This window comes from Ceratotherium simum, chromosome 11 (genome assembly GCF_057802395.1).
Source record: "Ceratotherium simum simum isolate JZ-2026a chromosome 11, ASM5780239v1, whole genome shotgun sequence".
Lineage (NCBI taxonomy): Eukaryota > Metazoa > Chordata > Mammalia > Perissodactyla > Rhinocerotidae > Ceratotherium > Ceratotherium simum.
The window spans coordinates 28015949-28304306 of record NC_141910.1 but is presented as its reverse complement, the minus strand read 5'-3'; the positions used below and the strand labels follow the sequence as shown (position 1 = coordinate 28304306).

The 288358-nt window shown below is 39.9% G+C and overlaps 1 protein-coding gene across 10 annotated transcripts; it reads left to right on the top strand.

Annotated features, from left to right (window-relative positions):
• The first annotated feature begins 70425 nt into the window (after positions 1 to 70425).
• On the top strand, positions 70426 to 262009 carry CCDC85A (coiled-coil domain containing 85A). 10 transcript variants are annotated; one of them, XM_087436732.1, is made up of 8 exons: positions 70426 to 71460; positions 78596 to 79553; positions 221561 to 221637; positions 247712 to 247846; positions 251028 to 251147; positions 254752 to 254784; positions 255342 to 255440; positions 260148 to 262009. In XM_087436732.1, exons 1-8 carry the CDS (start codon positions 71200 to 71202, stop codon positions 260235 to 260237), a joined length of 1773 nt encoding a protein of 590 aa, XP_087292858.1. In that variant the 5' UTR covers positions 70426 to 71199; the 3' UTR covers positions 260238 to 262009. The 10 variants fall into 10 exon arrangements, 9 of the variants coding, with proteins under 9 accessions (XP_087292858.1, XP_087292853.1, XP_087292852.1 ...); XM_087436727.1 differs by lacking the exon at positions 247712 to 247846 and having other exon boundaries at positions 70426 to 71373; XM_087436726.1 differs by lacking the exon at positions 247712 to 247846.
• The last annotated feature ends 26349 nt before the right edge of the window (positions 262010 to 288358 follow it).

Below are 288358 nucleotides of genomic sequence, written 5' to 3'. Positions count from 1 at the left end.
CAAAATAAATTTTATAAATAAAATTACAGAAAAGAGCAAACATGAAATTATAATCATCTCTATTTCCATTACTTAAAATGAACTATTGTTAATATTCTGGCATATATGCTTCCAGTCTTTTTTAAAAATAAAAGTTTATCAATATTTATAAAATTATAAATGCTATTTTGAAGTAAAAAGTATTAAATGTAATGTTACTTGAACTTACAAAAGAAAGAGTAGAGGAACTATTGAACTTCAAATACGTATTTCCTCATCTCAAGAAGTATCATTTCATAAAAGGGCTTCCTAAAGTTAAGAAAACATGAAAAATATCGATGTTGGAATCAGAATTTTTAAAGTTATATATTTTAATTTTCAACATTTTAAATTTACTCCCTGCTATAAAAGAATAGGGCCATAGTACTACCACACATCTTCACATCTTCTCTCTCTCCTTCAAAGCCAATTTTTGTATGTTTTACTACTATTTTTACATTGTTTGGGTTTATAACATTGCTTTGTATTCTTTAACTTCAATTTACATGCATTTAATAGTCAATATTTAAGTAGATTGAATGCTCACCATTAGTCTTTTTTAAAAATCATAGCTTCTCTGAGTTTTTTATTTTGATTAAACATGGATTGGTGGGTTTTCATCATCTAGTTTTTTTCAGACATTCTCATAGCTACGATGCTCCCTTAGTCCTTTCACGGTTCATGATGCTTTTGGACTTGATTGCCATCTTGGGTATAACATTATTGGGTCACGCTATTTTCACCTCAGAACAATCCTTCCATTGTCTTACAGCTTTGACTGACCTAACGCAGCCTGGTTTTAACTCCTTTGTAGGTTATTGCCTTTTTCTGTCCAGATGCCTGAAATTGTTTCATCCCTGAAATTCAGGAGCTTAATTATTATGTACTTGGTGTAGAGAATCCTGTATTAAATTTTCTCAGAACACATGTTCTTTCCAACTATAGGTAATTTAAAAAATTTCCCTTCATTTCAGATAAATTTTCTTGTATTATCTTTTTGAATACAATAACTATTCTCTATATTACGCTATTTCTAGAACTTCAGTTACTATGTCTTTTATATCAGTTGCCTTTTTTCCCATTGCTATAGTTTATCTTTTTAAATATGCATGTACCCTAATTATCTCAAGCTTTTATTCTATGCCAGTAATTTGATTATCGGTGGTACTTATTCTGCTCCTTGCTGTTCTAATTTATTTGTTATTTCTTTAGTGATGCTGCCTTGGTTTTCCAATTTGTTTCCATAGGTTTTTGGTTTTTCTTTCCATAAAACTCTTATTTCATCATTTTATCTTTGGCCCAATATTGAATTCATATTCTTGTGAAGATATTCTGTGTGAAGAAGCATTTGTGAGAAAAGTTCCTTGAGACATGTTTTGTCAAGGTGATTTTTTTTGTCTGTTTTAGATGGTATGCTTCCTACTCTGATCATGAAAAAAAAATCCTCCCTCAACTGAATTGAAACAAAAAGCCGAGAAGTATGTTGAGACGCACATGTTCTGATGATGATTTCCTAATCAAAATCTCAGATAGAAACCAGGAGAGCAAAAGCGATTTGTACAAGGTGAACACAAGCATCTACACAGAAAGCTGACCCATAAACGTTTGCTTGCCATGACTTGTCAGTTTCCTATTCCCACTCTGTTCAATTCCCAGGCCTCTTGTAGACTCTCTGTGATTTTTGTGGAGTCAGAAAACATTTCTAATTTTAGCTTATTGGCTTGCTTAAGCACATGTACTCCCATGGAGAAAGATTAAGAAACCTTTCTTTAACCCACATCTTCATTGTATGTTAACTAGAAAATGAATACATTAGAAACTTCTAAATTAAAATTTAAATTGTGACATGCTGGGAATCTTCTCTATAGAGTAAGCAGTTTATCACATCCAACAATACTTCTTTTGGCATCAGAAGCTAAAAAAAAAATCTTATTGGCTGAGAAGATTAGGTACAAAGAAATAAATGTGGAGTTAAATATTTCTAAGGGAAACACGAACATATTCATAGGGAAGAAGCAAAGACTTAAAACTTACATGATATTTAAACTGTATTCAAGTAATAGCAAGATAAATGGTAAGAAACCTAACCAGTTTCATTTATGAGAACTCAATTCATCACAATACCCAGGGTTTTTATAATTTCTCCTCAGTGCTCTCACAGTTAGAAGGAGGCAATCCATTTCGACTACATGTGCTAAATTTTGTGGTCTTTTGAAATGATACACAGTAATGGGCTGTTTCAGCAAATATAATCAAATTGTTTCTTTTATTTTAGCATGCAAATTCAAAATCCCTAGTGCAGTTTAAAACAGAAAAAAGTTGCTGGCGTGGCATATGCTGATGGCTTTGTTTGATTCTTCTTAGGCTGAAAGCAGGTAAAGAGCACATAATTTTTGTAATTTTATATGGAAAACATTATAACAGTATGCAAAATGTTTAATAGTATAGTGATTTTTGCTCAAACTGCATGTTCACCAGAAACTCCTTTATAAATTCCTACCCTCTGGAAATACTTAAGAAAGTACAAAATTTAAATTTTGTTAAACCTTGCCTAGGAGTCAATTCTGTACACATAAGAAAAGGAAAATAATCCAACTTCTTTACCTGCTAAAAAGGGAGAAATGTAAAAGCTAGAAAAAACTAGCAGTCGTAAGTAATATTTCTCTTCTCTGGTAGCTCGTGATTCATGGAGCCCCTCACTCAGAAGAGTCGCTGGGGCAATCTGGCCCCTCTAGAGATGTATCCTCAGAGTAAAAGATGACCCAGTCTCTTTTCTTGCTCCTTCTTGTGCTTATCAAACTTATATTTCCTTTCATTTGACATCCTAGTCACAAGCATATGTAGTGTGTAAAATATGTTTGTCTCAAAAAGCCAGGAGTAATGGCAAGTAAATTTATCCACCCAAAAGGCTGCAGTGCCAATCAGAGTATGAGGATTTCACAGATAGGAATGGTCACTGACTTCCACTTTCAAAACCAAAACAAGTATTTTATTGACTACCTACTGAGATGGCCATTTTACCAAATAGTACATATAACAACACCTGTAATGAACCTTGCGGGAAAAGCAACCTTTCCTAGAACAATACAGGGCAATGGGCAGTGTTCCTTGGAATTGAGTGAGAGGGTGTGGTTCCCCAGCAAAGAGCAGTGGCTACTGCTTCTCTTAGTTTTTGTTTTCTGGGACTTCCTGGTCAGAACTGGAGATCTGTGGGCCCAGCCTTGGTTGCTGCCCAGCAATTATAATAGCACTAGATCGTGTCTACAGGAGAGGAACTGGAATGCTTGGCAGGAGGGAGGTGAGTAGATCAACCACCATGGATTACAGGTTATCTTTATGCTATGACTTCCAAATTCATCTCTGGTCAGGTTTATGAGCTCCAGGCTCACATATCCATCCACCTATTTGACACATGACACCTCACAGACTTCACAAAATTAATGTGCGCCTGAAATATGACACTTGATTCTCTACCCCCTGATTTGTATTTTCCCTATCTCATTAGTGACATCTTCCTACACTGACCCAATTATTCCACAGAGAAACCGAGGAATCATCTTTGGTAATTCTTTCCCTCCTCCTACTCCACACATCGAGCCATCAGCAAGTCCTGTCAATTCTCTCCTCTAATTCATAAATGTGCTTGGAATCTATCTACTTCTTTTCACTGGTCCCGGCCACCATCATCTCTCACTTAGATTAAGACAACACTCTCCAAGTTTACAAGCTGTTTTCTTCCCAAACCTAACCTATGTTCCACTTGATGGCAAAGCTAATCTTTCAAAACACATGACAGATTATGTTACAGCCGCGATTAAAACCTTTCAACAACTTCTTAAGTTTAAAATAAAGTTCAGTCTCCTTCTGATGTGCTACAAAGCTCTTTGGGATCTGGTCCCAGCCTAGCCCATCACCCACATTTTCTGTCCTTCTCTTCTGAGCTCACTAGGCTGTAGCCACCCTAGTTATATTTCATGTCTCATGGTCTCATCCTGAGCTCTTTCCCACCTGAGGACCTCTTCCTTAATATGGACAACCTTCTCGCTAGTAGTCTCCATCTCAGCCTCTTCTTTATTTTCTTCGTTACACTTACTTACACTTCATTGCACTGGAATTACTTTATTCCTTTGCTTGTTTGTCTATTTCTCGTCTGTCTTTGCCTACTAGTACGTAATGACTATGAGGAAAGGAACAATCTTTGTGGTCCTGCCCTTATCAGCAGCACTTAGAGGGAACCCCATGAGTGTTTGTTGAATGGATGAATGAATGATGTGAGGCAGGCAGGACTGTGTCATAAAGACACACTGCAGGCTCTGCAGCGGGAAAAGCTTGAGCTAAGACACGGACAGAATCTATAGAATTATGAATCGAAAGGAAAAGGAAAATGCAGTTTGGTAACCAAATCCCAAAACACTGGGTTGGAGAGACTGCCTTTGATATTTCAGGGAGATGATTTCAGAAAAATAAACTTGCGAGACTCATTAATTAAGAGGTAATCTTAAGAGGATATATAAATGAATGAGAATGGATATCAAAAAGGTTTGGACAGTTTTGCAAATGATAGTGTTATAAAGGGCCACCAAATGAGGGCCGGATGAGGAATTGTCACAGGTGGGGGCCAAGGAAGATCCACCATCCATCCCCTTTTTCAAAGGTCATAGCTCTTGTCATTCTGGGTGTAATTCAATATGAACAAAAGTAACCATCATGTTTTTTGTTTTGTTTTGTTGTAAACCAAGAGCTATACTAAGTGTTTTATTCTCCCAACTCTGTGTGGTGGACACTCCTATTTTACTGGTGAGGAGCAGAGGCTTGAGAGGCTAAGTGACCAGCTGTAGGTTGTATTTGGTGAGGGGAAGAGCCGGGGAATGAAAGCAGCACTGTCACCAGAGCCCTGCTCCAACCTTCTGCCTTGACCCTAATTAATATTCAGCATCCCAAGCCCTAGGGAAAATGGCAAGATAGAGACATTTGCCCTTAGCATTTTCTTCTCCATCTTTTATCATTTTAGGTGGTCCCTACCCAGGGTCGTCGCCGCCCCCCTCCCCCCCAAGTCCCTTTAGAAAGAATGAAAGCTGATGAGTCATTAACACCTTAGTGTAAACTGGCTAATGACCCTACAGGGAAACCACTGATCTTTGTGAGGTAAAAATATTTTGACCAGGGGCCGTCTCTTTCCCCTCAAATCCCAGACTCAGAGCTGCAACTCTTGAGTCCATGCTGACTAATGAGCATGTGCAGGCAGAAGAGCTCAATAAAGATTGACTGATTTATTGATCGATGGGAGCGAGGCCGAGCTTAATCTTCCCTTGCAGCTGCTCCTTTCCTTCCACATCTCCGGAGAAGTGTGTTCGGCCCTGCCCAACGTCCCCATGCATTGTCCACCCCACTCTTTTGAACTGGGCCTTAACGGGAGTTTGGTGTGAAGTTAATTAGTGGCCAAGAAACATCCAGAGACCCTAAAGAGGACAAACCAAACCTGCAGCTCCCGTGCTGGGCTCCTGGCAAGGCAAGAATCTCTGTATCACTCAAGGGGAAAGCTAGCCAAAGGATTTCCCAGTGCCAGAGAGGCACAGGGGGAGCAACCTTAATCCTCCAGGAAAAGGACAGGCCAAGGCAGCTCCGAGTTCCCTGCCTCTGTGTTTGAAGCCATGAAGGAACTGGGAAGGGCTCACAGACCCTGGCATGTGGGAGGAGAGGTGGCACTGGCGCTCCTGGCCCTCCTTGCATCAGGGCTGAAAGGGAGAGAAGCCAGCATCAGGGTCACACTCCAGCTGGTAGGTGGAGAGTGCCTGGCATCCCGCACGGAGCTGAGCATGTGGAGCCTCATCTGAGCTGAGAGGCTGCCTGCCACCAGGTGCTGAGAGTGCAGAGTGGCTGTGGCAGAGACGGCAGTCGTGGTGAGGTTGCCCACGATCAGGAACGTTTGTCTTCAAGGCCCACACCGCACATTCTATGTTTAGTTCTAGGGGCTGCACTTTGCAAAAGATATATAACAACTATTACGTACACACAGTACAGAGAGGGTGTTTCACCTTCTGTCGTATGAGCAACCGTGGAAATAACTGGGGCTGTTTATCTTCCACACAGAAACCTGGAGGGTACCTGAAAGCCAACTTCAAATATGTAGAGTAGTAACACAGAAAATGGATTTGACTTGTTCTCTCCCCACAGGTTGGTACTATGACCGATGAGTAGAAGGTGGAGAGAAGAAGGAGGAGTTTCTAAAGGAGGAATTTCTTTACAACCAAAGCCTTCTGAAAGTAGAGTGGGCATTCCCAGAAGAATGGTGAGCTGCTCCTCTCTGGAAGCGTTCAAGAAGAGGCTGGAAGATTAGCATGGGCACTGTACAAGGTGCTCAAGCATCCGATAAGAGATTAGTCTAGGCCACCATGTGTTCTGAGGGTGGGGTTCCAGGAAATCAACTTCTGCCTGTTTGGTGAAGAACAGGATAGTAGAGATTCTGTAGAACTCTCTACCTGTGCACAGGTGGCTGGCCATCAAGTCCTTGCCCGTTCTCCTGCAGGAAAAGACTAGCACTGCAACTCAAAAACAGCTTTCAGCACTGGAGCCAAAGGTGATTTCAGAGTTCATTTCCAAATATCTCTGAACTCAAGGCATGGAAGGACAGTTTTAATGAAATGAACTTGCCTTTACCTAATATTTACCACGCTTTCGACCTGTGCTGCCCCGTATTGTAGCCGCTATCCACCAGCTCTTGGCATATGGCTAGTCTGCATTGAGATATATTAAAACACATATAAGATTTAGTGCAACAAAAAGAATGTAAAGATATCTCATTTATGTATTTTATATTGATGTTATTTTGTAATAATATTTTGTAATATATCAATAAATTTCACCTGTTTCTTTTCCTTTTTTTAAAGATGAAGCTACTAGAAAATTTAAAATTATGTATGTGGCTCACATTATGTGTCTATTGGACAGTGCTTTTCTAGACCCGGGATAGGTATTTACGTTCGTTATCTTATTTAATTCTCACAACTATTCCATGAGGTAGGTACTATTATCACCCCCAATTTATTCATGAAGACTCTAGAATTCAAGGAGGTTGAATAAATTACCCAAGGCCACGCAGCTAATAAGTTGCTGACTTGGGATTTGAACCCATGTCCCCCAGACTCTTTGACCACCCTCTCCTACTACTTTATGCTGCTATATTGACAGCCTCTTTAGGAAATTGCTGCTACGTCGTAAAATGCTGAAGGAAGGAGCATGAGAAATGATTGTGGAAATGCTGACAGCAGCTAAACTAAGTGATTAAAAATGCAACAAGGCCCCTGAAGTATGTGCCGTGGGGGCAGGAATGAATAGTGAATCCGGCTCCAGGTTCAATTGCAAAATTCGTGCCCTCAGAAAGGAAACCTGCAAGCCCGGAACCTCAGATACACACGTCACTCAGGGAATTTTAAAGTTTCTGAGATGGAGGGGCGTTCCAGGGACAGAGCTTCCCCAGGTCTGAGCTTCATGGGCTGGATTTAGGCCAAGGAGGGAGCCCCTTCCACCTCTTGAGAAGCCTTCATATGAACACTTTCTGTGGGGTTGTTTCGTGGGATCACTGACGGAGCAGGGAGGGGAAAGGCCATTAGGGAGTGTCCTTGGGAGAATTTAAACAGCCCCCTCAATTCTGGCTCAACAAAACTAACTCTCATAAATGACCATCCTGTATTTGGAACTGCTTTACCTGACTCAAGAAGGCATTTTTTTTTTTCTTTATTCTAGTTAGTGTAGTGAGGGAGATTTGGACTTGTTTGGAAGGGGTTCTTCACATTTCTCAGTACACATAAAGCCTTCTCTCTCCCTGTCCTGCCCCCAGTGCCTTTCTTAAGGAGAGAATGTTGCTTCCTCTGGCCTTGTTATACCCCACGGGCATCTCCACACCAGGCTGTGGTGGGCTGAGGGCCCTTCAGGGCTGTGCCTCAGGAAGGTTTCTTCTCTGCCCTGCACTCACACTTAGAAAAACAGAAGGTGGCCCTAGGCTGTGGAGGGCCGGGAAATCAATGACAGGCCTTCTGCTGTTCTGAGTTAAATAAATAAGCACAACCCCGCCACCCCCAACCCCGCCCCAATAACATTCATTTGAGAAGATTCATGAGCCATGAGGTAAATGGCCTATACACGTGTCCGACTGAGGGGAGAAAGGAGCCAGGGTAATGATTTTACTTGCCCAAAGGGAAGAGGAACCAGAGTTGGAATGGAAGTGATTGACTTATAATTACACTGACTGGGGACCCTGGGGTTGTGACCACAGAAAATTACTCAAGTTTCCCACAGCCCTAGAGTGGCAACAAAATCCCCAAAGCCCAAGGCTCCAAAGCAAGTTGGCTACAGTCACCTCTGGGTCTCTCAGGAAGAGGTGGGGCACGTGGAGGGAGCAGTGGGATACTGGCCAGCTTGAGAGGTTCAGGGCAAAGCTACAGCTGGGGCTGTCTCAGGTGCCTAACCACCCAGGACTGTGGAAGGGGCTGTGGGAGGCAGGAGTTGAGTCAGAAAGGGAAAAATTTTCATGCACAAGCCATAAAGAAAATCTGAGGGTCCCATACTGCCAGCTTCCAAGGACTCTGGAATGGTGCAGTGGGGCACAGCAGATAGGACAGATAAATGAATGACCCTCAGCTCAGACCCACAGTTCCTTCAGCTCTGCCTTCTGGGTCTGAGAGAGACATCCAGAGTTAACTTGTGGGAATGCCGCTGTTCTCCTTGATGACTTCAGAAGGTTGTGGCTGCACTTGCAGACAGGCCCTAACAGACCTGCCTGCTGGGAATATATCCAACCCTTTTGGAACCCACTTTTATTTCTAATGAGTTTCCACTAGTAGTATTGTTAGCAGTAAGGGCTGTGACCAATTAGGAGTCAGAGCAGGGTGGGGTAGGTCAAGAAAGGCATGTTTTGGCCAAAGATTGCTGCACTAGGTGTCTGCTATAATCTACGACTCTGTTTCAGGGGACTGGGGAGAACAAGGCTGGTGTACCTGTGAAGATAATCCCCAACTCCCATTAGCACCAGCAATTCCATCAAAATTCTTACTGGAGTCATCAACAAGAAGGTAAATTAATAAACTTGAGTTTTCTCTCTGTGTATTTTCCCAGCCCACACAGTAAGTAGTTAATGCAAATGAAATAAATATCTGAAAGCTGTAAATGATGGCTCTGCAGTTATGTTTTTCCAAGGGCCATTCACTGTATTTCCTCTGAAGTAAGCAGGCAGTGGTAAGAGAGACTTATTGAACTAACTGCCTTATGGATGCTCCTGCTTCATTCGGATTCCTCCCTCCATGGTATCACCAGTGAAACATCCATTGAGTTATGTCAATTCAGCCAGAAAAATACACAAGTCCCCCTTTTCCAATAAAGGGGGCACATTATTTCAGGCTGCTTAGGTGAGCCTTCTAGAGTTCCAGACAGAGGCTGAGCAAAGCTTGTCATTTGACAGCAGCTCCAGTAAAAGCATTGACATGATAGCTATGATTTCCAAGCCCAATGTGAGATGCGCAAAGAGCATCCGGAATTAAAAAGAGCTTAAAAATTAAAACTAGCTCAGTATCTCCTTCCCACCCCACCTCTTCCTCAGAACTGTATGAAAAGTAAAAGCCTCACAAATCCAGCTCTGCCGCACGGTGTTAGCACGCCAAGTGCAGAGCAGGTCACAGTATTTCTAATTCAGATTAATGACCCCATTCAGCTCTGTCTCCTTAGCAGGAAATTAGAAAGTGTAGGAAGGAGCAAATAGTGATTCATAATGCGTGACTCTGGGTATTGGCAGTTGAGCTCGTTAAAAGCTAAGATATTGTTTTGATATAAAATAATTGAGTCTGACTTATTTATGGGATAAAGTGTTCTCCATAATGGGAGATCCTTTTTACAAAGGCAGCTGGTTACATACCCATATGCTTGAAGGACAGGAGAACTGACCTTTGTCCATTTTGTTTTTGCTGCGGCTCTGTCAGAAACAGTAATCAGGAGTATAGGTTGGTGGTGTGTTCCACTTTTCTTGTTCTCTGCTGTTGATTTTGTATCTCTTCTTTCTCCTCTAGTCATCTCTCCCCACCAGGGCTTAGGCCTGGCCTTCCATCTCCACCCTCTACACTTTCAGGGAAATTATTTAATTTGGTGGCTTCATTTGTCACCTGTTTACATACAGCCATGACCTTTTTTCCAAGTCTTATTATCTCTCCTACTTCCCAACACACACACACATGCATACACACACACTTCCATTTGATTCACATAGACTTATGTATAAAACCAGACTCATTGTCATCCCCATGGAAATTCCATTCCTTCTCTAAATCCCCATTTATAGTCATGCATTTCCCTTCTTCCCCTCCTTTGCCCTCCATATCTTGTCTGTCACCAAGAGCCACCCCTTCCTTTTTGGATTCAGCCCTTTCCCTCCATTTCCACACTCAATATATAAATAAGCTTGTCTTAGGCTCTTGTTTAAAGGAGAGAAATGATTTTTTTGAATAAAAATCATGCAAAGCTTAGTTCCTGGGCTGCCCAATAAACATTACCCTATGAGAATGCATTCTTTGTTTCATGCTCCAGGGATGTGTCTACTCTCAGATCCCACACCAAAATAGGGTTGACAAGAATTGAGAAAAGTTGGGTGAGCTTTAGAAATAAGCGCATCTGAGAAGTCATTTCCGTACCATCTCCTATCACTCTCCCTTTTGCACACTCCCCTCTGCCACATCTCCTTGTTTTTCTTTGAACATATTGAGCACATTTCTGCCTCAGGGCCTTTGTACTTACTCTTTGGAACCCTCCTCACCTAGATATCCACACTGGCTTGCTCCCTCACCTTTTAGGTCTCTGATCTGATGGATATTATTTCCTTGCAAAGGAGAACACACTCCTGAAATAGCATCTCTCCACCTGCCCACTTTTATTCTTTTGTCTTTCTTTGGATCACTTGTTACATTGTGTATTTATTATGTCCATTTTGTTGTCCCTCCTAGATAGTGAGCTCTGGGAGGACAGAGATTTTGTCTGCTTGAGTTACAGCTTTATCCTCAGAACTAGAAAGAAGCTTCACACACAGTAGGCACTCCAGCAATGTCTGCTGAATCAATGAATGGAAAATGGATCAGAGAGGCAGAGTTAATCTAGGAAGGCTTCTTCTTGTTGGGGAAGAGGGAGAATGCCCCTCCGCCCTTTCCCTTAAGGTTCTTATGGCTGGCCAAATAATTAAAAGACAGGTTAGGAGGAGAAAATAGTACCAAGTTTGATAACGTGTACATGGGAGAAACCAGGGAAACTGAGTTTCTCAACACAATGGCAGAGATTCTTGTCTTAAATACTATCTTCAGCTAAAGACAAAGGAGGATGTTGGGGGTGGGGAGGGAGACAGAAGGGATACAGAAATTACAGTAATCAAGGGTATGCAGATTTAAGTCCTCTACTTCCATACTGATAAGAGTTTCCACAGATAAAGCCATCCTCCTCTCTTCCCAATTCAGAGAGGGGGATACCTTTACAAACGGATATTTCCCTTATAAATGTAAATGTTTGTCTGGTAACTCTTTGCAGGGCCACCTAGAGAATGTGGCCGGGGAGAGACAGAATTTTTGATAAGATGGGCTTGGTGCCTTTCCTATTATAACATCTATTTTACACTATATTGCAGCCATCATATGATGGTAACTCCTTCCTGAAACAGGTCTTCTATGTTAAATTCTTTAGGCAGTTTGGGGGAGGTCAAATGTCCCTCAAAGAAAATAATCAAGGTAAAGAGATATATTTCAGGGTGGCCAATTTTGATCTCCCACATTCTAAAACAATGGTTCTTAAAGCATGGTCCCTGGACCTGCAGCTTCAGCATCTCTGGAGAAATTGTTAAAAACACAAATTCTTGGGCTTCACACCAGTCCTGCTAAATCAGAAACTGGGAGCTAGCCATGCGTATTTTAACAAGTCCTCCAGGTGGTTCTGATGCTGGCTACAGCTTGAGAACCAAAAGACATTGTTTTGGTGCCATGTTATCTTTTGTACTTACTACTATATGTCAAGGCAAAAAAAAAAAAAAAATCTTGTGGCACTCATATCCAACATTTACATTAGTCTTAGACTATTCCCTAATTGTTTCAGTGCACTGGGTTATGAAGCTGGCTTGTCCTGTGGTCCTAAAGCATCCAGGAAGAATTCAGTATGTACACATTTGTTGGCTGGTTGATTTTGCAATATTCCTTGGATATTTCCTTTTTGGCTCTAAGTGACACAAGGAAGAAGAAAGTTTATACTCTTCTACTTAGAGTTAGTACAAGAATAGATTTTATTAGAATATAGAAAAGACTGATTAAAAATACTTGTAGGTTGGTTAATTTTGACTCATTGTTTTTTTACCTGTTAAGAAAGTATTAAAGTAGTTACGAGCATGGGCTTAGGAGTCAGATTTGGGCTGGATCAGGCCTTAATTGGTAAAATGGGCAATAATATCTGCCTTGGAGGATTAAGAGCACTGGGACACAGTGGGTACTCAAAGTAGCTATTAGTGGTAATAATATTTGGCATTTTTATAACATATAATATGTAACATTTATTATGCTGGGTGTGTGTGTGTGAGTGTAATTATTAAGGCAGAAAGAAGATAGTGGAAAGTTTATCTTAGAACAGTGGTTCTCACACAGTGGTCCTCGAACCAGCAGCACCAAGCAGGAATTGTTAGAAACACACATTTCTGGGCCCCACCCAGCTCTCCTGAAACAACTCTAACAGTGGGCCTAGCAATTGGTTTTAATAAGCCCTGCAGGTGATTCTGATGCATGCTCAGTTTTGGGAACACTGCTTGAAAATCACACACACACACACCGTCTATATAGTAGATATACCTCTTCTGGGAAACAACATATTAACAGATGAAAGAACCATCCTAGCCAAAGACTAGAGAATTCCTGCTGAGGGACAAGTCGATAGGGTTCGAATTTGGGAAAGAGACCCAATTCCTGATTTCTGCATGAAACCCATACAGGGGACCAGCTTTCTGACAGGTCTTTGAAAAATGAGGTCCCCAGTAACAGTCCTCTCTCCCTCAAATATTTCCCTGGCCTGCAGCAATTAAACTGCTGAGCAGGAAACTGGACCTGGTGTTCTGTTAACCCTTTGCCAGCTAAAGCACAGAGGCAATTTGTCTTGCTGAAGAGATTTTCTTCTCAACTTCTTTCCCTCCCACTGCACAACAAAGGAAAATTGTCTCCTAAAACACCTCCTTGTCAAGCTTCCCGTGTCTGTGTGATTGAAACAGCCAGGTCAGAGATCAACAGAGGTGAAAGGCCATTACAAACTAAATGCAGCTGCTGAATCTCCTTGTGCTTCCCCTTGGTGTCATGAAGACAAATAGCGTTAAAAAAAATTCTCCCAATGAAGCAGTTCTCATTTTCTCCTTTCTCATCACCTTCCACACATTTCTTAATGAACTACAGCTCAATCATCTATGAGGCTGATGGTTTTAAGTCCAAGCGTAGCCTCGCTAGAAATGATCAGAACTGAGTTGATTAAGCCAGCTTTCCGAGGGCTTTTGTCCTTGTGTTATTAAATTTGGGCTTTTACCACAATTCAAGTTCTCATTGTTACTATTTATGACAATATCAAACAAATGTGTAATAATGTGAAGCCCGTCCTTCAGAGCCAGGCAGGACTGAGACGCTGGGCAAACACTTCCTGGTTATTGATAATTGTGGTGTCTTTTCCTTCATCGTTTACATACATTTGTGGTTTGTATTCTCTGTGAATTTTGAATTCTAGATCAGTATCTCCCAACATCTTCTCAGAGATTTCTCAGGAAACCCAAGATAATTTGAATGAGTTAAATAATTATTTAGAACCCAGTAATTCTTTATTAAGGAAAGACAATCCTGCCTTCCTATTTCGCAGTTTCTAAAGGTGAGAAGAGTTTTGCATTTGGCAAACAGAAGAGGGACCATCCAAAAATATCCAAATGAATACCTCTTTAGTGATGGGAATCCCCTGTATTCAACCTGAGCTAAATTTTAATGTGGTCTTTATGTGCTTTGCTCACACTAGATGCCCAACACCTTTTTTTAATTCCATATTATTTACAAATGTAAGTTTTAGCCACGTAAATCATAGAAACTGGAATGGAGATATAAGAGGTGGAGATATCTGATTTTATAGTAAAATGAGAATTTATTAATCGAATTGGGTTTCGACTCTGTTGGTGCAGATGATGGAAGAAAGAAATGTACTCTTCTTTTTAAATGAAAAAAAAAATATATGTAAGGCTGCCAATATGGATGTACTCCTGTCACATAAGTGCTCAATGAATGTGACTTTTCTTCTCCTCTCCATCTCAGGTGAGTGATGGCTCATCCACATGCCAAGGGACAGCAGTACTAAAGAGTGAGCAGAAATCAAAACCATACTCAGTGATTCCCCACCTTGGCCTGTGGACCTCTGCAGGCAGGGTGGGCAGGCAGTGTTGGGGGAGGGGCAGAGGGAAGGTTTGCAGAGTTATCTGCAAAAGATTTTAAATCTATATGTGCACTGATCACTGCATATAGATGGATTAAACACTCTCTCACACAGAGTTCCTACTCTTTCTCAAAGATCTATACACACTATTGTGGTAAATAAAACACATATTTACAATAATTACAAAATGATTTGTAGTTTTTTACCATCCGGTATTTTCTCAACTGCTAATAAGAGATGTCTGAGAAATTTTTTGAGTAGGAAGGTTTTCCTCATGTTGAAAACCAGGGGGAACTGCTCTCCTCTAGCATTGCTTAAGGCAGCGCTTCCCAGGTGTGGTCCTGAGACCTTGTGGTAACTGTTAAAAGTGTAGATTGCCTGGCTCCATCCTTAACTATCTGGATTAGAATCTCCCAGGTGGGAAACTGGTAATCTGCTTTTTAAACGAGCTTCCTAATGTCGGTTTTCCCATGCATTGAAGTTTGAGAATCATGGGCTTAAGGGAATTGGAAAATTCCTTCACACAATCGGGAGTCAGTTTCAGAGGGTTAAAGCTTTATTTTTTCAAATTTTACCTGAAGATGGAATATCTTTTTCCTCTTTAAATCCTTGCATACCGTCCAGAAACTTGCTAGACTATCAATCAATTATGTCAGATAGTCTATTGACAATTTTAAAGCACCCTGCTGGAACTCTAAACCTCTCCCTCAAAATGGTTTTGGACCGTCTACAGATGTGGCTTAGTCACAGAACTATTTGCCTTCCTTGGTGTGCACTGAGATACCACGTGAATTAAATTACAGTGGGCAGGGGAGCTGGACTACAGATCTGAAATCATTAGCAACTCCTGGGAGCATTCACCTGATTTGTGTGTATTTAAATATAATCTTCAATAAAATTAGGAAACCTTTACCACCATCTGTGTTGCCATAGCAAAGTGCAGGGGCAGCAAATATCTGGTCTATGTTTTGACACCCCCCTCTCTAGCTGCATAGCAGCTAGACATTTCTAATCAATTCCAGCAATCCTTCCCCTGGAGCCAGGATATTTATGTCTCAGAGTCCTGTGCCCCAGGCAGCGGTTAGCAGATGGGATTACTGAACGATGAAACCTGCCTGCTATGTCTGGGGTGGTGAAGGGCATAGGCTTTGCAGTCAAATGGGTTTAGGAGGTTCAAATCCCAGTTTTGCCACTTAGAAGTCTATGTAGAGCAAGATACTTGGGGACATAGAGCAAGATACTTAAGATATTTAGGTACTCTTGCAGCCTCATTCTCCTTATCTGCAGAAGTGGGATAATAGTCCCATCTGGAAGGATTCTTGTGAAGGTGACATAAAGAATGCATGTAAATTGCTTAGTATTCATAGCACATAGTGGGTACTCAATACATTTTAGATGTGTTATTTTTAACACAGCTTGAAAGGATGTGATGATGAACACAAGGAAGAGAAAAGGATCCATTTTGAGGGAGCACTTGAATTCTGTAAAGCAAGCGTGGAGGATTTTACAGTAGAGTGCATCCTTATCGGAGCCCTCTCTCTGGGATTATGGTTTATATGGCCCACATTTATTGGGGGCTTAATAAATTCCAGAAAGTATTCTAAGCACTTACTGAGGAGTAACTAATTTAATCCTCACAAAAACCCTATGAGGTAGAGGTTCTTATCCCCAATTTATAGATGAGGCAATTGAGGCATAAAGAGGTTAAATAACTCATAAGGGATGGATTTAGGCCTGTGTATTCAAAATGAGGACGCCGGCAGCAGCAGCATCACGGGGGAACTTGTAAAAAATGCAAATTCTCAGGCCCCACCCACGACCCCCTGAATCAGAAACTCTGTGGGTGACCCCAGAAATCTTTGTTTTCACAAGCCCTCGAGGTGATTCTGAGGCACATTAAACTTTCAGAACCACAAGTCAGAAGGCGAAGGAGATGGGCCAGACAAGGAGAAGTGCAGGAATGAGACTGTGACCAAGTGGAGAGCAGACCTGATGAAGTTAGAGAAGCCATGTTCCCGTCAAGGAAGTGTGAGTTCCGTTTTTGAAACTTTTTTTGATTTCTATTTCTATTTCTCCCAGTATTCATCCTGGAATTCTGTATGTATTTTTTCCTGTTTATGAGGAAAATTGGTCAATTTGTGCTATTGTTTTTTTTACTTTGTGTTACAGGTTCCAATAGAATAAATAAGAAACCCCTTCTCACTCCAAATTGTTTACGAACTAGTGTACAAGGCACCCAAGTCTTTCAAATCCTGCTCTCCTTAATGTATATCACAAATGAGAGCATTTCCCCTGCATTCCTGCATTTCCCCTCTCATGGGTTCTGTGTCTTCTTGTAGTCCTTCAAGTCAATTCAGTAACTTCTGACCATCTAGGATGGTTTTGAACTCCATCTGCTACATGAATTTGAAAGGGCCTTGTTGGAGGCCTGCAGCATATCATAAAAAGTATAATAAAAATCTAAATGTCTATGAATCCCAGTGCTGCGGGTCACCCAGTCATTGCTTCGTTGAATCTTTGTAACGATCTTAGTACAGCAGGCACTCTCATTATTATCCCCAATGCAGATGAGGACACTTACCTACTCTTCCCTTTGAAAGTGACATAATCTGCCCAGTGTGTAAGCAGCAGGGCCAGGATTCAGCTCCATGTCTGTCTGATGCCAAAGCCCACCCTCTTAGCCACATGTTTTATGTGACTAGGAGGAAGGAGTGATGGAAATCTGAGGCCACTGACATCATTAAGTTGGAAAAGCCAGAACCCGTTCAGGGTTTCTAGAGAGAAACCGGATGCTGGGATTTAAACTCTCCCTGGTGATTTCGTCATGATTTGCCCTCAGCTCAGTCACATGATCATGAACCTGGGAAAGCTCTCTAACGGTTTTGTGTCAACTGGGTTCCATCTGACTGCTGTTTAGCTTTCAGAAAGACAGAGAAACTCTATTCCTTTTAAGATGGATGCTTTGCTGTTTCCAGTGCTGTGGGAGGAGACTTCTCAGCACTCACAGAGACAGCCACCCTGCGCTGATTTAGAAAGCAGAATGCAAGTCCCAGTGTCCTTGTGGGTCTTCTAGGGGCTGTCCACCTCATGACGCCACTATGCAGCTTGGAGATGAGGGAGGAACTATCCCAAAAGACTGTTTGTATTTTCCCAGTGACCTATGGAGTAACTTGCACTTTAAAGGTGCAGAAAAGGAGGATAAAGCAATTCTTTCTGATCCTACCTGTGTCTGCTGCTTTCCTGCCATCTAGCCAGCAGATATTTGTTCTGCTGCTGCAAACGTGAGCTAGTAATACATAGATACCCAGTCAGAACAAGTTTAAAAAGACAAAACAAAACCCAGCCAGGCATTGACCTGTATCCCTGGAATTCAGCCAGACTTTCTCTCTCTAGCTTTGGCTACAGACCTTCATAGCTTTCTTTTTGCTTCTTCTGCTCCAACCCACTTTACCATAGTGTTTTAGCTTCCTATGTTCATTCCAGACTTCCTTTATCTAACAACCAATTTTAGACCTTCATCTCCAGGCCTCACTCTTGGTGTCCTCTGGGCATGTTTATGAGGTTTGCTTGGGCCTATGCACCACATCTGTGGTAGGGGATGTCACTGAATGCTAGTGCCGCCCCAGAGGAATAACCTTCACCAGACGAGAGAGGGGATCAAATGCCTAGTGTGGTGGAAATTTCCCTGCTCTCAAGATCTGAGCAGTGGATCTGAAACTTCAGAGTACCTAAGAGTCGCCTGGGGCCTTTGTTAAAATGCAGATTCTCAGGTCCCACTATCTTTCAATTCCGATGCAGTAGGTTTGAGGTGGAGCTCAGGAATCTGATTTTAACAAGCATCTGGGTAGTCCATATGCCTCACTTTGAGAAGTAGAGGTTTGCTGGTGGTATTGCGGTGTTAGACCATGTCAAATCCAGCCTTTAGATGGCAGAGGAGGTGGGAGGCAGTGCCAAACTGATGCCCAAACTGGGAGTCAGATGTAGTGCAAGAGTCAGGGGAAACAAGACAGCAAGCTACATCTTCACGCTCTTCCTCCCTGCTTCTATCTCTTTTCCACCACCGTCTCTTCCAAAAGGAATTTCTTTAAAGGATCTCTCACAAGGAAACTTTATTATGCATAAAACAGCTATCAACAAAGCTACGCCAGTCGGGGCTGAAGAGGTCTGGAGGACTCCAAGCTGAGTGCTCCTCCATTTCATCCCTTGAGGAAGCTCCTAGGTTGATCCACGGACACTTTAGAGTTCCTTCAGAATTAGTTTGAAAACAGTCTTAATCTCACTCTCATTTTACGGATGAAGAAATTGAGACCCAGAGAGGTGAAGTGACTTGCATAAGGCTGGTTAGAGACGTAAATGGATGATCGCTCTGTTCTTCTTGTTCTCAGGCAACTGAGATTTTCCAAACTGTGTTCATTAGAATACCAGTGTCCAATGTGAGGTCAATAGGTGTTCTGGGGGACAAAGGGGTGAGCTGTGGCCTTATAAATAAGTTTGAGAAACACTGGATGTAATCCAGTTGAGCAGATTTCTTTACTGCAGGATTTCACAGACCCTTTGATATTCTAATGTGAACTGTGACTCTCCAATAATGGTGATTGAAGCAGAGTATTCCAAACTCATTTAATAGCAGACACTTTCCCTCCTTTTGTAACATATTAGCACCTCAGTGGACACTATTGTAAGGAAAACTGTTAGGGGGATTGCCGTAATACACTGTGTTGCCCTGAGACAAGCCAGAGAGAGTCCATAGTCACCATAGACTAGAGTCCTCAGAGGGTTATGAATTCACATAGATTGCTCTGGACCAGCCACCTCTGACACCTAAACTGCCACACCTGGACTCCAGGTGGACCAGTGTGGCCAATTCCCATGAGAAGGAAGCCTCAGGCCAAGAATACTTGTGAGCTGGCTGGCAGAGTAGCTGGCAGAATGGATGTCAGCCCCACCCCTGTTGGATGCACAAGTTTAGCTCTCAGAATTGCTTAGCCTAAAGGACAGCGTTGAGTGTGTCAGGGAGGAACAATCAGCTCAACATCCTGTTGAAGACACAAGGCTTGCTGTGGTCAAAGGTGGAGCCAGGGAAGAGCCAAGAGGGAGGCAGTCACTGGGGAACACTCACCAGCCACCTGCTATCAGAGCAGACACATTACCAGGGAAATCGACAGAGCCAAGAGGTGCTGGGGCCTAGGTCAGGGCACAGTCCTGAGTTCAGGAGACAGGCAGGAGCTAACTAGTTGGTCAAGGGAGAAATTACACTGACAAATTTGCCTTCTTTTCTGCCTAGTTTTTATTTGTGGACCTTGGCAGCCCATCAAGTGAGCAATGTAGGTTGTGCCTGCAGGTGAACCAGAGACTTGGTAGCAAAAGGTGGATGGATGTGAGGCAGGCAGGCAGTCAGAGTCTAGGAAAATAGGTCAGGTCAAACCAACAGTGATTAGATCCCTGTGCTATAATACTGGTTCTGAAGCAGATCTCTCAGCAAGGGTTCCCAGAGAGGGCATGAGCTGACCTACTATGAAGAAAGGTGCTTCTGCTGGCTGGAGAAGGTGACTGCAGGGTGGTGTGTCCTACAGGTACTTGGCTGGGGTAAGGCTAAAAGGCCCTGTTGCCTAGATTAATCTTTATGTGGACAATGGGCCAAGCTCAGGAAGTTCCCATGTCCTGCTGGGTAACCAAGCATCGAAGAAAACTTAATTCCAGGTCTGGTTTCATTTTAATCTTTAATTTTTTGTCTGATTAAAAAATAAGTACATGTCTATTATTAGTGAAAGGTACCAGAGTGTATTGTTATGAGCAAGGTCTTTGGAGGTTGAGTTTGAGCCCAGAACTTGCAAGCTATGTGACTTTGGACAAGTCATTTACCATCTTCTCTTTTGTAAAATGAGAAAAATAATCATATCTGCCCCAAGTGGTTGTTATGAGGATTTAATGAGACAAGTTATATAATGTCCTTGGCAAAGTCCTTGACATGTAGTAAGCACTTAGATTTTAGCTATTATTATCATAATCATTATAATCTCACCAACCCAGATGATCTATTAATGCTTTAGTATATTCCCTTTCAATCTTTTAATCATGCATTTATATTTTTAAATAGGTAGGATCATATTAGACATATGCAACTTTGTGTCCTGCTTTTTTCAATTAATATTCTACCCTATGTGCTGAGTTTCTAAAGGGATAGAGGTAAGAGGATTGGTTTAGGAATAAGCAGACCTGAGTTAGAATTCAGCTTTACCACTTACATACCCAACTGTGTGACACTGGGAAGGCTACTGAACCCTTCTAAGACTCAGTTTCCCTACTGCCTTGGTATGATAATTGAGCTCCTTCACATTTGGTTATGGTAAGGAAACTCAGTTAGGTAGGCTTTGGCTAACATTTGTAGTCAAGAGCCTGGTGCCCAGAGCATTCAAATCTATTGTTTTCAAACTGTTCTTTCAGGAACCCCAGGGGTTCCAAGAGTGTACCCCAGGGACCACCAAGTGGGAGAGGTCTGGGCCCCATATCTGTATCTGCCCCTCTACTTTTCATCATCTCCAACTCTCAGCTATAAACAGAGCAGCTCACTTTTATCTATTTTATATGTTGGAATTTTACATACAATTTTATTTGAAGAAAGTCATGGTGCTTAAAAACAAATTTGAATATTGTTGCTTTAGAGAATGATGCCCAAGGAGGGCCAATTACAATATGAATACTACATACATCACACACTTAATTTTATTTTGAAAGAGTTATATATGGCTGCAATAAATAGCCACATGCAGGAAATATGATTAGAATGGTTCTAAAAGGCTCTGATTCCTACTAGCCTGTTATTAATGGAGGAAATTCTCCATTATGACCTATTTATCTGAGCTGAGGCATTTTAATCAGTACAGAGGACTGTTATCATAGCTATAGTTGTGTTTTCCCTTTATGCCTTTTTTTTGTGTGTGTGTGAGGAAGATCGGCCCTGAGCTAACATCTGCCAATCCTCCTCCTTTTGCTGAGGAAGACTGGCCCTGGGCTAACGTCCATGCTCAGTTTTCTCCACTTTATGTGGGACGCCGCCACAGCATGGCTTGACAAGTGGCGCGTCGGTGCGTGCCTGGGATCCGAACCAGCGAACCCTGGGCCGACGCAGCGGAGCGTGTGCACCTAACCACTTGCGCCACAGGGCTGGCCCATCCCTTTATGCCTCTTGATCTACCTCCTTGTGGTAACAAACCCCCTATTTCCAGTGGGGAGCCCATTCCAAGTGTTTTAGGGTGGGTATATGACCCAAGGCTGACTAATTAGAATGTATAATCTACCTCGCCATAGTGAATTGTTCAGGGATGATACATGATTAAGCTAAGCCAATCAGAGCCCATCCTGAGATTTTTATTGGAATTTTTGGAACCACTAGCTGTAAGGATGAGGTAAATCTAGAGGTGCTGGTAGTTCTCTTTGCCATGACATAGGAAGACCATGCCTTAAAATGAAGCCGAGACCAAAAAGGCAGAGCTGAGAAATGGCGATAGATTTCTTAGCACACTGTCTAAACCTCTGGACCCAGCTCTCCCTGGAGTTAGTTTGCTCCTTGAACTTCCCATCCACGTAAATTTCTTTTGTGGTTTAAGTGTGAGTTGAATTTCTCTCTGTTATAGCTGAGAGTCACAGCCCAATCACTGCACGATTCTTGCTGATGAATGTTCTGAGCAGGGTTGTTGGGGAAAGAGAAAAGATTGGGCCCTCCCTAGGGAAGCAAACAAGATGGAGAGGAACTGCAGAGCTGTGGAGGCAGCCTGAAGGTACCAGACACCTGATGGGGAACATAGGGGTGGAATGGGAAGGAGAAGGGAAGTGAGACGAAAACAGTTTCCCTCTGATACCCTGAGATGTGAACACCTGTCCTTTGAATTCCTCACTCCTGAGTATCTAAACCCTTGGAGGCATTTTGCCTCCATTTCCATGTACATCACTGAAGACCCAGCTAACATTTATCAGAAAAATCTTGTAGGAGTCGGTGTTTGGGGCTGTGAGCAATGTTAGGGTGGGAAGTGGAGAGAGGTATGTCCTCAGGGCCGATCTGAGGAGCTGGAGAGTGGACCGGCTGGAATGTGCTTTGTCAGTGTTACCTGGGCCAGGACTGATGGCAGAAGGGCAATGGAGCTTGGAGGAGATTGCAGATGGGAAAACCATGATACTATTCCTGGATCTGTGAGCAACAACTCCCAGGGGCAGCAGAAAAGCCAATGAAGCAATGTCACAAAAAGTCAGAAGTCTCTTAGCATTGTGACCCATGCCAGTCTTTCAGATCTGGCTAGTTGATTAAATTATCTCTGTGATAAAACAGGCAAATATATAGTCACCAGAATTCAGCGTTTAAATGTTATTGGCATTTCTGAAGCTTACAGGTTGATGTGTTTCGTTTCTGATTTGTGCACCCTGTGTATGTTAAAACAATTAAAAATCAGTTCTGGGGCCAGCCCAGTGGTGTAGTGGTTGGGTTAGCATGCTCCACTTCAGTGGCCTGGGGTTCGCTGGTTCGGATCCCAGGCGTAGACCTACGCACCGCTTATCAAGCCATGCTGTGGTGGCTTCCCATGTGGAGTAGAGGAAAATGGGCACGGATGTTAGCCCAGGACCAGTCTTCCTCAGCAAAAAGAGGAGGATTGGCAACAGATGCTGGCTCAGGGCTATTCTTCCTCAAGAAAAAAAAAAAAAAAAGAAAGAAAGATCAGTTCCATCTCCCCTTCTCCACGCTTCTTTTTACAGTCCCAAGTGAGAATAGTGGTAATCAGGTTATGGGCCAGAAATGGGTTTTCCCCATTGGTAACCAGAGTATTCCTGAGTTGCTCTTTCTGAGAAAGGGGCCAGGCTGGGGCATACATCATCTGAATGGTGGGCTGGGCTTGGCAGCTGGTTCTTTACTGAGGCTATCGCTTATTTCCATGGTTCCCAGGGGCAGCTTCAGTAAGATCTCTGGGAAGGATAACTGGGAATGGAATAAATGTTGCAGCTGAAATAAATGCAAATAAAAATCTGCAAGGACCACCTGTCCAGGAGCAGGGGTGAAAGCAAAGATGGAAACTCAATGCTTTCAGTTAATAGACTGGCCAGTTGCAGGAGGGTAATTCCATTGTTAGAAACTGCCTGTTGTCACAATCCTGATACAGTAATGACTTCTTTTATTCCCTCTGAAGCTGGGTATATCAGAGACCAAAAATACCCTTAGCATAAATCATTCCTTCTCCAGCATTTGACAGCCACTGTCTCAAACTCAATTAGTCATCAGGCACAAGGAAAGCCAAGATCATCACAGATTCACATGTGTTTAATGGACAAAGTACGACTGGGGAGAGATTTCCTCTGTTTAATCTCTGCTGTTCAGTGTTCATTAGTAGCTCCTATGGCTATTAAAATAAATAGGGCAGTGGAAGTTTATTCTGGGCAGGGTTTAGCAGTGTTTTATTTAAAAGAGTGCATGAAATTTATCCCAGAGAGATATAAGGAAGGCAGAGCAAATGAAAGAGGCACCAGATGATGCAAAGAGTGTTTAATCAGAAAGCTTGTCTCATTGCTGGGATGAGGACCCTTCCCACCAGGAAGCTAATTTTTGACCCCGCGAGTCTGAGCACTAGTACAAAACCAGAACTCTAGGATACCTCTAGGATACTGACTCAGACACTTCGGGAGAAAGTGCTGAGCAAGAGACATGGTTTCATTGATACTAGAAAACTGGAATTGCCCAGATCGTTTCTATTAATCCTGTTTAGCAATTTTCTAGGCAGTGATGTCTCCCCTACCTGTGTCTTCTCTCTTGGAGTAATAATAATGGTCATTGTTTTATAATGCCAAATGGGGTTTATCAATGATTTCCTAATGCTGTACCACTGATTGGTTCTAGGCTAGAGATGTGAATACAAATCAAGTCTGGGAATCAATTTTAGACAGTATCTTTCTATTTAACAGTTCAAATTATTTACCTAAATCCTTTTATTTACTGTGCTTGTCTGGGTCAGCATTGTCTGATTTGTTTTGTTTTGTTTAAAGTTGGAAATTATGGCGCTTATTTTAAACACAGTCAAGGGCAATGTTGTATAGAAAGAGGTTCTTTAGGATCATAACAGTATTTCTCATGGGTTTATGAAGTTGTTCTGAGGAGTCCAAGTACCCTAAGAGGTGGGCAAGGGAAGGGAATTTTAATTTTAATCTGGAAATAGAGGCCCATGGGGTGGAACAGTTAGTATCAGATTCTAGACCTCCTGAATCTCAGGCCTGACTCCCTGTAGGAGAGGCCAATATCGCCCAACTAAGTAACTGGGGAGTGGATTAGGTTTTACAGGGTTAAGACTAAGGCTGTGAGTTCCTATCAGAGCCCATGGAGGACCCCAGGAAACTAAAGGACAAGCCAGACAAAGTCTGTAGCTAAAATCTTGATGAGGGAAGACGTTTAAACATCATGTCTTCAGGGGCTAAAGGCAGGAATTAAACGCAGAGTTTAGAGCCAAAAGTAAGAGTTGGGAGAAGATGGATTTGAGTACAGCGAGCTGGAAATGCTCAGGGTCTGGTACAATTGTCTGAAACTGCTGCTGGGTGGGACTTGGTTGGTAGGGCTTACTAAAGGACCAGGGCTGGCTGTCCAGGAGGCAAGTCCTCGGTGGGTCCCTTCTCCTACAGGATTTTATGTGCCTACCCAAACTCAGGAAGACTTGTCATTTGAAGTCTAACAAGTCAAGGAATAAGAAGGAGATAAGAAAATCAGAGACTGGAGTTAATATCTTTCTACTTGGTTTTTGTGATTATTTCAAATTTGGTAAAATGGAAAAAAGGATAAATAAAATCACTTGGCTACATCTAATTGATTTTCTTTTTCTGAATTCTTTCAGTCATGTGTTTGTTTTAGTAAAGGTTATTCATTCATTGTTTTTTCCCCAAAACACCCATAAGAATTATTGTATATAAGAATTGTTGTGCTAACTCAGACCCATGGTCCTCTTGGGCTACCATTTTATTGGCTAACAGAGGCCTGAGGGACGTTCATAGCATGACATCACTTCCTTTCTTTACACTCATCTTAATGTTCCCAATCTTTTAGAGATCTGAATTCCATTTGTTCATCTCTAAGGGAGGGAAAATTTTCCTCCACCCTCCTAAGGTCTCTGGCAGATTAACAGGAGAAAAGCCTATGAATTTTATTCATATGTACGTGGGGGCTCTCACAAGAAAAATGAAAACCCAAAGACGTGACTAGGCCTAAGTGTTTATATACTAGATTGAACAAAGAGTGGCAATTGTGGAAAAGTAATTACAATAGATGCAGAGACTAAAGGAAGATAGAGTTATTTTGACAAGGTCTGTTTTTACAAATTTCTCTCATCCTCAACTCCCTGTCTCTGCTGATAAGAATGTTTCTTCCTTCTACTACAGGTAGGGCACCTTTCACATAGGAATTTTATCTCCTGCTTTCAGGAAGAAAAAGGAAGGTCAGAGTGCCCTTCTTGCACCTGCTGTTTTTCAAGTCCCTTACCTAAAAATAATCAATATGCCAAAGTGCCATATTTTGGGGTAGCATGTCCTAAACTGCTTCACATCAAACTTTTTTTGTTTTCCTTTAATATTTCCTGCAAGTTTTATTTTTGGGGATAATAAGTTCCACAAGTTTATTACTGTGTTCAAGAAGCAGGGCTTTCCTTCCTCTGTACTAAAACAACTAGGAAAGCCCTCAGAAGGTGACATAGAGTTTGATACATAGACCCCATCCCTATTTGAGTGTTGGAGGGAGATGGAAGCCAATGAAATCAGAAGTCTTGTGAACTTTGAGGTGAGACAGGAAACCCCTGGAGTCTCCAGTAGTTCAAAGTAGCACTAAGTTTCTTTGGAAGATAGAGTGACCAACTTGTCCTGATTTTCCTGGAAACTTCCCGGTGTTTGCGCTGAAATTTCCACATCCTGGGAAGCCCTTCAATCCCAGGCAAGCTGGGACAGTTGGTCACGCTATTGGGAGATTACAATGTTGGCCCATCTCAAATGTCATCTGCATCTCTAGATCCTTTCTCTTCTGTGTTCCTAAGTCTGTTTGGAAGCTGGCTCTTACCCATGTGTTACTGATTAACCTCCTAAAAAGATCTGGTTTGAAATTTCTGAGTAGAGTTTGATGATAGTGTTCCCCACAGGCCAAACACCTCCCCTTGGGCTCCTTAGCTCCTGCAAAAAGACCTGCCTGGGCCACTGCCGTAAGCCTGATGCCTCTTTACGGACTCAACAGCTCATTTGATTCACAAAGTTGTGTGGATGAATCTGAGAGATGAATATTTGTTGTTCTCTCTGGCTTCTGGCATGTGAGACAATGTATAAGAATCTTTTCTTCTGAAAAATGGGGATAATAATCATACCAACCCTGTAGGGTTGTTTTGAGGATTAAATAAGTTAATACAAGAAAAGTGCTTAGAACAGGAACTAGCACATAGTAAATACTCAATAAATACTAGGAAAAATAAAAACTTAAATAGCACTATAGAAATAAAGGCTGTCGATAGAATCGTCATTGTCATTCTAGGTTGCAAGTTCCCATGGCAGAGGATTTTCAGGCTGTGGAGAAAACATATTGAAGATTAAAATGAAAGTTATTCAGAGTTGGTGAGGGTGGCCCAAGGAAACTTAACCTGGTGGTCAGATGGCATAGTTCCCCTACCGCTTAACTAAAACATGTATCTTCATATCCTTAGGATGCCCCTAAACCGTGACCATAAATCAGCAGAGCTTCAGAGCTGCTAATTTGTGTGGTGCCCTGTGGGTGAGGCTTCGACCACCAGAGGGAGCTGAAGGAGCAAGTCACAGAAAACCCAACTCAAACTGGGCTAAGCAACCAGGAAACTTCATTGCTCATATAACTAGAAGTCTAGAAGATCTTGAAACTCATCTTCAGGGTTATTTCAGCCCAGTCATTTTAGAGTATAATTCAAATCTCAGGGCTTTCCTTCCACTAGGGGAACAGGAATGCATTCAGGTAAGGATTGGGGATGGTTCTAGTCCCAAGTGTCTCAGGTAGCCAGGCCTGTCCCAGGGACTCTGCATCTGGGCTGAGGGCAACAAGACCAATCCTAGTAAGACCTATATGGGTAGAGCTGGGGTTCCTAATCCATGCCAGACTTGAAGCAGGGGCTGGTTCTTCATGACCTGAGGCTACTGAGATCTTTGCTTACCTTCTTACTTTTATTTGTAAGGCTCATGTTTCCCAGTGCTAGAGTCCTTTCCCATCTCATTTATTACTGGCTTCTTTGCTTGCCAGTATACCAGAATAAATCTTACTACAACATGGGCCATGCTCTACCCACTATGGCAAAAGCAGCCAGCTGGGAGACAGAACACATGGGCTGAAAATATGGTAATGCTTCACTGAGTTCTATTCTTTCCAAAATTATTAAAAGTGTTGGTCAAACTTCACTGAGTGTAGGATATTTGGAAATAGCCTTTCCCAGGGGAAAAAAAAGCAACTCTTGACTGTGAGGACTATTAAGGAAGATGATGCTATTGGGGAGGGAATGGCAAAAAGGAGGCATTGAGATAGTTTTTCTCACGTAGGCTAGAAATTGATCCTGGGAGTATTTTCCAGAAAATGTTTTTTTCTAAATGTTTTTTAAATAGCAATGTGGCAGCATCATTTGGATCAGCTATAGTCTCAAAGTTTTATCATTTTGAAGGGTAGTACTCAATTCTGATATATGACAGTCTGACGTGTCTGTATCAAAATGTTATAAACCCTTTATGACACCTTATAAGTATAACCCAATTGCTTAAATTTTAGAAAAGTCAATGCATATCAGGTGCATATTTAGTATAAAGTTCCTCTTATTTATCCACGTTTGATAAACAAATGCTCCTCACATTCTCTTCACTCTACATTTATTTTCTGGAAGGTCTGCACTTTGTAGGCAGAAGGTAATTGAAAGTTGTGACGGGGTGCCATCTACTGGGGACATAGAACAATAGATAAAAAATAGATGATGGGGGCCTCCTTGCAAAGGAGTGAATACTTAGAAAAAAAACGATGAATATGTAAAAGAGAAAACATGGAAAGGGATGGGACGTTTACATTTTGCTTAATATTGAAAAATTTTAATTTGAACTCTAATTTGCTTCTTTGATATAATATTTTGTTTTAACATTATGTCAAACATTAGATATCAGGAAAAACCTTCAGTCTATACTTAAAATCCCAAAACTTTCATATGGATGAGACCTTTGAGATCACTCAGTTCAATGCCTTCATGATACAGATGAGAAACAGGGGCTCGGAGAGAAGGGATTCGTCCATGCTCTCCAGCTAGGTAATGGCAGAGGACTGTGTCCTCTCATCACCAATATGGTCCTCACTTAGATTAAGTGACTATTTGGATAAACATTATGATTTAAGGGATGCCAAGAAATTATCTAGGGCCCAAGCCATCATCTCTCTTCCTGGCTGGACAGACTGTTAGCGAGTCTCATCATTAGATTTCTCCTTTGAGTGGAAACTGGTGCTTACTTGTTTGCACTATAATTTGCAACAAACACCTTCACACGAACAGCTTTTCTGATTAGCCTTATTTCCCTGTTTATTTAGAAAGTAACCAGCAGAACTGCTGCTTTAGATCTAATTCTAACCAAGAGAGGGTGATGAGGAGTGAGAAGAACCTTATGAGACGTAACCAGGCATCCCTGAGGCAGTGAGAGCCGGGAGGAAAGCTGGGCCTGGGGAGGCAGACCCTGGGCTCTAGAGTTCAGAGAAAAGCAGGTATTTGGAGGGAACACCATGCACCAGGGATGGAGAGCTCTCAAAACCACTGGGCTCTGACTGCGCAAATGCAAATACACCCAACGAAGGTTAATTAAGTGGCTGCTTGGGAAGCCAGGATGTCATGAGTTCTGATTTCAAAAGAACATTCAGAAAATACAGAAATGAGTCCTTGGAGCCAGAGACGAGGCAAAACCTGTGGGAACAGTATTAGGCAGGCTTTAATTCCCATGAGCTTGTAAGAAATGCTCAGGGCAACAAAACCCATAAAATTCTGTTCAGAGTAAGTCATACAAGGCAGAGGTGGGGGTGGGTAGTGGTGGGAGTGGGGCAGTGGGGGACGGGCCTGCTACTTGCAGCGATTCTTGTGTGCCAACCAATAATACAAAATTATCAGAGCTCCTCCACCTCCATTCACCTCCATTGTATGCAACAAAGAAGGATCTTTGGATTGAAAAGCACAGAACAAACACTGATGAAAGGGAAAGGGAAGTTCAGACTGGAGGAAACCCATGTCGGGTAGTAACAGAGACACATTTGAATGCTTCCTACATTCGATGTTTTACCTGCATCACCTCATTTAATTTGTACAATAACTGTGGTTTTAGGCACTATCTTATTTAGTGATTAGGAGGCTTAGACTGAGGGTGGTGAAGCTATTTGTTTAAGTTTTATGTAATTAGGGGAAGGGAAGGGGCACAGTTTATACCCTGGCCATCTGATCTGGAGCTTGAGAGCTGAGCTGCTCAATACCTCGGCCTCCAGAGCTCCTAAGGGAAGTGAGGTCTCCTGGTGCAGACGCACACCAGCTTCTAAGAGAACTTGCACACGGGTAATGTGGACCATGGTGAGCAGCTGGAGATCCAAGGATGGGAAAGTAGGTCTCTGTTTGTAAAGTTCTAAAAAAACAGGAGACTGTAATAGATTCTGCAAACTGCAAAGTATTAGTGAACTTGATGGAGATTCTGGGTAAAATCCTAAAATAGATTAACAAAGGGTTATTATAAAACACCCGAGAAAGGAAGCAATGATCCAAGCACCCAGCAAGGGTTGTTCATACAGGCTACGTCATTTAGAAAATACTGAGGGCCCACTCTGTGCATGCTGCTGTGCAGGGCACCCTGATAAACAGAGCACCCCCCAAAGGAGTCACGAGCAATAGGGGGAAGACAGGGCCACAGATGAGTGTAACGCCGCGCTAGGTACAAATACATCAGCACAGGTGCGAGGGGGCCCCGGGGAGGCACAACAACCGACTAGGGAGAAAGGTGCAGAGAAGGTTCCCAGGGAATTGAGTTCCTTTTCTTGTCACAAAAAGGTTTTTAAAATTAAATTTCTGTTAAAATTTTAGGTTGAACTATCAGAACACGTAGAATTGCTGGGGTTTTTTAGGCCATAAATGGTCAAATATTGGCAATTTCATATGATCTAACCCAACTCAAAGGCTTAAAAGTCCAGCAGCAGTACAAACAAGTCTTCATATTGAAGGGGCCGGCGTTCTCTGCTCTACGTCTTCCCCCTACCCCAGCCGTTTCTCCCTACAGCTGCCACATGCAACTCTTAGAGCGTTTTTAGCTATTTCTTTGGCTGCTTATTACTTCATAATATGTTTTACTGTCATTTCTAGGCTTTCCATTTTAACACTATCTATTGAGGACGGGGATTTACCTCTCTCACGCTACAACTGTCATAAATACCTGCGTTCTCTGACTCTTCTTACGTTGGTTGATGATAATTTCTGGTGAAATCACTCTGTATGTTGGCATTGTTAATGTCAGGAGGGAGTCAGAACATTCCCTCCTCCGAATGTTTTCTTCCATGAGCTGGTTTTTCCTCTACATGTTTCTGTGTTCTCTCTGCCCATTACTCATTTATTCATTCGCTTCTCCCTAGGGAAGGAGGAGTGGCTTAACCTGGGGAGTAAATTTGGATCAATCGTTTTTCCTTCTGTCCGGTTGGAAGCTCTTTGTTACCAAGAAGAAGCTTCCCTGGAGCATTGCCCTGGCTGCATGGGAAAAGCTGCCTAACTCTGGGGTTCAAAGCCCATTTGGTCTCAAAACTAAACTACATTAGCCAAATAAATCTTTATCATGAAGAAAAAAAAGGTGATATTTTGTCCTTCATCTGAATTCCTTAGTTTTATTTATCAAATGGTTCAAAACTTGGGTGGGGAAGAGAAAAAATGATCTTCAAAGGACGAAACAAGTATAATTACATACTTCTACATGTACCCTTCTTTTCCTGTAGAACGCTTTGTTTTCTCGAAAGCTATTAACTGGCTCTGTTTATTTGCTTAGCTCATCCCTAAACTCTTGATGGCTGAAAACTCTCTATAATGTCATCACTTCAAGTAATCTCTTGCACACCCCACCCCCTTACCCCCTCTGACCTTGGACCTTGGAGACTACCTTTCGTAACTTTCTGAATCCTCCTATCCCTGTTCCCATCTGTTCTGGCTGCTCTCCAGGCCTGCAGCCTAGCTGTCACCCAGAGGCTCCCCTCCCTCACCATCCTGGGAATTTTGCTTACTTATATCTGGTGTTGAATCCCAGTTTTTTGGATTATATAATTTCCTCTTTCTTGGTCTACATTCTACCCTCACACTTGACTAATGATTTTGCTAAGTACAGAATTCTGTGTTGGACAGAATTTCCCTTAGAACTTTGAAAGAACTGTTCTACTGTCTTCCAGAATCCCCACGTTATCAAATTTCACAATGATGGGCATTTTTCAGGATACCTGGTAGGTCCTTTCCATTTAGAAACACATTCTTTTAAGTTCTGGGAAATTTTCTTGCATTATTTCTTTTATAATATTCTTTCCTCCATTTTCTCTAATCTCGTTTCTTACCCACCCATCCATGGAACTTCTGTTATTCTGATGTTTGACCATCTGGATTGATTCTCCAATGTTCTTGTCTTTTCTCTCTTATTTCCCATCTGTTTGCCATTTTGTTTTACTTTCTGTGAGATTTCCTATACTTTATCTTTCACTATGTAGCATTTGATTCAATTCTGCCGTTTTTAGTTGACCATCTCACTCCTCCCTCATCTGTGTTTTGGGTCTGTGGGTCCAGAGCCTGAGTCCCGAGCTCAGAGTCTGAGACCCACCACTTTTGCAGAAAGGAAACCACCTGTCTTTCTCCAGCTGAGGAAGTGGGGTGAGGTGGGGTGTGCAGCCTAGCTCCGCGGGTTTAGGAAGGAGATTTAACTCCTCCTTATATAAAATTTCAACCAACACTGCTATTTTCAGGCTCATGCCATACCCTAGTCTTCAGAAGTAACTGATTCCTCCAATTTCCGAGCCTTTCTGGAGCTTTCTGGAATGCAAATATTCCATCTTGTCTTCCCCTACAAGCTTGGTTTTCAGCTTTCCCGAGTCTGCTAGGTCAAGGTGACACTCCTGCATCTACTTTCCAGTATCCAAAACTGTGTTGACATCTCCCCTTTGCTGTAGTCTCTTCTCCCATATTATTTGTCCACGTGGGATTATGCCTTTTAAAAAATTCTTTTATCACAACTTTACTAGAATTTTGGGAGAGATAAATGAATGTGTTTAATATTCCATATTTTAAAAAACTCTTTCCCCTTCCTTCCTCCCTTTCTCTTTCCATCATTTTTTAGTAGGAACTTTAATTAAATTATAATTCACAGATCATATAATTCACCCATTTAAAGTGTACAATTCAATTGTTTTTAGTATATTCACAGAGTTGTGTGACCATCACCACAATTAGTTTTAGAACATTTCCGTTGACCCAAAAAGAAACACATACCCATTAGCCAATCCCTCCAGCCCTAAGCAACCACCAGTCTATTTTCTGTCTTGATGGATTTGCTCGATCTGGATATTATATTTCATATAATGAAATCATACCCATATACCATCCTTTGTTACTGGCTTCTTTCACTTAGCATGATGTTTAAAAGGTTCATCCATGTTCTAGCATGTATCAATATTTCATTTCTTCTTATTGACGAATAATATTCCAGTGTCTGGATATACTACACTGTATTTATCCATTTATCAGTTGATGGACATTTGGATTGTTTCCACTTTCTGGCTATTATGAGTAATGCTATGTACATTTGTATATATGTTTGTGTGTGGACATATGCTTTCATTTCTTTTGAGTATATACCTAGGACTGGAATTGCTGGGTAACTCTAGATTTAACCTTTTGAGGAACTGCCAGACTGTTTTCCAAAGTGGCAGTACTATTTTATATTCCCACAAGCAGTGTATGAGAGTTCCAAATACTCTGCATCCTCACCAGCACTTGTTATTGTCTGTCTTTTTGATTATAACCATCCTAGTGGGTGTGAGGTGATATATCACTGTGCTTTTGAGTTGCATTTCTCTAGTGGATAATGACACTCAGCATCTTTTCGTATGCCTGTTGCCCATTTGGATGTCTTCTTTGGAGAAATGTCTATTCAAATCCTTTGACCGTTTTTAAATTGGGTTGTCTTTTTATTATTGAGTTGCAAGGGATTTTATATATTATATGTATTAGTCCCTTATCAGTTATTTAATTTCCAATTATTTTTTCCCATTCAGTGTGTTATCTTTTTACTTTCTTAACAGTGTCCTTTGCAACACAAAAGATGTTCAGTTTATTTTTTTCTTTGGTTACTCATACTTTTTCTGTCACAGAATGAACTGGGAGGTGTCCCCTCCTCTTATATTCTTTGGAAGAGTTTGTGATGAGTTGGTATTAATTCTTTAAATGTTTTGTAGAATTTACCAGTAAAGATATCTGGGCTTAGAGTTTTCTTGCGGCCAATTTTTAAATTACTGATTTGATCTCCTTACTTATTATAAGTCTATTCAGATTTCCTATTTCTTTTTGTTGGTTTCAGTATTTTGTGTCTTTCTAGGAATTTGTCCATTTCATCTCCCTCCATCATTGTGTTTATTTTTGTCTTGGGCAGTAGAAAATGATACGTCAAGGAAATACGGTGGTGTGTCTGGGCTTCAGGCTGCTGAATGAGATTGTACAGGTTGTAGTCCATTTGAACGTGTTCCTCTGAGTTGTGTGGTGCACAACCTGCTTGGCCAAACACAGTGGTCTTACACAGCAGAAAGGTTCAATGTGCCGGCTTTGGAGCCCGACCATTGGAGTTTGAATCCCACCTCCACCACTTTCTAGAGGTGTGCATTTGGGCAAATTACTTAATCTCCTTAAATTTCAGTTTCCTTTTTCCTTCTATGTAAATAATGGCACCTTCCTCAGGGTTTTGTTCTGTTTTTGTGAGGATTAAATGACACAATATACGTAAAGTGCTTAAAATGTGCCTGACTCACTGAGTGTTACTTATTAGATATCCTTATGGCCTCCCTATAAACTTCATGAGGTTAGAAATAATCTTTTTTTCTTTTTATTTGCTGAAACCTCAGTACCTAGCAAGATGCCTAGTACATAGTAGGAGCTCAATATTGTTTAATGTTTTCGTGTCAAAGAACTGGGTATGAGGGCCAACAGCTTGTTTAGGTATGATTAGGGGACTGACTGATAATGAATGTCTATTGGAAGAGACTAGAGGCGTGCTGAAGCTGTCTTGGCCCTTATTGGGTTTAACAGAGCCATAAATGGCTTAAATAAAGCCATATACTTATGGCTATATTATACCTATACAATTCACACTTGACATAAAGCTGAGGGAGAACAAAATTTGGGTATGTTTGTATTTGTGTGTATATATTCCTATACTTGGGTCCTAAAATAACAACTGCAGAAAGATGTGGATTGGTAGCAACATAAAAAAAATTCTAGGGGTTCTTGTCAATAACAAAGTCATTATGAGTCAACAGTTCAGAAGCAATGGCAATCTGAAGCTGTATTCATTATGTGTGAGACAAGAGAGGGGGAAGCACACACACAACAGAAATGTGTTGTGGCCTCCTCCTTTTTAGTTTTTTTTTTGAATACTTTTCTATCTCTTCTGATAAACTGGATATAGACCCAAAAGCAACAGGCAATAGACATTGAAACATTCTCCTTTATGCAAGTGACAAGGTTTTATTATGATGAACTAAAAATGTTCTTAGTAGACAGGTTGCTGTATCCTAGGTACAGCACCTCATCATGACTGACATAAGGATGCACTCTTTTATCACTGAATTATCACTGAACAGGAGTTAGCCTTCTTTATAGGCATGAGTCTTAGTCAGGCTCCTCAGATTTCACTCAAAGTTATCAATACTATTCCCAGCTCAGTTTAACAGAAACATGGAATAAGCGTATCTGTTAGTACTCTTTAGTACTCAATTACTTTCAAAAGTGGAGCTGAAAGAAAGGATATTAATGGAAAACAACCTGAAGGCTATGTAATCCATCTACCCACACTCTAAAATTTGCCCCTGAATTAAGCCTATCAGAGAATCAGACTAGGAATGCATGATAGCTTAGCTCACCTAGAATGGCTTTTATTGAACTGTACTTTGGCATGAGAGTATCACACTATTTATTAAAGATTGTTTTAGGAAACATCCTTATGAAATAAGTTTTTGGTTTTACGTTATTCAAACTATTTTCTTTATAACACAGTTTCCCAGAATGATTGTTTGAATTAAGCCTGGAAAAGAAAGATTTTCCTAAGCAAAAATGATAAGGAAGTAGTGTAGGGGAGGGACAAAGAAAGTTCAGAGATGAAAAAGTGCAGTGTATATAGGAAATCATGGTTATCAGTTTACCTGAAGTGAGGCATACAACTAGGACTGGAAAATAGAATGGAGCCAAATTTTACCAGGCTGAAGAATGAATATTATTTGAGAATGAACAGAAGATATTCATTCATAAAAATATAATTTGAGTGCTTACTATTTAACAGGTGCTGGATGTGGAGTGATAAAATGGACACAATCCTTGGCCTCCTAGAGCTATTATGACCAATGAGATAGACAATAATCCATTAAGCAAACAAATAAATGCTTAATTTCTTCCTATGGATGAAAAGAACTGGGTGCTAGGAGAGAACAGAGTGGAGGAAAGGATGAACTCATCTCTGAGGAGGTGACACTGAAGCCGAGACCTGAAGGATGGGAGGTGTTGTCCAGATGAAGGTGGGTGGGGAAGAGAATTGCCTTCAAAAGGACCAGCAAAGGCCCTGGAGTGGGAAGGACTTGGTGCAAGAAGGAAAGGAGAAAGGCCAGTGCAGCTAGAGCATGGAGGAGTGAGGCAAGTTGGAGAGGTAAGCCATGCCCAATCATGTAGATATAGCATTGGGGATTATTCTAAGGGCAGTGAGAAGCTTTTTATAAGTTTTAAACAGGGTATGTGTGTGTGTGTGAGTGTGATAATATCCATTTGTAATTCAGTACTGGGTTTTGGTTAGGGGATATTTTAAAAAGTAGGGAGAACTGAAAGACGTTAGGGCTGGGCAGAACTTTGGCAATAATATAGGGCAGGAGTTGGCAAATATTTTCTAAGGGCCTGATAGTAAATATTTTAGGCTTTGAGGGCCAAACGGTCTCTGTCTCACCACTCAACCTTGCTATTGTTGTGTGAAGGCGGCCATAGATGATACAGAAATGAATGAGTATGGCCGTGTTCCAGTAAAACTGTATTTACCAAAAACAGGCTGTGGGCCAGATTTGGCTCTCAGGCCATAGGGAATAAAGATGCGCCAGTGGGCAAGAGCAGAAAGGATAGGCTAGGAAGGACCTAGGATGAAGAACTGCTAGGCTTTGTGACGATGTGAAGGGGCTGAGAAAGAAGGCAGCAGGAGATGGGGTTCAAAGCCTAGGATACAGAGAGAATGGTATTTTTAAAACTATATGGAAGTCAGGAAGAGAAGCTGGTTTTATAGGCAAATAATGCATCTGCTTTTAGTTTCTACACAGTTTATACTAAAATTTCAATTGCATTTGGCCAGTGTGGAAACCTCCAGAAGTCTTGAAGTTGGCAATAATATTCAAGGCACAGATAGGCTGTGAGCAGTCTGTGTGGGGGATCCCTTGTCTCCATTTGAAGGCTGGGGTGATTTATCTGATCTGGCACACAAAATGGCTGCACATTTTCCCCTTTAATGAGCAACCTCTGGAAGCTGCAGATTCAGCTGAGAAAGGCTCGTTTCTCCAAAAGACTTTGAAAGTTTTAGTCTCTCTGCAGGGATGTGTTTGTGTTTGAATGTGGTAAACTATTGCAGAGGCCACCGAAAGGTCAGTAATGCCTCCGGCTCTAGGTGGTGAACAGCCATCACCAGATACCACACGTGATTTGGATGCCTGTCTCCAGCCAAGAAGACTGTCTCTTCAGTGCTTTCCCATTTTTAGGTCACCCTTTGTTTGAGCATATTTGTCTTAAAATATGTTGTCATCCATCACAGTGATACATTTTACATTTGTTTATTATTCAAATCCTAGAAAATGTATTTGTTTAATGAAAGATGCAAAGTATAGCTGAAAAATATCCTGAAGCTAGTATAGGAGAGGATGGGAATCAGAGCTTAGCTTTGCTTGGGATGTCAGCATGGTTCTTACAGAGGAGTTCTGTGCTTTGGATTCTTTGGGTTGGCAAATTGGGGGCAATTGTCCTGTACTCTTCACTGCAGCCTTCGGGTTATAGGACTGGAGTTGAGTAGGAGAAGGCCACAGTTTGGCTAACATCAGGCCCCCTATACATCTTGACATGGTAGTCTGGCACAGTGAGACCTGGCACACGGGATCCTTTTGCTAACTCTTGCCCTTCTTTTCCTCAAAAGTCTGTTCTTGGTGCCTCCTGTACTCTATATTCTGATCGACGTGGCTGACCACAACAATTTCCCCAGTGGTCATGTATGAGCCAAGTTCTGTCTTCCCCTTCTTTTGAGGGAAACTTCTCTCCCCACAGCCCTGGTCATGTGGTCTAAGTGAGGACTGTCATCATTTTACATGTCCCTAGTTCCCTGGCCACACTGGTCCAGAGTTGGCCCATGAGTTCTTCCCTGTGAGTTCTTAAATGGGAGCTTCTCTCTCTGGTGACAGAACCCTGAGGATGCAAGTTTGCAGCTGTGGTGCCATGCCCACAGCTGGGCAACAGAGCCTGTCTGCATAGAGATGGTGAGGAGCACCCCAGGGAGCAGCACAGACATGGAGCAGGGAAAGCCCAGGTGAGGAGCAAGTCTGTTTTCCTGAGATCTTCAGCGCTGCCCTCCCTTTCTTGCACATCGCTTGAGAGATAAGCTTTCTCTTTGATTCTCTGAGCTACCCCAGAATCCTACCAACAAATCCCCTGTTTGCTTAAGCTATTTAGAGTTGGGGTTCTTTCGTTTTCCATTTTGTAAGGTTTTGGAGTGGGAATCAGGACAGAGCATCTTAACAGAGTATTCCTCTGAAATCACGCCGTAGAAACAGCAGTCTATTCTGTTTGCCCTGAGTGGAGGAGTGGAGGCACCACCTTCATGCAGTTTCTAAAAATTAACCTCAAGACCTTCAGAATTATAGACACGGGCTGACCCTGAGGGTGTAGATCATTAGAACACTTGGAGTGGTCTTGTGATGACACATCACTTTTTGTTGCCCCAACAATAGCTAGCTAAGGAGGGATAAATGGGGGAAAAGATCTGAAGTTTGTCTCCCCAGAAAGAGTCCTTACTTCTGGCTTTGTGCTGGGAAGGAGACTCCATTAGATTCTCTCAGTTCTCCTTCAAGTGGCCCCAGCCCATTGGTCCATCTTTATCGTCGACTACAGAGATAATCTGCCTAATAAAACTTCCCTGAACATGGCTTCTGCTTTCCTGCCTCTGTCTTAGAACTGCCCCTCCTCCCCTTGTTTTTTCTCACCTATTGAAATCCTACATAAACTTGAAGGCTTATTGAAGATGCCACCTCCTCCATGGAGCCTACCTTTGTTGGCCCCAGCTAAAATTAATATCTGCCTCTTTAATTACAATAGAGATTTCATAGCTCCCTTAGCACTCATGCATTATTTCTCCCAGTAGTCACAGGTACACTCATGTTATTTTCATGCTAGCTTCTAAAACATTAGCTCAGGAGATTGGTCTATATAATTTCTAAAAACTCTCTTGGAGTAATTCTGTAATTCTGTAACTTCTGTAATTCTGTAATTAATATGAACTGTTCACAAACCTACAGTGCAGTTAAAGGCACATCTTTTTATTTTTAAAATGACTATCTTACTACCTCTTATCCCTTGTATTTTTTTCTAGCTTTATTGAAATATAATTGACATATAACATTGTATAAGTTTAAAGTGTATAATGTGTTGATTTGATACACTTACATATTGTGAAATGATTACCACTGTAGTGTTAGCTGACACCTCCATCACCTTACATAATTACCATTTCTTCTTTGTGGTAAGAAAATTTAAGATTTACTCTCTTAGCATCTCTCAAGCATACAGCACAGTGTTGTTAACTATAATCACCATGCCGGACATTAGATCCCTTACTGTCAAGAGTTTAGCATGCCTTTCTTCTTTGAGATTTCCCCCCTTCCTGAACTGCTCAATAACTCTAGGGAGGCATTGTCCAATGGAACTTTCTGCCATGAATCTAGCCACATGTGATTATTGAATACTTGCAATGTGGCTAGTGCAAATGAAGAACTGAACTTTTAATTTTATTTAATTAATTTAGATTCAAATTTAAATAGCCACATGTGGCTAGTGGCTACTATATTGGATAGCATAGCTCTAGGAGCTTCCACAGTCCAAAAAACATTCGCTGCAAACTCTGCACCCAAGTTGATTATCACTGGGTTCAGTAACCACAATAGCTGATGCTTCCCATCACCAAACGATGTTGCTTAAAGAAGTTCAGTGCTGCACTGCCTGCTCGCAGTTGCTGGTCCCTTGCTGTGTAGAGGAGGTGATAGAACCCTGCTCTTTCTACTGCAACTCTTGGGGCATATGATTCTACTCCCTTGGGCTAACCTTGGCCAAGCTGCCCATGCTTGAACTCCAAGGCTGGAAGTTTTCTTATTCATGTTTCCATGCACAACTACCATCCAGGACTGCTGCAGTAACCAAGAGTCAGGATCAGAGCCAGTTCTATTGTTCATCATCTCACAGACCCAGAATCACTGACCACTACTCTGTCTAGTTATCCATCACTGGGAGTCAGATGGCTTTTTCTTTTGAACCCTCAAAAACACAAAGGATTTGCCTTTGAATTCCTCCAAAAATAGGCCCTTAGACAAGAATTCAAGTATAAGAAGTTTACTTAGGTGGTGATCCTAGGAAATATCAGTAAGGGAGTTGAGAAGTAAATAGGGAGGTGAATGAAGCTAGTAAAGGATAACGTATCAGTTACCAATGGGCAACTGAAACTCAACCCTCCTAGGAACAGCAGGAGGTAGTGTTGTACATGCTTCAGAATGATCCCAGCTGAGAGGCAAATAAGATGGTGTCTATCCACCAAGTCCCCATCAGTCACTGGTTGAGAGCTTCTCCTCGAGGCATTAACTCCCCAGCACTCTCGCTTGCCCTGAGGGTGGCCAAGTGTGCTCCCACTGCCAGAGGAAAGCCCTTAGGCAGAGTTACAGGCGATTTCCAGTAAGAAGTCCCTAGAGTGCAGAGATGAGTGAGGGAGTGACGATGCCTGCTCCAGGGCCCTGGACAATGGAATAATCATATGTCCTTTTATGAGATTGGCTGCCTTAACTGGTTCTGGGGTGCTCACACCTTCCTTTCTAGGGATAGCACCCCCAAAAGTTTCTCACAAGAGAATTAGAATCTGCCACAATTGTAAAATCTGGGGTGAGGGGCATGTCTCTGGTAAACTACCCCATTTCAGCTTAGTTTGTCTGTTTAGTAATATACTGACCATCCAACGTACCAAGAACATCAAATAAAACTTTTATGTGGTCTGAAAAGCACAATAAAAATTAAATTGAAACCACTTCCACAGGTTCTAACAGTAGCACCAGCTTTGTATAAAAGAAAGGGGTTTATAATTTGAAGATATCTTAAAATTTCAGATTCTAAGTGCACATATTTTCATAAATTTGCCTTCCCTAGTTTCAGTAGGAATGAGCAGTATTATGTTGACAGAAGGTGAATAGGATATATGAGGTCCAATATGCACAAAGTGAAAAACAATTTTTGAAAGGTAAAGGAATTCAACAATGGAATCTGCTTTTAAATATAGCAAGGTGGAATTTAGTGATGTGGGATTCCCTCCAGAAGTGATCTCAGTATTCTTTCATGGTAAAAGCACTTGGCTTGGTTTAAAATGGATCATTTTAGAAAGCTCTTTGGTAACAATATCTTCTCTCACTATTTCCTGAGGCCTGAAATATAAGGATTTTTTGACTTTATATTTAATCACAAACTTAATTTGGTCTATATGCAAAGATTCACAATCTCTCCAGATATGCAGGGTATCAATAATAGAGGAGCTACCAGGCAGTATGCTGTTTCTCATTGAATATTCAGTATGTGATATGAAGATTTATCTTGTAAATATCACTGGTTATAGCCTTGTAAATTCAGAGATACATCATCTACAGTTCGGCTTTGAATATAGCGCAAATGAAAGAAGAATGGATTTTTTAAATGAAAAGATCAAAAAGGATAATTAATATCTCATAATCTTAATTAACTTTTCCACTGCACATGGATTTTTAATGTTATTTGGGGTGTAAGGTGTGATTATTGCTTTCATAGCCAAATCAGATAATCTGGTCACAAACTTGAATGTTAAAAGGTAATGTGAACATCTTGTTTGGCTTGAGAAATTAGTCATTATGTTCCTCAATTAGCTCTGTGCTTATTCTGGGGAAAATGCATTACACAAGTGAATATGATTGTAAGCTTTTAGAATATGAAGCAAGTTATTAAGAATGTTGGGTTGGAGCCCACTGGTGAGAGATGTAAGAATTGCTGGATTTTTGAGAAAAGAGGAACCCTGCACCAAGGAGCATGGACTAAAGCAAGTTTTCCAGTGCACTAACAAGCATGATAGGATTTAACAGATCACCTAGCACAGTAGATTGCTCGGTGCTTCTGTGCTAGTAGATACCTGGTCCTTGAAGTCAGCCAGAATTACCTCTGCAAACTTATCCGCTGACCCAGTAGAGGTGAGCCATGTACACCAGTCAGGGCTAGAGAGAATTGCCCAGGACCATCTGACCTTTGATCATGACTCACTTTCCCTTTGGCCTCATCTTTCCATCTTGAAGCACTTGGCTCTAAGACTTTGACTTTAATTCCTACTTCTAAACCCCTTCAGATTTAGTACACTTACCCCTGATCCTTCGGATGTCAGCTCTCTCTGTTTTTTCCTTTTCCTTGCTCCAGTGACTCTCCCTGCTTCAGCTGAAAACTCTTTGCTCCATTCTCTATTCTAGTGACTTAGCTAATCTCCAGCTGGGTCAGCCTCTGACCTCCTTGGGGTTGAGGTAAGATTTGGGGGAGAAAAGGGAAGGAGAGATTCAGATAATTAACTCCTGGGAGATGACTAGAACTTCAGGTTCTACACTTGCTGTAGAGCACGCTAGGATCAAAAAGGCAAAATGAAAGCCAATATGGGAGTCTTGGAGAGGTGGCCAAGAGCAAGAGACCCAGTTCTAACTTTTCTATAACTCTAGAAGATTACAGGCAGGGATTAAATTTCGTATAAATTAGGATATGCTAGATTATGGGGTAATAACACCGAGTCCCAAGTCAGTATTTTAACAAAATGAAAGTTTACTTCTTATTTAAGTATCCAGTGTGGTATGGTGTAATGATCCACTCCACACAGTCACTCAGGGACCCAAGCTAACCAAGGCTCTGCTATTTTAGTGTCTGCATCATCTGGGTCATGTAGATTTTATACTCCACAGCAGGAGAAATGAGACTGGAGAATTTGGCATGGGCTTTTCACTGCCTCAGTGCAAAGGTGATATATGTCACTTCTGGTCATATTTTACTGGCTAGAACTAGTCAGATGTCCCTGCCACTTTAAGGGGGTCAGGAAATGTAGGAGAGTAAGTATAACATTTGGTGAGAATTTTGTCTCTACCACAAGATCCATGGGTAAGAATCTCATCAGAGGGAGTGAGGCAGGGGTGCTGCTGCTGAAGAGCAGACCAGAAGTTTGGGGAAGAAAGTGCAAGGGAAGCCATCCAAAAGAGAGGTGGAGGAAGGCAAGAGGAGAGCCTGGTCTGGCAGGAAGTAGTTCCACGGAGCCCTCGGCTAGCTGAGTTCTCATTCTGACCACTAGATGGCCTGGTGCAAGGACTGACATGCAGGATCTGAAAGTCGCTTTCCAAGATCATTGTTTCACATTATTATGAAAGGAGTTTAATAAGTGACTCCTGAATGGATCGAGAATGCATGTGCCTTTAAAAGCCATATACATCTTATGTAATGTTTTGAACTAGTCGAGCATCATCTCAGGAGGAAATGTGACATCGTCTGGGTATTACTTGGTTGGGAGAGTTACCCACCCTTCTGAGTCACATACTTCATGTATAAAATAGAACTAAGTTTTGATAAATTGTTGCTACCATTTATTACATTAAATACTTTACATGCATGGCCTCATGTAATCTTTTCTGTAACTCTAGAAGATTATTATTAGCAAATTCACTTTACAGAAGAGACTACTGACTTTCAGAGAGGTTAAAGTCTTATAGCTAGTAAGTGGCAGAGTTGGGATTCACATCTATGTCTCATCTGAATCCAGTGTCTCATGTCTGATTGCTAGAACTAAATAGAATATAACGTCTGGCATTGACTAGGAGCTTAAGAATGTTGATTTTCTTCCTCTTCTTTTCTTTTCTCTTTTCCTTCTTCCCTCTCATCCCTGGGACTACAGCCAAATAACTCTTCACTTGTTGGGGATTCCTCTGGAGATTTCTCCTTTGAGAAGAGCCAGAAAACGACTTACACCATGATTTCTCCAATGGAGCAGGTGATGGGAGGGAGAGCTGGTGGTGTGGAGGACACATGGTCTTTCCAGCCCTGCTTCTGCCCCTCTGCCCACCGTGAGGCTGAGAGGTGAAGGAGGGGGCCACAAAGAGTCCTGGGCCTATTTACCTCCTCAATAATAAGAATAAAACCGGTAGCCCTCACCCTTTTCTTCTCCTCTTCTGCAATATTTCTGCCCTTGGTGCTGTTTAGTTGTTTGTTTACATCTGGAGAAAGTGATTAACTTGGTAATATAAAATTTTCTCCTTTTTAAGCAGGGAAAGCCCTACCAATTCCCAGCTCTTCTCAAAAATGAAGTCGTTTTAGCCCTCGTTCCTAAAAATATGTGGCTCCATCAACCAAATTCTGGGTTCCTCCTCCTGAGAGCCAGGTGTCCTAGGGCAGTAGGGTTAAAGGTAAAAGCCTGAAGGCGGGAGGATGTGGTTTGACATCTTGAAAATGAGATTCTCTCTGTGTTTTTTTAAATTCAGAGGAAAACAGGCAATGCCTCTTTATGGCACCAAGCATGGAGCCTGGCGATATTTCTTTTCTTTTATCTCATTCTATAAATAAACTGGATGACTGCCAGGGGAAAAAAATCTAGGACACAATGATTCTTAGCGTCTACTATAGTGAAGTACTCAGAAAACTCTAGGCTGCCACACAGTATGAGTTTCAGAGTCTTAAAGGGTATTTTGAGTCTTCATGCCTGGGAAGCTTGATACTTCATCTTCTTCATCTAGTTTCCACTTAAAAAAAAATTAACAGACTCACAGAATGATTTAGAATCTCTCTGTGATCAAATGCTAATAAATATCCGCATCAGCGAAATGTACTGCTGATTTGCTTATTGCTTCCTGTGTGATGGTGAAAGGCTATTTTCTCGGTAATTTTAAGGATAATGATGATTCACTACCACTGGTCCAGGGAGGCCAAGTTCTTTCTTAGGTAAAAGTTTAAGGCTGGCCCCGGTGGCCTCGTGGTTAAGTTTGGTGTACTCCACTTCAGCAGCCCAGATTTGGTTCCAGGGCACGGACCTACATCACTCATCTATCAGTGGCCATGCTGTGACGGTAGCTCACATACAAAATAGAGGAAGATTGGCAACAGGTGTTAGCTCAGGATAAATCTTCCTCAGCAAAAAAAAAAAAAGTTTAAATTCTGCTCTCCTGACTTAACTCAGTAAGTTAGATGTTGCCCTAAGTGCCTGTCTGAGGGCAAGAAACCAAACAATTTGTTAGTTTTTAAAATTTTGGCCTCACAGATGGTTTTGGAGCCTCACAAGTTTTCTGTTGCTGTGAATTGCTATTGAGAATGTTGAGAATGAAAACATCTTAAATTAGGTTGGCAAAACTTTGACCATAGGATACTGAGTCACCAAAGGGAGGACATGTTGCATCTCCCAGGATGCTCAAGGATTTAGAAAATCATGCTCCATCTGCTTTGCATATGATGGGGTGGGGCAGTGTAGAGAATATGCACCTATTGGGGAATGTGCAACTATTCTGAATAATCTGATAAATTAACAGAACACCACAGGGGAGCATTGGTTCATCTATCGAATTTCTTTTTAGCTTTAAAGAAAAATCTTCCTCTTCTTCCTCTGAACACTTATGTTCCTATTGTCAAAACCACTCACTTGGCAGTGGCACTTGTCGCATTCTGTTCATATTGTGAGTGAAATTTTCATGTGTAAGAGTCAAATCTCTCAACTGGATAGGGAGTTCTTCAAGGCGAGGGGCTGGGCTTTCCATTCCTTTGTGTCCTTGCATCTTCCAGATTTGAACTTCATACCTAATGATGCATAATGCACCATTCATTATTATGAATTATGCATTGTTGTTATGATTTATTCTTATGATCCTTATTATGACTCGTTATTCATACTTGATGATAATTCAGTCAAAGTTAAAAGTACACATGATGCTTTCTTTCTTATGCATTTGTGTCGAGTCAAGACAAGTTTATCTTGACTCAACACCCAAAGCTCTTGTGTACGGAGCTTTCTTTATAGAAGGTTTATACTCAAAATACAGTTTATTTCATTCAGTGAGTGTTTACTGAGCTTCTATCATGTGAAGGGTTATAGGCTATAAAAAATAAATAAGATAGTATTCAAGTACTCAATGAGCTTGTAATCCAAGGCATGAATGACAAATAGATTTAAACTTAAATGTCTACCTCTATCAATTGATGGTGGCTACTTGGATTGCTGACAAGGATTATGAAGTCCGGTCTAGATTCAGTAGGAAAGAATGCTGTGCTCAATTAGTAATGTCTACCATTTATTTAGAAATGGAGAATGGTAGCATGGGTGCCGCATATTCACAATCCCCCATTTGCAGAGTGAATTCAAAGTTGAGATAGTAAAACAAGGTTATATTTAGTGGAATCCCTCAATCAATCAATAACAATTAAATTTCTTTGGTATAAAGTTAAGTACCAAACAAAGATATAAATTACATGAAATAATTATGTATTAGTCTGCTTGGCAGTCATAACAAAATACCATAGACTGGTTGGCTTAAACAACCGAAAGTTATTTTCTCACAGTTCTGGAGGCTAGAAGTCCAAGATCAAGGTTCTAGCCAGAGAGTGAGTGCTCTCTCTCTGGCTTATAGATGGTTGCTTCTTGTACCACATGACCTCTTTTTTGTATTCCCTAAGAGAGAGAGTGATAAGGCCCTATGGGAGCAGGGCCCCAGCCTTTTAACCTCATTTAACCTTACTTACTTCCTTAGAGGCCCCCTCTCCAAATACGGCCACACTCGGGGTTAGGGCTTCAACATATGAATTTTAGGAGAACACACTCAGTCCATAACAGTATGTGATATAAAGGATAGGTTTATGTCTCCTGTTTGGAGAAGGGGATAACATAGGAGTTACAGAACTAGACAGGATTATCATTTTTAAAAAAACAACAAATCAATTTCTTAATGTTTTTCCCATTAGCTGCATTTATGAGTTTTAAATACATCTGATGTTACAGGTTGTTCATAGTAACTCAAGTAATCTACATAATACAATTTAAAAAATTATATCAAAGAAGCCAATAGTTCAAAGTAACAGGTGGTAGATGGGCTTGCAAATGCACATTTAATAAAAAATCATGTACTTTTCTAAATCTTAGTGACACTTTAAAATAATAATCAACTATTAAAAAATACTATCCTCCAAATGATGTTAACTGCAAACTATTTGCCTTGGAATATGCCACCCTTCCTCTAACTACCAACATACCTCATTTTTATATTGGTGTGTGCTTAATAGACTGAAAATAACACATTTGTTTTTATGGCTATATCTATTACAGTGGAATTAAAAAATATGATTTCTTAAGGTAACATTTGCTTTCAGTGAAATTGAAATCTGGATCTAGGCTAGTTTTCGTTTTGTGTGTGAGGTTTTTTATTTTCCCCCAAGGAGATCATTTATTAAAGTGATAAGATACTAGAACTAGCTATTACCCATAGAAAAATAGAAAATATATCAGTGTTTGAATTTCAACTCCGTCCAACTCTTGCTTATCTCTCCACCCCTCCAGGGTCTTATATTTCAAAATAAAAAAAAAATTAAATAACCTTTATTCTTTATTATTAAAGTAAAAGCCAACCTGGGTTTTAATATAACTCTTAGCTTCAAATGGGTCATAATGCCTTGTTATTTCTCTTTTGTTCTGACATGACTGAACCGTAGAATTCATGTTGATGATAAAATGGATTCCCTTGATTCTAAGCACAAACAGGACCTTCATAAAATGTTTAATGAGTTCCTGGTTAAGGTCTAGAAAATTATAGGGAATATTTTGTTTATCCCTTTTCTTATCTCAAAATGACTTTCTCTTTAATTATAAACATGGGAATGATGCAGTGGCTGAAGGTGACAGTAAACTATGACTGAGTCATGATTGAAATGTACACATGAAAAAGATTTGAGAATCCTGTAAATAGGGAAGCATATCATTTTAAGAATTTAGCATGGAAATAATCCTTTCATGCCTTTGAGACATAATGTAGTATAATAGGTGGAATTACAATCTGATATATTCACTGATGTTTATTATTGTAGTTTTCCAATTAAAATACATATCCGCTATAGATCAGAACAAAGAATATAAAAATCATACAGAATTCAACCACTCAATAAGTATTCACTGGATTAATATATTAATGCAGAGATATCTACCATTAACATTTTAATGTACATCCTTCCTGTTTTCAAAATTGGAATTACATGGTATATTTTAGAAGGCTATATTTGCTTAATAATATATCGTAAACATTTTCTTATATCATTATATATTAATTAAATATAATTCTATTGTATAGATATATCATAATTTATTTAACCAATCCCCTATTGCTAAACATTTACATTATTTGCAATTTTCTATTATTTCAAGTAATACTGCTTCAAAGAATCATATCAATATGATTGCACCTAAATATATTTTCCTTATGATAAATTCCTAAAAGTAGAAGTCTTGGGTTAAAGGCTATAAATATTTTTATGAATCACAATAAATATTGCTTTTCAGAAATATGTACCATTTTATGTTCCTATCAGTAATTTGAAAGTGACCCTTTCGCCATACTTTTGCTAACACAGTGTTAGAATTTTTTATGCTTATCAATTTGATAGACAAAAAGTATGACATATTATTGTCATCTACTTATAGACTTAACTCTGGGCTTAGATCAGAACACAGAATTTAGAGGTACAGAAGGAAGCCTTGTCAGTCTGCCTCATTGCTCTAAATACTAATTTTAGATTGATGCCTTTTCACTAATCCATTCAACAAATGTTTTCTGAGTACCTCTTCAGAAAAGAAAAAGAATTTAGAATGTAAAATTTTATATTTGGCAAGTTAGTTATATTCCTCAGTTGATGGCACATTAGCACCATGGTCCATGCCAGGAGGCTCTCGTTTTATTTTATTATTTTTCTGCCTTTCATCCTTATCCCTCCATAAGCTGATCCCTTCCATAAGCAGCCATTCTGGCATGTTTAACATGTATATTGGATATGCAAGCTTCCTTGAAGAATATGTCGTGTTTTGTGGTTTTGAGTATATGCATTTTTAATTTACATAAATTGTATTCATAAATCTTGCATTATCTTACATTTTCCACTACTAAATACTACACTAAAAAAAAATAAAATTAACTCTATCCTTGTTGTGAGCATGTTTAGATTTTTGCTTCTAATTGTGCAAAAAATTCCATGGTATACACCTGAGGTCAAAAGGAGGAGAAAACTTTGTGCTCAATTCATCATTCTGGGAGGATCACGTGAACATTTATGTATTATTTCTCGACTAAAGGAGATCACACATATATCTACCATTGGAGACGGCTGCAAGAACTTTTAGGAAAGCTTAAATTGGTAGCACTCCCTTAGAACATCAACACTCCTGGGAGAAGTAAGACTGTTCTTTCCATCCTGCACATACATCCAATGGGGCATGTGCAGCACGCCAATGACTTTGGGTGGGGGCAGCTGGTGTCACATATTGCGGTGTGCCTCTCCCACGCTGCCATGGGGTATTGCAGCCAGGAATACAACGCTACCTAGTGTCTTGTATCTTCAGTGTCATTCACAATGTCTGGCACATAGGAGGCACTCAAAAATATTTGTTGAATGGCTGAGTGAAAAGGAATCAGTCTAAGATGAATCTTAGAGCAATAAGATAGGGAGACAAGGATCCCTACGCCCAAGCAATGAGGGATTCCAAGCAAACAGCTTGTAATTCATGGTATAGGATTTACCCGTCTTGTTCGTTCCTTCCTGAGCACTTAGGGTGCTACACTTCCTACCCCTTTTGCAACTAGATGAAACTGTTTGACTAGTTGAAGCCAATGAAATATGCATGAAATTTATATGTGCCATTTCTATGTCCAGGCATGTAAAAGCCAGTGTACCACCTCCAAGCTCTCTCTTCCTTTCTCTGGCGACCTAGGAGGTCACGTGTTCCAGACGGTACAGCTACAAGATGGTAAACATTAGAGAGCCTTGGGACTGTATGGAGTGAGACCACCTCCCACCCCTGCCAATCCACATTGGGAGGCGGTTACATTTTAAGTAATGTGGCCAGGGAAGCCCTTATGGAGATGGAAAGCCTTTATGGATATGGAGATGGAGACCTGAAAACCTGAAGGAAGTGAGGGAGTGAGGCACCTGGGACAGGAGTAGATTGAGCAGAGGGAGAAGCAAGTGCAAAGGCCCTAAGATGGGACTGAGTTTGGTACGTTACAGGAAGTGGGACAAAGTCAGTGTGGCTGAAGCAGAGTGAACAAGGAGGAAAGTAGTAGAGATAAGCACAGAGAGGTGACCGCAGGTGGGGGAGAACAGATTGCAAGGCTTCACAGGTCATTATAAGGACTGTGGCTTTCACTTTGAGTGGCATGGGGGGTATTGGAGAGTTTTGCATATTGGAGTGACATGATCTGATTTATATTTAACCTATGTTGAGAATAGACCAAGGGTGGCAAAGGGGAGAGGCAGGGTATGCAGTTAGGAGGCTACTGGCCTCCTAACTTGCCTCCAGGCAAGGGAGGGTTGTGGCTTGGATTGGGATGATAAAAGTAGAAGTGGTACAAAGCAGTCAAATTCTGGGTATGTTCTGGAGGTAGAGCCAATAGAATTACAGATGATTAGATGAGGGGTATGAGAGAAAATGTCAAGGATGACTCCATGGTTTTTGGCCTATATAACTGGAAGAATGGAGTTGCCATTTGCTGAGATGGCACAGACCGCAGGAAGAGCAAGTTTGGGAGACTGTCAGGAGGTCAGGTTTGGACTGGTTAGGTTTGAGATGCCCATTGGACACACCCGTGTTGATGAAGGGAGATTACACCGGGCTACACTGGCAAGGAGACTGATGAGAATGACAGGGATGATGACACTCTTTACCTAGGAGATTGAGGTCCAGGTTCTCTAAGTGGAGACTCAAATACTAAGGGGATTTGGGAGCCTAGTCCCTGATTTCTGTTGGGCAGGCTGGCCTGGAACTGAGTTTCCCAATCACTATGATTGAGCTGAATTTCTACAAGACTAGCTGCTGATCTAGCAGCAAATAAATCTCCACGTGAGAGCCACCCATTTGGCAGCCAAAAGGCCAGAATTTCACACTCTGTGTGTGAAAAATCCCCTAAAACCACCATTCTCAAAGCTTCTGCCTCCTTGAGTCTGGGATTCATTTCCAGGTTTTCAGATCTCAGGGATGAACACTGAGAGTATATTTTAAGGCAAGGCAATTTATACTTGCTCTTCCAGCATAAAAAATTGCATTTCCACATCAGAGTCATGTTTGGTTTCTAAATCTGTTACCATAGCAAGAACTATATTCCCCAGCTTTCCCTGGTTGCATTGTTTATATTTCTTAGCCAACAACATCTAAACCTTTTATTTTACTTACTTGGAACTGCCATTTATTCCAACCCTTTGCTTCATGAAACATTTATATACTGTATGCATGAACCTTATGAGTGGGAATTTTACATGCCACCCCCTTTCTTTTTGGAGAAATGATTAAACGTAGGTTTTGTTTGTTTTCTGATGCCAGCCCTCTACCACTGTTCTCCAGGCACCACACATTCCACTCCTAATTGTCGCACATGTGTTGAACTTGACAGCACCCTGTCCATGGCTGGTAAACAGTGATTCATTCCGTATGCTACAGTTCTGCACAAGTGTCATTTCCGGGACTCAGTACTCATTGAATGCTTTGTCAGTTGTTATTTCTGTTTATCTACATGTTCATTTACATAATTCCTTACTTTGTGGACTTATTTTGTTTTTTGTCCTCTTCCTGCTGTTCTCCTTTTTGTTTTTCTCTGTTCTCTTATTCCTCACTGAGGAGAAATTGAATGTGTTGCACAGACCCGCCATGCCGGTCCAGGAGAAAGCTGTGCTTCTCCCACTGAAAGGAAGGGTTCAGCATTGTACCCTTGACCTATGTAAGTCACGTAACTCAATGCTTGTCTGAGTGGCCCCAAGTAAAAAATTAAAAGGAGACTTCATGTGAACAACTCATAAGGTGGAATCCATTTGTTGTAGTAGTATATGGAGACCAAAGCGATGATCAGTATGGAAAATATAGTGGGATTGAGGGAGCCACAATGGCAAGACTCCAAGGTCCTTGATTCTGGAGAAGAGGCCATTTCTTAGAGCAGTTCTTAACCTGGTGGGCAGGGCCACTGTGTGGGCTTGTGGAGATTGTGTTCTACACTAGAGTGCCCAACTGAGGGACAGATGGGGGCTGGAATGCAGCTCGTGGTCCACCATGTACCCTACTTGTGATGGTTAATTTTATGTGTCAACTTGACTGGGCCACTGGGTGCCCAGATATTTGGCCACACGTTATTCTAGGTGTGTCTGTGAGGGTGTTTCCGGATGAGATTAACATTTGAATTAGTAAACTGGGTAAAGCAGATTGCCCTCCCCAATGTGGGTGGTCTTCATCCAATCAATTTAAGACTTGAATAGAACAAAAAGGCCAGTAAGGGAGAATCTGCTCTCTGCCTGACTGGCTTCGAGTTGGGACTTCCATCTTCTCCCACCTTCGGACTCTGACTGGAACTTATACCATCAGCTCTCCTGGTTCTCAGGCCTGGGACTCAGACTGGAACGATACCACTGGCTCTCCTGGGTCTCCAGCTTGCGGACTGCAGATCTTGGGACTTCTCAGCCTCCATAACTGTGTGAGCTAATTCCTTATAAAGAGATACACTAATACACTACTTGAAACACCACCCAAGGAAGAAGTGCCTTTTGCTAATTCACACCAAGTTTCCCTATGGACTAACCAAGGCTCTGGCAGTGAGTGTGGAGTTGGGTGTGAAGAGGTAGGAAGAGGGCTGAAATGTGTAATTTGAAAAATTGTGTTCCCTTTCACTCCCACATAGCTTAGAGTTTGGCTGTGGTTTAAAGCTCCTGGTCTCAGCATGAGTCATAATACGAGTGATTCTTATAACTCCAAAGGGATGGAAACAATTAAGAGCTTTAGTTCCTCTGTTAAATTCATGGTGAACCCTGAGAATACCTTTGCTGGTTGAAGAGATATATAGCAAAATAGAGATGAGTAATATCCACCAAAAATTCTCAAACTTGGCATTTTGGTGGGGCAATGTGTACTTTTCAAAACCTGTTCCCTTCACTGTTCTAATACAAAGAGGTGTGACTGATGCTATCGTTCTCATTTTAAAAGTGCAGAAACAGAGCTGCAGAGGGGACACCTGGACGTCCCTGTGGCTAGATGGTGGCCAGAGGTCAGGTTTCTTCTCTAGTTGAGCTGCTGTCCAGGCTCCTGGGCTCTTTCCAGCCTTCCTCACAGGCCTGAAGGAACACTCAACATTAGCACATTCTTTCTAAGCATTTTATTTCTTGGAAAAAATAGAATAGCATGGGGCCGGCCCCGTGGCTTAGCAGTTAAGTGCGCACGCTCCGATGCTGGTGGCCCCGGTTCGGATCCCGGGCGTGCACTGGCGCGCCGCTTCTCCGGCCATGCTGAGGCCGTGTCCCACGTGCAGTAACTAGAAGGATGTGCAGTTGTGGCATGCAGCTATCTACTGGGGCTTTGCGGGGAAAAAAAAGGAGGAGGATTGGCAATAGATGTTAGCTCAGAGCCGGTCCTTCTCAGCAAAAAAAAAAAAAAAAAAAAAAAGAGGAGGATTAGCACGGATGTTAGCTCAGGGCTGATCCCCCCCACCCCGCCAAAAAAAAAAAAAAAAAGAATAGCATGATCAGGAACATACTTTCCTTAAAGAACAAACACTGGAGATCCTGGCTGGTGCAGATTTTAATTTTTTTTTTTCCCCTAAGAAAATGGCCATGTTTACTTGGACTGTAATTATATGTTTTAATCTAGTTTTCTACTTTCACTGTCCAAAGTCTCCTCTCTTTTAATTGCTGTGAAGGCAAGGATACACACACACACACACACACACACACACACACACACACACACACCCTCAGGACTGTTTTGTTCATCAATTTTCTAACAAAGCCCTCGAACTGCACATACTTAGGGCACCGTGATATCACCCAGATCACTGCAATAGAGGCTCAATGTGAGGTCATGTTTGCAGTACCTGACATATTGTCCTCCAAATAAGAATTATTGTTGGTGCTCATCCACAGCGGGGGTGAAAGAGTAGCAGTGATATTATGATGCAGTTGAGAGTTCTTTGTGCCCTAGGGAGAAGATGAAAGTCAATGAACCAGAGAACCAATGTTTTGTTTTTGTTTTGTTTTCAGCTGCTACCCAAATTGGTTTCATGATTTCTTGCACTTTTACGTAACCTTCCCTGTGGGGCATTTAATGCAGATTAAAGCAACACAGTCAGCCGCACTTCCAACTCTGGAAAGACCATCTCTGAGGAATGGAACATCATATTTATGAGATTAATAACAGATTCCTAAAGCATTTGGTAAAGTTTTGTGATCTTCATATACACATATCACCCTAGGAGGGTTGGCTCAAATTCTAGGCTGAGAATGTTTAAGAGAAAATGGTAGATGCAGATCTCAGTCAACCCTTCAGAATTATCTTTACCTTACATCACTGATTACCAAAAATCCAATTTTAGTTCCCAAGGCTGCACCCTGTGAGGAACAGGAGGGAGTTTAATGAACACCGTTTGGCCTGAGTTAACTTATACTCTCCAGGAAGAGATGAGACATTGAGGAATGAAAGAGTGGTAAGCCCTGTTTCCCTGTTTCACCCTATCCTTAGACATGAGCTTGAATAAGTCCACAGTAGAATTTCCTCTAAGCCAAGGAATTCCTAAATTCTAAGGAATTTCCTCAAGTTTACTAACCATTTATTTGCCATTGGTTTAGGGAAACACTTCTCAAACTTTGATGTTCTTATAAATAGCCTGAAGATCATCAAAAGGCAGATTCCCATTCAGTAGATCTGGAGCGGGGATGGAGATTCTAAATTTCCAACAAGGTCTTTGGTGAAGCTGACGCAACTGGTCCAAGGACCACACTATGAATAGTAAAGGCCCAGAGTGGGGTCAATTCCTCAGGTACTTGATTCCTTTCTGCTCTTTCTTTTGATGCCACCGCTGTGTGGCTGGGGCCTCTACTCCCTATTGCTGCCATTTCCAGCCCCATTCCCCATCTATTACTAAAAGACTGTTTAAGGTTGGTCTCCCATCACTCAAGCCTGCTTAGAGTTAGCTCATTTGACCAACCTTAAGTGGTCTAGCTTCTAGTTCTTTTACAAGCCCCCAAAGGATGTATGTCTCTTTCAGGTTCCAAGGAACTTGGAATGAGTTTTCCAGAAAGTGAAATTCCTCCCCTGCCTTGAATACTCCCCCAAAGACTGTGGTGGTCTTTGTCTCTTCTTCTTGCTGGGGAGTCTCTTCTTCTTGCTGGGGAGTGTTTACTCACTGTGTACAGGAGGTAACATTAGCCCTAAAATCTAATTCATGGCTTCTTGTGGGTAGACAAGCAGTACAAATGCAAATAGGATTCATAGGATACTCTCAGGCATCCCAAAGGCCCAGAAATGTGTGTGTGAATTAGGCTGTTGCCATGACTCTCACTGCAAAGAGAGCAAATACAAATTGTGCGAGGGAGGCAAGCACAGGGGTCTCACATGCTGTCCTACTGCCTGATTACATCAGAACCAGCCAAGCAGCAGCCTTCAAATACACATTTCCAAACCCACACCCCTAAACAACTGAATCAGCATTCCTGGGGGAATTTGTATTGCTATAAAGCACGGAGGGGTTAGGGGCTTGCTGTGCTGATGAGCAAATATTCAACACCTGCAATTTATCCAGTCACTCAAAGAGTTACTGAGTACCTACCTACAGGTCAGGTATAACACAAACACATCTCCTCCCTTCCTGCCTTTCCCAGCTGAAAGTGGCAAGTAAACAACAGAAGAGAAATAAATGCAAATGATAAGTGTTATGAAGGAAACAAAGTGATGAACTCACAATGAAGGACTAGATCCTTTAGATGACCTGATTAGTGATGGTGTCTCTAGGGCAGTGACATTAAGGCTGTGACTTGAAAGGGTAGGAATAATCCAGCTGCATAGTGGTGCTTAGGCAGAGAGCATCCTATGCAAACACACCCATGGAAAGGGCATGCTTTAGGAACTTCTGTAGATGCTACCAAACCAAAGAAACAATTACAACTCCTTCTTTGCAAATTATTCTGCAATTAGGACTCCTTTCCTAGGTAGCAAGGACATAAGGACTCCCTTCTGTCACCTTCAGAGCCTGTTTTCATTCTTTGCTTGGTCTCCTGCTAATGCCAATAAACCTAGGTCTCACTGAACACACCACTGAACCCCTATGCCACTCCTTGAAGGCTGCGTGGAAGTTCAGGGGCGCGAGAGCCACCTGCAGAGTCCTCAAACTCCTCCCGTCTCTTCTGGTGAAGGTGGTCATCAGGATGATACTTCATATTAACTGTGGGAGTCTGGCCTGAGCCCCAGATTCCTTATCTGTAAAATGGGATAAGAATGCCTGGCCCATAGTTGATTCAGTAAGATCATGTGCCTCATCCATGCGAGTTCTTGTCCAGTCACAATGTGACTATGGCACCTTGGGAGGTTCCATTCTGAAAGGCACTGAGTGTACCTCAATTTTTGATCTGTCATTTGTCATTTTTGCTTAATAGGGGCATTATAAGCCAACATCCCAGGTGATATGGATGCTGCCAGGGCTGGGCTATTCGAGATACTGTCCATCTGCCTAAAAGTAGGCTTCCTAATCAAACTTGCATACAGTCACGGCAGCTGATTTCTGTGTTAGGAGTAAAGCAATCTTATTGAGCAAATGTGTGAAGAGGCATTTTCACTTGTGAGCCTCTTAACTATGTCTCTTTCAGGCAGCTTAGTAAGGGGACTGAAAATTTCCAGATCATGTTGGGGTGGGTCTGCACTGGGACAGGCAGGGGTGAGCCAGTTCCACAGGAGTTTGCCTTGCAGATCAGGCCTGTTAGGCAGTCCCAACTTTGAGCACTTTCTTCCTCTTCTCTACTCCTGGGATTACCGCCTCTCAAAGATACTTCAAGTGACCAGGGCAGGCAGGCATTACAACGGGAGTCTGGGATGCTTGTGATCTGTCGCTTTCCCATACAGAGATCTCTTCAGAAGGCGGCCTTCCTTTCATGCTTTTCCTGAGTGCACACCAGAATCTGGACACCTCGGAGACTGTGCTTCTGATGCATCTGAACAACTTTTTCTGTGCTCCTACAACAAACACTTTACTTGCCAGGTGTGGTGGAGGCTTCGTTGATGAATGACAGGTCCCTGCCCTCCAAAAAATAAAAATAAAAAAAATCAATAGGTATCCAACTAGCTATAAAAGAACAAAGACTGTGATAACTACAGCAATACAGACAAAAAGGAAGTGCTTTGTTATAAATGGGTTGTATTAGTTTCCTATAGTGGTCAAAAATTTAGTAACTTAAAATAACAAAAATTTATTTTCTCACAGGAGGCCAGAAATCTGAAGTGAGTCTTATGGGGCTAAAATCAAAGTGTTGGAAGGGCTGTGTTTCCTCCAGAGGCTCTAAGGAGAATCCATTTCTTGACTATTCCAGTTTCCAGTGGCTGTCAGCATTCCTTTACTTGTTGCCTTAACGCACTTGGTGCCTTGTCGCACTCCAATCCCTGCCTCTATGGTTACATTGCCTTCTCCTCTTCCACCCGTGACATCTCCCTCTGCCTCCCTCCTGCAAGGATACATGATTGCATTTAGGGGCCACTAGGATAAACTAGGATGATTGCCCTATCTCAAGATCCTTAACATAATCACATCTGCAGAGTCTTTTATTGCCATATAAGATAACATTCACAGTTCCCAGGGATTAGCTTGTGGCTATCTTTTGGGGGGTTATTATTCAGCCCACTGCAGGTGCCAGTCTCATTATTCTACTCCCTCCCCCAACCAAATGGTCTACAGCTGTGATTTCCAATATGGTAGCCACTTATTGGTAGTCATGATATTGGCAGTCACGTGTGGCTATTGAGCACTTGAAATATAGCTTCTCTGAACTGAGATGTGCTGTAAGTGTAAAATACACACTAGATATTGAAGACTTATTACAAAAAAAATGCAAAGTATTTCAATAATTTTTTATGTTGAGTACACGCTGAAATAACATTTTGGATATATTAGGTTAAATGAAATATATTAAAATTAGTATCACCTGTTTCTTTTTACTTTTTTTTTTATTGATGTTTTAATGGTTTGTAACATTGTGAAATTTTGGGTTGTACATTTTTGTTTGTCCATCACCATATATATGACTCCCTTCACCCCTTGTGCCCATCCCCCACCCCCCTCCCCCCACCCCCCTCCCCCCACCGTCCCTGGTAACCACAGTCCAGTTTTCTCTGTCCATGTGTTGGTTTATATTCCACATGTGAGTGAGATCATACAGTGTTTGTCTTTCTCTTTCTGGCTTATTTCACTTAACATAATACGCTCCAGGCCCATCCATGTTGTTGCAAATGGGACGATTTTGTCTTTTTTTATGGCTGAGTAGTATTCCATTGTATATATATACCACATTTTCTTAATCCAATCGTCAGTCGAGGGACACTTAGGTTGCTTCCACTTCTTGGCTATGGTGAATAATGCTGCAATGAACATAGGGGTGCATAAGCCTCTTTGGATTGTTGATTTCAGGTGCGTTGGATAGATTCCCAGTAGTGGGATGGCTGGATCATAGGGCATCTCTATTTTTAATTCTTTGAGGAATCTCCATACTGTTTTCCATAGAGGCTGCACCAATTTGCATTCCCACCAGCTGTGTATGAGGGTTCCTGTTTCTCCACATCCTCTCCAACATTTGTTGTTTTTTGTCTTGGTGATTATAGCCATTCTAACGGGCGTGAGGTGGTATCTTAGTGTTGTTTTGATTTGCATTTCCCTGATGATTAGTGATGTTGAGCATCTTTTCATGTGCCTATTGGCCATCTGTATATCTTCCTTGGAGAAGTGTCTGTTCATTTCCTCTGCCCATTTTTTGATCGGGTTGTTCGTTTTTTTGTTGTTCAGTTGTGTGAGTTCTTTATATATTATGGAGATCAACCCCTTGTCAGATGTATGTTTTGCAAATATTCTCTCCCAGCTGGTTGGTTGTCTGTTCATCTTGATTCTGGTTTCATTTATCTTATAAAAGCTCTTTAATCTGATAAAGTCCCACTTGTTTATTTTTTCTTTAGTTTCCCTAGTCTGGGTAGGCATGTCATCTGAAAAGATTCCTTTAAAACCAATGTCAAATAGTGTGTTGCCTATATTTTCTTCTATGAGTTTTATAGTTTCAGGTCTCACCTTCAGGTCTTTGATCCATTTTGAGTTAATTTTTGTGAATGGCGATAGCACATGGTCCACTTTCATTCTTTTGCATGTGGCTGTCCAGTTTTCTCAGCACCATTTATTGAAGAGACTTTCCTTTCTCCATTGTATGTTCTTAGCACCTTTGTCAAAAATTAGCTGTCCGTATATGTGTGGTTTTATTTCTGGGCTTTCAATTCTGTTCCATTGATCTGTGTGTCTGTTTTTGTCCCAGTACCATGCTGTTTTGATCACTATTGCTTTGTAGTATGTTTTGAAGTCAGGGATTGTGATGCCTCCTGCTTTGTTCTTTTTCTTTAGGATTTCTTTAGCTATTCGGGGTCTTTTGTTGCCCCATATAAATTTTAGTATTCTTTTTTCTATTTCCGTGAAGAATGTCATTGGGATTCTGATTGGGATTGCATTGAATCTGTAGATTGCTTTAGGTAATATAGACATTTTAACTATGTTTGTTCTTCCAATCCTCGTGCATGGGATATCTTTCCATTTCTTTATGTCATCATGGATTTCTTTCAATAATGTCTTGTAGTTCTCATTGTATAGGTCCTTCACCTCCTTGGTAAGATTTATTCCTAGGTATTTTATTCTTTTTGATGCAATTGTAAATGGTATTATCTTTTTGAGCTCTCTTTCTGTTAGTTCATTATTAGCATATAGAAATGCAACTGATTTTTGTAGATTGATTTTGTACCCTGCAACTTGGCTGTAGTTGTTGATTGTTTCTAATAGTTTTCCAACAGATTCTTTAGGGTTTTCTATATATACAATCATGTCATCTGCAAATAGTGAGAGTTTCACTTCTTTGTTACCTATTTGGATTCCTTTTATTCCTTTTTCTTGCCTAATTGCTCTGGCCAAAACCTCCACTACTATGTTGAACAGGAGTGGTGAGAGTGGGCAGCCCTGCCTTGTTCCTGTTCTCAGAGGAATGGCTTTCAGTCTTTCCCCGTTGAGTATGATGTTGGCTGTGGGTTTGTCATATATGGCCTTTATTATGTTGAGGTACTTTCCTTCTATTCCCATTTTATTGAGAGTTTTTATCATAAATGGATGTTGTATCTTGTCAAATGCCTTCTCTGCATCTATTGAGATGATCATGTGGTTTTTATTCTTTGTTTTGTTGATGTGATGTATCACGTTGATTGATTTGCGGATGTTGAACCATCCCTGCGTCCCTGGTATAAATCCCACTTGATCATGGTGTATGATCTTTTTAATGTATTGTTGTATTCGGTTTGCCAATATTTTGTTGAGGATTCTTGCATCAATTTTCATCAGCGATATTGGCCTGTAATTTTCTTTCTTTGTATTGTCTTTGTCTGGTTTTGGTATCAGGGTGATGTTGGCCTCGTAGAATGATTTAGGAAGTGTTCCATCTTCCTCTATTTTTTGGAATAGTTTGAGAAGGATGGGTATTAAATCTTCTTTGAATGTTTGGTAAAATTCACTGGAGAAGCCATCTGGTCCTGGACTTTTATTTTGGGGGAGGTTTTTGATTACTATTTCAATCTCTTTACTTGTTATTGGTCTATTCAGATTCTCCATTTCTTCTTGGTTCAATTTTGGGAGGTTGTATAAGTCTAAGAATTTATCCATTTCTTCTAGATTGTCCAATTTGTTGGCATATAATTTCTCATAGTATTCTCTTATAATCCTCTGTATTTCCATGGTATCCGTTGTAATTTCTCTTCTTTCATTTCTAATTTTATTTACTTGAGCCTTTTCTCTTTTTTTCTTAGTAAGCCTGGCTAAGGGTTTGTCGATTTTGTTTATCTTCTCGAAGAACCAACTTTTTGTTCCATTAATCCTTTCTACTGTTTTTTTGGTCTCAATTTCATTTATTTCTGCTCTGATTTTTATTATTTCTCTCCTTCTGCTGGCTTTGGGCTTTGTTTGTTCTTCTTTTTCTAGTTCTGTTAGGTGTAATTTAAGGTTGCCTATTAGGGCTTTTTCTTGTTTGTTAAGGTGGGCTTGTATCACTATGAGTTTCCCTCTCAGGACCGCTTTTGCTGCATCCCATATGGTTTGATATGGCATATTATCATTTTCATTTGTTTCCAGATAGTTTTTGATTTCTCCTTTAATTTCATCAATGATCCATTGGTTGTTCAGTAGCATGTTGTTTAATCTCCACATTTTTGTCACTTTCCCAGTTTTTTTTTCATGGTTCATTTCCAGTTTCATAGCCTTATGGTCTGAAAAGATGCTTGTTATGATTTCAATCTTCTTAAATTTATTGAGGCTTGCTTTGTTTCCCAACATATGGTCTATCCTAGAGAATGTTCCATGCGTGCTTGAGAAGAATGTGTAGTCAGCTGTTTTTGGATGGAGTGCTCTGTATATGTCTACTAGGTCCATCTCGTCCAGTTTTTCATTTAAGTCTACTATTTCTTTATTGACTTTTTGTCTGGATGATCTATCCATTGCTGTAAGTGGGGTGTTAAGATCCCCTACTATTATTGTGTTGTTGTTGATTTCTCCTTTTAGGTTTGTTAATAGTTGCTTTATGTACATTGGTGCTCCTATGTTGGGTGCATATATATTTATAAGTGATGTCTTCTTGATGGAGTGTCCCTTTTATCATTATATATTTCCCTTCTTTGTCTTTCTTAACCTGTTTTATCTTGAAGTCTACTTTGTCTGATATGAGTATGGCAACACCTGCTTTCTTTTGTTTGCCATTAGCTTGGAGTATTGTCTTCCATCCTTTCACTCTGAGCCTGTGCTTGTCTTTAGTGCTAAGATGTGTTTCCTGAAGGCAGCATATTGTTGGGTCTTGCTTTTTAATCCATCCTGCCACTCTGTATCTTTTGATTGGAAAGTTCAATCCATTTACATTTAGGGTAATTATTGATATATGAGGGCTTAATGTTGCTGTTTTGTCACTTATTTTCTGGTTCTTTTGCATTTCCTTTGTTTCTTGTCCCATTTGTTTTGGACTGCCAATTCAATTTGGTTGTTCTGTCTTAAGACTCTTCTAGTTTTCTCTTTGTTTATCATATGTGGTTTTGTTTTGATTATTTGTTTAGTGGTTACCTTGAGGTTTGGGCAAAAAACATTGTGTATGAGATAGTCCATTATCTGATGGTCTCCTATTTCCTTATAGTAAGTCAATTCAGTCACTTTCCTCTTCCCCTTCTAAGTTTTTCTTGTTATACCTTATTCTATCTTGTGTTGTGGCTGTGTGTTTACAGTGATGAGGTTAAATTTATTTTTGGTGAATTTCTTCCTTTGATCTTTGAATTTAGTATTTAAGTGGTTGCTAACCTATTCCGGTAAAGATCTACTATTTTTCTGAGTTTGTCTACCTACTTTTCTCCTTCCTCCAAGCTTTGTGTTCCCTTTCTCTTTTTTTCAGGCCTGAGGGCCTTCTTGAGTATTTCTTGTAGTGGGGGTCTCGTGGCCATGAACTCCCTTAGCTTTTGTTTATCTGGGAGAGTTACTATTTCTCCATCATATTTGAAGGATATTTTTGCTGGATAGAGTATTCTTGGCTGAAAGTTTTTGTCTTTCAGTATTTTGAATATATCATTCCAGTCTCTTCTAGCCTGTAAAGTTTCTGTTGAGAAATCCGCTGAGAGCCTGATGGGAGTTCCTTTGTACGTTATTTTTGTTTTTGTCTAGCTGCCCTTAATATGGTTTCTTTGTCGTTGACCTGGCTAGCCTTACCACTAGGTGTCGTGGTGAAGGCCTTTGTCTGTTAATATATATAGGTGTCCTGTTGGCTTCGCTTACTGGTATTTCCTGCTCCTTCCCCAGATTTGGGAAATTCTCAGCTATTATTTCCTTGAATAGGCTCTCTGTTCCTCTTTCCCTCTCCTCTCCCTCAGGAATACCTATAATTCTTATGTTACATTTTCTAATAGAGTCAGATATTTCTCGGAGTCTTTCTTCATTTCTTTTTAGTCTTAGTTCTCTCTCCTCTTCCATCTGGAGCATATCTGTATTCCTATCCTCTAAGGTGCTAATTCTTTCCTCCATATTGTCAGCTCTGTTCTTTAGAGATTCCAGATTCTCCTTTATCTCCTCCATTGTGTTCTTCATCTCCATCAGCACTGATTGGTTTTTCTTTATGGTTTCAATCTCTTTTGTGAAGAAACTCCTAATCTCATTGAGTTGTTTGTCTGTGTTGTCTCGTATTTCATTGAGCATTTTTATGATAGCTATTTTGAAATCTCTGTCATTTAGTTTATGGATTTCTGTGTCTTCGGGGTTGATTTCTGGGTGCTTGTCATTTTGTTTCTGGTCTGGTGATTTCATATATTTTTGCATTGTGGTTCCTGTGTTGGTTTTGTTTTTCCTCATCCTGGAAATCTCTGGTTGCAATTTCCACCTGCCACCACTGTCTGGTGGTAAAGGGCTGTGTAGTCTAAGCCCCCTGCGCTCTGCCCCGGTTTTTCTGCTGCGATCTGCAGTTTTGTTTTTTTTTTCCCGCTGCGATCCACGGGTCCAGTCCTTTGATCAGGTCTGCCGCGTATCGCTTGGTCTGGTCTGTCGCGGATCACTTGGTCTGGTCTGCCGCGGATCGCTAGGTCTGGTCTGGTCGGTTGAGCTGCAGAGTCCGGTTTGCGGGGAGGGGGGAGCTCTCTCTTTTGCCCTCTGGGTCCCTGACGTGGGAGGCTTCTCGTTTGCCCCTCTTTATCCGCTCTCTGGGGTGCTCAGATGTTTATGGTAGCCCTGTGGCTCCTCTGAGTCCTCTGTGCCGGAGTTTCCCACTGGCTGAGAGAGTCTGAAGAGCCACGGTTCCCCCGCCGAGGGCCGCCCCTCCCCCCTCTCTGGGAGCCGCACGGACCCGGATCGCTGATCTGATGGGGAGGGAGAGGAGTTCTCCTTACCTCTCCCCACTTCCTCCGGGGGCCCAGCACATTCCGCTCTCAGATGTGCAGCAGTGTGGATCCCTCCACTCTAGCCTTTCACTGTCTGGGATTCCGTTGTTGGTCTGTGACTGTTCCTTTTGTTGTATCTTGTCGGGGGAAGAGTTCACGGGAAAGCTCACTCCGCCATGATGCTGACGTCACTCTCTGTTTCTTTTTACTTTTTAAACGTAACTACTAGAAAATTTAAAATTATATCTGTGGCTTGCATTTGTGGTTTGTACTATATTTCTATTGGGCAGTGGTCTACGTCAACTACAACATTAATTCTCAAACTTTTGCACAGCAGAATCATGGGGGAAGTTGTTAAAAACCCCAATATGCAGGCTGCACCCAGACTTATTAAATCAGAAATCTCTACGGAGAGGCCCAGGCATCAGTATGGTTTAAACTGCCCAGGTGATGCCCATATGCAGCCAGGGTTGAGAATCATGGAGCAGAGACCTGGAGGAGGGTTAATAGTGGAAACAGCATCAATGGTCCAAGGATGAGCACAAACATCAGAAACAACAGAAGACGGGGGCTCCTGAAGGACCCTCTGCTTTTGGCTTTCCTCCCTGAGAGGCATGCCTCACTCCAACCAGTGTGCAGCTTCCAGTCTGGGGTGGGGGAGGGGCAGAGCAGCTGGTTCCATGGGTCAGAAGACACCTGGGACCTCAACACTCTGAGGGTTAGGCTGGCTGGACCTCTCTCCCTTGGGTGCTGCTGGCAGTGAGATCAATCCTTCCCTGGCAGTTTCTGCCATAGTACCTGGCAGAACAAAATACAGTCAAGGCCAGCAAGCTCCTGAATGTTTGACTTGTGGGGCTGGATCAGCACTTCTGCCACGGCTCACCGTGGAAGCGCGTTTTGGAGGCATCCATCGGTCATACCCACCGCCACCACCAGAGGTTCCTGTTACTACCGGGGTTCCCAGCTACCTCCCAGCTCCACACGACGGCCATGTTCTCTGGATCCAGACTCAGAATTAGGTAACAAAGCTAAAATCCAGTGCACTTCCACTGAGTTTTGAAGTATTGCCTGGGAAATTGGTTCTTGGTGGAGCAAGATAGGATGTTTCAGTAGCTGCTTGTGTTACTTAACACAGATACAATGAGATAAACCTCAGCCTTGGTTATGCAGTACGATTACTTATGTCTGGCATCATCAATGAATAATCCCATCACCTGAGTGTATTCTGCAGCAATTTCATTAAAGCACCATACTATCCTACATCTAAACAATTTTGAAAAATTTTCTAAACTGCACAGCATTCCTCTGACTTCCAAAATAGCATATACCAAATAGTGATTGATATTTTCAAAAGGAAGAGGTCTTGTATACGTCTTGCGGGTGGTGAGGCATTCCAAACAACTGGGATTAAAAAAATTTGAACAAAGGTCTCTAGCAAGCTTGTTCCCTCCCGCCTTCCCTCCTTTCTTTATTGAGTGCTGACTCTAGGTTAGGATATGGTCCTTGTCTTCATAGGGGCTAATAGAGGGAGAAGACATCAAAGTAAATGAGAGAGAGAGAAAACATTATAGGGTCTATGATTGGAGACAAGACCTCCCTTCCCTTTTTGCCCCTTCCTTCTCTTTTCTGCCTTACATATACATACATACATTCATATATATGTGTGTGTGTGTGTGTGTGTGTATATCAAGTAACTTACAAAGATACAAAAGGAACAAGGTAAAAAAGAAGAAATTGGGAGGGGGAAATTTGAAAGTAAGAAAATGATGGAAGTCAGGTTAGTCAACAAATCCTATTCCTTAAATCATCTAAATTGCTGAGGGGGCCCACAAGTTTAGATTTGACTTCCCAGCAGCCAGTGCAAAGAGGAATACACACCAACTGCATAATCCACAGTGTCTATAAGATTAAAACTAATGAGTTGCCAACAAACCATATGGATTAGAGTGCAGTGTCATAATAAGGCATTATGGGATATACTCAGCAATGTCCTCAATAGCATTTTCTTTCCCCCTTTTTCTCCCCAAAGCCCCAGTAGATAGTTGTATGTCATAGCTGCACATCCTTCTAGTTGCTGTATGTGGGACGCGGCCTCAGCACGGCCGGAGAAGCCGTGCGTCAGTGTGCGCCCAGAATCCAAACCCAGGGCGCCGGTAGCGGAGCGCGCGCACTTAACCGCTAAGCCACAGGGCCAGGCCCAGCATTTCTAATTGCATCAAGGAGTTCAGTGGGGCATGACAGAAATCCATAGGGTTTGGAGAAAGCAGAAAAGAGATAACATTAAATTCTAGCTAGAGCTAAACTGTTCTGTTGGGATTGGGCTGGGTCAGTGTGAGCCTCCACCTGTAATTTCTTGTAGTTCAAGATTCTGTTTTAGGTGCTGGGTTAGAGATATGCACTGGAGGTTATGGGAGTGGAGAGGGATACTCACCTCTGCCTCCACTGGAGAAGTGTGGGCTGATGCCAGGGATCTGGAGGAGAGGATGCCCGTGGAAGGATCCAGTGGGAGTTGTCCAGGGGAAAAAGGCAGGGAAGACATTCCATGCATGAGAGAATAGCATCAGTGGGGCACAGAGGTGTGGTGAGTGCCAGTAGGGAGCTACAAGCAGTTTGGCACTGGTAAAGTATGAAATACGAGGCAAGGTATGGTGGGGGGTGGAGCTGGAGAAGTAGGCAAGGGCCAGACTGTGCCCATTTTATGTGCTCTGCTAAGGAATGGGGCTTTGCTCTGTGGAGAGGCACTGAGACATCACTAAGGGGATTTAGGCAGGGGAGTGGTATCTGCTAAGTACTGCATTAATGCCGTACAATCTCTCTCTCAAAACTCAGTGGCTTAATCAACAATCACATATTCTTGCACAAAGATCTGTGTGTTTGCGAGGGGAGGGTGGCTCCACTTTAGGGTACAAGTCTTAAGGTTGCCTGTGGTGGCCTTGTGTGGGGCCAACTGAAGGAGAAGCAGCTACCCAAGGTTAGCTCTTCTCCCAGTGAAGTGTGGACGTACAGGAGGGTGAGTGGACAAACAGATGTCTCTGGAGGCCTCACTGGATACACCTTCATGTACACCCACATTTCATTAGCACGACAAGTCCCGTGGCCAAGCACAGCACCATTGGGGAGGGGAGGTAAACTCTGCCCCCCATTGGGAGCTACTGCAGTCACATGGCAGAGAGCGGTATCAGTTACACAGGGAGGTTGTGAAGAATTATGAGCAATGACTCTGTCTACCTTAGGAGTGAAGCAGCTGGACTTGACTTTTTAGATAGTTCACGTGGGCAGTTGTATGGGAAGCAGATTCGAGAGAAGTGATGCTGGAGTCAGAAGGACCAGTGAGGAGGGTCAGGTGAGACCTAGTGAGAACCTGGGCTGGGCAACAGTGAGCTGCGATGGAACAGAGTTTGTTCAAAACAACATACGAGATAACATCATCAGGACTGACTTAGAGTCATTCATGGCTGGTTTTTAGATACTGCCATTTACCGTACATAGAGTCCACTGCTAACGTTGCATACGAAACTGTTAGTGGACCATCCAATATCCATTTTCTTATTTCTTATTAAAACAACTCTGATTTTACTTTAAAAAAATTGCCTAGCTGCCCTTGTAGCTGGGAAGTTGTCATATGGCAAGCCCTGGCTATTAGGATGTAAATGAGATTAACTGGGTTGAGTTGGCAGGAAAACTTCTTAAAGGGGCAAACTTCTTAAAAGGCCCTTTTGCCATTTGCTTCTTTCTATCTTCTTAGTGCCTCAAATGTAGATGGATGGCTAGAGCTCCAGCAGCCATCTTGTGGCCAGGAGGCAACCATGCTAAAGATGGCTGAGCAGAGAGAAGGAACCTATCTTTGATGACATCATAAAGACACGGTACCAGCCCTCGACTGCCTATCTTTAGAATTTCAGTTGTGAGAGAAAATAAATGCCTTTTTAGTGATTGTTTTTTGAGTTTGTTTTTAGCAGCCAAATGAAGTTCCTGACACCACACATAACCTTAGCAACATGAAGCCACATTATTCATTCAATAATCATCCTGAATCAATGACCAAATATAGAAACATTAAAACCTCATCAAGGCGATCTAGCCCAATAGTAAGCAGGGGCTAGTGTATATAAATTTGTGGAGAAATTTTTCTCTGGTGTGCTTATTCCTTGTTCTCCCAACACAAGTCCAATTCCTCCTCTCAGCCTTGTATCTGCCTTTTAATATCTACTTAGGTGATAACCCATCTGCAAGAGTTAGCAGCGAAGGGGGCTCTTGAAGAGCAAACCTGTGATGGACAAAAAAAAATAGATGTGATGTGGGTCCTATTTCCAGATAAGGGGCTGCCCAAATGTAATATCAGTATTAATAAAGTTTCTGTAGGTAACTTGATAAGGCACTTCATGCACATTATCTCATTAGCTGCCTGAGGGCCAGTAGGGTTAGATGATTGGTTCAAGGAGAAGGACTAACAAGTGACAGAGACAGGACTCATATTTTTTTGACTTATATTTTATTTTCCCTTCCTGTGCCAAAAGTGGTCTTAGGAACTATGTTGAGGAGAGCCTCCTGTGTACGTGACAGAAGGGGAGGTGTCACAGAAAAACTGCACTGGACATAGTTAAACAGGCAACGAAGACCCTTATAATAGGAGAGAGAGAGAGACTGAACTCAACTCCAACATAAAAGGCAGGAGGGTTTTTAAGCCTTGGGGTGACTACTGGAAAAGTACTGGAGGATGGTGGGAGTGGCAGAGGAGTTGGTCGAGGTGATTAGGCCATCTCTGTTTGCTAATTGGCGCTCACTGAAGTTCGGCTACTAGACTTCTACCCTTCCAGAGAGACTGTGAGATAGGGGTGCTATCTTCCTTGATTCCATTTCCAAGGGATGGCTCCCAGGTCCTTGAGAAAGACATTCCTGGGTGGTAAAACTGGTGAGAAGCTGGGAGATGATTTACATCTCAAGGGAGCAGAGAAAGAATTTCCAATTGCAAGTTTTCTAAAATAAATGCTCTACGAAAAGGGAGGTCAGGGGCCTACAGTCAGGAAGAAACCTGTCTGAAGTGTAGTCCAGCTGAGGGGAAGGAACTTCAAGGCCATCTAGGTCAGAAGGAAGCTCCATCTTTCCTTGCTCTCCAGGAAGCCAGGTCTCAGAAGTCTTCAACTGATCATCTCTTAACAGGTGGCAGCCGCATCAAGGGACCCACCCAGACCAGCTGGTGGAGGGACCCGACTTAGAGCCTCATCCTACCAGGTGGAAATGATTCCCTCTGCACCCTGCTTTTCTGAAGCCCCGTGGGGGAAGATCCCTGCAATCTTCTGGCCCCTTCTCCATCCTGGAGAGAAAATTCACCTAAACGACATGCCCAGGACCAAATCCACTTCTTCAGGCAAAAAACATGTTTTCAGCTCAGAGATGATTCCACGCGACAAGACGGTAGAACTGGGGAGGGGGGAAAGGAATCTTGTAGCCCAGAGACAGAACCCAGGGACCCAGAGTACCCTGCCAGTAATTACCATCATAAAAAGGCAAACCAGTAAGTACTTGGCAGCCTGCGGCACAGAGGAAAATGGAAATCTCCTTGGCTGGCATTTCAGTTTGCCTACGGGGCCCGCTCTTTGCTCAGAGGCGAGGTGACTGCGCTGACCTTAAAATCCAGGCCTGGGCAAGCAGGAGACAAGGGATTTTATTTTCCCCTCAAGTCCTTGATGTTTTTCAAATAAAAATTTAAAAGATCCAGTACCTTCCCCTGAAGCCTCTTCACAAAATAGTGAATTTTTAGAAAAGACAAAGGCCTGGGGGTGAGGGGTCCCTAAATAGCAGTGCCTGAAGCCTCTCTTCAGTCTTTTCAGAGCAGTGGGATTTCTTAAACGTTCCTTTCCCAAACCCTCCCCCCCCCCTTTTTTTTTGCCACCTACTTCTTCCATTCTCCAAAGTACAAACAGACGGTTGCCCCTCGCGTCCTCCTACCCATCTTTCCTGAACCCCAATCTCTCCAAATACCAAGCATCTCTCATTGGGGTGGGCAGCTGTTGCCCCTGCCTGGCGACGAGCCTGGCGTGCACCGGGCGAAGGACGGAGCTTCTTCCGCCACACGGTGGCGCACGCGAGCCTCCTAAAGCTCAGGCGGCCACAGCTTCTCACACTTCTCCCCCTCCCGCCCCACCCGCGCCCCGGCACTGAAGGAGCCGCGCCCCCGGCCTTCCCCGGCGGGATAGCGGGGAGCGCGCCTCGGGAGCCCGGGAGGCGGTCGAGCGGCAGCGGCGTCCGGCCCGTGCGGAAGGTGCAGCCGGCTGCGGCCGGCTCCGGTTCCAGGCTCCTCCTCCTGCCGGTCCAGCTTTTACCTCCCCACCCTCCACCCCTCGGCTCGGCTCTGCAATCCAAGGCTTCCCCTAGCAGCCTAGGAGCGGTGGCAGGCGCAGCGAAGGCGGCGGGAGGAGCGCAGCCGACCGGCCGCGCCGAGCCCTCGGGCAGCAGCTAGAGTAGCCTCCGAGGCGCCGCGGAGCCGGCGCGCCCTAGCGCGGCTCGGAGAGGAGAGAAGCCGGGGGCTGCAGCTGGGCCGGGGGAAGGAAAGTGTGCGCGCGTGTGTGTGAGTGCGTGTGTGCGTGTGTGGGGCGACAGTCTCGAATTAGGGCAGAGGAGAGGGCAGGGGAACCGGGGTGCGGCCCCCTCGGCGCCCCCGCTGGGCCCCGAGGTTCTCCCGCCGCAGCGCCCGATCCCCGGCGCCCCTCACCATGGACTTGCGCCGAGTTGGGACGCGCCTCGGCAGCAGCGCGCGGGTGGCTGCCCGGCCCTGGGGTTGCGCGGGCGCGCGCGCAGGGATGGCGAGGTAGGATGGCCGCCCAGCGCGACCCCTGCCGCCCCGACCCAGCGGCCCCCGGGCGGTGCAGCTGACTCGCCGGAGCGCACAGGGGTGTGGGCGGAGGCGGCCCCGCCGCGCCCGCGCCTTCGGGAGGCGCTTTGCCTCTTCCACCCACTCGCACCTGCCACCGCGCGGATACCATGTCGAAGGCGGCTGGAGGCGCAGCGGCGGCGGCGGAAAGTTGTCCCTCAGCCTCTGCCAGCCCGTCCGCGGCCGCCGCCGTGGAGGACCTGTCCAAAGTGTCGGACGAGGAGCTGCTGCAGTGGAGCAAGGAGGAGCTGATCCGCAGTCTGCGGCGCGCCGAGGCCGAGAAGGTGAGCGCGATGCTGGACCACAGCAACCTCATCCGCGAGGTGAACCGCCGCCTGCAGCTGCACCTGGGCGAGATCCGCGGGCTCAAGGTGAGCGCGGGGCCAGGTGGGGCGGGGAGCGGGGCGCCCTGGGGAGGTGGGGCCAGGCAAACTTTCCTTCCCACCGTCAACAGGTGATCCTCCTCGTTCTCCTGGTCAGCACCTCCTGTTCCCCATCCCCAGCCCTTTAGAAACTTTTCTAAACTTTGGAGGCGTTTGGTCCCCTCTTTTTCCCCATACTGGGCGCGCCAGCGTCGAGCTCTCACTCGGGGTCCTCTGTGGCCTGATGAGCGGGCGCCGAGGATGCTGAAAGGTAGGGAGAGAGGTGATGGGCACGCGGAATGTTTAATTTTCTGGGGAGCCCGTTACAGCCAGGCAGGGGAAAAGGCGAGCGAGGGAGCGAGTCCAAGGCAGCTTTGCCCTTGAGGGGGTCAGGGGTACGGCTGCTCTGGCGCTGCGTCTTCTCCGACGGGCAGAGGGTGAGGAAAGGGCGCCAATGCTGGGGAGAGGGGTTGGCGGGGCGCCACCCTGGAGCTGGCGTGTGTCACTCAGTGCAGAGGAGTTTAAGCTCTGCCTTCACGTTTTCTACCTGCTCCTGTGCTTTCCTTTTCCCCGAGTTCGGATGGCGTCATCTGGGTTGCCTGATTCTCCCATTCACCCCCAGTTTGATTTTAATTTCACCTAGCATGGGAGGGGGCAGAGGGACTCAGTATGGGAGAGGCAGGGTTTTGAAAGGGTACCCCAAGTGTCAGCCAGTGATGCTTTCTGTTTGAGCCAGCCCTCCCTCTTTGCGATTAGGAAAAAGAAAAGAAAAACAACAAACCCCCCCTCACCCCATCAACTTTCTTGTCTCCTTGGAGAGCTCTGAGTGTGTCTGCCCCGCGGGCTGCAGCAGCCCGGTGGCCGGGAACCGCCCTGCCGACGTGCACCGCAAACTTCTCACCGCTTGCCCTGGTGCCTCCTGGTATTCCTTCCTCTCATTGTTCTGCTTTGTTTAGAGGAAGCCAGACACAAACGTAATCATTGCAGGGACCTCAGGGAGCAAATTCCCGCAGGCACATGCTGTTCTTGTCCCGTTCCCACTCCTACCCCACTTCTCAGGCGGTAGACACTTTCTTAATTGCCTCAGCGCTCCAGCTCTGGGATTCTGGGGCAAAGAGGAGTGGGAGGGGCAGAACCCCAGATGCTCACCTGGGTGCTGGGCCCAGTCCAGGTGGAGACGGCCCTCCCCTGAGGCCCCTGCTGATTGTCATATAGTCCCTAGGGTGGGTGCAGTTAGGAAGATCCCACCGTCAGAAAAATCCCAAGGCTTACTCTCTCCTTTGGTTTAATTCATTACTAACAGAGTATTTATTAGGTGCCAGACTCTTGGGGGATTAGAGGCAGGCTGGTGTAGTGAGAAGATCATCTCAGAGGTGGTTTTGCATCTAGAGTCTTCATTTGCCAGGAGGATGAGCTTGGATAATTAATTTCTCAGAGCCTCGTTTTACTCATCAATAAAATTCAGATGATAATAACCATCTTCTAGGGGGCTGTGACAGTAAGTTATGATAATGTAGGGCAAGGTTTAACACTGGACTTGGCTGCAAAAAATGGTAGTTATTGTCATCAGGAGAGGACGGGTAAATGTATAGCTGTGCATCTCCGGGATCTGGGTTTCTTAGGCAGACCTGGACTAAAGTATAGTTTGTAACCCTCCAATTTAATCTTCCATGGTTTGAACTATAATGTGACTTGAAAGAGTTTTTAATTAATTAATTTCCTAGAGATTTTAATAGTATGGAGCATTGACATCAAAGCTCAGAAATACTTAAGTTCTTTTAGGTGGTGTGGATTGCCTGTGTGTGTGTGGGGCCTATGTGTTGGAGGTGGGGGCTGGTCTTCCTTCTGGTAGCCTCATTTAGAGAAATGTCTATTAGGCCAGTTAAGGGTGCTTACACTCCAAGTAGGAGAGTCTCCTTGTGGTCTAGATTCATGACCTGGCATCAAAAGACTTTCCAGTCCATCTCCTTATCAAGTTCAGAAATAATGGGGACTGGTTACTTTTTTCCCCCCTCCCCAAAGCCCCGGTACATAGTTATACATTCTAGTTTTAAGTCCTTCTAGTTCTATGTGAGCCACTGCCAGACCATGGCTACTGATAGATGAGTGGTATGGTTCCACACCCAGGGACCAAACCAGGCTGCTGAAGTGGGGCATGCCAAACTTTAACCACTAGGCCATCGGGGCTGGCTCTGGGCTGGTTACTTTTTGAGGCAGCCTCTACTTCTCCTTCCCATCGTCCCGGGGCAGCTTCCCATCATCCTGAGGCAGCTGCAAACTGGTACCTCCAAGGCCCCTGGCTGACCCATGAGGGGGCTGTGGTGAAGCGCTGCTGAGGCCAGCCTTCTCCCTTCTCTTCTTTATCTCAGTTGGAGCTTCCCTGGACACCATAGTGATCCATAAATGTGGAAGACTGAATAAATGATAGCTACGTTTATTTATTTTGGCTTAACTGGAGGAAGGGATTTTTTTTTTTTTTTTTTTTTGGCCTCAATTGAGGACTGTAAATTAAGGCCTTAACACTTTTCTTTTTTATGCCCCTTTCTATGAGCTGCCTCTGAAATGGCATCTAAGTATTTTCAAGGCTACTAGGTGGTACTGCAGCTGTAGATGTGGGGAGATGGGAGCATCAGTTCTTTTCCTTTGAGGGGCCTGTGACTCCAAGCACTGGCTGCCTTGTTTGTGTTTAAACATTTAGGAGGTAGTGCAGTGTGGGGCAGTGGAAAGACAAAGGATTTGGAGTCTGGCAGTTGGGTAGCTTGGGCAAACTGTTAACCTTTTTGAGCCTCAGTTTTCTCGTCTGCTAAATGGGGATATTAATTCCATATGAGATTTGATAAGAATTAAATGATACATAGATAAAGAGACCCCAGTGAGGTCAAATAGCTTTCTCAAGGTCACACAGATATAAAATGTTTGGAATAGGCTGACTCTTCTTTTGGCTGGTTGACATTCTCTGGTCAGAATTTGTGGTCCTGAAAGGAGTGGAGAAAGGAGATTCCAGTTAGAGTTCTGATGTTGTAAGGAACTGGATTCCAGAGAACCATATCTGTTCACTGCTGAGCATGTGCCAACACTCAGCCTGCTCTGACCAGGAATTTTGTGGGGCTAGGGGTGGATTTGGGGGAACTGAGTCACTGTACATTTATCTGCAGCATATTAATTTTCCTCCTTGCTCCCCAACACACCAATTCCCAGCCCTGCAATGATGAAAAATAAATTTAAACAATTCTTCTTTAACCACAGATACAGTACGTGAGAGTCTTATGAATGCAATTTTGGGTGGTATGCTATGAGGTGGGTTTAATCTTTTAAAAGTCCACTTTAGATGGATGGATTACATCTGGTGGCCTGTGGCAATGTTAAAAGGACACGTAGGGTTTTGATAAAGAAAGCCCAAGTCTCAGGGTGGCAGATTTGAAGAAGCTGCCTCACGAGGTTATTATCAAGCTGGCTGCTTAGCTGTTCACCAGAAGGCAAAGGAAATAGCTCAGAATTGGAGTAAATAATATTCCCAAGTAAACTAATATTAGGAAGAAGGAACTGTAGTAAGGAAAACTGAAAGGACCAAGACCAATACCCGCCCCCTTCTACCCCAATAGGAATCTGAGAAGTAATGTTTCACTCCATTTGGAAAGGGCATTAACTCCTTGAAGCCTGCGGTAGCACAAGTCCTGTTTACTTCTCAGTTCTGGAGAAATCAGGAATAGTTGTAGGGAAGTATTTTCAGATGGAAATTCAGTTAAATGAAGAAGAACATGACTTGAACTTTCTATGAAATGCCAGGATTAAACTAAATGTGGAATAATGTTTGAAGTTTTGAAAGATTAACTATGATTAGTATTATTTTCTCAGAATAGCCACAGCTTCTGATTTCTCCTAAAGCATCAGTGTCAAGGGATAATTTATTCCCTTTTTACTGTAGACTCCAACATAGCAGGGGCTTGCTGAAAACAATAAGAAGTTCTTTCTCAGCAGCTAGAGCTGTATCCTCTTGTGGCCGCAGGCCTAGGGCTTTAAAGGGTTGGTCAGTCCATAAACACATATTAAGTGCTCACTGTATGCAAGGCACCATGCCAGGTGTGTCACATAAGCATAGAAAGACATTAGAGTGGACTCTGTCCTCCAGAAGCTAAGATATCTACATTAGAAAACAAAAAAAAGTAATGCCGAGTGAGTGCTCCAGCTAATGTGTCTTACAGGCATGAGGCAGTGAGTGGGAAGGTTACTTCATTCATTGATTCATTGATTCATTCATTCATGCTTGGCACTGCTGCGGGCCAGTGCTGTTCTAGTGCTGGGGGAGTCTTCTCAGGAATCTTTCCTCTTAGGTAAGTTCATATAGGGGAGAAGATAGTATTTTCTAGTTGGAAAGCTAGGCATAACCAGGGTTCATAATTAGCTGAGATAGAGGGAGCTAAAGGTGGAAAGGCAGGAGAAAGCCTTTCAGGCCTGGCCAAAGGTTTTACTCATTTTCTCTGGCAAAGGCGAGGTGACAGGGGTTGATATGCAGGAGAGACATAACATGCAAGGAGTGTTTTGAAGATCCGTCTGGCCAAAGAGGGCCTGGATTGGAGTGGGCGAGAGAAGGTGAGGATGGGGCAGAGCAAGGCTGGGGGCCCAGGCGGGAGGCTTTTGGAAATGGCCAGGCCTGGGATCAGAAAGTGGCAAAGAGAAGCAAAAGGAAGAGGTGGCCTTAGAGACAAGGAAATAGAGTTGTTGGTGATGCCAGGAGTTAGAATTGCAAACCAAGCTGCACAGATCCTCCTCTTCCTCAGGCCTTGAAATCTCTCCCATCTTAGGCCTCATGACTGTCAGGAGGTACAGGGCATGGAGGGCAGAGGTTTTTGAGTTTTTTCTAGTCAGTATCAGGGGCAGTGCTGGAATCAGTCTGAGTTTGAGAGAATTAAGTCCCCTCTCCGAGTACCTCTAGTTCTGGGTTGGATGACAGAGTCACAAGACGAGAGGTTTTCAGGCTTTGTAGAGCAGGGGGAATCTTAGGTAGCTGCCCCTGTTTCACCGCCAGCAAACCATGGTGCTTCAAGAAACAGTTGGTCCCTTTACCATATGTGTGAATGGAGAATACATGGGGATTTCACAATTAATTTTTAAAATTCCTTGGTTTCAGGTATCGATAGTGGGGGGTACTGTGTTCTGGATACACAGAAGCGAACAGAGTAGACGGCGTCTCCATTCTCATGACCCTAGTCTCGTGAGGATGCAGACGTGACTAACAGCCACAGTCAACCGTAGGTGATTACAGCTTGTAATACGTGCACTGAGGGGAAGTCTAAGGCGTAATGGTAGAGCATAGAAGGTGACCTCCTTTCGAGTGTGGGTAGTGGTCAGGGACTGCTTCTATGGGGAAGTGACATAAAGCTCATGAGACCTGAAGGTTGTATGGAAGGCTGGTGAGAGCATTCCAAGTGAAAGGGGGGAGGGCTTGTCCCTTGGGCCCTGAAACAAGGCCACTGTTGGTAGGGCTCAGTGTGTGATGGGGAGGGGATGTTGTCACCTTCTCCACTGCCAGCATGTGTCCAAGCCACCATCATCTCCCTCTGCCTGGACTAGCCTAGCAGCCTCCTAGCTGGTCTCCCAGCTTCCACCTTATCCTGTCTCCCTCTCTGCTGTCCACCCTCCCAGCCTCCACAGCCAGTCTGTTTTCCCCACAGAACTATGGTGATTCTTTAGAAAATGAACCATATCATGTCACTCCTCTCTCCTCAGCTCACCAACAATCCAAAGTCCTTCCCGTGGCTGACAAGGCCGGCATTCCCTAGCCTCCGACACCTCGCAGCCCTCCTTTCCCGGCTCTGCCCTCCTTGCTCGCTGTGCTGTAGGCACTCTGGCTTCGCGGTAACTTGAGCCACATTGGTCTCAGGCTTTTATGCTTCCCTTCTCTCTGCCTGGCGTCATCTTCCCTCAAATGTTTGCTCCCTCATTTCACCCAGGTCTTTGCTCAGATGTTTTCCTTCTCTGCAGCGGTGCCTTCTTCTAAAAAATAGTATTCTTGAACCTGCTTTAATTTCCTTCTCAGCACTTTTCACTACATGACATTATGTTCTATACTTGCTTTTTGCCAGTCTTTTCCACCAGAATGAAAGCCATAGGATGTCAAGGTCTTTTCTGTGTCCACTGATATATCCCTAGCGTCTGGACTGCTACCTGGCACATAATAGATGCTTACTACATATTTGTGAATGAACGAATGAGTCACCGTTCATGCTGGAGAAGTAGACTGGGTCAGAGGGTTGGGGGCCTTGTGAGACTTGAAGGATTTTGCACTTTATCCTAAGGGCAGCGAGACTCGATTAAGGGTTTTAAGCATGGCAATAATGAGTTGAGATAAATTTCGGAGGGAAGTTCAGAAGACTTGTTTTGCTGGGAAGTGGAAGGTGAGGGAGAAGGAGATGCCAGGCATACCCACAGATTCTTATAAAGAGCAACAGGGTGGGTGGAGGTGGCATTTGCTGAAAGGTGCAATTTGGGGAGGGGAGTTGGAATATCACACAAGAGCTCAGCGTTGCTTGTGTTACAAGTGAGATGCCCGGGAGATGGGCAGCAGGTATGGCACGCGGGGGCCGGATGTGCAGGACTGAAATGCCACTAGAGGGCAATTGTGCTGTTCCCTGTGTGGGGATTGGGGCTGCTCATCCCACCTCATGTGCCGGAAACCCAAGCAGTGCTGTTTGCTCTGATGAAAGGGCTGTAGCCTGAGAGCTCTTGAGCATTTCACGAGCAGCCATCTTTCTTCCCTGAAGGTGGGGCGGGGAGCCTTGTTTTTACTGATTTCCTGTTAATTGACCAGCTGCTCCCTCAAGACTGACTGGATGACCTAGGACAAGTGAAGCTTTTCGAGGTCCAGTTTCCCCTTCTGTAAAAGAACCATAATAATCATTATCTGCTAAGTGTTTTGGTGAAAATTAGATGAGATAATACAGGTAAAGCATTGGGCAGGGAGCACAACCAAGACCTATTATTTTTATTTTTATGGATAGCTACAAACCTTCAGCTTCCTCTCACCTCCTCCCCTAACATCACAGAGAATTCACCAATTCCAGGCTCTCTCACTCCCAGCAAGTCTGAGCCTGGTGACACCTCATATGTGTACCTCCCTTGAATGGTTGTGTCTCTCTTTTTTCAGGACATCAACCAGAAACTCCAGGAGGACAACCAGGAACTGAGGGACCTCTGCTGTTTCCTGGATGATGACCGGCAGAAAGGAAAGAGGGTGTCCCGGGAGTGGCAGAGACTGGGCCGCTACACGGCTGGGGTGATGCACAAGGAAGTGGCCTTATACCTGCAGAAGCTGAAGGAGCTGGAGGTGAAGCAGGAGGAGGTGGTGAAGGAGAACATGGAGCTCAAGGAGCTCTGCGTGCTGCTGGATGAGGAGAAGGGCACCGGCTGCGCGGGCAGCCGCTGCTCCATTGACAGCCAGGCCAGCCTGTGCCAGCTCACCGCCAACACGGCACCCTATGTACGGGATGTGGGCGACGGCAGCAGCACCTCCAGCACGGGCAGCACCGACAGCCCCGACCACCACAAGCACCTGGCGAGCAGTGGCAGCCCCGAGCACCTCCAGAAGCCCCGGGGCGAGGGCAGCCCGGAGCACTCCAAGCACAGGAGCACCAGCCCTGAGCATCTGCAGAAACCCAGGGCCTCTGGAACCCCGGATCACCCAAAAGCACTCAAAGGACCCAGCCCTGAGCACCACAAACCTCTGGGCAAGGGCAGCCCTGAACAGCAAAGGCACGCGCACCCAGGGAGCAGCCCTGAAACGCTGCCCAAGCACGTGCTGAGTGGGAGCTCGGAACACTTCCAGAAGCACAGGCCCGGGGGCAGCCCTGAACACACCAGGCACAGTGGAGGGAGCCCCGAGCATCTTCAGAAACACGCCCTCAGTGGGAGCCTGGAGCATCTACCCAGACCCAGGGGCACCAGCCCTGAGCACCTCAAACAGCATTATGGGGGGAGCCCTGATCACAAACACGTGGGCGGAGGAGGCGGAGGCAGCGGCGGCGGCAGCCGGGAGGGTACCCTGCGAAGGCAGGCGCAAGAGGAACTGTCACCCCATCACCGGAATGTCTACAGTGGCATGAATGGTGGGTCAGTACGTGCTGGGGAACTGCTTTGTCTGGGGCAGCTCAGATAGTTCTGAATGATGAAGGGCTTTCCGGTTTAGAAAGAGCAGTGGCTGGCTGGGGGTGGGCTGGGCAGGAGCAAACATTTGCCTCCCAATCATGACGTGTTTCTTCCCCTTGATTTGTTTTAGTTTGTACAGTTATCAGTCAAGTGAGCCTGGAGAAGATTAGGAATGAGGGCTTAGGGAAGGGAAAGGAACAATAATTCCCTGGGACGCTGAGTAGTTAGGGTGAGATTTGTGGGTATTGAAGATAAAAATGGGACCATTTCTAAAATTTTTCCATCTTGAACTTGAGCGTTTTCCTAGTTGTGTGCAATTTCTACTGGGGCTAACTTGTGGAACTGGTGACCAAAAGATTTTTGAATTCAGCTTACCATATGCAGGAAGAAATGAATATTTATTATGAAAAACAAGAACAACATTAAAAAAAATATGGTGTCTCTAAACAGGCTTGATACTGGGTTGCCTGAATGCCTATAATTATGCCTTACTTTACCTTGAGGATTTTTTCCATTAGCATGAATCTGTGACTCTCCTTTGCATCTAAAATGCATCAAATGATTCCCTTCCCTACTCACTCAAAACCCACACCCAACTCTCTCACCAAACTCCTTAAACATTCTGAATAGCAAGCTCTTTTACATTATGAGACATCTTTCCTGTTCTTTAAATGTTCCTCTTTAAAATGTACAGATGTGTTTGGACGCTCCTTTGGTTTCCAAAGCGTAACATCCGCTGCATTTGCTGAGGCAGCACTAAACCCCAGCTTCTAAACCTTTTGGAGAAGGTTTAATTTTCTGCATCTTGGTTCTGAAACCACTTTGAATTGGAGAGAAAAAAAATCATTTCTTAGAAAAAAGCCAAAAACCCTCATAATCCTTTTATGGTACCTATGGTTGAGTTAGAACTAAAACGATTGGTTTTATAAACTGTGGGGTTTTTTAAATTCAAAATATCTGAGTTTTTTGCTTTATTTGAAAGCTGCTCCGGAGTCTATGTGCAGTCAGCGGTAAGCAGTGGTGGAGGCTGCCAATTTCAGCAGTGACACAAAGGGGTAAATTTTCAATATTGTGCTTAGGGATTTACCTGTTGGATTCCATTTCTTCCTAATCCTTTTCTCGTAGTGCTGAAAATTGACTCCTGAAGGTTCGCTTCCAATGCATCCAATGTTCTTTTAAGCGCAAATGGCACTGGAAAAGGTGGGAAAGATGGGATGATGCTTTCTTGGTTGGTTGTGTTGGAAGGTGGAGGCCAGGAGAAGACAATTCATCTGTTGTGTTGAGGCTTCCTGGCTGACTGGGGCTTTTACCAACTTGATTGAACCTTCACTCACCCTTTCTAGGAAAGGCAGAGATGTTGCCTTGATTGCTATGGGCAGCCTTGGCCCTGCAGTTCTCACAAGATATGAAAGTCATTTAAAAAGATATTTTGGTTGTGTTATTATCATGAGATGGGTTATTGGCCATGAAACTTGTTTTCAGGGGGTAATGGGTTACTGGGGAGGTAAAGTTAATGACTTTTCCATTTCTTTATTCCTTTTTAATGAGCATGAGAAGTAAATGTACACACTATTTTAAGGAAACTGTATCTTGAACCAAAAAAAAAAAAATTACTTAGGGGCAGGTGGTTCACTTACAAAACAATTTTTCTCTTTCCAAAAGGGCTCTTTTAAGTAAAGAACTCATCTAGTTTACTTAATGCGTGATTTAACTTACAAGAAAAGATTTTAGATGTGACTTTTAAGCAATACCTTGCATAAAGTAAGATATATTTCTAGATAAGGATGCTATTACGTCATTGCTTATTGTTGCCTGGAGTCAGATAAATTTAGTGGGTCAGGCAAATGTTTTTTAAAATACAAAAATTTTACTTGGTTAAAAATTTGATATAACATAGATGCATTATTTAGAATGACACTGTAGTTTAATTCTTGTGTTTACTTCAAGTTTTCTCATTCTTTTAAGTGGCACATCTTCTGACTGGTGATATCTCACCAAAGTGTATTTATAGTACATTTGCATTGTGTTTTTATTTCATTAATTAATTGGAAAATGAAATGGCACAATGAGATGTTTATGGATCATCAGCCTATAAACTTGGGCATTGGTAGCTTGTAGTTATCTTGCAGTTACAAATTAATTTTTGATATGGATGGTAAGACATGATTTTTCATATTTTTAAATCCCCACACACTTTGGTTGAATCATTCGCTTATAAACTGATAAGAACCAGTAGGGAGGTAAATCCAAAATTGCAGATTTGCTGAGTCATTTACAGAGTCCTTCTGTTTGGAGTTGGTGTGAGATATGAGTGTTTTGGATGAGCACTTGCATGTTTGTATATGAACTAAAAGCAGGTGAAGGCAAGTGGGAAGTGTGTCTGCGTGATGGTAGCATGCAATGGAGATGAAATCTATATTGGCGGGATATTGTCCTACTTGTAAGGATATGCATTCCCTCCAAACACGCGCGCACACACACACACACTGAGGGAACATCAGTGAAAAAGATTACTGTTTAGTAATCTTTTTTTACTGTGCCTTGGGCATGTTTAAATTTTCTTGTGCTTTCAATTACACAGTCTGAATGAAGTAGTTGATGAACTTGATGTTCGAGAGTTTCTTTTGGTTAAAACAGTTGGCTTATTTCCAACTGTAACACGAAGATGTGTTTTAGGTATTTTGCCTCTTTCAAAAATGTCTAAGCCTGTATAACCATTTTTAAATTAGTAGCTGCTTAAAAAACAACAAAAGCAAAGACAAAACAAACAGAAAAAAACCTTATAAATTGAGCAAAATGCTCATAAATGTACTTACTTCTTTAGAAGTTATTCAACTATTTCTTTTCAGTTCGTAGAGAGTAACATTTGCAAAGAGGAAGTGGATTCAACACTTAATCACATCTAAACATGAAGACGTTTGTCTAGTCATTCAAGTTACTTGCTGTTTTCCAGATTTGTAAATTAAGTAATTGAATAGCCACTTCTAGCTATAAATGTACACCAACTGATAGCCTCAACTATTGAGAATGGAGGATTCACTTACCTGATTTCATTGAAATCCCAGATTGGGTTGAATTTTCCTTGGTGAAAGTGTTCCCTTCCACAATGAAACCAAGAGGTTTTGCTTCCAGATACCAGCTGGCAGATCTTTGCTTTTTAACAGATAACTTTTTAGGCCAGGTCATGGATGTCGTGGATGACTCAGGTTCTTCTAGCAATAGCTCTGTTTGTTGTTGACCTTCCAGACAAAGATGCTTCCGATGATCAGAGGCCCTTAGAAGTAGTCTACCCAATGGACATTATAAATCCAAATGAAAAAGTATCACAAAGTTTTATTTTAATTCTAGAGGCACGTATTGCTGATTACTAGCAACTGAGAAAGAACAAATAGAAGAAAAAACGTTACTCTTTATTATCTTCCTTGTTCTAAAAAACATTTTCGTAATTATCTTGGCGGGTCCGATTTTCTTTGCCGTCTTAGAGCATGTTGCAGTGAACAGTAGCTTCTTGCCCTCCTTTAACATCATCCTAGCCAGTGAGCAAACATGAGGGAATTATTCACTTGGGCTAGACAAGGTCCATTTAGAACTGCATTTGATCTTGCTGGGTGGAGTGTCAGGGTTGTAAGTCTTCCTCCTGAAAACTGCCTCTTGTTGTTTTTCTTCTTTTGTCAGAGATAGAAAGAGCAGGCTTTTTCTCCCAACAGCTTTCTCTAGAGCAGGGTTTCTCAACAGCAGCACTATTCACATTGGGGACCAGATAATTCTTTGTTGTGAGGAGTCGTCTTGTGCATTTTAGGAGGGTTAGTAGCATTCTGGGCTCTACCCGTGAACAACCCCTGGTTGTAACAAAAATGTCTCCAGACGTTGCCAAATGCTCCCAGCGGGTAGGGAGTGGGCAAAATTGCCCCTGATTCAAAACCACTGCTTTAGAGCAGTGTTTTTTAAGCTGGCTTCAGATTAAAATCACTGTGGTAGCTTTGAAAAACTACCAGTGCCTGAGGCTCACACTCAGATGCAAGTTGAATTGTTCTGGTACTGGGCACGTTGCAAAAAGAGTTTCTCAGGTGATTCTAATGAGCAGACCAGTGAAAACCATTGCCCTAGGTGAGTGAGTGTTGTATAAAATGGGTTGGTGTGGGTGAAGCTCTCAAGTGCCCAAGCTTCCTGGGAGGAAGGAAGTTAACTTCTTCCCTTCCTTTGCTGAACTCCAGGACTGAGGAGGTGGTGTAAAACTTCACGACTCTCAACACCAGACCAAGGCTATTTGATAACGTACTTCTTTGGGTATGGGTTGAAATTTTGAGTTTTTGGCTAGTGGGATTGTTAGGTTAATTTGGGGAGACCCTGGCATGTGGGTAATTTGAGACTACTTTTTAAAGCCTTCACATCCAGACGGAAAAAGCACATGGGTGTCTAACCCACTTAGAGTAGATGCCAATGGCGCATGTCGATCATGCAGTGCCTGCAATGCTAATGAATATTTCCCACAAGAGAATACTGCATTTCACATCTCCCAGTTTATAGATTTTACCCTGAGTTTTAAGATTGCTCCTATTCTCTGTTGAGGTTATTAATGAGTGAACAGAAAACGCTGATAACGCAAAATGGCCTTGTCTATGCTGGGTAAGATAACCTGTGTGTGGAAGAGGCCAGCAGGGTTTCTCTGAAGCAAGGTTGTCTGTGAATTAAGTAATGATGCGCTATAGCCTGAATAATCGCTCTCATAAATCTTTTGTTTTGCTTAGAAAAAGTCAGAATATTGCTTATGAATGAATTTGGACAAAAGAAATTGAATGTCTCTTGGGAGAAAAATTTGAACAGTACAGTTATAGAAGATCAGAACTGATTTTAGTTGAGGACCTCTGAGTATATTTTCTATTGTGTGAACTGACAGATGGTTAAAGAACTAGATAATAGTTTTTGATCTTTAAGCTTCAATATGATAATCTAGTGGCCTTATATTCACTTTGATAGGACATCAATTTGAGAAGTTTTAAAAGATAGAATTGATTATTGTACCATACTTGTGTGTACAGATTGCATTTATGATAAGAATACATTTGTAAGAATACATTTTTATTTAATGACATAGAAAGCTTGAAATTGAAAATACAGTTTATTTAAGAAATTGCAAAATATCTGAGAGGTGAACTGTTATTGGAAAACGTAGATGGCTTAGAAAGGCATTTTCTAGGAGAATGTAACGTTTTCAACTCCACTGGCAATAATAACATACAGCTATAAACATTCTTTAAATCTGGGGGACCGTTTTCATCTTTCTCCAAAGGAGATTATCTGTATCTATAATTTGTGTGTCATGAGTATGTGTGTGTATATATATATATATATAAATAACTTTAATATTGCATCTGTACAATGCCAGACATTCAGTTGATTGATTCTGTTTAGTCAAACAAATGTTCAAATGCATCTGGCATCCAGTCACATAAGCCAGTTGCTGCTATGAAATCAACCAAGAATCCCTTTCAGCTGGTTATAGTTGTGTCCTTTAGACCCAGGTGAAATCAATTAAGTGTGTGTTTTCAGATTCATTGCAACTTTTCAAAAGATATAATAGAAAAAATGTGATTGTTGAATTAGTGATGCATTTATCTTTTTAACTGAAATAATTTAGAACAAAGCATGAGGAAGTGAAAAGTTATGACCAGTATTCCATTTCATCAGATAACTTTTCACAAGTGTCAAATGAGTACAAATACAGTGATTGCTGTAAGGCTACACATTTACTCGTAGTGATGATGGATTATTCTGGAGGCGTTGGTGTAGTGATGTTAGTCAAGCTCCACTGGTCAGAAATATGAGTGTGAAGTCAAACTTTGCCCAAATTTTTAAAATAAGGAGAAAGTTTTACTTGGGTAGCGCTATTGGGCCAGCATATGTTTGATGGAGTAAGTTTTCCAGACTGAAATTTATGACTTCAGGTTTTAAAATTTCTCAAATTTTAGCAACTTCTAATGCTTAGAGGCCTCAGGGATTCTTATGCTAGATCTGTGACTCCCTACATTAAATGGTCCCAGGTGGCTATTTTTTTTTTCAATATCTACTTTTAAAATAAGAGATTTTCAGTCACTTCAGGTACCAGCATGCTGTTAGCAGTATTCCTTGCTGCCCGGACTTTAACTCATTTTCTCATTGTTCTAAATTATGTTCTGCTATTGCGAGTGGCTGGTCATACTGTGGGAAAGTGGATAACCACACTGATTAGAACTGTGTTTAAAATAAGAGTCAATGGCCTTGAAGTGTCCTTCTGTGAATAAAGGGCATGAGCTTTAGTGCATGGTCCATGTGTTATGCATCTGTAAGTATTTTGGCTCTTGAAGGTTAATGTTTGTTTATATTCTGGGTCTTGACTGTGCTTCAGAGAATTAAGGTATTTCTGTAATACTATAAGAATTCAGAAATATTTGCTTCTTGGGTGCTTTGGCACAACCAGGTTGTCCTTAATAGTACTTTACTATATAAAATGTAGGGAAAGCATTGTGCACCTTTGAGAAAAAATGGTTTATTTTGAATTTGATTCTGGGAAATATAAGAATAGTTTCATGTTCTGAAATGAGTTGGCTTTCAAGAGTTCTAGGAAATTTGAGATTCAGTATCAAAAGTAGACCATGGGACACTTGAGAATACAGACATGAAATCTCAGCTGTAATTTATGTCTCTAATCTGCAAAAGAGTGAGGTTCAAGTTACTGCTGCTCCTCACGTAAATTGCCTCCTCTTGAGTGCGCCATTCAAGAGTTTCTAATATAGAAAGTGGCTGCTCTTTCTGAGATGGAGGATCCTTACGCAGCAGAGAAGCAGAAGAGTTGTTTAGAAAAGGTAAAACGGCAGACGAATAGCAGGTTACATTATTGTCCTTGTAAAAACACTACTGGTTTGTCTTCCCTAAGATAAAAGGCAAAACTGGGTTATTCACACACAGTTGAATCATTTACAGTTTTCACGTAACAAAGAGTTATGTATTATAGAGTTTCTGTGCTTGAATTACTATGGAAGGGTATAAAAAGTCTTGGGACTTGGTCTTCGCCCTGGATTGAAACTAGGCACACATTCAATTATCATATAAATGAAAACTTCAGGAATAATAGTAATTAGTTTTTTCTTCTTCAGATCCTTAGTTATTTAGGCCTTCTGTAGGCTTGTCTGCAACACACGATATGTTGGGGACAAAGGTTGGGTTTGATGATTGCTTAAAGACTATTTCAATTATTTGTGTTCTCTCTACACACACATAGACACACACACACACACAGTATTTAGTGTTCTTGTATGTTTAACAGAACATATATATGCATTGAATATGAAGATATTGACTGTTTTGAATACCTTCTCCACTTTCATTTTCAGCTACATAAAGGAATGTAAACTCTTACATTTTAAAATCTGCAAACAAAATATTTATAGCACCATTGTGCCTGCTGCTAAGGTTGAGGGATAGAGTGTTTTGGTTAACTATTGATGAGCAAGAATTCGAAGGTGGTCTCTGATGCTTCCTGAGTGAGTTGGCTTTTCTAGTCAGGTATATTCATCATTGCTTTCAACTCAAAATTTTGTCTTCTAGTCTTGATTAAAAAGGAAACTGAAAGGTTGTCTCATCTTGCTTCCAATCATTGAGAGGTCTTTTGGCTTTTAGGGGTTGTGTGTAACTACAGCTTCCTGAGTGTCCATAATTGCTAGTTGGTTAAAAAAGAAGAAGCATGAACTGCATTTGGTGACATGATGTATTTTCTTATCAGTAGGAAAAAAACCAATTAGTGGTGAGTATTTATATGCATATGTGTACATATGTATGTGTGTATATATTTTATTATTCAGTTAATTGAGAATGGATGTCTATTTTAATGCTAAAGAATAGAAAGAAATTAGGACACTATAGTTGTATTTAGTTCAGGAAGTCACCAAATAATAGAAGTTAGAGCTATAAGATACTCTACATTTCCTCCAGTTCAACCTTCCCATTTTCTTTTCTTTTCTTCTTTTTTTTTTTTTTGGTGAGGAAGATTGGCCCTGAGCTAACATCTGTGCCCATCTTCCTCCTTTTTTTATGTGGGATGCCACCACAGCATGGCTGGATGAGCTGTGCTTAGGTCCACGCCCAGGATCTGAACCTGCAAACCCTGGTCTGCCAAAGCAGAGCATGTGAATTTAACCACTACACCACTGGACCGGCCCCAGTCTTGCCATTTTCTGAATGAGAAAACCGACTTCCAAAGAAGTTCAGTGAATTGCCCAAGGCCAATTACCAGTTAGTAGAGGACTAGAAAGAATCAAGCTGACTCCCAGGGCACTGAATCAGTTTCATAAACAAGACATTTAATCCTCTAGACTTTGAGCCCACTCGAAGTGGGGTAATGTTAATAATAAAGACCCTAAATGAAATAGGGGAACCATTTTTCCCCCATTGCTGTTGGAAATTCCAGAAAAGCAGACACCTGCAGTGATGAGAGTGAGGCAGGGTGAACGTTGATAGACTATGGCTTAGAGAAGTACCAGAGAAGACCTGGTGATCTAGGACGTGAGCTCAGATCTATTGCCTGGGAACCTCTGATTCGGCCAGATGGGTGCTAGATGGACTAGTACTGAAATGCATTCTTAGTTGGAGTCTTCCTGCTCCTAGCTTGAGAGGCCAACAAGCTTACTACCCTTTTTACTCCTACATGGACTCTCCTTACCCCAAGGCCACATTCCCTCCAGGTGAACATTCTTGTAAAGATGGACTGACATTAATTCTGTCCTCATGCATCCACTTGTATTCACAGCCAAAATGCTGTGTGTCTGGAGAAGTGTCAGCTCTGGACGGCAAGAAACAGCAGGGAAAGAGACCAGGAGCAAAGGGATGGGCCAGATGGCAACACCAACTGCTCTCAAGAAGTTGTTTTTTTAAATAACTCAGCTTACTGCAAACAAAACTAATTAAGCCAGTTATTCTGATTTATGCTACTGTAGGCAGAAGTAAAGTACAGTTACGTTACACTTTTGATGGCATTTAAAAGGTCAAAATATCTGAGTTGCAGATTTCTGTTCAAAGAAGCCTGGTGTGTTTAACCACTCTTGAGAATTCAAATTAACCATGCTCATTAATTCAGCATCTATTCTTTTTCCCTAGACAGCAAGCGCCAATTCACCCATTCACCCAAACAGAATAAGACCCTGAAAGGCAAGTCATTAGTCATATCTGCAGATGATGGATTAGACGTGACTAACAGGAAAGTGGGGTAAGAGTCAACTTACGGTAGGGAACAGAGAATGAAAATAGCAGACAAAGGCGGTGTGAGGGGGGTGCCATGAAGAATTTCAAAGGATCTGTCTGACAGTGCACGTTGTTAATGGGCGCCTGTCTTAGGTTGATTGGCAGGGCAGGCCTCTTCATTGTTCTAAGAGCCAATCAGAGTTGTCCTCGTTGTGGAGCCATGGGGGGCACTGGCTGAATTTAGCTGCTTACTTTACGTATGAGGCTACTTTGGAAGAGAGTACATTTACAATTATGATCAATTAGAGGTCTAGAAATAAGCATTATCCAGGTGGTTTGCCATGAATAGCTCCCCCAGTATAATGACTTTCATGCGAAACAGTTTGGAATCAAGCATTTCACAATCTATGGAAGAACAGGCTTGAAAATTGCTTTTTTGTTTGTTTGTTTTAGGAGTTAAATGGAGACCAATACTCCAGTCCTTACACTAAAACTATATGCATGTGGTTTTTGCCATTAATTTTCTTTGGCTTTTTCCTGTTGCAATCTCAAAATTGCCCACTTTGGGGTTTATTGGCCTAGCACATGAATCTTTGATGGAAACATTATTCTTGCCAGAGTCTCTACAGCCATGTATACAATAGGCTTTCATTTAAAAAAGAGAGCTAGGCTGGTACTATTATACCTACTCACAAAGCATATCTAATTATTTTTACATTTGTAGGTTATCTGTGGAATTTCACTCATATGTTAAAGTGAATGTAGATACCTATCCTTAAATTGGCATATGGCATCTAAGCTTTATTTATAGCTTTGAAACAATGAAACAATTTTATAAATCTCCTTCAGCCAATTTCTCTTTTAATTGTGAGTAAAAATATTTATTAAAATGTATTTTAAAATATTTAAAAATAATTGTTTTAAATTTTTCATGGAGTTAAAAAACAGCGTGATGCACTACCTTCGTAAAGGGCATCGTGGCACACTTGCACAGCTGGAGATTTGTGTGTAGAATTGGCTTTGCCACTTGCTTGCTGTATGACCTTTAGCACACCATCAACTTCTGTGGGCAAAATAACTTCTCTGTCAAGTAAGTGGCTTGGAATAGAGATTTTCTAAGTTAATAGTCCCAGAATTTGGATTTCACAGATATTTAAAACCTAAGAATAAACCGGGAATTGCCAACTTTTTACTTTTGTTAGATATTGGCCATAAAATAATAACAATCTTCATCTACTGACACCATCATTTCATAAAAGATCATTTGAACATTTAAAAACAAAAAAAGTATATTTACTAATGGGCAGTCTTGCTCCTCAATGAAATAGCTGGCAACATTGTACTGATATATCTCTACATCTCTATTAAAAATTTTTGGAATAATAACTACACATAGCCCAGGGTTCAGATTCAACAATGCCATACAAAGTGCATTTCTAGTGTCCAAAATGTTTTGGGACTTTATTTTTATCCCAGCCATCGTAGAAAATCTGGTTTCACACAAGTTCGTGTGTTGATAAACATAGAGTCCACAGTGTTAACTTAATTTCACTTATGTAGCATCTGGGCTGCCGACGGAAGCTGGGAATCATAACCCATGTAGCACTTCCAGCTTCTTGCCCCTCCTCTCACCAGGATAGGAAGAAAGGAGGGTCATCAGCATGGGCGTCTGACTGGCTTGGACGAGGGCCTTCTCTCCCTGCTTGCCATCCCACTGGACTTCTTCCAGAGGTTGTACAGGTGGGCCTGGGCCCCTAAGAGGGAGCAGTGAGCACGTTATGAGAGGGATTCTGTGGTTAGGTGGCAAGTTCACTGTGTGTGGCAGGACCTGAGAACCATTGAGCTACGTCCCCTCTCTGCACCGCTGTGCCTTATAGGGAACTTGTTACGGTTGCCGCAGTTCATCTAGCAATGTCAGAATAGACCCAGTCCCCTTCAAAGTGGTCACGGTGGTGAGTGTGAACACCTCATGGGTGAACAGGGAACTAAAGAGGCCATAGGGGAGGTGACTTGGAATTTGTACGGTTGATGTTAGATTTCTTCTGTTTGGGCAGGTCTCAGATGGCAGACTGCAAATGGGCTGGCCACTTGTGAAACTGGTGCATTCTGTGTCTAGACGTACTTATTTTCCCACGTAGCTTAGTGGGATAGGGCTCTGGAAAATCAGAGTGAAGGATTCACTTTCTACTCCACTGTAGACTAGATTTTTCTCAAGTCTCTTGGCCATCTCTGCACCACATAGGAAAGTATGGCTTATTGAACAAAGTTTGGAAGAGAGTAAGCCAATGACAAGGCAGTGACACCAGACACTTATGTCCATTCTAACCACATTTTGGTGGTCTTTTCCTGGAACTGTTGGGCAGAAGGTAAGACAGTCTCTTCTTTCTTTAGCACTTTAATCCTGTTACTTTAAAGCTGGAGCTTGAACTAGTTTGGAGCCAGGCTCTGCAATGAAATTGGGAGGGTAACAACTGAAGGGAAGGGCAAAATCTGTAGCAATTTCATTGTAATCATTTGCCTTGACTCATCAGGCAGCCATGCGTTCTAAATAATGTCAGGGATAATAGAGATTTATTACAACAAATTAAAGGCTAATCAGAGTGTGTCCTAAGATAAACAACATAGTAAAACAAACATAAGTGACAGTAAGGGGAAGCATGAGCTGGTAAAAGACTCATGGGTGTGGGTGGTAGTAGACAACCAAATTCTGCTCTCTTCACTTGCTTTGTATAAATTTCTGCACTGTTCCATGTGTAGATTATTGAGAGTATTGAGAATAATACATGCATAAACACACATTTATTCAACAAATATTTGTCGTGTGTTCCATGTGGTGCAGCCTGGTGATGGATACTATATGAGGTAGAGCAGAAAAGTGAGCCCTTTATACTAGGCCCTTTACACTAGGAGTTCATGGTCTGACATGGCCATGGGAGGAGGTAACAGTGAAGGTGTATGATTAAGAACCAAATGGACAGAATGAACTATTGGTGCCATGGGCCTTTGTGGGCCCGGGAGATGACTCATGGGCTGCTGTGTCAGGGGTGGCTGCTCGAAGGAGGTTTGTTCTGAGGTTGAGTCCTGGAGTGTGGTTGGATTTGGATAGGCTGGCAAGAGAGGTGAGGATGTCTGGGTGAGACGGTGTCGAGGCGGAAAGGAGCAAATGGCATTAAAGGAACGATGAGCATGTAAGTAGGTCTGTGGTAAGGGCTTTGTTATGTTGTGGCAGATAATTTTGGAAAGTGGATAGAGGCTAGATTACAGGGAGTGTTAAATGCTATCCAACAGTGTTTCCTAATAGTGACATTCATTTCTCATTTAGGGAGGAATGTAAAATGTTCTCCATTCTTTAGACCTTATGATTAAACTAAGTGGACCAGGAAAGCTAGTTCCTTAGCATTAAAAAAAAAAAAATCTCTTGTTAGGATTTTATAACTCAGTTTAATTCTAGTAGTTTGTTTTTATTCCTTTTCTTAAGGGTTCCTGAAATAAAAAGTTTTATGAGGATCAGTGCTTGAGGGCTTTATGTACCCAGATTTATGCCATCATTTAATCCTCTTCCATTATTTTATTATTTTTCTAGCAAAGGTTATGCTGAATTACTGTTCTTCTTTAGTGGGGGAGTTTTACAATGGTGGTCATCAGTTAAGAAGATCCATCTTCTGACTAATATCTTCTGAGTCAGTAATGAAGATATTATAAGGTCTGGGGGAAAATACGGCTTAGTTGCCTGGAAGGCAGAAATATACTGCCAAGTGAAAATCAATAAACTAATTCTGTTAAAACAATAAAGGGAGAAAAATAATCTTGGAACCTGTTGACCCTTTGGTTGGTCTAGTGTAGTAAAATTAACCTAATTTAGCCTTTAAATGTCATTCATTTTGATGTTTTTCCACTTTTGTATTTTGACTTCATTTTAGCCTGTGGTGTTGTGTATTAAGTCTCAGGTGGTTTTCAAACTGTGCTCCATTGAGCTCTTGGGTCTGTGGAGCATCCTTGGGGCAGGTGTTGGGGGGAAGTGGGGAAACAGGCAGGCTCTGCCACCATAGGTACCTTTCAACTGGGGCAACTCGGTGTTCAACTTGTTTGTTTGTTCACACTTCTGCTTTAGTTTTTCCTTGAAGAAAGGTGACTTTATGAAGTTTGAAAACCTTTGGTCTAACCCAAAAACACCAAAAGAACCAAGCATTTTGGATATACCAGCTGGATATCTGGACCAGTGAATAGATGGTTCCAGATAACACCATTTCTTGATTCTTCTTGTTACCGAGTGTGTGTACTTGGTCTCAGGTGTTATGACAGGCATCTTATGAAATCATACAATCAAATCAATGTATAGGCATGGGGATTTTGTTTTTCCGAGGTAGATGTTTAAATTGGAGCATCCTTGAAAACTTCCACCTTCAGATTCTCTTTTAGTCTCCACCATCTGTTCTTTATTTTGTGATGCCTTTTAGGGAGAGGAAATTCTTTAAAGGGAACCAAGCTTTTGAGGTGCTGCTGAGGTGCTGCTAATTTTTAATTGTTTTTGTAATAGGAAGTAACAAACTTTTCTAAAGAAATAGAACAATGTTGATCCTCCAATCCACCAATGCATAGCTTTTTCTTGTTGGAACCTCCCCTTTTCCTTTCTTTACTGTGGAGCTATTTGGGCAGAATTTATATTTTAATAGTGTAATTAGGTAAATATGATCTTTATTGTTACATCAGTGGGCTGCCATTCGAAAAGGTTGAGTTTTAGGTTTCTTTATTTGCCTGTCTTGCCTCAATTCTGAGTTCTGATAGGAAGATTTATTTATTTATTTATTTAAGACCCAGCTTATAGTATTCAGGATACTACATTTTATTAGCTCAGGAAAAATAAGCCAAGTTGCTAACTTTATCTGTAAAACAAAGTTTTGTTCTAGTTCTCTTCTGTGTCTGTCTGTCTTACACTCACAAACACATATACACACACACACTCTCACAAACATATGTTTAATCTTTTAGCAACAGCGATTTTAACTCACTGAAGAATCGCTTCACTGCAGCAGGATATTTTGAAGCAGTGGTATATGTTACAGCAACATAGGATCCTTTACTTCCCTGCAGTCATGGCTCCTGGAATCCTGGGTTCATGTAAATCAAGAAGAGTCTGGTTTGATGAGTGGAATCTTAGAATGTTTTGGGCACATGGTGAACCACTTGCCGTGGGGTCAAGCACTGTCTTGAGCCCAGCTTATCTCAGAGGGAAACTTGCACAGCGATTTTATAGTCTTCAAGATGATAATATTTTCAAGCTTCCATATCATTCTGCTCCTCCAGGCTCACCCACTACATGTGATGAAAGGGAGATGGGAGAGAAGGGAACATTATTAGGAGAGCAGGCAGCCTTGGCTCTTAGTCTCAGAGTATTTCCTCTCATCTGCTTGTAAACTCTTGGCACTTCATGGTCTTCAGCATCCACTCATAAGTACCAAAAAAGCCCGAATTCCCTTTGGTACCCCATATCAAATCTCAAAAGTCTCCTATTTATAATCCAGACAGGAGGCAGCGGGCATTCTTCACCTGTCTCGGGGACTTTCTTGTGCACACAGGCCTGAGGTCTGTCTAACTCAGAAGGCAGAAAGGAAAGGAGGAAATCTTTTGTCCATGGTGCCCAAGTCTGGCCATTCTAAGCCATCTTTCTCTGAAGGCCTTGACCAGATCACAGAATCATGGCAGATTTGCATATGCTGTCTGAGTTCATGTCTAAGTCTTCTTTAACATTCAGGCTTGATCTGATAATTTATATCATAGCTCACATCTACAGATGGCCCCGGTACAGTGATTTCACAGAAAGTAAATAGAATGCTAATTTGTTGAATGCATCGTATTTGAAAGTAAGCATTCTTGCTGAGTCTCATGTGACTTCTTTTCTCTGCTCCTTAAAAAATTAAAACAAACAGACAAACAAAACTCTAGCCACTTACAAGAAGATTAATTTAGGCCTGAGTGATATTTGATAAAAATTACAGAGATGCAAATAGGAGTCTATAATGTTGACTTGTATACACAACTCCCTACTTAGTAGTTTAAGTGAGAATGGCCTTTTCTGGTTGTTTGTTTCATACTTTAATTTGGGCAAAGAATTTAAACTATAGTGGACTATAATGAACTAGCTGTACTGGTCGGTTTCCATCAGATATAGAAACTTGGGAGAAATTGTCGTTTCTGTTTTAGAGACTTAACAATTTACATTAATTTAAGACCTAAATGAACTTAGGTTAGGTCGTGGTTTTGTCTTTGTGGAGATGCCAAAATACAGTGTAAGAGAAGATAAGACAAATCATCTGTTGAAATGGTTATTTATCCATCCATTCATTTATACATTTATCTCTTATTGAACTACTATTGTGTACTAGGCTCTGTGCTCACCTTTTATTCCACAACTGAGTTTTTGCTCTGCTTTATAGGTTGTGGATCCAATGGACCACTCGAGCTCATATTTGTGACCGCCAAACTTACTGGCTCTTAACTTCTATTGTCATCACCATGGCCTTGAGGTGTTAGAATACGGACCTTAAAGTTCGTTGGAGGTTTAAAACTAAAGCAAATCCTGGAGTGTTTTTAGGAATATTTTTTTGGAATTTCTCAGCCTTAGCTAGAGCTGACCCTTGCCTAATGTTGTCTAAGGAAAAGCAACAACAAAAGCTGGTGTGGTGCTGAATGGTGATGGCAAGGTGGTCTGAGCTACTGACTGTGTGCTCTTTGAAAGTGGCTGCCATCAAGGTCACATTTCTTTGCATCCAAAGAATCTATATGCTACATAAGGGGTTGCAAACTGGTGGTCTAAGGGCCAAATCCAGTCACAAGCATGTTTTATTTGGCTCACTTAGTGTTCTGACAATTGCAAAAGTCATGTACAAATCCAGGTTTATGATTTCTCTTAACAAATGGGAGGGTCTTCTGACTGGCCCTGCAGCCCCCACATGGCAACAGTCAGTGGGAACAGAGCAGTGGCTGGCTCTTTAGTGGAGGTGTTCTAGTTTTCTATTGCTATGTAACAAACCATGTCAGCACTTAGTGTTGTAAAATAGCAACCCACCCTTTCATTATGCTCCTGGATTCTGAAGGTCAAGAATTTGGATGAGGTATAGTGGGGATGGTTTGTTTCTACTCCACAGTGTCTGGGGCCTCAGCTGAGGAGACTTAAATTTTGGAGGCTGGAATCATCTGGAAGAGTCATTATTTACATATCATGTGCCTGGGCTGGGATGGCTGGGAGCTCCTTGAGCATCCCCCCAAATCTGTGTACAGCTCCCAGGCTTTCCATGTGATCTTTTTATGTGCCTTCTATAACATGGCAGCCTCGGAATAGTCAGTCTTCCTACCTGGTGACTCAGTGATCCAAAGTCAAGTGTTCCAACTGAACAAGGCAAAAGCCACATGGCCTTTTAGGACCTAGCCTCAGGGGTCATACTGTGTCAATTTTCTTGTACTCTATTGGTTGAAGCAGTCTCGAGCCCACCAAGATGTAAGGAGAAGGGTCATAGACCCCACGTCTCCTGGAGCCTTAAGTGTCAAGAAATTTGCAATATGTTTTGAAACCAAGAAAGGGAGCCAACATGTTTCCGTTTGCTGTAGTCTTCACCACTCCCTATTACATTGCATCCAGGCTGCTTTACTGGTTTCTGTTATCGACTGCCCCTGAGAGCATTTGAGTTTAGGGATTACTGTTCTTCCTTGGTACTTAAAATTTTGATTAACTCTACCTAGAATTTAGAGTTCATCTTTTGTCTACGTTCATAATGATAAATCTAAGTGTTCCCCTGTGAGGAAAAGAGGGGAAGGGAACGTGGACTCACACTGCAAACTCCTTTTAGGAATCTGTATGACTTTTGGCTGGAGGAGACAATCCACTGAGGCATGATTCATGCTCCTGTTGGTCATGTCCTGTATTTGCACTTGCAGAGATGTGTTATTCATGTATTCATTTTCTTATTTCTTATTCTTGGGTATGTGTGTTCCCTCCTGCATTTCCTTATTCTGGGTAATATTGGCCAAACCTTTTTTTTTTTTTTAATTTTTTTTTGTGTGTGTGAGGAAGATTTAGCCCTGAGCTAACATCCGATGCTAATCCCCCTCTTTTTGCTGAGGAATGTTGGCCCTGGGCAAACATCCATGCCCATCTTCCTCCACTTTATGTGGGACGCCGCTACAGCATGGCTTGATTAGCAGTGTGTCGGTCCGTGCCCGGGATCTGAACCTGTGAACTCCGGGCCACCAAAGCAGAGTGTGCAAACTTAACCACTAAACCACCAGGCCGGGCCCTGTTATATTATTTTAAAGATATCCTGTAAATATGAAATGTCATTGTAAATAATGAAATCTTATTTAGTGGTGCTACACTACTAGGAATGTTAAGAATTAAAGCAGCCACAGTTTAAAAAAAAATTAAGGAAAAGTCTAATACTAATATTATTGTCTTCCTTTTCATTTTCACCAAATTTTCTTCTTCCAGTGAAGGTATCATGATTGTCCTGTCTAGAATACTGGGTGTTATCCCAGTCTCTTCCTTGTCCCTTATCCTAGACTGTCAATAAATTTAGCAGTTTATTCTCCTAAATATTCCTTCTGTCTCCTGTCCGCACTGTCACCTTCTTAGCTCAGCCCCACATAATTGGGACTTCTGGTAGTAGGCCACCTACCTAGGTATTCCCCTTGTCTCTGATATCTTCCCATTCCGAACAGTCCTCTATTTTAGACTGATCTTCCTAAAACCTCCATCAGATCGTGTTAATTCTCTGCTAACAAGCTGACAGTTGCTTCTCTATGCTTCTGGTTAAAACTCATTTTCTGTTCGTAAATGACACAGGAGGTCGTACAGGATTTGGACCCAGCTTAGCTCTTACACCTCATATCCAAGTTGCTCGTGTCTACTGCAATACATTCACACTCTAAGTTGCTCTGGTCGTAACTGGCCACTTGTTTTCAAGTGCTTTTCACGTACTCCTGGCCAAAATCCTACACTGGAAGCCTTTGCTGGTGTTCTCTTTCCCATTTTTTGCCAAATCCCTCATCTTTGGGTTTCTGTAGCATCCCAGAGCATTTATTCAAGATAATAACTGTTTACCATCTGTCTTTCCAATTCTAATTAGATTTCTTGAGGGCAGAAACCATCTTTTGTCTCTGTATATCAATGCCTGGCCTAAGTAGGGCTTTTGGTAAATGTTCATGGAATGGCTAGCTGATGGAAGCCCACCAGTCATTTCATTCCATTCCAAAATTACTCTTGCTGAACAGCAGTGTTCAGAGAGTATTTATAATGGGATAGGGGACCCTACGGGTGTTTGACAAGGGATGGGGGATCATTCTCTGTGCTCTTCACACTGAAAGGGAATATATAAGTATATATTTGGGAGGAGAATGATGAAAGATCTTTTTCTGAAATCTATGTATTTTGATGATATATTTGTGTATATTATGAAAGTAGAAAGTATTAAATCTAGTGCTCCCTGATAAATGTCAAGAAAAACCTTCCTTTGTGTGTACCTGCATATTTCTTAGTTCGTTCAGTGAGCAGCCTGAATTTTGACAAAAATTCGATCAGAAACATCCTGGGATAGTGGCTGGGACATGAGCTTGGAGCCAGGCACGCTCTGCAAATTCTGGTTCTAGTTTCTTCCTAAACTGCATGTCCTGGGGGACAGCTTACTTCACTTCTCAGAGCCTCACTTTATTTATAAAATGTAGGTAGCAAATAATAGTGGCAGTTGATAAATGTTAGGTCCCTTTCTCCCTCCAGAGGAGAAATAAAAGTGCACCTAATTTTATATTTATTTGACAATTAGATAAAGCCATCTCCTTCACCTCTTAGCTCCTCATTTTGTCATTTTAATCTCAGCAGCTTAGAAGCTAGTAAACCTCATGTTGCAAGTTAATTGTCACTAACTGTGTAAAGAGAATATAACATCATAGAATCAAGGGAATGAGAGGTGAAGAGCTCTCAACTGGCTCTACAGCCTTGGTTAGGGCACCACACTTATCAGCTGACAGCTTTCAAATGAAGCATCTTGGTCACTATTGTTTATAAAAGGAGAAATAAGCTCTTGAATGTATTTTGAGTGTGTCCAGAATTTCACAGTTTCAAGCTCCCTGCTTAGTCCTGGGCCCCTGTTGCCTGCTCTTAGGGTATTAGGTCAATATTTCACACTTATCTGTATTTTGTTCCCACCTTGTAGATGCAAGCAGAGGATGGCTTGGGTGGCAAGGTGATATGGTAGCAATCAGGATCCACAATCTTGTTTAATGAAGAGTTTAGATTTGTCTGTAACTGGCAGCAGGTTCTTTGTGTTGCCAAGAGCTGAAGCTAAAATTACCTGTGTTTCAAACAAAAGGAGTTTTTCTGGGAACTGCCTTTTTCTAGGAAGTTGGAGGAAGAGAGGAGAGATGACTTTTGTCTGAATACACAGACTCTAGGATCTAGGCCAAACAGAGATTGAGCTGCCTCTTAAAATTTTTATTATTATGTACTCTAGGAACCCCTTGAAAAGAAACTAATGCACTTTTAATGACTGGATATTAAGGAGTATTTATTTCAAGCATAAAAAGTTGCTGTTGAAGTGATTTTCTTTTCTCCCTTGCCTGAACTCAGGCATAGAAGGAGCAAAGTCTAATAACTGAAAATAGAACAACCAAAAATAGTCAGTTCTCATAAATGTGACCTGATCATGGATGGCCCGGTTTGTGTAGCGCAACCCTTAGCAGTGAATTGGAATTTTGGTGGGGAGGGAGCACAGTCAGCCACAGGATATGGTAGGTGGGTAGAGAGCCAAGATGTGGCACCAAATGTGTCCAATAAGGCTGAATAGACAAGGGTGACTGGGCATGACTGATAGGTGGTGGTGGTCTTGATCACTCTCCTGAGACGAGACTACACAGTTAAGCACAGTCTCCATTGACATTAGTATATATAACATATTAGGAGTATGGGCTCTGGGGCAAGACAGGATTTTGAGTGTTGACTTCTCCACTTGCTACTTGTAAGGCCTTTGACAAGTTACATAACCTCTTTGGGCCTCAATTTTCTCATTTATAAGAAGAGGATGGTAAAAATTTCTACCTTTTGGGATGTTGTGAATATTAAGAGTCAATGTATGTAAAGCATTTAGATTGATACCTGCCCATAGTAAGTGTTGCATAAATGTCTAAGATGAATTAGGATTTTCCATCGATTGCCACACTACTTGGAACCCGTAGGTGAGGATCAATGGTAACATAGGTGAAAGCCTTTACCTGGAGGCTGATCACCTAATGGGTGAATTTTCCTTCATCTTGTTGGCCAAATTTCTGTATTTATTTCCTAGGTAAATTCTCATATTGAAGATGAGCTGAAGATGGTACAATTAAAGATAAAAAATGGGAAAGGAAGAACATGTGTAAAGCATGGTTAACAGTTGAATTTATTTACTGGTGAAAGGCAGACTTGAATTCAAACTCAGGCAGTTTGAGCCTCGAGTCTGGACTTTCAACTTCATCAAAGTGAAAAGTGATATGCTTCCCCCTGCCCCAAGAATAATGACTTTGTTTTTGTAAAAACGGCACATGATTGTAATAAAAAATTTAACCAACCCAGAAATTAGAAAGAATAAAGCAAAAAAACCCCCAACATTGTATCATCCAGAAATGAACACCATTCACATTGTGAACCTTCTGCACATCTCCCCATGCATAATATGAATGAAAGATAGATGGATAGAAATTGTTTTACAAACTGAGATAAATCTATCCCCCCACCCTTTTTTTTTTTGAGGGTTGCCATGAAGAAATATAAGGCCAATCTGACTTTTTCCTCGCCATGAATGTGACTTGCCTTTTCTGCCTAGAAAATTTTCTGGTAAACTTCCCCCATGTATGTCATGACGTTGATGCTTCAGAATTGCTTTCCCTGGGATGGAGTGGGCCCTATGGATGTGGTCACTTTTTAATTTCAGGAAATTATCTTCTATCATATCTTTAAAATATTAAAAATTCTTATTGTAACATAACACAGAGCAAATGGCATTAAACTAAATTGTACAGTTCTAAGAATTGTGTATATAGCAAATTCCCAAGTAACCACCACCTGGGTGAAGACACAAATCATAACTGCCTCCCCAGAAACTCCCTGTCATCCCATCCCAGTCCCAGCCCCTTCTTTCCCTGGTGACATCCCTCTCCTGACGTTGAGAGTCAGTTTTCTTGATAGTTTTCTTGATAGTCTTACCACCAGCATTCATTTCCTGAAATGGTATAGTTTAGTTTGCTTGAACTCAAACTGTATGTATTTAATTACAAATGCTGTTGAGCATCTTTTATGTGTTTATTTGCCACTTGTATATCTTCTTTGGTGAGATGTCTTTTCAGATCTTGTATCCATTTTAAAATTGGGTTTTTCTTATTGTTGAATTTTTCAGAGTTCTTTGTATATTTTGGATACAAGTCCTTTAATCAAATATGTGTTTTGCAAATATTTTCTCCCAGTCTGTGGCTTGTCTTTTCAGTCTCTTAATAGTATCTTTTGCAGAGCAGAATATTTTAGTTTTAGTGAAGTCTAACTTATGAATTTTTTGTTTCATGGATCATGCTTTTGGTGGTGCATCTAAAAATTCATGGTCAAATCCAAAGTCACCTGGATTCTCTCCAGTGTTATCTTCCAGGAGTTTTTTACTTTTACATTTTACAATTAGGTCTGTGATCAATTTTGAGTTAATTTTTGTGAAAGGTATAAGGCCAGTGTCAATTTTTTTTTTTTCACATATGGACAGCATCATTTCTTAAAAGCACTGTTCTTTCTCTATTACTTGTGCTTCTTTCTCAGAGATCTTGGGTCTATTTCTGAGCTCTCTGAGCTTTCTATTCTGTTCTGTTGATGTATGTGTCTGTTCTTTTGCTAATTCTGCACTGTTTTGATTACTGTACATTTGTAATTATAGAAATTGAGTTGTGTGAGTCCTCAAAATTCGTTCTTCAGTATTGGATATTCTGTCTATTCTGGCTATTCAGTATTTGTCTTTTCACATAAACTTTAGAATCGGTTTGTTGATATCCACAAATAGTTGCTGGGATTTTGATTGGGATTCCATTGAACCTATATATCAGGTTAGGAAGAATTGATGTCTTAACAATATTAAGTGTTCCAGTCCATGAACACAGAATATCTCTTCATTTATTATAAATGCTCTTGTTTTTTAAATTTAAAATTACAGTTGCTTATCTCTGGTACATAGGAAAGCAACAGACTTTTATGTATTAACCTTGTATCCTACAACCTTGCTATACTGGCTTATTAGTTCCAGGAGGGATTTTTTTCCCTTTTGTATTCTACATAGATAATCATTTCATCTGCAAGCAAAGATAGTATTATTTCTTCTTTTCTAATTTGTGTACTTTTTCTTATTGTACTAGCTAGGACTTCCAGTATGATGTTGAATAGGAATGATGAGAGAGGACATTCTTGCCTTGTTCTGGATCTTAGGGGCAAAGGATCCAGTATGATGTTAGCAGTAGGCTTTTTGTAGATGTTTTTTTTTAATCAAGTTGAGGAAGTTCCCCTCTATTCCTAGTTTGTTAAGCGTTCTTATCAAGAAGTGTTGGATTTTGTTAAATGCTTTTTCTATATTCGTATGATCATATGGTTTTTTAGTATACTTTTTGAACTTGCTCCCTTTTTTTTTTTTTAACTCAATCTTACGTTTGAAGATTCATCAGTCTTGTGCAGGTGGTTGTGTTTTGTACATTTTTATTGCTGTATAGTAGGTGTTGGTAAACTCTGGCCTGCAGCCTGTGTCTAGCCTGCTGCCTGTTTTTATATGACTTGTAAGCTGAGAATGGTTTTTACATTTTTAAATGATTGACAAAAGATCTAAAGAAAAATCATACTTTGTGATGTGAAAATTATGGCATTCAGATTTCATTGTCTGTAAATAAAGTTTAATTGGAACCCAGCCACACTCATTTGTTTATGTAGTATCTATGGCTTTTGTGCTTCCATGGCAGAGTTGAGTAGTTGCAACAGATCATAGGCTCTTAAAGCGAGAAAATATTTACTATCTGGCACTTGACAGAAAGAGTTAGCTGACCCCTGCTGTATGGTAGTCCACTGCATGAATATTCCACAAAATATGTATCCATTCTACTACTGATGGGCTTAAGGGTGTTACTGGTGTAGGGGAGGAAGAACATTTCCTCTACCCACTCTAGGTCCTTCTGGCTGGTCTACAAATTAAATTGACATGAGACAGAGTAACAGGAGAAGATCAAACAAAGGGTTATAACATGTATACATGGGAGAAACCCAAGAAAGCTGAGTAACTCGCCAAAATCGCCAAGCTGCCAGCTAAAACACCATCTTCAGCTAAAGACAGAGGAGGATGTTGGGGGTGGTGGTTTGGGACTTCAAAGGGGAGGAACGCAATTCACAGGGAGATGGAAAAGCAAATGTTTGGTAGATAGAACTTTGATAAGAGTGGGCTTAGCAAGGATCCTCTCAGTCTACCAATACCCAGAGTTATCTATGGTGATGGCCTCTCCTGGGGACAGGACTTTTACCTTAAATTCTTTTATGCAGTTAGTGGAGGAGGTCAAAGTCTCTTTCAGAGTCTTTTGTTTTGTCAAGGCAAAGAGACACATTTTGGGGTGGCCAATTTTGAATCCCCCACACTGGTTTTTGGCAATTATGAAAAAAGCTGTTATGAACATCTTTATATGTGTATACTGGTGTGTATAAGCATGTGTCCCATTGCTGAGTATGTGCTTTGGAGTGGCATTGGTGAGTCATGGAGTGTGTCTATCTTCAGCTTTACTAGATAATGCCACGTGTTCCAGAGTGAATATTTCTAGTTACATTGTCACCAGCAGTGGATGAAACTCCTCATTGTTCCATATACTCACCAATAATCACTATTTGTATGACTTAAATTTTTTGTCAGTCTGATAGGTGTAACCTAGCATTTCTTTTAGGTGTTAGTTTATTCCTTCGTGACTATCAGTGAGGCCTATTATAATTTTGAGTATTTTTCTGCATTAATTCTGTCAGCTTAAAAAGCAAATTTGCCTATTGTTTTATCCTCAATGAGGTTATTCAGTAATAGCCAAAAGAATTGCAATGCGGGATGTGCATGCTATGGCATACCATAGGCAAATCTGGAAAACAAAGGAGCGGAGCTGCTTTTATAGAGAAAACAGGGGAGTAGAGGAGGAGCTGCTCTAAATAAAAGTCCATTGACAGAAAGTAACAGTTCAAGGTAACAGCTTCTCATTGGCTGAGTTGTGGTATTTCTCATTGGCTGGGCTGTTGCTGGGTGTGGAGAGAAATCTTCCTTCAGTAGTAAAGTGGTTTAACTTCCTGTCAAAGAAGCAAGCATACTCCTCTTCTTGCTTCGTGTAATTGATGATGTATGAATGGGTGTGAGAGCTCCCCCTACAGGCCTTCCTGACTCCAGTTTAGTTGATATTTCTCTTATTTATTTCACAATTCTTTTTCTCCTCTTCCAAAATATCAATTTTGTGTGTTTCCCACCCCCACACACTCCTTTTATGAATTACTCAATCCTGTCCACCTTGGGTTGAGTTTTTTTTTTTTTTTTGGTGAGGAAGGTTAGCCCTGAGCTAACATCTGTTGCCAATCCTCCTCTTTTTGCTGAGGAGGATTGGCACTGGGCTAACATCTGTGCCCACCTTCCTCTGTTTTATATGTGGGATGCCTGCCACAGCATGGCTTGATAAGTCGTGCATAGGTCCATGCCCAGGATCTGAACCTGTGAACCCTGGGCCGCCAAAACGGAGCACACAAACTTAACCACTATGCTACCCGGCCAGCCTTGTTTTTTATTGTGATTTTAGTTGTATTCATCTATTTTTCCTACTACTGTTTTTCATCTCAGTAATATTTTCGTTTTTCTTCATTTTTTATTTGGACTCGGCCATCTTACTTTTTTGAAACTTCTTTCTCCTTTTATGAGCTCTTCTATCTAAAACTTCTTTGCAGACGTGGGGAACTATTTGCCTGAAAATTTCCTCTGTTTCATGGTGTTTTTCATTTTATGTTCTTCATCTTTTGCTCATGGGGCAAGGGGAATGTGAACTGGGAAAATCTGAAGTTTCAGTTTTAGTTTTTGTTTCAAAAGTCCTTTCACCAAGGAGGTTATTTTCTTTGCCCTGTGAGTTTGCCTTCCTTTAGATTTTTAGCCTTTAACAGGTGATGGACTCATAACAAAGCCGCTGAAGTCAGACTGTCTGTGTAATCTCCTGGCCTGGCTGCTTTTCCTTTGGCAGTCTCCCTCCTCTAAGGTTAGGTTGGCAGTAATAGAAATACGGATGTAAAAAAGAGTTTCTGTTTTGGCTCTATCTCCCATGATGTTCTCTGGCTTGTTCTGTATTTTTATTGCCTCCAGGTATATTTCCTATAACCACCTCCCACATACATACACCTTTCCATCTGGTTGCCCTAGTCACTGGGTAGGCCTTCCCCTGGGGGCCTAGTGTGACTTGAGTTTTTAGGGAAACCTGTTTCTACTAACATATGAGGAGGTATAGGTAGTAACGTTACCCTCCATTGTTTAGGTATACTTTACAGTTTGCATATTGGAGTTGTTACTGTGTCCTTGTTCCAAAAAAGTTTCTTCTATATTTAATTTTTTGGTGGTTTTTGAAGGAGAAGAATTCCTTTGCGTAGCCAATTTTAACTGGAAGTCATCACATATCTTTTTGGTGCTGTAAAATACATGAATGTTCAGTGTTAGACAAAATAAGTGGATAATTATTTCACTTTTTTATCCACATGTGTTGATGCCATGTAAAGAAAGCCAGCATTTGTTCAGTGTCTTCTACCCAAAGGCATAAGCATCTAGAATGGAAGGAACAATTTTTTTATATGGAATAAAATTAAAATGCTCAAAATAATGATGTTCTCTCTGAAAGCTTAATGTAGTGTATCTTAATTATCCAAGGACTAAAGCATACTATGTACAGTTATTATATTGTACATGAAAATCATGGCAAACATCCGAATATACATCTCTGAATGTGATTTGTCAATTTTTTTTGTTAGTCATAATTATCTCTTTCTTAATTAGGTTTGCCTGATTATTGGTTTCTTAAATATGTGCATATTTTAAGGACCATAGGGAAGTCAGTTTATGGAAAAGCATCATTAAATTTGTTTTACAGACTGAGTTGTTCCTGCTGTGGTTCGGGGACATATGGCATCTTGTCTGATACAGCATCTTGTGTGAAAAATCTTGCTCAGAAACCAAAACAAAAGCAACAAAAAAATAAGAAACTTCAGCAACATAAAATTTTCCTTAGTCAAAATGCTTTTGAGTAATCTCAGCAAATATATCGTACATTGTGACTATGGATATGGTGGTAAATATCCGCTATTTGTGAGAAAGAAGAGTTTAAAAACAAACTTGAAAATGGGAACTATAATCTTATATAGTAATCTAAAATATTTTATTTATTTTTTTTTGTGAGAGAGATCAGCCCTGAGCTAACATCCATGCTAATCCTCCTCTTTTTGCTGAGGAAGACTGGCTCTGAGCTAACACCTATTGCCAATCCTCCTCCTTTTTTTCTTCCCCAAAGCCCCAGTAGATAGTTGTATGTCATAGTTGCACATCCTTCTAGTTGCTGTATGTGGGACGTGGCCTCAGCATGGCCGGAGAAGCGGTGCGTTGGTGCGCGCCCGGGATCCGAACCCGGGCTGCCAGCAGCGGAGCGTGCACACTTAACCGCTAAGCCATGGGGCCGGCCCTTTTTTTTTTTTTTTTAATTATTATTTTTGTGAGGAAGACCAGCCCTGAGGTAACATCCGATGCCAATCCTCCTCTTTTTCACTGAGGAAGACCAGCCCTGGGCCAACATCCGTGCCCATCTTCCTCTACTTTACATGGGATGCTGCCACAGCATGGCTTGCCAAGCGGTGCGCGCCTGGGATCCGAACTGGTGAACCCAGGGCCGCGGCAGCGAAGCGCATGCACTTAACCGCTTGCGCCACCGGGCCGGCCCCTTAAGGCAAAACTATACTTGTTAAAGAAAGAAGCAGAAGAGTAGTTTGCTGCTTTTTTAAAATTAAAAATAACTTTTTATTACAATAGCAATAGATAGACATGTAGAAAATTAGAAAATACAAGAAAATGAAAACACCATGTTCATACCGCCAGAGATTACTGTTAACGCTGTACATTTTTTCGTGTCCACTTCTGTGTACATATATATCTATTTTTTTAGCCAAAAAAGATCATACTTTACATGCTATTTTGTAATCTCTTTTTTCCAGTTAATAATCACCAGCTTTTCATGTCAATAAATTTATGTCTTACATATTATCTGTCCACATTCAAAATTTAACTTGTCTCCCAAATATCCTCTAGAGCTTGTTTGTCCAGTCAGGAGTCTATCCCAGTCTACTCTTTGCATCTAGTTATTATTTCCCTTGTTTCTTTCATCTAGCAAGTCCCCACCTTCTTTCCCAGGACACTGACTTGTTGAAGAGGTTAGGCAAGAAGAAACTGGGCAAGTTGTCTTGTGCTCATAGATTTTTAATATCAAATTTTTTGGAGATAGTATTTAACTTCTTGAATCATTAAACGTTCACTTCTTATGAGGTTTAGGGAGGACCAGAAGCAAGAGTGGAGGGAAGGTAAACCTAAATATATTACTGAACTGAGAAAATCCTTTTAGCTGCAAGGGTATGCTGATTATTTATTTACATGTTTAGTCTATGAGATGTTTTCTCCCAAACTGTGAAGCTCTGAATTCACCAAGCCCTTCCTCTATTTCTTACTATATTAACTAGACCGATCATTTAGCATGAATATAGTAAAGGAGCTGGTAGTAATGCAGAGGTGCCTTTGTTAAATTTTGCTTAGACTGTTGTTTGCTTTCACACTGACTATATGTGTACATGCGTGTGTGCACACACACACATATATTTTTTCTGGGCTGCGAGGCCCTCTGCTAAAAGCAATAATATAGAGTACCTACAATGAACCTTGTCTTGTTAGATGTTATGGGAGGTAAGGGTGAATAACACAGTCTCTCCCCTCAGGGATCTCTATAGAATAATTGTCGAGAAAAGATCTATCAGAAATATGAAGGAAAAAAAGCAGTGTTAGAGGACACCTTTGGGACAGCAAACAAGATGGCATTAAAAATACTCCATGATCTTGCATTTTAAAATCATCTCTGTTGAGGTATCATGGACATACAGTAAAAGGCACCCATTTTAAGTATCTAGCCTCATTTGTCGATCACCCCCTGCTTCGTCCTGCTGTGATAGCAAATTGCCCATAAAGTCTTTTACAGGTCTCACCTTCTCCTTGCCCTTGCAACTAGTTGGTATCTTTTGTGCCTTTGCTGCTTTCCTCTGTCTGGAATGCTCTCCATCCCACTTGCTTTGTAAGATTCACTCGTCAACCTTGAGCCTCACACATGGCTGTTCACCTGTGTCCGTCCCCCGCCCCCCCCGTGCTCTCAGAGATCCTTGTGTCTAACGCTGTTTACCAAAGAAAGTGTCTGTGTAATGGTCTTCCACTGCACCCACATAGTATCTTAACTTTACTTTTGCCCCCTATTAACATCATTTTCTTTTCCTTTTTCTATTTATCCATTATGTAAATATTTTTCCAGTGTCCATTATACATCAGGCTTAATGCTAGATCCTGGGGTAGATAAAACTTAAAGTAAGACTTGGTCCATTTCTTCATGGGACTGCAATACAGTAGGGGTGACAGAGTCGGAGACAATCACAGTACAGTATGATGAATGTAAGAGAGAGAAGGGCGGTGATCTGCGGGAGCAAGGAGTAGGGAGCAAGCGACCATGTTGGGGAGGAGAGCTTCACTGAGGCTAATACTAAAGATTTAAAGATTCTGGGATTTGATAGAGAAGAGGAAGGCCATTAGAGTATAGGGAACAGTCTGTATAAAACCATGGTGTTCTGAAGTCAGGGCATACTCTGGGAATTGAGTTGTTAGTGTACTTGGAAGATCCTTTTTTGCGTATGAGTATATTTGTCAGCACAGTCACAAATATTCCCTTCTATAATCCCTTTTGATTCTATTTTTTCTTTTTTGAGGAAGATTGGCCCTGAGCTAACATCTATTGCCAATATTCCTCCTTTTTTCCTTTTTTCTCCCCAAAGCCCCAGTAGATAGCTGTATGTCATAGTTGTACATCCTTCTAGTTGCTCTATGTGGGACACCACCTCAGCATGACTTGATGAACAGTGCGTAAGTCTGTGCCCAGGATCCGAACTGGCGAACCCCAGGCCACAGAAGCAGAGTGCATGAACTTAACCACTATGCCACCAGGCCAGCACCAGATTCTATTTTTTATTTCATCTTAAACTCCATTGCCCACCTTTGTATTCTTTCCTTAAAAGGCTGGTAAATCAAGTACCCTCCATGTGCTGAATAAATATTTTAGGGATTCTTAAAAAATGAATCCAAGCTTGTATAATATAAAGACAAAATACAGTTGACATATCAGAGAGTAAGATGTGATTATGTAGCAAGTCAGTGAAGTATCACCAAGCTTTTGAAGACAGCTCACCTTTATAATAATTCTGAAGAAAGACAAATGTAATTTCAAAGGAGAAACTAGCACACACGCACACAAAAAGAGGGAGTGGTACTTTGTTTTCCAGAAACTCTATCACTTAATATTCCTTTCATTGCAGACAGTTTAGCAGGTCAGACATTTCTGAGAAGGCAGCTTGTACTTCATCATTTCTTCTCAGTAGCTAAGTGGCATTCCGGAAGATTACGCTCCAGAAATGTCAGTGTGCTTAATGATAGGACAAACCACAAATGGATTGTCTGAAAGCTAAGTAAGACTGGCTTTACCTAACAAAATAGCAATAAAAGTTGATCTCCATTGATAACCTCTTCTCTTTTGTTTCCTGGCTACCAAAAATAGCATGTAATAAATTTTTCCATGAATCTGGAAGGAGAGAAATATGCAGGTAGCCAAGGATGTAGGGCTTCTTGATTGGCTCTGATATGGCTTCTCCATTCCCACCAAGGCCTTTGCCTCCTCCTGCCTCCCCCTCCCACGACATTTGGCCCACTGGATTGGACTACATCTCCCTCTCTTTTCAAAAGAAATTCCTATTTTGTGAAAACATCCACATTTAAGGGCCTAATTCTCTTGGTGTTTTCTGTGGTTCTTTGCTTTTCTGACTTCATTTCCTGTTGCATAAATAACAAGCACTGGCTTATGAATAAGAGATGAACCACAGATCATTTCATAGAAATGCCTAAGAAGGGTTTGGGCTCATAGATGGCTACTCAAGAATAGAATCAGCCTGCGTGCAAGGTTTCTCTTGGCATTTTAAACTGTCGGCTGCCGTGGCATTTGTGTCCCATCATGAAGTTGTGCGCCACATACATGCTTACTATGTAGTAGATGTGCACTTAACTAGCTTCCACCCCCTACTTAAGAGACTCACTGATGCTTTTCATTTTTGCTGTAAAACATGTTGACTGATGCCCACGGCATCTGCAGCTAGAAGGATACTCTGGTACGCTTGTTCCACTAGTTGAATTGTTTAGTAGGAGTTATCTGTGTATATTCATTCCCAAACCTGTTCATGTCAGTTGTACTTGTTATTGTAATCTTGAAATTTAATGAACTATTGCATAGATTGATTGAAATATAACTGTATAAAACTATACAGATTTACAGATTGAACTGTAACTGTAAAATGAGAGTTATTTTCCTGTGAAAAGTAAATCAAATGCTATAGAAAGATTCAGTAAAGGTAAGTTGTTTAATGAAAACTGCTGTCAAATTAGAGATGGGCAAGAAAATGGTAAAATATTTGGAAACAGAGTCATGAAAATTTGGAAAGATTTTTCTAGGTTACAGATTTCTCACTCCACTTCTAAATGTTTGTTAATTTCTCCCTACACTTTAAAGAAGAAAGGAAAACTGGAAAATCTAGGTGATGAATTTTGCGTTGGCTTTTGTGAGCATTACAGAATAGGCTCTGAGAAAACGTCTTTGCCTATATATCATTTTAAAAATGATTCACAACTTTTGAAATTAATGGAATAACCCATGTTATGCTGTATCTTAGGCAGAAGACTTGGGAAGCACCTGAAGTACAGGGACGCCCCTTTTTTATGTGCAATCATGCAAAAAGGGCTCTTCCCTGTTAGAGCCACTGGGCTGGAATACTTCTCTTACAGAAGAATAAATTTCTGGACCTAGTCAGGGAAGGAGATGTGCCGGCCTTCCAGCTATTAGGGAGCCCATCAAGAATAATTGAACCATGGAGAGTTCATGTCTTTGTAAATCTGTTTTTCTGGCATGTAATATTCAGGGGCATATCAGACACATTTTCCCACCCATTGATAATAAATGTATCCTAAGTCCCCAATATGAGATGTGACTGGGAAGTAAAGAGACAGATTTAACCAATATACCAGAATTTTTACATCCAATTGAGCTTTCCTTTTCAAAATAATGATGGTAGGAGGTTCAACAATTATTCCAAAGATGCTGTCTCTACTCAAAAATCATTTTTGGAACTCATTTAAAATTGCTTTTGAAAGTAATTTAGATGTTTCCTGGGAATGCCAGCTGAATATTTGGAGTCATACCTGATTTTAATTTTTTTTTTTTTAATTTATTTTTCCCCTAAAGCCCCAGTAGATAGTCGTATGTCATAGATGCACATCCTTCTAGTTGCTGTACGTGGGACGCGGCCTCAGCATGGCCAGAGAAGCGGTGCGTCGGTGCGCGCCCGGGATCCGAACCCAGGCTGCCAGCAGCAGAGCGCGCGCACTTAACCGCTAAGCCACGGGGCCGGCCCAAGTCATACCTGATTTTAAACCAATGATAGTTTTACCTATCTTGATTCCAAATAGCTACTTATCTATCTGTAAGTGCCAAGGTTTTCCATTGCTAGGATATTAAAAAGCATGCATTTCAGGTCTTAAAGACGACGCCAAAGAGGAGTTTCAAAAAAGCTTTGAGCAATGGTGGCACCACTGAAATAAATATAAACCATCTAACAAGGTGAATGCTTTGAAAAGAGGCTATTAATTTGGATATATAAATTATTTGCTAAAAAGTCAAATTAGTCATGTTGCTCCAAAGCAGGAATCAGTAAACTTTTTCCATAAAGGGCCAGATAGTGAATAGTTTAGACTTTGCAGGCCGTAGGTCTCTGTCACACACAACTATTCCACTCTGCACAAAAGCAGCAATAGACAATATGTAAATAAATGGGCATGGCTCTGTTTCAATAAAACTTTATTTAGAAACACAGGCAGCAGGTTGAGTTTGGCCTGTGGGCCATAGTTTGTCAACCATTGCTCTGCAGAGTCGTGAAACACGAATGACGCTCAATAGTTCTATCTCAATCTCATCCACTGAAGATATACACTGGAATCATTGCTTCCATCTTTGATACAATAATTACCATTTTAAAGGATAGTTACTTACATCAAAGGTGAAAAAAAATTTCTGACCATACTATGTGTAATTACAATCTGATATTCTGAGCCAGTAGCCGTAACAGAAGTCTAAAGGGGAATTTACATCTGCATCTAACCAGCTAGAAGTGCTCACTACCACTGTATTATTCTCAACATCACTGTTGCTGCCCCAAAACTGGCCATACAAATATCTAGAATGGCTACAGCTGGGATTTAAGATGTGATGAGATAGGTTCTTCCATTTCCCTAAATAATCCTCTAGAATCCACTTCAGCTGCCTACTGGCACTTTGTCTCTCTTTCCTTCCTCTCTCCCCGCCACCTCCTGTCATTTCCCCCTTACCCCTTCTCCCTCCCTTTTATATCTTTAATAAATAATACACATATAGTAAAATCCACCCATTTAAAGTATACAGTTCAGTGGATTTTAGTATATTAGCAGTCATACAACCATTATTGCAAACAATGCAATGTTTACAACATTTTCATCACCCCCAAAAGGATTTGTATTTAACCCTATACCCATTTTTAGTCAGTCGCCATCTCCCCCTGCAACCCCAAAGAAACCACGAACCTACTTTGTCTCTCTACATTTGCCTTTTATGGATTTCATAAAAATGGAATTATATAGTCTTTTTTGGTGCCTGGCTTCTTGTATTTAACATAATGTTTTCAAGGTTCATACATCTTTTAGCATGTATCAGTACATTATTTATTTTTATTGCTGAGTAAGATGTCATTGTATGCATATACCATATTTTTTTATCTGTTCATCAGTTAATGGACGTTTGGATTTCCATGTCTTGGCTATTATAAATAATGCTGCTGTGAATGTTCATGTAATAGTTTTTGCGTGGACATATGTTTTCGTATTTCTTAGATAATGACGAGGAGTGGAATTGCTTGGTCATATGGCACTCATATGATATATGTTTAACATTTTGAGGAACTGCCTACTGTTTTTGAAAGGGGTTGCACCATTTTACATTCCTGCCAGCAATGTGTGATGGTTCCAGTTCTCTACATCCTTGCCAATACTTGTTATTGTCTGCCTTTTTTATTATGACCATTGTAGTAGGTGTAAAATGTAGTATCTTGTAGTGTTGATTTTTATTTCCTTGATGACTAATGATGTTGAACATATTTTCATGTGCTTATTGACCATTTATATGTCGTCTTTGGTGAAATGTCTATTCAAGTTTCTTGCCCATTTTTAATTGTTTTTTCTTTTTATTATTGAGTTGTAATGCTCTTTATATTTTCTACATAAAAGTCCTTTATCAGATATATAAATATTTATCAGATTTACAAATGTTTTTCTCCATTCTGTAAGTTTTCTTTTCACTCCTTGATGGTGTCCTTTGAAGCACAAAAGTTGTTAATTTTGATGAAGTCCAATTTATCTATTTTTTCTTTTGTTGCTTATGCTTTTAGTAGTATCATACCTAAGAAACCACTGTTTATCCCAACCTCGTGAAGATTTATACCTATTTGTTTTCTGAGAGTTTTATATCTTACATTTAGGTCTATGATCCATTTTCTGTTTATCTTTGTATATGGTGTGAGGTATGGGGTCCCAATTCATTGTTCTGCATGTGCATATCCAGTTGTCCCAGCAGACTATTCCCCATTGAATGGGTTTGGGACCTGTGTCAAAAATCATTGACCATAAATATAAGCATTTATTTCTGATCTCAGTTCTCTTCCATTTATCTATATGTCTCTCCTTATGCCAGTACCACGCTGTCTTGATTACTGTAGTTGTGTAGTAAGTTTTGAAATTGGGAAATGTGAATCCTCCAACTTTGTTCTTTTTTTTTTTTTTCAAGATTATTTGGCTATTCTGGGTCTCTTGAATTTCCATATACAGTTTAGTGTCAGTTTAATTCAAAAAAGGCAGCTGAGAATATGATAGGGTTTACATGACTCTGTTGATGAGTTTGGAGAATATTGCCAGCTTAACAGTATCAAGTCTTCTGATTCATTAACATGGAATGTCTTTCCGTTTATATAGATATTCTTTAATTTATTTCAATAATGTTTTAGAGTTTTTGGTGTACAAGTCTTATACTTGCGTTGTTAAATTTATTCACGTGTTTTATTCTTTTTGATGCCCTTGTAAATGGAATTGTTTTCTTAACTTCCTCTTTGGATTGTTTATTTCTAGTACATAGAAATAGAATTGGTTTCTGTTTATTGATCTTGTATCCTGCAGTCTTGCTGAATTTATTTATTAGTCCTGATAGTTTAATGGATTCCTTAGAATTTTCTATATTTGAGATCTTATCTGCAAATTAGGTGTTTTTTTAAAGAATCTATTCTACTGGAATCAGTTAACACCCTTCTTCATTCCCCTCTGGAACTGTTTCAGACCTTTGTTACCATAGTTAAGTCTCCTTCCCAGCAGCTGTACCCTCTGCTGTCAGCAGAAGATCTTCTCCTAGAATGACAAAAAGGCAGAGAGATAAATAATACTGTGTGTGTGGGAAGCCTTGAGCAATTTTGCTACCAGAACCTTAACTGCAAGTCAAGGAGAGGCTAAAAAATAAAAATTCTATCTTTTGTAGCTGGTTTGTAAAAAAAAAAAAAAAAAAAAAAAAAAATTTTCCAAGGTCAGAATAGTCGTGAGAACATTTTAAAAGAAATTATTATTATTTTTATTAATGGTGAGCTTTTCTGTTTCTTGTTTTTTGTTTTTTTCAGTCATAAACAGACAAGGTGCTTGCTTAGGTTATTTACTTGGAGCAGGGGGCCAGTGAGATCAGGATCATTAATTTGATCACTGTATTAGCCAGTCTTGTAAATATGGACCATCATCTGTCATGAGGTGCTGGTGAAAAGGTCAATTGAGCTTACAAGGCCAGGGGCACCAGTGGAAATGGAACTCAGCGTGTCTACTCTAACAGGAAAAGGGTCATTCGTGTTCTCTTGGTTTATGAAGGACAGGCAGGATTGGGGCATATGGCCTGGCAAATTGTGCATTGAACAACTCCAGGGAGTGCAATTCACATAGACTATAAAATGCACAATTACGCTCAGTGGTCCTGTGATAGGATTACATATATTGTCAGAATTGGAAGTCTTTTAGATTTGCTGGTAGGGAATTCAGAGCTTTGAATATTCATTTATATTCGTCAACTCATTTTAGCTTCCTAGTGCTTGGGTTGTTGGCTTCGGTCCACTCCTGCCATTTCTTGGCTATTGTTTTGGTTTTATCAGCAAATGTTAAAGGGAGTTCTTAAAGATAGATTGGCGCCTGATTGAGCTCTTCTCCTTGATTAAAGTCAACATAAAAAACTCTTTTTAATTATCTTTTAAAATTATGTATATAAATATGTCCAGCTACCTGAATTTTGTGTCAGAAAATGAAATATATGAATTTCTTCTAGAATGATAGGATATTAAAGTTGGATGGATTTTTAGAAACTATGTGATCCAACCTCCAGTTCACACATATCCATATCACCATCAATGGTTTATTGACCATTCTCCACTTGAGGAATTTTAGTTCCTGGGACCTTATTTTGTTTTAAAGCCACCTATAATCTAGTTTGGACAGATTTTGTGTCAAAAAGCTTTTCTTTTTGTTGAACTGAAATCTGCCGCTTCCTATCCTTGCCCCATTGTTTCCTCTCTTTGGTTCTACTCTCGTTTCAAGGCTTTATAGAGTAAATTTCATACTTTGTCTATATAAGAATCTTTCTGTTACGTAAAGAAGCTTATAACATCTCCACCTAAGTCTTCTCTCCTAGTTAAACAACCTGGAGACTATTCCTGATTTTCAGTCAGGAGAATTTTCCAGATATTCAGTTATCCTGATTAACAAGCTAGAATGTGTCTAGAGGAACCCAATGCCTCTCTTAAAATGAGTCACATAGAACCAAATACAGTTTTCCAGGTGTGATTATCAATTCAAGGTACAATGGAATTATCACCTCTCAAGTCAGGGCACATGTAATGAACTGTGGTTAAGATTCTAGGCTCTGGAGACAAACAGACGTGAGTGAAAATTCCAGGTCTGCCCCTTACTAGCTCTATGGGGAAGTTACTTGACTGTGCCTTAATTTCCCCGTCCATAAAATAAGGATGATAAGCATGGGAGCTCCTCTAGACTGTGAATTTCCTGAGGGCAGGAATGTTATCCGTTTTCCTTTGCTTACCATCAGTTACTCAGTTCTTAGTGCAGTGCCTGTAGACCATAGAGGATGCTCAGTAAATATCTGTTGAATGGATAAGTGAATGGATGCCTGTCTCCTAGAACTATTACTAGGATTGAAAGCACTTAGCACAGTGCCCAGAACTTGGTAAGCATTTAGTCATTGTTAAACTGCTTTTTAAGCAGCAATGTCACACTTTGTCTCATATTAAACCTCCATTCAACTAAAAGTCCATGATCTTTGACTTGTGAACTCTTAAATCATATTTTTCCAATTCAAGCTTTTTAACCTCAATGCACATCATTACATTTGGTGGCATTGACATTGATATTCTGAATTTCATCTTTTCCTTGTGTTTTGTTGCATCTTCATTGTATCTCTCAAATGTATTAGTGGCAACCATTCCCCAGTCCTCCCACTCTCCCCATCAGCTTTATAGGATGAATGAATTCAGTGACCACAGTAGGCACACCTTCAACATCTCTCTCTCAAATTTCTGCCCACAGCTTTGATAGCTGACTTCCTAGCTCAAGTAGAAGGCTGTTAGGATGGACTGGGTCTGCAACTTGGGAGTTTTGTAACTGAGTATTGGTGGCTTTTTCTTTGTTATATGAATACTTAATTCATGAGGATGCATCCTGAGTAATTTCAATGGGTGAATTCTAGTACTAAAAGGAGCAAGAGCTAACAACAACCATTCAGTAACTGAAAATGCATAATTATAGCTAATGTGGTAAGAGTGACATTGCTATGTTTTTACATGGTTTCAGCAATTTGAGTAGCTCCATAGACTCTCCCTTTATTATTAGTTTTGCATGCTGAGTTTTCTGAAATTGAAGAATCCGTGGCTTGCTGTTTCCAGTATAAAAATCAAATGATTTGATATGAGTGCTATTTTTCTTTCTTTTCTTTCATTTATTTATTTATTTTTAAAAACTTCATTCTGTAATGAAGATATGCTGTTTCTATATTCTTTCTATACAACTGAGAATGTTAATCACGTTCTCAGATTGTATCATAGCAAAAGTGTGTTGCTTGGCAACAGAAGGAAAGGTATAATGTTTTCCGATTTTAAAAATAATTCAGGATTTTATTCATTTTTTTTATTAAAATGATTTCATTATTCGTGGAAAAATATCCTGGAGGGAGAAGAAAACAGACCATGGCAGTAATATCTTTCATATATCTGTCTTCTAAGAAATGTTTTAAGCAGAAATTGAGTTTTGTCCATTTGACCTATATAGATACTCTGGCTAGGACTCGGGCTCATGCTCTGAAGATTTGCCTAGTCTAGCCCATTATGTATGGAGGAATATATATATTTTTTCTTTTCATTGTACCCTTCCAAAAAATTACAGCCCACAGGCCCTCTTTCTCCAGGAAGCCTTCCTGAAGCTAACCATACCCGTTGTCTGACTCATCAGGACCTGCCCCATCTTCTTGGTGTATTTTAATAGTTATGTATTTATGGTGACTACCTATTGGTCCACCCTCTCTCCCCTGTCAGAGTTCAAGGTACCTGAAGGCCTTTTTCAGACATCTGCCTCCTGTTGCCCACGTGGGTTTCTTATGAGGTTTGTTGCTGGTCTGATTGCCCTTTCTAAAGTATGCTCACCTAGATTTCAAGAACTGTGAAAGATACTACAGTGTTTGCCAGTGCTCCCTGCACAGTACTTATCATTCTGTTGTGAGCTTTCATTGTGACTTAAAAGGTAGATTCGTCTTATTTCAGAATCACAGAAATGGCAGAGTTGCTGAGAGATTGAGATGCTTTTTTCAAGGACGTGGCACACAGCAGAGCTGAGGACTAAAGTTCTCCCATTGAGCATCAAGGAGTAACTGTGTATCTAAGAACTTCCTTTGCAAAGCCGGCCAGTCCAGTATTACTTCCTGGCTGTGCTGACAAGCTCTGGGATAGAAGCAAAATGCTTAACTTCCCTGTGCCTCTATTTCTTTATCCATAAACTGAGAATAATAATAGTACCCACCTTTATAAGGTTGTTCTCAGAATTAAATGAAATGACACACTACCTGGCACATGGTAAGTGCATGGTAAATGTTTGCTTTTATTATTGATATTAGCGTTTAAAGGCAGTAAAAACCTACACGTTATCTTCCCCCTTCTGTTTCTATTTCTTTAATTCCACTCTCCTTGACCATTTTCAGGTTCAAAATCAAGTTGAGAGAAGATAAGGTTTTATCTACCTTCTAAACTTTATATTCATTGGACAATAATATGTTTAAATAATGAGCTTTTACATGAAGGCTTTCCCAGTGCACAATGGACATAAAAAGAGAATTGGATACCAATGAGGATTCTGAAGACCCTAAACTTCTTCCTGCTTAGGAGTCTCTTTTTTTATGCAAAATGAAGCCAACGACAGGATTTTCATACCATAGTCTAGGATTGCTATGACATGGGTACTTTCACCAGCAGAATTAAGACCTATCCTCTCTGGAAATTTTGTTTTCTTTGGGTGGATGTATCTAAAGCTTCATTTGTCATTTCATACGCAGTGCTTTTTTTGTTTTTTTCTCACAGTATTAGCTTATAAGGTGCTTAATCCTACAGGCTTACATCTGTGAGTACCTGTACTATTTCTCATCCATTTTATTTCCTCCTTTTGATTGGCTGAGTTTTTTAGAACATGTGTAATGTTTTCTCTGGTTTTTAGCAGAGGACCTAAGGAAGCATTTTTTAGGTAAGATTACTGACATTGTAGCTAGTGATCATGGCAAAAGCTATGGGTCAGTGATTGCCAGTCATTTTAGACCTTAGTTCTTCAGTTTTGTAAGGCTTGAGTATTGACGGCAAGCCTGCGATATAGGGAAGAGGAGCGAGAAAATGCGAGAGAGGAAAAGGAGAGGAGGGCAGAAGAAAGAGGAAAAGGAGCTGTGTATTTGCTGGTATCATGGACTTCTGGGCTTTGCTCTAGGTGACCATAAACTTGTTTTTTGTTTTTTATTTGTTTTTTAAGGTAGAACCATGTTAAAGCACAGTTACAGACAGCCAAATCTGTAAGTCTAGATTTTTTTCTAAATGAAATATGAACAGTGATCAATTTTTCCAAACAATACATGGTACAAATCAGGCTTAAAAAGCCTGCACTCTCTTTGTGTTTTGTCTGAGGCAAAGGTGAATCAGCCCCAACAAATGGGTTTTCACTAGGGAATCAATAAGACTTCACCTTGAGCTAACTTTGCAGCAAGATGTGTCTGAAATTTGACTCTGATATTACACGAGGAGAATTTGTTTATTTTCAGAATTTTGGTGAGGTTGATACACGTATTAATGTTGTCAGTAAAATTATGCTCAAGTAAGTATTGCTGGGCCAACATTTAAAACATTCTGGCAGTCTCATTATCACAATCAGCCAGTGAAATTTAGCAAGGTATTTGGCAACATCGAGTCCAGCATGTTCAACGTTCTGCATTCTATGTCTCTTGTTTAGTTTCATTTTCTGTGTTTCAAACATTTTCTTGAGGCTGGATGAAATTTGCACAATTACTTAGACTAAGTGAACTAAACCCTTCTCTTACAATATTAGTTTACAATATTAGGAACTCGTGACTGATAATTTAGGAACATAGACTTTCTCTAGGGAAAGATACCTAGGACAGATGATAAAATTCCTGGACACAGGCAATAAAAGTACAAGTAGTTATTTTTCTGTGCTCCCTACTCTCTTAATTAGTCATTGAAAACATCGTAAAAGTAGCAATGACTCATTCCTTTTTATAGGCATTCCCAGGAGTTCACTTTTATTTTCTGCTATTAGAAATACTGCTGCTAAACTGCAAAGCCTACATTATTTTTTAATGGTTTTAAGTTCGTTGTTGGAAATGAGATTTTAAAGGCATAAATGGAACCCTCTTCTCCAGCTCTTCCCGAAGCTGGCACCTCGTCATTCAGGTCTTAGCTCCTACATTACCTGTTCTGAGAGAGTCCTTCCCTCACCACCCCATTTAGAGAAGCCTCTCTGCTTCTGACTCTTGTTGATTTTTTTTTTTCAAAGCAATAATTGACATTTGAAAATTTTTTGTATATTTGCTTATTTTTACATGTTTGTTGTCTTCTTCCTTCTGCTAAAATGTGAGTTCCATGAGTGCGGGGACCTTGGCTGTCTCTCAGTGCTTGGTTTTTGGCCCTAGCCCTGTACTGGCCTTTGGAATGGGCACAGTAAGTGCTAGCTAGAGGAATGATGGAGGAAACAAGAACAAGAATGAACTGCTTCCGGTTCGATACTGCTTTTGTCTTATTTTTTTGCTACTGGAAGTCTGCTTAGGGGCGTTTATGTGAGTTTCAGAGCATGATCCAGACAAGCCCTTCTTACCTGTTTCGTACATCTCAGGGTTGCTGTACGAGATTCAGTAAACTTATCATTCAGGCTGGTATCTTTCCCTTATACTAAAGGGCAACATGCCAACCACAGATTAGATTTAGGAGCAAACAAGCCATAAAACTTAGTTCCTTGAATACTACTGTATCTTTTTCAAATTCTGACTCTGTGGGGTCTGATGTTGTGATATCATAGCTGCTCATTCAATCAGCATGACACTAGTCTCTTCTGGCAGAATCTGGAAAAATAAGAACATCTCAACTGCCTTCTTGGTAAAACACCTTATGCTAATCGTAGTCTCCCCAGCCAGAGATGGGAGGAAAAGCAAGTTAGGTAACAGGATAAGGTATTTGAGCCCTGAAGTAGACAATCTCTAGGGGACCTTGGCTCCTGCATGGCCCCTCATTCTAACAGAAGTCATGAGACAGCTGGAGCGAATCTGACTCAACTCTCCATAATTAAGCCTATGGGTTCTTTCTGAAGCCGGGTGACCCCCTTTTATAAAAAAGAGACACTTTCTAAAGGAAAAAAGCTTCATGGGAAAGACAAGAGACCCCACAAAAAACTGGAATTGTCTGTGGACTCATGAATCTTGGTTTCAGTTGAGTGAAAGAAGTTAGCCTTGGCAGTGTGTTTTCACTGTAGACCAAGGTTTTTTAATGAGGTGCCTAGAACCTCAGGGAGTTCATGGCTTTAGAGAGGTCTGTCTGTCATATAGTCCCTCCTATATTTGATGCTTCCCGTGTCAGTGTGCTTTTTGTTTTTTTTCTGGGGAAAAGGTCCTTAGCTTCATCAGAGATGTTTGTAGTGACTTTTTTCACTTCCTCACTTCACACTCTTTTCTTATCCTACTCCAGTAGTTCTTCAGTTCCCCTCCTTGACTGAGGCGGCTGCATTAGAGTCACCAATCACCTCCATGTTGGTGATCCCACAAGGCACTGTTCTCCTACTGACCACTCAGCAGCATTGGACAGGGATGGCCCTTCTCTCTTTGTAATACTTTATCTCTTGGCTTTTGTGACATTACGTTCCTCTTGGCTACTTCTCTGGCTCTTCTTTCTCTTAAACTGGATCTCACCTCTGTTCTTGACCTCTCAGTGTTGGAGGGACCAGTGGTCTCTCCTGTCTACCTCCCTCTTCTACCTGCAGATTTAGGTAATTTCATCTGGTCTCGTGGCTTTAAATGCCAGCTTAATACAGATGACTCCAAAATCTATACATATAGCCATGACTTCTCTGCAGGACTTCAGACCCTCATATCTAAATACCTAGCAGCATCACCACTAGGATGTCTAATTGGTGTCGGAAACTTGCCCCAAACCAAACTCTGAATTTCTTCCCCATAGTTGCTTCTCCCATGGGATTGCTGATCTTAGAAAATGGTACCAGTTGCTCAAGCCAAAAATCTGCTAGTTACATTTGATTTCTTGCATTCCCTCACCCTACACATCCAGTACATTGGCAAATCAGTTTTCGTAACTTTGCTTCCAAAACATTTCCATGTTTCTCCTTCTCTATGACAACCCTCATCAAGCCACCACCATTGTTCTTGCGTGAACAATTTGCTTTAGTTCCTAGTTTCCTGTCACTTTTTAAAATTGATATCATAATAGTTTATAGCATTGTGAAATTTTGGTTGTACGTTATTGTTAGTCACCATATAAATGCTTCCTTTCACCCCTTGTACCCACCCCCAACCTCCTTCCCCCTGGTAACCACCAAACTGTTCTCTCTGTCCGTGTATCAGTTTATCTTCCACATATGAGTGAAATCATATGGTGCTTGTCTCTCTCTGGCTGGCTTATTTCACTTAACGTAACACCCTCCAGGTCCATCCATGTTGTTGCAAATGGGGTGGTTTTGTCTTTTTTAATGGCTAAGTAGTATTCCATTGTATATATATACCCCATCTTCTTGATCCAATCATCAGTTGATGGGCGCTTGAGTTGCTTCCACTTCTTGGCTATAGTGAATAATGCTGCAGTGAACATAGGGGTGCATAAGCCTCTTTGGATTGTTGATTTCAGGATCTTTGGATAAATACCCAGTAGTGGGATAGCTGGATCCTAAGGTGTTTTGTATTTTTAATTTTTTGAGGAATTTCCATACTGTTTTCCGTAGAGGCTGCACCGGTTTGTATTCCTACCAGCAGTGAATGAGGGTTCCCATTTCTCCATAACCTCTCCAACATTTGTTATTTTTTGTCTTGGTGATTATAGACATTCTAACGGGTGTAAGGTAATATCTTAGTGTAGTTTTGATTTGCATTTCCCTGATGGTTAGTGATGTTGAACATCTTTTCATGTGCCTCTTGGCCATCTGTATATCTTCTTTGGAAAAATGTCTGTTCATATCCTCTGCCCATTTTTTGATCAAGTTGTTTGTTTATTTTTTGTTGTTCATCTGTGTGAGTTCCTTGTATGTTACGGAGATTAACCCTTTGTTGGATGTATGATTTGCAAATATTTTCTCCCGGCTGGTTGGTTGTCTTTTCATTTTGATCCTGATTTCCTTTGCCTTGCAGAGGCTCTTTAGTCTGATGAAGTCCCACTTGTTTATTTTTTCTTTTGTTTCCCTTGTCTGAGTAGACATGGAATTTGAAAAGATCCCTCTATGACTGATGTCAAAGAGTGTACTGCCTATATTTTTTTCTAGGAGTTTTATAGTTTCAGGTCTTACTTTCAAGTCTTTGATCTATTTTGAGTTAGTTTTTGTGTATGGCGAAAGAAAATGGTCTACTTTCATTCTTTTGCTTGTGGCTGTCTAGTTTTCCCAGAACCATTTATTGAAGAGACTTTCCTTTCTCCATTGTATGTTCTTAGCTCCTTTGTCAAAGATTAGCTGTCTGTAGATGTGTGGTTTTATTGCCGGGCTTTCAATTCTGTTCCATTGATCTGTGTGTTTTTGTGCCAGTACCATGCTGTTTTAATTATTATAGCTTTGTAGTATATTTTGAAGTCAGTGATTGTGATGCCTCCAGCTTTGTTCTTTTTTCTCAGGATTGCTTTAGCTATTCAGGGTCTTTTATTGCCCCATGTGAATTGTAGGATTCTTTGTTCTGTTTCCATGAAGAATGTCATTGGGATTCTGATTGGGATTGCGTTGAATCTGAGGATTGCTTTAGGTAATATGGACATTGTAGCTATGTTTATTCTTCCAATCCATGTGCATGGGATATCTTTCCATTTCTTTATGTCATCATCAATTTCTTTCAATAATGTCTTATAGTTTTCATTTTATGGGTCTTTCACCTCCTTGGTCAAATATATTCCTAGATATTTTATTCTTTTTATTGTGATTGTAAGTGGGATTGTATTCTTGAGTTCTCTTTCTGTTAGTTCATTATTAGAGTATAGAAATGCAACTGATTTTGTACCCTGCAACTTTACCGTAGTTGTTGATTATTTCTAATAGTTTTCCGATGGATTCTTTAGGGTTTTCTATATATAAAATCATGTCTGCAAACAGTGAGAGTTTCACTTCTTCATTGCCTATGTGGATTCCTTTTATTCCTTTTTTCTTGCCTGATTGCTCTGGCCAAAGCCTCCAGTACTATATTGAATAAGAGTAGTGAGAGTGGGCACCCTTGTCTTGTTCCTGTTCTCAGAGAGATAGCTTTCAGTTTTTCCTGTTGAGTATGTTGTTGGCTGTGGGTTTATCATATATGGCCTTTATTATGTTGAGATACTTTCTTTCTATACCCATTTTGTTGAGAGTTTTTATCATAAATGGATGTTGGATCTTGTCAAATGCTTTCTCTGCGTCTATTGAGGTGATCATGTGGTTTCTATTCCTCATTTTGGTAATGTGGTGTATCACAGTGATTGATTTGTGGATGTTGAACCATCCTTGTGTCCCTGGTATAAATACAACTTGATATGGTGTATGATCTTTTTAATGTATTGCTGTATTCGGTTTGCCAATGTTTTGTTGGGGATTGTTGCATCTATATTCATCAGCGATGTTGGCCTGTAATTTTCCTTCTTTGTGTTGTCCTTGTCTGGCTTTGGGACCAGGGTGATGTTGGACTTATAGGATGTGTTAGGAAGTGTTCCATCTTTCTCTATTTTTTGGAATAATTTGAGAAGGATAGGTATTAAATCTTCTTTGAATGTTTGGTAAAATTCTCCAGAGAAGTCATCTGGTCTTGGACTTTTATTTTTTGGGAGGATTTTTTTTTTTTTTTTTTGTGAGGAAGATCAGCCCTAAACTAACATTCATGCTAATCCTCCTCTTTTTGCTGAGGAAGACCAGCTCTGAGCTAACATCTATTGCCATCTATTGCCTCCTCCTTTTTTTCCCTAAAGCCCTGGTAGATAGTTGTATGTCATAGTTGCACATCCTTCTAGCTGCTATATGTGGGATGTGGCCTCAGCTTGGCCGGAGAAGCAGTGCATCAGTGCACTCCCGGGATCCGAACCCAGGCCGCCAGTTGCGGAGTGCACGCACTTAACTGCTAAGCCACGAGGCTGGCCCTGGGAGGTTTTTGATTACTGTTTCGATCTCTCTGCTTGTGATTAGTCTGTTCAGATTCTCTATTTCTTCTTGATTCAGTTTTGGGAGGTTTTGTGAATCTAAGAATTTATCCATTTCTTCTAGATTGTCCGACTTGTTGGCATATAGTTTTTCATAGTATTCTCTTATAATCCTTTGTATTTCTGTGGTATCCATTGTAATTTCTCCTCTTTCATTTCTAATTTTATTTATTTGAGCCTTCTCTCTTTTATCTTGGTGAGTCTGGCTAAGAGTTTGTCAGTTTTGTTTATCTTCTCAAAGAACCAGCTCTTTGTTTCGTTGATCCTTTCTACTGTTTTTTTTTTTTGTTTGCTTCAATTTCATTTATTTCTGCTCTAATTTTTATTATTTCCCTCCTTCTGCTGACTTTGGGATTTGTTTCTTCTTCTTTTCCTAATTCTGTTAGGTGTAGTTTAAGATTGCTTATTTGGGATTTTTCTTATTTGTTAAGGTGGGCCTATATTGCTGTGAGTTTCCCTCTCATGACCACTTTTCCTGCATCCTATATGAGTTGGTATGGTGTATTTTCATTTTCTTTTGTCTCCAGATATTTTTTGATTTCTCCTTAAATTTCTTCAGTGATCCATTGGTTGTTCAGTAGCATATTGTTTAGTGTCCGTATCTTTGTCACTTTCCCAGTTTTTTCCTTGTAGTTGATTTCTGGTTTCATAGCATTATGGTTGGAAAAGATGCTTGTTAGGATTTCAATCTTCTTAAATTTATAGAGGCTTGCCTTGTTTCTCAGCATATGGTCTGTCCTTGATGTTCCATGTGTGCTTGATAAGAATGTGGAATCTGCTGTGTTTGGATGGAGTGCTCTGTATATATCTATTAAGTCCATCTCGTCTAGTTTTTCATTTAAGTCCACTCTTTCCTTATTGACTTTCTGTCTGGATGATCTATCCATTGATGTAAGTGGGGTAAGATCCCATACTATTATTGTGTTGTTGTTAATATCTCCTTTTAGGTTTGTTAATAGTTGCTTTACTTACTTTGGTGCTCCTGTGTTGGATGCATATATATTTATAAGTGATATGTCTTCTTGGTGGAGTGTCCCTTTTATCATTATATATTGCCCCTCTTTATCTCTCATTACCTGTTTTTTCTTGAAGTCTACTTTGTCTAATATAAGTATGGCAACACCTGGTTTCTTTTGTTTGCCATTAGCTTGGAGTATTGTCTTCCATCCTTTCACTCTGAGCCTGTCTTTGTCTTTAGAGCTGAGATGTGTTTCCTGGAGGCAACATATTGTTGGGTGTTGTTTTTTGATCCATCATGCCACTCATGTCTTTTGATTGGAGAATTCAGTCCATTTACATTTAGAGTGCTTATTGATATATGAGGGCTTAATGTTGCTGTTTTATTGCTCATTCTCTGGTTCTTCTGCATTTCCTTTGTTTCTGGCTGCATGTGTTTTGGACTACCAATTCAGTTTGGTAGTTCTCTATGATGGTTTTCTTAGTTTTCTCTTTATTTATCGTATGTGTCTCTGTTCTAATTATTCGTTTAGTGGTTACCAAGAGGTTTGTATAAAAAATCTTGTAGACAAGATAGTCCATTTTCTGATGGCTTCTTATTTCCTTAAACTAAGTCAATTCCGTCCCTTTCCTCTTTCCCTTCTAAGTTATTATTGTCACAACTTATTCCATCTTGTGTTGTGAGTTTGTGGTTAAAATGACAAGGTTATATTTATTTTTGGTGTTTTCCTTCCCTTTATCCATGATGTTATAATTATGTGTTTGTTAACCTATTCTGATCGAGAGCTGCAATTTTTCTGATATTTTCTACCTGTTTTTCTCCTTGCTCAAGGCTTTGTGTCCCCTTTCTTTCTTTTTTTTCCCAGTCATGAGGGCCTTCTTGAGCATTTCTTGTTGTCGGGGTCTTGTAGCAATGAACTTCCTTAGCTTGCGTTTATCTGGGAAAGTTATTATTTCTCCATAGTATCTGAAGGATATTTTCACTGGATAGAGTAGTCTCAGCAGAAAGTTTTTGTCTTTCAGAATTTTGAATATATCATTCCACACTCTCTCCTAGCCTGTAAGGTTTCTGCTGAGAAATCTGCTGAGATCCTGATAGGAATTTCTTCGTGTTATTTATTTATTTATTTTTGTCTTGCTGCCCTTAATATTTTTTCTTTGTCGTTGACTTTTGCCAGCTTTACTACTATATGCCTTGGGGAGGATCTTTTTATGTTGATATATTTAGGAGATCTATTGACTTCCTTCACTTGTATTTCCAGCTCCTTCCCCAGGTTTGGGAACTTCTCAGCTATTATTTCTTTGAACAAGCTCTCTGTTCCTTTTTGCCTCTCTTCTCCCTCTGGAATACCTATAATCATTATGTTGCATTTCCTTATTGAGTTGGATATTTCTCAGAGAATTTCTTCATTTCTTTTTAGTCTTAGTTCTCTCTCCTCCTCCATCTGAAGCATTTCTGCATTCCTGTCCTCTGTATTAGTAATTCTTTCTTCCTTATTGTCAGCTCTGTTCTTTAAAGATTCCAGATTTTTCTTTATCTCCTCCATTGTGTTTTTCATCTCCAACATTTCTGATTGGTTTTTCTTTATAGTTTCAATCTATTTTGTGAAGAAGTTCCTGATTTCATTGAACTGTCTATATTTTCTTGTAACTTGTTAAGCTTTTTTTATGATAGCTCTTTTGAATTCTGTGTTGTTTAGATTATAAATTTCTGTTCCTTCAAGATTGATTTTTGGGTGCTTGTCATTTTCCTTCTGCTCTGGAGATTTAACATATTTTTGCATACTGTTTGAAGGTGTGGGTTTGTGTCTCCTCATACTGATAATATTTGGTCACAGCTTCCACCTGCTGCCACTGGGTGGGGGTCAAGAGCTGTGTATTCTGAGCCTGCTGTGATCCCTGGGTGCTCTGGCTGACCGGCTGAGCTGAAGCGCCAGCGGGGGAGAGGGGCTCTTTCTTTCACCTGGCCGATCCCAGAGGCTTCTTGCTCTTCTCTTGCTGTCTTCTTTCTTTGGGTGCTAGCTTGATGAAGACACCCCTAAAACAGTTCAGTCTCCTCCATGTGGGAATTTCCCACGGACTGTGAGGGAACTCGGAGAGTGACAGTTTTCCCACGGAGGGCCACCCCTCCTCCCCCCTCCCGAGAGCCGTGCAGTCCTGGTCCTGGGGTTGCTGCCGTTGGGTGTGGAGAGGAATTCTCCTTACCTCCTTTTACCTTCTCTGGGGGTTCCAGCAGTTCCACCTTCAGATGTAAGGCTGCATAGGTCTCTCAGATGTCTTTTGTGTTGTGTGAATGTCTTCTATTTGTATGAATGTCCTTTTTGTTGTATCTTAGGTGGGGAGAGTCTAAAGGGAAAGCTCATTCTGCCATGATACTGATGTCACTGCCCTAGCTTTTTCATCACTTTATAACAAATCACACTGCATCACTACCTTGGTTAAAACTTAATGGTGGATTATAATAATATCATAATTCCCTTACCTTCTCCTAGAGGCTTCTACCTTGCCTGCAATGCTCCAGCCCATACTCTCCTCATTTCTTCTTCCTGAACTCAGTGATACCATTGCCCCTGTAGGGCCTCTGTATTAGATACTACCTCTGCTTGGGAAGCTCTTCCTCCAACCCTTGCATGACTATTGCTTCTTTTCATTCAGATCTCAGCTGAACTGTCATCTTTTCAGAGAGCACTTCCTACTCTCTGGCATTTTATGTTTATTTTTTTATTAATTTACTACATATAGTAAATTTATATATATATGAATGTATATTTGGGTGCACGTTTGTGTTTGTTGTCTCTTTCTCTCACAGAATGTCAGTTGTGTAGTGCTCTATCCTTGTTGTCTGCAGTGTGCCTGGCACATCATGAGAGCTCAATTATGTGTTGAATGAATGAACACATGATTATACTCAAAGGGATCTGTGGTTTTAAAAGGCTTTGAGAATGACTGATATCAGCAAAATAGTTGACTTGTGGTTCGGGATTTGGTTGTCTTCGGTGCTACTGTATGACCAATGCCTTTTGTGTTGTGCAAATATAAACATTTCAGAAATGTGTACGTGAAAGAAGAAAGGCTTGCATGTGAGCTAAGAAGAAAAGGCCAAGAACTCAGCAGCTTGTCCAGCCCCTGGTAGACCTAGGCTGCTGATTGGTTGGTGTGGATTGATAGTACTGTCCTGGATAGGCGAGGAAACTGAGGCTATGATACGTTAAATCACTTGGCAGATTACATAGCTAGTGGCTGAGGGGCAAAGACTGGAACCTCTCTTTCTGACTACAGAGCCTGTTCTGTAACAATAAGACTACACAGTTTCCTTGTCTGATCCCTTGAAAAATAGCAGAGGGAATTCATGCTAAACGTTTGGGTTGCGGAATCCTGGCATGATCTAAGGCAGGAGTCAGCCAGCTTTTTCTGTAAAAAACTAGATCGTAAATATTTAGGCTTGCTTTATGGGCCAAAATATCTCTGTCATAACTACTTAACTTGGCTATTATAGTGCCAAAGAAACCATAGACAACATGTAAACAAATGGATGTGGCTGTCTTCCAATAAAAACTTATTTATGGACACTGAAATTTGAATTTTATATAATTTTCACATGTCAAAATATTTTTTAAAAACCTCCTCTTCAACTGTTTAAAAATGTAAAACTCATTCTTAGCTTACGGGTTGTACAAAAACAGGCAGTGGACTGCAGTTAGTCCTAGGGCCATAGTTTGCTGACCCTGCTCTAAGGGATGTTATCAGAGTTCTCATGTGCTCTATTTCTGAATCTAAGAATGGCCTTCATGACTAACCCCTGCATTGCAGCTACTGTAAGCTCTTTGAAGGAAGGCCCTTGTGATGTATTTCTCCCCACATTCTTTTACTGATGCTTGCTTGAGTTGACCCCATTTTGTTGAGTGTTATTTTGCAGTCTGCATGGAAAAAGGTGCTCCCTACATTTTAGGTCAAAAAAAGGGGAAGAGTCAGCTGATGCATAATCAAATTGGAAATGCACCAAGGGCTGAGTTGTTTTCAATATTGTCCTTAAACTTCTGAGCTAAGATCTTGAGGGATAAAATTTACTCTGAAGGTTCAGTGGTTTAGCACCTGAAAAATACTCTCTCCACTAAGGCTAGCCAGAATATTTTTCATCTGTTGGTTCTATTCATCAGCATTTAAAACAGGATATCTGTCCATATAGTTACCACCCAGTGCTGCTAGAGCTTGTTCTGGTCTGCTTTTATTTCCAAATTCTTGCTTCCCAGGCTAACCCCATTAAATGAGAAAGTCTACTTCTGGTTTATCAATAGAAGGCTTTTTTGCATGTTTATTGAACTCTCTTTTCTCCATGAATGAGAATAGCACCCATGCTCAAGCATGCTCATGAGTCACATTTTTCACTAGGGAGCTTTCTCCTTTTCCCATTATCTCTGGGTGCTTCTTTCCTGACAGTCATCTCAATCTGCCGTGTATCGTGGTTTTGAGGTGTAGTGATAGCTTTATTTTTGTCATTTCACTTGGCTTCTGGAGGGCAGGGTCTTTCTGTTTTCTTTGTCAGCTCACCAACTCTTAGCATGGCATCTTGCCCTTAGTTGAACCTCAGTAAATAAAATTCGAATTGGGCTGGTCACCCTCTGAGCTTGCTTAGCCTTTCATTTTTAACTACTGGTCTTATCACTTGAAAATGTCTGGGCTACAATTTTTCTGATTTTTTTTAAAAAAATAAACTTCCATGGATTTTCATTTTCCCTTGTACTTCATGCTTGTTCCCATCTTGGTTCATCTTGTAACTCCTCAATCCTTTTCTGAAATTTGCCTATTTCGTTTCAGTCACTCATATATTTATCATTTACCTTTTTTCTCCTCTCTGGGTTTCATTCCCTTTTCAAATATGCATATTCTCCAGAGCTAGCTTAGACCTTTCTTAAAGATATTCAGAATTGATCTGATCTTTCTAACTCCTTGATTATGTATTCATCTTCCTTCACCTGGGTGTTTACATATTCTTTTCTTGTCCTGCCTGTTTGCTGACTCACGGAAGACACTATGTTTTAATTATTTGTTGAATAATAATTACCACATTATGAAGGTTGAACAGTTTTTGTCATCTCTGCTGATAGAAATAGCTTAGTAGGGCCGGCCCTGTGGCTTGGTGGTTAAGTGCGCGCGCTGCGATGCTGGTGGCCCGGGTTCGGATCCCGGGTGCGCATCGAGGCACCACTTCTCCGTTCATCCTGAGGCCGAGTCCCACATACAGCAACTAGAAGGATGTGCAGCTACGACATACAACTATCCACTGGGGCTTTGGGGGGAAAAATAAAATAAATAAAATCTTTAAAAAAAAAAAAAAAAAAAAAGAAATAGCTTAGTAAATGTTCCCATGTAGCTATAAGCCTGGGCATAAATGAGTTCATCTCAGGTTGTGAAAAACAGTTTACTGAAATCAGGAAGAAATGAAAACAGATGTAAGGTTTTGGGATCATTAATTTCCATTAAACTTCCACGGAGACCTATGAACAAGGTAAAATACCTTCAGTGAATTATGTGAAATGCCGTCTTCAATGGTGTGCAATGTGATAGGGGAAAAGAATGAAGCTAAATACTAACTTATAACTCCTAATCTTCAAGTTTGTCTGAATGAAAATATAGATGATCTCATTACTTGGAATAGTTAATAGAGTAGGCACAGGGAGTTTTCTGCATAGATTCTTACCTTAATTTCTCGGTAAGGTCCACTTACTGTAGAACCAACCAGAGCCTTGATTAAATAACCATCATTAGTTGTACTTTGAAAAAGAATATTGTAGGAGGCTTATTTTGATACTGGTTTTTACTTGTGAATGAAAAAGTTAAATTAGGGAAAAGACAAAACTAATCAGAGAGGCAGAATGTATAAGACACTAAAAATAGGGATTAATTTTTCTTAAAGTTTGTTTATCCATAAGGTAGTCCTTGAGCAAGTGTGTGTTGTATATTTAATGCCAAGCACAGGCATCGATGTCATGATATTCTATGTCTGCAAAAATGAACAGTCTAGCATAAAATCACATGGAAGTTCCACAAAGGTGGCACAAAAAATATCTGTAATAATTAAGAGAAAATATTATTTTTGGTTAATAATTATGGGAAGTCCTTGTAGAGGAGGTGTTTTTGAGATTGACTTTAAAACTGGGGTACATAGTAAACAGGAGAACATTCCTGTTGGAGGGGAAGCCACAAGCAAGAACCAGTGGGGAAGAACCACAGGCTGGAACAGGAAACAGTGAGAAGTTCAGTTTGGTTGGGATTCAAGGAACAATGCTGAAAGTATAGATGTGACCAAATAGGGAGTTTGAATAATATTGAAGATAACAATAATAACAGTAATAACCTCCTTCGAGGGTCGTTGTGAGCATTGAGAATAATGAAGGAAAAGTCCTTGTGTAGTACGTGGTACAGAGTATGCACTCTGTGAGTTGCTGTGACTGGTATTGGGGGAGGGGGCAGTAGGAAGCTGTTTGCGTAGAGAAGTGACGTAAACGTATCCTGATGGAATGGAGTGGGGAGAGATTTGAGGCAGCTGGGAGACCAGGGGAGATAACAAGGTATGACCTGGACCTTACTTCTATAATCCATTTCTGGACTTGGCCTCTTTCTGGAGTTGGAAGTCAGATACAGATGATAATGAGAGAGGAGGTGAGAGGAAGATTTATTGTAGAGAGAAGGGGAAGAGCAACTAATGAGGGATAGAGGAGGCGTGAGACCTCACACTTCTTGACCTTTTATGAGAAATTCACTTTTATTTTTTCTTACCTCTCCACCCACATTTTACACATTGCATTTTAGAATCTGAAGATATTCTGCACAGTGTCAGGACAAAGGGTGATGATTCTGGGCAGACGAGATAAAATAAGCATCCGATTTACCTAGTGGAGGAATGAAGAGAACTCAGATCTTCTCCATGAGTCCCTTTCTCTGTAAATGGCTGCTTGTGCAAATTTGTCAGGCTTCTTATGTCCCCATCCTCCTCATTCCTGTTCTCATGCCTGAATGTGTGAATGACTTGGAGTTACCCAAAAAGTACTAGATTGTCTTTCAGGGAAGTAACAAAGTAGGGTCCCCACTGCAAGAATATTGATTCTATCATGTTCTTTCTGTCTTGTCTAGCTTTCCTATGAATTTACTTATGTGGCTCATTCAAAATGCGTTTTAGTTGGTTGCTAATCCATGCAAAATGCTGCTTTGGTGCAAAGGGACGTTTCTAAATGGTGCTTATTTCAGCATTTGGTTATATTGGGATTCTCACTGGGAATAGACCTGGAAACTATACCCTTACTGAGAGGGCTGACCACAGATTTTGCCTCGGGTGGAGAGCCACCTGCGCAGATATAGCTTGTGCACTTCACCAAAGCTGGATATCCTCTTTAGATTCCTGGCATGACGTAGAGAGCACACGTGGTCTACAATTAGTTCTTCAAGCTTATTCTTGTTACAGTTATAATTAAAACTCAATTAACAGGCAGGCCTAGCTCATTTAGCTGGGAAGGCTGGGTGCAGGAGGCAGAAAGCAGGTGTCTGCAGGTGTTTCTGTCGTGATGTTGCTTTTGTGCAATGTGGTAGAGGTTCAGCAGATTTATATCTAAAGAAATTCAGTAGAAAAAATTTATAGAAGAATCTTGATAAACAATAACAATAATCCCTAACGTGTATCAAGCACTTTGTTAAGCAATTCTCATCCCTGTTTTAAAGACAAGGAGATTGATTTTGGGAAGTTAAGAAATTCAGTCCAAATCTGTGCACTAATAGGCAGTAGAGCTAAGTTTCAAACTCAGGTCTCATCGTTGGTTTGCTGGAACTCTCAACTATGATGCTCTACTACCTCTAACCATTGAATTATAATAATAAAAAGAACAAAGTTTGTCATGATAGAATGCTTAATAAAGTGTTATTTCTTTTGTAAATGAAGAAAAGAATGTTGGTTAGGTACCCGCTATGAGTGGCCTAATAGGGGTTGGTGGCTCTAGTGCCACATGCTGTGTTATGCATAAGATACTTATTTTCTTGTTGCATTCTCATGACAACTTTGAAAGGTAGATATCATCTCCATTTTACAGAGTTGAAGGCTGAGGTTTTAAGAGGGCAAGTGACTTCTTTCCAAGTTCACCCACAGCCAGTTTGTGACAGATCTGGGTTTTGAACCCAGGTCTGCCTGACTGTCTTGTTTATCTCTGCTCTTCTGTGCCCTGCTGCCAGGAGGTAGCAGGTTAATATAAAAGCACTCAGCATTCAATTTTTTCATTAGAAAAAAGCAAACATAATATATAATACATCCTTTTATTAAAAATAGGGCTCATTATTTATGACTCATATCTGGCACAGTCTAGGTAGTCTGTATTTTCATTTATTGAACATTGTACAATAAAAAACATTTAGAATATGAACAAAAATCTTTGAAAATGACTTGGGGGCTTTGTTTTAATGGGGCTACTTGGTTAATTGGAGTGACCAAATTGTGCAGTTTGTTCACATAATCAGATTTGTTTCCTCTTCAAATAATTTATCATTTTTTTAAGACAAGACCACCTATTTAGATACTATGCAAGAGTGATAAACTATCATAGTCTCAGTCTACACAAAACCAGTCCTTTTCACGGAGGATTGACCCATTTGATAGTCATTGTGTACATGTGTAATCTTAGTAATATGGCTCTGAAATGGGTGTTTACTAAAGGTCATTTAACTACTTTATATCTTTTTATTTTATGATTTCTCCATGGGATGGAGCATCTTCCTCATATGATTGGTACTTATCCAAGAGCAAAATGGATCCTTATATTTAAGAATCTCCTTGGCAGCTGAAAATAAATGCAAAGAAGCTTGAAAAGAGAGACAGGTTTCCTCTTCAAAGTGCCCTGAAGTTTAAAATGTTGAGAGAAGAGTGTACTTTTTTGAGGTTCCCTGAGTAGACATTCACTGTCTTTTTATTGAGCCGGATGTCAGGGTCACTGTATGACTGTGGAGTCTGCACAGACAGCGTGTTTGGATCAGAAAAAGAGATAATTAAGTGTCCTCATACTCAAGGTACATGTCATACTGTTCTTTTTGTTTAAAAGTGGGCAGGAGAGAGAAACTTCTGGATGATGAAGCCCAAAAAAGAAATGGCATAAAGTGATATGCTTATGAAGCCAGGCTGACTAATGCCTTGTATTGGCTGGCAAATTACTCTCTGTAGGTTTTATCTGGCATGTTCCTGTTTCCTCTTCAGAATAACTTTGTAGGAAACTATACGTTGGTAGGAGGTAGTCAAGTGCACTTCAGTTTGAATCACATAGTAGGTTAGGGTCTGGAGTCTCGTAAAACAGCCCTGAAATATACTGAGGCACATTACTTACTTGAGAAATAAATTGAAAGTATTCATTTTTATGATGAAGATTCATTAAACAATATTTTTGGAGTGAGTTTCGCTTTACTAAGGACCTTCATCAACAGTTACTGTGTTTGATTCTTCAGACCAAGCTAAGGATTATTCCCAGGTTTTGGATTTTGGAAAGGTCGTGGTCTGACCTCATTCAGAGAGCACATTGTCCTGACCCTTCAGTGACAGCTACTGGCATTATGATGTGATAATTTGTTGGAGAATTCCCTTGGAAGGCTTCCGGAATCATGCTTTTAAGGCTCATTGTAACTTGATCTTTTTATCACCTTGTCATTTTATATATTTATCTGTTCCATGGTAAGTTTTAATGGAATTGCTTGATTTTTTTTTTTTTTTACCGAGATTTGCATACTCTTAAAATCTACATACCACTAATGTTCAAAATTTTAAAAAAATTGATATATAATTCACACACCATAAAATTCATCCTTTTAAAGTGTATAATTCAGTGTTCTTAAGTAAATTCACAGAATTATGCAGCCACCGGCACTATTTAATCCCAGATCTAATCCTTTTTGTCACTCCAAAAAGAATCATACCCATTAGCAGTTGTTCCCCATTTCCCCCTCGTTCAATCCCTAGCAACCACAGTACTTTAGTCCTTTTTAAGGCTGAATAATAGTCCATTGTGTGGATGTACCACATTTTATTTATCCATTCATCAATTGATGGACATTTGAGTTTCCGTTTTTTGGCTATTACAAATAATGCCACTATGAGGATTTGTGTAAAAGTGTTTGTGTGAATATATGTTTTGAATTATCTTGGGGGTGGAATTGCTGCACCATATGTGACTCTATGTTTAACTTTTTGAAGAACTGCCAAACTGTTCTTCAAAGTGGCTGCACCATTTTACAGTCCCACTGGCAATATATGAGGGTTCCAATTTCTCCACATCCTTGCCAACACTTGTTATTGTCTGTCCTTTGAATCATTGCCATTCTAGTAAGTGTAAACGGTATCTCTTGTAGTTTTGATTTGCATTTCCCTAATGACTAATGAACATCTTTTCATGTTTTAATTTCCATTTGCATATATTATATATTGCATATTATATTATATTGCATATTATATATGCAATATATATAATATATTGCATATTATATGGATAAATGTCTATTTAAATTCTTTGCCCATTTTTTATTGGATTGTCTTTTTATTGTTTGAGTTACAAGAGTTCTTTACATAATCTGGATACAAGATGCATATCAGATGATTTGCAAATACTTTTTCTCATTCTGTGGGCTGTCTTTTCGCTTTCTTGATAGTGTCTTTTGAAGCACAAGAAAATTTTTATTTTGATGAAGTCAAGATTACCTATTCTTTGATTGCTTGTGCTTTTGGTGTTATAGCTAAGAAACCAGTGTCTAATCCATAGTCGTGAAGATTTATGCCTATGTTTTCTTCTAAGATTTGTAGTTTTGCCTCTTATTACAAATTTTTGCCTCTTACTACAAATCTTTGATCCATTTTGAGTTAATTTTTGTATACGTTATGAGATAGAGTTCCAACTTCATTCTTTTGCATGTGGATATGCAGTTGCCTCAACACCATTTGTCGAAAAGACTGTTCTTCCTCCACTAATTGTCTTGGCACCCTTACTTAAAATCAGTTGACTATAAATGTGAGAGTTTATTTCTAGACTGTTTTATTCCACTGATCTATATTTTCTTATGTCAGTACCACACTGTCTTGATTATTGTAGCTTTGCAGTAAGTCTTGAAGTTGGGAAGTGTGAGTCTTCCAGCTTTTTCAAGATTATTTAGTTGTTCTGGCTCCCTTGAACTTCTATGTGTGTTTTAGTATCCACTTGATTTCTGTTAAGAAGCCAGGTGGGATTTTGATAGGGATTGTGTTGAATCTGGAGATGAGTTTGGGTAGTATTGCCATCTTAACAATATTAAGTCTTCTGATTGATGAACATGGGATATCTTTTCATTTATTTAGAATGTCTTTAATTTCTTTCAACAGTGTTTTATAGTTTTCAGTGTACATATTTTGCACTTCTTTTGATAAATTTATTCCCAAGCATTGTATTCTTTTGATGCCTTTGTAAATGGAATTGTTTTCTTAATTTTATTTTTGGATTGTCTATTGCTGGCATATAGAAATATAATTGATTTTTGTACCCTGAAAACTTGCTGAACTCGCTAATTAGCTCTAATAGTTTATTTATGGATTCTTTAGGATTTTCTATATACAAGATTATATCATCTTCAAAGAGAGAGAATTTTACTCCATCTTTTCCATTCTGGATGCTTTTTACTTTGTTGTCTTGCACAATTTTCCTAGCTAAAACCTCCAGTACAATGTTGAATGGAAGTAGTGAGAGGGAACGTCCTTCATTTTTTATGATTTTAGAGGGACAGTTTTAGCTTTTAACTCTTAAGTATGATGTTAGCTGTGGGATTTTTTTTCAGAGATGTCCTCTATCAGGTTGAAGAAATTTCCTTTTGTTCTTAGTAGAGTGTTTTTATTATGAGAGGGTATTGGATTTTATCAGATGTGTTTTTTGTCCTTTATTAATATGGTGTATTACATTGATTTTCATGTGTTGAGCCAACCTTGCATTCCTGAGATGAATCTCACCTGGTCATGGTGTATAATCCTTTTTATATTTAAATTCAACTTGATGTTTAGGCTACTGTCTTGAGAGGAAAAGGTTTTCCGTTGGAATGCCTTCTATAATTTTTAACATAATTTAATGAAATTTGGGCTGTGAGCAGAGATGTGGAGGTATGTGATCTGAATTAGCACTGGAAGGCAAATTGTAGTGTCAACATGGGTAGTCATTAGAGGATCATTGCTTCATTTGGTTTTAGATATTCCAGATGAGTCACTGGAAAGCCAGACTATGCTGAGGATACAGAGAAGCTGTGCTGTTGCCAAGAAACTTTTTCCATGTGTGTGTGTATGTGTATGTGTATGTGTATGTTTCTCTTCCTCTTATCTGTACCCACCTTTGAAATCTTAAGAAGTGGTGGCATGTGGAGAAAGAAGGACAGAAGTTTGTGTGTTTGAAGGTTGATAGTTTCAGGAGTTTTCACTTCTGACTTCGTGGTTTGAAAATATATTTATTTTGAGAAAGAACAATTCGTTCCAGTCATCCTTACAACCCCAGTATGTGTGAAGGACTTGAAGGAGTTGTGATTATCATAATTTTCAACAATATTTTCTATGAAATTCAGTGAAGCTGCACTCTATAATATTTTTTTATTATGAGGATTCAGATATGCTGCATGCTAAATGATGTCTTCTCAAAACATGATTATACCATAGTCCAGATTCTGCTCAGGAGCCAAGACTGGCCTGGGTGTGTGAAGAGGGTGACTGCCTATTCTGGGTTAATTGAAGATGACCAGAACACAGTGGGTTTGCAGATCTTTTCCTATCTGTGTCTTGATCCCTTGTTTGGGTTGACACTGAGGCTCTCTGACATTGGGTTGCAATGAAAATATGTTGCCTGAGAGAAATAACAGTAACCTGCTGGTATCCAGTGATAGTACTGAGAAATTTAAAATTTACTTTAGTACTTACCTGAGGATTACAGACATGAAATATGACAGGTACATTTTTTTTCCTGGAGGGAAGAAGAAAGAAACTTGGAAGATACATTTTCTTTCTGCAATTCTGCCCTGCATAGTTCACGCAGCTGGTACTGTTAAAAGGGTCTTGTGTTCTTCTACAATCTTAAAGTAGTTAGAATGTTGTCTTGCTTTTTCTCATTGAGCATATTTAGGCTTTTAATGCAGTAGGAGCCCACAGAAAGTAATGGGGTTCTTGAAGCCACCTTGTTTAAATTTGGAGTGTTTTGTTTGGATATCTCCAAACCGTGCCTTGTTTTGATGGCGACTGATAGGTGTCTCCTTTTGTGCTTTGATAGAAATATGAAATGGAAAAGACTAGACCATTAAAAAATACAAACAAATGAAAAGACATCGTGGAGACTATGAAGGACACTGAAGATAGAAGATATATTTTCCCTCCTGTTACAGTCCTGTTTAATTCTCTCCTTTGGATCACAGGAGAAAGAAAGGAATGCACTGTTTCAATAAACAAGTGGAAAATCTGGGGACATTGGAGTTGGGACCACTGTTTTGCTGGTACCAGAAGCTATTTAGAGAGAAGCCATTCGGAGAGGAAAGAAAGAATTCTTCAGAAATGCTCCACTCACTCGCTGGGGAGTAGGGAGACATGTCAGGTGTACTCATGCTTTACCTGCTTGGCAGAAAGTTATAGCAACTTTATCTTTCTCACTGGATCATTTCAGAAAGTGATAGGGGATATAAGTGATATTACTCAGGTGGCTGTTTCTAGATGTCTCAACTTCTGGAAGTCAAGATATATCACTGTGATAAATGCTCCTGCTCTCTAAATATTCCACAGAAACATCGGCTCTGGAGAGAGAATGTCTTGCCAGCTGGTGGGAAGGATGATGGATTTAGGGTAAAGGGCCTATTCTGGGCATGGCTGGTCCTGGAGGGGGCTCCTTTGCTTGGGTCTGCAGCCTCGGTGACTTCTGTTTTGAAGTCACCTGATCAGGTGCCACGATGGTGCAGTGTACTCAGGAGACTCACATGCTCATTAGACCAGTCTGGCTTGCCCTTGGGAAAATGAGGAAGCAGGTGACACTGGCCCCTGGTCCCCACCCACCTCCTGGCTTCTCTGCCTGTGGCCAGTCAGTCTCTCAAGGCCTCAATTTTTACTCAGAGGCATCCCAGGGCTCCCATTGTGGCAATCCACTCAGTCGTTGCCTGTCTAGGCCCACATGCTGGTCACTTCTGGGTGGAGTTCTGTTTACAGTGATAAGTGGTAAAGCTGCTGAATGTGTCATGTCTACCGGAAGTGTTTGTTTTTTTTTAATAGAGTTTTATTTTTTAGAGCAGTTTTAGGTTCACAACAACATTGAGCAGAAGATACAGAGATTTCCCACATACTCCCAAGGTGTTTCTATTTTAACAGGTAACTTCTAGCAATGAAGCCGCTCTTCACAAAAGTGGGGATTTCAGGGAATAGTAGCAGTCAGTGAGGGAAGAGATAGGGAGTGATCATTGTAAATAGTAGTGATGATCATAATGACGACTAACATTTATCGAGCACTTTTACTTGGCTAGGGCTGAGCTAAATGCCACATACATGATTTAATTGTCATGACAACACTCTGAGCTGGGTTCCATTAGGATCCCCATGGTGAGAAAGCTTGAAGAGGGCAGATCAGTGATCAAGGTCATGTAGGTAATGACTGGCAAAATCAAAATTCACGTCAGGGAGTTGGACGCCAAAACCCATACACTTAGCTATTGTGGTTGTCCTGAAGATATCAGGTGGGTGCCTTTGTCAGTCAGGGCCCTGTAAGAACAGGTAGGGATCTTGGCAAAGGTAAAGACAGGGGCTGTAACCCTCAGTCAAGAGAGAAACACTCCAGCCAAGGGGGCACTGGAGGGAGGAGTCGGGAATAAATACCAGGACCTCACTCTCTTCCCTCTGTCCAGTATCCTGCAGACGCTGCTTGGTGCCTGAGCCCAGGGGGATTCCAGATGCAGGGAGAACTCACTGCTGCAATACGTATAGATCAGACCAGCAAGGACAAGGGGAGGAGGTGGCTGTCACCATGGGAGAGGGCCCAGCAGACATGAGCTCTGCCTTAGGTAGAGGGATGTACCCACTGCCAAACCACAGCCTGGCAGGGAGGGAACCTCTGTTTTTCTCTTTCTTTACTCTTGTCTCTTGCCAGGTCCTCTTACTGGCTGAGCCCAGTGAGAAGCTCTAGAAGGCAGGGGAAGCCGGGTGATGCAGCCTTCTGGGGCACCGAGCCGGGTGGAGGAGGGTAGAGTGAATCTGGAGGGGCACACAGAAAAAATCTTGCTTACAGCCCATCTGTGAATCTGTCCTTGAAGAGCAACCTCAGAAGACACACTGTGGCAGCTTCCAGGCCACTGGGTCATTGGTCAGCAGCTGTATTGAGATCAGCTTTTGTATATCCAGCATCTTTCACTTGACCTTGTTACATATCAGTTTTCTCAGAGCCTTCTAGAAGAAGGCTGTGTCAATTTGCTTTGCCTTCTGAGTAAAAGCCAGAGTATTCGCAGTAGGCTGTTCTCCCTGCATCTGGATGTCTGTGTAGCTTGCAAATTCTTGACCTTGAGTGGCCCTGGCATGTAGTTATCATGCTGTGTCTACACCCGGGCCCTGGGGCATTTGTGTCCTTCAGGTGCCTTCCTCTGATAAACTTTCCGAAGGTTCAGCATTTTCAGTGTCTCATTAAAATTTAATTTGCTGTAATATTGCCAGGCCCAGCCATAGCTCTATTTAAATGGCTTCGTTGCCTCATTCTTTGCACTGCCTCTGCTTTTGAGGATCTTGAGACGGTAAATGCCTTCAGCGTGTCAGCAGCCATGAAGGGCAGGTGGGGCTTGTGGACGAGATCTGTGTTCACAGGTTTTGCTTCTCTACGATATGCAGGCAAGGGCTGTGGGGTTATTGTGAGAGTGAGGTGGATGGGAAGAGCCCTGTGGGACAGTAGGAAGCATCTGGAAGCAAGTGTTAATTCATTAAAGGGCTTGGTATTTGTTTGATTTTTGTGAAGCCACTTAAGATATAGTAAGATTTTAAGTTAGAATGCTTTTCTAAGCATCAGCAATAGAAATGTCCCCTGGACCCTCTTCTATAATTGGTATAAGAGACTACAGGGCGTTTTTAGAATTATTTCCATGCACCCAGGCCTGTGTATGTACAAACTTTGAAAAATATTCTGAACTTGAAGTTAGAAAACAAAGTAAATGTTCTGTTGGGAACGTTGTTGAGAAGAACATTGCACTCTGCATCAAGAATAAGATGATACGGACTTGGCTAAGGAAAAAAGTAAGGAAAAGCAGTCCTTAGGTGTTTGACATGGCAGTTGACCTGGCAGTCAGCTGAACCAGGGAAGAAACCTCGAGGGAGGGAGGAAGGGAGGGAGTTAGGAGAAAGTAGGAGGGGCTGAGCCAGGACATTCAGCCTGAGGACTGAGAATTCCAGGTCACCTGAGAAACAGCAAGTAGCAATTTCTTGTCTGGGTTTTGAGAAGTGAATGTATTAGGACAAGGATTATAATGTGATTCAAGTTGCTGATGTATGCTGCTTAAAAAAAACATCCAGAAAAATTGAGGTATTTGGTTAATTAAAAAATCAGGTCTTCATTCATTGAGTGACTATTTGTCATTGCCAGAGATAGTCTGTTGAACCAGAGCAGATAGAGGGATATTAAAAGTGCATTTGAGGGATTTTAGATGCAAAGGTCTCTTACTGTAAATGTCATCTCTTTTTCTTTCTGCCAGATTCCCAATATGCCTGCCTGACCTTCCTTCTCTCCTGTTTTGTTTTTCACTCTAATCTCTTTTTATTTATTTTTTATTTATTTATTTTTTTGTGAGGAAGATTGGCCCTGAGCTAACATCTGCCAATCTTCCTCTGTTTGCTGAGGAAGACTGGCCCTGGGCTAACATCCGTGCCCATTTTCCTCCACTTTATATGGGGCGCCGCCACAGCATGGCTTGACAAGTGGTGTGTCGGTGCGCGCCCGGATCCGAACCGGCGAACCCAGGGCTGCTGCAGCGGAGCGCGCGCGCGCACTTAACCTCTTGTGTCACCGGGCCGGCCCCAACTCTAATCTCTTTTTATTTGTTCTCTTTCTAGTTCACTTCAGTGCCCCCCACCCCCTTTTTTTCCTTTCCTTTTTGGATGTTTTTGGTCCAAAACTTTTCCTCATCTGATATTGTCTTTGCCGTGTGCCTCATCAGTTCCTCCCCTAAGCACATCCCTGGAGCCTGTAAGTAACACTGCGGTATGTTGGTCAACTTTGGGGAAATGAGGCGCATGGGTGCATTAGATCTTCCCTCAGGCGGTTCTGCCTTGAGATGCACTGCTTCCTCCTGGCAGGTAGCAAATGCTTTCTGTGCTCAAGTCTGCCCATTGCCTGGCACATATTAGGTGCTTAGTGAATATTTATTAAACATGTGGCTGTATTCTCTGAGAAAGTTGGGCCAGTGGGAGTGGAAAATAAGGCTTGCCCTTTGGGAACATGCTGGCGGGTTTCATTTGGATTTGCCTCTGGGTGTGGTGGCTTCACCCTTTTGGTTGCCGTTTAGTCTTGGCACTCTGTTTCTTTCACAGTTGCTTATTTTCGGTGGGTTCTGCTGTTTCTTTTCCCTTCTCTGTTCTTAATGTCCTTTATATTAAGTTGCATCTCCCTTGGGCTGTTTTGCTGCTGGCTGGCCACGCGCACTTTCTTTCCTGGCTGTCTCAGCACCAGCTCCTTTCTTCCTCTTTGCCTGCGCTGCCTCGTCGTGCTATTCCTGTCTTTATTATTGAGACTCCTTCACTTCCCTCTCTTTTTGGGTGCCTTTATTGATTCTTTCGTTCTGTCTTCCTGAATGACACGGGTCTTGGTCTTTCTAGAAGAAGGAGCTTGTGCTTAATCACACTAGATGAACACTGGGGTGGAGGGACCCTGAGAGGGTAGAATGCCCACAGCTGGAGAGAAAGCCACTGTTTTTTCTTCTGTCAGATAGTCTGTGCCATTCAATTTGACCTATTCTTTTGTTTTTCTATGAGATTCATCCCATCAGATGATCAAATCATCTAATGTTTCTTGAGGTCTTACCTAGGCCAGGTGTTGCAGGGTTAATGGTGAGCAAACCCAGCCTGCTTCTATGTCTTCCAGTCTAATGGGAGAATGTTAGACATTAATCTAATGATGTAGAATTGCAGCTATGCAAAGACGCAATATGTAAAAGGAGAAATACATTATGATAAGGCGCTCTGGGTGTTTTTAAATGCTTTTCATTGAAGTATAATAAACATAGGAGAGTGCACGTATTATAAACACATAGCTTGATGAATTTTCACAAACTCAGCATTCTCATGTAGCTAGCGCCAGATCAAGAAACAGAACTTGACCAGCACCCAGAAGCCCCTCTCGTGTCCTCTTCAAGTTCCTACTCCCTATTGAAGGATAAAACTACGATTGCAGCTTCTAACACTACAGGTTGGTTTGGAGAGTGGATCAAACAAGAAGCTAGGGAAGTCTTCCTTGGGGAAGTGTTGCTTGAGCTGAGAGCTGAAGGAAGAGTAGGACAGGAATTACGGCAAAGATTGAGGGAAATTGGTGCCAGCTGATGGAGGCTTCCCCTTCTACAGTATTGTAGGTCGCTGTGGCATAAGAAGAGAACACATGGAGTTCTGACACCTTGCTCTTCTCTGTTTCCATCCCGAAGTAATGTACAGCGCTTCTGCTCATGGCTCATTGGCCAGACTGATCACATGACCCCACCTAACTGGAAAGGAGTGGAAAGTATAGTTTTCTGTATGAGGTGATAATAACATTCACTGAAGTGATGATTATGGCTGTGTCAAAGGAGTAAAGCCTATCAGTGACCATGCAAATGATGTCTCTGAACAATTTGGTGGCTCATGAAATGTGGATGGGGAAGGAGTCAAGGAGAAGGAGGTGGCCTTTAGTACCTGGGTGAATGTAGAACTAAGGTACAATTCACAAAGTTGAAGAAGTGATACAGGCTTTTATGGGGAGGGGAGATAAGTCTGGTTTAGGTCCTGTCTAGTCTGGGGTACTAGTTAGGAGATGATGTCCAAGAGGCAGTTGGAAACATAGGACTAGAGCTTGTCAGAAAAGTGAGAACTGGAGACAGCATTTCGAGAGAAATACAAAAAGGAGCGATAGGTGAAACTAACGCAGAGAGAAGATGGTAAGAACTGTACCTCGGGAAACACTTTTATGCAGTTGGCACCAGGAGAAAAGAGTCATCCAAAGAGACAGAAGAGGAACAATCAAAGGATAGTTCATGGAGTTAACAGTAGCCCGGGTAAGGGGCGTTTCAGAAGGCAGTAGTGGCCAGCACTGTAAAATGCTGTAGACATTAAAGAAGATGGAGAATAGAGACCAGGTCACTGGGTTGGGGAATTGAGGAGGTCAGTGATGATCTGCTAGGAAGGAGAAAGTAAATGATGGAATCATGGGAGATCATTAAAGTCATGGGTTAGGGTTTTTTTTGGAGGAGGGAGTGAATCCTGGACATGATGATAGGCATCGAATAGGAATTATGTGGAGAAAGAGAAAATGAAAACGCAGGAAGAAAAGGATTTAGAGAAGACAAGAACAGACCAGCCTTGTTAACAAGGAGGGGCATTTCTTTCTTAGAGATAAGAGCAATAGATGGAAGGAGACTTGGAAAATAGAGACATATTTGAGGTGATTAAGGGGTTGATAGGAGAGATGAAAAGATGTACGTAGCTATATAGAATTCAAGATCCTTAAGGTTTCCTGTTCATAATCCTGAAATGTAAAATAAATTGCAAAGCAGGACTAAATATTCAAGTTAGCTCACAAAGATCAGAATTCAAATATGTCTTAATTACAGACCAAAATACTGAGGACCCTATGAAAGGGCTATTATTGGGAAATTAAAAACAATAGTAAAATTTTGCGTTTTGAATAATGTGCATCTATTATTGTACTGTTTTTATGGGAATGTAGAAACAACCTGCTTGGTGGAATTGACTACAGATCTTTTGAAGTAGAGTTAAGGTACCTTGTAGGACTGTGTATGAGAATTAATTAATGAGACTATCTTTCAGATGTCAGGCACCTGCTTATTATTACTATTTATTAAGTGGGCACAATGTGTCCTTGGTGGCCTATTGATCAGTGTTATCACTTTAAAACCTGTCAGTCAGCCTAGCTGTGAATTGCCTAAAGAAAATTCAGTTATAAAGTGGTTGACTAAAATAACTCATGCATAAGGAGGGAATGAATTACACCCATCAGAATTCATTTTGAGGTATTAAGTCAGATATTTTTTAGAGGATTAGGTCTTCAGTGTTCACTTTAAAAACTCAAAGTAGGGCAGGCCATTTTTATCCTAATTGAAGAGCCACACAGGTGACTCAGGTATTGTTTGGCTGGATTGGACTCTCGTGCCCAGCCAGATAAATATAGACCTCCTAGCCCAGTGCCTACGTTGGTAAATGACTGCCACATACATTTGGTAAGCTCCCTGTGACTTCAGAAGTTGTGAAAAGAGTGAACAGCTCTGCAGACTCATCTGAAAAGATTTAAAAAAAATATCAGACACCAATTGTAAAGTGTTGCTGGATGAATGCCACTTATTTTTTGTCTTGTGCTTGAGAGTTTTAAAAATAACTGATAGTAATCTCAAACAGATTCAACTTGTCAAAAATGTTTGAGAGGAAAAGGAGAGAGCTCACTCACAGGGGAAACATTAATCTGAAGTCCACACAGTAACACCTTTCTGATACCTTGGATGTAGAATAACTAAAATGACCTATGACCCTACCAGTTACCATATGATAGATCTCAGTTTGCTTTTGTTCAGTTTGCAAAGCATTTAATGAGTACCTTCCATGTGCAAGTTGTTGTGGTACGTATAATCTGGAAGCACAAACTTAAATAAGACTCAATCCTTGACTTAAGAGAGCTTATAGTATCATATATGTGTGTGTATCGGGGAGATGATGGCAAGGCATAAATAATTATAATGCAAACCAGAATGTAAAGGATGACACAAACGAGACCCAAAGTACTATAGGAATTCAAAAAAGGAAGGTAATGTTTTTAATTAGGGGATCAGGAAAGATTTTATGAAGGAGGAAATATTTAAAGTGAACCCTAAATTATAAGATGAACCTAAATTATGGTGGGATAGTGAAAGAGGACTATTGGGAGATGAGGGTGAGGGTACAATGAAGGGCAGAAAGCAGTGGGAGAAAAACATGAGGTTTGAAAAGGCAAGGACTATGTAGTCATGAGGTCTAGCAGAAGACAGGGTTAGAGAAATCACGTGAAAAATGCTCTGGAGGAAGGGAGGTTTAGGTGTAATTTGGAGGCTCTTAGATGCCTGAGTGAGGAATTGGTATATTTTTGAGTGGAGGAGTGAGATGATAAAACATATTTAAGAAGTTTAATTAGGTGTGTATTTAGGTAGTATAAGATGGGTTAGAGAGAAGAGATCCTGGAGGCAGGCGGATGAGTTAGGAAGCTATTGTGATGATCTAAATGAGAAATTGTAAAGCTCTAAACAAGGAGAATTGTATTCTGAATCTGACATGAAGGAGAAGATACAAAAGATGCTGTAGATGCCAAATTTTTGTATATTAGCTACTGATGGAGGGGAATAGAAAGAGATTGAAGATGGTGATAAGATGTTGATATCCTTTCCATCAACAGAAATAGGTAAATCAGGAGGAAGGGCTGTTTTTTATTTGGGATCTGCTAAGGTAACAAGTTTGGATTTCTACTTTTTAAATCATAGACATGTTAGAATTTATCAGATGTTCTTCCTTGAGATGTTGACTTGGGAGCCATGGACATGATTGAAGAAGTGAATCAGTTTCTCATGATGGAATGTGAGGATGTAGAAGCAAATGGAGAGCAGGGCCCAGCAGCACACCTGCATTAAGAGGTGAGGGAGGAAGCATGGCTGTGAGAAGAGAGAGAGGAGAAAGGGCCAGGGAGGGAGAAGCAGCAGCCAGTGCAGTGATATAGAAGCTAATGGAGGAAGGTACCGAGGAAAATGAAGAATGAGAAAATATCTGTAAATTTATCCATTAGGATCTCACTGAAAGCCAGGATATAAAAAATTCAGGAGTGAGTGGGTGGTGGGAAGAGGAAAGAAGGGCATTTAGCACTCTCGCTGCTGCTCCTCTTCCGTCATATTCTACTATCGGCCATGGCCCGGCCTTGGCTTGAGTCCTTCACCACAGAGAATTATGAACAGCCACTACCAGACAGAGGAGGCCATGGGATGAGACTGTTGACATCCCGGTATAGTCTCTTCCATCCAGAATTTTGGTAGAATAAAGTGGTAGTTAAAAAGGGAAAGATGGGATCCAGGACAGGAGAGACCTGGATATAATTGGGGCAGGGATGAAGTCAGTAGAAACAAATGAGGTTGAATTATGAGAGGAAAAAGCTAGCTGATCAAGTTGTGTCTTTGCAAAGTCCAGAGGGGAATAGATCCAGTCTGGGTTTGGCTTGGTGAGGAAAGGTGATATTTCTTTCTGAGATGTGAGGGGGAAGGTAAACATACAGAGATTTTGAAGCAGAATGGAAGGAAATTAGGAGCACTTCCAGTTGGATTTCTTCAGTTTTCTCAGTAAAATGTGAAAGTCCTTTGCGAGAGTGAATGGTTGGGTAAAATGTGGCACTAAGGTCTTTGAGAAAGTTTAGAATAATTGCTGAAGGTCGGGTGATTCAGGGTCAATGTGAGATGAATAAAATAGAGATTGGGCAACCTCGAGGGCCAAGTGAGGTTGGATGTCATATATTTGTAGTGACCTAGGTTATGGCTTTTTCCTACAATGTTTGGAACTAGGGGGCAGTGCTGGGCTTACCAGTTGAGGTTATCCAGTACTGAGGATAAACAGAGCCAGAAAGTTGATGAATGGGGCCAGGGAGCCTGGGGTGGTAGGGGTACATTATTGATATTGTTTTTGGATGTGGCTCATTTTTTATAGACAAAATCATATGCACTGATTGCTTCATTCCTCCATACTCCTAGAGGCTGACAGCTCAGAATTAATATATTAAGATGATAGAGAACAGAGGAGACATGAGAGAAAGCTGTGGCTGCAGAGCTGGTGGGCCCTGGTGTCCCCAGCACCGCTTCCCCAGCCCTTGCCTCTTAGGCGTCCCTCTCTCAGCTCAGGCCCATCCAATCCCTGACCACCCTGAGCAGGGCAGGGAATGTGCACACTGGGAGCTTCCAGTCCGCTGGTGGGTGGAAGTGGAATGAGTTCTGCTTCTGCACTCCCAAGTCTGATATAGATGTGGTGAATCCTGGTCCTTGGGTGTCCGTGGGGTTGTAGCCTTCACTCAATCCCCTCAGCATTTGCAGACTCCATCTGGGCATCTGCTTCAATTTCTGCTTAGTGCTCCTCCCTGAGCTTGGGATCACCTGCCTGCATGGCTAACCCTCTGTCATCTTCCGAGGTCTTCCTAGAGCCTATTCTCTAGGGACTAGAAACCTAGCCATTGGCTGAAGTCCTGCCCCTAAAGGACTAAAAACTACAAAGCTGTTTTGTCCTTCTTGCCAAATTGGGCATCTTCAGAAACTGATGATGGCACAGGTCAGATCTGATTTCTTCTTGTCTCTTTGCACACTGAATGCTGAACTTCCCATTAATCATCTTGGGGGCCAGTCTGATAGCTGGATCCTCTCCACCAAACCTAAGTGCACCCACTTTCTTATGAATCTGTGTTGCTGTGAGACATCAATATTCCTTTGGTCAAACCTGCTCAAATGTTTTCTTACTGAGTTGGGGAATTTAAGGTGGTGGGTTAGCAACCAAATTACCATTTAAGACAAGAGAAGAGGAGTGGGATGTGAAGGGAACCAGAGAGTCAGAGAACAGGGAGCAGAGAAATACGAATATGAAAATCAGCATGCATCTTGAAGTCTGGAAAGATAGTATGGAACCAAAAAAATAGCAAAAAGTGGACAGGGCAACAGATAAAAGAAGATGATCAGTAACTCATGGTCTCCCCAAAACATCACTTGACCTCCTGCTGGAGAAGAGATTTTTCTCTAGCTTTCTTAGGAATTTCATCTAGAATTGGGTTGGGGGCAGTGGTAAAAAAAAATAATAATAATAAAGATAGATCCTGACAAAGAATCACAAGAATCTTTCCTTTGATCATTTCTCTTTTCAAGAAGATGTTTGCCACTGCCCAGAATGTGAGAAGTCATGCTTCAAATAAACTTGAGTGGAACTAATTTATTCAAACCTGGGCTTACATGAACATGATAAATTTGTCCAGTTTTTCTTGAGCTGTTCTAATGTCATGGTGGCTTATCTGCCAGCAGGAGTAGCAATGTGCTGTGGCTCTGTAGTTTAGCCTAATGAGCAGGACAGGGCTGCATTAGTAATCATGTTGCATTCATGACCCGAGTAATCTCTTTACTAGGTTCTGCTGCCAGGAAGCATCTTTTGGGGATGAGGTTGCCTGGAATTGCCATTAACTCCACTGGCTCTGGAAGTATACATGCCATACCTGCCCAGCTTATTACTTAGTGTAAGGAAAAGGTCATTTGGACATATAAAAGAGTATCGTCTTTAAAACATTTCTAGTGATTCAATTTGTTGAATATTTTATTTAGCCTGAATAGTCTCTGTATTGTTCCAGGGAATTTAACTTTTGATTATTAGATCTATTTCTCATAGATCTTGCCTTCACAACAACTAACATGATTTTAAAAATGCACCTTGGTGTTGCAAAACCATCTTGTACAAATTTGTCTTGTTTTCATCTCTTAAAAAAAAAAGTCTGATTGAGTGATGAAGTTGACACAGCCCTGAAGAGGCATCAGGACTTGGGATTTGCATGCTAGATCAGTCTTGTCCTGAGCGATGTTGGGAAATTTGCAAAGCCGATTGGAAATGCAGTTTTCTCATCTCTTAAATGAGGATAACGAAACCTCCTTCATCAGGGAGAACGTGAAGAAACCTGTCATAGCACTTTGAAAACATGGGGCTATATAAACATATGGTGTTATTCTTGGGCTAGAACTAAATTTCTAAGTCTTGCAGAGAGAAAACAGGGCAGCGAGACAGGTAGTTTACAATCTCAGGTGTTCCCATCCTTTTTCCTTCCTTTATGGATGTTGTGTGCACATCCTACTGCATCCAAAGTGATTCTGGCACAACCCTGCTGCTGTTTTGAACATTCATACATCAGTTAACCAAATTCATATGCTAAGATTTATCTCATTTAAGCCAATCTGAAATTCTGCATACATTGCACCCTAGTACGACTGCTTCAGTTGTATTCACAAAATCTGTGCCTCATTTTGCTTAGTTCAATTTACCCAACGTTTAGTCAGTGAGCAGCAAATATATACAAGGTATGGTGTATGGCATATGCATGAGATGGCCCCTGTTCTCAAGGACTTACCATCTGGTGAAATGAGAATAAGATAGCTACAAATTTGCTATTTGAAAAGTAGAAACAGTGCTAGTGACTTGAGGCAAGTTGTGTTGTAGATGAAATGAATTTTTGGAGCACTCTTCACATGCCCTTTCACTCGTGTACTGTAGCTCTCAGTTGCCCAGAGGCCCAACCCGAGCCATGTGCTGGCCTTTCACCTTTAACCCGTTTTTAGTATCCACTGTCCTAGCTCCTCTGGCTACTGGGAAAGAGCTAATGAAATCAACTAACCATACATTCATTCAATATGTATTTAGTGAACATCTGCCACATGATGTGTTGCAGGGTTTTGGAGTATTTTGAAGCTAAGAGGAGACAGCTGTGCATCAGCCCAGTTTCATTCAGATCGTGAAATTTCACATGCCAGGAAGAGGATTGTAGAAGAAATTTGAAAGGGTTGGTAGAGGTGTGGGCTAATCTCCTGTAGCTGTGCAATTACCCCTCCTATTGTTTAACTGATTATTTTACTTAAGTCTTGATTGAGGTTTGGAAAACTGAAGGGTGGGTTATTCAGAACTAATTTAATATTGGTTTTGGATTTTTTTTTTTTTTTTTTTTTGCTGAGGAAAATTCAGCCTGAACTAACATCTGCTGCCAATCTTCCTCTTTTTGTATGTAAGCTGCTGCCACAGGATGGCCACTGACAGACGAGCCGTGTTGGTCCACTCCTGGGAACCGAACCTGGGCTGCTGAAGAGGACCATGCCGAAGTTAACCACTAGGCCACCGGGGTTTCTTTTTTAAAGAAATTGGTATGAATAGGAGTGCCTCAGATATTCTGGGGATTTATTTCAAACGGAATAATAAGATTTGCTCATAAAGACTTGTTTCACTCTTTTCTGTAACTAATTGCTGGAAATGTAAGTCTCTCCCTTTCAGTTTAATATAAAATTGGCTTTCACCCAGCTTTCCTTGATTTCTAAGGGTTTTTCTGCACAAGAAGGCCAGAATTGGGCCATTAAGTACTGCTGGGTAAACTGGTGTAACGCAAGTGCCCCCAGGTAATCAAGAGTTGTCTTCACCTCCCTGGGAGATGCTCATCCTCAATAGTTTTCCGGGCACTCAATAAACAATCCTCACATTACTACAGGTTCATTAGATGCTCTGTTGTATCTGGTAGCTAGTGGGAGTTAAGTTTGTGAGAGACCACAGCAGGGTCAGACCTCACGTTCAAAGCAAGGATAAGGCAGGGCATCGCTGTCTCTTGCTTCTCAGTATTATGCTTTCCAGTAGAGTCATCACAGGCAAGCTCTATGGCAAAGAGAACGTCCATATGATGCCAACACAACAGCTCACAAACGGCAAATTTAAGTACTCAGCTACGAGTCTCTAAACAGGGCATTTGGTTTGCCCACTTTTCCCCCCACTGGATCATTCCATTACTTTGGCAGAATATAACTACAGATTCAATTACATTGCTTGGAAAATAAGAGACGCCTCAGAGAACGTTTTTTTTCAAGACCACTTAAAGCGTTGATTAACAAAGAGACCAGCAGGGACCAAAGGAATACTTAGTTCAGAATAGCACTAGAAATACTGCAAAAAGTACAAAGCAAGTGAAAGTACTTAATTAGAATGTGTAAAACTTGACCTTTCCCGGGCACTATGACATCTTGTGGAAATGCAGTATAATCCAGAGGCGCAGAGTTCCTGTAGGGAGCCTAGCACCCTGAGGATTGCAGAAGTCCTGATGCATAAAGCAAGTTGATATCCTGGGCTTTTTGGCTTGCACTGCCATACACGCTTAAAGAGAGCTTCTAGGTAGTGTGAGTCTCTGTAAGTACTAAAATTTGATTAAGAAATAAATTCTTCTTTAAAACTGGAATGAATGCTTGGAGACAAGTAAAGTAATTTACTTTTTGGTTTTTGTTCCCTTTGGGAGAACATTTTGTGTAATTGAATCAGGACAGGACCCTGAAGTCCATAGTGAGTCCTCCATCCCCTCCTCCCACTCTGCCTGCCTTCTCAGGGAGGTAGTCCGTGGCTCCGTGGATCCTGGCTGGGATTGCCCCAGGTATGTTCTCCTCAGTTTGCACTCCAGCTGTATATTGGGCTGGTCGTGTGGATGCACAACCTGGATGTGAGGGTGTATGTGAACGTGTGTTCTTGGGAGTATGCGAGTGTGTATGTCTGTGTGCATAGGAGGAATGTGCATTGAAAAGAGATGAATGGGATGGTGTAGACACGTGAGCAGCCTTCTTCTGTAACAGCATGGCTCTTGGGAACTGTGAACTGATTCATTCTCCTTTAACAACGAGGCAAATTGGATAATTTATGAAGGACTCCTTCTCAGCGTCTTTTCCTGATTTCTTTTCATCTCCGCCAATTTATAGACTAAAACATTGGATTGCCCAGGGTTTCAATCTTTGAGCCTCTTCCTTTTTCTGTTTCCACTCATTCCCTAGGTGAGTTCGTCCGGTCTCATGGCGTTCATACAGTCTTCATATCATCTCTATGCTCTCGACTTTCAAATTTTATCTACAGCTTGAACCTCCCTCCAGAACTCCAGATTCTTATATTTAACTGCATATTTGATATTTCTTCTTGAATATCTAGTAGGTTTTCAAACTTAACATGTCCAAAACCAAGCTTCTAATATCCCCAGACCGCTCCTCTGGCTGCATCATGGGTTGTCATAGATAGTAATAACGTCTTCTCCATTTCCCAGACCAGGAACCTAGGGGTCACCCTTGACTCTCTTGTATCCTATCAATCTCTGAAATTTCACATCCACACTACCAGCAAATCCTCTTGGCTCTGCTTTCAAAACACATCCAGAATCCATCCACTTTCCCAACTTACCCTGCTAGCACTCGGGCTTGAGTCACCATCATTTCTCTCCTGGATTATTATAGTAGCCCCCTCACTGGTCTCCTTGCTTGCATGCTCACTCCCTACTATCTGTCCTTCACAGAGCAACCAGAGTGATCCGTCCTCATATCACCTTTCTGTTCACAACCTTCCTAATTGCTTCCCTTCTTACAGTCTGAAAGCAGACATCCTTATAGGACTGAAAAGAGAGGTCCTCTGATCTGGCCCCTGCTTTCTCTCTGACCTCACCTCCCAACAGCTTCACCTCACTTACTGCCCTCCAGGTCATCCTTGCATTCTTGCTCTTCAGTCACACCCACTATCCTTTTGCCTCAAGGCCTTTGCATGCACTGTTCCCTCTTTCACCTTCAGGTGCTTTGCATGGTTTAGGCCCTTATATCATTCAGATCTTGGCAAAATATCACTTCTTTGAGGAGGCCTTCCTGGACTTGCCTATGGAAAATAACACAGTGATAGCCTTCTCATCCTAGCCTTACCTCTGCCCCTTCCCTCCCTTTATTTTTTTCCATATTGCAAACCACTGTGTGACTTACTCACCCAGAGTGCCTACAGGTGGCAGAGAGAGGGGGGAAGAGGCATCAAAAAGGGAAGGACAAGCTATAGAAAGAAAAGCTGTCCTGATGCCACTTTGCCAGCAGTGTCCCAGTTGCCAATACTTGAACCGACTTACCAGAGTAATTTGTTCTGAGAACAGTTCTAGTAACACAGCTGCCAGTAAAGATTAACGGTGATTTATATGAAATGAATTGAAGAAAGCCTTGAAATGTACAACTTAGGGTTCATGGCTTTGAATTTTCGCTGAGAGTCTTACGTGGGTTAACAGCTTCCTCATTCCTGATGTTACTCAAGCTTCTCTGTCCCTTTGCCTTTCTGTGGCTGCTATTGTCACCTAATTATAGCCCTCTGACCCTTAGTTATGTCCTCTTCACTAAGAAGGACTATTAGCAAGTTGTACAAATGAGGATGTTTAAACTATATTAGCAGTTAATTAAGGCTTCTCTGCTGTTATGTGAAGAATAGGATGAAAGACCGTTAACATTAAGGGTCGGGGCAGTGGAATATCTTTGGCTTTGAAGAAAAAGTGAGTAGCTGTAAGACCCACTCCCTATTCAGAACGAGATCTTTGAAGATTTTTCTATTTGTGAATCTCCATGTGCTTGCACACATGAAGACAGCCTTATCTTTTTTTTAAATATGCAATGTGGAGATAGTGTAATATATAATTATGGACAATGAAATATGTTCATGGGCTTGGTTTTTGGTATTTCCAACTGAGAAGTAGAAGCTGTTCTAAAATGGAATAATTTCCACTGGCCCTAAAAATAGAGATTAACTCCTCCTCCTCCACCCTTCAGACCCCACTTTCCTGCCAGTTCTCCAGTTCTCACCATCCCTAGCCAAGGCTGCAGAACAGGATTCAAGCCAGCTCCCTGGGCAGATCTCTTTAACAACTGGTATTGCTATTTCTGATCCTCTTTTTAAAAAAAAAAAAAACAAAAACACAACCAAAGACTCAGATCTGTGAAAAGACTGATTAAACCACCTGTTGGGAATGATAGTGTTTCAAGTGCTCATTGCCTTTTTACATATGGTGTATACCTAAATCATTTTAACTATGTTTTTATCCATACAGTTTTTTGGTTCGTCTTCAAAAAGGTAATTGGCGTATCCATCATAGTGCACAGACCTTCACGTTCTTTCTGACTGGGACCAGATGGGGTAAATGTGAGATGCCAACATGGCTCAGGCATGTTGGCACCCAGAGTGAGCCCAGAGGGCCTTTGAGCAGGTTTATTGAGTGCTCACAGCCCTCATGGAGCATAAAACTGGCTATGTTTTACACAGTTAACCTCAGAAGACAACTGAATAGACCCATATTTCACTAGGAATCTAGAGAGTGAGATTCAGTGTAATTCAAGACTATTTTGAACTCACCCCAGAAACTTACAATATAAACTTAATTAGCCAAAATCTAACTACCTGGATTCAGAAATTTCTGGAATTTTCCTTAAACATAGTTTAAAGAAACAGGCTAAATGGGTAGTGGTCGTAGAGCTAGTGATGTTTGGTGTAAAGTTTGGTAGGCTCAGAAAGCCTATGTCAACAATTTTTCCTAAAAGTCAATTTCAAGGGTAAATCTCATGGACTGTCTATATCAATTCTTCTGTTTGATGCTCAAATTATGTCCTTGAAGCTTTATATACAAATTAAAGAAAGTGTTAGATCAAATTGTGCTTTTAATACATTTCAGATTAATGTATTCAATATTTTTGGAAGATTTACATGAGCTATTCAGATTAACACTGTTAAGTCAAGTTTCTAAGTTTGTGGGGCTTTCACATATATATCAGGAATGATATTTGGTTATCCTATGGAATATTGGACAAGGATCTAATATGCAGAGGCAGATCCAGGTTTTGTGGGGCCTGAAACATAAAATTTTGGAGGCCCTCTTAAAGGTAAACAAAAGATTAGGTACAAATGGAATATTTAGAATGAGAAAAGAAATCACAACAAATTACAGATTTTAAAAAACAAATACCACTATTATAATATCCAGAAAAATTATGTAACATATGTAACATTTTAATTGCCTCCATTGTTTTTTGAAAAAAACTTTGGCTGCATAGTCTTTGATCACTTCATACAGCAATAGTTTTTAGAATATTTTCTACAGAGAGCTTAGAAAGATAAGGAAAGTCGTCTTTCTATCAAGGTTGATTGGACTTTGTTTTTTTTTCCCGTTTTTTTGGTGAGTGAGATTGGCCCTGAGCTAACATCTGTTGCCAGTCCTCTTCCTTTTGCTGAGGAAGATTGGCTCTGAGCTAACATCCGTGCCCATCTTCCTCTATTTTGTATGTGGGATGCCACCACACCATGGCTTGGTGAATGGTGCGTTGGTCCACACCTGGGATTCAAACCTGCAAACCCCAGGCCGCCGAAGCAGAGTGCGAGAACTTAACCACTACACCACCAGGCTGGCCCTAGGCTTTGTTTTTTATTGCTAGTTTAGAAAAATTCTAGATATTATTAGTAATGTCATATACGTTTTTAGCATTGCTGTCAAATTTGGGAAACTCAATTAAGTTAGCAATAATGTACCTTACACAGAAGCACATAAATGTATCCTACTAAATCCCAACTAAATGTACTCCCAACCCAACTGTTCCTTGGCTGGGTCCCAAAATGCCCATAGGTGTCACCACAGCACCCGGCAGGGTGTATGTGTTTGACAGGGTGTATGAAGGAGGAAAAGTTGGAGTAGAAGGAAGCAATTTTAATGGTAGTGATAATCTCACTTTTGCAGAATTTACAAAAGTGTAAGTCTGTATGAATACATTGCTAGGGCTCCTCCCAGGTCTTTGGAAGAGGCCCATGCAAGTGCGAGTCCTAAAGCTTAAGCTTCATTATCGTCACAGTAAATCTGCCTTTGCTAATAGGTATTGATGATTCATCAAATCCATCACCAAGAGTGCTCTCCAGAGAAAGAGTATGGTACTTTCCCTCACCAGCAACTCCCATCCCCAGGGTCACATTCAGTTCTCATAATTTAAGCGTGTGATTTAAAATCTCCTTGTATTTAATTCATGCTGTCTCATTCCTCCCATTAGCACCACCTTTCCCCTCAGTAAAAAAATACCTGGAAAGAAAGCCCCTCCCCCCCTTTTTTTTAAGTGAAGATATGCAAATTTTAGGCTGACTCTGAGCACAAAATGGAGTTAACCCAAGGGAATGAATGGGTGTTATCTCCGGTTAATCCATTGCCATAAATAGCACTATTATATTTTCCTTCCACATTAGCTTTGCTGGTGATTTTTATTTTATACTCAACATGGGGTACGCATATCTGTCAGTTGGACTGCTGTTAGGCGTCTTGTCTGCTAAATGCTTTCTCACAGTAATGGCATCATCTTGCTAAGTGAGTGTCAGATTCATTTTGTGCGGAAATAGCCTGTCAAGTATGCCCTACTTATTTTCATCCCACTGCAGGAATTATTAAGATCTTGTTGGGTGAATGTATACATGGGTTTATGTCGATCCAGACTGGCTGATTTGCACCTTTCCGTTATACTAATTAGTGGTAGGATCCAGAAAGCTTTGATGAGTTATCTTAGTGATTCGAAATTGACAAAATTTCAGGAATTGTGGAAGAATTAGCATCATTTTCTTAAGTATTATTCATTTAATTTTATAATTTGATAGTAAAGAACAATATCTAAAAACTTAGTTTACTCTCCTGTTAATTCACTAGATTTTTTTTTTTTTGGTGGGGAGGAAGATTAACCCTGAGCTAACATTTGTTGCCATTCCTCCTCTTTTTGCTGAGGCAGATTGGCCCTGGGCTAACATCCATGCCCATCTTCCTTAACTTTATATGGGACACTGCCACAGCGTGGCTTGACAAGCCATGCGTCAGTCTGCACCCATGATCCGAACCTACGAATCCCAGGCCTCCGAAGCAGAGTGCACAAACTTAACCGCTACGCCACCAGGCTGGCCCCTTCACTAGATATTTTTGAAGGCTTATTTTTAATAATCCTGGGTACTTGGGTAGAATGTTGCTACTATTCGGATTTCCAAAGAAAATGTGATCATAAAATACCAAAGAGCAAGGAAAGCTTTGAATGGAATAGTATCCTACCATTTCCATTTAAACAGCTGGGATGAAAAGTAATAGATACTTTGTGGATATCTGCAATATTATGTCAATTACTGGGTACCTCTGAGCGTAGTTGATTTTCCATTTAAATAAAGAACTGTTAAACCTAGAGGAGTTATTTTTATAAGCTCAAATTAATTTTAATAACCTTCCATTTTTATTTTGTTATTTTAATGTGTATTAGATATTGTAATGAGTCTGAAAGATTTACTTTGCTTGTGTATTTGAAGATTGAGAGATTTAGAAGCATCTGGAAATCAGCACTAAAGATAAAGGTGATTAATTCAGGAACTCAAGGCAGGCAGGGTCCATGAGATGCTTCCTAGACAGTCGATGCAGCCCACCATGGGGAAATCACTGAATTTATTACTGGTTCAAGTCAGCTTTGATGGGACAGGTTAATACTTATCAAGTGCTTGTTCTGTTTCACATACTCTGCTAATTGATAGTTGCTGTATTATTTCTTTGTATCCTCACAACTCTTTGAATTAGGATTTATTATTGTCTCCATTTTTCCAGATGAGGGAACAGACTCAAGGAGATGCAATGACTTGCCCAAGATCCCACAGCTAATAAGTGTCAGAGCTGGAATCGAACCCAGGTCTGTCTGGCTCCAGTGTGTAATCTGTTACATCACCTCTCAAAGGATTTACTAAACTGGAGTTATGATGCTAGAGTCAGATGTGAGTCAGTTCTGAGGAGCTGTAGATTTAAGTCTAGAACTGGTCTTCCAGGGATAAGAATAAATTGAGTAATGAATTACCATTGGACAGAGCGCAGTGGGACGGATGGTAGATTCTGTGTGTGTTTAGGCAAGCACAGGATTGGATCTAGACAGCAAGTTTTAGTGGAGAGGAGCAGACAGGTGTCATTGGCTAGGCTGGCAGGCTCAGACTCCAAAAAGGCAAGAACACTAACTTGCATGGGGAGGCATTGTATATGAGCTAGAGCTGCCGCCTACCCTGTTTTATGCAGCCTGTTTGTTTGGAGTCCACAGACACTACACAGCAGGTGTCAGAGGGATGCAGGTGAGTTTCAGGGCAGAGATGCTGGGGGTTGCACAGGCTAGTGGTATTAAGTCCTTTAGTTTTTTTTCCCTCCTTGTCAAGCTCCTCCTGATCCATCATTCTATCCCAAAGGTTTGGACCAATTAGGAGGTCTCTGTTGCTGAACAACTCTCTGTGCCGAATGGAAGATGAGGCAGAGACAGGGGCAAGCATTTCCTCTGTGTCTGGGGAAGAGAGAAGCCTCAGATCAAGAAGTTAGGTCAAGGGCTGGACTGCTTCAGACATAGCATAAAGACAGTACACTCAGGGGCTGAAATAAATCAGATTTTGGCTCTTCCTGAGTGGCTGGCCGTACCTGGCCAGGTCTCTGCTGTCTTTGGCTAATGATGGCATTGATGAGATGGAGGGAAGAGGCTCAAATTCTGCACCACTTGGATTTGTGAGCTTTCTTCCAGTCTTCCTCCAGTTTCTGCCTAGAGCAAGAACCCTGGTTGGAAGCTAAGAGGAGAAGGGGGGTCAGTGGGGATGGGTGGTGTTTATTTCCAAATATGTTAGCCCAGCTGTGTGTGGGTGAGACTAATTGGACAGTCCTGGGCTTCGGACATAATTTAATTTCACGAATTGACCACTTTTTTCTCCTCTCCCTCTCCACCCAAAATACTACCAAATAATAAAGTTATTAAGTGATATTAATCCCCAAGGCTAAAAAAAAATGGGTTGGGGGCATCAGTGGCTAATAGACTTTAATAAAGTTTAGCAGGATAAAAAGAAGGAAGAGTGGTAACCAACTTAGCAAAACAGAGGAAGCTACCGTCTTGCAGAGGGGTATACTGACCAGAAGCAAGTAGATTGATCTTATAGAAACTCTAAGGGTCTTAGAAGTAGCAGATACCACAGAAGGTGGCCATGAGATGGTCTGAAAAATCACCAAAATACATTTTTTCAGAGGGTTCATAAGGAACAGGAAGTTTTTGGATCCTTGGCCCCCTCTCTACCTGACATCGTCATGTTATACTCTCTTCACCAGCCTCCCACTCCTTTCTCGTAGAACTGAGGTTTCTTCTTTGAAGAAATTAACTGGGAAACTCCATACTCAGGGATATCATGTAGATAGCAGAGGGCAAAGATAAATCACAGGGCTGAAAACGAGATTCAGTAAATCTACACAGTAGGTGCTCTTGAAGCAGAGCAGAAAATTAGTGTCTTGAGACACAGAATGACTCCCGGATGAAAAGATTTCCAGATCCTTACATTTGATAGTCTCTCCAAAAAAAAAACAAAAGAAAAGAAAAAGCTTTTTCTCTGGCTGATTGCTCTTCAGTGAAGCCTCCAAGGCAACATGCCCAGCCATACATTTCAATCTTCCATGGTGATTTTTAGTATCTTAACTTATACATGTGAATATGCAGGTAAAGGTCACAATGCATTAGAGGAAAGCTTTTCAAGTGGAAGAAATACTAATATGGACAAATTGAAAAGAAGTATAGAAAATGAAGACAAGAAAATGTCAAAATAACCATATTTAATATTCTTAAAGAGATGTGGGATGGTATTGCATGTATTAATTAAGAACAGGATGCTATGATAAAGAAACAATTAAGGAATGGACGAGAGGTCTGTCTTATAAATAAAAACATACTTAGCCAAAATAAATTCAAAGGAAGATTTAGAAGATAACTCTCCTGGAAAGTAAATGAAAAGCAAACGTGGAAAACAGGAGATGAAAGATAAGAAAACTAGGAAATCAGTCTGTGAAGTTCAAATCCAATGTGAAATCTAGAGACACCACAAAGAAAGGAGGACAGGAAATTAATGTAGAAGTAATACAAAAAACATCAAGACATGTTTTGGAACACATTAAAATTCATAAAGGCATGTATTTCTAAAGGGTACACTGAGTGCCTTAGTATATGAGGGTAAAACCTAGACCAAAGAAAACCACTGTGGGGGCTGGCACAGTGGCATAGTGGTTAAGTACATGCGCTCCACTTTGGTGGCCTGGGGTTCGCCGCTTCAGGTCCTGGATGTGGACCTTTGCACCGCTCATCAAGCCATGCTAAGGTGGCATCCCACATAAGCAACTAGAAGGATGTACAACTAGGACGTACAACTATCTACTGGGGCTTCGGGGAGAAAAAAGGTAAAAAGGAGGAAGATTGGCAACAGATGTTAGCTCAGGGCCAATCTTCCTGAAAAAATAAAAGTTCTCATTATAAGAAAACCACTGTAGAATTTCACAACATGAGGGGAAAAAGAAACAGAAAAGAATTAGAATCAGACTTTACAATAATACTGGATTCTAGAAAACAAATAATGCCTTTAAAATTATGGAGGAGTTATGTTTAACTTAATATTTCATACCCAAGCAAATGATCAATCAAGTGTGAAGTAAAATAATATTTTCAGAAATAAAAGTATTTAAAAATATATATTCCATCTGACGTTTCTTGGAAAGTTACTAGAGGATGTGCTCCAACAAAATTAATGAGTAAACCAAGAAAGAAAAAGACATGGGTTCTAGAAAAAAGACAACTAGACAAAAGGCAAACTAGAAAAAAGACAAAGCCACTAGAGAAAGGAAAAGGGCAGTCCCAGGATGACAACTATGTAGCAGAGCTAGGTTTAGGAGTCAGATGACTTAGAGGTAACCGTCAGGGAAGTTTCCAGAAAAAAAAAAGAGTTGATAGAATATCTGTTTGTTCATTGTGGGGAAAAAAAATCTTTTGTCAGGCGTATGGCATATCTGATGGCAAACATGAAAGACAAATGAATTGAAAACTATGCAAGTGAGAAAAGTGGGCCATTATTATCTCTAAGGAAAACACAAAGTTGGTTAAAGTAAGCATCATAGTAGACAATACTAAAAGTTTTGATTTAACTGTATTTGCTGATTTAGTTGGTAAATCTAAAATAGCGATAATCTCTGTAAATTACCCCAACCCTTGTAGATAACTTGGGAAAGATCTATGTGTTGTTTTCTTTCTCCTTGTTCTCTCCTTGTCCACCCTGGTCATTGATTATTTGATATATTGTTTGATATATCCCCTTTTTGTGTTATACTCTTGCTTATCTTGTGTATTAGGCAGGGTTCTACAGAGAAACAGACCCAAATACACACACACACACTCACACAGAAAGAGAGAGAAATAGAGATATTTATTTTAAGGAACAATTGGGGAAGGATGGCAAGTCTGGAGTTTATAGGACTGGCCAGCAGGCCAGAAATTTAGGTAAGAGTTGATGTTGCAGCTTTGAGTCAAACGATAGGGCCAGCCAGCAGACTGGAAACTCAGGCGGAGTTACTATTTTGTAGTCTTGAGGCAGAATTGCTGCTTTTTCAGGAAACCACAGCCTTTGTCTTAGGGCCTTCAGCTGATGTGATCTACGTTATAGAGGGTAATCTGCTTTACTTAAAGTCTACTGATTGTAAATATTAATCACATTCACAAATACCTTCACAGAAACATCTAGACTAGTGTTTGACCAAACATCTGGGTGCCATAGCCTCGCCAGGTTGACACATGAAGTTAACCATCACAAGCATAGCCTGTATCTTAGCTTGGGCTGCCATAACGAAATACTACAGACTGGGATGTGGCTTAAACAGGAATTTCTCCCTCACGTTTCTGGATACTGAAAGTCCAAGATCAAGGTGCCAGCAGAGTTGGGTATCTGGTGAGAGCTCTCTCCTTGGGTTGCAGACAGCTACCTTCTCACTGTGTCCTCCTGTGGCCTTTCCTTGGTGTTTGCCTGCAGGTGGGGAGAGAGAGATGAATCCACCTGTCTGGAGTCTCTTCTTATAGGGTCAGTAATCCCATCACGAGCGCCCAACCCTCATGACCTTATCTAAACTTTATTAGCTCCCAAAGGCCCATCTCCAAATACCATCACATTAGAAGTTAGGGCTTCAACATAAGAATTTTGGTGGGGGGACAGTTCAGTTGTAGCAAACAAAATGTAAGTTGGTTGTCATTTCTGGGAAACAGGAGACAAAAGTTCATTGTGAACCTTCTGAGTAAATCTGTCCTTTTGTTTTTATACCTTTTGCAAGTCTAGTTTTGCTATTTAGGGTAAAAGGCTCTGAAACAATGAGTTGGAAAAATTGATATCTTGTGGACTCATGATGTTTCCTCATCCTCTGTAAGTGTCCTGTTTAAATTTGGTCCAGGAAAGAAAGATTTCACACTTAATCAGTTTAGTCTGATTGATAGCTTGGAGAGAATTTCACACTGTATGAAAGAGATATAGGGCAACTCCCCTCCTTATATTCCTATTAGGTAAATTTAGAAACTCATTAACTTTTTTTACCTACTGGAACTATTGGGTGTAAATGTTGAATTATTCCCAGGAATATGCCTGGATTAGGTAGCAAGGTTATTGACCTAGGAATTTTTTTTATCTTTAGTGCTTCTTATTTTGCTTACTGGCTCGTGGTACACTGCTTTCTGAGGATGACTGGTTAGAGTGGCCTGGGGCAGTTTTTAAGTCTTGGTGAGTGTATTTTAACTTGAAGGTTGATGTACATCTGGATTGCAAGTGCAACCCAGTAATCAGTTAGGCAAACATCATCTGCTACAGCAGCTACCTTTGTTTTCAGCTTCTAGTCAGTGCAGAGGATCCTAAGGTCTCAGAATTATTACACAGCCTAAGGAACAGAGAACATAGTCTCCAGACCCTCCGAGAGCAGACAAGTTCTCAGATGCTCAGAGTTGCTAGGTCTCTCTAAGGCCACAGAGTCCTCTCATTCTGACCCGTCTTTCCGCCTTCAGTGACTATTTTGATTCTTTCACTACAGCTCTTCAGCTTAAATGAGGAAGCTGGATCTTTGGGCCAAGTTGGCAGTTCTCTGATAAAATTTCTCCTAGTCTTCCCTAATGGGGAACTTAAACCTATGCCTTTGACGTGTATTCTAAAAATTAAGTGAGAAAGGAGGAAAATTTAAAAATCATCTTGCATGGCCCCTCTTTTGGGAAGAATGATTAAACCTTTTAGAGCTGATGGTTGGTTGTTTTTCTCCTGAAAACTCTAGGAATAGAAAACCTTCATTTTCTTCCTTGTTAAGAGGTTCGTTCTTATGACCAGCTAAAGTCTCTCCTGCTTTGAATCAAGCCCAGTTTCTTATTGATTCTGCGTTAATACAGAATCAGAGCACTATAGAATTTTAGAGAAGAAAAGAATTCTTTAGAGATGATTTAACCAATCTCTCCATTTGACAATGGGGACATGGGAGCATAAAAAAATTCACATGACGTGTTTCAAGTCTTAGGGCGTACTCGAAGTTTGACTTGCTATATGATGATTGTTTCATATATTACATTTTAAAATTTTCTGGAAGAAATCCTTGACAGAATCCATATATTCATTGGTTCAATCATTTAATTATTCTTTCAGCTAACATTTATTGAGCACCTTTTATGTACAAGGCATTATGCTCAGCATAGGGTATGTTAAAATGAGTAAGATGAAGCTCTAGACCGTTGGCTCAGAATCTCCTAAGGAGCTGCCCTTGAGTATTTTCTCCTCAGGAAACACCGTAATGTAGTGACAGTAGCATTTATCTCAGCTAAATTTCTAAGAGGTGGCGACTCTTGCTCTGAGTTTGGGAAGATGAGTTGGAGTAACTCAGACAAATATTAGGAAAGAACATATTAGACAGACAGGGTAGCATGCAGGGGAAGTAATTCAGAAGAGGTCATGGGGTTCCAAACAACTTGGCACGGGATTAGTTAAGCGTCTGAGGACATGTGGGAGATGCAGCTGGGGAGGTAGGCAGGACACATATCTTCAAGGACTCTTGGATGCCGAAGAAGGCACCAGGAAGCTTTTGAAGGATTGTAGATGGGGAATATGATGTGATCATATTTGCCTTTTAGAAGGATCAGTGTGACAGTAGCATGGAGAATGACTCTGAGAGGGGCAACTAGGAGGATGGGTGTAGGGGAAGCAGCAGTCCAGGCAAGAGCTCATGAAGGTTAGCAGGGGCATCGGAGCTGCGTGGTTGGCTCAACTGAGAATGTAGGAGGAGAATGAGAGGTGAGGGTAGATGATTATGATGTCAATATTGAAGTTGCTGAGTGTGGGCAGCTTAAAAAACACCTGAGTGAAATGTCTAGTGGGTAGTTTGGATATGCTCAGGAGCTGAGGACATCAGTCCTGGCTAGAGGCGCGCCTAGGTGATTGTCAGTCTGGAAGTGTCATTAGAACCTGTGTGTCTTTAGTGTCTTTCCACCATGCCGGAGTTTCTACATCCTCTGTATTGGCTTGAGTATTTACTCTGTTTCTCCCCTTTTTTGAGGAAAAAAATCAAGAAAATGATTTCCTCATAACATAAACTGGTTTTTTGAGTCTGAACAGGACTGGTACGTACATGAAATGGTTTCATTTTTCTCTAATCATGGCCTTCAATTGTGCTATGTTGAATTGCTCTTTGCTATCTTTTAATATCTTATGTATATCCTAGAGCTTTCTGGTCATTTTAGGTACCTAAGAACGTCTAGTCCAATCTGGTCAGGCTGAATGCTTCAAGGTGATATCTGGCTCAGGGCTCACCTCGTCCTCCTGTCCTTCTAAACGGTGCCCAGTGCTCAGTCTGAGGGGCTTGGCTTAGGAGCGACATGGTCTAATTTCTTACTTTTCTCACCTCTCCCAGGCTCCTTTCTCCTCTATTGTGTGTGTTAGGGACCAGCAGGAAGCACAGGGTAAAAGGGGCAAAAACCATTTCTTTCTTGACTAGTACAACTGCTGACGTAGCTGGTGAGGGTCCGTGCCCTCAGGGTGTCAGGAGCCCAGAGGTGTTCTCTCAGAGCCCTTTGGAGGGCTCTCCGTTCTACAGTTTCCTTTCTTCCAGTCTGCATCTGCAGCACTGTTAGCGTGAAGCTTAGTGCCCTGTGAGCTAGGAAGTTGATCTTGCAGCAGACTCAGTTCAGATATATGGCCAGTATTGTCTCCACAAGGTCTTTAGGGATTTGTATTGCATCTCTAAAGACATGGACAGGCTTTTAGAGAAGAAAATTGTGCTATAACCACAGGTTCTTTTCTGTGGAGAAGTTGCCTAATCCTTTTTTTTTAAATATAAAAAAATTTATTTTTTTATTCGACGTTTTATTGTTATGTATTTAATTTTAGGAACTCATTGCAGATAAACTAATGTTTAACTTCTCTTTATTTTTCTAGCTTTATTGAGATATTATTGACATATAACATATATAGGATTAAGGTGTACAACTTGGTGATTTCATACACATATATAGTACAAAATAATTACCACAGTAAGGTTAGTTATCACCTCTATCCCCTCATGTAATTACCTTTTTTTTGTTGTTGGTGATGATAATATTCAAGATCTACTCTCAACAACTTTTAAGTATATGACACAGTGTTGTTAATTAGAGTCCCCAGAACTGATGCATTTTATAGCTGGAAGTTTGACCTTTGACCAACATCTTCCTGTTTCACTCATCCCCTGGCAACCACCATTCTACTCTCTATTTCTATGAGTTTGGCTTTCTTAGATTCCACATATAAGTGAGAACATACAATATTTGTCTTTCTCTGACTTTTTTCACTTAGCATAATGCCCCCAAGTTTCATTCATATTGTAGCAAAAGGCAAGATTTCCTTTTTTATAGCTGAATAATATTCCATTGTACACATATACATCATCTTCTTTATCCATTCAACTGTTGACAGACTCTTAGAGTGTTTCCATGTCTTGACTATTGTGAATAATGCTGCAGTGAACATAGGGATGCAGATACCTCTTTTATATAGTGATTTCATCTCCTTCAGATATGTGCCCAGAGGTGGGATAGCTGGATCATATGGTAGTTCTATTTTAAATTTTATGAGGAACCTCCATATTATTTTCCATAGTTGCTATACCAATTTACATTCCCACCAACAGTACATCAGGGTTCCCTTTTCTCCACACCTTCACCAATACTTATTGTCTCTTGTCTTTTTGTTTTTTTCCCTCCCCAAAACACCAGTACATAGTTGTATATTCTAGTTGTAGGGCCTTCTAGTTCTTCTGTGTGAGCTGCCGCCACAGCATGGCTACCGACAGAGGAATGGTGTGGTTCCGTGTCCGGAAACTGAACCTGGGCTGCCAAAGGGGAGCGCGCTGAAGTTTAACTACTAGGCCATCAGGCTGGCTCTCTTGTCTTTTTTTTTTTTTTTTTTTGGTGAGGAAGATTGCCCTGAGCTAACATCCATTGCCAATCCTCCTCTTTTTTTTTGCTTGAGGAAGATTAGCCTTGAGCTAACATCCGTACCAATCTTCCTCTATTTTTGTATATGTGGGAGGCCACCACACATGGCTGACGAGTGGAGTAGGTCTGCGCCCAAGATCTGAACCTGCGAATCCTGGGCACCGAAGTGGAGCACCCAGAACTTTTAACCACTTGGCCACGGGGCCAGCCCCTCTCTTGTCTTTTTTTTTTTTTTTTTTGTAAGGAACATTAGCCTTAGCTAACATCCGGTGCCAATCCTCCTCTTTTTGCTGAGGAAGACTGACCCTGGGCTAACATCCGTGCCCACCTTCCTCTGCTTTATATGGGACCCCGCCACAGCATGGCTTGACAAGCAGTGCGTCAGTCTGCACCTGGGATCCGAACCGGCAAACCCCGCGCTGCGGAAGCAGAGCGCGCGAATTTAACTGTTGCACCACTGGGCCGGCCTGTCTCTTGACTTTTTGATAATAGTCATTCTAACAGGTGTGAGGTGATGTCTCCTTGTGTTTTTGAGTTGCACTTCCCTGATGATTGGTGATGTTGAGCACCTTTTCATGTTCCTGTTGGCCATTTGTATGTCTTTAGACATACAATTTGCTCATTTTTTAATTGGATTGCTTGTGCTTTTTGCTATTGAGTTGTGTGGGTGCCTTATATATGTTGGATATTAATCCTTTATCAGATGGTTTCCAAGTATTTTCTTCCATTCTGTAGGTTACCTTTTCATTTTGCTGTCTGTTTCTTTTGCTGTGTAGAAGCTTTTCAGTTTGATGTAGTTTCACTTGTTTATTTTTGCTTTTGTTGCTTTTGCTTTTGCTGTCATATCCAAAAGCATCTTTGCCAAAAACAAAGAGCTTTTTTCCCTATGTTTCCTTCTAGGAGTTTTACAGTTTTTGGGTCTTACATTTACATTTTTCATCCATTTCCAGTTAATTTTTGAATGGTGTAAGATAGGCGTCCAATTTCATTCTTTTGCATGTGAATATTCAGTTTTCCCAACACCATTTATTGAAGAGACTATCTTTACCCCATTGAGTATTTTTGGCTCCCTTCTCAAATATTAATTGACTGTATATGCATGAGTGTATTTCTAGGCTCTTGATTCTGTTCCATTGGTTTATGTGTCTATTTTTATGCCAATACTATGTTGTTTTGATTACTATAGCATTATAATGAAGTTTGAAATCAGGCTTTGTTCTCCAGCTTTGCTCTACTTTTTCAGGATTGCTTTGGCTATTCAGGGTCTTTTGTGGTTCCAGATTAATTTTAAGATTATCTTCTTTATTTCTGTGAAAAATGCCATTGGAATTTTGATAAGGAATATGTTGCACCTGTAGATCACTAGGTAGTAAGGACATCTTCACAATATTAATTCTTCCAATCTGTGAGCACAGAATATCTTTCCATTTATTTGTGTTGTCTTCAATTTCTTTCATCATTGTCTTGTAATTTTCAGTGTACAGATGTTTCACCTCCATGTTGAAATTTATTTTGTTGTTTTTGATGCTATTGTAAATGAGATTGTTTTCTTTATTTCTTTTTCAGTTAGTTCATTGTTAGTGGATAGAAATGCAACTGATTTTTGTATATTGAGTTTGTATTCTGCAACTTTACTGAATTCATTTAATAGTTATAACAGTTTTTGGGGGTTTTCTATATATAAGATCATGTCATCTGCAAACACAATTTTATTTCTTTCTTTCCAGTTTAGATGGCTTTTATTTATTTTTCTTGCCTAATTGCTCTGGCTAGGACTTCCAGTACTATGTTGAATGGGAGTAGAGAGAGTGGGCACCTTTGTCTTGTTCCTAATCTTAGGAAAGCTTTCAACCTTGGACTGAGTATGATGTTAGCTGTGAGTTTGTCATATATGGCTTTTATTATGTTGAAGTATGTTCCTTCTTTACCTACTTTATTGAGAGTTTTTATCATGAAATTTTGTTGAATTTTGTCAAATGCTTTTTCTGCATCTATTGAGATCACCATATGATTTTTATCTTTCATTCTGTTAATGTAGTATATCATGTTTGTTGATTTGCATATGTTGAATCATCTTTGCATCCCAGAGATAAATCCCATTTGATCATGGTGTATGATTCTTTAATGTGGTGTTGAATTTGGTTTGCTAGTATTTTGTTGAGAATTTTTGCATCTATATTCATTAGGGATATTGGCCTGTAGTTTTCTTTTCTTGTAGTGCCCTTTTCTGGCTTTGGTACCAGGGTAATGCTGGTCTAGTAAAATAGTTTGAGTGTGTTCCCTGTCTACTATTTTGGAAGAATTTGAGTGGGATTGGCATTAATTCTTTTTACATCTTTAGTAGAATTCACCAGTGATGCCATCTGGTCCTAGGTATTTCTTTGGTAGGAGGTTTTTGATAACTGTTTCAATCTCCTTATTCACTATTGATCTGTTCAAATTTTCTATTTCTTCATGATTCAGCCTTGGTAGTTTGTATATTCTAGAAACTTAACCGTTTCTTCTAGGTTATCCAATTTGGGGCATACAGTTGTTTGTGGTAGTGTCTTATGATCATTTGTATTTCTGTGGTGCCATTGTAATGTCTCCTCTTTCATTTTTGATTTTATTCAAGTCTTTATTTCAGTTTTGTTTATCTTTTCCAAAACTGGCTCTTAGTTTTGTTGATTTAGACAATGGAATATTATTCAGCATTAAAAAGTTATTAGCCATGAAAAGACATGGAGGAAACTTAAATGCATACTACTAAATGAAAGAAGCCAATATGAAAAGGCTACACCAAAATTAACATTAGTTTCCCTGCCCTAAAAATCCTTTGTGCTCTGCCTATTTATCCCTCTCCCTCAATCCAAACCCCTGGCAACCACTGATCTTTTCACTGTCTCTGTAGTTTTGCCTTTTTCTTAATATTAAATAGTTGGAATCACACAGTATGTAGCCTTTTATCTGCATCTCGTACATTTTTGATATATTATGTTTTTATCATTAATTTATTTCATTTTCCCTTGTGATTTTTTCTTTGGTAAGTAGATTATTTACTAGTGTTTAATTTTGAAATAGCTAAATATTCTTAATGACTTCTAATTTAGTTCCAATGGTTTTGTATATCCTACTCTAATATTTCAACATTTTGAAATTTATTATGAATTTTATTGCTCTTTCTTGAATAATCCATTTGCACATTCTTTAATGTGAATTTTGACATTTCTGGATGTAGTTGTTTCTAAAAATGTCCATTAGTTGATAGTGTTGTTCAAATCTCCTAAATCGTTACTAGTTTTTGGTTTACTGTTTTGTCTATTACTAAGAGAGGTGTATTAGTATATTCAGCTATGATTCTGGGTTTGTCTTGTTCTTCCTTAGGTCCATCAGCTTTTTTTTTATTTTGAAGTGCTGTTGTTATGCACATAAGTATTTATAACTGTTATATCTTCCTGGAAAATCAGCCATTTTATCATTATGAATTATCCTTTATCTATAGTAATACTCCTTATCTTGCAGTCTATTTGTTCACACCAGCTTTCTTATGCATATTATTCACATGGTATATATTTTTCTGCCCTTTTACCTTGACCCCGTGTGTGTCTTCATATTTATATTAGTCTCTTTTAGACAGCATATAGTTGGATTTTGCTTTTTTATCTAGTATGGCAGTCTCTGCTCTTCAGTTAGAGTATTTAGTCCATTTCCGTTTAATGTGGTTGTTGATATGGTTGAGTTGAGGTCTAACTTTTTACAATTTGTTTTCTATTTGTCTCATCTTAAATTTTCCTTTTTCTCCTTTCTTTACTTCATGTTTATTTAATCTAACATTTAGATTATTTTACTATTAGATTAATCAAATATATTTATCTATAACCCTTATAGTTTTAAATCATTGCTCTTAGAAGTGCACAATGCATATTGAGTTTATCATGGTATTCTCAGAATTTATACTGTACACTTGATTATATAATTACTCCTCTTGTCCTTGTGTGTTGTATTGTATATTTTACTGAGATATATGCATTATATACCATACAGTGTAGTGTTACTATTTTGCCTTTAAATAATAAGTTTTCTTTTAACAAAATTAAGGGAAAAAAGCTTGTCTTGTATATTTACCCACATATTTACCCTTTGCAGTGGTCTGCTTCCCTTCCTGTGTTGTGAGTGTTGAGCTGGCATTGTTTTCCTTCAGCCAGCAGAAATATCTTTTTGTAGAGCAGGTCTGCTAGAGATGAATCTTCTTAGGTTTTGTCCCTTTGCAGATGTCTTTATTTTACTCAATTTTGAAGGATATATTAACTGGGTATAGAATTATGGGTTGACACAGTCTCCCGCACCCCCAGCAGTATAAAGATGCTATTTTATTATTTTGTCTTTGTTGTTTCTGATGAGAAATAAGCTGTAATTTGAATCATTATTTATATGTAGGTGATTTTTTTTCTTTTACTGCTTTTATAATTTTCTCTGTATCTTTGATTTTCAGCGGTTTGACATCATGTGGCTGGTTGTTATTTTCTTTGTATTTGTCTGTTTGTGGTTCAGTGAGCTTCTTGGATCTGTATGTAGACATTTTTCATCAAATTGGGAAATATTCAGCCACTATTTCTTTAAATATATTTCTGTCTCATTCTTTCTTTTCTCTTCTTCTCCTCCAACAATTGCACATGTTAGGCCATTGGTATTATTGAGACTTTCTTCACCATGGCTCATTTTTAGTTTTTAAAATTTTCTATCTTCAAATTGGATAATTTCTATTAATCTGTCTTCAAGTTCACTGATCCTCTATTCTTTAGTCTCCAGTCTGCTATTAAGCCCATTTGGTGAATTTTTAATTTGAAATTTATTACTTTGCAGTAGTAGAATTGGTTTTTATATTTTTCATGTCTCTGCTAAGATTTCTCTATCTGTTCACTCATATGTCCATATTTTCCTCTAAACCCTTGAACGTATTTAAAATAACTATTCTAAAATCCTGTCTACTCATTCCTACATCTGGGTCATCTTTTACTGTCTTTCTTTTGGGTGCTTATTTTTCTTTATTATGAGTCACATTTTCCTACTTCTTTGTATGACTTGTAACTTTTTATTATATGTTGGATATCTAGGATAATCGTTGTAGGGGATCTGAATTATGTTGTCTTCTTTGAAGGAGATTGGAAGTTCTTGTGGGTGGTGGTTAAATTATTGGTAGATCCTCTTGCTACTATCAGACTTGTTTTTATTCTGTGTTAGGACTGCTCTATTTTAGGTTTTGTTCCTGGTCCTAGGGCATGACCCTTACTTAGGGAGTGATATTTTATCAAAGTGTGGCCCTTCTGTGGTCTTAACTGAATGCTAAGGCATTTGGTGAGGTCTCTTCTCTCTGGCTGCAGCGGAGCTCCAATGTCTCTCAGCATAGTGCAACATCTGGTATCTGTGCTCATCTCTCAGCCTTGCAACAGCTACTCTCTGCTAGGTCTGGCACAGTCTCACTCTGCCCTTGTACAACCCAGCCCTTACTCAAGACCTATGGGAGACCTCAAACTTCTGTATAACCCCCTGGGGAGCTGCCTCCTTCTAAGTTCCCAGCCAGCCCCACAAAGTCCGGTTGCTTCAGTTGCTGCAAGCTCCAGTCTCCATCTCCTCAGCTTGAGAACACAGTGCTCTGGTTGGGCTCTACCTCCCTGTGACAATTCTGGAAAGTGCTCGTAGGCTGAAAGCCAGGGCAAACATGGGCTAACCTTGTGGGCTTCCCTTCTCTCAAATGTTATTGTTTTTCATTGCCTGTTGTCTAATGTCTGAAAACAGTTTCCAATATTTCATCTGACTTTTTAGTTTATGCCAGGAGGGCAAATCGAGTTCCAATTATTCTGTCATGACTGGAAGTAGAAGTAACATTCTCTGTTGAATGTATATTAGAGTTATATGACTGATTCTCTGTCATCCTCCATTGTTTTTCCACCAGATTTATGCCAGGCTCAGCCTTTCAGATCCAGTATTTATATGGCTCTTCTTTCTTAGCTCCAAAGCTATTATTTATCCTTTATTTTCTCACCTTTACCCTTTTTGAATTCTTTCCCATTTCAGTGTTTGCCTGATTTTAAGAAATGGGACATTGTAGCATCTAGCATACAACATTCTGTGAATATAAGTGTGAACTACTGTTGGGAATGTGACATTTTCTTCCCAATTTGGAGCAGGACTTTAGACCTCTTAAGTTCTTTCCCTGTTATCCTCAGGTTTTCCCTTTTCTCCAGAGAGCTGCCATGAATCATGGCAGAGGCTATCTGGGGAAGCTTGGGGCCTATCTCCTTCGAGCCCTTCTGGGAGGCTCCTTTACAGAGCCTGGTGTCAGCCTCGCCTCTGAACACAGTGCCTTTGGGGTGATTGACAGTTCACTCCCCACAGCTGGATGGGAGCACTAATGCCATGGTAATTATTTATTGCAGAGGGACAGAGTGAACTGAGGGAGACAGAGGTCTACAGTGTGATGAATAGTTTTATGTCTGGTCACAATCCCAGCATTTTTATTTGCAGCGAGCTCATCATAACTCACCAGGCCTTATCTTCACTTGCCACCTCTCCATACTTAAAATTTCCTTTGTTCTCTTTTTTCCCTTTTAGCATCAAAATAATCAGATGCTTATATATTTCCCAAAGCAGAAAACTAGGAATGAATTACAATGAAAATCACTGCCAGTTTTTAAGCTCTTCTTATAAACACAAACTAGCTTAATGTTTTTGACTGACACTTTTCAAAAAATGATATTATTATGAAATAAGCTAGAATTAACTTATGTCTGTCTGCATATTTTAGCCTCAGAGTATTTTAATTAGGTACTTTTGCTGTATTACACATAATTATGTTTACCTTTAATTTGGCCTGATAATGACATTTCCAGAACCAAGTTCAGTGGTGTATTTTCTACACCAGTAGAGAAATATCTTTCATCTTCTGAGGCCCTGTTTCTCCTTCCCCCTACCAACGTTAAAGTCAAATCAATCTATTTTTTTTTTTTAAAACAAATCTGGTTGTGCCTGAATTGTAGATCCTAAGACCAGAGCACCACAATTAACACCATTTTCCTAGTCAATGAACCTTGAAAATTTGTAGTTCAGTGTCTGCACTAATAGTTCAGATGACTTGTCGGGGGCCATCACATCTGTTCTCTGCAGTGGAAAAGTGATAATTATTTCTAAAGGTCTGTGGGCAGAGAGCCTTGTGCCAATATATAGTGACCCTTTAGTTGCTGAGAGTTTCGCTAACATGGCAATAAGTGTCTCATGGTGTATGCAGAGGTGGTATAAGAGTAGCACTGAGAGGGGCCTGGGATGCAGACCAGGGTTCCTGGGTGTAGGCAGAACTGCCCAAGCTGGAATTAGCATGTCAAATGAAAGTATATAGATTCGTAAGTCAGTAGGCACTGGGATCCATGATTTCTGATTCTTTTCTGAATTCAGTTTCAGATTGTCACTCTTTTTTTAAAGATTTTATTTATTCAGTTTTTTCCCCCCAAAGCCCCAGTAGATAGTTGTACGTCATAGGTTCACATCCTTCTAGTTGCTGTACGTGGGACTCGGCCTCGCGTTGGACGGAGAAGTGGTGCCTCGGGGCGCTCCTGGGATCCGAACCCGGGCCGCCAGCATCAGAGCGCGCGCACTTAACCGCTAAGCCACGGAGCCGGCCCAAGATTGTCACTCTTTTGTCTCTTTTTGCATATGGATTTTTGTCATGTATTTATTCATTCCACCTATATTTACCAGTCACTGCTTACTATTCATTATGGCAGACACTGGGGATATAGGCCTGACAAATAAATTGTCAAGCAATTGACCATACAACACAGTATAAAGATTCTGATATAGTTGTGTGAGCACTGGGAGATGCAGTTAACCCAGAGTGAAAAGGAGGAGAGCTCATGGAAGGCATCTGAGCCAAGTCTGGAAAGATAAGTAGGATTTAGCTAGGCAAAGAGGGGGTGATATGGGTGGTAGAAAGGCATTCTAAGCAGAGGGAGCAGCATTGGAAAACATGGCATCCTTGGGAAGCTACATAGTTTAGTATGCTTGGAATAGAGAGTCTAAAGCAGTTAGGGTAGAGGTGACAGGGGCGGCAGTTAGAGATGGGGCTGGAGAGATAGGCACACACCTGATCTTGAAGAGCCCTCTTATTTGTTATCTCTGCCACCGTCTTTCCACTGTTCATTTGTTTACCACATACTCTATAGAATATGTAAACTTCAGCTCTGTTGTCTGAATTGGCATGAGCTCTCAATTAGTGAAGCTTAATTTAATGTTAATATTTTTGAGGGATACAGTTAAAGCCCACCAGGACATTCTAGTCATATAAGAACATGCTGGTAATAAAATATAATCACTTTGTCAGGTGCTTTCTGTTTTAATATTTTACATTTCAACTACAGATCGAGTTGAAGAGCTTATTCTGGTACTAGGCTCTCAGTCAGACCTTATCCCAGGGGTCCTTGTTCTGACCCAGACCCTCTTTCCCTGCTAGTATCCAGTTCTGGGTTACTCTCCCCTCTGCTTCTCAGCCCAGCACTACTGTGGGCTACATCCTTCCAGAGTTGCCTTCTCTAATTCTTGCATCAGTGCTAACATTTCAATTGTAGTGAATTCCCAATCTCTCTGTCTTTAATCACTCAAAGATCAGTCTTAGTTTTAATCCATTATCTTTCTATCATTCTAGCTATTTTGATTCTAAGTATTAACTATATAATCCACGTAAATGCTGGAGGTACAAGTTTTTGGCAAGACTAACATGACATATCTCTCTATTTTTTTTCCCAGTGTGCTTTTTTTCCTGATTTTAATGGATGGGGCCTTATGAAGATTCATCATTTGTGGTGGGGGAGAGAACAGCTTTTTGCTATTTCTATGTTTATAATTAAATATTCTTCGTTCTTTGCCTCTCATCTGTGGCAAATGAAGTCAAATGAATTACGTTTGAATCCTTGGTGAAATTTTGCTATTTAACTCTTCCAGACTTACTCACCTTTGGGTTGGACTCATAGTTAGTAACCTCACTGTCGGTGATCATTTAACTATCCATAAGACAAACAGAAGAAGGAAATGGTGTAGATAGTTATGAAATCATGTAATTAACCTGTGGTCTATAGATCATTGACTTTTAACGACCATTGTTGGTGTTTCAAATTTATATCACCAGCATCTTTACCTTGAACCCAGTGAATGTCTCTTAAGGCATTTTCTTCTACACATTTATCTAGAAAATTGTTTCCCAAGTGTATTCTATGAAATACTAGTTCTTAGGGATGTTCATTAGTATTGGTAGAAAAATTGGTTCTGTCATCACATAAGTATGAAAAATCTTGGGTTAATCAAGCTTCTTCACTATAATTTTTTTGGAGCTTTTAATATGCTAATGTGCATTGTGAATTTCCAAGGCAAAAAAAGAATATGGAGTGTTTCCCAGATTCATTTGACCATGTAACTCTTTTTTGGGTGATAATTTCAGAACTAATGTTGTGGGTTGTATGGTAGGTCACTATTAGCACAACTGATGATAAATTGGGAAACTCTAATCTTGGAAAATTTAAATGTATTACTTTCTCATTTAGAGATAAATATTGAAGAGTACAAACAGAATAGTGAGAGAATTAAGAAAATCTTAATGTCTTAATCTTTGAGTAGAGGCTCAACAACAACAAAATATGCAAAGATGGATCCAGCCATATTGTGGGTTCTCGTTGATTAATTTATTAGTCATTCAGCAAGTACTGATGGAGTCCTCCACTATGAGACAGGCGCTGTGCTGGGCACTAGGGACACAGTAGTGGACAAGATAGCATTAATGAATGAGATAAAGGCCGAAAGGGCTGAACACATCAATAGGTAATGAAAACAACTGGTGGTAAGTGCTATGAAGTAAGTGACAATGGCTGTGAGAGAGAATAACACAGTGGAGGCTACTCTGGCTTGGGAGGTCAGAGAAGGCCTCTCTGAGTAGGTAATGTTTAAGCTGAGACTTAAAGGATGAAAAGATGCTATTCCCTTGAAAATTTGGGAGAAGATCAGAGGACCAGTAAGTACAAAGGCCCTGAAGTGGGAAAGAATATTTGAGAGGCCATCAGAACCAGTTGTGGTTGGAGCTTTGCAGACTACTGGGTGTGCAGCATGAAATGAGGTCGGAAATGTAGATAGAATATATATAAGGCCATGCAGACTGAGTTACATGTTTAGCTTTTATTCAAAGAAAAATGGGAAGCCTTCGCAGAATTTTAAGGAGGGGGATGACATAACCTGATTTACATATTGAGAGCTCATCCTGACTTCTGAATAGAGAGAATTGTAGGGGAAAGAGTAGAAGTATAGAGGCCAGTTGGAGGCTGGTGCAGGTCCAGGTGAGAGATGGCAAAGGCTAGCTTGGACTGGGGTGGTATTTGTAGAGATGGAGAGGATTAGGCAAATTTGAGACATATGCTTTAGTAAAACCAATGCCTTAATAAAAACATTTATTATAGCAGCAAAGGCACATTTTGAGTTGCAGTGTAATTCTAAACTTGAGAAAGGATATACATTTTCTCTTATTTTCCTCTGGTCCAAACCATTTCATTTTGGCCTTCAGAGGAAGCTACAGACCTCTCTACCTTCCACAACCCTCCCTCAGTCCCCTGGGAAGAAAGGGTGATATGAATAATCTGTTGGATTTAAGGTAGGGTGAGGGACAAGAAATTAGTCTGACCTGCTTTTAATGTTGTCGGCCACTTGTACCTGCCTCAAACCTAGGCAAAAAAAGTGGAAAAATATTCCATGTGATCCATTCTGGTTACCAGGGGTCTACATTGGTGCCCAATTCCCTTGGATAATGCCATTCATAAATATATCTTCCAAAGAGGCCACAAAGGCGTTGTAACTGTTACAGGGCAGGATTTCAGCATTGTGAATTTTGGTTCCTGACTAAGTATCATCCTAACCCATTATGGCTAACATTGATGAGATTGTTTATAAATAGAAGCTGAAAATGAGGTAGTGTGCAAACCTATATAGGTATAACTTTTCCCAAATATTCTAAGTAGAGTAGATAATCCTATGAACCCAGTTAATAGCCCAGTTGGAGGAGAGGAACACAGAAACATGCAACATAAAAAAAATGATAGCATTTGTATAGCACAGTGGAGTGAGTGCACCAGGCCACCCCCAGCTGGAGAAGACCAGAGTCAGGGCTCAGCCCTCGTGGGCCCTGGATGGCTGCTCCATATTAGTGACCCATATGCTGCCTACCAGTTGGAATGTTCTAGTCTAAAGGATTCCATGAAGAGAAAAGCCAAGGGTATGCCAGAGATGGGACTTTAAATTTGATTTTCTAGGTCACGGTGTTTGTTTTTTATTCTGTAGGAATGGTTACAGCCAGTGTTATCCAGTCACTGACACTCAGTCTGGGAGTGGCCTCTTGGAATTAGTTTTATTTTCTTGACCACCGCAGCTAGATAACTCTGTTCAGAATTGAGGATTCACATCTTTTTTTTCAGTCGCTTGCTCTGTGTTCGTGTAGGGACTGACTGATGATGACAGATAAAGAACTTACCTAAGCAGCATCAGAACTTGGGGATTTACCTATGAAAAGGTGATAATGTTTCCACATTGCTAGGCTGGAGGGGAGAACTTCTGGAGAATATCACATTTAAGACCCCGAGTCCAAAATAAAACTTGCTGCTTTGAAGAGAGCTTTAGCTGTGAGGAAGTACATGGGGGTTCCTAAGGCCAGTACTTCCAATTGCTGGGTACTTGAAATACCCAGGGTGGGTTGGTATTGTTAATAGTAGTAGTGATTACAGCAGTGATTTTAGAAGTCATGAGGACTAAACTCATGAGGACTAAACACATGTAGCAGAAACTTGAGTCATTGAATTGTATGCATTGCCTGATGTGAGTGTAGGATTCAAAAAATTATATTTACAACATCCAGATTGCAAAAGGAGTGTGCCAGATATTAGTTGCTATGTTTTTTTCTGCCCAGATTTTTTGAATTGACCAGTTATTTTTTTTGAATGAATCGGACACCTCCCTAAATGCCTCTCCCTCAAAAAAAAAGTTGGCTCATAGCTTCAAAGAAAGAAGTCAATTTGACTAGCATATTTATTGTTATTATTTCCTCACACTTGTTTTTAAGATCATTAGATTGTTGTTTCTGAGCTTTATCCGAATTTTTTTTTTCTTTTGTGTAATAAGACCGAAATCAAGGTTCCCTTTGTGTTTTTTAAACTGTGATCTTTCAAGATGGATTGGTTTCTTTACAAAGGGCCAGATTTTACATGTGGGCCATAACATAAGCATAGCTCTGATGAACAGCATGCTGATAGCTTTTTCACTCCGTGATGCAGAATCTCAGCCTACACATGGTTAATGGAAAGGAGGTCAACCTCTTTCTGAAAAGATGCTGCTGGAGTCCACCCTGAGGGCCCTCAGAGGGCTGGCAAGAGGTGTGGGTGGCAAGTGCCTGGCTCCCATAAAGAGAAATGACCCCTCTCTCTGGGAATGTGGGATTATGCTGCCATTAACTCTGCTTCCAGATTATTTCTGTCCAAATTAAGAAGGTGGTGTCTGTGTAGTGACTTGTTCTCGTGAGCTTTAGCATCATTATCTAATGTCAGGAAACTCTTTGGGGGATAGAATAAGAAGGATGTGCCTGGAGGAATCCCTCTTCCTCTCACACCATACTGGCTCTTGGCTTAAGGCACAGGCCTGGTGAGAGGATCAGGTGCAGAGCCACCCGTGTCACTGTCCAGGTGCTGTGAGCCTGAGGATTTCTGTGTCGGGATATTCTGCAAATCTAGCTGACAGGGTTTTCTACTACTTTCCAATTAAATCTGGAAAGTGTTAACATCTTTCTTACATATACAATAAGGCGAGGGGAGGCAGGCAGCCCTGAAAATGAAAAATAAGTCAGTTTTTAAATATGAAATCTACAGGCAGCAATTTTCCTTTACTCTATGTGAAAATAACATCAGGAACTTGAGCACATCAGCAGGATTGTACGGGTATTGCTTGCGTTACCTCTTTTTATTCTCCTCCTCAGTATTTCCCATGTAATAGAAGCTTCTAAATGTGTGTCTAACAGCCATGTGTGCCTCTTTGGCTACCATAACAGCACCTGCATAAAAAGTTTGTCCCAAAGAATCATTAATAGTCTAGAAAAGGATTTCTTTTTGCTGAAATGTGCCAGGATGCTATGAAATAAATTAAAAACTGTTTATAACGTACCTCCTGAGAAGTCCTTGGAATATGGTAGTTTTCTTCTTTCTCTTTTCCATAAACAGCGAATGAAACCGAGACAAGGAGACTATTGAAGCATACCTAAGCCTGTCAAAGAAGAAGGCAGCATCACTGTCTTCAGGCAGCCTCTCATTACTATATGGAGGCATTCAGGTGGTCCCCAACCAGTGGTTTTTTTGTTTGTTTGTTTTGTTTTTTTCCCTAAAGCAAGGTGGTAGCTTTCTAGAGTGGGGAAAGAAATTTTGGTGGATTTTAACATTGAATGAGCATTAAGCAGGCGTTATACTGAACACTTTACATTGAGGTTATGGCTTGTTTTTTAAAAGAATCATAAGACAGAGCGCCTGGATAGTGTATCTTGGGCATGTGGGAGGAAAGAGTTTACTTTGGAAGGGAATTTTTCATTTTCTGGGAAGGAATAAACCATCCCTAATAATAGAAAGATGAAAGAGTTAGCAATTTAAACAACTTACACAGCAAATTAATAGCACAATAATTATCCATTTGCTTATTTAAAACGGGCCAGAAACTGCCAATTTTTTTTCATGGAAGATTATTTCATTGCAGGTACTAAAATAGAATAATGCCATACAGAAAAACAGTAAAAATGAAATAAGACTTTTGAAAACATATTAATATATAAAATATTTATTATAGAGGTTCAGTAGTGTTTGCATTTCATCATTTTTATTGTGTATCAGGGGTTAGTCACTTCATTCTGAATTCTGAAAAATGAACACGAGATGTTTTGCAAGCACTGCTTTTTCTAGAGTGCACTCTCTGTGGGGTTTACTGAGGAAATACTTATTTGTTGAGAGGTGGGGGTGTTTGTCTGTAAGCACATTGCAAATGCTTCCCACGGTGGTGCTAAAATGATCAGGGGAAATGAGAAGCAAGCCGGGCGAGGTTGCTTCACTGAAATGGATTCTTACTGGTGTGTTAAGTGGAGTATCAATGAGTTGGGGAAACTTACTCAAGACAGCAGAGAGGCAGTGACTGTCTTCTAGCTCTGTGTTTAGAAAACCACATCCTTCTCCTAGGTTTTTTGGGCACCAGTCTTTGTATTAGCCTGTGTTTCCCATCCTGTGACATATGCATATTTTTCTGTTTCCAAGGCGTCTATATATGATTGTTCAAGTTTTAGGGCCGAGAGTTGGGGCACTTGTGATGTAGCTACTTCATAAGCAAGAGTTAATTGACTCTTGATATATTTCAAGTGGAATCACAGTGCAGGGCCATGGGAAGTTGCTCCTCATTGGTAGGTTTTCTCTGTTAAACTGTGAAGTCCCCAAGGACAAGGGTATTCCCTATTTTTGGTCAATTCTGATAGCATAGGGCAGTGGGAAAAATATTTGCTCACTAAATTCAGGTAATTGTCAGAGCTTGCTGCTTGAGAAGATTTGGGGGCCTTGGATGTTAGTTCATGGAACTAAGTAGTAAGTCCAGAGCTTCATTCTCCTTCAGCCATTTGGCCAGACTGGGTGGCACTTGGCAGATGGTTAGCTAGAGCTTGGCACCAACCACTGGCAGTGTTTTGGGCTGTAAAGAAAAAAAAAAGACTATGAAATGGTAGTACTTTCCAACTTGTTCTCTGTTTGAGACACTGTGATCTATTATCAACTACGTATTCATCTCTGGGAAAGGTTTTAGCTGTGATTCCCTGGCTTTGCCATCCCACACAGACCGCAGAAGAGATTTACAAGGTCATGTCCCAGGCACCAGAGCCATCTTGCATTGCCTTGGAACCTTCCCATGGTTGATGTTACAATGAGAAATGATGATTCCTTGTTTGTGGATGCACTACCTGAATGGCAACTTGTACCAAGGAGGTATTTTTGCGTAATTTGAAGCTGACTGAGTAGTACTGTTTGGGAAGTGGCAGCAGGGGAGAGAATATGCAAGATTGAAATGATACTCAGTGCTCTGAGTTTGAATCAGAAGTAATTGCAGAAGTGAGGGTTCTTGTGTGTGAATAAGTTATAGAGAGACACCTGTATTGCCTGGGAAGCATCATGGAATTTCAGATCTGAAAGGAATCTAAATGCAGGAGAGCCCTCATTTCATCCTCATGTTAGGCTGCATTATGGAGAAAAAGTGATCTTCTTCCGTAGTTGGTTAAAGGCAGATATTAATACTTTCAGTAAGTATTTAGATCCTGAATTCCATTTCAGGGCTCAGCTGAATTTTTCTTAATTTAGAAATTCTTAAGGAAAATCTTTCGATATAAGTGGTATCCTGCGTTCCATGAGGACTTGAGCTTAGGGAATCTTTTAAGCCTACTGTCCTTTTTCCAGTTTCAAATTTTGTTCAGCTCTTTCTAGGACAACTGGAGTCAGGAGATCACTTGAATGGTTGTGGTAACATCACTAATGTAGAGAGTAGAGATCAGTTGGAAATGAGGAGAGGCAGCTAATTGCAGATAAAGCTTCGCAAGGTTGGAAATTTGAGGTCTTACTAATATGGTATTTAGCCATGCACATCAGTTCTGTCTACTTTTGTGGTCTGTGAGATGCTGTGATTTTATTAGCTAGCCAAATTTCAGACGTCTGGAGGGAGAGACCTGGGAGGGGGTTGTGTTCCAAAGTGGACAGAACAGCTGGAGAAAGGCTAAGGATCTGATCAAAGGTAAGGATTCTTCCTCAACTGTGCCATTCTCATTACCATTTTGGACACACAGAGTAGCAAATCCTGTCACATTGTAGCAAATGCCAGGCTTAGGCATGCATTAGCGTGGCAGGTCTGAATAAAGCTTTCCTCACCTGTAGTTCTCATGCATTATTTATCACTTGTACCGCCGCTCTTACTCCTCATAACTGCGCTGTCTGGAAGAGTAAAGGGCGCACAGGAAATCCTCAGCTCTTAGCCTAGTGCACTTAGAGAATATCGCCTGCCAATCTGGTAGCTGTGATAACTGCAGCAATATTCTTGGGTAGCTTGTTTTCAGGGCATCCTTAATGGGAGGAGAGGATATAAGGAGGCTATTAGCCTTGGCTGTGCTAAGTTGAGAGTGCTGTCAGTGATCCACTGCACAGATGCCCCCTGCTGATTTCTTCCTTGATTAGTATTTTCTAATGTTCTTGCCTGGGCGTGTCTGTACTGCAATAGAGAATTAAAATTTGTAATCTCTGCTTGGGATCCCGACGCTGTACTCTGTTCAGGAGCCCAGACATCTTTTGTTTCCTAGCTTTGCCGCTGGAAACAAATTTCCTGGCAAGTTGGCTGATGGTTGGATGAGCAGCATGAACATGAGAAAGAAAATATTGGGAATGGAGGATGGTCGGTTACAGTCTGGCTGACTCAGAAGAGGAGATTCCAGCTGCTGTGTAGGTTAGAAAGGATGATGGCCAGTGAACACTTGTCCTGAATCAAGAAACTAGGTAGAGTGAGGAACAGGTCATTATAAGCAAACAGACAGACTACATCAGATCCCTGAAGTAACATTAGCTGTGGTTCCCCGCCATTGTCCTCACAAAATCAGCTGATGCTTCCTTCCCCCATCCCCACTGCTTTTTGCAGCTGTATTAATACGTTTGACTTGGGGCTAGAGAGTGAGTTTTTACTAACTGTAGTGATTCATTTCAAATATAAGTACAAAGTACCTTCTTAAAGGTCCCAGGTGCCATGACTCAAAGGGTGGAATAGGGACTAGCAGGGTCAACCCACCAGGTTGGGAAGAACTAGAAGAGGTGAGTAGCTGGACAAGAGACTTGACCTCTGGTATCTTCAATTGGCTCTGGTCTAGGGAAGAAAGGAGTATAGTGTCTGGAGAGAATGGCGGCAGGTAAGAGAGAGGCACCCGAGTGACATAAATGTGTATCCTAATGGTGGCCCGAGGAGTGGCCAGCATTCAGAAACAGATAGTACATAGATCCAGGCAGACCAGGCCCCTTCAAGGTGACTCGGATCACCAGAAAGGGCTCCACAGGTCTCAGACCTAGAGGAACTGGCTTGTTGGACAAGTTATCAAGACAAAGCATCGGATTTTAGGGGAATAAGATGGGACATGGTTCTCCAGTGGGAAGGGATGGGTGGAGTTTGACTTTAGTATCTGGATCATAAGACTCTTGAGGGTAAATACCATACATTATACACAGTAGGTTCCAAATAAATATTTATTGAATAGGCAGATGAACGTGGAGAGAACTATTTCTTGACGCTTAAAATAGACTCAGATGTAGTCTATCAGCAAGTGTAATTTAATGCTGATTTGTTAGTGAGTTTGCCTTAGACCTTCCCAACCCCTCTTTCCCCTCCCCGTCCCATAAGGGCAGCTTTAGTCACCTGGGGGTAAGGCTGTGCCTGGTTGGGGGGAGCTTACTAGAGTCTGATCTAGTGGTCCTAGTTGGGTGGAAGAGAAATGTAGAGGCAGAAAACACAGGTTACTATAGCACACTGCTGCCTGATTTTCAAGGATGGACTACCTATCAGTTTATAAACTCAATGAACTTATATTCTTCCTTTTTTCCAGAGGATTTGAGGAAGCTCTCTAAAGTACGTTCAGCATAACCTGATGTGATAAAAACAGATGACGGTGTTAGGCGTTCCAGTAAGTGTGGATGGGCTGGATGACCACTCTGGTCATCTCCCATCTGGAGATGGTGTTTTTTCTGAGAATGATTGCATTTGTGATGTTTACCCTGGAAGGTCAGTGAATCTCACTTTACAAGTCTGTTTTGAGACATGTTTAATCACATTAATTTTTCCTACAAACACAAACTGTGAAGTCTAAAGTAACATCTAAGAAATCTGGATTTCGAAACTTTGGTTTTATTTTATAAGTAGCAATGAATGGAAAGAGTAATATTCAGCCCACTCTTTTTTTTAAATCTGTCCAAACTGCAAATAAAATTGTTGCACCAGAAATTTTGTAAAAGAAGTCAACCTCTAGATTTTGGATGCTACTTTTATTGAACTAATTAAAAGCTCTACCCTAAAATCTTTTCCCACTCAATGTAGTATTTGCATTGTACAAAGTATTTATGAGGCAAATCAAGTTACTCGGTGGTTACTAAATGTGTCATTTGTGTGTGTTTGTGTGTGTGCATGGGGATGGGGAGTGTGTATGTGCACATGTGAGTGTGCAGCATTCTGTCATTGAATGAATTTGTGGCAGGACAGTTTCTCTAAGTATGACCTCCCTGCCACCTGAGACAGAATCACCTAGGGTGCTGGTTAACATATAGTTTCTTTGGCCACACCTTTGCAATAAGAACTTCGTGGGGAATCTGGGACTCTATTTTAAACAAGCATACCCCCGCCACCTACCATTCTGATACAGAGGGGATATTAGGCTGAATAATGATTTTTGGGACACTATGTGATTAAAACCAACTGAATAGGAAGTAAGAAAGGGAAAGGTCATTGGAGATGATGTTCTGGTGTTGAGGAGAACTTTATAGATGATGTGGAATCTGAATTTTTCTAGGTGCTGAGGCAAGAGATAGTCATTTTATGCATAAAGAATGGCTTAAACAAAAAGTGGAGTTTAAAAGAAAGTAAATAGATCTGCTCCAACAGACCGAAGGCTTTGTTTCACCTGGGGCAGTAGAAGAAGACATTTGGATAGGTGAGATGAGGCAAGATATAATGAGGGACTTCTGAGAGAAACTGACTGGCGTTGAACTTGGAGGGCAGGAACAAGACTGGGTTGTAAAAACACTGAGAGTAACATGCGATACTTTGGCCCACATAAGTTCCCTTCCTGTATCTCATCTGTCAGAAAATGAAATAGGCATGGCCTCCAGAAGTTTGGACCAGAAAAACTAACTACATGATTACAGGAGGAAAACTATGTGGGAGAAATCTAATTGGTTTTGTACTATTTGCTTAGTACAAGGAGATCTGGAGAGAGATTAGTGTGTCCAGATACCATCTTTCCAATACAAAGATGTCTTTGTTTCTGCTGTGTTCTGGCGTGAACCTAATCTCAGACTAATATCGTAATTTCAACGTAAAGCTCATTTTTACAAATATCACGTCAGATTCGCTGTGTGCGTGTACATTATGTTTATTTGTGTGTGCTAGGTCAGCTCTTCGAATAAGCCCTCCTTTTATCCCCTTCTCTACAGCCAGCCTAGGATATGAGTTGAGAACAAGGTCTTAGTAAATTGCATTTCCGTCTTTTTCCTCTGGTTTGATGCTCATAATAACCCTGTGGGACAGGGGAAATAGACAGGCTTTGTTAGAGGATTTAAGCCGAGAACCTGAGTGAGGGAGAAGTTAGGCTGTGTGCTCAGAGCCAGGCAGAGCGAAGGGAGGGAGGACTCAGGCCAGGGCAGTGCTTCCCTCTTTACACGCCAGGACGCCTTTGAATGGACCTGCTGATTTCTTTTCTGGAGCTCCTGGGAAATTCTAACTTTGGCACAAGTGTAAAGCCATAGACTGCTGCCCATAATGGTGGTTTGGTTTCCAGTCAGAGATTTCTCACAAAATTCAGAAACTTAGAACATTCTTTGGACTGTCGTCATAGAGTTCGGTCCATCATTAATAATAATAATAGGAAATATTGAACACTTATACTGTTTTTCTAAACACTTTATATATATTGATTTATTTAATCTTTATATTAACCCTATGAAGTAAGAACTCTTTCTGTCCCCATTTTGGAGATAGAGAAACAGATGCCCAGAACTGATAAGTAACTTGCTTAAGATTGCTCAGGTGGCAAAGAAAGTAAAGAAAAAGTTTGGGGCTGTCTGGACTGGAATAAAATGTTGCTAAAGTGAGCACTTAATGGGCCTTCATTCCTCTTGTGTGAGTCTGAAGTGTACTGTCTTTTGAGATGCTAATTATGGTATCTAATTCATAGGATATGCCGATGATTGCAAAGTGGATGATCTTTAGTGGGTTTAGAGATTTCTGATTGAATATACTTCTGATAATTGCAGTGTCACAGAAATATTTCATTTTATTTACTGACTTCTACATATAAGGCATTTGGGGCATATATAGGATTGTAAATCATGGCTTCCAAAAAGCTTACCATAACATTTTTAAAATATATGTTGTGGGGCTGAAAATAAGGAATGAGGTTTAAACTCTCCAGGGGATAATTTCTTTCCCATTTAAAAGAAAATTTCAATCATTTGGAAGTGATGTTACTATTCAATATTTTATTGGTAGACTTGACTTTCCTCATTTTTCTTTTGCCGTATCTTAATTCTTCTTTTGTTTTCCTCTGGGCTTAACTCAAGCCAGTTAAAATAAATGCCTTGCTGATTTGTTTTCTTAAATGATCAATTGGCTAAATTTTATTGACGGCTTCTTCTATGTGCTGTATGCAGCAGTAGGTAAGCATTGTGATACAAATAGCGTGGCACCAACCATCAAAGAATGTCAAGTATAGATGGGAGTACAGGTCTCCTGTATCCATCATCTTCCTTCTTCACCCCTCTGTCTTCATTTCCATCAGTTCTCTGAATATTTGTTTAATTTACTCTCTCTGCCCAGTGGCTACTTAGAGAACTATACTGTCCTCTTAACTACTGTACTAGTTTCGTAACTTGTTACATCCCTATCCTCCTATGATACAAATCTGCCCTGGTCTTCTATTTCTTTTCAGTGGCTTTCCATTACCCTGGCTGAAGGACATGGTAAAGGTGGGCAGACGTTCTTCATCACCTGGCCTCTGCCCAGCTTCCTGGCACTGCTTTCGCTCCCTCGTGTGTGAAGGTCAACAAGGACTGTCACAAAGTAGAAAAGAACTTTGTTTGAATCCTGAACTTGGAAGAATGAGTAGGCTTTGCTTGAAGGGTGCCAAGCAGGAAAGGCATTCTAAGGATGGTAATTGCTGTGAGCAAAAGACTTGGGAGAACGAGGAGTTTGTCTTTATGAGAGCTGAATCATTATTTTCCCTCTCTGAGTGGTTGCTGTGTTTATAGTGCAGATGAGAAACTACGAAACACTTTTTTTTTGATTAAGGGAAGAAAATTATGATATCCATAAAGGTTTTGAACTGTCTTTGGTGAATGCAAGGAGTAATTCTTTGATAAGTATAAAGTATGGTTTAGACTGTTAGGTTCTGGCATCATTAATGGACAAGCAATATATTGGTGGACGTGAGGATCTCCTAATGAAGGTTGCTTAGGAGCTAACTGTCTGCAAGGGCATTTTTGCTTCCTCAGCAATGAATTGAAGAAGTTCATCATATCAAGTAAAGCCAGGAGGAGCTGTGAAAGAAAGATTGAAACAAAAAGAGGAAACAGTGGATATTGGATCTCTGTCCTAGTGATTTTCATCAAATGAGAGCAGTCATATAAGTTATTTCAATTAGATAGCAATTGTGATTTTTCCTTGCATTGCTATGAACTGAGCTGTTGTAAGTGCCTTCTCGTTAGGAAATATGATGTGTTATCTGAAATCCCATCCCATTTCATCACCAGTGCCACTGACAGTAGGTTCACCTTTGGTTCTGTAGTTTTAATTGAATATAGCACTTGTTATTTGAGCTTTCTGGACTTCAGGAGAATTCACAGAACTGACATTTCAAACACAATGTTTTTGAAACACTCAACAGGGGCATTGAAGATGGGCCCTGAGTAGAATTTTAAATCTGAGGAATATGATATGCATGCAGGTTTGACTTTTGTGCAGTGGCATCGATAATTTCCTCTAGGACTGTGCATTTATATGAGAGTTCACTGGGCCAAGTAGACTTAATTAGGAGGTGAAATAACGCTCTGTGATTTTTATTTGCATCTGTGCTGGTGGCAGAACAGGAAATTCAAATTGTGGGAAGAACTTTTGGGCCACCCACAATAGTATTGCGATAAAAGTGAAGCTCAGAATCTTGAAATGGCAAACGTACAAAAAAATAGTACTCACCTGATGCTCACTCTAAATTTTATCCATGGGGGAATCTGGGAGATAAATATTTCCCAAATATTTTAAGGAGAATGTCTGATTTCGGTCAACTTCTTTTAAAAATATATATTTTTAAATGTTTGAAAAAATTTAAATGTTTATTTTACTCCATAGAGTATTATCTTTAGGATTATCAGTAAAATAATAAAGAGCAATAATGGTTATCATGAATACGTTTAAGACATAATGCTGTTGACACATTGTCACTTTAAGGAAAAGAGATGAATACATTTATTTATATGGCTAACATTTACTGAACAGTTGCAATTTTAGCAGATACTGTTTTAAGTGTTTCACAGATATTAACTTATTTGATCTTCTAACAAGAGTATGAAGTAGGTACTATTGTCAGCTCCATTTTACTGAGGCACGGAGAGGTCAAGTAACCTGCCCTAGGTCACACAGCTGGTAAGTAGTAGAGTTGAGATTTGAACTTGGGCAGTCTCTGGTTCTTGTGCTATTAAACACTATACTTCTCTGTGTTTGCAGTTGGGAGAGCACTGTTTGTAGTGCACAACCTCTACTGCTAAAAGACAAGGGCACAGCTAATAGATAACAACTTGAAGAGATTCTGTAATTTGTGTATCTGCCTCAAAGGCAGCAAAAGTAGGCTTGTTAAAGCATTTAAACAAGGAGGCCATTAGCTGAGGTGGCCCTAAGGTAAGCCTAGGTAAGCAAACCAAAACCTAAGCCAGAGTCAGTACACCTGAATCCAAGAAAGTGAAACTTCAGAACAACTGATCACAAACGGCCAGCTAGGCTTTCCCAAATAAGGCAGCAGCTTAAATATAACCAATCAAATAATTGTTTTGCTTTGCTTCTGTACCTTCTCTATAAGAACTTTTCCACCAGTTCCTGATGGTGGAACACTCCTAACCACTTCCAGTTTGGCGCTGCCAGATTTGAATCAATGTTTGCTCAAACTCTTTGAAATTTTAATGTGCCTCAGTTTACCTTTTGACAGACTTTAACAATAATTCAGCAAATTGTATCTCAAAATTCACTGATTAAAGTTATGGTCTTAATTTTAATTGGTTGGCTGGTTTATATGCTTAAAATTCAATATTGATATTTACAAGCAGACACATTGGCTTTGATTAATTCCTGAATTTAATTCAGCATAGCGTACTTCTGATTCTGTAATCAGCGTTGCTGATTTAATAATCAAGTACTCCTGTTTCCCAGATAATGACATTAGATACCAAAAATGACAATTTGAAGATTGACACATTTCTTTTTAATTGAACTATGTACTTGTTCCAAGAAGAGATTGCCTCTTGTCTCATGCTCTCTTCCTTCTTTCACTTCCTTCACAAAAATTGTATTAAATGCTTGCCAGGTGCCAGAGCTAAGCTAGATGATATGGCTACAATGACAAACATGAACAGGAAGGTCGTGGCCTCTCCCCCTGTACTATCAATTCTGTGAGACTTACAGAATAAGAACTTATATCTTCGTAAACAACAATTTGTGAGTTGGATTGAAAAATGTTTATAGAAATACTCAAATTTTAACTAATTACATAACCACTTACACAATCATACATCCAATTTAATTAATTCAGAGAAATTGTGGGTGTATATGTCAGTGAAGTGTATAAATTAGAAATGCTTTATTTACTCTGTTTTTTTGCATTATAGTAACCCCATGTCATGGCCTGTCTTAGTTCGGGCTGTGCCAACAAAAATATCGTAGACTGGGTGGTTTAACAACAGAACTTTATGTCTCACAGTTCTGGAGACTGGAAGTCTAAGATTAGAGCACCAGCGTGATTGGCTTCTGGTGAAGGCTCACTTCTGGGTTGCTGTATCCTTACATGGTAGAGAGAGAGAGAGAGAGAGAGAGAGATCATCTCTCTTGTGTTCTTATAAGGGCACTAATCCCATTTATGAGGGTTCCACTCTCATGACCTAATGACCTCTCAAAGGCCCCACCTCCACATACCATCACATTGAGGGTAGGGCTTCACTGTGGGGGTTTGTGGGAACAAACATTCAGTCCATAGCATGGCCCATCTGTTTCTAGCTTGAGATCTGCCAGGTATACTGAAATTTCAAGTAAGCATCTTTGCTGCTGGTGAGGCCATAAATATTTATTGAACAGCCACTGTGTGCCAGGTCCAGGCTGAGTGCTGAGTTGCCGTAGTGAGCAAGGTACAGCACCTGTCCTTCTGGACCAGACAATCTAGGAGGATACTGCCAGACTCAATGAGATTATTGTTCAAAGTGGGTTACATTTTTCCTTTCCTGGCTGTTCTTATGTTAGGAAGACATTTTGCCTAGTTCAAGTTGATTGAAAATTCAGAATGAGTGATTTTACATGTAAACATTCAAAATTTATGTGACTCTCTTAGGTCTTTAAGCTGGTGATAAGGTTAAGCATTTAAACATTTCTAGAACTGCTGCTCAAACCAAAGAAATCTAGAGGGTTATCTTTATCAATTCCTGTGCTTTGAATAGATAAAATTGAAGTCTTTGTAAATAAATAGTTTATTATAAATGTTTTTGAACTCATTATTCTTCATTTTCTTGCATGCTATAGTCTTACCAGTTAAAGAGATTGCCTACTTTTAAGCATGCAAAGCAAGAAAAATGGTAGATAATGAAGTTTACCACAATGAAATGTATTAATTCCATAGTGCAGAAATTACCTATGTTTAAAAAAAAAAAAACTGGGTTCAAGTCTAGTGTAATCAGACCAGCTTTTCGCCAGAGTCAGGCTTCATGCAGGCCTCTCTCGTTCATAGGAGTAAACCCTTGTACCTAACCCAATGATAAGAGGTAGGATAGAAATTTAATGGACTAATATTTGTTGAATAAATGGCCCTTTTTTACATAATGAGTGACACTGATGCATGGAGACTTTGAGTTTGCTCTTCTTTATTGATATATGCATGTAAAAGTAATAATAATTAGCATATCACTGATTGAATGTTTAGTTTGTGCCAGTTATTTATTTCTTACCCTTATAGCAGTAAGGATTGTTATCCTCATTTTACAAGTGAGGAAACTGAGGCCCAGGGAGATGGAAGACTGCCCCCAGTAGTGTACCTAGTAATTGGCAGCACCAGGATTAGAACAAATGTCTCTATGGCTTCAAAGCGCACGCCTTGTCCAGTGATGGCTGGAGTTGAAAGAGCAGAATGCACACATAGCCGGAGGCCATTCTGTCATTGGCCTGCAGTGAAGCAAAGCTGACAGAATAGCTGGTAATGGCTGTTATTTAGTTCTACTCCCGCCAATGCCAAGATATTACTGCCTACTTCCAGCACTGCTGCAGAAGATGTAATACCTATGACTAAAGCAAACCTGATACAAAATGATTTGGTGTATATAAACATTGATTTACACAGACAAAAAAATCTTGTCCAAATACATCTATTATATAGACAGGTGGATGTGATTCATATGTAGGACTGACTCTTGAGTGCTTTAAACAGCCGCTATTGACAGTTAAGGTAAACTTGGCTATGAGTAACAACGCAGGAAAGAAAGGCCTGTCTGAACACAGCCGTGATGACATCATTGTCAATAGCAAACACTTAAGTGTCTTTACAGAGTACATTTTACGAGTCACTTCCATTCTGAAGTTCATTCACTCCGAGATCATCCTGTTATTACTCTCATTGCATGACTAGATGTTTAAGGAGGATCTCTGGTGACCTGGTGGTTTGACAGCAGCCCAAACCATCTTGGGAAAATTTTGACTTTTCCTCGAACTAGTCGTGAGAAGCCGGTGTAGTTCACCACTTTCAGATGTTGTTTCAAGTGAGACTTTTTTTTAAAGACTTTACTTTTTGGAGAAGTTTTAGATTTACAACAAAATTGAGTAAAAGGTATGAGGGTTTTCCCACATACCCCCAGCACCCACACATGCATAACCTCCCCCATTATCACCATCCCTCACCAGAGTGGTATATTGGTTACAACTGATGAACCTACACTGACACATCATAATCACCCAAAGTCCATAGTTTACTTAGTGTTCATTCTTGATGTTGTACGTTCTGTGGGTATGGACAAAAGTGTAATGATAGATATCCATCATTATAATATCAGAGGTTATTTTCACTGCCCTAAAAATTGTCTGTGCTCTGCCTATTCATTCTCCCACCCACCCCACTCTTGGCAACTACTGATCTTTTTACTGTCTCCATCATTTTGCCTTTTCCAGAATATCATATAGTTGGAATTATACAATTTATAGCCTTTTCAGATTGGCTTCTTTCACTTAGTAGTATGCATTTAAGATTCCTCCATGTCTTTTTATGGCTTAATAGCTCATTTCTTTTTAGCACTGAGTGATATTTTATTGTCTGAATGTGCCACAGTTTATTTAACCATTCAACTACTGAAGGACATCTTGGCTGCTTCCATAAGAGTTATTTGATGTTCATCAAAATGTTCCTGTTCTGAAGCCCACTCTTTGAGCTGTCTATACCTCTGTAGAAAGAACTCCCCCCTTCTCCCAAATTATTTTGGACTAAAATGGAGGACAGTGTTGGGGGAACTGACATCAATAGATTTATCCAAGGGTTCTGGATTCAGCCACTGTTGTTTTGGGGAGTGGGTTTTATTTGGGGCACTGTGAAACTGAAGATCTACTTAAGATGCGAGTTAGCAAGAGTGAGTTTTCTTTTGCACTTAGAAAGACCTAGATTCAAATCCTGGCTGTGCTTCCTTCTAGCTGTGTGAACATTGGTGGAGAGTGAGAGGAGACTTGATTTCTCTGAGCTTCAGTTTCCCTCAACTGGAAATTTGAACCCAATAATACCTATCATGGATTTTTTCTGTAAGCTTCTATCTCTACTGATAGTACCATTCTCTGAAAGCAAAAAAGGGGCTTCAGCCCAAGTGGCGTTTATGTATGAACAAGAGGAAACAGAACTCGTATTTACTGGATGCCCACTGAGCCCAGTCCTTTGGCACGTCTACGGCATGCCCTGTCTCATTTAATCTGTCACACCATGCACTTTGCACTCCAGCTTCTTTGGCTTTGGAGTCACACCGATTTAAAATGGAATCCTAGCCTTGCAACTTACAGGCTATTACAGGGAGAGAGAGGAAGATATACCTTTGGGAAGAGTGAAGGAAGTCTTCTCTAGAAACCAGAACTCCCTTTTGGAGGTGGAAAGGAAAGATGGGTTCCAAGCTTCCAAAGTTCCAAACTCTCAACTGGACCTTGAGACTGTTTCCTATAGAAATAACAAAAATATAATTATTAATATGATAATTCTGTATTGAGAGTTAATAAAATTTATTTTGGTTAGTTGGGAACTTAGGCATCCCTTCTGTGGAAAAATAAATAGAAAAAAACAAAACATGAACTTATGTAACAAAACTTTTTCATAAGGTAACTGCAGAGTAAAATTTTAAATTTTATTTCTTCTTCAAAGACTATTGAGAAGAAAGAAAATAAATGATTTATGACGTGAGTGCTTGTAATGGTTAAAATTAAATTTTTTTCTTGGCAAGACCAAGCTCTTAAATCTGATAGGGAGCTAAGCAGATCATAGCAGTTTTGTAAATAGGTTTTATGAGCTTCAGCTTGCAACACATTAAATGACACTGCCAACTTAATTATCATAAAAGCTTCATAGACCCTAGTAGGCATTACAGGCTCGGTTTCTAAAATATTTTATGGTATAGTGATAGCTTATTTAATGCCACAATGGAAAATATTGCTTAGAAAGTAATGGTGATGCTGATGTGAGAAGTGACAAGATTGTGTGTAACATTTGGTTAACAATAAAAGGGATTTTTAAAATAAACTTTGGGGCAGTTTGGTGAATTGGGGGATGAGTCTACTTGTTAATGGTGCGTCTTTTGACTGTCACCTTTAGAAAACAGCTTTAGGTAGGATTTGAACAAATAAAGAAGTTATCATGTATTCCAGTGTGAAAGATTGTGATTGACTTGGACCATCCTGCTAGCTGAGGGCCCAAAAGGATGTTAGCTGAAAAACGGAATGCTTCCGAGAAGGTGCTGAGGTGTTGGCGATGGGATTTGTGTCTGGCTTCATGACAGCGTGGTTGGCAGGATGTCAGCTCCATGCCTAGAATTTATGGTTGCTTCTTAAGTTGTTATAACATAACGTGCACTTTGCCTAATAGAGAAAAAGATTGTTTTTCTTTCTCCTTCATTTCTTGGCCCTTTATACATTTGTACAGAGTCCTAGAGGACTCATACTGTTCACACCCAGCAACTTTTTCCTCAGTTTGTCCCATATGACCTATGAAGAATCAGAGGCCTAAAGAAATTACATACTTCAGGTCCCATCTGACTTGTGACAGGATTAGAGTCATTTGCTGTCTCTGTTTGCAGCCACTGCTTAACCTACACTTATAGTCTCAGGGGAGACAGGGACATGCCCTGGGTGAAATGTCATAACCATGTTCACTGATGCAACTGATTATTGAGTAAATGTTTGCTTATTTTGACAAAGGGGAGAAGTCCAAATACAGGAAGCAGTTTTGATGGACCAAAGACCAGTTTTGGACGCTGAGTTGGTTAGCACATATTCTTGCTGGAATCTAGCTTTCTGTTACTCTCTCCTGTCAACCAGAAGCAACAAGAAATCCCAGTGTTTATCTAGGATGCAACAGAAATCTCAGAATAATTCTTTTTTAGACAAAACAGATTTCCCCTATTTCAACTTACAACAAGGCCCTTGCAAAGTCGGACCACAAATGATGATTATATATTAAGAACCAAATCCATCCAACCAGACCAATCAAGCAAACCAAAAAAAATTATCTATTTCTGCCATATTGAGGCATCTGAGCAGATTCTTAATTGATTTCGTGTTCCCTGGGCTTAGTATTACTCTGATTATTAGCAGAAAACTTGTTTAAAAGTGTTTTATGTGCCTGCATCGGAGAATGCCCATTTAAGAATGTGCCCCAAAGATGGAAAAAGAAAAGTGGGATTGCTGTTGTTAGAACTGTTCCCTTCACATCTGCGTAAGGTCTACAGCACTCTGTTCCGTTGAGAAAAAGAAGTATCCAGGAATTCTCCTGGAAGCAAAATGGGAGCAAGGTTGTATGGACAACTGCACATGCTTTTCAGGAAGGGAGAATTAGTTCCATCTGACTTCCCACTTCAGGTGACAGGTCTGAATAGACAGAAAACATGAAGATTGCTGAATCCCTATTCCGCTCACAGCGTGAGCCATTTGTCTGTCTCTTGAATTCAGACTTTCAAGGAACTCTTGATCCTTGCAATGCTGGTGACTTAATTTAGGTATACAATGTAAAATATGACCTTTTCCACTCAAATTTCCCATAAGTTCAGTGACAGCATTCTGAGACATTTCCATAGATATATTATTCTTATAACCTGGTGTTTTGACTTATGGCGTAGGAGGGAAAGAATAAATTGGATTTATATTTTGTTCCAGTTTCAATTCTTGGTTCTCTCTGGTGATGAGGTGGAGGGAGGGAGAGAGAGAGAGAATAAAAACTTTGATGTTTGAAAACGTGTAGTCAGTCATTCCATTTGGGGCAGCCTTCCTCTTTGGCTACTTCCTATTTCCCTCCTCCCTTCATAATTCACACCATTCCTCAGGTCTCAGTGTCTTACTCCATTTGACATTTTCCCTCAATGCTTAAACAGGATTCTTTGGCTTTTGCTGGCTTTTAACAATTCTGGTGAGAGTTGTTTTGAGACTACTTCTAAAAGCTCAAGCTATTGAGTTCTTAATCATTGTTGTTGTGGTCGTTGTGGGTGTTCTTAATGACTTTGCAATAAAGTGAAGGTAACTAACATTTAATGAGAATCTAACTGTTAGGAACCTTGCTAAGAGCTTTTATGTGAGTTCAGTTTGCCTTTACAATAATTCCAAAAATGTAGCAATAGAGTTTCCCTTCTGCAGATGTAAAATGAGCTCTGAAGGCTGTGTAATTTGCTCAAGCTTTCACAGCTGGTACAGGGTGGAGCACAGATTCAAGCACCTGTGGTGCTCTGATCCCTCACCTCTCAAAGGGTCATCCCTGGCCTAGCGACAAGAGTGCCAACCCAGACCTACTGAACCAAAATCTACAATTTAACCAAATCCATAGGTGATTTGAATGCACATTAATGTTTGAGAGGCACTGCTTTACTCAAAAGTTCAGATAAACTGGAGACTGCAGTAGATAAAGAAAGTCAGGGCCGGCCCAGTGGCACAGCGGTTAAGTTCGTGGGCTCCACTTTGGTGGCCCGGGGTTCGTGGGCCTGGATCCCGGCATGCACTGACGCACCACTTGTCAAGCCATGCTGTGGCGGCATCCCGTATAAAGTGGAGGAAGATGGGCACAGGTGTTAGCCCAGGGCCAATCTTCCTCAGCAAATAGAGGAGGATTGGCAATGGATGTTAGCTCAGGGCTAATCTTCCTCACAAAAAAAAAGAAAAAAAAAGGTCAGAGGCACTTGCTTCCTGGTGGCACTGTTTGAGTGTGATGTTGGGAATCTGCTTTTCTGCTTTAACTGAAGCAGGAGGTCATAGAAAATGAAGAAGAGAAACATTGCATTGATAGTGACCTACAAACTAATTTTTGAGGTGTAGAAACACTACAATGGTAAACATCTACCAAGCACCTTTTTCTTTAAGGGCAGCTCTCAGTTGATGAAATGATTTAGAATGCCTCTATTTGTTACAAGAGACATTTGTCAGGAGAAAATGGGAGCTTAAATCAGAATTTCTTGGACTATGTGTGAACATTGGGAGATAGTGCTAAAAAAGGCAAGAAAGTCATTGTTAATTAAATGTTTAATGTTTAGTATAGTTACCACAGTAGTTTGGGTTTGAATTTATAATGTAATATTTTCTGACGTAGGTATAACTTAGGATGCATTAGGGCCCTTTCTACAATCAATGTGTACCATGCATGATGCCCATATTATAGGGTTTGAAAAATAACTTTAGTACTTTATATGATTATAAAGATTTATGATTATTTTATCTTTGCTTTTATGACATTGTAGATCATATAAGCTGTAATATCAAATCCTTGGTCAGAAACAAACACCCAATTACAGTATAGTCTCTGTGGGAAAACATGATTTGCTTTATGAGCGTCCACTTTATAAAGTGATTTTAAGGATTTCAACTTGGCAAAAAAGGAAATACTATCTGTACAGCACTTTCATTTTACCATTCATTTGTTTGATATTTATTGAGTGCCTGCTATGTGCTAATTACATTCATCTCTTTGAAAATATGACATTATTCACAAATCCTGAAACTGATTTGATATAATATTTCTGGAGTTTTATATAAAAAGGATAGACTTTTTAGTCTAGGTTTTGATCCTGAAATACAGAAGCAGGATGAGCTCTTTATGCTTCCAAAACACTGCATATACCCCATCTTATTGAATCCTCATGTGGCCTAGGTCTTACCATGCCTAGTTTATGGAAGGATGGGTGAGTCAGACGATCTTATTACCCTTTGCATCCTGAAAGTCTTTATTATGTCCGTAGATGAGGAATTGTCATATTATTCCTCTGAACATTCATGGTTGTTATTGTTTGTACAGTCCAGTTGGCAATTAATCATGATCCTTTTTGTGATAACTCTTTGTCTTCTATATTTATCTTAATGGTAATTTAAATCATATTTATCTTTTTATACGTTTTGTTTTATTTTCCCGACTAGCCTGTGCAAATCTCATGTGTGCTATATTCCTTAGATTACCTGGCGCATCGTTGGCCCTCAATAAAATGAGTTGAATCTGAAGCGGGAATAAGGAGGACTGATGTCCTGATTTGCATCCTGCCCTCATTTGTTTTATTTCCTAAGCAGTGTTTTTTCCCTAGACCAGTCAAGGCTGGGACTGCTGCCTCTCCTTTCCAGGCTCTCGCTTTAAGCCATGTCATTGCCCAGCAGACCATGGTGCAACAAAGAGGATTTGGAGCCCAGTATACTCAGTTTTGCCAAATGTTCACTGCTCTGATAAATCATCTATTGGCTAAGCTAACTTTGGGGAATTATCTGTAGACTTCAGTTCTATTTGCTGGCCCCATCTGGTTGCCATGGATACTTGCTGTGGCAGAAGGTTGTCCTACAGGCACTGGTAAACGATGTTGCCTGTGGCAACAAATAGCTCGGTGGGCGGGAGAGGAACAGGGATGGGAAGTGAGTACCAGGTATTCACAGGGACGGCAGGGACTTTGGTTGGACCCACCGGAAGCTATGGAGGGTATTCTAGTCAGGTAGTCAGGGCTGGGCCTGTGGAGGGAGCATGTGGTGTAAGGAGATGGTGTTGCTGCAGGCAGTAATTAGCACTGAAGAGGTCTGTTAAGGGCAGCAGGTGTGTTTTGGCTGGTGATCAGCCGTGTTGTGATGGGGATTCAGGGGGCAGGTAATCTGCAGGGATCCAGGTGAGCTGGCGGTTGAGATTGGATCTGGTGTTAAATAGAATAGATTAGGGACAGGAGTCAAGGCCGGTCTTAAATGAGCTTGGGCACTTAGCCATGGAGGAAGGGGGAAGGTAGAATCTCAGGATCCTGAGGAGAGAAGGTGGGACTAAGGCACAGCTGCCTAACAGAATGGAACCTGTGGTCAGAGCTGGAGTTAGAAGCTGTGTGGTGCTATAGAAGAAAGAGGACTGACCTGGAGTAGGCAAATTCTGAGTTCTAGTCCCTGCTCTTCTACATATTAACCTTGCCATCTCAAGGAATTAGTTTGCTTCTCGAGGCCTCCGTTTCCTCATCTGTAAAATGCTGAGGATGGGTTGATGTGCTTTTTCCAACTATGACGTGCATAGTGTTGTCCTTTGCCAAAAGCATTCTGTGTTAAAATAGTTTTGGACATGCTGCATAGTATATCTTCCCCAACATTGCCAAGATTGACAATATTCATTATTATCTTAAAGTAGCCAGTGATGACTTGTGATTGATTTTGTGTAGCCTAGTGGTTCTCAAACTGGTGGACCGTGAAATGTCTTTTCCATAGAGCAGTTGTTGACTTGGTGCAGGAATCTAGAGTTTGGAAGCAAACAGTTAAAGACTGGGCTCAGTGATTTCTCAGATGCCTGCTATTTGAGCATACCCTCAAGTACCTCTCCCATTCATTTATGAGGCTACTGATAAGTGGCCTGTTCAGTTGAGTAGCCACACATGGACCCTTCCCTTCTTTACCCAACTTTAACCTGGTATTTTCTTCTCTCTTTCCTCTTGAAAGTTATAGAGGAGACCCCACGGCTACTTGGGATTTCCTGTCCCCCAGCACTGGAGCACTGGCCCCTGATTCCCAGATCACAACATAGAGGAAGGGGTGTGGAGAGCGCCTGTAATTGTTCCTCCTTCCCCTCCCAGAGCCTTGGTCTTGGGCGTAAAGTTAGCCTCCCCAGATCTGCTTCTCTTCCTCCCAGCCCCTTTTACTTCATCTGGTACAGACTTCTGGAAAACTAACCCCCACATGGGGCATTATTTCTGGGAATAATATAGCTGGGAAGGTGTTTTTCCTCTTTTCAAACAACTGATTTACAAATAAACTTTTGGAATTCTGCCTGTCTACCCCACCTCCCATGGGGTTGACTGAGGTAATTCCTTAAATACAATCTGTTTAAACATTTTGTAATCAAGAGTAGGAAAAAATACTAATTGTTTTATCAGGCTGCATTTTGCATAAATAACTTAAGAACAGCTTGACTTTTTTTCTGCAGCAGACTTTTGGGAATGGGGAAATTTCATAAAATAAATTTGGTGGAAGTAAATGTGACTATTTTTTAGTGATTTCATCTAGTTATGGTAATGACTTTGACTGAAAATGTCTACTCAAATAGCAAGTATTTATGCAGTTTGTACCGCATGTCTGATGGTCTGCCAGACACTGTGGGGGATCAACCAAGCTCCTGCCCTCAAGGAACGTATGCAACTAGGAAGGTAAGACCACCATATGGGTACATTAGAATGGAATCTAGTGTTAATGTAGATAGTATTTCATTGAGTTAAGGGCAAGTATGGTATGAATTCAGAGATGGTAGTGACCATTATGGGCTAACTTAGTCAAGGGAGGCTCTGCTGAGATGGAAGGACTTGAGAGCCAGCTATTGAAAGATAGGTGGGATTTGTGGATTTTGCAAAGAAAAAGGATAATGTTTAGATGGGCAAAAGCATAAGCAAATCAAACCTCCTCAAATAAAATGCTTTAGAAACCCTGCCATGTGCTAGGCAGTGCATTTCATACCAGGGGATGATAACCAGAACCCCCTCTTTGAGGTGGCAAGTGATTGTGTAGGACCTGGGAGAATTCCAATACAGGCACATGGTTGACTGCCCATAAATGTTTGTTGAATAAATGTGTGGTTCAAGATTCCCACTTCTGTTTCAGGCAGTTATTTACAAAACGACAAAATGTCATTTTATGTAAACAGACATCCTTGACATTCAGTAAATTGAAAGTATTAATGATAGTTGTCAAAAAATTTTTAAATGTTTTTTTTTAAGTGTTATCCATGGCTAGTAAAACATTCTTAAACCAGAGTTATAATTTTTCTTGAGTTTTGTGTTCAAGCGGAACTTCTATTCATAGGGCACATTTTAGTTTCATATATTGGAGAATTAACTCGGGCTAGCTCATGTTATATGAGATGCACATAGTGAATGGAAGATGGTAAAGTGGAAGATTTTTTTCCTGTTATTAAAAGCCTGTATTTCCTACAGCTAAGCCAATTCAGCAAAGACTTTGGAGGTACCAATTATTTAAGGTTTTCCTTTCAAGCAGCAAACTTTAATTAAAATATATAGTTGCTATGGTTTCCAAGTCATCCATTTGAGCAATTTATCTGTAAAGATATTTTCACAAAATAAATTCCACGTTAATTGGGGGTTTACCTTCTGTTTGAAGGAGCACAGCTACACCAGCATGTAGCAGTCCAAAAAGACTAAGCCACCATTGCTGGATGCACCATTTTCCCCAAATCTTTTTTCCAAATGAAACATTATGCCATTTTTCGTGAATATTAATGTTTGAAATAAGGCTGTCTATCTTGACTTGCAAAACTAAGTGGGAAATTAAATGCTTAGCCAGGCAACCCAGTTCATCTGTTCCCAGACTCTTGTCTTCCCTCATTAAGAGGAAATTTTACCTGAAATATTGGAGTTGTGTTCCTAATTGGAAATGAGTTTTTCAGAAGGCACTTGAAAAGGGTGTTTGTTTCAAAGCCCCCTACAGAGTAGTTTGATGCTCTTGAACAGTCTTTGGAGTTTAAACTTGTTAAAATCTCCCTCTCAGTTTAGAAAAAGGAATTAAGATATTTTATTAAACTCCAAGTTGTTCATGAATCTGCTTGCCTGATGCTGTGTAATCTCCAGTTCCCGCTTTATCCCTACCATCTCCATCCTCCAGTCCTCCAGTCCTTTCCATGTGAAGAGGGGGAATTATCCATCACTACTTCACTCTTTCTTTGTCTAACCAGATCACCACAAAGTTTCTAAAATCCCATCTATCATCTTTATTCTTGTAATGAAAGCTGATGACTGCTGTGCATGTCATCTACTGAAACGCCTCCCTCGGGCATTTTTGTATCGTCAGTCCAAAGTGCGAGAGCCGATATAATCTGCCTGATCTGTGTCTCTGGATACATCACTTCCTACAGAGATTTATAGAATTTTAGAGCTGGAAGGGATCACATGACCTTAATTACCAAGTTGGTTTGAGACAGACTTGATGCTTAACACTTTTCTTTCTAATTGTACTCTCTATTTATAAAAATACTTTGCTCATTTCCGTCACAGGGACTTTGTATGTGCTGCCCTTTCGGTCTAGAATGTTCATCGTCTAACCATAGCTGGTGCCCATTCATTCTATATATATCATTTTAAATGCCCATTCCACAGAGAGGCCTTCCCTGACCATCCAGTTATTCCTTCATCCCCTTTAACATATTAGAAATGATTTCATTTGTTGTTTCTTATGGTTACCTATTATTTGTTCTCCATTATATCCTAATATCTAGAATCCTAATATTTATTGAAGAAATAAATATACTGTTTATATGTGACCTTTGTTTTGGCTTAAACTCAGTGTTTATTAACAGCCAGAATGTAACTAGTTAGTTTATTAACACTAGTCAAACAAATTTTGGTCACATTTAGTCATTTAGTCAATGCTGTTCCAAAACATAGGTATTTACTTTCCTTTGAGTCTTCTTATCCATTTGTATTCATCTGGTTTTCACTCCCATTTCACAGATTCCCTCTGCTGGTGTTCAGTGCTTGATGCAGTAGGGAGGGTGCACTCAGTGAAAGCTGCTGTTACTTGACAGTGTTAGTGTGGATGGCTGAGCCAGAGCAGCCCATGAAGGTCTAAGACAGGAAGCTAGGCCAAAGACCATGTGGACGACAGTGGGGGAGAAGATTACACAAATGTTGAGCATAGTCCTGTCTGCCGTCATAGCACTGGAGTGGGAGGGCAGAGCAAAGCAAGCAAACTGCTCCACTGGAGAGAGCCAGAGATGTGGTGGTGGTGGTGGTGGTATCAAAACCACATTTAGCACTAGAAGTGAGGCAGGTAATCAGAATAGCTAGGGCTTACCATGTGCCTGTCCTAAGTGCCTTACCCATAGTAACTCACTTAATCCTCTATTTATGAGGTAGGTACTGCTATTAACCCATTGTACAAATGGGGAAACTAAGATATAGGAGGAGTTTAATACTAGCTCTCGGCCACAGAGGAGAGAGTGGAGCCAGGATTCAAACGCAGGCAGTCTGACTCCAGCATCTCTGCTCTTAGCTACTAGTCTATACCAGGTCCCAGATTAGTGTCTTCAGGGGGTTGATTCTTACAGTAGCAAAAAGAGAACATTGCATAGACAGAGCAGGGTCAGATAAAAGTTGGAACAGTCTGAAAGATTTCTAGTTAAACTTAGAAGCAAATAAGCAGGAAAGATGCCTGGTCCTGGAAGTCAGGCGCAGGGAGTCCCGATAATCTCCAAGCCTGAGCTTTGTTCCTAAAGTGCCTCCTTTGAAGGTCCAGGACCTGCCTTCCTGCCTGGCCTTTGCTTTCCTTGAAGGTGCAGTGCTTCATTCCCCAGCCTGACTTTGCATTTGTGGTTTGAGTTTGGGTCCAGATCCTGAGACTAGAATTTAGATTGTCAGAGCAGATGAAAAGCATCCACAGTGTGCAGATTCTCCAGAATACAGCAGGTTGGGACGAGTTAGGCAAAGTCTTCTGCCCCTAGACCATAATCCTATGTCCAAGACAGAATATCCTAAGACTTTGGATCTGACATGCTCCATTCTACTGTAAAAACAATGTATGAAAATGTATAATGCAGTAGCATAAATTGAGATTTTTTTTTAAAAGGTAGAAAACTTTTATTTAAGAGTTACTTTTAAGAGGCCAAACAAATTTTTAAAAGAACACATTAACTCTTGGTAAGTGTTGTTTTGAAATAAATATTTCAGGCATTTTTCAAGTGCTGCTAAAAGTAGAATAAAATATGTGGAAAAGACAATGAAGTAAATTAAGAAAAAAAAAGGCACAGCGTGTAGCATTATGATGCTGAAGTCATGCAGAAGATCCGAGCACCGGAGACCCCAGAACCCTGTGAAATGTCCTGGAAGTTGGCTAGGGAATTCATTGGACTCCACACACAAAGTGACTGGGCAGTGAGCATAGACCTTAGGTGCTGAGAGACTGAACAGCAAGACAGAACTTGGCTTCTGAAAGTGTAAGAAATGGAGGCTGAATCCAACTACTGTGAAGGAGACTAAGAGCTCCAGGGAGATTCTGTGTTGAAGTTAACTTTGGAGCTACTGTATCATCTGCTTGCTGTTTAGATCAAAGTGAGCAGAAGATAGTAACAGGCAGTTCCTGACCCTGTGGGTTTGGGAAAGTTCCATTTGATATTTCCTTCCTGGGGTAGAACCTTCTCTGAGTAGATATGGAGGACTTGGCTAAGCTTCTAAAATTTTTTTTTCCTCCCTAAATGTGTATCAAATATGCAGTGATGGTGGTGATCACAAAGCAAGTATTTTTCTAGGCCTCTATTAAAAAAAAGGCTGATTTAATCTTATTTACACAGAATTACTTCAGAATTATTATGCACAATTCTTTCAAGTATTTCATTTTTCTCCATGTATACTAGGAGGTAAATTCTTAGCTTGATAGCGGTGATAGGATAAGAGAAGTCGGCGTCTCGTGATGACAGATTGACTTCTCAGTCACCCCTGCATGGACAGCAGTAGGAAGATAAATTTCAAGTGAGCTGTCATTTAGACTAAGAAAATTTATCTATAGATCAGTTAGTTAGAATGGTCATTATGGAGTGATATATACTTTTGTAAATGTAAGAGATGTCCATCATTTTCCATGGGTTTGAATTTACATGGGCCGTGGGCCTGTTGTTTTATTCTACCTTAATGTTCCTGGGAACTTCTTAAGGACAGACAGCAAATTAAAAACAATTCACCTTGTCCCATTCCTGGGTCTAATGTGATGATTTAAGAAGCCCTTTCTCAGTAAACCTGCTAAGCCAGTAGCCTCAGACAGAAGCCCTGGTTGGATTTTTGGTGCTAATGGCAGAAAGCTAAGCTGTCCACAGAGGGCGGAAGGATGTATTTATAAGCAATTCTGTTAGCAGACCCTCTGCTTTCCTGCATTGTTTTAAATTCTTGCATAACTTTGTTTATTCTCAGGAAGAAAATAGACTCGTAATTCTCTACACAATGATGGTGCCCCCATAGCTGTGTACTCCCAGAGGAGCCGAGATAGAATGACGTTAAGTATTAATGGAAGGAGTACACAGGCAGGAGTTAGCTCTTTGACCTCCCTCCGCCCAGCGTGCCCTGAGATATCTTGTTAGAATGGACTTGTCCCAAGTGTATAAAAACATTATTTAATTATTATTTTTTAAATTAGAATGCCTCACTCAAGCCATTTGGGAGCAGGTAGACACTATTTTTTTTATCTTATTGTGTTCTAAAGGGGAATGTTTTTGTTGTGATCTTATTTGCACTTCTACTTACTTTATTTGCAGTTATATTTCTTCCTTAAAGTCAACTGCTTGCATTTCTTTCAGCTCTCGTAGACTTGAACTTCATAGAGACATTTTTAACTCTTAAACTACTCAAAGGTCATTATTTTCACGTTGAAGAGGCATACACCTTAGTTTAACAGCTATTTGGGATTTAATATTGGTGCCAGACTTGGGGTTGTAGAGATGAATAAAACACAGTCCCTTCCCTAAGGATCATGGAGTTCATGGTCTATTTTAGGATTTTACAGTCTATTTTATTCCTTCTGTTACTTTTTGAATTATAAATTTCTTTATTTATAATTGAAGGTTTTCCCTAAGCAGTTAGAATGACTATGCACTGACAAGAGGAAACTCAAGTGAAAACTTAAAGGTTTTTGATTCCATCTGCTTTGAAAGTTAAAGAAGCACTCTTTTGTTTTGGGAAGGTGAATAAAAATCATTGCTTTAATAATGCCATTTTATAATACAGCAGATAACATTTCTAGGGTAGTACATATCAATCTGAAACTTAATGTAAGCAGAACAGAATTTAATAGAATCGTTGTATGGACAAAATGAATTTAAATTATTCTTTCAATTGTGTGTATAATTTCAGGCTGTATGGAGCTTGAGAAACCATTATTTGAAGATTACAGTTATTTTAGATGTAGAAGTTTATTGTAGCTACTCCACTTGCTCATGTATCACAAGTAGTGATACATACTTTAAGAGTCCATAGGATTTTGTGGGAAAGGATGGTTACTTTAAAAACAGTATGTTGAGGGCCGGCCCCGTGGCTTAGCGGTTGAGTGCGTGCGCTCCACTGCCGGCGGCCCGGGTTCGGATCCCGGGTGCGCACCGGGGCACCACTCCTCCAGCCATGCTGGGGCCGCGTCCCACATGCAGCAGCTAGGGGGATGTGCAGCTATGACAGACAACTATGTGCTGGGGCTTTGGGGGAAAAATAAATAATAAAATAAAATCTTAAAAAAAAAAAAAAAAAAAACAGTATGTTGAGATATTTGATTTGGAGGAATAACCAACTTCTGTCCAAATGCCTGTGATTACTTATGTTATGTGATATACATCAAATTCTCTTTTGTTATCACCAGGAAGAACATTAACAGCATTGATAGCTGTGACATTAAATTAAGCAGAGTGCACATTTCATTGGGTTCCCCCGGTGTCCGAAGAGAATCTAGGAGAGATTCAGGAAAGCAGCTGCTTTGAAAACTAAAATTAGACATTTATAAGCCAGAAGGAACTGCCCTTTGCCTTTGTCCATCATTTTCTTCTAAGGCTGTAGATTTTTGATACTTAGGTTGTAAGAAGTTGATGACATTTTCCAAAGATTAGATTGTGAATGGCATCTGCATTTATTAAGACCACTAATGACTTAGCAGATCCAGGCACTTAGCTTGGGATGGTTTGGTTGTTAACTGAAATAAAGTCCTCACTTTGGCTGACTTTTGTTTACTTGAAGGCACCACCGAATGAACTGAAGAAATGATGCACTTATTTGCATCTTAGGAAAAATACAGTTTTCATTCTTTCAACAAATGCATCAATTGAGTGATGGTGTAGTGCTCAGGTGTAACGATACGAGAATTTAAATCAATCAGACTCTGTTCGTGCTGATCAAATTCTTTGATAATTGCTTAATCTGACCTTCGTTCTGTGTCTCCACAGGGTCTATGTTCTCCAGCAGTGAGGGGTATTCTTGATGTTGCAGATGGTGGGCTTTGCTGGGGCAGACCTCAGGTTGAGTTCCAGAATTGCACTCTACTAATTTTGTGACTTTGAGGAGTTACTCAACATCTCTAAGCCTTCAATCTTTCATCTCTAAGATGGGGACAATAATACCTGCTCATTGGTTTTGAAGTGAGGATTAAATGCATTAATGCATGTGAAAAATGCCTGTGCCTTTTAAGCAAAGTGCTTGATAGATGACGAATCAAGTTAAAGTTATTTGCTGTTATTTGCATTATCTGATGTACTTGCTTGACCAAATTGATTAATCTGTTGTTGCCTAGTAACTGTTCAGTGAAGACAAAATGGTCAAATCCTTGTGAATCTAGACGAGCCCAAATGAACTTCAAGGTCAGCAGGAATTTTCCTGGACAGAACTCGCTTTCCCCACTGCGCTATTGTAAGGTGTCTCTAAAACCGAAGGGCATGAAAAACAGAGTGAACACGTTCAGGTTGCCATGTGTTGGCTTTATTTAATAGGACTTTTGAGATTTATTTCCTTTTATAATTTTGCTAATGGCAGGACACAAATCTTAATATCTTAAGTTTGGTTAGAATACCATTGTCAAATAAAATGCTTAGATTAGGTTATAGTTTTTTGCCTCTTTGTTTTTGCAAGCATTCAGTAATTCATTCTCAACAATGGTAAACTAATATTCCTTTATACTGAGATTAAGGTTTTTTTTTTTTTTCTTATCCTGATAACTTTCTTTAGTGAAAGGAGTTTTTAAGTGTACAGAATTTAGAAGAGAAATCTGTAAGGTGGTATTCTTAAAGAATGGTATTTTTAAAGGTAAACAAGCCTCAGAAAAACCTATTTAACTTTCATAATCAGAACTGGTATGCATATACCACATGGGTATGCTTTATATCCTTTCTCAGAACATATAACAGTGTCTTAAATATCCTCTGCTTCCTCAAGGCCTTGTACATGGTAGATATTCTATAAATGTTTGTTTAACGAATGAATGAAAGAATAACAACATAACGTACATACACTGTTAGAAATCCTATCTTAGCTGCCTTTAGCAGTTAAACCACTAATTAAGGATTCCTGTAAAATGCGTGATAATTGTAACCCAGGAATTGTGAGTCGTAAAGAGTCTTAAAGATCATCTATTTCAGTATTCATGTTTTACGAGGGAAAACTAAAACCCACGGAGCTAGCGCTCTTAGTCATGTGCTCTACTTTACTCCTTCCAGAATTACTGTGGGAGAGCAGGGCGTCCCAAATGAAGAAGAATGAAAGAGTCATGCTAAAAGGAAGCAGCAGGAGAGAAGCAAGAAAATGGGAGGATAGAATTTAGGGATGAAACAGAGGTGAGAGTGAAGAAGGATAGAGAGATCTCATTAAAATTTACCCAAGCGGAAGAAACACAAGACCTGTGCCAGGTCTACAAGGGAGGCTGGGTGCTTGTTCAGTTTTCTGAGGCTCAGGGCTGGGGAGAAGGGGATTGTGTGTGGGTATCTGTCATGTGGCTCTTCCTCCTCCACCAGGTTTCTGTATTCAGACCCTTCTCCATCCCCCATGCTTCCTTTCAACAAGAGCTCTCTACCGCTGACTCACGTTTAAACAGAAACTCCCAATTTTTCTCTGAGCTCCACACTTGTATATGTGACTGCCTACTCCATCTCTTACCCTAGATGTCTAGTCTAACATGAACAAAATAGAATTCTTGATTTCAAACCCCAATCTTGCTTGTTCTTCAAGCCATCTCACAGTTACCACCCCTAGTTGCCCATGCCGAAAATATAGCTATGAACTTGGATTCCTTTTGTTTATAATACCTCACATCTACTCCATACATCTGTTTTGTCGGCTCTTCCTCTAGGAGACACATTGAATTTGGCCACTTCTCTCTGCACCTCTGCAGTGGCTCATTTACAACCCACAGTCATGTCTCAGCCCACCTCCTGCAGAGGCTCCCTCAATGATCCCCTGACCTTCACTCTCCATCCTTTTTTGTCTGCCCTCTACAGAGCAGCTAGGATGATTATTTTAAAGTATAAGTCAGGTGATGTCACTATAACGTACCAATCCTCCCCTCCGCAGTGGCTCTCCACTCCAAACAGTACAAAATCCAAGCTTCTTCCATTGGTTCACTGACACCGTAGGTCTTATCTCCTTCCTATGCTCCAACTTGATATTCACCCCTTTCCCCTCACTTTTTTTTACCTCACTTTGGCCACTGCAGCCTTCCTTCCATTCTTCGAGTGCCTCAGGCTCGTTCCTACTTGGGGACTTTGCAAATTCTGTTCTTGCTCTTTGGAAAGCTCATTCCCAGATCTTTTCATTCAGGTTTCAACTTGGATGCTCCAGATCTCTGATGATCCAGATCTTAGCTAAAGTGGTGGAGGGCATACAGGGGAGCAGTGTACTTATTAGTGTATGTGTCTGTCTGTAAGTCTTCCCTACTAGAATGTTCCTTGAGCGGAGGAGCCCTTTTTGTTTTCACTGAAGTGTTTCTAGCGCGTGGAAGAATGTCTGGTAGATAGTAAAGGCTCCATAAATATATGTTACCTGACTGTGATTACAAAGTGTTGATAAATATAGCTAACATGCAAAAAAATGTTCCAAAGTATGTGGTCTTCCCAATTTCATCTATCTAAACTAACTAAATTCATCCATTATCTAACTAGATTCATCTGTATCTATGTGTATCACTTTGTGTATGGATAAATAATGCTAAAACATTGTGAAAACTTTGCTTTTCTTATGTAAGGGAACTATTTTTTAATTGTTGCCCTGAGTTGGTTTTGCCAAATATTGTTTCATAGCCAGTGCAAAGAGTATATGTAGGCTAAATTGAACAAAATTTTTATGAACTCCCGATTGATGGAAGCCAAATTAATGATGCTTTTCTGTATGATTTGATAAAATTTTTATTTTGCTGAAAAGTACGACAGTAAAAAAGCAACTATATATAAGCTTTTAAAAACGTCTAAATATACATAAAAAGTCAAAATAATTATCCTAAGAGAAAATAACATTTTTATAGATTTACTGTCTTTTGAAAACTTGTTTTTTACAGATTTACTTCCTTGTTCATTTGTTGACAATACCGACAAGATGCACTTTCAAGGGGGCCACATACATTGAAGAAAATTGTTATGTTTATTAAAATGACATCAATTTTTATCCTCGGGCATTGGGAAAAGGCAGTTATTTTCTCTGGGAAATGACAACAAAACAGCAGCAACATAACAGTAGAAAGTAAGACACATTTTAACCCTGAATAGCTGTAAAAATGGTGCCCATGCTAAACAGCTCCTTGGAGTTTGAAATTTTTTCCATATAGTCCCCTGTCCCTTAGCCCAATTTATTGCTGCTCAGCTAGTACCTCTTTTGTGAGGCTGTTGCTTTCAAAGGGCACAGAAAAAGTGAAGGCAATTTTGGGGCATAAAAAGTTCTTCTAAGCCAGACTTCAGTTTAGCTTTCTTGCTGTTTTGTGTTTTCTGGGTGGAAATCTGACCACATTTTGAGTTAACTGCTTCAAACTGTCCTGGGAGCACAAAACTTTGAGTAGCAGGCAGAGCAGTTGGGGACAGAAGGACAAGGACGTTCATTCATTCATTCCTTCAACAACAAGTTATTAAATACCTTCTAGCACATAGCACTGTGCTGGTCATAGGGCAGCTCAGGAAAGAGCTGTAAGGCAAGGCCTTGCCCGTGGAGCCTCCAGCTTAGAGAGAGAGAAATGGAAGCTGAAACAACCAGCTGCCAATTCCAAGGAGTAGGGACAGGTGGATGATAGCAAAAATACAACAGCATGCCCTTTTCTCCCATTTTAATAACACTTTCATTTGGGAAGAGGAGAGACTTGAACAATGTATGGTGATTATTTTCTGGTAAAAAAGTTAGGACATAGACCCTGAAAATTTTTTTTTTCTGATTTCTAAATTGATTTATATACAAATCATTGGATTTGAATATCAGTTTAACTGTTTGCTCTTTTATAGAATATAATACATGAAACAAAATCTGGACTGTTTAAAAAAATACAGCACTTGCATGGCACTAGGAGAATAGCACTCGTGCTTTTTTTCTGTTAAAGCATTCTTGGAAATGATGTAATATTTCCAGGCTTCATTCTAATTAAAATAAACAGGACAACACATTGTTCTGTTTTCTTTTCCATTGAAATGACAGATTTTTCTCTTCACAAGAGACATAGCCTGTTTTGATATGGACCACTGCCCACTGCGCTCCTCAGCCTGCTCTCTGACAGCTCAGAGCCCCTCCCTCAACCCAACTGACACCTCTCTTGTGCCCCACAAATATGCTTGCTCTTGTACCTTCTGTACACCCCTTGCAGGGAGGGGCTTGGAGGAGAATGTCCAGGTGAAGTTTGAATTCCTATCTGTGAGTATTTCTAATCAAAAGGGAACCTTATTAACTTAAGCAGATTTCCAGCTGAAGGGCACTTATATTGTATTCTAAGATGCTGGTGGTAGAGATGGTCCATATTTTGCACATTCTCCACAGCTGTTTTTCTGTCTGTCTCTCTTCTCTTTCTCTCTACCTGGCCTTCTGCTCTCTCTTTCTTTTCTACTTTCCTTCTCCCCGCAACATGCACACACACTTTTTTTTTTTTCTGAGGAAGAGTCACCCTGAGCTAACATCTGTTGCCAATCTTCCTCTGTTTTGTATGTGAGCCGCTGCCACAGCATGGCCGCTGATACACAGGTGGTGTAGGTCTGTGCCCAGGAACCGAATCTGGGCCACTGAAGCAGAGCACACCAAACTTTTAACCATTAGGCCATCGGGGCTGGCCCTCGCACACACATTTTTTGAGCCTGGTGAAAGTACATTTCAAATTTTCTTACTGAAATTACCCACCAATGATTAGATCTGACATAATTTGAGAACCTCCCCAAAGTTTCCATCCAAAGTTTGTTTCATAGAATGTTTTTCAAGTGGCACAACAGAATTGATATTAGGCTCCATTTAAATACAAATCCTGTCTTGTCTAGAGTGACTGAAAAGTGTAAACCTATACTATGAAATAATTTCCTTTCAGGGCACTACCTACATAACTGGTTGGTTGACTCTTCAGTCAGTTTTTATTGTGTCAGACACAATTCTGGGCACTTGGAGTGAATCATTCAACACAACAGACAGTGATCCTGCCTTGTGGAGTTGACACTCTGGTGGGAGGAGACAGATCTCATACAATAAACATGACATATGAACAAGCTAATTTATGTGATATAAGGTGATAAAATATTTTCAAGAAAATAAAGTACAAGAGGCTAAAGGAGATCAGGAATGTGGGGTGGATGTGGGGGCAGCTTGAAGGATTACATGAGGTAGACTCAGTGGGTCTCATTGAAAAGCTGATATTCGAACAAAGACTTGTAGGAAGTGAGGAAGTTAGCCAGGCAGCTGTCTGGGGGAAGAGCATTCCAGAAAGCAGGGACAATTAAAGCAAGAGCATACCTGGGGTGTTCAGGAACAGAAGAGAAGCTGTGTGGCTGGAGCAGAGGGTGGCACAGCATGAAGTCAGAGAGGTGCCAGGTGGCCAGACCATGTGGGGCCGGGCTGGACTTTTTAAGGACTTTGGCTCTTCTCTGGCACAAAATGATGAGCTACTACAGGGTTTTGAATGGAGAATGACATGATTGGACTTAGCATTTTAGAAGAAACACTGACTGCTGAGGGTTTGAAATAGACTTTGAATGAAAATAGACCTGAGAGAGAAGGCAAGTAGAGAAGCAGGGACACCTGTTAGAAGATTATTGTGAGGTGGCATTTTCAGGATATTTTGGAGGAAGGGTCAGCAGAATTTCCCAGTGGATGGGAAGTGGGGTGTGTGAGAGAGTAGAGCCAAACATAATGCTAAGGCTTTTGTCACAAGGAAAGCCTAATAATCAAAGCCTAAAGTCTAGGTCTAAGTATAAACAGCCAAAAAGAGAACAAGTTTTTAAAAATTTAAGCAGTGGAGGAAGGCGACAAGACAAACAGATCCCTGTCTCAAACTGCTCTCACTTCCCCCTTACTGATTAGATTCCAGAATACAGTCTTCCCAGCCAGGACCTGTACACTCACCTTTCCTGATGCCTAGAACTCTCTTCTCCAAGATCCCTGCATAGTTGGCTTATTTGCAGGTCATAGTCCTCAGAGAGCTCTTCCTACGTCTGCTCCCTAATGTAGCTGTCTTCCCCAATCTCTCTATGCTATACTCTGTTTTGTTGTCTCTGTTGCACATATCACCTTCACAAAAGATCGTATTTGCTTTTCATTGTCTGTCCTTCCCCTGGAATGTGAGATCCATGAACACACAGACCTGTTGCTGTTGCTTGCGGCTGTATCCCCAGTATCTAGAACAACGTCTGGCACGCAGCAGATAATCACTATTGGGTGAAGATGTCTTGATGTTAAAGTAAATCAACCAGCATGTATTAAACCCCCGCAGGGAACACGACCAGTCACTGTGTAGGGTTTAGGGGAGTATTTTCATGTAGCATGTTTGGGCCAAAAATGACTACATGAAAATAAATAACATAAGAAAGTAGATAAAGAGAAATCACAAGGCACTCAATGAGTTGAGAAGAAGGAAGACTTGAAAGAGATTCATGGAGTGGGAAGAATTTAAAATTATAGAATTATTGAACTTCAGAGTTAAAGGGACCAGCCCAACAGCATATATAGGTAGAAATCTTTACAGCATCTCCTTGAGCTTTCTCCAAGCACCTCTAATAACATGAAGCACATTATCATACAAAGCAGTATATTCCAATCTTTGGATATTCTAATTTTTTTAGAAAGCTATTTTTCATACCATGCATAGAAGAATAAGGAGTATTGGACCAGGCAGAGTGGAATGAATATTTGGCCAGGGGTTGGTGTGGGCAGGGACCCAGAGCTAAGAGAACTTGGGGCCGGTGAAGAACAGTGAACAGGTTTCCATGGGAGGAACGGGATAGAAAATAACTCATATTTCTTTCAGGTTGGCACAGAGAGAAGGGTCTGAGAAGAGTAGAATTAGCTTCATACATAATGGACTCCAGCAAAACCTGACTTCATTTTTTACTTACTTAGGACTATTAAAACTCCCATTAAAAAAAAAAAATTATGTCTGCGAATAAAGCAATCTGAGTTAAATATCCAGGCAGATCTGAAAATGCAGATTCCAATGAGATTTTTGTTTAATAAGAAAAGCGTCAAATTATAGTGAGAAATGTAGTCACTTATACTTCTGGAGCTAATATGAATTCTAAGTAGGAGGTTGACCTTTGCTTGCCTGAGGAAGAAAGAGAAACACTTTTAGTCAGAACAGCAAAAATTTTTTAAATATATAGTTCTGAAGTAATTTCCTTGGGAATGTGTAAAAGCCTATGGATGGTGGGATTAATTTGGAACTAATCCAAGCAGTGTCTTGAGAGCTCAGGGTTTATTGAAGAGATTGCCTCCAGATTTGAAATCATGTGGCCGTTGGACTCTCTCTGGCCGAGGGAGACTAACTCTTAGCCACAGAAAAGCTAACCATAAACCCATTGCCATAATAGTCTTTTAAAAAATTTTCCTCCTGTACACTCTTCCAAATGCTGTAATTTGTCTCAGAGTGGACCATTACCAGATTTTATTTTCTGTCCTGAAATTTTGGAGACCAGACGACACTTCCTCTAATCAAAACCACTCAGAATTTTGACAAACCGTAGACAGTTGCAACCACCAACGATAAACCTTTTATGTACAATAATCAGAGTAATTCATGAGTGATTTCAAGGATGGGTGTTTCCCTAGGGAGAGAAACACTGCTTTAGAAACCAAAGGTAAATAAGAGGGTTTAACTTTTTGATCAGACTATTTTCAAACTAGCAGAGGAAAAAGTCGAGTTACTTTATATGATTTAATGCATTTCAGGTAAATTGAAGTGAAGTCAAGTCCGGGATATTGTCCAAGGAAAATATCAAATTATTATAAAGGTAAAAACCCATCTAGAATATCTAAAATCAAAAAGAAAAAAAAGAGAACTCAGAAGCTTGATATCACTTAATGATTAGGAGATCCAAGATAGGAATCACTGATGCCCCAGCAATGACACAAAATCTTTTGAATATATTTGACTAGTCCCCAGTGTTAGAGGCCAAGTTCACTACTTTCTGGGCTTTATTTATTCTGTCACCTGCCAAATAAGTCAGGAGATAAGGGGCAGGTTGGATTAGGAGATCTCTAAGGTACATTTGAGTTCTAAAATTGAAGCCATTTAGATGTGAATTTAGTGGAATTCTCATGACTGTTTCTTTTTTTTTTTTTTTTTTTCTTTTTTCTCCCCAAAACCCCCAGTACATAGTTGTATATCCTAGTTGTAGGTCCTTCTAGTTATTCTATGTGGGACACCACCTCAGCATGGCTTGATGAGTGGTGAGTAGGTCTGCACCCAGGATCCAAACTGGTGAACCATGGGCCACTGAAGCAGAACGCATGAACCGGGCCAGCCCCTCATGACTGTTTCTTATACTTGTTTTATTGCAAGAACTGCTGTGAACTTTTACATGTAGGTTCAAAGAAAAGTGAGATACATGGAGAGAAATGGTTTCTGCTTTGAAAATATGTCCAAGATTTACCCAAAGAACATCTTGAAAATGTCGTTGAATTTTCACATTGGTATTATTTGCTTGACCTTGCTTTTTTAATGTGTAGATGTCCATAGGTTTCCCAGGGTGGAAAGAGAAATAAAATACCTTTTGGGGAGATTAAAACCAAATCATCATCTGCATAGCTGTGATTTGACATTGGCTTTTCAGATCCATGGCTGTGGGACGCAACTTGACCTTTCCTCCTTCTGCCCCCAGTAGGTCCCTTACTCTTCCTTCATGTGATTCCTTTCCCTCTTCCCTGTTTACAACAGGATCATTCTTGGCTTCTGGCCCTTGTCCATCCTGTAGCTCCACTCACATCTCTCTGGCCTATCAAACTTCTGTTGATCCATTAAGCTGAAGCTTCTCCCTAAGAACTACAGTCAATATTGATCTTTCTGTACTCCTGTTTCATGTGATTTAGCACTGAATTTCATATTACCTTATTATCATCTTTATTTTTTCCTCTTATCTCCGCCTAACTGGTTAGACACTTCTTGAAGATAGGATCCTTCCTCAATACGTTGTATATCTATGTAGAGTAGAGCAGAGATTTGGCTGTTTTTCAAGAGGAGTCTTCATCTCTTTTGGAGCCTCATTCTCAGAGTTCTGAAAGCCAAAGTGAAATTCTGAAATCTCAGTTTTAACAGCTGTCAGTCACTGATATAAAATGTAATGATCAATTCAAATTATAGTACATTCTATTGCAGTTGTGTGTGTGTGTGTGCATGCATGTATCGCTTTATAATAAAAAGAATGCCAATTTTTGTGAGACACTTCTCTTAGGTCAGGGCACAGCTGTTCTCCACATTCCCTGGGTGTAATGGAAGACCAGCTGATTTTATAGTTGACACCACTCTGGAAGTCCCCTGAGTAAGGAAGAAAGGGAAAGAAACAACATGGTGAAGGGGTTGTTGCAGACATGGCCGAATATGTTCCAGCACACCAGGGGCTCTTTTACTTTCTTACACACGAGAAGATTTTATCAGCTTTTTTCTAATGATCAGCTAGGACTGGGATGTGGACTGTGATATGAATATTTTAAAATTATGGAGTTTCTGTCACTTTATCCTCTTATGTTTTATTTAAAAATGTTTACATATTTTCCTCTCTGGTCATAGGTTGGGTTCTAGTAGTCAGGCTTGGCTAGCCTATGGTGCAATAAGAAATCAGCCTTAGAATTTCAAGGTTTAACAGAACAAATATTTATTTTTCTCTCATGTCACAGTCTAAGGATTGGGTGGTTTCTTCAATGGCTTTTCATATAGGGACTTGGGGACTCAGTGATGATCTTACAATATATTCCAGAAAAATGTTTGCCTACTCTCATTAAAGGATTATGCAATAAGTTTCTTGATGAATAAAACAACCAACAGCATGAATTCTCTTACTTATGCATGCAGATCAGCTCTTCGTCCTGTTTCCCCCCAAGGAGGAGTTTTCTCATTTGTTGTATCCGTTCATTGTTAAGTAATAATAACAATAGAGACTGAGCCTGGAACAACAGGACCTTCTGGAACACAGCGCACGGGTGTGTAATTCTAAAACAGAATTTGTATTATGAGAAACTTAAGACTTGGCAATAACTGGCCTTCTCTTCATCCCATCCCTGGAACAGTGGCTGACACAAATCAGTGACACAGTAAATACTTGTTAAATGGATAAACTCAAAACTCTCCTTAGCTTTGTCTTCCCCATAAAGCTAATTTTTTCATTATTTTACCTGTCTAAAAATATTCCCTACCTTTTCCTGTTCCACCCCATATTTTCAGTGAATGCTTTGAAATAAAGATTTGGGCTTGATCTATTATAACTTGACATTAAAAATTGGAGTTAAGGAATGTTTTCCAAATTCAGGAATTTACCCCCTTTTTTTGAACTGACATAACCTGACTTTCGTAATATAAGCAGAAGCTTAGTGAAACTTCAAATATGTAAACTGCAAATATTTAAAAGAGAGATTGATTAAAGTGACTGAAGATAATTACTGAATTAAAATCCACTCAGTGGCATTTTCCAAATGTCACCTGAATTACTCTGTATAGAGTCATTTCAGCTGCTTTAAGTATCACAGCCTTAGGGATGATAGTATAGGGATGATAAAGGTAAGATGTAATTGTGACCAAAAAGAAAAGAATTGTATTTGCTCATGGTTTAAATAGAATATTTCTGAGCAGCTTTTCACTTGCGTGGCCCTTATCAAATGGTAGTTTTTCTGGAGTGGAAAGTGGGGCTTGCAAAACTGTGTAAATCAGGCAATCTACATTCACATTTTGATGATCTGCAAATCACTTATTCATTTGCTAGAGTAAAGCAGATTCATGAAATCAATAAGTTTGTTATTCATTTATGCTGTGTACTTTTTTTTTCCTGTTTCGAAGAGTCCATAAAGCAAACTCTTAACATTTCTTTGAGCTAAAAAATGAGAGCATATTTCTAGCAAATATCTTCAGTTTCCTTTACCTTGTAGTTTCTCTTACATAAGGAATGCTCAAGGCTATGTTCTCCATTGATGTGAGATCAGTGGATGGTTATATTAATGTCAGTGATGGGGACTTGCTGCAAACATTTGTGAAAACAGGCATGCTATAAACTGGTCAGGGATGAGCTTAATTGTTACATTTGTGAATTAATGACTGAAGCTTATGTATTTTAAGAAAATGTTATCTTGTTGCTTTGGAGGTCAAAAAAATGAAACTGAGTTCATATAACCAATTTCCTTATAAAAATTGTAGAGTTTGCATGATGAATTTCAGATCAAGGTGTTAATTTGTATCAATACCCATCCTACCTTCGGATTGTTAAGGGCTCCAAATACTTACCTCTTAAATGCACTGCCGTCTTGGTCTTGCCTCTTGATCTTTTGTGTTTCTGAGGCTGATCTGCTGCTTTAATATTAACTGTGGAAATATGATCTGGAAGGATTCTATTGTCATGTACATTTCACTGTACCTAAAATATGTTTGTCTTTGGTAATGAATTAATTGCAACTATGTTGCTATATGATGCACTTGAATATTTTTGCTTTAATGAAGAAGAGTTACTGTCAGATTGTTCCTCAAAATGAAACTCCGCTTTCCTCCAGGTGTGACCCCTTTCCTGACATAAAGCTATAAACTGTAGTGTTTCACTGTGGATCAGACACTAAGCATGATGCTGATTGTGAGCTTTCAGCACACACCTGAGCCGTGAAGATACGAAAACAAGAATGAATTTCAAGTCTGCCCTGGTTTTTTCCTGAAGATTTGGAGAAAACTTGGATCTGTCACACTCAGCCAAAACAAAGTCAAAATTCAGCCTGTCTCTAATTATTTAGCCCTTTCGTAGCCAATCTCAGAATTATAGTCATAATATTTGTAGATTTGTGAGAACAAATGTTGCTCTTAAGACTAGAAATATTTATTGGAAAAATGAAAGGAGCTGGATATTTGAAATATTTTTTTTTATTTTTAATATGACCTTGTAATTTATCTTGGTTATAATTTTACAAAAAAAACTCTTGTGTGGGACAGCTCATTGAAAGCTCAAAATGCACAAAATAAGTAGAAAAGAGAGAATAAGTGTCTTTAAGATGTCTAATGTTCGGAGGGGCTACATGGTATACAAAAGCCTGCAAACTCACCACCTATACATTTCTCTAAGTCTCTTTAACATTGTACAGTTGTTCAAACTGCTTGTAGTTTCAATGGCTTCTCTTATAGTTTTTCTGGGGAGAAATCTTTTTTTTTTTTTTTAAATACAGACTAAGTAGTCACTACCTGATTTGAATGAATCGAGCCAGAAATATCCTGACAGTACATCAAACAAGACCTGTGTGTATAATGTGAGTTCTTTCTTTTTAATTTTAGAATCAACCTTGTCCTATGTTAGGCAGCTGGAGGCAAGAGTAAGACAGCTGGAGGAAGAAAATCGCATGCTGCCCCAGGTGGGTGACTTCCAGAAGCTCATAGCTAGTCAGTGTCATTTGAGTTGTAGCATTTTATTTGGAATTTAAAGTCTCAATTACGTTTTCTCCTTTAAATGATAGAAGTCATTTTGTAAACAGCCGTTCATCAATGTAGAGTGTGATTACTTTCCATAATGACCATCATATCCAGATTCTTAAGTGTGATTCTGAAGGATGCAGATGTCTGAAATAAGAATGTAAAATAATTTTGAAAGAAAGAAGAGAGGAGAAAGAAAAACTGAAGAAGTAGGGAGTACTTTCATAGTACTACTCGTATACATCATGCATGTAGTTGGTGAATATAGGGAGGGGACTCCTGTTTAAATAGAAAATTTGCTAATGAAAGTTGTAGGTAGTTTGAAGATTTCATGTTTTAATTAGTACTTTCTAAAATTCTTTGTGATATAATTGAACTCTTTCAGTGCAACAAAGTGATGACAGTAATTGACAATTTTTACTTTGGGGCTTAATTTCTTTTCCCTGGTGAATGTAAAGTGGCACTTTTTCTGAGATTTAATGCCTTGCCATATGTTTTACTTATAAAATTATTTCTACGGGATGATGTCTTGGTAAGAATGATGTTGGTTAAGGTGGTGGTTCTTGAGAAATGTTTTGTTGAGGAGTTGGACAAATCTCCTGATTCTAGGTTGGTTTCCTTTACAGACAGGTAGACAGTAATGTATTTTAGTATTTTATAAAAAGGAGTTTTCTAAGCATTTATTCACTAGTGTTCTTTTCACATTCTGGTGATTATTTCTATTTCATAAGTGACTAAGGGAAAATTAAACCTCAAACAGCTAGTAAACAGTAGTTTAAATGAAAAGACAAAGACTGGTTATAATTCAGGAGAAGATATATGAACATTAATGCAAAGATGCTTTGGAAAGACATTTTAGGCCTTTTTAATCTTGTTTTGTTTTTAAACTGCTTTTGCTTATTAATGATGATTTGGTCTATCAGGTACTGCATGTAAAAATGCCTTTCTCTTTCTTCCACTGGCCGACCATCTGGCTCACTTAATCATGAGATTAAGTGAAATGAATCTACTTCTCTCCCTTCTCAAACTATACATCTGTCAATACTCATGATGACAGAAGAGATCATTTGCATCATGCAGTAAAATACTACTGGTAGAATATTTTCTTTGCTGTTGTATACTTTTCATTTTTTAAATTTTCTTTGCCATTTTTCCTTTTATATTGGATTCACAGTATGATTGTGCTAGGACCCTTGACTGAAAACGTCTAACTCCAAGAAACCTAAGAAATATAATTAGTTTATTGTGAATATTATATATATAGTTATATCATCTCTGAGGCAACTGGGAATGTAAATGAAAAGAAAGAGGAAAAAAGAGATACATTTCTTAGTTTCCCTGAGTGGGAATTGAGGCTCACATCCAACATTGAAATGCTAGAATGTGTGCTGTCATTGAAAAAGAGTCACAACAAATGTGAAAATGATTACAAGATTGGTTTTTAAAAATCTGTGAAAGTAAGTGTTAGAGGTGTTGAAGGGAAATCAGAAGAGTCCTCAACTATGCTTGATATGTGTGTGCATATTTAAATACATGGTACTTGCATAGTTAAGAATAGAAGACATTAAACAACTTTTCAGGTTAAAGTGTTCAATCATGTTTTTAAATGCATTACTGTTTTCTATCAAGGAAGATTGTTTGTTTTTTTCCTCCACAAGAAATGGCTAGGAGAAATCACGCTGTATTGAATCTAAGATGTTATTAATGTGGGATGCACCATTGTCGTATGTACTGTTATGAAAGAAAAAGTATCAATTTTACCATGTCAGATTCTTGCTGATTTCAGAGATGTTAAAATGGAAAAACAATGTTTTGGAATTAAGCGGCTTTTTATGTGTCCAAAGTACTTTAATGCAAAGAAAATCCATTGTTTGAAATATGCTATTGGACATATGCAAATAATACAATAGATTTGTCTCAGTTTAAAAATGATATTTCTGTTAATTTTTTGTATTTGAGCGTGTTTTCTTCATGTACAGCTAAGATAGATACAATAGAACCACCAGTTGCAACTGCTTGTATAAACACAACTGAAATGAGCATAGACAGTAGATGAGATCTGAGGATGGAAAACAGTAAGTGGATCTCAGAGCAGTGAAAATCCTTTTAAGGGAATCCTGGTGGAAGGCTGAGGCTTGGGCTGGATAACACAGAAGCATTTGCAACTTATTCTTAGATGTTATTGGTATTACTAGAAATAGTTATGAGATTTCCCTCCAGAAACTATTTTTGACACATGATGTTAGCTGATTTGCAAGGTCAGTTCAATGCAACAAGCTGATGTCGCTGCATAAATTAGTCTCAGTATTTGAACACTTGATTTTCAATTGTTAGAGCTTGTTCACTGTGCCTTGATTAGAAGATATTCTTTTTTACTTTAAAGTTTATAAAAATATGTCCACTTGTCTTTGGATAAACAGGAATAAGAATATAATAGTTGGCAATAGGAATTCCAAATATATCATATATGTTTTGTGGCTGTAGCCAAGTCCTTTGCTGATAGTTTAGTGTTTAGACTAATATATAAAGCATTTTCCTGGAGGAAGAAATCTCCTTAATGCTTATTTTTATTCTTTATATAACATGTGTATAATGAACAGAAAGTCACAACTTTGCCCTAACAATACATATTTAAAAATAGACTGATAGCTATAACAAATGCTCGCGGATTTCTCTCTGGTTAGGTGCAAAGTCTTCAATTTCTTAATTTGTAAATTATAAGGTTCCTTCCAGCTCTTACATTCCGTAGGCCTAAGTGTAAATAAAGCTTGAGTCCAGTCTTCTACCCATGTAAAGTTACCAAGTCCTAGAATGAAGTTTTTTATTCAAGAACAGATAGAAGAACTCAGTGAAGATTGAGTTGGTTCCATCCAGTGGTGAAGAGAAGCCCACAGGAGCATGGATGGAATACCAGTACAGACACTATGTCAGATCAACACCCAGTGAGCATAGAGCTCTTTGCTCTGCCATGGTCTCTACCATATCCTGCAAGGATCACTGAGCTGTACTTTAAATCCAGTTTGTGAAGAGTATTTCAAAGGTGTCCTAAAGTAAGAACAGTCTCATTATTTTTAGGAAATGCCGTATTATTTGCTAGGTATTATTTGAAAAGAAAATGCCTTTTTATTTTGATTTTGATAGGAAGACAACATAAGATCTACCCTCTTAACAGATTTTTAAGTGTACAATAAGTATTGTTATCTGTAGATATGATATGGTACATTTGATCTCTAGAACTTACTCATCTTACATAACTGAAATTTTTACATGTTGATTAGCAACTCCCCATCTGGCCCTTCCCCCAGTCCCTGGCGACCACCATTCTTTTCTTTGCTTCTATGAGTTTGACAGTTTTAGATACCTCATATAAGTAGAATTTGTCCTGTTGTGACTGGCTTGTTTCACTTGGCATAATATTACTATATGATCCAGCAATCCCAGTTTTGGATATCTACCCGAAAGAATTGAAATCAGGAACTCAGAGATATTAGCAGTCCTATGTTCATTGCAGCATTATTCACAATAGCCAAGATGTGGGAGCACCCTAAATATCCATCAACAGATGAATGGATAAAGAAAATGTGGTACATACACACAGTGGGATATTATTGAGCCTTGAAAAAGAAGGAAATCTTGCAATATGTGACAACATGCATGAACCTTGAAAATGCTTTTTTGAAAGTTGGTACAAATGATCGCTAAAAATCACCTGAAGTGAGGCTATTCTTCCTTGAACACAAAAACTAATGTGAACATTTTTTACAGATTACATTTTAAAATATTTCAAAGGATTGCATCTAACCTCTCATAATACACATGATGCTAAAACTGCTCAGACTGGTCAGTCAGCTTCACTATGTACGTATTTAATGTGATATGAACCCTAAGTGAAGATGGTGTGTTACTTAAGTAAACGTAGCTGCTATCTATGAAATTTTTATGAACTTTTAAATCCAGTGAGGTAGAGTCACCCACAATGACATAAGTAGTCATTTATAGATAAAAGATTCAACATGGTATAAAGTTGTGGTTGTAAGGAATGTTACATCAAATTTAAAAGGAACATACCTACTTCATATATACCTTTACACATAGACACAAACTTTCTCTGGATAAAGAGTCATAGATTTTCAAAGCTCGGTAGAGCCTTACAAACCACATTGTGCAACCTCCTCTTTTAGTGAAAGCATATAAGGATCACAGAGATTAGGAGTCTAGTTCTGGTCAGACAGCTACTTAAGGACAGACTCAGGCCAAGATGTAGGCCTAGTCAGTGTTCTTTCTGGCACACACACAGTGCTTCCTTTAATCATTTCATACCATTAATGTAATTCAGTGTAATTAAGCTGCTAAATCTATTTTTATCTTATTGCCAAATTCTTTTTTTTAACTTTTATCTTAAAATGTTAGCATTGGATCTGCTTAACCAGCTAAGATTTGTTGGTCGTTTAATCTGTTCCTGCTTTAAGGGAAATATTCTATTTTTCTTAAAGCCACAGTATCTATCATAAATGAAAAAAATACATTTTACCGAGTCTTCTCCTCCCTGACACATTTCCAAAATAATTCAGAATCATAAAATTTTGTTGTACAAACATATACCCATATCGGCATGAAAAATTCATACTTAACAGGATGTATTCAGAGACGGTCTTTCTGTTCAGAGTGAATTAGAAGTAGGGAAGTGAGGAACAGACAGTTACAGTAGTGGTTTTCAAGGTATATACCCATTAAATTTGATATTTTAACCCAAATTCAAAAACCTGGCTTAGATCTCTCTACTTATTCCATTGTCCTTTTCTTGATGGTCACAAGGATTTTTAATCCAGACCTAGCCAATATGTTTATATGCTGTATCTACAATGAAGTCTATTTAACTAGAAAATATCTTAAAGTGGGTGATATAGAATACCTATCTGATGATTTTATTATAAATAGTACTGCCCTTTGAAGATATCAGTCACTATTCAGACATAACCATGAGGTAAAAACTATTATTTTTTTAAACTAGTCTCACCTATTCTGTGTTGTTTGGATTTTGCATCTTGAAGAGGGCTAGAGACAAGAAACAAGCAGTTCACTGCGATTCCAAAGTCAATTAAGTACATTTGTTAAAAGTCCTACCAGGAAATCTGTTCCCTTTTATCAAATGCTCTGGCACCAACATCTGCTTGGAAAGCACTGTATGTCCTCTGTGCCCCAGAGACCCTCTCCAAAGCAAACTACCCACCTCCTGAGACCAACATTTTAGAGCAATTTCCAGTATCAGTAAAGGTGTCTTGAACTGCCTGGTGTCGTATGCCTGCCCATGTGCTATGGGTTCAGCAAATGTGTTTGAAAGGCATGGCAACTGGGTCACCACTGAGTGGACCCCTTTTAGCAAGTGTTTCTATTTCTGTTGTGCTAGCACACACATCAGAGTCTAATTTTAGGAATAGAAATGAAAAATCTCCCTCTCGTGTGATTTGGTTATAATGTGGCCTCACAATGCAGTCTTTCAGTGCGTTGGGAAGGAGGCAGGGCCCTTTCCAGAGCGGTTCCTGAACAAAGGAAGAGAACCTGTCACCATTGCCAGAAGTGCTGAGGAAGGTACACAGGAGCTACAGAAATCAAGCTTCTCACTTCCATGGCAACACACCCCAGGTCCAGCATCACATCTCTGAAAATCCCCCTCACCTGTGTGCGTATGTGGACTACCAGCATGCTGGGCAGAGATGGAAGGAGTCTCTCTGACACATAGGTTTCCCTCATGTGCTTTTCCTTTTTGCTGTGGAGATATTTATTTATTGTTGTTGCTTTTCTCCTTTTCTCATTTTCTGATTTTATGTTTTGCAAGTCATTTTTGTCTTATAGGACCATAAATATATGGCTCTTCTAGGGTTGGAATTGCTCTGAAAAAAAATATATCAATAGCTATTGCACAAAAAACAGAGTAATGCTTTCCAGGGTGCTTAAAGCAAGTAGTGGTATTCTTCAATTGTTATTTGCATGGAAATTGCCATTTTGGCACTTCTGGGGAGTAACTTGTGCAAAAAAAATTTTTTTCACAGATAGCAACTCTAATTATGTTGCACAACCTGAGTAGAATCTGGATGCAACTGATAGGAGAAATTACTTAAATTCATTAAAGGTTAGTTGCTGCTGGAGTCATATTTGGGGAAAAAATGGGACTCCACCAGAGGGATAGTGCATATGGGTTACCATTTTCTCTAAATCACCATGATTTATATAATTGGAGAAAAGAAAGAAAGCTTTTATGTATAGTTCAGTCGAGTTTTCAGAGGACAGATGGGAGCTATGCAAGTGGAATGTGTATTGGAATAAAAGATACAAATAGATATGGAAAATAAATTTATGGGGAAAAAGTCATGTTGGAAAACCTAAATAAATGGAGACTGGATTAAGGGAAAAGCTAAAGTCTGTCGGAGAAAATATCGAAGGGAGTAAAATTCACAGGAAAAATGTCTAAGGCAACATGGAGGCTCTCAAAGTGGGGGGATTTCCAGCATGCTTCTGTGACCCACTCAAACTTGAGAGTTCTTGTTTGAGAATCTCTGATACATGAGAAATCTTCATTTTATTGAGAGAAGATAGGTGAAATAAAAATGCAACAGAAAATGTAGCTAGAATTATTGAATTTAAAAAGTACTCAATTATTAGGAACTGTGGTATGAATAATTCATATTTAATGGTGTTACCTTTTTATATCTATACTGGCATATTAATAATTCTATCACTAGGGCATATTAAAAAAAGTTTTTTGGGGGGTGGGTCGCCAGCTTCAGTTGCCTAGTGGTTAAGTTGGGCGCACTCCGCTCTGGTGGCCTGGGTTCGGCTCCCAGGCGCAGATGTTCGCCACTCGTCTGCCAGTGTCTGTGCTGTGGTAGCAGCTCACATACCAAAAGAAAGAGGAAGATTGGCAGTGGATGTTAGCTCGGGTGAATCTTCCTCAGCAAAAATAAATAAATAAATTTTAATTTGTAGTAGCCATAAAAAAAGTAGCATTTTTGTTACCTGTCCTTGGCAGAATTTGTCACAAAACATTATAGGACTCTCTCAGTAAAAAGTGTGGCTGTGTAGTAACATCAACTAGAATCATAGATATTTGAATGAGAAGCAAATATGGAGGAATATTTGGGGAAAATCTGAGATGGAACTGTAAGAGAAATTAATGTTGCCTTGTAGAAATGGCTTTCTACTCTTGCTTTTTTTTTTTAAATCCAAAGTAAAGTCAAAAATCTTTAAAACGTTAAAGATGAAGCACTCTTCCCTTTTCTAATAGGGTAAGGAAACAGTCTCATGGAAAATGGTGGAAAATATTGTGTAGTGTTTGATTTGGGAATTAAATTAATTAAATGTAAATGCTACTGGAATATGGATATCAAAAAAACAGTAAATCATGAAAACTTGGCTTAGTTGGGGCTTGTAAAGATGCAAAGATTCCCGTTTGAGCACAGTCTCACGTTGATCTCCGTTTCCGGATGGAGGTCACTACCTCTCTGACTGATGTAAAAGAGACATCGAAACCACACTGTCCTCCTCTCTGGTTCAGACCTTTCCTTCAATGGGCTTTAGGCTTTTTTTCATTTAAAAGTCTTGTACTCTACTTTCTTTCTTTTCTGTAGCCTGAGCAAAGTAATCATTCTTATAACATTAAAAATTAAAGTTGGTACCAATTCTTAATAATTGGTAGTTGCCTGTATCCTCTAAATGTAACATAGACAACTATAAATGTAATATAGGCAATATCTATATTGTCTAAATATAATACAGATAATAAATGTAATATAGGCAAATAAATATATTCTTTGACAAAAAAAGACAGTTTAGGTAAATAAATTTCTAAGTTATTTGAGACTTTCCTAAATTATATTTAAAAAGCTATCATTGTGTAAAAAATAAGCAAAACATTTTAACTGAGTCATTTTTAGAAACTGAGACATACTCAGCAGTGACTTTGGGCTCTGTTAGTAATCAAGTAGTTAAAGGAGTCACTGTGAATATGCTAGAACACACACTGAATAGGAATTACAGGAACTAGGACTTGGCCTAATTAGCTGTCAGACCAGGCTAACTTCTGTGAGCCTTATATGCCTTGACTAAAAAAGAGGGTTGTCCTAGGTGATGTGGAAGATTCTGCACAGTTCTGCAAATCCAGACTCTCTATCCTGAGAAAGTTTGTGTTTATGTTTAATGTGTATGCAAAATAGGTATGCCCCTTATTATTTTGATATAAAATTCCTTAAAACTACAACTTACACCATACTGGGTCTTTTATTTACAGGTGCATATTTATGTCTTTGTGGGTTATTCTACCTCACTGGGTGTAAAGTTAAAATTTCATCAGATAGCTATTAAATTTAAGTAACATATAGTCATGGGTATATGTCTTTGAAGCTCCTATCATATAAAATACTCATATCCTAGTCTGAGCAGTGTTAGCTTATGTGTATTTTGAGAGATAATGTGCAATTGCCATAATGATTATTTTTCTTCTTTGTATAAAATCATGTGTAATGAACATAAAGACACTAGTTTTTGCTAACAATATACATATTTAAAAATAAATAAGATGGGTGTGATAAATGCTCATGGATTTATCTCTGGTCAGGTGCAAAGGCCTCTGTTTCTTTGGTAAGTGTGGTTTCTTTTATCCCTGAACATTCTGAGCCGGTGTAAATAAAAGCTGTGTCCATGTCTTATACCCATGCAAGATTACCACATCCTGGAATGAATGGGTCTTTATTCAAGAACAGATAGAGAAATGCAGTGAAGAGTGAGTTGATTCTATCCAGTGGTAAAGAGGAGCCCATAAGTAGTATGGGCGGAGTTCCAGTCTTCTCCCAGTAAGCACAGCGTTCTTTGCGCTGCCATGGTCTCTGTGGTATCCTACAGACGTCACTGAGCTGTACTTTAAATCCAGTTAACACATTTCAAAGAGAGCCCAAAAGTATGAACAGTCTTAATACTTTTAGGAAATGCAGTGTTATTTATTTGGTATTATTTGAGAAGAAAATGCTTTTAAAAGTTGCTGCAAACGGTAAAGATCACCTGAACTTAGGATAGTCTCTCCCAAGCACATAAACAAATGTAAACATTTTTAAAAGATCACATTTAAAAGTATTTCAAAGGATTTCATATAATAAATGGAGATATGACATTTCACAGGGAGAACTTAAATTATGATGAAAGAGAATAGCAATATAGGAAATATTAGAAAATTTACTTTTACCTCTAATTTATGTGTTCCTTGTTTTAAAATGTAGCCTACTTTTCAAGAATTCAATTCTGAGATAAGCCAAAATTAATTACTGTGAAAAAGAGACGAGACATGAGATATCATACATTAGTTTTTTGCAGTGTGACTAGACTGAGGACAATAACAAGAGAGGATCTGCATATAAATCAAAGTCAGCTGTACTGTGATACACAGAAGGAACACTGTCTAGAGGAAGACAATATTTTTCAAAGGATATCTGATTTATTGGATTCGTTCTTTAGACTAAAGCATCTGAAATAACAGCCAGGAGAAGTGGACTGGGCCTTTCTTTAGATTTTGTTGTCGACGTAGAGAATGAAAGAGGAACTGTAGGAGGTATGTTGCGAGACAATGATCAGTGTTGCTTTTACAGTTTACATGGAGCTTTTATATTGTATCTTTCAGATTGTGTGCCATTGACCCTGTATAATCTGGTAGCATGTTAACATATGAAGCTAATTAAAGCAGGTGTAGGGGAGCAGTATGGAGAAAGAGAGCATATGAAATAAATTATAGGCTTTGCCTTAATTATTTTATGACGTAAGGGCCTTTGGTGTCTAGGTAAATAATTCTTAGTGGGAGAAGATTTAGGGTTTATTTTAGAGTTTATTCTAGAAATTCTACAAAGTAGTTTCTACGTCAATAAGCAGTGGAGTATTTTGAAAAAACAACCCACCGACATTTGTAAATGTGGCATTACTGAAAGTAATAGTGGATTGTTTCCTCAGGCCACACCAGCCCAGACTGGAGTTATAGAGATGGAATAAGTTTTTTCTTAGCCCTTGTGAGCTTAACCTTTGGGAGCTGCTCCCTCCTCCAGTATACAGGTTTTCACCTGTCCTCCTGAGTCTGGTCCTAACTTGGGCTGTTGACTGGCTGCTGTGGTGATGTCCTGGCCATTCCCCATGGTTCCTATGATTGGGGCTCCCAACATTCTCTGGGCTGAGAAAATCTCCCACTCCTGCTTGGGTTCTACCTTGTTCCAGGCCCAAAGCCCACAGAAAAAGTAGCTCCTTACCACAAGGTTCTAGCGTTAAGCCCAGAAATGGAGGTGGGAAGGAACAGTTAATAAAGGGACAATCTATGCAAAGATTGCTCCTCCCTTTTGAAAGTACTCCATTATCCTTGATTCAAGTGTGTACACCCGGTCTAATGCCTTCCTTTGAGAGAACTTCTTGTCCTCAAACTTCTCGGTACCTCACAAAAATCGGCTTACCCAGGTATTGGTGAATTCAGGAGTCCTTAGTCAAGGCTCAAAAATAATCAAGCTCTCTTTCAGAATGTTTATCCTCTTGGAGATTTTTATATCTTCTATAATATAGGTTAGTGGTGTAGAAGCAACTTTTGAATTATTATTTTTTAAAAATGAGAAAAATATAACACAACAAAGAGATAACTAACCTCTTTCCTTAAACTCTTGGACTAATTTTTTTGGTAGTTCTATTTATCTAGGTATTGCTCTTAGCACTTATATTAGGAGGAAGATTGGATACAAAAATGTGAGGATCACACAGGAAATGTAAATCTGATTCAAATGTAGTATAACAAATAAAGGAATCTGGTAACTATCTTTTCTTGACCTAAAATACCTCTCATTTGCAACAGAACAACATGCAAGGCAGAATTTCTAATGTTTGACAGATAACAAATAACTAATAAACCCAGGACCAGATGGGAGGCATCCTGAACTTATATAAAAGCTGGCTGTAAGAAAGGAGGCTTTTTAATAGCCAAGATATATCAGCTGTTCATGACACCCAAGGCAGGTGTGTCTTAATGTCAAAAAGAGAATTTTTTAAAAAACATTTTCATATGCTAGGAAATTTAATATCCATAACTACAGAAATATAATAAAAGGAAAACAAATGCACACTCAGATAAATCACAACTCTAATAAATTTGATCGTAAATAAGTTGTGTGGGAATGATGGGTCTTTATCCCTTGGGGTGCCAAGCATGTAGTGAGTGCCAAAAGTTAACAGAAGCTATGGGTAGAATTTGGATGACATCTTCCTGACAAAGAGTTTTAGACAAAGGGGGCTTTAGCAACTTTGCATTTTGAAATTTATTTTGTTTGGGACCAGTCCCATTCACTTTCCATTCTCTGTTCCCATCTCACTCCTATGTTAATGTATGATTCCTTAACCAGCAAAACTCACACACTTTTGTCAGTAAGTTCCACAAGTGGTAAGGTAGTTGGTGATGGCAGCTCAGATTCTTTGCCAATTGAGAAGGACTCTGGAGAGGTCGATTTAAGACTGGACTCTCTAAATGGTCACTTGTGAAGAAAGTGGCTCATGTGGCCTCATGGACATTCATTTTATTGAAGAGGATTCTCTTGGTTAGGAAAACCAGCTAGACTGAGGCTTTGACACTTGAGAAGGAGATCAAGATGGGCAGGAGAGCAAGTAAGGGCAACTGTCCCTCCAGTGTTTTTCACTTAAAATAACTACCCTGCTCAGGATCTTGATTTTGACCAAGTTCTGCAGAATCAGTCATAAGAATGTGATAAGGCATCTTTGACTTCTCGGTGGTTTCTTAGGGCTATAAATGATGCCATAGTAATTTATAAATCAATAGGATTTTAATTGGTCTTTAAACTGGTGGAAAATGTTCAATGTTGTTATCACATTGATTTTTAACACTTTATTGCCTTATTAAATTATGGTTTTTATTTTAGATGTATCATTTATATTAATTCTGTCTGAAGGCATCAATCCTACTGTCTTAAGTGTTTGTTCAGAATCTTAAGTCGTTAGGGCCCAAGGAGAGACATTTTAGGTCATGAAAAGGATAGTGTCCAATTCTTTTATTTTCATATGCTCTTCTTTTAAATGATGGGATTGCAGTCGGAAATGGACCTTTCTCTTTGGGAGAAACACAGCTTGGGCCACAGCAGGATGGATGATTTAAAGAATCTGTAACCCTTGCAGCTGGGTCTGCCTCAGGGTGCAGATAGTGCACAGGATGGGTTGATTGAGTCACCCATGCGACCCTGGAGGTTTGTTTTTGTCACAAGCACTAACCACAACCAGAGTATCAGCTGAGGTCCTAGATATTGGATCAACATTGAGTCCATCTTGATACTGATTCCCATTCTGACTCTGGCCCCTATGATGAGCTCTGTTTTGCAGGTGAGAGAATGTCCATTAATGGGCACAGGCAAGGTTTGTGTCCAGATTTGCTGTTACCACTAGTATTTTAGTCTAGTCTAGTATTTAGTCTAGTATTTTTCCCATTTTGCTGAAAGCTGTCACATGGCAAGTGTGTTTCTCTTGAAGCAAGATAGCTATGAAAACACCACCACTACCGCCATCCAAAGCAAACCTCTGGTGTGGTATCATTGGAGTCTGAATTGGGAATTAGCCAAGAAACCTAGTTTAGTTTCTAGTCCATCTGTTTTGCTATTCACTGAGAGATTTCATCACTCTAATAATGATTTTCTCAGCATGGAAAGATCTCATCCTTTTATCAATAGTAAGGATATTTCTAGCCCCTAGATAAATGATTACTCAGGAAAGAATATTTGTCTACTTATCACTTATCTTCTGGTTCAATTATGGTGTCTCTTTATGCTGTTTGCCTCCTTCTCCAGGAACTTCCCAGACTATTCCAGTCTGCAGTGACCTTTTCATTCTCTATACCAGGGGTTGGCACTTTTTTAGTAAAGGGACAGATAGTGAATATTTTCAAATTTGTGAGCCAAATGGTATGTTGCAACTACTCATGTCTGTCATTGTAGCACCAGAACAGCTGAAAACGGCCACAGAGAATATCTACGTGAATGGGCGTGGCTGTGTTCTAATAAAACCTTACTTATAAAACAGGTGAAAGGGGCTGGATTTAACTCTGGCAGTAGTTTGCTGACTTCTGCTCTACACTAAAATCATTTGTTTGTTAATTACTCAGGTTCTCTCTTAGTATTATTGTTTTTTTAAAAAATTGTTCTCATATTGTTACTTAAATTTTCAATTGTACATAGAGAATTTATTATACAGAAATACTTTTCTCAATAAATATTTATTTTCTTATTGGTTTAAGTTCCTTTGTGTTATCATCCCCAAACCTGCCCTAAGTTATCAGTATCTGGGATTTGAAATGTGCTGTGGTTGAACCAGAGGAGTAGCTGAGCAAGAGGCAAAGGTATTTTTTCCTAACAAACCACTTAGCTCTGGGATGAAAATGTTTTGGAGATCAAGATGCTTGCATTTGATTTGAAAAGGCAAGACCCTCCCCTCTAGGAGGGACAGTTGTTGTGGTACTAACAGATGGGAAATTTGTACTTTTCTGAAACACATATATATAGTGACTGAAGCTGTGCTTTAGTGGGTGAGTGATTGTATAACTTTTGTGTCCTGACTATTCTTGCATGTCTTAGAGAGATTGCTGGGAAGATAACATGGGGCAGGCTTGTCTTTAAAATAGATACCACGGGCCGGCCCCGTGGCTTAGCGGTTGGGTGTGCGCGCTCCGCTACTGGCAGCCTGGGTTCGGATCCCGGGCGCGCACCGACGCACCGCTTCTCCGGCCACGCTGAGGCCACGTCCCACATACAGCAACTAGAAGGATGTGCAACTATGACGTACAACTATCTACTGGGGCCTTGGGGAGAAAAAAAGGAGGAGGATTGGCAATAGATGTTAGCTCAGAGCTGGTCTTCCTCAGCAAAAAGAGGAGGATTAGCATGGATGTTAGCTCAGGGCTGATCTTCCTCAAAAAAAAAAAAAATAGATACCACATGGCTGGCGGCTTGGAAAGAACATGAATTGCTATTCAGTCCATCACAGATAAGTGAAATTCTAAATTTAGTTCTAAATTTAATTCTAAAGTTAAAAATCTAAATGTTTATCAGTGAATGAGAAAAACCATTTCTAGCTTAGGAGGAGGTCAGAAACCAGTTAATCTCCCTTTTCCCTTAAGTGAGGGCATTTCGTGAAAGAATGAGAAACCGGAATTCACTGGTAAGAATTAAGTGAATTTTGTATTTTTCAGATTCTTCATATTAATATTCTTCTCTTCTATGATCTTTGTCTAATATGTGGGTTTTAATTATTGTGTATGTGTGCTTGGAAAGGAAAGAAAAGAAAGGAAAAGCCTTCAGTTGGCCGTGTACGCAGTGTCTTTTCATCAGGGATCTGCAAGGTGCTCTGGAAAGAACAGAGAGCAAGGCTAGTTCTTGTCTCCAGCACGTTTCCTGTGGATCAGGATGAGACCCGCAGGAAAATGAGAAGAATCCTCACTTACTTGCCTTTTTGTCTTTGTCGCTAGGAATTGACATCAGAAGAGCCAAGGAGTGGCAGAGAACTTAAAAAGAGCCAAATGCATTTGCAATGCTTAGATGGTGACTGATGGAAACCTGGCATTTATCAAGCCTCTCTATAGCGCTTCATGTTTCCGGGTGCCTTGCAATCAGGTTTATTAGTCACCCTTCACAACCACCATATGAAGCTAATTGATAGGCCTCTCCATTTTAGCAGTGAGGACAAGTGACTTGCTAGGGTCGGGTAGTGAATGGCTTATGAAGCTCATTCATCTCTGGATCATTTCTCTCTTGAGTAAGCAAAATACTTTTTACTTTTTTTTTTCCCCAATAGCTCTAGCCAGCCTTAGAAAACTTATTACTACTGGTTAACGTCATTGTTTTCCAAGATGATACTATTGCAAAAATTCTAATTTTTAAAAAGTTCCTTTTTAGGGATGATTAGGCAAATGTGTGTGGTGATGGATTGTAATTAGTCTTTGGGTGGTGAACGTGATGTAATCTATGCAGAAATAGAAGTATAATGATGTAAACCTGAAATTTATATAATGTTATAAACTAATGTTACCACAATAAAAAATAAAAAAGTAATAAAAATAAATAAATTAAAAGTTCCTTTTTAAGATTTGCTTTTCCTAAAGCTTTACAATCTCACTTTTTGAGAATTTTTCAGTCAACTTTTCAGAAAATTTTAGCTGTGCATGTTAAGATTTAGCCAGATCCTTTACTTGGGTAATGTTCTCAGAATTTTGGCTCTTTTTTTCTTCTTCAGTTCTTCACCCAGAGACTTCAGGAAAAATAAAAATTTTTAGCAAAGCAGACTTATTTGGGGGCATTAGCTGTGGTCAAAGTTTGTATGGAGGGATGAGGTGAAACTATTTTATATTTCAGTTATTTATGCTATCTTTTATCCCCAGAATCTCATATCGGCTAGACAAAAGCAGTGACCTTGCTATTTGGAATGAGAAATGTTGACATTCATCGTTAGATTGGTACAGGGAGATTTGTCCAGTGGCAAGTGATTAGTGGGCTTCCACTGCTTTTCTTAGTGTAACCAGAGCAACTCTTAACAAATATGGAATGGGATTTCCGTAGGTCATAGAAGGATGATGTCTTGTATTGGCCATTCATTCAACATTTTACCCCTCAAATTTTTTTTTTTTTTTTTTACAAATTTCATTTTTTTTTTTGAGGAAGATTGGCCCTGAGCTAGCATCTGTTGCCAATCTTCCTCCTTTTTTTCCTTTTTCTCCCCAAAGCCCTAGTAGATAGTTATGTCATAGTTGTACATCCTTCTAGTAGCTCTCTGTGGAATGCCACCTCAGCATGGCTTGATGAGCGGTGAGTAGGTCCGCACCCAGGATCCGAAGTGGCGAACGCCGGGCCTCCGACGTGGAGCACACGAACTTAACTGCCACACCACCAGGCCGGCCCCCTCAAATATTTTTTGACTGTCTCTTATGTACAGATACTATTTTAGACAATGGGAATACAGCCTTGAATAAGCAATTCATGCAGCTTACATTTTAGTAGATGGAGTGTTATTTAAAAAAATAAATATGTAATATCTGGAAGTGATAATTGCTATGAAGAAAACAAAAGGGTGTAGAATTGGAGAGTGACTAGAATGAGAGGGTATTTTACAGGGAGTTAGAAAAGGCCTCTCTGAGGAAGTGATATCTAAAGGGACCTGAAGGAAGGAAAGGAATATGGCTGGAAAAGAGTATTATAGGAAGCAAGAACAGCAACGACGGAAGCCTAAGGTAGGAATGAGCTAGGCGTGTTTGAGGAAACAGGAGCAAGAAGCTAGTGTGGCTGGAACCAAATGAGTGAGATGGAGAGTAACAGGAGATGGAGTCAGAGACAGGCAGGGAACAGACCTCGTGGGCTTTGTTGACCAAGGTCACGTTTGGATTTGGGTCTGAGTTGATGGAAAGCTATTGGAGGAATTGGGCAAAGGTGCGATATCATGCGGAACCTTTCAAAAGATCACTGTCAATGTTGGGTAGAGACCAGACTAAAGAAGGTGGAGGCAGGGAGAAGGGACATGGGGACACTCATTAGGGAGCTAGTTTGGTAGTCTAAGAGGGCTGATGGTAGCTTGAACTAAGTGGTAGGGTGGAGATGGTGAGGAGGGGGTGGATTCACAATATATTTTGAAGTAGAGCTGAGAGTGCTCTGTGACAGATTGGATGTGGAATATAAGGGAAGGAGACCTTATATGGCTTCATAGGTTGGGTACTGACAACCCCAGGAGGAACTATTCTCATAGACTGTGCAGTGAATGGCAGCCGTGGGAAGAATCAAGGATGACTCCTTGGATTTTGATCGAAGCAACTGGGTGATTGGTGGTGCTGTTTACTGAGATGGAGAAGAGTGGGAGGAACAGGTTAGGAGGTACAGAGGAATCAAGTTCTATTATGGACGTGGTAAATTTGAGATGTTGGACATCTATGAGGAGATGTCACGTACGGAGTTAGGTATATACATCTGGAACTCGGGAGAGGTCAGGGCTGGAGATAAAAATTTGGAGGAATACGTGACAATGGGACTGAATTAGAACTTGTTGTGAATGAGTGTTGAGAAAAATAGAGAAGAGGTTTGTGGACTGTTTCTGGGACACTCTGAGATTTAAAGATAAGAAGGAGAAATGAATGCAGTACAGACTGTAAGGAGAGGCCCATTTAACTTTTTTAGTCTCCCAAAATTATGGATGATTTTTTAACTTACTTCGTGTACTAATTCTGCAAAGTTGTTTTCTATTTTATTTTGTTTTAACTCTCTGATGGGTCCTAGACTTACCTTTTTGAATGTTATTTACTTAAATGAGCATATATAGTTTGAACCCCCAAAAATCTTGTTTTCCATCATAAATCATTTGTGTTAGGAAGTAGGGCACAAATAGTCCTATTTTTAAATCGCTTCTTTTCTTCCTTCCTAGGAAGAGCCGTTTATGAAAATAGAGCTCAGCCTTTAATGATGCTTCCTTTTGTGCTCCGATGGTGTTGTCACTAATGGGAGATTTTATTTCTCCCTGTGGGTGATTTTATTGCTAGCACGTGTGCAGAGGCGGCCCTGCCTAGATTCATTTTGGCCACACTCTTGTTTGTGTAAACCTTTCAGCGTAAGATCATTGTGAGTGCTTCAAGATAGAGCTTCCCACAAACGGCATGGGTGGAACTGCCGCCTAACGAGCAGCTGTAGTTATTTGTATCACTAATACGTAGCCTAGAGAGGTAGGGGCCCTTGTGTGAAGCTGACTCTCTCTGCCAACCTCTCTTATCTGGACCTTCCCGTTTTGTGTGGTAGCTTTGTGTACTGGAACACTCCTTGAAGAAACTGAAGACCTTTCCTTTTGCTAAAGCCAGGGCAGCAAACACCACCTCACAGGGTAATATTCCTTAGTCAACTCAACAGTATTTATCTTAAATAGCTGTTTAGTCCATGGGGCTCTAGTTCTGTGCACGACTTCTGCTGGGCTCCAATGGAGTGCTGAGGTATTTAACACAATCATTAATGGGCTCTGCTCTGCAAACCAAGTGCAATGTGGATTAGCATGACTTTTTGCTTTTGTGTGTACACTGGCAGTTCAGTTCCATGCCCTGACTCTCAGTCCTACTCATGTCCCTCTCTGAGCCCCCTTTGGTATAAGCCCAAGACCTAAAAGTATTCAGGTGTTTCTCTCAGCTGTGGACTTTTGCTATTTAATGTCAACTTGATTGGAAAGCCATTTAGGTGTATCATTATTCTTTTTTCCTAGAAATTTCAGTGTTTCTCACTGGGAATTGTATGGTTAATAAAAGACAGGAATTAAGCACATAAACTCGTTACCTAGAAGCAGAATGTACGTAAATCTAATTGTCCCCATTTCCTACCTATTGTTTCACAGCTGTTTTTTACCAAGCCTTCATTGTTCTTTGTCTGCTGTCACTCTGGCTACAGAGATACAGGGTGTTTGCTGTCTTAGCTCTTTCAGGACGTTAATTCTTTTCTTCCTGGAGTTTTTCCTCTCTAATTCTTGTAAAAAGGCATCCTGCTAACCTCTGTAATTACTTTCGTTTATTTTTTTTTCTGGGAACTATATTTATATATCTGCAGGTTTCACCTGGAGTTGCAATATTTCAAAATTATTTTCTTTTCCTTCCAAGAACATTATACTGTTTGATCAGATATTTTCGTCATGGCATGAAGAGTTAAAATCATTTACAATTCAAATATTTTGCAAATTCTTTTATTTTACACAGAAGAAAGCCATTTGTGGCAGTGTCTGTAAGAAAGATGCTTTTGCGCTTTATATTGTTAATTACCTCTTTGATCTTGATTATAGAAACCTGATGAAGGAGTTAGATATATTACTTTCCCTGGCATTTCCTATCCTGGTTAATGGCGTGCCTTTTTAGCTGGTGCCCAGCCAGAAAGCTGGGAGCCATCCTGGATTCCTCTTTCAACCTCACTGCCTCATTCAAATAAACATTAAGGCTGATAGGGTCCTGCCTGCCCTTTAATCCATCAATATCATCCTTTTCATTCCTTCTCCTATTGTCCAGTATAGGCAATGAGTATCATTTTTCACTTGAACTTCTTTGATAATCTCCTAATTGGACTTCATCCCAGCTAGTCTTGTCCCACCTAAATAATTCTCCACATTTTGCTAGAGTGATCTGTAAAACACAAATCAGGTTTTGTCACACCTCATACCTCAGCACAGAATAAATGTCAAGCCCTTCATATGGTGTAGAAGATTCTCCATGATCTGACTCCTGCCTTTCACGTCAACCTCAGCTCTTGCTACTCTATGCCTTGCGTCCTAGGCTTGCGTCCTTCTGAACTACTTCTGTTTCCCTGAACATGACAACTGTCTGCAACTTCAGGTTCTCTGACTTGAAGCTCCTTACCACCTCTACTGTGACCCCACAGATCTCAATCTTAGCCATTATGTGGCATAATAAATGAGGAATGAGTGAATAAATATTACCTCCTAGTTTCCTTAGCTGGAAACACCTGGGTACTTATAGATTGGCCTACACTTAATAAAGTTGAGATAATTTTTTATTTTCACCACTTAATGTTTAGCATTACATAATGGTTTTGATGGGAATCAGCATATACTTTGGATGCCCCAGTAATAAAGTCTATTTCAACTTTTGGTCTGCTAACCATCCCTAGGGATCTTTTCAGTTATTGTTTTAATATATTTGAGCTTCACTCTAGCACTAGAAATAGATAGAAGTGATTCAAGATTTTCAGGATAAATTTATTATGCTCAGATAATAGTAACTAGCTAATGAGAGAAAAAATAGTGTGAATTTAGTCTATGTTTAAATTGTGTGGATTTGCCAAATATGGACCATTGCAGAAAAATGTCAGCTTCACTTATTTTGGGCCACTTTGGCATTAAAGTATGCTTTAGTTACTTGATAAATAGTTGAATACCTACTAATTACCAAGTACATAGGCACACAAGGAAAGCATTTACACAACCTTTTTGGGATGACAGAGGGAAAGCCACAGTCTCACAAAGATTTTGATCATCCATTAATATATTAAGTCAATGTTTATTGAGCAACTACTATGTACAGATATAGTACGAGTCATTGTGATTACAGAGATAATAATAAGTCAAATGCAAAGACGTCAGTGAATTCCAAGATATGTGTAATATTACTGTGAATTGTGATAGGGCTTAAAATTGAGTTATGAAAGAGTCTTGTTAACTCATCTTAAGGTGCATGGTCAGGGTAGTAATTACCTCTGTCTGTCAAACAATGAAAGTAAAGTTCACAGGATCATGACTTGTTCATCAGCAGAGCCAGGATTGAAACAAGTTTTTTAGATATCTATTCCAGGAATTGAGAGAGAGAGAATATGAATATGAATGTGAATATGAATAAGGCACCAGAATCAAGAGAGTGACATCCTGGATCTCACTGGTGTGGGACAAGAAAAGCATGGAATCCAGAAATGTATCACTGAGACCCAAATCCAAAGAGAAGAAGGTTAGATAGAACAGGAGATAGCCTATTCTCTTGATCAGATAACTGTGTTTAGCTGGAACCCTATTGTATTTCATTTATAGCATGACTCATATAGTATTCCAAAGTGAGTTGTCAGTAATCCTTACAAATCCTTCAGGCTACTTTGTAAAATCCCAAGTTTCAAAATACTTGGGTTGTTATTATAGATGCAGACTTTATGTAACTCTCATGGCCACAGTTGTGCCTGAAGTGGAGAAAGTCAAATGAGCACAGAGCTGATGTTCAGCTTGTGTGCACCAGTTCTTCGGTATTGGTTATTAATATTAACACACTTGTACTCTGATCCCCCCAAGACCCCTGGGCCATCCGAACCACCCTGATCCTCCCTAAGATCTCCTTGCAGCCCAGGAGCTAAATGATGTGTACATAGAACAGAAGGAGACTTCTAGGGCCCCAAACCAAAAAAATCGTTATGGAGTGTAAATTATTGAGAACAGTACCAGGCCAACAGTTAGTGCCTTAATAGGTGTTAACATGTAGTGAGAACTCCTATCAGCTAGTCTTAATCATCTGTTAATTGATGGCACTTATGAGAGTCCTAATATATAGTAGGAGCTTTGTGATTGAGAACTGTTATGACTAAGATACGCCCTCAAGGAGTCCCCTCCCTACTGAGGAGACACACGTGTAAACAGACTACAGCCCTTAGCCACGTGTGAAGGAGAGAATGGTCGCTGTTCTGGTGCAAATTGCTGTCTTTCTGATTTCCCTCTGCATGTCAAAAGATGCTCTTATCTTCACTGGGATGTTGTTTCCTGTGTCAGGGCCCTCATTTCTATTGGCTGGCAATTTGATTCTTTCCTAGTGTGACTGCTTAAAGTTAAGTGCAGAATCTTTGCCTGTTGTATTGCTAAGGAAGCTTTGGTTTTTTTTCATAATTTCCAGAAAGCACCTCTGCCAATTTTATTCTCTGTGGGATTGGTGTCTGAATTTTCAGGGTGCTGCAGCGCGCTGTCTCTGCCCACTCTGAGAGCTCTTTGTTCTTTGGACCACTGCCCTGTGCCTGTCCCTTTTGTATTCTGTTTCTGCTAGCGTTGTTCTTACAGTAGGATGTTTGGGTATTTTTAATTCTATTCTTTTTATTAGAGTAATTTCCTATTTGAAGGTGGAAATATGGATGTCTTTATACTCAAACCACTTGAGCGCTGAAGCTTAGAGAATTTCCTTTAAAATCGTCACAGGCTCCAAATCATGTGGACGACTTGTCCTCATCTGAAAAATCTGCTACGGAGTTGTTACCAGAAATTTTGCTTTTCAGTTTTCCAGCATAGTTTTCTTTCTTTAAATCAGGGTTTCTCACCTTCAGTGCTGTTGATATTTTGGGCTGGATAATTCTTCACTGTGAGTGCTGTCCTGTGCAGTGTCAGACATTTAGCAGCATCCTTGGCCCTTACCTCTACCTCTAAATGCCCACAGAAACCATGCAGTTTTGACAACTGAAAATTTCCCCCCCGAAGGGCCAACTCACCCCGGGTTGAGAACTAGTGCTCTAAATAATAAACATGTGAAAGTAGATTGACAGACAAGTTATAAAATACATTGACAAGCAAAGCAAAAACATTCATGATAATGACAGCCAATGCTTATAGAGCACTTAATGTGGGCCAGCCACTGTTTTAAGAGCTCTTCTCATACAAGTAACCAAACCCATAGAGTGAGGTCCCATTGGACCCTTATTACCCACATTTTATAGGTGAGGAAACTGAGGCACAGAGAGGTCATGTGGCTGCTAAGCATCAGATCAAGAATCTGAACACAGATAGGGCGATCTTAGAGTCAGTGATTTGGACTCACACTGCTTCTCTTTCAACAAAAATTTTTTGGAATAGATACCTTTGTGGTGTAGCATGGGATATTACCTCTGGTGGGTGCTTAGTAAATATTTGTTAAGTAAATAAATGAATGACTATCTATAAATCCAGGAAGTTATTTAATATTTTAAATCAGTATTGAATAGATTCTTTACTTTAGTTAATTTAAATAAAAAAATGCACTTTTCTTTGAATACAATCAATATTATCTATTAGAGTAAAGCTGAGGGTCTCTTAGCATTTCTAAGCCCATTCACAGACATCTTTTGGAAAACGTTTGTCAAGGTTACCTTTAAAGTCTTCTAATCTGAGCTTCTGTTTGTGTGCTAGTGCACCTTTGCAGTCTGTCAGAATGAAGACTAGTCAAACTAACAAAATATTATTTTCCTGATAAGATTAAGCAAAGCATCTGGAGCTCTTGCCCTATAATAAGGAGAGAATTCATCCTCCCTCTTAAACTAGGTATGTGTTCTGATAAGTTATGAGGCACTGTATGATGGTTTGACCCAGCTTCAGGACTTATAAAAAATTAAACATCTTTAACTAACAGGAAACCACTTTAGCCGATCAATCTTCAGGCTTCCATAGTTGGCTTCCCATAATAGATAAGAGGGCTGAGCTCTAAAGTTTGTTACAAGTGCATTACGTCTGATTTATATCTAAGTGGGAAGCCTGTATTTTATATGACAAAATATAAAAACATAATATTCTATTATTCTTGTAGAAGATTGTTTTAAATGTGTACTTGTGTAAGGCAAAAGAATGGAAACTTTCAGAGTGTTAATTAAAATAATTTTACTAAAATAGCAGTAAATAAAATATAACTATAAAATAGCAAGAAGACAACTTAGTCACAATAGCTTCATCTTGCCACTTCTCTTAAAACTCATGTATTATAATAATTTTACTCAGTGAGACCGTAAGTAATATATCTTCTTTTGGTTTATTTTAATAGCTTCATTTTTTTCATTAATTCTGAAGAAGTCAGTTATTTTAAGGACAATACTAGAAAATGTCCCAAATCTCAATTTTCATGGAAGAAGATCTTCCAGATGTCATATGATAAGAGGCACAGAAATACCAATGTATTTTATCTTCTTTGATATGATAGGATGCTTTTGTTTCCTGATCTAGGGTGTTGGCTTGTAGCATTAGGATTCATGATTTCTATGAGTACTTAGCACACAGTCACATAGTAAATAATCTGTAATTTACCTCCTACACAGTCTTGATGCAGAACATTGTTTTGCTTTTAGCATTGAGGGTGGACCCTCCTGCTTTCTAAAATAATTTGTGGATTATTCTCTGTAGCTGTATATAAAATAGCTGACAAGTACAGCTTTCTGTTGAAATGGTAGGGTCATTCAGGCATTCTTTTTTAATAAATTTGGAATTTTGAAAAACTGCAGAAAACAAAACTAAGCAAGACAGAATTCCTCAGAAAATAGAAGATGACTTTCTTAAGGTTATTGGGCATTGTTCTACCAGTTAACAGCCAGAATCTAGGTTCCCTCATTGAGCTCCAAAGTTGCCAGAAACAACTCCAACCACCGAGTTACTGAGGCTTATTGTATTTTATGAAGCTATCTTCATAAAGTAGCATGATTGACGATTGTAGAGCTAGCCAAGAGCTAAGCTTTCATTAGTATATAAATACCATTCAGATATAGTTTACTTGAAGGTCAAAAATGATAGCTGGTCCAGAACACATTTTTCCATGACTTGAATTAAAAAAAAAAGTTGTTGACATGAGTAGAAAGTCAATAATCCTGATTCTAAATGATTACCTTTTCCTTTAAAATGGTTATATTTATCAAGTAGTTTATTCTTCCACAACAATCTGGCCCATGTATATTGTCCCCTCTAATGAGATTAATAATACTGTACAATCTATAGTTAATATGTTTAAAAGAACATTTTACAAGATGTTTAAAGGCATAGCTATTATTTCATGTTCTACTTCCTGAAAATGGGAAAATATTGTGCATTCTCTACATTGTAGCTAAATGATTTAGCTACTCTTCCCAGCAGGCTTCTAAATGGTTATAGATGTTATCTTAGATTTCATGGGTGTGATGATAGCTTTGTTACAGTGGAGAGGCATTGGGATTTAACCTCAATACACATTAAGGAAGAATGAAAGCAGGAATTCCTATAGTTTTACTCGCTTGTTAAATCCAAAAAACATAAGATCTGAAAGACATGTAAATCATGGAGAGAACCAAATCTGGAGGATAGAACTCATTTGTAAAAAATTTACATTACTCATCAATGATCATCTCAGAAATAGAGCTATGCAGATTGGGGTGAGAGGTGAATTTTAAGCCATCAACCATATGATCAATTATTGGATATAATTTTTTTGATTATTAAAATAAATTAGACACTGACACATGAAATAATTACTAAAAGACCAATGTTCAAATCAGTGTTGCTATGATGAAATGATCATTATGGTCCAAGTGGAAATATATAATTTTCTCTGTTATGTGTAAGGAATATATGTGACTTATTTATTTGATAGGTAACTGGTACTGATTTCATAGATTCAGAAAATAGTTTTGTGAGTACCAACTGCCTGTCATCATTGCTCTTCTCTTTACTTCACTTAAGACCATGGTACATTTTCTTTATTGTTCAGCCTCCAGAAGTCAGAGAAGAGTGAAAATTAGACCAGTGCTGTTCACAGTAGAGCACATACTTTTAGGAAAATAGATCAACAAGAACTAAACAATTTTCTCATTTTTAATCACCTAAAATTTACTTAAACATTTAGACACTGGAATTTTTGGACTATTTAGTGAATTTATTATAAATTTTTTTTATTCCTTAGGACATAGCATTGTTAGGTAAAGGTCTTGGGGAAAGTTGACAGGGGAGGAAATTATGTTCAAATAAGTTCATTTTCCTTCGGATCATTTTAATAGAATTATACAGTTTGGTCATAGAAAAAACAAATTTAGGGAAAAAATTTTTTTGTATTTTCTTTTTATTTCAGTTATGTGATATCTCTAGTTCCAACCAGTACAGAAATTTGAAAATTAACCTATTAATAGAAATTTTGATAATTATGTATATAACCCATGTAAAATAGTTACTTTAATGCAATGGTGACCCCTTAGTTCATTATATACTCTTTAACGTGCAGAAATGTTGCTGAGAATTTGATGCAGTGTTGATTTTTCTGAGTATTATTCAATATATCTACCCAACCTGTGTTTCTTAACAAAAGGGCACAGTTCTTCCAATTACATTTCAAATAATTTCTGTTAACTTCTGAAGTTATACAGTTTTAAATACTTGGAAGACTTATGGTAATTCTCTATTTATCACAAGGAAAACCAACAAAATAAAGTCTAAATAGCTTCAGTTTTTTCTGGAATTTTGGCTTTATCATCTATCCCTTTTTGATAGCTTGTGAATTAGTTAGACCTTTCTCAAAAACTTTTTAAGAAGTCAGTTTTAGCTCTAATATACAAAACTTCAGTTTGTTTTTATTTTAATTTTTTCCCCTAGTTTGAGGTGCATGTTATAGCTTGCCATTGTGGTCATTGTGGTTCATTTCATTAAGCTTCTTGTTCTATCTGCTTTCTTGAGACTTGGGAAACAGTATTTTTCTGAGTGATTGTACTATATTGTTCCAAATATAAGGCCACCCAGAATAGAAGGCAACCTCCAACTAGAAACAGCTCAAATATGGAGAAAGGCTGGGGGCCCAGAGCCCGGCGGGTCTTGCAGTGGTGGCAAGGGTGCCGAGGAATAGGACGATGCCTGCCCACTCTCCCGGTGAGTGAAGACGAGTCAGCCGCTGCGTTTGTCTTGTGCGTAACCAGATGGCTTCTGTTGCTAGAGGAAAAGTTATACTTGGGGGGTAGAGAACAAGTCTGTATGTACACATGAAAGAAAGTTGCTATGTGTCTAAATCTGGGGAGGGAAGATGGGACTAGAATCTCTCATCTCCTTAACAGTCGCCTTCAGTGTTTCTTTCCTGAACCTGGGGGGTGAAAGTTGAGTAACCCCAAACACTGGAGAAGCAGAAAGGTACCCCGCACCTTTCATGGAAAGGAGTTTAAAAGGTTAGTGGCCATGAAAATGGATTGTTAGACACCATCAGATGTCTCTAGACCAGCCCAGAAATATTTCTTGCCCTTTCAAATTGTCCGCTGACCCAAGAGGTGGTGCGTGCAGTGTGTGATCACATGTAGCTTGAAAACAAGCAACCCTGAAGCTGGAAATCACATTTCCAATTTTATTAAGATTTCTCTTTTTTAAAGTTCCCTGTCTCCTGAGCCAGCCAAGTTACACTTTAAATAAATGGGCTTAATCTTATTGAAATAAACTCCAAGGGACTGTTTAAAATCATTTGTTGTACTGGTATTTCACTCAGTAGCATATTTTTAAAAATACTTTAGTGAAAATAAATTAGTTAACTGAGAGTATATACTGATTGAACCTAGATAATTCTCTAAACATTGGTCTCATTCTACTAAGCACGTAGAAATATAACCTTTTATTTTATAGTAACTAAATTAGATGCGATAGAATGAGGTGCTTGATTTTGATATAATCTAGAAAACTATTTAGCACCTGTTGGTGTGCAACTTTACCAGGCATTGGGTTACCTTTGCAGCTTCACAAAAACCACATAAAATATGAACCTTGATTTTTCTGATGATTACTAGTCTATGGCTTGCGAAACAAATTTGAAGTAGAACTTTAATCTATGAATTATGTTTTTCCCCTACTGTGTAGTTCCTGTTGTAGCCTTTATTATTATCATCATTATTATTATTTTAAGGAAACTTCTTTAATAAAAGAGTGTTTTTTTCTGACTAGATAAGGGTAGACTAAGACTCTCCTTAATTTTAAACAATGCTAAATTGCCCAGAGGGTTAGGTGTAAGGAAGCTACTTACCACTGATTTTAGAAATTCTCTTAAACTAAAATGCCCTGAAAGATGGAGCCCCCATGCCCAAGCAGAAGCAACCTGGCATTGCTGTGCCTACCATTTTGCCACGTCTGGGAAGGGAACATTTGAAACAGAAGGGCTAGGCAGAAAAGGGTTTGAAAGGAATCACCGGAAGGAGGGTCGTGCAGAGAGGAAGGAAGATTGCCTGCCAAGTTAGATGACCCGTCAGAGGGAAAACGGCTCTACAGCGGTGAGTCCAGATGAGAGGTTTGAAGTGAACTCTGCGTAACCTCGGAAGCCTTTTCAAAAGAGTTCCAAAGGGTGGTGCCAGTAGGGAAAGAGAATAGTAGAGGACCAGAGCTATTCAGGGAAGAAGAGCTTCCTTTATAACTCCTTCATTTTGGAAACACTTGATCTCTACAGAGGAAGAGGAAATCCAAAATTTGGTGCTGGGGTTGGGGGATGGTGTGCCATTAACCATGTTTAAACTTCAAATCGTTTTTTTGTTATTTGTATCGGGTGTTATGATGTCTGATTTGATCTGAATTACAAGTACAGGAAAACAAATCTTATAAATATTTTTTTCCCAGAGAGAATGGGGCTATTATAATTGGCTGTCCTCTATCATCACTTGCTATTAATTTAATCATTAGTAGCAGTGGAGGACAGAAACTCGAGAGGTCACGTAAATGTCATATTCCATGGCTTCCTCCCCCTGTTGGCTAGTGAAGGTAGGGGCAGAACCTGATTTGATTGCATAACTCTTTGAGCAAGAAGAAGAACATGGCCTCAGTTGGCTTGTGAGGTGGCAAGGATAGCCTTCAAGGACATAGGAAGAAGTGGCAGCAACAAGGGAAGAGAGAAGATATTCCAAATTGCATAAATAATAATCTTTGTAAAAATCAATGGGAATTGTCAATTTCTCTACAAATAGTATGGTTTGCATAAAACTCATCCCTATAACTGTTGCTGTGCTCAGCTTCTCCCTCCTATCCCTGAAATACACAGCATAGAAACTCGCCTGTAGATGCTGGATAATACATGTCCCAAACCACAGTTGTTTCTTCTCTTTGTGAATCCACACATGATGCACCTTCACTGACTCCTTCTCAGGGGATTAGACTCATAGTATCAAGTGAAATGGAGCAGTTATTAATCTATTAGGCATGAAAAAAAGTAGTAGATTTTTTTGATGGACAGAAATTAAAATCTCTCAGACTCTCTGAGTGTAGTGATCGCCATAAAAACAGTTTTGGAAAATCCTTATTAGACTGCTTTTTCGAGGAAAGTAGGTAACTACTGCTCTTTTTTTTCTTGGTCCATTAGTCTTTCCCCAAGAAACCCCTAGAAAAAGTGCAGTTTTTGCTTTTTCCCAGTTCCTATGTGAGTGACTGACTCGAACAGGTCAAATTAATCATGCCCCGGTTCTGATTTCTCAGCAGTTAAGTTGAAGAGTCATTAAACTACAAATATGTAATGTGTGATCTATTTTGTTCTTCATTTTTTAAAAGACCAGAAAATAAGAAAATTCTTTCTTAAAGAAAATGTTGAATTTGGTTAAATCTCTTTGGAAAATGCTCCACCATAGGTCTTTGCCTCAAAGAAGGTTTTTATGTGAGAGACAGTTTCTCCAATGCACAAATGTGATGTGTCTGCATTTTCTGAGACATATGGAATATGGCATGTGTCTTGCTGAGTGAGCATGTTTAACTCAGCTGTGGAGTAACTCACAAATTCCCTACTGTTGAGTATCTTTAAGTTGTTTCAAAAATCAGTCTTGAAATGCTCTTAATGGGCATTCCTTAGGGGGAACTGCTCTCTGTGGTAAATCAGAAATGACATCTGGACATGCTTAGAGATGGCTCTTGGTTAAGTTTTCTTGCTGGTCAAGCGGCAAGTGTATTCCAATTAACAGGTTGATAGCATCTTAGGACAGGCTAGAGAAAAATTAACACAGTGGCTTGTTCTCATTTGGCAGTGAAATTGAATTTTGAATGACATCTATGCAGTTATAAACGACTTTTGTTTTAATAACAAAGTTGTTGATTTTCTACTAAGGGTTCTTTTAGGTTGTCATCAGGGGCTGATGGGAATAACAGTTCACCCAACTCTCCAGCTAGCCTCAGTGGACATACCACACCTTCTCAGCAGCCTGAACCTGTGGTACATTCTCTTAAGGTAACCAACTGTCTACAACCGTTTATCCAGAACTTCAGTTGTGTTGTGGCTTGTTTGCTGTAGTCTGGTAGTCCTCACAGTCTTGTTTTAACCATAGATACTTTATTTTTTGACCCCTTATGGTATAACTTTTTTTATCTTAATTGTTGAAGTATGATTTTAATTTTTTTAAACTAACAATGGGTTTGAGTACTTATGATTGAATCTCTAGTTTTAACATTTTGGTTTGAGTAATGTGATTCATATCTATCTGCATCGAAGTTGAAGTCTGATGTGCATGTATATCCATGTGTGTAAAATATTGTTATAGATATTTTATGTGCAATGTTTGTAGCATGGATATCTTCAAATATAGGGAGGTAATAGTTGGCCAAAATAAGGAAAGATACCATATTTTTCTTTTTTTATGCGATTGAAGGTACATTGTGCAACTTACTAAAAGAAACTATTGAAATAAACGAAAACCTCCTCTATCCTCCACTAAATAGAAATTCAAACTCTAGTTAATGCTCCTTTATAGAGTATTAGAAAATAGATACATGGTCTTATTCATAAAGTTATTTTATTTTTGGCTTTCACTTCAGATTCTGCAATGACTTCAAAAGTGATTTGGCTGAAATTTATCATTTATTTTTCTTTATGCATAATGAGCTTTCCAATAAGTAATAAGTAAGCACCAAAAGTAAAATTAATAATAAATAAATAAGCAATATAAATATTTTCCTATCTAAGAGAAGAAATTGATGCAGGCAAAAAAAATCTTCTTAAAAATTAAGACAGTCATGGGGCCAGCCCCATGGCGTAGTGGTTAAGTGTGCGCGCTCTGCTGCTGGAGGCGCAGGTTTGGATCCCGGGTGCGCACCGACGCACCACTTGTCAGGCCATGCTGTGGCGGCATCCCACATAAAGTGGAGGAAGATCGGCACAGATGTTAGCTCAGGGCCAGTATTCCTCAGCAAAAAGAGGAGGATTGGCATGGATGTTAGCTAAGTGCTGATCTTCCTCACAAAAATAAAAATAATTAAGACAGTTCTTTGAAGTTTTATCAATTCCAAAGTATGAAACACTGTCCTTTAAATTATCTATAATTCCTAACACATAGCCTTGATCAAACCTTTCTGAGCCAAAAAGTAGGTCAAGTGCGGGCCGGCCCGGTGGCTTAGCGGTTAAGTGCGCGCGCTCCGCTACTGGCGGCCCGGGTTCGGATCCCGGGCGCGCACCAACGCACTGCTTCTCTGGCCATGCTGAGGCCGCGTCCCACATACAGCAACTAGAAGGATGTGCAACTATCTACTGGGGCTTTGGGGAAAAAAAAAGGAGGAGGATTGGCAATAGATGTTAGCTCAGGGCCGGTCTTCCTCAGCAAAAAAAAAAAAAAGAGGATTAGCACGGATGTTAGCTCAGGGCTGACTTCCTCACAAAAAAAAAAAAAAAGTAGGTCAAGTGCTTCAAGCCTGCACTTGTCACATGAGTTTCACAACTATTCTAAAATTGTTTTGCTTCAGAATGATTTATCAACAGCCTGAAGATTCACTGTTGTGGAGTGGGCCACACTTTCCTTGGCATGTAGAAAGCAATTAAGTAGATGAGAACTTCAAAATATTTATTTGATTTGGGGATGATTTGATTTTAATGGAAGATTTAGCTCCCTCATTATATTTTGCTGTAATTTAGGTGAAGTGAGTTTGCTTCTCCCAAGCATATGCTGATTGCTGAGAGAAGGTAGCAGAACCATATGCTGGTGGCCAGTCGCCGTGCACTTGGCATTTCCTGCGTTGGTTGAGATAACACACAAAATGAGCAACGGAGATGAATTTGTGGGAAAGCACACCAGAATGAGGGGTACTGCCCTGCCTCTGGTGGTTCCTGAATGATGAACAGCTTGCTCTCTGGAACAGCGTTTGGATGCTGTTTAGCATGAGCAGCTGTTACCTTAGCATAAACCAGGCGCTAGCTATCTGAAAAGCATTTTAGAAATGAAAAATGGACCAGACACTTCAATCCTATAGTATTAGTGCCTGCACATACTCCAAAAGCACCACATTACCCTACTTTTCAAATTGAAAGTCGTTTCGGCCTATTGCTTATTAAATGGCAAGTGCAGTTTCAATCAGCGTAGTGGGTCGCATTGCAATCTTTCCCAAATTTCTCAATGCAGCTGTGTTAGTATGGCCTAAAAGGAAAGGGAGGGTAAGGAAGAGCTCTTCATTTTTCTCTGAGTTCATTTTCTAATTTTTGTATAAAATTTTATCTCAAGAGAGGAAGATATTATGTTATAATCAGAGCGTGTAAGTGTCCTCGCTTGGCAGAATGGATAATACTGAGCAACTGAAGCATCTTTATTGGGTAACTGGAGGCTCTTGAATATAGAATGTATTTGCTCCCATGAATTAACTGTGTCGTGAAACAGAAATATATGCAAACATAGCCTATGGGAAATGCATGTTAAGAATGTGACAATGTAAAAAAACAGATGTAGCCACTCAACACATTTTGTTTTTAAAAGTCACTAACCTAGAGCTGAGTTATATCCTAAGATTTTTCTGTTCTGGAAGGAATAGTTAGAACAATGGCTCAGTTTCTCATCTTCTGATAGATTTCAAAAGAAAGATCTCTAGGCTTTCATAAACTCTATGGTCATGGTTGTGGGGGGGAAGTGTTGTAAATCAGTGTGAGAAATTAGCCTACTTGTAATAACAGCACATCTTTCTTGCTTTAAAATTCATAACTATTAATTGGGGCTTCACTTCATTTAGTAGAAATTAACTGATTTGAAGTACTCTTCTATGAAGTGCATTATAAATTGAATTTGTAGGCAAATGAGCTTGTTCCAGGAGTTCTTTAAGTTTTCTATGAATATTCACTGAGCATAGTCAATGCTTTCTTCTAAGTATATAAAGATTGTGAACTGACTCTAATCTGAATTGAGTACCAGGGTGAGGCTTTCATTTACTACTGTCATATCCTACTTGAAAGAAGTGTTAGCTTACATAGTAATAATGGCTAGAAGTTTCAACAAGAGAGTAGTTTGTGATTTAGATTATTTGTTACAGAATTGAGCTCTAGTAAAGATCAGTGTAGTCTCAGTATCTATGAACTTGACATGAAGTTCCCATTGCATGCTTAAGTCATTTATTTTGGCTCATATTCTCAGGTGATGCCTTTAGGTGTAGCCATCAGCATTGACCATGACCACAACAAAACCAAGGAGTTTAGCAGTGTCACGGTTCAGTGTGGACTCCATAGGAACTTTTAGGAAAAGCATTAGTTATTTTGTGCTACATTAATGCTTTGGTTTATAAGCTGATATAGAGAAAAATAACAAACAACACTCAAAACCAAAGTTTTGTCCCTTTTTGTACCATAGAAAGTATTGACATGAAAACTTTACAGACATTTTTAAAGGAATATTATTTTCAATCCATTTTAGGGATAATTTAGAGAAGTGGAATCATAAACCTCTAAAATTGTTTAAAAGCATCTCATCCCCAGACACTTTGCTCTAATGAAAAATATTTAAAGTGTTGCTCAAATATTTTCACTATAAGGAGCCAGTGTTTCTCTTTGCTGCTATCCAAGAGCTGTCTCGATTGTCTTTTCCTAGGCACCGGGAACATGTCCTGGCAAGAGCTGTGAGGTCAGTAGTGTTAATGTTAACAAGAGTTCTTATGAACATATTCCTGGGTTCTGACCAGTTTCACCTGTCCCTATCATCTTTTTTAGTCATCTTTTCTCTAGGCCATGTCTACATATCATTTGGACTATTTGGCATACAATTAATTATGTTGCTCTTTAAGGAACAATAAAGAGGAACAATAAAGAGCTCCATTCTTGCTCTCTAGAATGGAGCAAGAATTATTGACTGTCTCCAAGTGGTTGACACAGTCAGGTTATCTTAATGACCAAATTAACTTAAGTGCATCTAATTATTTTAGACATTAATAGATACAATTGACTATTAGCAATGCAATAGATTGCTTTCAATGGCCATTTGAAAATCAAGCAGAATTGATTCCAGATAGGTTTCGGAACAATCAACTATTTTAAAAGGTTTTGCCATATGCTAATCCACTCTGATATGCAGACATGGAGAAAATTAAAGGTTTTACAAAGTAGAGCTCCTTGATGGTTTTATTCGTAACTAACAAGTTTTTTTTCCGTGTGAAATTTGCTTTTCTTTTTCAACAAATCCAGGTCTTGGATGTTCAGGAAACTATAGATCGTCAACAGGGTAAAGAGTATGAACATGACCTTAGTGAGACAGAAAAAGCTATAGTCAGAGAAATGTGCAATGTAAGTTTAATGTGCTTTATTGTGTATTCTGTGTTGAAAGCTTCATCATAGCTTAGTTACTGCTTCATGAATACCTACTTTTTAAAATGCTGGCCAGATGCTTTTATATTTTTATATAAAAATAAAACCAACTCCCTTTGTTTTTCTAATACATCTTTATATACTAATATATCTTTAGTATATTTTATTACAGTTTTATTAATATAATCGTTATAAAATATTCAGGTAAGCAATAATCAGCCAATTCTGTATTTCAGAATGAATTATGAAAGTTCTAAATGATCAATTTATTGTCTAAAATGTTGTGTTACTAGTTTTGATAAGATAAATGGGTTTTTGCTTCATACTTCTAAGTTCCTTAAAGATCAATGTTTAAGAACCTAGATAAACAAAAAAAGCACAGCCTTTTTTGGATTTCTTTGTAGCTGTACTTGGGAAAAAAATCACCATCTTAATAGGTAATATTTGCTTAGTTGTTCTTGCATATGTTATATGTGCTTCATGTCATGCAAAGTAGTTACTTTTCAGTGTTTGACACAAGCTCAGATAATAGAAAGAGGAGATAGATGTGAACTTGAGATAGACACATAGAAATCTATCTGTGAAGTCAGAGAGGAACAAAGTAAAAAAATTGACATGCTATTTTCATGATGCATGTTTTATGTAATCATTAATGTGGTTTAGATTTTATTATTAAGCTCTAACTAAATGTTAAGTTTTTGAGCAATATGCATGGATATATCATTTAATCAAGAATATAATTAGTGAAGCTTGCTAAAAAGCTAAATAGGGCCAGCCCCGTGTCTTAGCGGTTAAGTGCGCGCGCTCCGCTACTGGCGGCCCGGGTTCGGATCCAGGGCGGGCACTGACGCACCGCTTCTCTGGCCATGCTGAGGCCTCGTCCCACATACAGCAACTAGAAGGATGTGCAGCTATGTCATACAACTATCTACTGAGGCTTTGGGGGGAAAAAGAAAAAGCTAAATAGAACATTGTAGAGGAAGGCATTTGTTAAAAGCAAAAATTCATGGTAGATTATATTAAGCACTGATTTTAATTGGCTTTTTATTGTACTTTTATCTTCATATTCTTTGCCCGTTAGGATATCAGAACTGTAGAAATACCTTTAAGCTTTAGGTTATTAGGAGCCGATATTCTCACTTATTTACCTCCTTGAGGTTCTTGGAATCCAGGAAATGTAAAATAATGGATCCCATGGGCATTTTCTATGTACTGGGGCAAGGGTTTTAGTCTCCTGCTTGCTTATATTGTAGCTGTTTTTCTTTTGCAACCTTTCCAAGTTGTTTTTCTTTCCTGCATATCTGTTTTTGTCTGTTTTCAAAAGGTCCTTAATTCTAGATGTCATAATTTCCTAAATGCATCACTGTTCACCTTCTTTAGCTTTTCAGCCTGTCCTTACCCTCAGATAAATTTAAAAATTTGAGCCACACACCTAGGAATGCCTGTTGTTTCTCATCTGTTGAGAATAGAATGAGAAGTCAAGTTCAGACATTAGGGATTGTAGAACTAGACGGGATCATAGTGGCCGTCCCCCACTAGTTTTCCAAAGAGTAGTATGTGGAGCTCCTTCGTAATTCAGATGTCTGGGTTTCACTCTAGACCCTGGGAGATTTGGATAGGAACCCCTGGATAAGAACCCACACTCACATTGTGTGTTGGAGGAAACTAAGATCCCAAAATTAAGTTACTTGCTCAGATTGTTCTCTAATGAACAGTGAAGTCAGGAGTACACCCAGATCTCCTCTGAGGACTAGCTCTTTCCACTTTCCCAAGTGTGGTAAATCTGGAGACTTCCTTTTCTTTCCTCAAGAATGAAAAGCAGTGCATCTTACAGAGGTGACCGTCTCCGTTGTGCTTTAATGCCAGAATCTCCATCAAGAAATGCCAGCTTGTTTCTTTTCTTTTTTTAGATGAAAGATTTCTGGACATTAGAAAATTTATTTCTGAGTCACAGAAGAGACCCACTAATGGATTAGATCTTGATTCGTTTTGCATTGATCTTTTTGTTTGCCTGTATTTCCAACAATGCCTCAAAAGGTTGCATGCAGTGGTATGGTTGTTGTTTTCCCCTATATTTTCAGAAAGGCAAAAGCTTGCCCTTCTTGTTTACTGTTAAAAGTTCTCTAGGGCACCTTGTCTAACTGTCCACTTTTGTCTTTAATACCCAAAATTGGAGGAAAAAAATGCAAGACAGCCCAGATCTGATTATTTGCGCTCATAGTTGAAAACTATTTAAAAGCCAAGGAAAAATCTGTTGATTTAAAATAATATTTTTATCACCATTGTAAATTATATGAACATTAAAAACACATAGCAAATACTGGAGAATAAAGAAAAATACAGATTGTGAGATAGTTTCGTAGGTAAGTAATTTCTTAGAAACTAAGATTATGAAACCTATTAGAAGAATTATGTGCCTTTATAAAAATGTCACAGGGTGGCTGGCTTGGTGGCATAGTCGTTAAGTTCACGAGTTTTGTTTCCACGGCCCAGGGCTCACAGGTTCAGATCCCGGGCACAGACCTATGCACCACTTATCAAGCCATGCTGTGGCAGGCATCCCACATATGAAGTAGAAGATGGGCACAGATATTAGCCCAGGGCCAATCTTCCTCAGCAAAAAGAGGAGGGTTGGCAGTGGATGTTAGCTCAGGGCTAATCCTCCTCACCAAAAAAATAAATAAATAAATAAAAATAAAAATGTCACAGAGATGTAAAGCTTTCTCATAATGTGAGATCACTATAAATACCCAGGTAGAACTTAAGATAATAGAAGTTTTGCCTCAGTTTCTGATATTCCTCACGGAGATGAGTTGTTGATATCTATACAGTGAACACTGTTATTCACAGCACCATCTTGTTGATTAGTGAGCATGAAATGCTTTTATTCTCTTCCCAAACTGTGCCACAGAAACAAATATACTGCCCTCTAAGAAATAGTAAATTTGTCTTTTTGTAGTAATGGTTTCATTTTAGGATTGTCTGTTTGGCTCTTGTAAATTCCCTGAGAACAATTGAAACACTTCACTGGTCATTTTAGCCACAATCTCAGACACCCATCTGTTTTGCTCTTTTAGTTATTAACCAATCACTACTCTGTGTCCACATAGTATCATCAGCTTGTTTCAGAGTTCTGCCTTCTCTGAGTTTCCTTTCACCACATAGCGATTTCAGGGTTAAGGCCTATTGCACTCTACATTTGACTACTTGAAGAGGAGTCACACTTTTGAGTTGTAACCCTCTAATGCTTTGTGTCTGTGATCCTTTGAGGTCTTTGTGAGTCTATCCTCTGCTTCTAAACCAGGCATTCAGAGCATTCTGGGTACATGTAATTGTATATGCCATTTAAGGGCTAGAAAGGGAAAGTCCATAGCATCCCTTGGCTTCCTGATTCAGTGTTTGTGCCTCTTCACAGTCAATTATTAAGAAATGAGACTTTCTTAACTCCCTTGTGTACAGCTTGAGCCATCCATTGCTATCTCATTACTTTCCAAATATTTCAGGACCATAACTACAACTCCCTTCAAATATGACAGGACATTTCTACCACATAGTAGTGTCTGCTAACCCGTAGAGACTAATAGTTCCATTGGCTTAGAAATGAAGGTAGACAGAACCCTATATTCTTATGTATTACTACGAATAATATTGGGTTGCCCTGGAGTATCTGCTCTATTTAAAAGAAAAACAAAACCAAAAGAAAAACACAGTCTATGAATAATTAAAGAACCAACTAGTTTTGTGTTCATGTTAGAGCAATGTAAATTTTTGTGGAATTTATCAATCTGAACATAATCCTTATAGTGAAACACTCTAGGAGGGTTATGACTATTTTTCTGTGTGTGTGTTGTGTTTTCCATTTAATATTAGTACACTGCTATATCATTGGTGAATTCTGTGGTTTTACTTTACACTTACATTAGTCTTGGCCTTGCCTTTTGCTATTGTTCCTCTAAAATGGTCTGATTTTTAACATATTGTAATTGTATCTATTTCAGTGATTCTTGAATTTATTCTTCTCTTTTCCCTGCATTTACATGCTTTCTGTTTTGGTAATCTTAGAGATCATACAGTTGGGTAGCTAAGACTTATGACAATTGAGGCCCCCACTCTGTAGGAAAAACCAGGGAAATTTACTAATGGCCCTTAAATAGCTCAAGAACAAAAGCTCCTTCATTTTTCTTAGTGGATTAAACATTTTGATATCCCCTGTTACAGATGTATAATGTAGGAACCAGGATGATTTTGCTCATGTATTCTTAATTCTGGCTATACATTAGAATCGCATGAGGAGCTTTAAAAAAATACAGATGACCACACCTCACCTCCACCAATGCAATCAATCTCTGAGGGTGGGAGTTACCATTTAAGATGAGTTTTCCAAGTGCATAGTGTGCAGCCAGAGTTAAGGACCACTCGTGTAACTACAGTAAGTTGGCACATCATTCTTTAATTTTGATGCTGGTTGCTAACAAAGGGTAGTAGTCCCAGATACTGAGCAGTTCTTGTGATTTAGAAACTTGCATTGCATTTTGTTTTGTTTGTGTTTGAGCTTATTCATGTGGATATTTTGTCTCTTGTCTTCTCATTCCTCTTTGCACCTCTCATACATCCCCGTTAAAAAAACCACAGATCTCTTTGGGGAAGAGGACAATAAAGATGCTTATTCTTTTTTTCTCTTTTAAGGTTGTATGGAGGAAACTTGGAGATGCTGCAGGTTCCTGTCCTGGAATTAGGCAACATTTGTCTGGAAACCAGTACAAAGGACCAATGTGAGAATCACTCTCTTTCAAACATGAGATCAGCACTGCCAGAGAGAGAAAAAATAGTGGATTTCCACAAACCTGGACTCATGGAATAACATGGAGTGATTGTACATTGCACATATTTTCCCTCTAAAACCTTTAGTATAACTAAAGCCGTATTTTATGTCTCTCACTTCGATGTGCACAACAGTCAATCTCAAGGTAGCTTTGAAAATCACCATTTTGGTACTAATATTTTCAGTAGAACTAAAACGTTTTGACTCCTCAGATCTAAGGTTGTAATCGGGAAACCTGCATGATTGGACAAGTCTAGTAGAGCCTCAGTGGTTTTGATAGAGTTGACTCATTGCATATAATGTTGGGAGTTTTCTACCATGTGTGTTAAAGATAAGAAGAGGTGTTTTCCAGCTGCCCAAGTTTGAGAGTTGGGCATCTATTTCTTATATTTTAGTCAATAAAATACTAGTTCTGGATACATAATTAATTTGGATGCAAGAGAAGATTAGGTTTCTGGGATTTTGTTTTGTTTTGACTTTTCAGGTGCTAAAAATACCACATAAATTCTCCTTACCAGCTAGAGGGTAGCAAGACTTTGTAGAGTGCTTATCAGAGAGTACCATTTATTTCGATTGATGAAAATAAATATATCTTTTCTTTTAATCTTGATGAATTGTTCACGAAGACACATCTTGGGGACATATCAACCTCCATATTCATTCAGCGTTATCATTGATGTTAATATTAACAATTTCACTTAAAGAACAAGCAAACATAATTTTTCTAAGTGTTTCCAGCTGTGAGATGTCAATTTCTACAATTTAGTTTCTAGACATGCTGTTATATTTAATAAACTTTATGTAAACTTTAAAATATTGCACTGCATTTATGAAAAAAGCTTTCTTTGCCTACAACAGCTATCTAATGTTTTATGAAACTGACGCATGTCCTTCATTATTGAGGCTAAAGCTCTTGTTCAGATTGCTTGAGGTTTGAAAAAGAGGTGTGCTAGCTTTGCTTAGTTTCTTCCTTATTTTTGGTATATATAATAAAATATTAGACTGTGTGTATTGGAAATGCTATGATAGGTATTTTGTGTTTATCCAAATGCAATGATAGTTTCCTGTATGAATGTGCAAGAGGCCCGTGACAGAATGCTAAGTTTTTACTGTAGTTTAAGATTATAAAAGTAGGAATGCAACAATTCCCAGTTTTCAGATTTCTTCTAAATTACTCAGATTTGATTCATAGCAGATATTCTCTGTTGTTGTTATTGTCGTTTTTAAATGGGCTCATTACACAGTGTATTAATTGTCACTGGTGAAGGAATGTGAAGGAATTTTGTTATACTTTTTAAAATGTTACTGTGATGAAAAACCAGCCCTCTGTTTTCAGAAAATATTTATGAATTAATTTAGTATAGAATTATCTCTCTAATTATTGTAATTGGGTTACCGTTTAAGTCTATCTTTCTTTTAAAATGTTATATATTTTTAAAATATTATTACTCTGTAAAAGAAAATTGCTTGCTATATTTACACTTTCTCTCATAGAAAAGCTTTTATCCTTAAATTATTGTATTCCTACACTATAAAGACATTTAAAACAAGTTTTTGTGCCTGCAGTGCAGCCTGCAGAAGCTAATACAAGGAACACTGGTCTTTTGACAAAATACTTGTGTAAATTTTGATACTGTATTAAAACTATTTTTTTAAAGTTCTGCATAAAATTGAGTATCAAGTATATGTGTTCATCTTAGCAATGGTAATAAATTATTTAATCTCACAGTGTTTTTTCTTCTTCAAAATGTTTTTCCTAAATTAAGTAGATTTCTAATAGTCACTAAGTATCATAATACTCCTACATGATGATGGTAATGATATTAATACAGATGATTCATTATCTTAAATATAATACAAAGGCATGTTTTTAAATATGCTCGTAATGAGGGACTTGATATTCAGAGATTGTTCAATTCACACCATTCTCTATTGCAATGTAGTTAAAAATTAAGAATGATATTTAAGAATATTTTAAAATTAGCTTGTGTTGTAAAATCTTTCACTTGTTCTTTTAAGTCATATAGATGAAAATTACATTTAATTCAATTATTATTATTATTTTTTTTTTTTTGAGGAAGATCAGCCCTGAGCTAACATCCATGCCAATCCTCCTCTTTTTGCCGAGGAAGACAGGCCCTAAGGTACCATCTATTGCCAATCCTCCTCCTTTTTTTTTTTTTTCCCTCCCCCCCAAAGCCCCAGTAGATAGTTGTATGTCATAGTTGCATGTCCTTCTAGTTGCTGTATGTGGGACGCCGCCCCAGCATGGCCGGATAAGCAGTGCGTTGGTGCCTGGGATCCAAACTCGGGCCGCCAGTAGCGGAGCGTGCACACTTAACTGCTAAGCCACGGGGCCGGCCCCTCAATTATTATTTTATTTTATTATTATTAAACATGAGTCATCAGAAGGAAATATACTGGAAGGGAAATACTAAAGAAATTGAAAACTTGGCCTCTGTATTTAAGAAGCTTATACATTATTGGGGGAAGATATAATATACACATATGACCAAGACATAAATAGGAAAATACTCATACACACATGCTCAGAGAGCACACATATTTCTTGGAAATCACTAATAAGACTGTGGAATAAGGCCTCCTACACTTAGCATTAGCCTCAACTTTAAATGACGTAGTAGATGGATAGCCCAGGGCCTTGCTATTGCCCAATATATTTATCAGTAAGAACGAGTGGCACCATTCTCTTCTGTGACCAGTTTATTGGTTTATGGACTCACGTTCCCTGGAACAAAAGTTAATTTACATATTTTAGCAGATTATTTTTACCAGCCTTTGAAGCTGGTAGATTAACAATCTGAGCCTAAGCTTTTTAATTGAATGCCTTTTAAGTTTCTAGCACATGCTCAAGGCACCATAGAAAATTCAAATCATCTTATGTGACATCTAGTAAAGTGTTGACAGTCTAATTGGGATGATTGTTCTTTTGAACTGTTAATGAATGCCTGCCACTACCATGTGAGTAAACACAGCTTTGGTTCCTGACTCAAGATGCTGACTGCTTTCAAGAAATACATGGAATAGTATTATCTTGGATACCAGCAGGAGCTTTATCCTTGAGATCTAGATAAGTTTGCGTCAAACATCCGTGTTCGTGATCTAAGTACATGATGAATCTAATAACTTCTACTAATTTCCAGAGTTTTCACTCTGTGGTAAATTTCGTGTTGTCTCATCCCTCCTCCACCTCAAGGGCAAACTGATTCTCCATTAAAAATCTTATCCATTCCTGGAAGGAATCTGCCTACCTCAAGCTGGCTTATCAAGGTAGATTCCCAACAAGTTCAAGGCACATCTATGAGGAATTCATATATTGACTTCTGAAAGATAAAAATTGCTCATCATCTCTTTATGCAATTAAAGAACAATATATTAGGTTGAACCATATGGAATTGCCAATATTTGACTATCTTTGGATCATATGGTTCAACTTCATATAACAAACAGATTTTTTCAGTGAGAATTAGAGGGTAAATAATAGAAGTGAGAGAAGACAGTGCCATCACCTTGGGCTGGAGCCAGTGTAAAGTATGCTTTACTAAGTGCAGCATTGAATAAAGGCCATTTGACTTAGACTTTGGGCTAACAAGGTTAACATTTGACTCTATAATTAGCTCTGTGAGTTTGAACAACTTAACCTCACTGAACCTCAGTTTCCTAACATGCCAGATAGAGATAACATCTATCTCGCTGAGTTGTTGTAAGGTTCTTTATTGCCACCCTCGTTCCAAAGTTCAATGGTCTTGACAGTCCACAAGGAATAATGGCAAGTCTTCCAAGACATAGGAGCCTAGGCCCGTTGGCTGTGGCAATTTATACCATTAAGCTGTGAAGGGGAACCACATGAACACTGAAGGGTCTATCTACTACTACCTAAAGAGAGTCTAGCTGCACAGTTACATACTTGCAAGCTCTGTTCTTTATACATCATCCAGCCCACCAACAGGCCTTGTCATGGCCAATCACAGATGGTGATTGTGGGAATGCAGCAAAAAGGGACACTGGTCTGGTTCTCACATAGGAGCAGTGTGTTTGAAAAACAAAATGTCTACAGCTATTTCTGTGTTTTTCACGTCACTGTGAAAACGTGAGAATAAAGACTTTCATTTCAGAATGGCAAAATGACTACCTGCTGCAGCTTTGTCCTCTTGCCTAAACTTTAAAATTGATTGAAAAGATATTTTAATAAATTCATAATCCTACTAGAACATAAGAAATAATATACTCTATGGACCAGCAATTATGGTGAATTCTTAAAAGAAGGGAGACAGACAGTATCTGGTTGCAAAATGGGTCCATAATTCAAAGTAAGTGATGGAGGGTATTGTTGAAAAAGGAGGAATGGCTGCAAGGGTGCTCCAAACAAGGCAGAGTTTGATACACACATTGCATGGGATCCTGGGATAACTGATAATAGCCAGGCATTTTGACCCCTGCATATAACCTCTCCCTCCTTGGGTCTGGCAGAGAACAAAAGAAATCATTCTCCTAGGCTAGAGCAAAGAGTAAGGGTATTTGAATTGGAGACACAGGGCAGAGTCTTCGGGTTCATAATACCCAGAGGAAATGGGACCCTCTGTGCCCAGATCATTAGCTATGGACACAGCCTGCCAAGATTTGTCCCACCATCTCCTTTCCACTTAATTTAGAGAGACTGAAGTATCTCCGAAACCCAGCATCTTGTCCTGCTTCCCCCTACAAGCAAGTTGTGTAATAAACACAGCAGGCTAATAAGGAAATTTCAAAATAAGATAAATATGCAACCAAGTATCACCCAACATTGGAGGGAAGCCATGACTATGAATCAGAAGCACAAAACAAAGAAAAGAACATATACTGAGGAAAAGAATTAAGAGGAATTCAGAAGTACAGCCAATAGTCTCAGAAAGATGGTAAATATTGCATTCATTAAAAAGTTAATTTTACATCTTGGGAATAACATGTTACTGTAAAAAACAATACATTGGCTGTATAGCAGAAAGGACACTGCTGAGGACAATTTAGTGAGCTTGAGGCCAAGAAACTTTGCCAGAATTTAGCAGAAGATTTTTTTAAATCAGAAAGTTATAGAGAACTGGAGGGTCCTCCCTGAGTTCCCATAGTGCTTTCTCTCTCATTTAACTCTACCATTTCTCTTCATGCTTCCTTCCTTCCCTTTCCTAGTTGTTTTTTAATTGCTCTATTTTATATGAGTTTTAATGTCAAAGGCTACCTCAAAAGCCTTTGGAAGTAAGGATAAACCATAAGTGAAGAATAGTTTCATTTCACTGAGATTTAAGAATGTCCCTTTAAAACACAAGATCCTCTCATTCTGCAATAGTGTTTCTCATAGTTTTGATGCTCAAGTTATACTTCCATTTGGTCTTATTACCAAAAAGGTTTTCATTTCCTGTCCCAGGACCTTTAGTTTTCTAGATCCTGTTCTGAAGTGATAGCATACAATATACAACATCATAATTGCCATGGCAACAGTTTCCTATGCTAATCAGGAATGCAGTTTTACGGAAAAACAAAAGGTCTGAATTTGGCCTTTGATTCTAAGGACGATTGTTGAGTATGGGCCAACCTGCATGACCGTAATATAGCATTTGAGAAAGGTGTTATAAAAATCTGTTTTCCCTCTGCAAGAATCTGGGTTAGGTAGGAATGGGTTTCTGACAGGCCAGATAACAGTCTCTAGGGTATTCTTTTTTTTACAGTTACCATTCCCTAGGCTCAGTCTAGCCCTTCCATTCAATAGTGAACACATTGATTGGCTACCCAGGATTCATTTCTCTCTTCCTTCTTCCTAAGAGAGCTCTGCTTGCTTTAGAAGGACACCCGTCTTCTACACTGTCACAAGAAGGTGTTGCCAATTCCAGAGCTGAATCTCGTTTAGTCTAAAGTCTAAACTCAAAGCCTGCCTTGGTAATCTCATCCTACTTGCTAATAATTGGTCAGGCAGCCAATTTTAAGCCAATCAGCACATGACATTCCTATGGTTCAATGGTGGCAACATCACCAACAAGGGTCATTTAAGCTCTTGGGAAAGAAATTTTATTTCGTGGGTAGGGGAGAGGTTTTTTTCTTGTTGGATGTGCTAAGGAAGAGTTGTCTGCTGCCTGCAGCCATATTGGCTGTCATTAGAGAAGTCATCCTGAGGAGAAAGCATATTCACATGAGAGGGTATAGCCAAGAGAATAGTGGAGAAAGGGAGCTGAAACATTGATTATACCTTTTCTGGGGTCCACTTTGCTTCTGGACTCTCAAATAGGGAGATTAAATTTTTCCTTATGTTTTGAACTAGTTTGATTTGAGATTCTGTTACTGACTGCCTCAAATCCTATTCAATAAAATGGTACACTTTAAATGTTATGAATTGTGTATAGTCTCCTAATATAGCAAATTAGAGGATAAATATTCTTTCTGATGATGGCTTAGTTTTATCATGAAGAACAAGGAATATGTTTAAACAAGTGATTCCTTTAAGTACTATCAAAAAAGAGGCATTCTGTTTATGTAACAGAATAAAAAGAAATTGAGTGGGTATTCACCGCCTTCCTCCTTCCTTTTGCTTGTTTATTTTCCATCTGTTTTGCCACTCCTCTCCTGACCCCTCCATCCTCCAGTCCATCTGGGAGAAAGGTAAGAAACAGTTCTGAGGCAGAGTCTAAACAGTAAAGGAAGACCGCTTGTGGCAACTCTGGGGGAGAGTGAGCAGCAAATATCTCCGACCAAACTATGCTGAAGGCTGATGAGAGAGGGGAGGAGGAGATGAGGGTCTAGGATGGTGTGCCCAGGCTGATGTGGGTGACAGTGCCACTGGGGACAAAGTGAAGGAATCCTAGGAGTTTTAGTTTCCAAGAGTAAAAGTGGACCGGAGATATTAATAAGACTCTGGATTTGGCGTTTCCCAATTTTTCCAAATTATAAATGTTTCAAAGATATAGTGAAAATAGAGAATGTTTTACCAATTGCTGACATTTTACTATATTTGATTCACTTTTAACAGAAAACGTTTTTTAAAGTCCCTTTTAAACCCCCTCCCTTACTCATCTCCTTCTTCCCATCCCAGAGGCAAAATCTATTCCCAAGTTGGTATATATCGTTTCCATTCACAGTTTTACAGTTTTATAACATAAATATGGACATATGTACATATAGAAAATTATTCATGTGTTTTATACATTTACATAAATGTCATTCTGCAATATTTTCATTCAACATTACTTTTGAGATAGGCGCATTTAATTCATGTGGATCTAATTCATATATTTTAATTGCTGCATAATTTGTCATTGTAAGAATATACTGCAATTTATTATTACTCAAATTAATGAACACTTAGATTATTGTAGATTATTTTGCTATTACAAACATTGCTCAATGAAAACCTGTACGCAATTCTCTTTGTGCACTGGTGCCAGAGTTTCTAGAGTATACACTTAGAATAGTTTCTTTGCAGGGTGTGAATGTCTTCAGTGACAAGATATTGCCACATTATCCTCCAGAGTGGTTGTGCCTGCTCACCAGTAGAGCATCAAAGAGCTGTATTTCTTCATGTACTTAACATTTGGTACATCTGACCTTTCACAATTTTTGCTGATCTGATAGGTACAAAATAGTATCTCACTGTGGTTTTGGTTTGCTTTAACCTTGTTGTTAGTGAGATTAACCATCATGATGTTTACTGGCCTGTAGGTTTTCCTCTTGAAGTCCGTGTACTTTAACCATTTGTCTACGAGTTTGTTTTTATTATTTCTTTAGAGATTTATATACTGTTTATTATGTCTTTGTGGGTTATATGCTTTGCACATATCTTCTTCAATTTTTTTCTTGGTATTATTTCTTGTATAGAAAGAAGCATTTAGTAATTATGTAGTAAAATTTTTAGTCTTCCCTTATGACTTTTGCTTTTTTGTATTTTAAGGAAAACATCTTACCCTGAAATTATAAAGATAATCTTCTATTTATTCAAAATGTTTTAAAATTGTGCTATTCATATGTATATCTTTATCCAGCTGTAATTTATTTTTGTGTATTTTATGAGGTAGGGATCTAATTTTATTCTTTTTTCCTGTTATTTCAGAACCATTTATTGAATAGCCCATCCTTCTGCACTAATTCGTAGTTCCACCTCTGTCATCTGTTAAGTTTCTGTGTGTGTGTGTGTGTGTGTGTGTGTGTGTGTGTGTGTTATGTGCATACTTCTGGTTTTTAGATCTCTATTCTGGTTCATTGATTTGTCCATTTTCATGGCAAAATCTCACTGTTGGTTCACAAACTGGCTCCTATACATGGAGGGCAAGGAAGGACCAAAGAAAGAGGCAGACCACTCCAGACTAGTAGGTGGCAGGTTTAATAAGCAAGAGAACATACATATGAGGCTTGTCTTGGGCGACCGCAAGACAAGTAGATCTCCTCACCCACCCATCAGAATCTTAAAAGTTTAAACAGAGGCCTTAACTAGGTTCTATCATGTATACTGTCCAGATGGTCTCAACAACACATTGCTCTCTCAAGGCTGAGTCCTTGAAAAGGCAAAACATACATTCCAAGGACAGGGGAGGGGGTGAAGAGCCACCGATTGCCTGGGTCCAGCTTGCAGGTCAACCAGTGGTCACGTCCTCTCAATGACCTCCTCTCACATTCCGCCCCTCAGGACCAGCTCTTGCAATCTTACATGCCCCCCTCTTCCACAATGAGCCCTGAGCGGTCAGCAAGGGGTTTCATCAGCATGGAGGTGGCTCGTTTGGCAGCTATCCGGCTGCCCTGGTGGCAGATACCACAGCAGCAATAGAGGTACATGCAAGAGAAAACACAGATCAAGATAATGATTCCCGAAGTGAGTAACAATTGTTTCCACCAAGAGCCCCATGACCTGAATCACTGGTTTATTAAGGCCCCTAGGCTGGAGATTGGATCACTCAGGGCATTCACTTGTGTCCTCATGTGATTTAATAAACATGACACATTAACAAACTCATCGGGTATGAACACATGACACTCTGGATAATGGCACAGGTGCCTCCTTCTGAGGCAGTAATAACGTCCCAAGCCAGTCTATTTTGGAGGACAGCTTTTCTCATTAGAGTCATTTCAGTGTTCAGTCAGGACAGACTTTGTTGGCTGTTATTTAAGTCTTGCTGGTGAATTTAGTAAGGGTTTCTATGTGTGCTATAATGTCCTCCAGGCCAATGGAGGGAAAAAAGACAGCGGCCAAATGATCCTACCGGTGGAAAACAGAACATGCCCACATGGCCTTGAGGAGAGGGAGGTTTGCAGCTTTAGGGACTTGACCTGGTTGTGCATACCATACATGCTGGCCAGGGGAGGCAGCACTGGCAGGCCTGAGGAGATGGACTGGGGGCAAGATATGCCAGATCAGGCCGCCCACGTTCTCTCTTTCAGTGGTGCATATTCCATTCTGGGTATAGTGTGTTTCAACAGGTCCGGCTTGCAGCGGGGGAACAGGATCCCAATGGCAATTAAGTGGTTCTCCCTCACCCAGGGGTGAAAGGTAACTTACCTATCCCCATGAGATGTCCCATTGCAAATTCCAGTAGGTAACACCTCTCCCAGGGTGATGGGGCTTGGTGTTCGCGGCAGCATAGCATGTTGATCCACAGTGAGAGTTGGGGCAATGGCTGTTTCCTGTGACTTCCATACCTTGATGGTACAGGGTGTCTTGGCAGGGTTTCCCAGTCTGGCATATGGGGCAACAGGCACTACTGGTTTATCACTCAAATGTATTAAAGCCTGGCATAGTACTTTAGTCTGCCTGGCCAAGGTGATTTAACCTGATAGTAACTTAATCTGCTGCTTCAATATTCCATTCTTCCTTTCTACCAACCTTGCTGCTTGCAGGTTATAGGGGAGATGGAATCTCCATTCAATGTCGTATTCTTTTGCCCAGTCTTGCACATCATGACCTTTAAAATATGACTTCCAATCACTGTCTATTTGACCAGGGTATTTGTACATGGTACTCAGCATCTCTAATCCCCTAATGGTGGCAGCCTGGTCTGTGTGGCAACAGGGGAAAGCTTGGGTTAGGCCAGAGGCAGTGTCCACACAAACTAAGGCATATTTAGAACCTCACCCAGAGGGAGGAGGCCAATATAATCAATCTGTCAATCCATCACTGGTTGATAACTCCAATGGATGGCCCTGGACTCCTTTGGTGGTTGCCTTGGGCATTACTTAGAGCACACAAGACATGCTGCTACTACATTAACCGAGTCACTGTATTTCAAGAGCAATCCAGCATCCTCCACAATATGCCATCCCACTTGGGCGCTATGTTGGCTACTCTTTCTATGTACCCAATCTGCTGTATCTACTGAAGGGTCAGTTGTTAGGGCTCGTACCCAGGCTAGGGCATCACCTTCCGGATAGCCAGGATGTGTCAGCGCCCTATGAGCCAGGACATGGAAGACAGTGAGGACTGCCTCAGGCTCTTGCAGGTGAACCCAAATGTCTTTCCACATATCCTGACCCCGCAAGAGCTTATTCATGATCATCCACCCCTCAGTTTCCTATTTTCCAAGCATAGGGTTAATCCCTTTAGAACAACCCAATTGTCAGTACAAAGGGTTAATGGCCAGAACTCATGAATTATCATCAGCCAAAAGACTGCTTTGAGTTCAGCCCATTGGCTGCTGCGGCTCCTGCCTCTTTCCATCCAGATGGTGTCAGTGTTGGACAGAATAGTGACTCCGGGGTCCTACATGCCCAGGGAGATTCCCCTCATTGGGCCAAGCATCCCTGCAGGCTGGGTTAATCCAATCTATAAGGGACTGAGTACCTTGAACCCACTCCCCACCCCCTTGCCCAGAGCCTTGCAGTTGCTGCTGGAGGGCAGGGTATGTGGTGATGTTGCTCATTTTCTTTGCCTCCTGCCAGGTCAGAGAAATACCATCCCTCCCATACCCCATAGCTGCACTAACCATGCCTGGATAGTTTCTCTGCCCTTTTGCTGGAACTTGGCACCTATATCGATAAGTTCAGGGGGAGTATACTCTCTCATCATGAATTTTTCCTGAATTGGGGGCTGCCCCCCCTGGCTGGGGCTGTTGTTGCTGTGCTTTTGGGTTCTTTGGTATTTGGGATTAGATGGCACAGAGTGTTTTGTCAGTTTCACTGTCGATCACCAAACATCCTTCTCTGTGCTCTCCTCACTTTCCCAGGGATTCCACCTCTTAGCATCCCAACCAGGCTTTGCCACAAGCTCTGGAACCTTAATCCACCACAGTTTGTGCCCTCCTAGCTTTGCAAAACAGCACACTAAAGTTTCTAACTTATTATCCTATTCTCTCACCTTGCGTGCCAGCCCCAAAGCTAGCAGAGTAGTGGGCACCACACGTCTTTCTCTAACCTCAGCTCTCCTTCCAAGTTTCTAACTCAAAATTCAGCCTCTAGTTGGGCATCAATGGCCAGCCGACTGCCCACAGTAGAGGCCAGTCTACTTTGGCAGCCATTCGAGTCCCTTCTTGGCTGCAGTGCACTGTGCACAGTTCCTCAAACAAGCGCATTAGACCAGCTGGTGTTTTCAGGGTGTCCTGTATTTGCTTGGAGGTCCACAGGAACCTAACATACAGGCCACTCTCCCACATAGAGCTCAAAGGCCAACTTGGGGTTTCCTCCTTGGTTGCCTCTTTCCCAAGATTCATTTCTTCTGTTTCCTGGCTGGTTCACCAATTATTGGTTTGAGAACTGGCTCCCCACCCCCTACACAGAAGGAAGGGAGAGACCAAAGAAAGGCAGATCACTCCAGATTGGTAGGTGGCAGGTTTAATAAACAAGGGAACTTACTTACAAAGCTTGTCTTGGGTGGACCCAAGACGAAAAGATCTCCACATGCCTGCCAAATCTTAACAGTTTATATAGAGGCCTTAACTGGGTTCAGTCACGTATACAGTTCAGATGGTCTCAACAACAGATTACTCCCTTAAGCCTGTGTCCTTGAAAATGGCTGGCATTGTGGGAACAATGGGCAGAATGTATATTCCAAGGACAGGGGAGGGGGTGAGGAGCCTCCAATTGCCTGGGTCCAGCTCAAAAGTCAACTGGAGGTCAAGTCCTCCTGATGACCTCCTCCATGCTCATTGTGTTAATTACTTAATTACTATGTCTTCTCTATATCTTAATATCTTGTTCTTCTTCAATCTTGACTCTCTCTTCCATATGAATTTTAGAGATTAATTTATCAATTTTCATAAAAAGTCCTGCTTGGAAGTTTGATTGGAATTGAATTCTATCCATCTATCTAGAATACAGTATTGAGTTTTCCCACCCATTAATCTTTAAATTTACTCAGATTTGTTTATATCCATTCATGGTGCTTTGTAGTTTTATTCATGAAGGCCCTGCACATCTTTTGTTACGTTTATTCCTAGATGCTCTATAGTTTTTGTTGATTTTGTGGATGGGATTTTTGTTTTTATTACCTTTTTTTCTACTTGGTTATTACAGAGGTATAAGAACTCTGTTTATTTTCCTTTGTTGATCTTTTATCACGTAATCTTGGAGAATGGTTAATTCATGTACCCTGTTGAATTTCCAGTGTAGATAATTACTTGATTATCCAGTGATGTTTGTTTCTCCCATTCTAATTCTTACAGTTCTTTTTTAGCATAGTGGTTAAGAGCACAGTCTTTGAAGTTAGACTGCCTGGGCTCCAACACTTATTAGCTGTGCGACCTTGAGCTTCATACTTCAGTATTCTCATTGCATAATAGGGATAATAATATCTAATTCACGTATTTTTTGTAAAGGTTACATGAGTTATATGTAAATCACTGGAAACAGTACTTCACACATAAATAAGGTTGCAATAAATAATGCTATTATCATTACTATTATTGTTTTTGTTGTTCTTATGGCTAAAGCATACAGCATTGTGTAGAAATGCAAGCTGTGATCACTGGCATCATTGTATTTTCTCAAAAAGAACAAGTGCTGTTAAGCCGAAACCATTTTTTGCCATGTGAGGGTGTCAAATTGTATGGTTTATTTAAGTGTTAGATCAGAACTAAAATCTTTTCTTAACAAAACTTATTGACTTTCTAATTAATGCTCACCTGTGGGCATAGATGAATCATCAGTTAATCCAAAGGAGGATGGTAGATTGTTCATCAACTGTTATAAGAAAAGATCAGTTGATCCACCTGCTCACTTAATTTTCAAAGGTTGTGGGGCTTTCTTCAACGCATAGTCAGTATAGAAATTTTCTTTTCAATCACTGGTCGGAGAGTATAATCTAATTTTTCTACCATCTAGCTCCTAACAAAAGCCTGGCTGAGAAAAGTTCCATTTAGGAAAAATAAAGTACTCACTACTTTTGGTAATTTAAAAGTGTCATTAAAACAAATTAGATCACCAGAGTTTGTCACATAAGCTTGGCTCATAGAATCACCTTCATTCAGTTGCATTAAATATTTAACCAAATACTATTTCATGAAATGACTATGTATTTGCTGTAAAAAATGCTATCAAGCATAATGTCTACTGATCAAACAGGATCTCTTATATATAATCACAAGTGAAAAATTCAGTTTGGAATTTATAATTGGAAAATGTTTGTCTCATATAATGAAGTAGTGACTTTTTTTTCCTCTGTTTTTATTTGGTGTGTTTAGAGTTACCATGTTCAGCCTTTTGTCTGTTGTCAGGAAGTCCAGAGCCAAGTTTAGAAGTTTAGTCATATAAACAGCATTAACCATCAGGGCTAGCATCTTTGAATTCCTATTTTTTTCTCAGTCCTTATCTTTCTTTCCTGATTTATTAGTCTCCATTAACCATATAAGTGTCTTCTTTTCTGCCTTTATCAAATGACTATCAAGCCACAGGCACAGCATTAAGGAAATTCTAAATCAACCACAATAAAAGCAAAACAAAAATAAAACAATGCTGCCATGAACTAAGCGTTTTTGTTTACTTTTTACATTTGCTTATGTGAATAAATCTTTCATCTAATGCTTGGAATAAATAAATTATATCTATTTTAATACAGTTAATTTGCATTTACAGTTAAATAGAGATTTAGTTATCCAGTTAAAAATTACCTGAATTATATCTTCCTTTAGTGGGTAGAGTCAAACGTAGTTCTCACTCTTTTCTCAGATGGTGTAACTATTTCTAAAATGGTAGCCTAAGGCTTTTATAAAGAAGACATCTTTGCAGACAATATACATTGACTTTCTCCTCACCAGGACTCTCTTCAACTCACAGCAGTGACCCTAATTTCTTTTAACTTGAGCAAAGTTTCTTTAGCTCCCAAAGGGAAGATGGTACAAGTTGGAGTCAAGGTCCCATGATTAATGAACACATCTTTTTCCATGTTACAACTCAAAATTGGCATTTATATTGGATGAAGTGTATTCAACTCACTGAGGAAGAAGAGGATGTGAAAAAAGATCAGAATTCAAATTGGTTCAGTTTGGTAGTTAAAATTCTAGTCAGGTTAGCAGAGGGAACTGACGCTGATTTTTTTTTTTTCATGTTCTTCTCTTCTGTGTTCTTTGCCTTAAAATTGTTCAGAAAATCTACTTGCAGCAATTTGGTATCATTAAGTGACTGAGAGCATGCACCAAGAGAATCAGTCAGTTCCTCTTCCTTCCAACGAAGAGCTCTCTGTGTGTGGATTGATGCGCAAGTTTTCTCTCCTGTATTTACTACTCTAATGACCTGAACCATTTGCTGAGGCCTCGCGTAGCAGACATGGGCAGCAGCAGTGGTGATTTTGGGCTCACACCATGTGTTGTCTTGCTGATGTTGTTCAAAGAATCAGATATTCTAAACATCGTCAATTCGTCATAGCTGTAAAGATGGAACCTAAGGGGAAGAATGACTAAGATAACATTGGTACCCAGTGTGATTGGTACCTACCTCGCTCCTGTTTGATTCTGTCTTCTCTTTTAAGGAAAGTGATCAGAGTAGAAAATATAGGGAAAGAATGCCCAGAAGGTTGAAAACTGAGAAGCATATTCCTAAGGATTTCTATTTTTCAGCAATAAGCAAGCCTTATCTATCTTAGGTTAATTCACTAAATCTACTTAAAAGTAATAAAGTATTGTTTCCTTAAAAAAAATTACAAACGTGTCACTAATTAATCTTGACCCTCTTTTTGGTTTATTCATTCATTCATTTATAATCCAACATATATTTGAATCTACGTGCCACAAACTAGGGATGCAGCAGTGGGGACAATCCAGTCCTTCCACTAATGTAGTTTATACACTAGCAGGAAAGATAGATTCTGAACAAGTAATTGCTCATGAGTTGAGAAATATGAAGTAGAAGTACAAGGTACTATGAAAGCTTACAACAAAATGTTTTAGGTTAAGTTGCCCAGAAGCAGACCGTGAGACAAGGATTTTTGTGCAAGAGAAGTGCTAATCCGGAGAAACCAGGAAGGAAATGAGGGAAGCCTGAGAAGAAGGGGGAAGAGGCCAAGCAAAGGCACAATTTCTGGAAAGTACCTTCAGCCTGATGCTGCAAGGGAACTCTGGAGTGTAAATTACACCTCAGAGTTTACCCTGAGCCAAGGCAAGTAAGCTGGGCTTTTATCCTGCCATACCATCTGTCACCTGTAAAGGAGGGATGTGGAGCAAAGGTATGGGCATGGTGGTGGTGAGAATGTAAAGTCCAGATACTTCCAGCTTTCTGCACAAGTGGCTCTGGTAGCCTGAGGAAAGTAGGCTAAAGAAGAGTGGCAGGTGTAGCCCACTGGAAGCAAAATTGCATAAAATCTGGGAGCAGGCAGACAGAAATGATACAGGGATCTAAGGGGGACCTGGGCATAACATGAACCCGTTCCATTAGTGTGGCATCTTTTGTGTTGCTCTGATCATTTGCATCTAACATTAAATGTACTCTACCCTGACACAGCTTCTTCAAGATGGTGGTCGTTATAATTTCTAGGGAAAAATTTACAAGAATTAGTTGGATGAGCTACAACCCTTGTTCCTGCATTTGGTCCCAAGGCCATAATTGATTTTCATCATCCTTTTCCTCTATCACATATTTTAAATTCCTCTCAATCTTAGCTAGCTCTTCTGCTGGTCCACGTGGCTTACCAGATGGGGCAACCTAGACTTTCATCCCTTGGTGGTTACGCCCTGATCAAGGCTATGGTTGTTGTAACTGCCCATTTACAGTTGAAACTAGGAACAGAAGCACCAAGCTCCTAGTTTGTGGAATGTTTTTATCATGAGTAGGTAATGAGTTTTGCCAAACATTTATCTGCATGTACTGTGGTGATCATCTGATTTTTTTCTTTTATTTGGTTATTGTGGTGAGTTGCATTTATTATTTTTTGTATGTTGAATCAACCTTGCTGTTTCAGATTGTGTTTACCAAAAGCCAAAGCTGAGGTGGATTTTGGGGTGATTTTTTTTAGGGATCAACACTTGTGAAAGTAAGAGGAAGGAAGCTCTGTTATTAGGTCTAATCATATTTAGGATTGGTATATCTTCCTGAGGAATGGCCCATTTACAATTAGGAAATATCTCTCTTTATATTTTATAATATTCTTTGCCTTGAAGTCTATAGAAGTTGGTATTAATAATAGTCATGCCAGCTTTCTTTATCTTATTGTTTGGATGGTGTCTTCTTCCATCTTTACACTTTCAATCTATTTTTGTGCTTCGATTTAAAGTACATATCTAAGCCTGCTTTTTTTTTTTTTATCTAGTATGACAATCTCCCCTTTTCTTGAACAATATTTTATTTTCTATATAATTAACAATATCCTAGATTGTTTGATTAATAAACTTTATTTTTTAGAGTAGTTTTAGGTTGAGTGCAAAGTGCAGCGAGTTCACATATATCCCCTTTTCTTGTCTTGTTGAATTATCTAGGACTTCCAGTACAATGCTGAAAATCCATGGTGAGAGGGGACATCCTTACCTTGTACCTGATCTTAGTAGGAAAGCTCCTAGTTTCTCACCATTAAGGATGATATTAGCTATAAGTTTTGTAGAGCTATAAGTTTTGTAGATCTTTATCAAGTTGAGTAAGTTCCCTTCTACTCCTAGTTTGCTGAGAGTTTTTACCATGAATAGGTGTTGAATTTTGTCAAATGCTTTTTCTGCATCAGTTGATATGATCATGTGATTTTTCTTCTTTAGTCTGTTAATATGATGGATTGTATTAACTGATTTTTGAATATTGAACCAGCCTTGCATACCTGGGATAAATCCTACTTGGTTGTAGTATATAATTCCTTTTATACATTATTGGATTTGATTTGCTAATATTATTTGAGGATTTTTGCATCTATGTTCATGAGAAATATCCATCTGTAGTTTTCTTTTCTGCAATGTTTTTGTCTGGTTTTGGTATTAGAGTAATGCTTGCCTCGTAGAATGAGTTAGGATATATTCCCTCTGCTTCTATCTTCTGGAAGAGATTGTAGAGAATTGGTATAGTTTCTTCCTTAAATGTTTGGTAGAATTCACCAGTGATCCCATCTGGGCCTAGTGCTTTCTGTTTTGGAAGATTATTAATTATTAATTCAAGTTCTTCAATAGATATAGACCTATTCAGATTGTCTATTTCTTTTTGGGTGTTTTGGAAGATTGTGTCTTTCAAGGAATTGGTCTATTTTATCTAGGTTATCAAGTTTGTGTACAAAGAGTTGTTCATAATATTCCTGCATGATTCTTTTAATGTCCGTAGGATCTTATGTGATGTCTGCTCTAACACTTCTGATTCTAGTAATGACTCTTCTTTCTTATTTTCTTAGTTAGCCTTGCTAGAAGCTTATCAATTTTATCGATACTGTCAAGCCACATAGAGCCTGGCCCATTTGATTTTTTTTTCAAATTTTTTAACATATGATTTCATAAAGACAGGCAAAAATGTGAGGCATACCTTGGTTTATGGAGATATAAATTTTTTTTTTTCTTTCTGTTCCTCAGTCTCAAAAATTCTCATTGTCCTATCTTCATGCACACCGATTCTTTCTTCTGCCTGCTCAAATCTGCCTTTGAATCCATTTATTGAATTATTCACTTCAGTTATTGAACTTTTCAGCTCCAGAATTTTTTCTAGTTTTATTTTAGGTTTTCTACCTCTTTAGGGATATTTCTATTTTGTTTGTATATCATTTTCTTGACTTTCTCCACATCTTTCTTTAGTCCTTTGAGCATCTTTAAGATAGTTGTTTTAAAGTCTTTGTCTAGCATATCTGCCATCAGGTCTTTTTTGGAGACAGTTTCTGTTGAATTATTTTTTTCCTTTGAATGGGTCATACTTTCTTGTTTCTTTGTATGCCTTGTGATTTTGTTGTTGTTGAAAACTGGACATTTGAATCTAACAGTGTAACTCTGGAAATCAGATTCTCCGCATTCCACAGGGTTTTCTGTTTTTTGTTATTATTTTTGCTCATTGTTTTTTGTTTTTGATTGTTGTAGGCTGTCTCTGCTGAGAATGAGCCTGAAGTATAAACTTAAGGTTTTTCGGGTCTTTTCCGAGCATTTCCCTGGGCCTACGCAGTTACTTTCTAATTTTTCCCATATGTGCGGTTGTTTTTGAATGTGCTAGTCTTTAATATCTGGCTCCCAAAAGGGGAAAAAGAGAAAAGTGAAGGGGGAAGGGCTCTGGCCCTTTAAATCTCCTGCAAGTCACTTCAGCCATAGGGGAGGGGTTTACAACAATGGGAGGAGGTGCAACAACAATGGCCGTCTGCCTCTTTGAATCTCTGTGATCAGAATCAGCAATGAGAGCACAGATTCTGCGTATTTGGAGGAGAGGGTCCTTTCTGCCCACCCTGGATCTCACAGGCTGTGTACAGGCTGCTCCAGGAACACATGCACAGCTGTCTGCTATGTAGCTGTGGTGTGGGGGTTGGGTAGCTGCTACTGTGCTAGGAGCTGAAATTAAGCACAATTAACCACTCTTTACCATCCAAGGCCTCTTCTGGAGGTTGCAAGCCTTCAATAGACTCCAGAGTTCCAAATGGTTACATCAGGCAGATTCTGTCAGAGCGATTGTTAAATAGGTGAGGAGACGGATTCCTGGCGCTCCCTACTCTGCCATCTTCCCGGAATCGTTGAGTCCCCTTCGCTTTGAATCTATATATGTCGTTATCTTTAAAGTATATTTCTTGTAGACAACATATAGTTGGGTCTTATTTATTGATCCATTCTGATCATCTCTGTCTTTTAATGGGCATATTTAGACAATTGGAGTTTAAAGTGATTATTGATATAGCTGGATTAAAATCTAGCATATTTTTTCCATTTGTTGCTCCTGGTTCTACTATTTTTGTCTTCTATACTTTTTCTACCTTTTGTGGTTTTAAATTAGTATCTTTTATGATTCCATTTTCTCTCCTTTCTTAACATACTAATTATATATTTTTTCAACTTTTTTTAGTCCTAGAGTTTGCAATATATTGTTACAACAAATCCAAGTCTGCTTTCAAATAACACTATACTGTTTCATGGATAGTGCAAGTATTTTATAAAAGAAAAATAGTCCTAATTCCTCCCTCCTGTCGCTTATATCGTTGCTATCATTCATTTTACTTATACATAGACATACATATACATGTATAATAGCATATATACATGTCTATAATAAGCATACATAATTGAATAGATTGTTGCTGTTATTTTGAACAAACTCTTATCTGTTATATCAATAAAGAATAAAAAAAGTGTCTATTTTACCCTTATTTATTAATTCTCCAATGCTCGTCTTTTCTTTATGTCGATCTGAATTTTAGACCTTTATCATTTTCCTTCTCTTTGAAGAACTTCTTTCAACATTTCTTGCAGGGCAGGTCTCCTGAAAACAAATTCCCTCAATTTTTGTTTGTCCAAGAAAGTCTTTATTTCTCCTTCACTTTTGAAGGATAATTTCATAAGGTACAGAATTATAGGCTGGTGGGTTTTTTTTCCTCTCAACACTGTAAATGTTTCATTCCACTCTTTTTTTGCTTGCATGGTTTCTGAGGAGAAGTTGGATGTAATTCTGATCTTTGCTTCTCTATACGTAAGGTGTTTTTTCCTTTGGTTTCTTTCAAGATTCTTTCTTTATCTTTGATTTTCTGAAGTTTGAATATGATATGCCAAAGTGTAGTTTTTTTGGCATTTATCCTGCTTGGTGTTCTCTGAACTTCCTAGATCTATAGTTTGGTGTTTGACGTTAATTTAGGGGAAATTCTCAGTCATTATTGCTTCAAATATTGCTTCTGTTTCTTTCTCTCTTTCTTCTTCTGGTATTCTCATTACATATATGTCACACCTTTGTAGTTGTCCCACAGTTCTTGGATATTCTGTCTTTTTTTTTTCCCCACTGTTTTTTTCTCTTTGCTTTTCAGTTTTGGAAGTTTGTATTGTTATATCCTCAAGCTCAGAGATTTTTTCCTCAGCTGTGTCAAGTCTACTAATGAGCCCATCAAAGGCATTCTTCATTTCTATTACAGTGTTTTTGATATCTAGTATTTATTTTTGATTCTTTTGTAGAATTCCATCTCTCTGCTTACATTATCCATCTTTTCTTGCATGTTGTCTACCTTTTCCATTAAAGCTCTTAACATATTAATCATAGCTTTTTGTTTGTTTGTTTTTTAATTCCTGGTGTGATATTTCCAACATTCCTCTTATTTTTGGTTCTGGTTCTAATCCTTGTTGAGTCTCTTCAAATTGTGGGGGTTTTTTTTCATTTTAGCATGTATTATAAATTTTTTTGTTGAAAAGTGGACATGATATACTGGATAAAAGGCCTTTAGTAATGTAGTGGTAAGATGTGGGGAGGAGGGGTGGGGAGCATTCTATAGTCCTACGATTAGGTCTTGGTCTCATAGTGAGCCTGAGCCCCTGGACTGTGAATTTTACCAGTGCTTCTCAACTCTTTCTTCCCTTAGGTGAGACAGAATGGCTAGATGGGGCTTCAGTTGGATATTTCCCTTCCCCCAGGTAGGTTAGGCTCTGATAAAATGCCAGCAGGTTAGGCTTTTGTAAAATAGCTTCTCCTGAGGGAAGACCTTGTTAAGGAGAATAGAATGCTCTGGAATATTTTAAAATGGTTTCTTGGACCGGCCCGGTGGTGTACTGGTTAAGTTTGCACACTCTGCTTCGGCAGCCCGTGTTTGTGGGTTTGGATCCTGGACGCGGACTTACACCACTCACCAAGACTTGCGGTGGTGGTAACCCACATACAAAATAGAGGAAGATTGGCACAGATGTTAGCACAGGGACACTCTTCCTCAAGCAAAAAGAGAAAGATTGGCAATAGGTGTTAGCTCAGGGCCAATCTTCCTCACCAAAAAAAAATTAAAATAATTAAACAGATAAAATTGTTTCTTTTCTCCTCCCTTGCTGGAAGTATGAAGAGATCTTTCTCTGGTGTTCACTGTGAGGACCTGGTTGAGCTCCTGGAGGTAAAACTCCCAAAAGTGTGGGGGCGCCCCTATGACTGGGTCGTCTGGAGTTTTAAACCCTCAGACTTGCCCACACTGAGCATCTAGCAATTCATCAATGACAAGTTAGGTTTTCCTACCCAGGCACTGGTTCCTGTGGAGGTTTCTGCTCATGAGTTTCTTCTCCAGTAAGTTGTGATTCTGTGTATTTGTCTTTCTGTCTCCCCAGTTTTGGGGACATCAGTTTGCCCTGTGACCTCACTTCTTTAAGAAGATTTGTTGATTTTTCAGTTTGTTCAGCTTTTCACCTGTTATGATGGAATGATGGCTTTTAAGCTTCTTACATGCCAGACAAGAAACCAGAAGTCCAATCTCTGCTTTTTAGTTAGAATTCTTGCTCCATTTAAGCCTACTCTTGGGTATGTGTTTTATAAGTGGTGACATCTCCGTCCTTCTGGTTGCTTATGCCAAAAACCCTTACAGCCATCTTGGACTCCTCTTTCATTCTCCCTCACATCCAATTCATTAGCAAATCCTGTGGCATCACCTTTAAAATGTATATATTATCCCACTGCTTCTCATCATCTCCACAGCTACTTTTCTAGTCTGTGCCACTATGTTCTCTCACCTGGATAATTGCAGCACTTCCTATCTGATCTTCCTTCTGGCCTTGGCCTAACTCTCTATGGTCTAGTCCCAAGAGAGCAGCTAGAGTGAACCCCTTACAACTTAAGGTAGATTATGTCACTCCTTACTTCAAAACCTTCCAATGGCTTTCCATCTTACTTAGAGTAAAATCCAAAGTACTTGTAGAGGCTTACAAATCCCCTGTTATCTTTTGAGCTTTTCTCCTATTACTCTTCCCTCACTCACTCCATTATAGGCACACTGGCCTTCTTTCTATTCCTTGAACTCGTGAATGTAACTCCACCTTATGTCACTTGCACTGCCTGTCTCCTTCTCTTGGGAATGGTCTTTTCCCAGATAACCACACAGCTAACCTCCTCAACTCCTTTAAGTCTTTCCTCAAAAGTGATCTCAATGAGGCCTCCTTTACCATTCTATATAAGATTGCAACAGCACCTCCAATCTTGTTCCCTCTTTCTATGCTCCATTTTATTCTTTTTCCATGGCACTAATCACCTTTTTACATACTACCATGCCATTTACTTCTTATTTATTAGATTGTATGTAGAATATAAGCTCATGTGGTCAGCAGCCTTTTTCAGTTCAGGGATGTGTCCTGAATGCCCAGAACAGTACCTGGAATGTGGTAGGTGCCTAGTAGAGTTTTTTCAGTTGAATAAATTGATTATTGTAGTCTTAAATAGATTTTTAAAAATCTTAACTGCACAATAACAGTTCAAGTCATTTAATGTAGCAGACAAAGGCATGAGGTGTGTCTAAAAAAAGCCAATGGGATTAAAATTAGATATTTGTGTAATTAGATCCAGTGTCCAAAAGCAAAGAAACTAAATGGGATAAATAGAAACAAAAACAAAATGCCATAAATCCAATAAACACCACCACCAAGGGACAACAAAAATCCAACTCTGTGCTGCCATAGTGTTTTATCACCATAACTGTTGATTTACATTGTACACTCTTCTATAGAAAATGATTTCCATGGCAACATGTCCAATTTCTAGCTTATGATATGAACCAGTAAAAACAACATCAGAAACACTCCCCCAAGCCACAGAAAAACATAAAAAATAAACAAAACATTGTAGCATGCATATAATTTATATATATGACTGTAATAAGAAAGTAGTACATATGAAGCAATACATTATTCTCATTTTAAAATTAAGCAATTTATAGCAAATTAAGTACAAATTAGTAAGTACTAATGCTTTAAAGAATATTACAGTCTAATTTTTTGCAATCAGCATTTGAAATTAAATACTCATAGGATGCTGACACTTTATATGCAAGCGCTAACTGATCATGTCGGTTCTGATTTCCTACAGAAAGATTTCAATCTTGAGAGCAAGATCAATGGCATCCAGGGGGGATTGTCTTTAATTACCATTTCTTTCATAGTCTAAAGGGACTCTTTGGACTAGAGAAGCAACTAACATTTTATTTTGACAGTTATTTGAATTATAATAAATAATAGGAGGCTCTTACACAGTACCTTTATGGTTTTGGAGAAGCAATCTGCAGAGAAATCCATTTTGTATAGTTTCAGTGGAGGTCAGTGGGGCCACTACAAAAGAGAGAGAAAAAGGGGAGTTACTAGAACATGTAAAAGTCATGTCATTTTTAAAGTAGTGCTCTTGCTCTTCGATCACACTGGAGACTCCATTGCTTCACAAGCCAGTCTTCTCACCTGGAATGAACCACTTCTTTTTTTACTAAATCAAGCCTTCTTCACTTTTCAATCCCTCTTCCAAAGTTTTCCAAACAGCAAATAATAATAATAATAATTTCTGGTTGTGTGTGTGTTTTGGAGCAATTGTTGATGTGGAGCCTTGTCTCCCTCTACTCATTTAGGACCAATTCTGAAATTTTTCTTAGAAGTTACTAGCAGATCACATCAATTACTCCATGATGACAGACCCCATTGCCAAGTCTCAAGCCTGTCACCCAATGTTCCAAGGCTGTATGGGGTTTTAGGACTAAACAAGGTAGGATTTGGCACCCTTTTATATGTATGTGGCTTTCTCTGTTACACAAAATCAGCCTGCATTGAATTGCAATTCCTCAAAGGTGTTTAATCTTTCCCCAACTCTCCCCCTGGACTTCCACTACCATAGGATTAGAGTGGATGGCAGCTGGAACAGCAGGCAAAGGTGACCAGGAGATACCACTATGCTTAAGACTTGGTTAATATGTCAAGCTTGCTGTGACTGGGTCCTTCTTCCCTTAGAAATGGTGTTCTTAACCTGAGTCCATGGGACCTGACTGGGTCTGAATGGACTACAGTGGATATATGAGCCTTGTGAATTTGTACAAACATTTTGTCGGTGTGTGAATTTAACGGGAGTTTTTTCAAAATTCCCCAAAGGTGAATAATCACAGCAAATTAGCTTTCTGTCACCTCATGAAAATATATGCCTAGTTTGTCCATCTCACAAGTTTTGTGGACAGCTGGGAAATATCTGAATTCTACAATTTTTGGTTCAAACTGGAACAATTCTCCACTTCTACGCTCACCCCTAACACCACATCAATACAAAGTACTTGGTTGGTAGCTAGTTACAGCTGGTGGTAATGTCTGGTAATGTTTAGGAGCACCGCCTTGGAGATAGGCAGAGCTGGACTTAAGTCCCAGCTCTATCACTTTCTAACTAGCCTTGGACAAGTTACACAGTGTATCAAAGCCTAAATTATAAAATGGGTGTAAGAACTATACCTATTTCAGAGGGTGATGGTGAGGAATGTGAAAAATGAATGGAAAAGTACATGCTCGAAATGCATGGTAAAGTTCAGGCTTTGGAATAACAATAAGTACTTAAAAAATATATTGATGGACTGATTAACTGACTGAATCACCCCTTATATCTTTTCCCTACCTCTTACATGTCCTCAGTAATACTCAAAAGGCAGAGAGGAAATAACAGCCACCTGACGACTGGATCCAGATAGAAAATGTCCCCCTGTACCTACATAGCTTTCCAGTCCTCCCACACACTCCGAGAACTGAGCATTAGATATTTAGAAACACATATTCATGCTTAATCTGCCTTTAACAAACTCAGATTCCCCTAGATTGGGCTCTTTATTTCACCACTTTCCATGTGTAAAACATTATTGATAATAGATTGTAAACACATTTAGGGCAAACAGAGTTTTATTTATCTTTTTCTGCCACAAAGCACATTGTCTTATACTCAGATTTCAAAAACTCTCACTGATTTCTGATACTCTGGGAGGCACATGTAAGTATTAAATATTGTGTTAAAATATTTCTAGAACAAAAGTGAATGAGATCATTTTGGTGGTTAATAGTCATTATCTTTTAAAGACAGGATCTTCTTAAATCTCAGCATTATTGGGGAGCCCAGGTGTCTCTGTGTTTAAGAGAATTGGAAGGAGATGAAACTTTCCAGCTGGATGGTCCTGGCTTCAATATTCAACTGTTTAATGGGCAGCTCTTCAGGCCAAGCACTAAATGTCCTTGTGCTGGTGCCAGTGGCAGGTGTCTCACCCCAGCCACAGAATTCCACTGCACCCTCAGTTCTGAGAAAACTTGATTGCAGATAGTTGGCTCAGAGTAAACTGACAAGTCTTATGATTAAGGAAGAAAATTATTTTCCAACTGGAATGGAATGGGAGACTTTCTTTCACCTGGCTGATTCTTCCAGCATGCTGCGTATAATTGCATCCTCTAAGTTGGCTCCCACGTTATCATCAACTTCTTTCTTAGTCTATACCTTTGTCTTCCCTGGATCCTTACAGCTGTCTCTACAAACAAACCTACATATGAGCTCAATCCCAGGTCGTGTTCCTGCCTGAGGGAGGAAATATATCAGTCCTATGCCACTTAGGCCCAGCCTTACCCACTTGAGAACACAAGGGCGTGCCTTTGGACCTATTCCACAGGGCTACACTTTTTTTTCCCCCCATCTTTGTTACCACATCTGCCTCTAGACTGAAAGCTATAATTGATGATCAAATTCTAGTTTGATAATTCGTGTAAAATAGGTTTTCATTGTAATATATTTTGATACTAATGTTACAGAAATTTTGAGCATGTTGGATTGGATTTGACCTAGGGATATAAATCAGATTAAACTTCAGATTTTGTTTAGTTCAAATCAGTTTAGTTCAAATACCTAGATGGGAAATTTTTATGATATCAATTTGTCCAGATGGCTCACATTCCTGATCAAGCAGGCCTGGTACTATGAGACTATAAACTCACTGATGGCACACCCATGTCTTCAAAAATCAGTCTTGGAATAAAAAGAAATAGATGCCTTTTATTTGGAGGGGTTGCCTTCCTTTCAAAGAGCAAGCACCTGGTGTTCTTCATGAATTTTTCCTTTTTTGGTTAAACATTACAAGGAGAGGTAAAACTTTTCCATGTTCTTCAGAGGGCTCCTCTTGTACATCCATTGCTAGCGTAAATTGAAAAGCTGAATCCCCCAGAGACACAATAAAAAGTATAAACATGGCATATGACCACAGGAGTGTCAGAGTGTCACTCTCTGGGAAGCCACAGATTGAGGGAAGCACTGCAGAGGAGGGCAGGAGCTGAGCCACAGTGTCTGCCTTCTACCTCTTCAGATGATCCTCTTGGCAGCGGATAAGGCATCTATGAGCTGAGGGACTCTAGGGACTTGGAGTACGCAAGTTCCCATGTCCTGTTGGTTCCGACGCCAAGATCAAAAGATGTGGTAATCAGAACACTTTGTCTAGGCTTTCCAGCCTGGCTTATGATATATCTGGAGAGCCTCAGGGATTTCCTAGTGGAATGTCATGGCTCTCAGCATGAGTTAAGAATCAGAACTGAGAAAGCAAAAAAGGTTTTTGGTCATCAAGTGGCTGATGTATTCTGGTTCTTCTGGGAACCCACCTGTAGAAGGAAAAGCTGCTGCCTAAAATCAGTGGTTCTTAAATGTTCATGTGCAGAAGAATCATCTGAGTAGCTTTTTCAAAATGGGCCTCACATCCAGAAATTCTGATTTGGTAGCTCTGGTTCATGGCCCACAAACACATATTTTGAATAAGCACCCTGAATAATTCTGACCTGACAGTCTAGAACCAGTTTGGAAAACACTAAGAAAGCAAAACCCAAATATTTATGACTTATGGCTCAGTGTCCACATTTCTCATAGTTCAGGGAGTCATTCTAGAAAAGTGACATTTTTTAAGGTACAGATAATGGAGGACATAGCTCTGAGTATCCCAAAAAGACCATCTACCTGCTGTTTTCTGGCTCGCAGAATAAGCACGAGAATGTGGCTCGGTTGGTAATGTCGTGGGCATTGGTTGGAGGAATGCTATTATAGCATGCTGTGTGTTTTCTGGTACTAATCCATCTTGCTAAGGCTCTCTCCATCATTGGATCTGGAAAAGGAGCCTGAGCTGGGAGTCAGGAGACTTAGTGTTAGTTTCTTCAAATATGCATGAAATTGAGCAAGTCATTTCACTGATCTGAGTCCTAGTTTCCTCACATGTAAAATTAGAAGGTTGGTGCAGATAATTTTAAGGTTCTTCTAAATTCCTCTGTTGTGTGTATATGCCTGTGAGTGTGTGTATTTTCTTTCTATGAATTTTTCTGAGTACCTAAAAGAAAGAGTCAGGCCACTAATATTCCTGCATTATTGCCATGTCATTGTTGTCATTGTCATTATTTCCTTCCCCAAAGAAGAAATTGTATTGTGCTTATAAGGTCAAGAAGTGACCTCACAGCTGCTAGGCAGCAAAATATTTGTTTTAGATTTAGAAAATCTTCATCACCTGTTTGACATTTTCTTCCCCTATTCCCATTTGATAGCATATATTTTGTTTCTGTTCTGGACTTGGTTACCATAATCCTCTGTATCCAGAAGGTAGCAGACTATAGTAGGAAACCGTATAACATAACTGCTAGACATGCGGACTCTTTGGTCATAAAGACCAGATACAGGCTCCTGTTTCTGAAACTTACTGACTATTTAATCCATGGAAAATGTCTAAACCCCTCTAAGTTCAATTGCCTCACCTGTGAAATGGGCATAATAACAGTAACTACCTAGTATAGCT

What these genes read in the sequence shown, in the direction of transcription:
- CCDC85A (XM_087436732.1), top strand. Translation starts at nt 71,200, where the DNA reads ATGTCGAAGGCGGCTGGAGGCGCAGCGGCGGCGGCGGAAAGTTGTCCC. An exon ending in AAAATCGCATGCTGCCCCAG is followed by an intron (nt 221,638 to 247,711) that starts GTGGGTGACTTC and finishes TCCAAATATAAG; the next exon opens with GCCACCCAGAATAGAAGGCA. An exon ending in TAGTCAGAGAAATGTGCAAT is followed by an intron (nt 255,441 to 260,147) that starts GTAAGTTTAATG and finishes TTCTCTTTTAAG; the next exon opens with GTTGTATGGAGGAAACTTGG.